This window comes from Haemaphysalis longicornis, unplaced genomic scaffold (genome assembly GCF_048455015.1).
Source record: "Haemaphysalis longicornis isolate Haplotype H1 unplaced genomic scaffold, Haemaphysalis longicornis Haplotype H1 scaffold_1, whole genome shotgun sequence".
NCBI lineage: Eukaryota > Metazoa > Arthropoda > Arachnida > Ixodida > Ixodidae > Haemaphysalis > Haemaphysalis longicornis.
Window position 1 is genome coordinate 412,086,608 of NW_027526203.1, and position 288,358 is coordinate 412,374,965.

Consider the following 288,358-nt stretch of genomic DNA (forward strand, 5'->3'; position numbering starts at 1 on the left):
TGCCTGTATCGTAAAAAGCGTGTTCGCACCAGGCCAAGGGTCTGTTGATTCTGGCCTGTGCCCACTGCCCTCAAGCAGTCGGTGCGTGGCAACAGCACGCCAACGAGAACTCGCTAGCGCGTCAGTGTCAGTCTGCGCGCGTTCTGCGAACTCGCTCGTGGAGCAGTGAACGTTACGGCCCAAAAATGGTGAACTCAGTTTAGAAAACATCGGCCTCAAACGGAAAAATTAACTTAAAAAAATGTACCCTCCGGGATTCAAACTTGCGACTTGCAAAATAACATTCCTAGCGCTTCAGACCATTCGGCCACGAGCCAACGCTGCCGAGGTTGGATATATACGGTATATAATGTATAACCAATTTACACTTTTATTTAGTTTTAGCATTTCAAATACCTTAGGTGACTATTTGTTGTATAGCGCTCGTGCAGTAAGCGTCCCCCAAACTTCCATAATATCTCACGTCTAGCAATCGCATTTCTTAGACGGAAAAGCGTTCGCAGATGTGTGGTCGTGCTGCTGACCGCTGTGCTTGTTCACCCAGCGCAAAAAAGTGCTTCCTGCTCCCTAGCTTTACGGTGTGCGGTAAAAGTTTCAGTTCATTTTATTTCCTTAGTACCTACATTGACTTCGCTGACTCTTTTCCCGCCTTCAAGTGGCCTTAGATTTTCCTACCAGTCAGCGCTTGTGCAGCGCTTGTGTGGAGCGACCCGGACTTGGAGCTTGATACAGTTTACAAACTAACAAAGTAAAGAAAGGCACATTCTTCCAGTCACAAGCGTGTTGTGGTTTAGTTTCAACTGAGCGAGCGAATTGCGACGACCCGTCGGCTACCGGCCGACTAAACGCTGGGCTGACTGACTGTCGGAAGGACGGCGAGCCGTGCAGTAGCGCAGGCAAGCCAAGTCATCTCCTCCTGACGTCACACGAAAACGCCACAGAAAATGGGCCAGGCTGCAGAGAGGAGGACAGCATTTTCGAATTGATTTTTCTACTAAATAAATTCGCGTAAACGCGCTCAGAGTGGTAGAAACATGGCCTATGGACTCCGGACTACAATTTGCGCTAGTAATCCCGCAATGTTTACAAATCATTTGTGTCCCTTTGTGTGCCTGGATGAAAAATGTATGCGAACTATTTACTAAGCAAAAATTTCAGCTTAAGACAATGGCTTTTATTTAACAGACATTTGCATATAAAGCGACCGTTAGCCACACATTAAAATGGATCGTACCACTGGCTTGGCCCATAATAGTTACCGCTTTCATAAAATACGTTTTTTTCTGTAGTTAGCTAGATTTGGTAATTATAGTTCGCGAGATATTTTTCCTGCGTAGAAATAAAGCAGTAGCCATGTACTACCCCTAATAAATGAATAGTTGCATTTGTTAAATCACCCAACTTCATTGTCGGCAAGAGCTACGGACGCTACAAACTGGCACTGCGACCGCGGAAAGGTTCTATTTTAATTGTCTTCCTTTCTTTTTTGTGTGTGCGGTGCATATAAGCGCATGTGCATTCGTATATGCAACCGTAGGGACTGGAACCATCCCCGCTGCCGCGGAGTACGCATGCGAGCAACACGTTCCAGACCGCTCTACCAACGCAGATGCAGACGGAAGGGTGTGGTGTCAGCTGTAATTCGCCAACGCTGTACCGGGTCGGACGTAACGCAGCAACCTGCCTGTTGTTTTTCAATTGGAGCCGCGTATCGTAAAACGGACCATTGCAAAAAGGTTGCAGGTTAATATGTCGTCTGCATACTTTGGCTCCGCCAGCCGTAACGTTCTTTTACGGTGGAATACCGACGTAACTTCAATTTAATTTTCAGGCTACGGTGGATGCAAGTAATTTTTTGACTTTCGGTTGCGTCGGACATAACTCAAAACACGAGGTTAAAATACAGTCGGACGCAACACTAATTTCAAAAATCGCACGCCTCGGTCCGAGTCACCCGAGTCGAAACTGGGTTCGTTATTCCGGGAAGGGGCTAAATGGGAAAATATGAAACGGGAAGGGCGTTTTGTACCGGGTTGAAGCGGCAGGGAACAAACGAGAAAGTTCAAATGGGAACGGGTTCAAATGGGAATAGGCGAAATGGGAAAGGGCTAAAAGGGAAGGTCGTTTTGCGCCGGGTTGAAACGGGAGGGAACAAGCGGGAAGGATGAAATAGGAATGGGTTCAAACAGGAACCTTCCGCGCTGACAACTTGTCCAAGGTAGTAGGGAGTTTTAGCTGACCGTTTTTTACGGTCCGCTCCGCTCCGATAGCGAGCGGGAGCGCTACTGCGCATGCGTGGCGCGCTTGGCCGCGAACGGCATTGGCTCCGGTTGCGCCGAGTGGGCCGCCGATACCGGAGCAGGCCGTCAAAAACGGTCAGCTAAAACTCTCTATTATCTGGTCGCTCGCCCGCGCTTGCCGCAATGGCCGATTCCCCTCAATTCTTGCCCCGTGCCTGTGCTGAAGAGGGTGAATTCAGCATGTTTATTTATATTATGATGTTTATTTATTCATATAAATTTTTAGCTCCACGGCGAAGCTTTCTGATTGTAGTTCCTCAAGCATTTTTTTTTTTTTTCAGACAGGTGTTCTGCGGACTCAATGAGCAAGACTACGCCATCTGCAAAGCTCAAATGGCTCAAGTCTTCATGTCTATCAGTAATCCTGGGGTTTCTCAAATAAGCTTCTGGAATACTCCTTCGAGACATGCTGTGAACAATTTTGGCGAGATGGCACTCCCTGTCGTATTCCCTTCCTGAACGGGAGCTTTTCGCTTTGCTTGTGAAGGATTTTCCTGCCCGCACATTCCTTACATGTGTAGTCTAGGAGTCTTCTGCAGGTCTCCTCTATTCCCTGGTGCTTTAATGCTTCCAACTATTCAGCGGTACCTTTTGAATTGCTTTTTCATAGTTTGTAAATGCCACGTAAAGGGCTTTATTATACTCTGCGGCTTTTCTATCATTTGATTGATGACACGGATGGGATGTATTGTAGAGACTTATCCTTTTCTAAATCCATCTTGATTGATTGTGGAGTTTAACGCGCCGACGCAACGTAGGCGATGAGGCGCGCCGTAGTGGAGGGCTCCGGATTAATTTTGACCACCTGGGGATCTTTAACGTGCGCCGAAATCTCGTACACACGGGCGTTTTTGCTTTTCGCCTCCATCAGAAAAGCGGCCGCCGCGGCCGGGAATCGAACCCGCGATCTAAATCCATCTTGTTCCCCAGGTTGTTGAAAACATAGGCTGTCACTTATGTGGTTAACTATTAGCTTCGTAAAAAGCTTGTCTCCATTCGGCAGTAGGCTGATGGGTCTGTAATCCTTAAGATATTTGGTATCTCCCTTCTTGTGAACCAGAATTATGCCGTCGTTTTTCCAGGCTAAGGGCACTTTTAGAGTCCTTAAACGTTCTGAAAATAGTGCAGCAAGTTTTTCACTCTAATATCTCCTCCTTCCTTTAAAGGGACCATGAAGACAAAATGCAAGTTGGGTTCATTCGAAAGATTGCTCGTTAGAATAACTCTGACATCACTTTTAACGCAAACTTCACTCAAATAAGCTATATAATTAGTAAAAAGAAAGAGAATGTTCATGCGACCAACTAGCTCATTTCCCGCAATACAACCTATGGCGTATGATGGGCAGCTGTGCGATTGGCTGATGCCGGAAAAAGCAAACGCAAGCTAGGCAGGGCTTATAAGCTTGCCGAAAGAGCTATTTGCTCTTAAATGTAATGCATATCACTTTACAGCAGTAAGAATGCTAGGGTAAACAATGAAAGTTCCGAAAGTACACGTAAACATAGAAGCACCAGTGCGTAGTACTGCTGTTTGTACTGCGCGCACTTGTCATAGCTGCACAGCAGTCCGGCGCTTTCGGGATCTCGCACCACACTGGCCGATTAGCGTAAGCGACATTGTCGTACCTGACCCTGCTTGGCGAACATAGCCAATGTTTCACGAAACGATTACAGTAAAGATGGTGTGCTTGTTCGTTTCCCCGAAGTCCGGTGTCGATCAGGAACCCAATCGCCCGGGCTCCGGTTGATTTGGCAGGAGGCTGGCAGGGCGATCGTGTTGAAGTTCTTGGAGATGGCGGTCGAATTGACGAACTCGAGGCGTTGGGGTTGATTAAGGGAAACGGAAGTTTATATCCAGCTATTTACAGTAGGATTACTGGGTACATGAGTAATAAAGGGAAAAACTTCGAACTGCAGTTAGACGCTAGCTCTAAGTGCGTACAAATCACTGGAGCTTCTCAACTTCGTCTAACTCTCCTATCCTCGGAGCGTACACAAACCGCTCGAGAAACGACGGCCGAGACTCTGTTCTCGCCGCAGGATCCGTCTAGTTGCCCGGTACGGCGCTGTGCCCTAAACTTCCGACGCGATCCTAACCTCTAGCCTAGGGTGCTCACAAATCCCAACCTAGCTTTGACGGTCGAGACTCCTTGTCCCGCCGGGAACTGCCCAGCTCAGCGCTCAGACAAGAACAATTTTGTAACGGCCAAGTTCGGCCTTATAACACCTCGATCTCACGCTCTCTCGGGAACGCCCCTGTAGCATTCGTACACGCGTAAGGGAGTGTCCAAATTCACGTAGACAGCTGTCACTCAGCGCGCTACGGAATATTCAATGAGGCGCCACCATGTTTGGGTCAACGGCCCGCTCGCGGACGAGCAAGCGCGCGCGACCCCGCAGGGTGAGGGCGAAAGGCGGCGACTGTGCGTCGTGCTGACCGGAGCGCCTTAACAATGGAGCTTCGCGCGGCGCTCGTTCCGACGTCGGTACTCACACCTCCCCCGCGCGCCACGCCGATGATTCTCGGAATCCGGCGGCAGCGTCTGCGTCCTCAACGGGTGCTATCCCCACGACGCTACCCCGGCCGGACAATCCGGCGCCCGTCCGCACCGGGACGGATTGGCGGCGGCCACTCTGTAGATATGCAGTGCTTCGCCGCCATACGGGGTGGCGAGTTCTCGCGCGCCGACCGGGCGCTTGGCCACTGACCTCATCAGTGGGTCTTACAACTCCGTCGACACCGACTGCGTCCTGAATGGGGGACATCCCAGCGGAATCCCGTTGGCCGGACTATCCGGCGCCCATACGTGCCGTGACGAATTGGTGACGACTACCGCGTAGAGTCCACAGTGTTGAGCCACCAGACAGAGTGGCGGGTTCTCACGCGCAGCCTACGCGCCTGGCCACTGACCTCATAAGTGGACCTTACAGATTACTATGGCTGTAACAAAAACGAGCCAGGTGCATATACGGTCAGACACAAAGCGAGTGCGTACAGCGGTTCTGAGCGGTATTGTGGCGCCATCTAGGAGGACTGACGGTAAACAAGGCGTTTCGCAGTTCGCTGCAGACTAAACAGCTTACTAACGTTAGCTTGAACACCTACCCTGGATACGTCATCACAGACGTCACGAAACACACGATTTAGTGGTAGAATCAAAATTTTGTCTTAAATAATTTAATTTCTCAGTGGATAACGCTTCATTTGCCGCCGGACAAGCGTTGGGGGCACTATAAAACACCACATCTATCGAATAAAACAAACTTGTATTTGGTATTCATGGCTCCTTTAAAATTTCCACGGTTATGCCGTCGTCACCTGCTGCTTTTCCTCTTCTCATGCTCTTCAGAGCCCTTTCTACCTCCTCTTTAGTTCCTAGTCGAACATCACAAGCAAAGCTTGTACGCTCAGTAATTTCCCCTGGTCCAACGTCGCTGGTGTATAGCCTGGTATAGAAGCGTTCCGCTACTCTTATTATCTCGTCCATGCTATGGGCAATGTTACCCTGTTTGTCTCTGAGTGCTTACATTGTCTTTGCCAATAGCTTACTTCTTAGTTGGTTTTAAGCTTCCTCATCTCTCCAAAGTTTCCCCAATCACTACCCTGTTGTACGCACGAATGTTGTTCGTTTTACTTCTGCTATTCAATTTCGACAGCTCCAATTCAATTTGATACACCGTTATTGGCAATTTCATGCTCCTACGTTTCACAATAAGTTCCTTCGTTTTTTTTAGTTACTTTGCCAGTTTATTTTTCACATGCCTAAAATTTTTTCAGGCACACCGCTCATTTGCAAAAGAACTTAAGTTAACACTGAATATCGACGTTCTTATAACTTTAAATAAGGCCTCCTCAGTTTGAGCATCACGAGTGTGAAAAAGAAAGTGGTTACATAGTCGAAAAATTGCAACAGATTTACTGCAGGCATGCAGAAAAAGCAGCCTCGGTGTGCGGTCTTCTATTTCAAGCATGACCATTCGGAGAAGTACTTGAAGTACAGAAAACCCTTTTAAAATGCGCTAGTGTTGCCACGTTCAAAGCACGGCCGTCTACACAAAGAACGGTATTCATGCATGAAGCAGCCGGCACTCCTGTCTAGGAGTTCCTGACAAACGAATCTTCCACGTCCCGAACGAAGCTTTGCAGGTTGCTGTGCCCACTGATCTGCAAGCGACGCTTGACGGTCCTGTTGCAATGGTGGTGTACTGCCTGCACGTACGCAGCTCGGGCTGGCATGCTCCTGACGGAGCATACAGGAGCACTTACCATGCGCACTGCTTCCGCTCCGAGTTCCATCTTGTTCATCCAGTTTTCTGTCTCACAATAAAGTGACACCAATTCGGCCAACTTACCGTTTTGCTTCCGGCGAATTTTTCATGACGATAGCGAGTTTTAGCTGACTGTCTTTCACGGTCCGCTCCGCTCCGATAGCAAGCGGGAACGCTATTGCGCATGCGTGGAGCGCTTGGCCGCGAACGCATTGGCTCCGTTTGCGTTGAGCGTGCCGCCGATACCGAAGCGGACCGTCGAAAACGGTTAGCTAAAACTCTCTAATAATTTCATTATAAGAGAACGTGTGACGGAACTCAGATGGCGGATGAACTATGCCCGCACACATTCGAAGGACGAAGTGCTTTCTTGATGTAAAATGCAAGGAGCCAACGCACATTTTTAATTACGTTCTTTATTGAAAAGCCACAAAGCTCTTTCATCGTTTTCTCTTTTTTTAACTTTTTCGCTTTTTTCTTTTGAGTTTTTTTATAAACACAGACGAACGTATTGACAACACACACAGCTGGTTTTGCGAGACACAAACGTCGACTAAGGTTTCAACTCAATGACAGATGCCGACCGACCTGAGGGGTGGTGTGGGCAGTGTCGTTTCGCTGAAAGGTGGTGGTGTATATATGTACACATTTACTACACTTAATAGTAGGTGAAATAGTTTGGGGTAGAAGTGGGAGGAGGAAAGTGCAAACGAAGTATATACACTGAAAAATAAAAAAAGCATATCATACGCGCACGCAGACTGAAAAGGCGACGCAGACGATGGCGATAAATCAATTCATTAAGATGCTCTGCTAAATGAGAAGAAAACAAAACACATATAAAAAAGACAAAGCTAGGCTTATGATTATCACTGCAATAAACACGCGTAAGACTAAGGTTTATTAGACGATGCATGAAAATACAAAAACACAGCTGCACTTGGTGCTATCGAGAAAGTAGAGTGGTGACATGGGCAGCGTGAGAGGATAATGACGCAAAGTAAAGGCAAACAAACAAAAAAAAAAGGAGCAGAAGTAATAAAGAACAGAACAATAATAATAGGTTTTCGTTTTACGAACTAGAGCACTTCCGGGAGTTTGCACGGAGAAGGGGGCATGAACAGTGCCGCCTCGTGGACCCTAGGGAAACACCGGCGCGAGGGCAGCGGCTAGGGGCGAGCAGGGAAGGCGCCTGGCGCCGCTTCTGTTCGCCCGCTCCCGCTGCGCCCAGCGGCGCACGCATGACGCGCGCGTCGCAGGCGCCACGAGGCGGGGAGGGGGGAGTTACACAATTGCACTGTTTCGTAAATAAATAACAGTAGGGTTACACGGAACCACGGCGTTCCGCGCTGCCGCTTGCATGCATGGTTGCATTTTTTTTTTACGTCTTGCACTGTGTCCGCGGCCATTTTTCATATCTTGTACGAAGACGACAACAAACGAGGCGGCTCTGAAGAACCGCGAAGGCATGCGCGCGCACAAACAACACAGGCACACGTTGCGGGCAGATGAGAATACTGTTGCCCTCTTTCTAGCACGGCACTCAGAAATGCATTATTATAGTGGTAGGCAGCTGGACGGACGAGTATGTGTCAACAGCACTGAAAATGAACAAAAAACACACACTAGATACGCGGAGCCGCCCTCGACACCGCTTATCACGAGGCAATGAGGCGCCGTAGCACGTGCGAAAACCAATCATGAGTCTAAGGGCGGAGGCAACTTCTCAGGAGCCCTTTTTTTCAGACCAGGGCAGCAGAAACACGCTAACACGATGCGAAGAATGGACTGCTTGGTCTGAGCTAGCACAGCTGCAAATCGGCGCGAGGACGGCTCCCAAGAAGAGGACAATTGAATAAGGCACGTTTTGTGAATGCTCATGTGTAGCGAGGCTGCCAAATCCTACGTTCGGCTTGCCTGGGCATACTATGTGTAGGGCTTTCACAGTTAAGCACTGCGACAATGTGAAACGATGGCGCAGTAAGATAGCGTGGGTAGACATTGGCTTTGTGTTTATCGCGGACCACAAACACGCCTAAAGTAACTGGTTTCAGTTGATTAATGACAATATTGAACGCAATAAGGGAAGACCAGCGTGATTTTGCTGCTAACTTTGCGGCATTTCAATACAGAGTGGGCACAGTTTGAAAACTTGCATCACACGATCTTGCGCCGCGGAGCGGCTTTGAAGGGCCGCTCTCGGACTGTGCACTTTTCACTCGGAGAAGAACAAAACAAAATAGAATCATCAGAACACATAAAAAATCTGAAGAGCAGACTAAAAAAAAAAAAACAGCAACAATAGTAGGATGTAATCTAACAGTACAAAGAGAAAAGAACACAGACAACAGTTCGGCACGCGAGACCTCAGGAGGGCGCTCGGGCATCGCTTTCGCCGCAAGTGGAGCGAAGCCCAAGTGAAACCGGGAAGGCTTTGAGAGATGGCAGTTGGGCGCTGAGGAGACACGTCCCTGGAGGCGCGGACGCAGGTTCCCGAGAGCGCAGCCAGCCACCGCGCGGGCTTCACGCCATGAACAGTTCGATATAACGGCTGCCGATGTTCTGGCGGTTCTTCTCTTGGATGGCCCGCTCGGCTTCGGCACGGCTCGGGAAGGTCACAACGGCTTCGCCATTGGGACGGCCGTCAGTATTACGCTGGATCTGGATGCAGTCAGCCGTCAGCTGCGGAGAGAGACAAACGCTCGGTGCGTGCTGCTACCCGCTCGCCTCAGCGCGGTATAAACAGCCATGCTAGGGGCGGCAGTTGCCCCGCTGGCTGTTATTTCGTTAACGATTCAATTACTCATGTCGCACAACTGACATCAGGCACGCAGTCTCAAGAAGGATTAAATGCTCTACTCTCGTGATTCACTCAAAGGTACACTCTGGCCTACATATGAAAAAAAGCGAGGTGCGTCGTAGGTGGTGTCGCCTACGACGCACCTCGCAGCGAGCGGACGTACTGGAGCATATAGGTATGTTCAAGAATACAATGTGACCGCCTACGCGCATCTCGTTCAGTGCAATAGGGGGCCTTCAGTGTGCGCTCTAACGTACCAGGAACGTTTTGGATTGACCGTAGCCACGAGGGACTTCACTGTCACGAAAGGTAAACAGGCGAACAAGCGCTCGGAGAGCCGTGAATGCGTTGGCCGTTGCGGCCATGCGAGGTAGCTCCGGAGCGCACTTAAGGGTGACACATCAAACGAATGCGCTTAATTAACTTGTCAAGTAGGCGTCACCGAGTGGCCGCTTTACAGGCTAACCCTGAGGGACCCGAAATAGTGTGCACATAGACGCACGTTCCTGCTGAGGAAGGTCGCACAATGGGCCGTGCGTAATGACATCGTGAACGGCACCTTTCTTGCTACTTACGTTCTTCCGGTACGAGCCGTTATTACACAGTGCCGTAGTTTTTTGTATACATGATGCCGATAATGTCCCTAGTCTGTCATCTTTTCAGACTCAATGGAGCTTTACTCAATGGCAAAGCATGCGGCAGACTGCTTAGGAAGTTTGAATGTGTTAGCATTCGTGGGCTACATCCCCCCGAAATCTGTCCGCTTGCCTGTAACCTGTGATACGGTGCGCTCCATGGGTACAGTAGTAGATAAAAAGCCCTAGAGCCGTCATGTTTTGATGTAAGAGTGCTTATATTGCCGCTGTATAAATGTCTCCCCTGTACAGTGACTTGGTCCTTGGAAGGTTGGCTCGCCCACAATAATTGTGTGCGTATTGCAGTGTAGTCTCACGACAGTAAATGAGCCACGTAAGAACACCTCCAAGGACTCTGCGTGAGCGCGACGGAAGCATACGCGGCCGGCATTATTGAAAGCCGCCAAAACAACACAAATACAAAACCCCAAAACCAGACACGTTGGATACGCCGAGGTGTATGTGAGGAGATGGAAAGAATGCTTACGCACTACACAATGTTCGCTTGTCATTATTTTGGAACGTTTTGTTTTTTTTATTTCCCGCAGTCCGTATTCCATAAGCTAGAAGGCGTCACTCGCTCAGCACCATTGCAAAAGGAGCCTGTTCCACAAAACTACGCGTCATTTCACGCTTTCCTCTCCGCACGCGTCTACTCTGCCAATGCTATTTCCATAAAGTGCGCTATCCCCCTCCCTCCCCCAAGAAAAAAAAAATCACTGCTCTCCATTGACGCACTTCAGTGCATAGCTATTCATGCTCTGTAGCCCACCTATCCACTGGCCCAATATGCAGTTATGACGTTGTGACCTTCGCGTTACTTTCCGCGTGAGTGGTGGAAGATCAAAGGTATACGTTACAGTGAAGGAAAATTTGATATCCACCTCAATGCAGCCGTACGGCTGCAAAGGAAAGCTGTACAGGTTTCTCAGAAAATTCGCAGTTGAAGAAAAATTCGTCCTGGTCCAGGATTCGAACCCAGGACCGAATCCTGGACCAGGACGAATTTTTCTTCAACTGCGAAATTTCTGAGAAAGCTTTACAGCAGCTTTCCTTTGTAGCCGTACGGCTGCATTGAGGTGGATACCAAATTTTCGTTCGCAGAAACTTACTCCACCTTGGGGATTTTCCCTACATCTGGTCGACTATACGTTGCAGTCTTTCTAGGGCACTGAGATTTCTGGACATTTAGCCCATGCTGTGGCAAAATCTCCGAGAAAAGGCCGCGAAGCGTTTATTCAGCGCGCGAAGCGTTTATTTGTTCAGCGAACATGGGACGTACACTATAACCTTTACCTGGAGATTTTGCTACAACACGCGCATGATCGAGTTCGCTTTCAGGGCTGGAGGCGTAGATGTCAGTAGCTGAAGTATCCTCACCATCGCGCTGCTATTGGCTTTGTGTGTCTGCACCTAAACGAAAAAATTCACCTGCCATTCCACTCTGCGAAGATACCTGAGCAGCGAAGATACGTGCGTTGGGGGGTGATAACGCAGTGCTTTACCGGCGAGTGTGTGTCGGACTTCCGTGTCTGCGGTCAGGTCGTTAACGAACCACAGCCTGTCGCAAACGTTGCAGCTCGAGCTGAAACGACGATCGAGAAAGTCTCTTTGGAACCTGGCGTACGCGCCCTTGAGCTCTTCCAAGTTAGACCTTGGCGCCGATGGCGCTTTGCGGCATTATCTGACTCGCGATGTGCATCATCGGTTCTCGCCCCTCGCTAACATTCCTGACGTCCCTCACTAACGATAGCATTGCCACGACGTTGATGATTACACTCGCGTCGCAGTTATCGGGCCCCGTTCGCGTCGCATTTTCCTTGTAGGGATGAAGCCCCTTAGGGGCTCGCGCTGTCGGCGTCTGCTGTCGTCGTCGTTTCATGTAGTCACGGTACTAAACACCGGGACACTCGTTTTCCAACGCCTCGCGCTAAAACGCTTCGTGCTTCAAAGGGACAACACCTACAGCAAAGCTGTATACCTCTACCCCCCAACGGTTTCATCTCCGCGGGAAAAAACGCCAAGGCGCCAAGAATACACTTATACACTGCATGTTTCGCTCCTGCCCAGGTTTGACGTTAGTGGAAATGGCCCGTTTTTTTTTTCTCTGAGGGAGGGGGGAGGGTTCTGATTCACTGTTCACCACAAATGTGGGAAATCCAGCTTACAACAACAAAGCTTTCACCGATTTTTTAAAAGTCGGTTTCACTTCTAAACACAAGTAATTGCTTGGAAGACATGCTTCAGGAGCAATATAAGCCATCTGATATCAAAATATGAAGGCGTAAAGACCTCATCGGTATAAGCTTGGTCTTTGTACGCTGACCAAGCTCACACCGATTGCCTTAAAGCCGGCTTAAAACCCAAACGCCTTGCTGAAAAGGCAATTTTCCAGATACAATATAAGCCGCCTTATATTACTATGCGAAGGCCATAGGAGCTTATCGGTGTAAGCTGGCTTTCCCAGATTGTGTTTTCACGAGCGGGCGCCATAACATCCCGCATCTTAGCAATACACAGCTTCTCTGTAAAAGGCAGAGGATGCACTTCCGAAGCGAGGGAAGTGTTTGGGGTCGTTGGTGCATATCAAGGAAACAAAGCAGCGCTGCAGGACTGGACAAAGGAAGAGGCTACACACACTTGGCAGCGCTGTGTATGCGCAGCCTCTTCGTCCCGTCCTGAGTGCTGCCTTGTTTGCTGGATTTGATTCCACCAAATAAAGCGAGATGAAACGATGGACACAATAAATTATTCTAGCCCGAGGTCCCAGATCCACGATTGTCTGCTCTTTTGCTTTTGCCATAAGCTACACCTATTATTTTGTATTTCGTCTATACTGGAGTACAAGCTTAGAACGGCAGTATCTCATGTAGTGTATAGCTGCGCTAAAGCGACGGGCCCGCGATGTCGACGCGCGCGCGTCTTTCGAAAGGAGATTGCGTTTAGTGGGTGACATCGTCTTCTTTTTCTCAGCTAGTTTGTTTGTCGTTCTGCAGTAGCTTATAAGCCGATTAAGATAAAAATCACGCAAACGACTCGTATTACGTTCAAAATGCTCGAAGTAACGCGCTCTTTGCGCCGCGCAGAGGAACGGCCGGCTGCGGTGATGAGCCGCAGCGGCAACAGACAGACACGACCACAATGATTTTTACCGTTTACTCTGTACACCATTTACGCCTGATAAAAAAATACTCAAAATTTGAACACAGTGCCTATTGACACACCTACAATCGCGAAAGGAGTGCAAAAAGCTATCATGGTACCGGAAACACGTAAACAGAATCTCCGCTTTAAATAATAAAAAAAGAAATAAATAGATTCAATCTTGTATAGTTGTCTCAAAAGGACTCCTCAGGAACTGTTACTTTCAGTGAACGCAAAATCTGTTAAACAGCTGTTATTTTCCTGGTTCCTTCCAATTGATTTGAATGAAATTCCGGTGCCCATTCAACGGCACTGTGAATGCATTTTGGCTTCTTACGATAACCCTGACCTAATGAGAAAATAGCATAACTGACTCCCCCGATCTTCCGCGTGCAGCTGACTGGATGTGACCAGGATAGCCTGAAATAACGACATCGCCCACACCACACGAGGAAACGGCTACACCATCTTCCGCTTTGCTATTTACAAAGCATTAATTCCTCTTCCATATGCGTAAATAGAATGCCTAATTGCGCTTTGTTTCCGCTTCAAACTAGGCCGGTAACATCGACAGAAGGTGTCTGCGTGATGGCCGATCACTAAGGCTGTTTTGCTCGCAGCTTTTCTTCGAGTGTACTTAAATTTGTGCGTTATCTCACACCTGTAGCCCTAAGACGGGTTTTCCAGCACGAATGAACTTGATGAACTTTTTTATATCGCTGAGAGAGTAACCCCTTGAGTCTCGCGTCGTCGGACTTAGGAACACACAGCGCGCATCGTCTTCTCGAGGCATCTGCTGCCGAGTTTGACAAGTTTGTATGTACACTTTTCAAAGGGCGTAAAGGTGGTCGGATTTCGCAACAGATGTTGCGAGTGCATCGTTACGTAAAGACAGCGCCCTCGACAATAACGTCGGAAACAGTCCTGCTTTGTGTTTAGCCATCTCCATATGTCCTTGTTTGTGTGCACGCTGCTAGCGATCGGGTATGCACAAGTATTTCCAGTACGCATGAGGCAATACCGTGCCGGCGAAGCACTTTATCCTATCGTGCACCATTGAAGCCCGTGGAGACGACACCGCGCGGCCACTCCTATAGCCGTAGGAGCGGCATCGATGAGTGCGTGAGCTTAGCCATGCAGGCAGAAGCGCCACCTGTGATAGCGCGCGAATGTGACACAATCCTCCGCGCTATCATGTAGCGTCACTCAACAGCTGTGTCACTTTTTGCGCGCGGGCTAGAGCAGCTGCTGCGACAGCACGGTGATGCCAGTATGGTATTGCCACGGGATGGTTCAGAGAATCGACACTTGAAGAAAATGAGGATGGCAACGGCTACGTGTCCCATGGGCTCTATTTGAAAGAGGGCGATGAACGTTAATCTGTTTTGGCGCTCGTCCGAGTGTTCCGTTCGTTGCAGAAATTGGTCGGAGACCAACGGGTTACACTTGGAGAATGATGAAGTCACAGCTTTTAACAACAAAAGAAGTTTGTTCCCGCTTTAGACAGCAGTTTTGTAATATCCTTCAGGATAATGTCCTCGCTGGTAGTACGCCTGTGACCTTACAGTTCGTCAAACTGATGTGCGAGTTACATTGCCTTATGCGAACGTGACGACTTGCATTACAAAATTCCACTCATAGATAACATTTTAGGGAGGTCAAATCGTACACCAGGCTTCGTCATTAGCCGGATTTTCCCTGTTCGTCTTAGTAATGTGTAATTCCCGTGTGTTGTGAAGGAGCCAAACCGCGTGAGCTTTTCAGAGCACAGGGTGCCGGTACTGCACTTGATTATCGATCACAGAGTCGGTGTGCAAGGGCGGTTGTACACAAAGGAGCAGTATACCTGCTTCAAAATCGCTGCATTTTGGTTTCCTGATCAATCCAGGCCGCCTGTTAATTAGTGTGACAAGTGGTGCCAAATCACTGATTTAGGCAAATAATCAAAATGTGCGCTGCGCTTTGCCTTCTCGAAAGAAATCTGCGCGTGGAAATTATTACGTAGACTTACACCAAGCAGCTGCAACAGGCGATCCGAACCCGCAGCTTGTTCTTGATGTTGGGCCACAGTGCAGTAAACAGGACGGTGTGTTGCAGGATATCTCGTAAAACCATTAATTATTATCTCTCTAGTCCCTCCACCGCGCTCCCACTGCTGCTGGGCTCTGCGGCTCTAATGCAGCGCCCAGCACCGACACTACGATACTCTCTCCACCCTCTTTCACGTCTCGGCTGCTGCCGCGCGCGTCCTCTCTTCGACACGTTCTGTTCGCGGACATTTCCGGGCTCGGGTAATTCCCCCCCCCCTCCCCCCTTCCTTACCTCCACCCTCCCTTCGCGGGAACGGACGTGGGGGATGAATACGAGGTCTAGCATTGAGTGGCTAGCAAGGCCAACTGCACTCAAAATTTCGACCTCTTGAAAACCCTATTTCCGTATAGTCTGAATAAAAAGAAAGCAACATGCAAAATACAACAGCTGAAATACGCTCGTGGACGCAGCAAGCGGTCAGCAAAAAACGGCGATTTTGAAACCGAAACCGACGAGAGCGCGGCCATTGCAGTGACGTTGCAGCCGTCCAGCGAGCGGCCGGACGGCCAGCCGCTCGGGAGAAAGTCTGCGCGCAAGCTCTACGTGCGCACGGGACAGCGAATGGGTGAAACGTGCGCAGCAGAGCTTGACCGGTTCTACAGCGGCGTGGCTGGCCAGAGGAAGAAACCCCCGTCGGCTGTAACGTCACAGGCGCGTCATGGCTCTTTACGCGATCCGCCGGCAGGTGCAGTATGGTCTGCGGCGGAGCTTTTTTAAACGCTTCTGACTCATTGACGAGGCGTTTCACGGCGCTACCACTCGTGTCCCAGCTGATTTGGGGGTACTTACTACGCATTAAGAATAAATATGGTCAAAGTGAAATTTGAGTGCAGTTGGATTGCATCGGGACATTTATGCCAATCGGACATACAGATCCGAGCGCTATCAGCGTCAGAGCGAAAAGATCGCTGTAATCACGGGAGCGCAAACCTTGTTTACTATATACAAAATTTTGTTCAGCGCACGTTGCGACAGCCGAAACCGCATCTTCAGCGACCTAGGGACAGGACAAAGGTCGAGGTTTCATTTTACTGGTATCGTCACGGTACATGATGTAAGTTTTGCAGTGACAGCTGTATATTTGAGGCTACCACGGTTCCGCGTAACACCGTCTCGATTGGCAGACCTGCGCGCAAAACGATAGACTTCACACTGCTAGGCGCACTCCTCCCTTACCCTTGGTCGCTGCCGAAGATAATAGCAGCTATCAGAGGTGGTTGCAACGGGAAGTGGGGGATCGGCGCAATAATCCGAAATTTTATTGTTTTGCGCACATGCCTGCTAATCGTGACGGCATTGGTTTCGCGTCGCCCGTTGGCGATTATAACGAAAATGCAATGGGAAAAATATTTACTGCACAAAATTGCAATAAAGGACGGACAACTTTAACAAGGGATACGTTATGGTACTGATGTCCACAGAATAAAGTTCTACAATGACACAAAAACAAGCCGACATGTTTGAGCGTAAACAGAACAGTTCTATAACAGCATACACATGACCACAATTCTGGCCCGTAATGAGACCGCGACTCGTGCCGGGTCACATGAACACGGATGGTGGAAACCTGTCCGCACACGATGCAGCATGGCGTGTTTTGCTAATAACCCTCTTCTGGACGACCACGTGTCGTACCCCTTCCCTGGCCGTCGCCTTCAACAATTGACTACGCACGTCAGGCGGGGAATCTCTCAGCCTTTGGGTTGTTCGGCCTAGAGAACGCTCTCAAGATTAGTGTAAACCTGGGGTCTACCCCGGTCGTAATTGGTTCTCACTTGACATCTGATCCCCGCCCTATAGACTGGCTCTGCATGCTGACTGCTATGATCTCTTCTATGGCCTTCATCATGGACTCATAATTTCTACAACTCGGCTGCTCGTCCCTGCCTGTCCTTCCCGATTCCATTTTTGGTCGCATATATAGAGGCTTCCAGGCATGAGTAATTTAGGCATGCTAATTACAGAGTTAGAAACTAGAGGACTAGCAAAGCACGTCTCAGCTAAATGACCTCTTGCTTGGCGATGCGAACGCGGCTACGTTCCGGCCTGACGTTAGGCCTACATAACGTCGCGCTTTGAGCTCATAATGTTAATTGGTACCCGCAGTTTTACGTACAATGAGTTTGATGTCGCTTGGCAAGTTTTAAGGTTCAACCATGCGGCTACGTAACGTTTATAGTAGATAAAGGGCTAACAAAAGCGGTTCGCCAAGGCTCTCAGACACAGTAATGGAGGGGAGTTGCAAAGAGACAAGGATAATAATGATTATGTGCTTCGCTACATATTTAGCAGTGCTTACAGGCCTTCGTAATTCTTACGTTTATTTTTTTATAGTCAGAGCGTTTGAGTTACAGAGCAGACCTCTTATGATTGTCCGGATCTACCCGCACGCTCATCAAATGTTATGGTTTCATATGGGGGTACGACGTTTTAGCGAGTGCGCGGAGTGCTTAAGCGATAAGCGCGTTGTGACCGCACCGCTTTTTAGCAGGGCACGAGGTTTCAATTGCTATATGAAAGTTATGGTGCTTTTTTGCCTGTTTTGTTCATTTTCGTCCAAGTATTTTTATTATTCTATCTTATAGCGCGCTGTTTCTGATATGCCTTTTTCCCTGTGATCAGATGAGGTGGTTCAGTGCATTGCGCAACTGAGCACGAGGTGATGGGTTCGATTCCCAGCCCCGGCAGCTGTTATTCTGATGGAAGCGAACAGCAAAGACGCCCGTCTGTCAAGATTTCGGAACCCGTTTTGATACACAGGTGGCCTGAATAACTGCGTAGCCTTCCACTACGTCGCGCCCCAGTGTAGCTTCGGCCCGTAAAACTCCAATTAAAGCAGTGGTTGAAAAATTAAAGCGCATGTCGAATGTAACTGTAGTTTGAATGACCAATTTGCTGCAGCAGTTGGCATAGCTATGGTGGCAGCGTGCACTTGGGCGTGAACTTGACCATAGTGTATACGGCTATGGATTGGTTTGGATACCACGTAAGGTTACGGAAGATGACAGGAAGCTCGTTCCGGAAGGTGCTTTAATGCGAAGCGGTCTTTCTGTACTCCAGTGCCCCTTAAACTTATCGCCCCAAAAGTATGGCCTCTTTAGCATCACTGTCGAGGTAACAATTGACAAGCATGTATAGGGTAACCCGATAGGGTGGTACCATTATCATCCATAATGCAGTTTTGATGCTTTTTTGTGGTTTTCCTAAACGAATTCTGATCTCTATGCGTATGCCTGATTAGCCTGACGCATGCGCTCGGGGTCTTAGGCCTTGGCGTTTTTGCCCACGGAGATAGTTTTTGCCCACGGCGCTGAAACCGTTGGACGCTGCTGCGTTGCTGCCGTGCCCACGTGACCCACAGATCTGCCGGATCTGCAGACCTGCCCGATGCAGATTTATTCTAGGTGCGCAAGCACGCATTATTTGGTTCATTTGCGTCACTAAGGGGACCTGAATGGACCTTGGTTGTTCTCTTTAACGCGTGGGCATCATACTCTTTTCTTTCCGCGCCCATCGCCCTTTCTCCATATTGGCGCAGCCAACGCCGCTTGTATAGCATTGTCTATCACGTCAGCTGATAATGGCGACGCAGCCACTTTCTTGTTCCTGTCGCCCTCCACTGCCCTTCTCGCTGGCTAGCCTTTCCGCCGGCTGCCGGCCGGAGTACTGTCCGCGGGGGAGCACCGCTTCACGAAAGCTGCACGAAACGATTACCGGGTTTCTCCAGCCTTCGCAGGGTGACGGTCCTGCGTTTCCATGGTGAGAGCCCCTAGAACTTCGCTGATCCGTGGTGTGGCGCGCGCCGGCGGACATGCCTCAGGCGTCCCTACTGCTCCCATTGAAAAGCGCTGACGTGACAGGCAATGTATACAGGCGGCGTTGGCGCGGCGCTTCTTCCTTCTTCTCGCGCCGTTGCTGATCGCGGAGGCCATCCACATACACACTCACAAACTTCGGAGCACCGAGCCAAGCACCAGGCCTCAGTCGCGCTTTCCCAGTGCTCAGGCGCGACGTGTGCTGACATGACGCATCATTTTTTTTCTCCGCTGCACTAACGTGCGTTCTCGCTTGCTGGGCGCTCGCGTTGGGCTATCGTTCGTTCTCCCGGGTTCGTTCGCTCTTGCGAAGGCTTCAGAGTGCGCACACAGATTTCTTGGGGTAGACTCTTCAAATGCACGCGCACAAACAAAAAAAAATGGCCACGTATCTGCTCACTTTGCCGCAAATGTCGTCGAAAGACGATAGTCGTCTGCCGCCCCTGCCACGTAAATGCCGCTCTTCTCTTTCCCGCCCACCTCTCACGCTCTCACCCTCCCGCTTCGCTCATTCCACGATAAACACACTGGAGGTTCGCTCAAGTCAATTCGATTTTGCCTCGTTCCACTTCTCTCACCATCTACTGGAACCTTTGTTACTTTTAAACTTGGAACACTGCCACGATGGGGCGCCGCAAACGCTTTTTGTATTTTGAGGTCAAAACATTCTTTCAGGGAGCATTTTTTATTTTCTATCGCAAAAATCAAGCAGCCATGTATTTTTTTAATAAAAAATAATGCAAATACCACTTATGTATTGATGTCTTTCCTCAAATATGCCCAATGTTTTCTTATTGCTACACAATGTTGACAAGCATGAACACTGCCACCTGATTTACTAGTTTAGAAACGCCTTGCCCATATAAACGTCTTGTTCAAGAATAATTCTAACTTTTCGCCGGGACGGAAAAGAAAGCGGGCCCGGGGAGACTTTCCTGCGAAGTAGCGGAAGGTGTTGGGTTGTGAGGAATGGGCAGGAGGAGAAGGGGAAGGGGTTATGGCAGTTTGGAAGGGAAATGGGGACAGCGAGTTTTTGCTCTGATACTTTGGAGTCTAACTCATTTTCAAGCCTGGTCTCTCTCCCCTCAGGAACGGCATCAGACTATGCCAGTTGAGAATCATGCTGTCCCCGCAACGGGGTTGCCGCTAACACACCTCATTTGCTCTTGCTTGTAGGTAATTTCCTAAAGCGGAACGACACCTGCCGCGGCGGCTCCCTGGCTAAGGCGCTGTGCTGCTGAGCTCAAGGACGCGGGTTCGATTCCGGCCACGGTGGCTGCTTTCCTGATGGAGGCGACAGTGAAAACGCCCGTCAGTCGTGATTAGGCGCACGTTGATGATCCCCAAGTTGTCAAAATTAATCCGGAGCCCTCCACTACGGCGCGCCTAATAGCATAAGTGTAGCTTCGGCCCGTTAAACCCATAAGTAATCATTAAACCGAAACGACTGCCCTTGCGCATAATAACTGTTTTTGATTTTTTTCTGATGTAGCTCTCAAGAGCTCCTTTATTGCCTGTCCGATCAGTATTTTCTGCTTTCTCCCGGTGAACAGCGGGAGCTAATACAAAACTGGCCTGGCACAATTCTATCGTTTCTTTTTATTTTGGTGCAAAAAAAAAAACGCATTGCATTTAGTGTTAATTCACAGATATGTGCGTATATCTATGCCCTAGCGCCTTAACTTTTTGCATTAACGAATCACATTTCGCTTAAAAAAGGCCTTCAACTGAGGGCGCGATGCGAACATACATAAGAACGGCGTGTCCTGCACCAGCTAGCTGTTCAGGTTTAGCAGTGGCAACGGCCACTGATCACGAGAACCAGATTTTCATATCCGGTCACGTCGCTTACCGATCAATGCGAAACACAGTTGTACCTGCCCATGAAACACGGAACGTCCCGCATGCAAAGGACTCCTCCTATATAAAGAGTGGGTCTCTTCGATTGAGAAGCACTGGACTGTCCGCGGGCAGCCCCCTTGGACGAGAGCTGATCTGGCAATGCACAGGGAAAACGAATGATACATTGAGTACAGCTCAGTCAGCGGTGATCGAGTCCAGGGCTGTTAATCGTAGAGGCGCATCGTTGCGGCTTTGGAATTTAACCCCCCTATTCTGCATCCTTCCTCCACTCGAGCCCCCAGTCAAGGAGATCCTTGGAAGCAATTGTCGCGTGTAAATGCATTGCAGTATCCTCCACTCAGCCTAGCCGGTCGAGGAAGCACACAAGTGGAGGATAGATTCAGAACCCGGCCATAAGTCTTGTATATACCAGAGGCAATGGTTCGCGTTACAACACCCGCTCGCATACTCACACTGAGAAGCTACAACACAGGGTCGACGCTCCGCCGTTCCGGGCGCACACTCGACTGGCATTGCTAAGCAACACAGAGACGAGCACATTGTTTTGTTTCTTTTCTACAACGGGCGGCGACACTTCCGCGCTGCCACCGGTGAGTGCGGTTTGGTTAGCAGAAGGAAGGGAGAGAGGAGGGAGAGCGGAGCACCTCCGCATGCTCAGCGCAGCCAACGCCACCGCGTGAGTGCCTCCCAACCGGCGTGGCCGCATTAGCAACAAACACCAGCCAGCAATCGGTAGCAACCACAGCTCCGCACGAAGCGTTAATACAGCCGAGATTAGTAGGGAAAATAAATTAAAAGGGGGGAATCAAATGAACAGCCCGCACACCAGCGTCCCCAACGTTCCAACAACCAATGCACACACATTCACGCACCGGGGCACACCGCCGGCCGCTGCGCAGGAGCGCCGACACTTCCAGGGTGCGCGCACTGGCCGGCCCCTTGGTATTTTCCGGGTCGGCTCGAAGAGCGCGACGAGCATCCTCCTCGTAGGCGGCGGCCGCCAGCGCTCCCCGAGCCGCCCGCGGCGCGCGCGAGCGGCGGCGCTGTGCCCCGGCTGAGCCAAGAGAGAAGAAAGAAAAAGCCCTGACCTCTGGAAAGCCCTGGAAGAAGGTTAGAATGTCCTGGGGCGTGGAGCTATACGGCAGGCCGCGCAAAATTACCATGGTGGGCCCTGCCGAGTGGGGGTAGTAGGTGGTGGGGGACACCGGAGGGCTCGGGTACGACCAGTAGAAGATGGGCGGGTAGTAGGTGGACACCCGCGGCGCCAGGGTGGTCATGGTGGCCGCCGGGAGCACCGGCGCCGGCGGCTGCACGTACGGGTAGGTGCCGTACGGGGCCGGCGGCAGCATGGCCCCCGCTGCAGCAGCGACACATGCTTCGGTCATCGACGGTTCATTGCCAGGGAGGACAGAGCATGCATTTTTCTCTTTCTGCCGAGGGTGTGTGCTGTCTCTTGACTGCTTGGCCAATAGGGTCTGTCTCCGGTCATATACGGAACAGAGCGCATAACGATGGCGCTAACGAAGCACAAACACCATCACTGCACGTTTATTTCGCATTGTCCTCTTCTTTATCCAATGAACCAACTGGGCCAAATTAAGTCATTTAAGCTTTGGTTCCCAGCCTGCGAAATGGGCTCGTATATTTCACTAACACAACGACTGTCATAGAGTGTGGTTTCCACGCAATCGCGAACAAGCTCTCCGCGCAAACACAGTCGCGTGAACCAGCAGCCCCGTCGGAGGCATCAGAGCCAGCACGAGTTTATTATTGTAAAGTCAAAAAGCAGCAGACCGAAACACTCAACAGCACAAGCAGAAACAAAAACGCGAATTGCTAACCTATATTCAAACAATCTGTTGTTTACTCAGCTCCAGAATACGCACCCACGACGAGCTAAGCGCACATAAATGCGCGCCCATTCCGTTAAACCCTTGGACCGAATCGGCCTTGAGCTGAATATTTTCTATAGAGATGGAAAATTCTCAGACAAGGTGCCGTAGGTATATGAGTTTGTATCTGTTTGTATTATAGCCACAGAAATGTCCTACAGTTATGTGATAGGTCGCTCGCGTTGCAAGAGTACAGGAACTGATAAGTGAGTCTGGCCCTTGGCGCTGTTCGTCTGAGACCGTGGCACATTACGGTTAGGCGTCACTGTAGCGTCTCGGGAAAGCTGCTGCTTGGTGAAAAAGAAGTTCTATAGCATCGGCATTTCTTCTGGCTCCGTACTCCATCTCAAAGTCGCGGCAGACAAGGCCGTGTACCGAACAGCTTTGCCAAAGTCAAGTACCCCATTACTGCAGCAGTCAATGCCATGGGCTCCGTCAAACTCCGTAAAAGAGCGGTCTAACTGCTCCTTCTATTCCCGTTTCCTTTTGGTTCTAAGCTTCCCCAACAAAGAACGCTCATCACCCGGCTCAAATCTGCACACTCGTGGCGGGGGTTCTGCGGGGCTCAGCGAGGCGAGCACTGGCACTGGCGAGCTCACCTGGAGAAAGCAGGGGCCTCTGCACGGGGATGCCGCCCGTCAGCACCAGATTCATGTCGTCAATGGAGCACTGGAATACTTCGATGTAGCGCGGCTTCTTTCCCATTATGTAGCGGTGGTGGCGTTGAAGGGCGGCCAAGAAGGCCGAGTCCTCCGAGTCCATCTGTATGAAAGCTTCGCCCGATGGCTGTCCCTGGACGAGAACAAGAGGGCGTTCCCAAAGCCGGCCGCCTAGCCCCGACCAAGCAGCATGGCGGCTCTACGAAGGGATTGTTGCAATCCGTGAACGCGGCACGGAGCCTGACGACCACGTCAGCACTGGTTCGCAATTGCTTTAGTTCGTGAACGGCAGGAGCTTAAGCACTGACATGGTAACAGTGATGCCTGGCGGAACCAAATTAAAGCGGCATAGCCGCGAAATAAAACGGACTGCAACACTTTCTGCTCTGACTCAAACCCGCCTCCTTTGTTTCCCGCATGATATGTTGCTGCATGTCAAAGACCAAGTGCTAAAATGTTTGTGAAAGTGCGTCCTTTGTCTCTAGACAATGTATTGCTCGTAAATATCTAAGGAATTACGGATATTAAGCGCAAAGAATAAGTAAATTCATACGTGCAATTCATCAATAGCCTATAGGACCGTTGGTACACTCGCATCAGTTTTAGTTTCGTATCTAGTGTAAGACTACTCCCGTGGGTCTGCTTTCGTGCAGTGCCTCCGCGCCACCAATTCGTGCGACCAACAATGCGATCGTACGGTGTGCCTTAAAACTCGTGTATCTGTGCTATGGCGTCATGATCGCATTGCGCTATGCCGCAGCGCAGACCGCACCGTGTAAAAGTGCGGAACCTAAGCTCACTCTGACATCCCCAGAGGGTGATAACTTCAGGGTTCATGCGGACTAACGCTGCTTTGCGGACTCGCGAAGGTGCGGACTCGCGAAGGTGCGTAGCCTTCGGGCCGTCGCAACAGACGACTCGTAAATTATTTACCAACAAGATAACTTCAAATGGTGCGTTTCGGCCATGGGACGTCCAGTGTCAGACACTTTAATTATAAAGGACGTCAGATGCCCGAAAATAGCGCAGCACCAGAATAGCTTAGGAACTTGTAACAATAGAGCGAAATTGGGATCCCGTGGAGAGTCCAGAGAACCAGCCGCCCCAAAAATTAACATTGGAGGAGGAGGACATCCCTGGGCTCTTCACTATGACAGGGATGGAAATGATGATAGGGATGCCGTCAGGTACGTCTGTACGAGCGTACTTAAGAACAAATGTATGTGCGAACTGTACGCGCGGAAAATTTTTACTTGAAGCCAGGCACGTATCCTTTTCGGCATTTTGAGGGAGTATGGGTGGGGCGGGCCCCCCTCAATGTGGACGTCGAATATTGCAGGCGGAAAGGTTTACGGAAATCTGAATATAGGTCCACTGCTGTTACAGCATTCCTTCGATTACAGTGGCGGGGTGGCGGTGTAACAGCAGTAGACCTACATTCAGTTTTTCATAAACCTCACCGCCTGCGTCTCGTCCACATTTACGGTAGACCCGTCGCGTCATGAGCCCTCCCCCACACTTCCAGGACAGGTCATACGCACCTACCTATGGGTAGCCCAGAACAGTTTTAATTGGTCGACGGTGACCTGGACGTAATATGGCTAAAAACTGCCAGAAAAGGTTGAAGCTACAGTAAAGCCCGCTTATATCGAACAGCGCGAGGATTGTAAAATAGTTCGATATAGTAAAAATACGATATAGAAAGTGAAGCAAAAAAAATCTTACATGAGAGCAATCTCGCCGGCGGAGTCACGAGCTAACGCTGAGCTCTTACCACCCTGCAGTTCACTAGTGATACGACACTTTCTCGGAAAGAAAACTATCATTTATTGAGGCGAAATGACTGCGTGAGTGTAGCCTGCTTCTTGGAGCGTAACGCGTTGCTGGTGACTGCTTGCTCCACGGTATCTAAACAGTCGACAAGCACACGACCGCTGCCCTCAATGGCACTGCAGTATCGCCTAGCAGGGCCACGGCAGCGACAGCTTCGCTCGTGCTCGGAAGCGGCAGGAGTCTTCGGCGTCTTCGACAGAGCGGAGACAAGCATGGATACAAGCGAAATTACGAATAATGGCGAACCCAGCGAACCGAGCAAGTGCGGGCAGCGAGTGGCGCGGACTTCAAGTTCGGTGACACGGCATCCTTGACACCGCAGCGGTGACACCACATTGGAAGCGCCCAATGTGGCGCTTCCAGCTCCAACGGCATGCATGCGTGGAGCTGGTCCACTCTCCAACGGCCGGTTTGGACGCGCCCGAGCTCGCGCGGGGAGCCGCAAGCGACATCCGCGCCACCACTGCGCGCTGATGTATTGCGGAAAAGCCTGCCGCATGCCTAAGGAGAGCGAAAAATCCCGCGCGGGAGAGTTCGATATATCCCTTGTGAGCAAAATCGCGTTCGATATAAGCAATAATTCGATATATCCGTGTTCGATACAAGCGGGCTTTACTGTACTATCGCATGGCGCAAAGGCACTTAACCCCAAGGAGCGCGAAAGTAAAAAAAAAATGGAGCTGGTAACGTTCTTTACGGATTCAGGCCGCACGATTATGGGTGCATTGTTTCGCTTGTGCCTGCTGTAACGAACAGACTGAGGTGTACGTTTTGAGGCAGCGCCAGGCTTCAACAGCGCACAATGCAGGCCGCCGTTGTACTTTCCTGCAAAGTCTCACTGAACTGCGGCGAAGACCCTATACAGATGGAACCCTGTACGTACGGACATGCCCGCCGCACAGGCGACGTCAAGATTGCGGAACGGCCCAAAAATCCTCTTGCGCATGCGCGGGATCGACGCGACGGAACACTAATGCAACGGCTGTTCTCGGTGTCTGACTCATCGCCTCGCTGACTCAGAGGGAGTGCTTGCCAGGAGCGTAGCCGGCGGGTGTGTTTCGGTGTCAGAACACCCCCCGAAATTTTTTTAGTGCCGAATACCTCCTTCCCTCCCCCGCCTTTTAAGTGTGAATACACTTTATAAGCGACCCCAAACCATCCACCGCCGGCGGCGGCGTCGGCGTCCGCAGTGCTCCTCTATAAAGAAACAGCATCCGGCGCCAGGTTTCGATCCGCGGACTTTGCGGCCGCAGCGCGACGCTCTACCGATCAAGCCACGGACGCGACGGTGATATCAGTGTTGACGCGCCTTATATCTTTAACGCATTCAAACTACGTCGTCAGCGGCGTGCGTTGGCGACTCAGCGGCGTTATAGCGGCTTGATGACTGCGTGGTGTACACGTGATACTACAAACCCGATGGAAGAGATGGAAGAGAAGGCGGCGAGGCGGTGGGCTGCGGGGGCCGAGCGCAAGCGCCGCAAGCGGGCCGACAACCGTGCATTCGCACTTTCACATTCTCCCCCTCGGGGAAATGCGGGGGAATTTTTTGCCATTTTTTCGCCTGTGCTATTTACACACCGAATCGATGCACTGAATGTAAAAAAACAAAAACAAAAATAAGAAGGATGTCGGTTTATTAAGGCCGAAAAATGACTAAAATTTTGTTGGGGCGCAGGATCTTTGTCTTTTCAATTTTTTACCTGCGGCGCATAACGCCCCCCGAAAAATATTTTTGGCTACGCCACTGGTGCTTTCCCTTGTTTGTGCTTCTCTACTCTTCGTGTTGAAACGTGTTCAACACCGGTTTTGACCATTGTAGTGGAGACAATAAACGGCTTGCACCCCGGCTAGCCGGAACAGTGCGTATTTGGGCTCAGCGGAGAACGTTGCTCTTGCCCGTTCGAGTTGTCACGTTTTAAGCACGCCACTGTGCCACTGTAGCATCATTTTTCTACACTCGTCATGTATAACACAGTTAAGTTCGGCCTTTGGTATTTCATCGTTACAAGGAAGGCAACTTTCCTGCAAACCGCTCGGCAACCACGCTACCTCGACGGAACGGGTGCCGTACTCGTACGCCTTCGTCCTGTAAGCCAACCTGAGTCAGCAGCGAAATTTCAGATGTTCATGTAAAACATGCCACAAATGACAAACCGTAAGGTATTCTTTTGCGTGTGCTGATTTGTCACCTGTCCACAAGGTCAATAATCAATTCATCAAAGTTTCGCTGGTATTCATGCCAATGATTTCTTCAGTTTTATTTCCTTCCCTTTGTCGTTGTTGCTGGAGTGCGAGGTTATAAGGTTTTTGGGAGTGGAGGGCAGCGCAATAAACGGGACGAAGCGAAGGCGTCTTCGCTTCATTGCGCTGCCCTCCACTCTCAAAGTTTTGTACCGACCGGCTCAAACTTCAACTCGTCAAAGGTTTTTGGGTAAAACTTCGAATGTACATTAAACCTTTCGTCTGAAGGTTTCAGTCTGTGTATCACTCGACGGACGTAGCCATAGCAGTAGATTTTCATTTCCCGCATTGCGATGCACGATTGGCGCAAGTAGAACCAACACAAAATATTATTTTGCCCGACACCACTCTTAAAACACCCACTGCAGAGGTACGAACCACAGTGCCACACTTCGGCACCCCTTTTTGTAATAAGAATAACCATGCACTGTACATTTATAATCTGCAATAATAAACTGAAATCGAAACCGGTCTGCGCCACCACAACTCTCTTGAATTACCAATGACGAGGCCCAACGCATCATGTTTCTCGAAAACTAGGTTCCAGGCTGTTACATCGCGCACTGTGAGAACGATGTATCCCAATGCGTGATGTACAGCGCAGACCAGATTTTAGAGTGAAATAGTATGCTGCGCCTCGTTATTCGTCATATTTGCTTTCTTGAGGACATCAAGGAGCATCGCGGAAAAGGAAACTTGTTAAATTTTAAAGTTCAAAGTGATTTGAAATAAAAGTGATATACAGTAAACCCTCGTTGTAACCAAGCACTCGGGATAGAAAACTGACTTTGTTATAGGCGGTAATTCGTTAAAAGCGGGGGTGATCTGTTGTTCCTGCACTGGAGTTGGAACCGTGAAAAAACTTAGTTCAAACAAAGCGTTTTAAAGCGATTAAAGAGAACATAGCGAGGGTTTACTGCATTTGAGGCAGGGTTTCAAAAAGGAAGAAGAGAGCAGCAACCTGTGCGTTGTAGACCATGTGCACGCCCTGGTAGACGATGGCCTGCGAGTGCTCGCCGAGGAACTCTAGGATGGTCTCGACCTGTGCCTCGTAGGGCAGTCCGCGCAGCCGGATGCAGTCCTTGCGCGACGAACGCGACGGCAGCATCTGCTGCGGCAGCAGCGGCACCTGGGGCAGCGACGCGATCAGCGGCTGCGCCGCCGTGTCGTACGTCCGCGGGTCCATGGTGCGGTTCAGCACCTGCGCGACGAGAACAACACGCTTCATGCGGGACGCCGCACACCTGGGCTTCGGGAATCCGTGGGCCCCCACCCGTGGTAACTGGACAAGCGCAGCGCTCGTCCTCGGTTACAGTACTTGCCCCTAGGCGGCGAACAGTAACACGAAAAGCACCTTTTAGCAATGCCAAAGTACCTCTGAAACTCTGAACCATATGCACGAGTGTGGCGAGACAGGCGTGTCGAGAAAGTGCCTATAACATGCTCGCTGTTGGGTCACACTGCTACCCGGAGGGGCGACACCGTCGCAGGATGATGCTTCACCCTCCATTTTGGTTCATAGTGCAACGCTCGCTGAAAGTTGAGCGACGTGCACACTAGCGTCAAAGTTGCCGTGCCGCACTGCCGACGGCCGCCAGCGGCGTCACCCGCAGCGCAGCGCGACGCCGCTGGCGGCCGTTGGCAGGGCGGCACGGCAAGTTCGACGTTAGTGCGCACGTACCTTTGGTCAAAACAAACGCCCCGTATAACAGCGCCAGTCCTGAACCACGCCAAATGGGAGGTGCGACTCCGTCACAGCGGTTCTCAACGGGGGAGCTGAATTTCAAGGGGGCAGTCACAGACAAGTGAAGGTATTTGCGATGACGTTATAAATCAGCAAAGTGCAGCGATGTGGCGCCGTGAGGCAAAGCTGGTGGTTCGTGACGCAGAAAGGAGTGACTGTTTTGTCGGCTGCCGATTGCTTTCTTCGCCAAATCGAAGACGAAATATATATACGTGAAAATATGCCGGTAACGACAAGAAAATCGCACAGGCTCACGTGCGTAGTGTCACAGACCTTGATTCATGAAGTCGTAACTGATGTATTGCCTTGGCTCACCAAAAAGGTCAGAAACTTTTACGGCAACTAGTATACAAAAGTTAGTGGCGAAAGTTAACAAGCTTTTCCAAATCGACCCGCACTTTTTAAAATAGTTTATGAAACGCGTTCGGTCGACGACTGCATGCGCACTTAAAATAAAGTTTGAATATTTCCAGAGTAGGTGCTCGGCATAGGCTGTTGGAGTTGAGGCCATCGGACAGTATCCTGAACATTTTGCTCAACAGAGTTTGAGAGGGCAAGACATGTGCTTGTGTTTGTCTTACGAAAATCTGGGTGCGCCACGGGGTTGACGAGGATACGAAGGAACGACTTTCAATGTACTGTGGTACGGACACAAACTCCTTATACTTCCATGTAAGCAGCAGCAGCTCCCCCTGACAGGGCCACTATTGCGCCAGCGCCGTAAGAATTGAAGTTCGCGCTGCTGCATGGTCCTTCTCGTTGCCTCAGATGCTGCTGTGACCTGGTATCCACTTGACCACGATGCTGTCGCAGCGCCACCTGATGTTAATGACGGCACGCCGCAATGATCGTAGGTCAGGTGCCACTCGGCATCAGCATAATCGAAACGTGTCTTGCTAGTCTGTGTGTATAGCTTGTAGTTGGCCAATGGTGGCTGGTGATTAGATTCAATCTGTTCGGCTGCTCTGAGCAAGGAAAAAAGTTCTAGTGTCTGCGCAACAAGGGCCGGGTCTTCAATGGGTTGTTTAGAGTGATCTCCCTTGGCATCGCACCTACACTGCTGAACACTGATCCATCCAAGGAGGTGGAAGCGTCAACGTACACGTTAGTGAGTGGAGGAGCCTTTTTCGCTTCTTTCATGTGGGTTCATCTGCCTTCGTTATCGTGCTCCCTATTCCTGAGGAAACTCCGCTATTGCGTCTAATCTACGGTTTCCCGAGGTTTCGGAACTGGGGACAAGGCCGGGCGTACATCGTGAAGACGATGTACGCCTGCAGCCACGGTGGTTGTCAGACGGGCCAGTAGGGAGTGCCCGTAATGTTTTTTTCCAGGCCAGCAATGATGTCAAAACCACTCCAGCGGAGAAGCTCCTGCACCACAGTGCATTGTGGCAAGCCTATGACAACGCGCATGGTAGCTCTCTTTAATCTCTCCATATTTCGGTTCTGGGTACGGGTGGGGAACGCGGTGAACACGAGAACATCAATCGGGATACAAGGAGAGCGCGTACCACTTGTCACTTTTCCTGTTCTTTCGCGCCAACTTCTTTAGTAATTCGACGAGCTAGATGAAAGGCTTGCGTGCAGACGACAAAAGTTTGAGTTTCAGTCTCTGGGTTGCTGAAACGCATACATGTCGCATACTTCGCTTAGGTGTCCAAGAACTTGAATCAATGTTCTTCTTTCGATGCCAGCTGACCTTCCAGCCTGAGCTTTATCCCCATTTTACGAAGTGTGTTGATCTGGCCAGCCTTGAAAGTTGCTACCATGTTGTTTTCTCCGGCGTCATGGCCGATCGTTGAAGAAAGCAATCGATTTCATGTAGTTCTGCCTGCCGAGTATCCTTTTGCTCCCCCTCGCATCCACCGATCGACCAGGCAGTAACATCATCTGCGTATGTTCGAATTTATGTTACTGAATCTTTCCCAGCCGGCGTGGCAGGCTTTCCATGACGGTATTGGAGAGCGCAAGCGAGATGACGGCACCTTGTGGCACTCCAATGGCATCGCTCGTCGCTGGTCCTTGAGTTTCACCCACTTGAACTCGGAAGGTACGTTCGTTGAGTAGGCCTGCACCCGCCGCAGCATACGGCCACCGGTGCCCAAGTCATGTAGGCTGCTGAGTCCAAGGCATTGCGCGCATATCTACGGTGGCTGCAGCGCTGGCCTGCACTCTCCATGGGTTTGCGTGAGCCCCACGGTATATTTGAAGAAGGGCGTGATGGGCGCCCTTGTCGGAACGCTGTGCATGATGCAGCAGCTTGCGGTCTTCAAGGGACAACTGTAGGCGGTATGTGACCAGACGCTTCATCATTTTTCCGACGTTGTTTGGGAGGGAGATGGGGCGCAAGTTTCCCACGCATGTCGGCAGTTTTCCCGGTTTTGGAATTGCGATCACAAGTGATTGCTTCCACTGCTGCGGTAGGATCCCCTCACAGAGAAGCGTTAACTTGTATGAGTGAAACCTTACGTCCTCAGGATTCGGCGTGCCGCGCGTGTTTGTTTCAAGCAGCGCGTGCTCCAGTTCCCCAATGACGAACGGCTGGTACCGTTCATGAGGCGGACTATCCCAGTCTTTCTCATAATGTCGTCTGTCACTAGAGGTGTGCTACGGGAATCATTGCTCCTCGTCTGTCTTAATCAAGCTCAGGATTTTTTTTACCACAGATCGGGTTTTGCATTTGCCTATCATAGCATGGACAATAGTCCAGGCCTTCGACACATGCATATGCCCGATGAAAGAGTCGCAAAAGGTGCGCCAACACTCTCGTTGCAGGCTCAACTGAGCCGAACACAAACACAAACGCAAACGGGGCCGCAAAATATTATACCGGACAGCTAAAAACCATTGCTGCACAACAAGGAACATGACCCAAGTGAAGCAGATCAAGCGTGAAGTGGTAAGGCACTGAAAACTTCAAAAGTCATTCAAGGTAGATGAAAGGGGTATTGCTAGACCTGCTAAAGTGAAGAAGGAACAACGGCACGTTGAAAGGGAGTCACGTAAAAGGGGTATCTGAGAGCATACTAGCAGGGGAGAAATTTTAGTGCGAATGATGAAAATGAAAAGCAGAGAAACAAGTCCAGGTGACCGCCTGGAAAGCACTGGGAGAAGAGCGACTTCTCTTGTTGCTGGTCTAAGCTCTGCATGCAAGAAGAAACACCGTCTGCACGGAAGGACGGAATAAACGTGTCTTCATACAAAGAAAATGGTCACGTCCACGATTTCGAGGATTACACCGAGATAAAGCTAACGCGACTCACCGCGAAGGTTAACTGCTGCAGATGTAGGCATCATAAATTAATAGCCTGAGCTTATGCCGAGCAGGTCCACTACAGATGCACCCTTGACGTTGCTAAAAACGATGTAGAGGTTACGCGAACAAAAGCACTCTTCAGCTGCAGCGACCCGGCCCAATATTATGCTGTATATAGACTCAGGTAAAAAGGTTAGGAAAAGTCTTCGACAAAAGAATGAAATATACAAGTACTTCAGACTGATTCAAGAACTGTGCAGAAAAGCGACGACTAGAGTTCGCAGTTGCCTTGGGGGAATGCCAAGTAGGTTACAGGCAGGCTCCACCAAGGCCCAGCGATGAATTTACTTTTAAAGCGAAGCTTTGTTTGGCTCATCAACGAGGTCTGGAGGGGTCTGCTGCTGCTCTCTGGCACGGTGCACCGCTGGGTTTTTTCTTAGGCCCGACGACGCTATTAGCCATAGCTTGTGGCTCCCGCGGTGCCCGGTAAGCGACTACAGTGGCGTGGCGAACTACACGAGATAATGCTTGCTTCCATGGACCGCGCCCCAAAGGGTCGGCTGGGGCAGCGACTAACAAGGGGAGGAGGCTGGGGACGCTCAGTTGCGCCTTCGTCAGGGAGATTGAAACATTGAACGTTTCTCCTTACGTCTCGTATTTCTCGACGCGTTCGCCACGGCCCACCGTTCTGAACAATCAACAACTACGCCAAGCACAATAACACTACAAAAAACTAACACACGCCAGTTAATTACAGCCCAGGTATGCCAAAAGAAAGCTTCGCATTATGTCGATTCCCACTTCTGCGTGGGATCCGCCTTCTTTTTTCAACGCAGTAGTGAATGTTACCACGGAAAACTGTACACACACGACAGCTCACATGTGCAACGTATGTAGACGGCACAAGTCAGAACTTGAAGCTCAGTAACAGCCAGTGCTAAGGCTGGCTGTTATTGAAACAGGCTGCATCGCCAGCGAGTTCACCCAAAGCGCATGTTCGCCGTCACCAAAGGCTGGCGTGGTCGAATGCACGACTGCATTCTGAAGAAAACGTCCGGGGGTCAGCTTCCCCACAACGCATCTGAATTACCAATTGGTAAGAGCAAGGGAGCACATTTGACGCATAAGCAGCGACGACGGAGGATAGCACTAACAAAAGCGAACTGCGCTGTGACATCACACAATTGAAAATGCAACGCAAAACATCACTCTTGCAATGTGTGACATCACAGCGCAAATTGTAGGCTGGACCTCGCCATTTGTTTACGTTCCCGCTTGACCGCAATTATTTGTCATTGAGGCGCATTGTGGCGAAGCGGTACCGCGGGCGTTTTAAAGAGTGGAATGCCAGGTCTAAGGTCAGATGCCCGTGCTGGCCCACCAAAACACAGCTGCCCTGACTTTGAAGAAAAATGTTTGGCCAGGTTACGGGGTTGACACTCCAAGAAGCAGTTTTAGGCCCCGTAAGCTTGTCGCCTCGGACATGCCTGAGTAGCTTGGAACCGCAACCGAAGTCAAGTATAAATAAGTGGACCACCGGTTAAGACTACTTCAATATGTAAACGTACCCCAACAAATACAACTGTGTCAGCGATGGATTCCAAGATGCCCAATCTTGATGTAACCGGGATGTTTGTGACGAGCATCAAGCAGGCAAGTTTTGCTACTCGCCATTGAGGTAACTGTTCTGTCACCTGTCAGTTACGGCAGCCTGCAACGCAAGGTTGTTCTTGGCAGGAGCGATCCATCTAATGAACAATACCAGACATTATTGGCGAAGGCTTTCACGTCAAATCTGGACGCTTTGGCTAACGGTGGTATGAACAACGTTTGATCCGAAATACCGAGACGAGACACGGGAAAAATTTGAAGAAATTTTTGCAGGGATACGTACATGAAAGAGATATTTACGGGTGCTTCTTAGCCCTTATAAGTGAGCCTTTTTTTTTTTTGTTTGCAGAGCTCTAGCACTAAAACCTTCGATACAACGGTAGGGCACATGCCCCGAAAGAAAACGGGGCTATTTAAGCTTTTTCCTGTACGTAAACTTACTGAGGATTCTTGAAAGCCTAAAACAGTTTTTTCAGGTCATACAACATGGACCACGTTTCGCGTGCAATGTGGTTCCACTGCGCAACCATAAACACACTACACACACACACCTTTGGGTAGGGGAGAGGTCCGCATAATTAAAATATTTTAAAGAGTCCATTCCGGTTGAAATTATTCTGTACATCTCCACCACGCTAATATTGACACTTCAATCACACGTTGATTTGCGATATATATTACCTTAGCGAGGGGCCGTAGCAACGCCAGCCTGCATACAAATACGGGAAAATAAGTGTGCACCAACAATGTTTTACACCTTGTTCCAGGTGATAAGCAGGTCAGCCGCTCACAAATACGCACTAAAACACTATTATTCCCTCCCAGAAAAATTGCGTGCAAGGCGTCCAGTGGTGCCCACACGCATCGATATTTCCACCAAGCTGGGACGTTGCGTTGCGAAGGGCAATTACGGATCGTAGTTTCGGCTAAGAATATCCGAATCAGGTGCGCGACCTAGCAATAGCGCCGAGGCAACCGATGCCGTCCCAGCGTCCGGCAGCGCTGCACGGCGCTGGTGCAACGTGGCCGAGTCCGCACCGGGGCTCGGCAGCTCTCCGCCAGCTGTGACCTTCGGCGCTCGACAGCCCACCAAGCGTGTCCGCATGCCTGGACCGCGGGACCCGACCGTCCGATACTCACACGAGACTGCAGCCTGGATCCGAGCTATGAGGCAGGCGGCATCGGGACGCGCCAAGCGAACAGCGCACGGCCTCGAAGGCAGGCCGCTCCGTGCACACTTAAAGCGACTGCGGGGGCCGAACAAAGGCACGCAGCAGGCGTCTACGGAACTGACGACCGCGCCAGCTGCGCTGCTCCTCAAGACAATGCCGCTGAGGCAGCATACAGGCCGCTGCGGACCCGGGCTCACCCGCTGCTGCTGCTGCTGCTGTCGCTGTTTTCGCCATCGTCTAGGGGCGGTACCGACGGCCGCTGCATCGCTTACCGATCGCTTCAGAGCGCGGTTAAGAATATTAATTCACCTCTCTGCCCGCGTATTTATTTGTCGCAGTCCATTCCGCGTCACTTGTGTGCAGTCGTACTGCGTGGCCATTTAAGTGTCGATTATGCACACAGTGGAACATCTAACGCGCGCTGGGAGGAGAACGTGAACCATAGCCGGGTAGCGCGGTGAAAAACACGGTGTCGGGCGACCCTTGGGCGCATGCCGCGAAGAACGCGCTCCAGGCGACGGGACATGCATGCAGCAGTTCTAGCGCCGGTTGTTGGGCCAGTTAGCTCGATCGGCGCGGCAGAGGGGCCCGGCCTGAGCCCGGGGCGGGCAGTGCCACGTCGCGGCCCAGACGCCGGCACTCCGCGCTTCAGCGGGGCCCCGCAGCCGGCAAGGGCGCCGTTCAACAGGTGGTTCGCCTAGACAGATTACACTCACGGCTTTGGGTGACTGCAGCGTTTCCCCGGTGCTAGCGCCGTTTTCAGAGGCCTGAGATTTGTCGACGTGTGCCGCGACTCTGCCTCGGGGGGGTCGAAACTGGGAACGCCAGCCGCGCGATCTGAGCGAGCTCTAACGCCAGACGCTGCGCGTGACCAAGACATCAAAACGTACGGCCTTCTTGCACGCGCGTCGCCCTTGTTTTTCTGTTCTTGTTCCCGTGCGTTTCTTGTATGCATGTGCGGGCGCGCGCGCCTGCGCGAGCGCTCTTTGGCCCCCTTCTCCCCCTTCCCCCTTCCCCCCTCGGTGTTCTTCACCTCGCTGTCCCGCCGCAGGGCTTGCACAGTTTTCTCAGCTGAGCCACTGAGTGCCGGAGTCGGAGTCTTCCGCAAGCCTAGCACACGCTCTGTGACCACCTGTCCGTAGCCCAGCTCCGTCCACAGGACAGACGACCTGCCCAGCGCGAAAGAAATTCTCTGGCACAAAACCGCGGAGATGTGTTGCTATGCGGCGTGCTTACTGTTATTTGCCGACCACCTGCTTTCGAGGTAGCTCCCTCTAACATGTGTTCTCGCTGCTCGTTAACTCGGATGAAGAAAGGAAGGCAAGTCGAATGTACCTTTTCGCACAAGCTGGCATAAAGCCTGAACCAGGTAGTTATCCCTTTACAAACTGTAAAAAAAAAAAAAAAATCGTGGGTGTGTTTTGCCACAAGGCACCTGAATTACAAATCGCTGCATTCAAAGAGGCAAATCTGACGAATAACCGGCGGTGACGCACGATTGGACTCGATAATATGATGCCATGTGACTTCACAAAATAGGAGCGGTATCTTCGCATGCGAAATCTCACAGCGCAAACTTCGCATCACAGCGTGTGCTCGTTACTGATATGCTTTGCTCCTCTGATTGTGCGGATTTTTCATAAAGATTCCTGGTGGTGAAGCAGCCCGACGGGTGTTTTAGGAGTGCGCTGTAGAGATTCTCAAAACGTTTTTAATTTAGGGGGGGGGGGGGGGGGGGGGGGAAGGGGGTCCTACAGCCATAAATCTGGATGGCAGTGTGTTGAATTTTGTTGACAGCGACATAGAGATTTGTGCTAATCGATACTACATACGCGATGGGGCAGTGAAAATAAGCAGAATAAATGTCTCGGAACAGTTTACACTATGAAATGGCAGTACTATCACTTTTACTTTTGTGTGTGACTCAATGTGCCTCTTACGATATTTTCCGCGAACTCTGTGCATAGCCTTCTTGATTTCGTCTTGACTGTTTCCCCTGGGCCATTTTAAACTGTGTCGAGATAGTGGAAGCGCTCATGTGGAGCAAAAACGAGAAGAGGGCGTCCGCAAAACAAGATCTTGAGAGGATTTGCATTAAATTTCTCCATTCGCACATCTCTCAATGCCTCGGAGAACGATCAATCAACAAAAAGTGCATGAAAAAAAAGTCACACGAAACGTCAGGGCAGGGATGGGACGGTGTCAAGGCTAAAAACTGCATCCGGTCATCTCGTTCGATTCCAGCAGCGTCGCCGCCTTGTTCGTTGCTCCTTTCCGCTGTGATCAACCGCAGACGTTGTTGGTGCCTTACCAGCGCTGTTCACCACTGAGAGTACCTCCACTAGCCTAAACAGCTCCTGGAATGTTGGGTTCTGCAAGCCACGCCTTCTCCAGACGCATCCTCCAAAGGTCCAACAACAAGCCCGGCTGCGAAGTTTACCTCAGCAGTGTCTGGTAAAGGGTGCGCATGGTAAGAGACAGGAAAAAACCTCCAACATAGAACATGGAGGATGCCGGGATAAGGAAGCACGCCTGCACGCGCGGCAGGCTGACCGAAGCGATGCCACTGGAACATACCCCAACGGCTGATCAGCGATGCACGTACACCGGCGCAAGCGCTGATCGATAGCTGCGTTTACGGTGTCATGAGAGACCAGACGCGTGGTGGCGTTCGAGGCTGGAGGATGTCGGTTCGGTAGTGTTCCAGTGCTCGAAAAGCATATCGACAGAGACCCACTCCGGGGTTTCCAGCAGAAGGGACCGTTCGGCCCGCCTAAGAACTCAGCGACGCGGCCAGACACGATAGCCAGAAAACCACGGAACTAAATCGAATTTCATCAAAGACAACGGCAGGCGCTTCGTTCTTTTGGTGCTCCGTGCGGATTTTCATGACACTTCCAGTCTCCTCATTTGTTCCTGGAACTGGAACACTTTGTATTCTCCAATCAGAATATTCCATTGCCGAGCGAAAAGGAACCGTCAAGGCATACAACGCCCGCAGACCAAATTTCTATCAATAATAGGCATCTTTTTCTCCCTAAGCCTGCCGAGTCCCCTTTAAAATTGCCCATATTCCGAATATCGGTATCTTTAAGTTGTCGGAAAACGCTCTAAGACCTTCTGTTTCTGTACAAACTATTTCATGGTATTATTTGGTGTCAGGAACTGTTTGCAGTCATCAGTTCTTGCGTTCCGCAAAAAAAAAAAAAAGACATTGAGGTTGAACTACCCTTCCTTTTTACACTGCTGCAGTGCTCGGGACTCATTCCCCTCTCCAAGAGAGCGCAGCATCTGTATAGCTGTCACACTGGGAAATCTTATATAATTTTTCCGGAACTTTTCTTCTGATGCCACTGTTATTCATCTATCATTTCTTGTATTTTGTTTCATGCAGTCATGTTTATTTAAAGTTCATTGTTATCGAGTGCATGTAAGTATATTTTTGACCTGCTTGCTTTGCCTAACTTCTATGACCATTGTAGTATATCTTTTTTTCGATGGATCGAACATTAGAGTCTCTTAGTCGTGTAATTTTGGTTGGATGACATTTTTATTATTTCACTGTAAGTTTTTATTCACTGGCATGTTTTGTTTACTGCTGATTTTCTCAGCTGTTGCTGAATTTCAGTCTTTTATTTTTTCAGTGCGCCAGAACAAATGTTTCAGCTGTTGTTGGGCACTTTATTTTGAATAAATATTGATTAATTGATTATTAATATTATTGTATTTGTTGTTCTTTTTTTCGTTCAAATGAACTTAACGATGTGAAATTCAATCACACTGGTGGCGACAGATGATCCTTTTATTGCCGCTTTAACAATTAGATTACAGCATTATTGTAGCAACTCAAGAAAAAATTCTGAGGAAACCGCTCGCTTGTTCACGCTAAAATTTTGCGCTAATGTTGCATTTTATGCTTGCCACTAATATCGGTGATGACATGTGCGTACCTGGTCGCAATCGTTTGAAAAACATTTTACAGCGAAGCTGTATATGTAAATAACTGCAGTTCTCAGGCCGGTGTGTAACGAAAACTCGGCGTGTGGAACGTGTGCAACAACTCGGGGACTTGTGTACAGCGCATGGAAAAATTCATAGAAAATAAAAGAAGGTCGTAGTACCTGCATATCTTGTTGCAAGATGTTTTATACTGCCCCTGAAAAAATATCTTTCTAGTAATGCATTTCTGTCTAGATGTGAAGCCGACTTTAAGGAGATCAAAATAAGCTAGGTCTTTGTAAGCTGGCTTTCCCACATCAGGTTTTGCGCAGTGAAGCATGACCATCTGTGGAGGGAGTATAGTAACAGCGCCAATTTATACTCCTCTCCACCGCAGAAGCCTCTTTCCCGAGTCGTGTATACTGTTCGCCACTCGTGGCGTCTATCTCCCCGTGCCATTTTTATGTGTGCATTTAGAGGGAGGGGGGTGGGCGGAAAGGGCGTGCACGCGCAGGTAGACTTCACGCGCTCACAGTTGACATACCGGTGTTCTGCTGGGGGTAGATTTCCACGTGGACTTCTCACGGCCCGATGCGACCTAACTGCTGTCCTCCGTGGTCGAGCGGTTTGGGCTGTTGTGTTAAGATACGTGCGCACTAGCGTCGAACTTGCCGTGCTGCCCTGCCGTCGGCCGCCAGTGCACACTAGCGTCAAACTTGCCGTGCCGCCCTGCCTTCGGCCGCCAGCGGCGCCGCCCGCTCTACGGGTGAAGGCTGCGGCGCGACGCCGCTCGCGGCCGTCGGCAGGGCGGCACGGCAAGTTTGACGCTAGTGTGCACGTAGCTTTACACAGGCAGTTAGAGGCATACGACGTTGGAGGGAAACGGACAGCCATATGTTTGTCCCCTAGATTAAAGCTGTAGTTCTTCTAAAGTTCATTTAGCTAATTGGCTAGAAAATATGGTCAATCGCAAATTACAAACAAACGTGTTTGTTTCGTGCACTCCTTGCACTGCTCCAAGCTTCGCCGGTCATCCTTCTTCATGGAGTGGAACGGCACTTTTTTTTTTGGCAGTCGGCGGGGTTGCTATTTTGCACACTTCGTGAAACGGCGGCGCCACCTATTAAGCAAAGAAAAATGCCAAGGGGACCTAAGCGCTTCTTGCGATCTGGGAATGTGAAAGCAGTAATGTCCAATCGAAAGCCGCTGAGTGCTCCTTCGATTTTTGGGCTGGATTCTGTTCTCGAGTTATTCTGCAGGGTAACAGCCAGCGTTGAACTGGCGCGGAAGGCCACCTTTCGCGATTGCCGACGTTGCGACCACCGAGAATGCAGACGCTTGAGACTGCATACCGGGTACGGTACTCACTGCCGCGCACAGCGACCGCACAGGGCGCACTATTTAAGGAGTAGCAAGGGACAACCATAGCAGCCGATAAGACGTCTACGAGCTGTTTCGTTGCCTCAGACGCCGGTAGCCGGCTTGTTTGCCCAATGGGCCAATCGGTGCTTTTGAATTAGACGCCAGTTTTAGAAAGGAGGAGCCTTTCCTCCGGAGGCTGAACCGATGCCGCGAGTTTGCAGGAAATAGTCTCCATGGGTGCGCAGCATACTCCTATTTCAAAATACCGCGCGCGTCAGTCCGTACAAGCGCAGGTATTTGCAGGAATTTCGTCTCCTCTGGTGTGGTTCAAGCAGATACCATTAATTCGACCGGAGGGAACTAAGGAGCGGCTGTAACGACCATTTTATCGGTTGAAAAAACTGTCTAAATTGCTGACTTTTAAAACAGCGAAAAAAAAGTAGATTATATTGCAATTCAGTGCAAAAAATAAAACTAGTGTAAAATTTGTCACGTGTGCAGCAAAAAACGAGTGGTGGAGGAGCTGTCAATTTAAAAAAAAAATCAATAATAATTCTGAGGTGATATCTTCGACATAACCGGGAAGCAAAAAATTGCCACCGGAAGTTTTACGCATTGACTATAAGGTCTGTTACCTGATTCCAGCGTACAAACGTTAGAATCTCACAGCCAACCAGAAAAACAAACTGTGGGGCCACCCTCTGCTTCAAAAGTTGGTGGCCAGCGAAGTAGAGAAGTTGCGAATTGCTCGTTCTATACCTTGTTCCTTCTTCGTACTACAAGTGCTGCGTCGTTCCGGCCGACGATGTCCATGTGATGGGTGTCTTGCTGTGCCCGTGTTGGCGGCGGGGCCCCGAAGCATTCAAAGTTTCAGACGTTCACGTGGTCTAGATGTGTCCTCTTTGAGCTAGAGCGGCACGTGAACGGCTGTGTCGCGTTCATTCTGTTATATCCTGTTTTGTAGTTTTTTTTTGCCCTCCCGGGGCACGTCAGCGGCTCTGTCGTGTGCGTTCTCTTCTTGGCACGTTTTTTTTTTTAGATGCAAAGCATCTCTTAGTCGACCCTCCGTGGTCCGGCGTCCGCACCTCTCCTCCTCGTCCCCCTCTCCACGCCAGCTGTGATAACGTCGCTCTCCTCCTCGCCGCTCGGCTCGTCTTGTGCCGGCTCAGGAAGACACCGGCAATACTGTCGCTCCAGGAGCCCTAACCAGCTGTGATAACGCCGCTCTCCTCCTCGCCGCTCGGCTCGTCTCGCGCCTCCGAAGACAAGGCTGCACAAGGAGAGCTCGCGACGCCGAACGCAAACGGCAGCGTAGAGCAGCGGATTCCTCGCTTCGAGAACGAGAAGGCGCTTTGAAACGCCAGCGGCGAGTAGCTGATCCAGATGGCGTTCGGCAACGTGACAACGCTTCGAAACGCCAGCGTCGAACAGCGGATTCCTCGCTTCGAGAACGAGAAGCCGCAAAACGTTGCCCACTACTCGATAAATAAAGAACTCTAACAATCAATTAACACGCTACTACTCCACGGCTTTGCATCCCCTCAGGGTTCCCACGTGGGAAGATGGCGTAATTTTTTTTTTACTTTTCTTTATGCGGGCGGACGCGACGAAAAATCCTGACCAACGAGAGACTAACAGTTTCGCTGTTAATCTTTCGGTTACAATTTCTCGTTTCCCTATCATCCGGTCATGTCGAAAGTATTCCCCCTCCTTCTCTCCCAGAAAGGTATACACTGCCAGGAAAGCATTAACTTTCCTCCGAAATGCACCCAGAAATACAACCATTGCGTCGATCGAATATGGGAATACCGATAGGCCTATGACGACCCCCACCAGTTGACTTCACCGTACGCACGAGTGCTGAACTGCCCACGGACAGTCGTCGTCAAACCATTCAGGCTTTAGTCTTTGCCCCCGTAGTAGTCAACCTATTTGGTCTGTTCGAATAATGAATGAATGAAGTTTGACCTCGTGGCAAAAAAAAAAAAAATTGTCCGTGCTGTAACATTACGCAGCGAAGCATAACGAACGCTCTTGAGCAATCTCAGAGCGCAGTTGAAATTTTAAGTGAAATCCTATCGTGCGTCGAATCATTCACTGAGGGCGCCCTGCTGACTGCCGTGAGTCATTCGTGTGCATTGTACCGAAACAGGCCGACGAGGTTAGGCTTACGTTGTTTAGTTCAACAGTTTTTCGTTTCCCCCGCGCGACAGCAGTAGATGTAAGTTGGAAAACAATGCGTGGTTTAAGTGTTTTTATGGGCACGTGCTGTTCTTGTCAGGAACAGGGGGTACAACGTCAGAGCGGCAACCGACTCACCGCATCTTAGACAAGACGCCCACACACACGCGGTCTGTCAGTGCTTAGGCAGTGACAAACCGCGCGTGGCAGTCCCCCGGGCGCCATTTTTACCGCTTTTTCGACTCAATGCTGGACGCCCAACATTTTGTAAATCCCGCCAAAAAACCAATTTGACAAATCTTCCATGAACTGTGAAGTCAAGGTGCTCTGCTCCACATTTTAATAACATTGAAAACGCGGAGCAGGATAACGGAGAGGAGGCGCACGGATAAGGATTAACACAGTGGAGGATCCAACACACGCACGCAAAGACCGATAACCAAGCAAGAGAGCCTCCAGCGTTAGAACACCACAATGATAAACCAGGTACAGCTAACAAGGGCTATCGCTCTACTGTCTTGTGCTGCTTCCGCCCAAAGCGAGCAGAAATGGATCGCTGTGCGTGAGCAGATCGCCGTGCAGAGGTTTGGACTAGGGGACGCGGGGACCTGGATGAAGAGCTCCTTCAATGGTCGGAACACAAATAATGGGGCACAATTTGTTTAGAAGCGTAGAGGAACGCGGCAGAAAATTTGAGGCCCGACTTTGTGGCAATAATCTAGGGCGTGGTCATGGCTGTCCGTCAAGTCGCGTGTGCACGGCAAAGGTCGCCTGACGAGGCCGCGTCATTAAAAGCCTCCTCACCTGTTGCACCTCCGCCGTGGTGCTACGGAAGAGCTCGATGTAGCGAGCCCCGATGAGCTGCCGGTGCTTGTGCAGCGCGCGGCTGGCCACTTCCTCGGAGTCGAAGAGCACGAAGGCGTCGCCCGTGGCCCTGCCGTCAGGCTTGCGCACGAACAGCACGCCGTCCTCGTCGTCCATCACGGGGCAACTCGTGTGCGGCTCCGACCCGGCCTCACTGCCGTCGCCCGACGACGCGAAGAACTCCACCTGCAACACGCTCGAGATGGGCGCTCCCACCTGCGGCCTCTCTACACCGCTGCTCCTCGGGGGGACAGGGCCCCGGAGAATAGAGGCACTCTGTTGTCGGCGAGCTGCTGCGGACGCCCCGCGGTAGTTTCATTCTTTGGCGAATCTGTAGCCGTTTAGCGTTCCAACCCCGACACCCTCTCCAAGAAAATGTCAACTCAGATGTTCTGATGGCTCTAAATTTTACGTTACTTCCTTGTTGCATTACAATCGGTACTCTAAACTTTAGCCAAATAAAAAGATTCACATAAATGCACATTAGTGCCTAAATTTTTATACCGACATTCCACCGGATAAGTATCGACGATACCGGTATCGCTCCTTCCACGAAATGAAAGGAGTAATCCATTTACCTTCCGTGCTCCGTATGAGACTGTTTGCAATAAAAGTAATATGGGAATCGCGGTTATTACGAATGCACGAAGGAAATGAACGGCACCGCGAAGACATCCTACCTGGTGCCACGAGTCGCTTTAGTGAATCAGCACACGGTCAAAATTTTCAATCAGCACACGGTCACAGTTCCAGCGCCGTGGCAATAAATGATCTCGCTAATTGAAGCACTCAATCGGCTTTCACGTCGCAAGCCTGGGCGTGTGGCTAACCTGTGGCAAGCGGCAAAAACGCAGAATCAAATGCGCGAACAGAAGCGCAGCGCTTTCGTGCTTACCACTTGTTTAGCAGTGCAGTCGTAAGGTAGTCCACGCATGCGCACAATCACCTGGCCACCTCGGGACAGGAAGGAATGAGCCTCGTTGTTGTTACCTGCGTCGTTGACTCTAGATCACAGAGGGTCCCCAACCCCTAACCGTCTGTTTTCTATTTGCGCTTAACAGAATGCACTCTTAGGTATACAATTTACAAACAACGCTTCACTAAGTCCTTTGTGCCATCCCGTTGTAAGCAGAGCGCAGTGGCAGAAAGGCCACCGTGGGCTAGATAGCAGCCAAAAAATAAAAAAAAAGGAACGTTTGAAGGAATGCAGATAGTTTGCTGAAATATTTATACCCCAAAGTGAGCTAGTGAGTGCAACACCTTATTAAAATAACAGGCAATAATGTCCTGGGGGGAAGTAAGGATAGGGGTGGGAAGGAGGGAAGGGGAAGCTCACAATTCACACAATGGGCGCAGTTACACTCTTATGGTCATATTCACAAAATGCACAGTTTAGCCAGTCAGTGTCACTAAAAATGCACAGTTCACATTGTAGACATTGAGGATGGATAGATGAGGCCAGTCCGAGAGCGCTGCAGAAATTTGTAAAGATCGTTCTCGAGGGATCACCGCGCACTTGCTTTCTCTACAAAGTCTATGCGGTGCTCACGGAATGCGCAGATTATTTGGTGCGCAATGACCAATACTGGAATGACTCTTGGTGGTCGCCTTTACCACCTTTACACGCAACGTGAAGGCGCTGAACTCTATAAAAGCGCAGCAGGCTGTACAAAGGGCAGAATTTCCACACAGCACAAAAAAGCACCGTGGAAAAGGTAATGGAAAAATTTCGCACTTTTTTATTACGGTACCTTTCGAACAACGCGTCGCTGGCAAAATCGGAGCTGAGAAAAGACGAAAGATGACACATGTGAGCCGGTGAAAGCCTGGATCTTAGCGGATACTTCGGAAACTCTTCAAACGGTGCACTTCTACGGAGGGGTGATGACAGCTTGCAGTGTTGCCAATGGGGTCACGGGAGCTACCATGTTGTTATAGCTTTTCGTGCGATCATCCCACCACGAACGTACACTGTCGGCAGTAGTGGTCGGATTCAGCCTCAATTAAATAGCGTCAAGAGCGTCCAGTGACGAGACTTCGCCGGGTGTCGAGACTCCGGTGCACGTAAAAAAATGCCCAGGTGGTCTAAATGAATTGGTAGTTTTCTGCCTACAGCATGTTCCATCCCAAAATCTGAATTTGAACCTTAATTCTAATCTCATGGCCTCTGCGCGATTCTATCTCGGTCCTACATTACGTCCTCAGTTGTGCGAATATCGTGATCATGCGTTCCCAGACGTTGCGCAAACCATCGATAGCACCATTAATACGATCGGTAACGAATTATCTAAAGTTATCATAGTCGACTGTCGCTAGAGTAGCGATAGAACATTACTGCGGAGTTACTATCGCAAAGCTATTGAGATTGTGCTATGTCAGTAGTCGCAGAACTGTTGACATAGGTAATATAGTTAGTCACGTATTGTAAAGTTGACGATAGTACTTTTTGATAGGCAGCGAAAAATGACGCAAGACTGCTCCCATAAAATCTGGTCTTATAAAAACGCCACCGAAAAAGAAGTACCAGCGTCATTATCAAGAAAAAAATTTAAAACCGTCGAGCAGGTGCAGACAACTTAGTAAATTTGTGTACACAACATCTCGATAGTATGTTAGCGAAGAATTATTTGTAGTGCACTCTTGGTCAGGTTGCAAATACGAAGTTCGTCCATGTTTGTGCCAGATTTCTGAGACGGAGAATATGTTTCTCACAGTAGCATTACCGATAATTATGTTCATAGTCGCCTATCTTAAAATCATCGATAGCTCTATTAAGAGGGTGTACAGCGCAACGTAAAGCAAAGGACGGTAAGGATGCACCAGGACAAAGCGCTAAGTACTATACGTAAAAGCGCTAAGTATACGGATGATAGTTAATACAGAAGAATTTACTACCCTCTGTGCACCCTTACCGTCCTTCGTCGTACGTTGCGCTGTACACCCTCTTAATTATGCTCGACCAACTATCTCGACCAGCGCTTGTCGTTGTGTCATTCGTCTTTTGTCTAAATTTGTTGGGCTTTAAATTTGAACTATCCCGAAATCGAATTCTATTAAGAGTTTCCAAAAAAGAAAACATCGTTAATATCGCTAGGCGAGTTATGAATATTTTTGCATCGCTAGTACGTAGGCAGAGTTCAATACCAATAGTTCAGTTCAAATCTGTTGTTTTACGACAGCCGAAGGCGCCGTATAGCGGTGGACTGGGCCTTAATTTAGACCCTTCTGGGTAGAAGGTCTAGGGCACGTGTTCCCGATTTTCGGGCATCCGGTATAAACAAGAAGAGTCAGAAAGAGGAGTCCCCCGCCGTGGTGGCTCAGTGGCTAAGGCGTTTTGCAGCTGAGCCCAAGGACGCGGGTTCGATTCCCGGCCGCGGCGGCCGCTTTTCTGGTGGAGGCGAAAAGCGAAAGCGACCGCGTGTTCGAGATTTCGGCGCACGTTAAAGATCTCCAGGTAGTCAAAATTAGTAAGGAGCCCTCCACTACGGCGCGCCTCAAATCGCCTGTGTAGCGTCGGCGCGTTAAACCCTCACAATCAATCAATCAGTCAGAAAAAGGAGTCATCTCAAAAATGCGATAAGGCAGGTTTCAAAGTGGGAAGCAAACATCACGTGCCCAGACAACCAAACTGTATACAAGTTTAGACGGATTTCAGAAAGAGCGCTTCCCAACTCTATATATTTACCCAGGAAGCGTAAGGCTTTCGAGCTGCTGACATTCTGCTAGGACGAGGTATAACACAATTCGCTCAACTTATCTCTGTATAGTGGCGGCAGCAATCAGCGAACAAGATGCGTTATCTGCGCGCCCGGTGTCGCCGCTCCCCGGCCTGGGGCACATAATCGTTTCCATCGTGCGTATGAGCCTCGTGCGAAAACAATCAAAGAAAACAGAATAGTGTCTCCTGGGCGGTATCGCATGCACGCCCTTGACCAACCCTTGACGAGGCACTGCAACGGCTGCAGCGGATGTGGAGACTCCTAATCGCGTGCGCACGAACTGGACGCGAGAAGAGGGCTGAGAGGCGATCAACCGCGTGCGGGAGGGGGGCAAAGGGGTGGAACAGACGGAGAAACGGAATTTCGGGGGAGTTGGGGGCGGGCAGTGGGAGTGGCGCTCACCTCCAGCGACATTGACGAAGTCCTCGCCCGTGGCGCGGTACACCTCGATGTAGCGCTGGCCGATGTGGTGCTTGTGCCTCTTGAGCGCCATGTCTCGGTGCTCGCTGTTCTCGAAGCGGACCAGGGCTTCCCCGTTCCGCCGGCCCTGCGGACTCAGGCAGAGCGCCACGCCTCCCCTGCGAATGTGGTGTGCAAACAGGCCGAGGCGTCATTACCCTGCCCGCCATGCGTGCACGGCTTCAGTGCGCGGCGGGGCACGTTCTGCGTGGAACCCGCACACCATCACGCAAGACGGACCAGCGATGCACACTGGCGAATTCGCCTTCTGACAGGCGACAAACAGGGTGTAATGGCGACACAAAGTAAGACACTGCGAGCGACGAGCGCATCCGAGGGCCCAAAGAGCAGAGGCATACAGAATCCGTCTCGATTCCAATTCACGTTCAGAGCGGTCGGTTGCTGTACACACGTTCCAGCGAGGAACCTTCGGGACAAAGCAGATCCTCTCACAGTGTCTGGGCGCGCAAGTGTGGCTGATGTGTATCGAAAGCCTTGCCGGATAGCGGGGGTATTCTTAGGTGATTACCGCTCAATGGCGAAAATGTGCGTACCCCGGCCCCCCGGGCAACTAATGTTTCCCTGGATTGACGGTGCTCGATATTTTCGTATAATGCTTCAAGCAGTGCCGCACTACAAACAAGGCGTCGGTACAGCGGCTGCCTGCTGCCCAGGTCGCCAACATACGAGCGCCACACCAACTGCAGGGCACATTGCTCCATCATCATGGCCCTCGCTCAAACGCAGATTGTCGCGAAACTATGCACTGCGCGGTAATACCCAAATAAAGGTCGTTAACAATAATGTCTAACTTGATATATGAAAAAGTCTAAAATAGAGGAAACTATTTTAACGATTTCGCGCGTTGAAGCATGCGAAGATTTTAACGTGCTATAACTTTTTGAGGGAGTAGCAGGTATCCAGGCCGGCGTGTGTCTATCATTCACGTCCGCATGCGGAGCGGGTCACGCGAAGCACTTGAGGGTAGCGCTGGCTACCACCCTCAAGCGTTAGATACCGTTCTAGTAAATATAAATACCCCAGAAAGTAAAGGAGGACACAGTCGCCCAGATAGCCGAATTGGTAAGGCATTCGAGATCTAATCGAAAGGCGTGGGTTCGGTCCCCACTCTGGGCGCGTGTTTTTCTTTCTTTCTTCCTTTCTTCCTTATATTTAAAAAAATGTGAACTTCATTAACCGTAGTAAAAAAAAAGAGCCTAACACCCCTATGGCCTCCTTTGGCGTTGTAGACTGCCAACCTATCTTTCTGTATTTCCTAAACGAGACCCTCATTTTCCTAACTATATATATATATATATATATATATATATATATATATATATATATATATATATATATATATATATATATATATATATATATATATATGCATATATAGATAGAATAAGGGTTGTCAGTCAAGAAAACCCCGGAAAGCAAAGGGGGGAATGCGGTAGGTCATAGAAACAGATGAACAATTTTTTGAGTCAGAAAGAAAGTGGTGAAAAAATGCCGGCCGGTGGGATGTATGTATGTAAGTATATACACACACACATATATGCATACATACATACATACATATATATATATATATACATACATACATATATATATATATATATATATATATATATAATAGAGGGCAGTTTGTGCGCTCAACACGGCGTGTGTCTGTCTGCATGCTGGCCGGCGCTATATAGAGAGCATTTGTGTGCACTTTTATTTCCACGTGGTTCCTTTTTTTTTTTTTCGTCTCATTCTCCTCATTCCCGCGTGAAGTAAGTGCAGTGTTAAGAAGTCCCGAAATCCTGACTTATTCAGCTCACACCGGGGTTCTCTCTCCCTCTCTCTGTGCATACATCTCTGCATAGCGTGGCTGCAAGCTGGCGCCCCGGACAATGCGCATTTTCCTTCTTGTTCGGTGAATATTTATTTCTGTCTTCTGCTCGGCTACTTGTGTGGCTAGTTCTTGCTTTTCGAGGACTTTTATTAGCGCAGAATCGACGAAACCGAAACGTGTACTCCCCGACAGAAGCCTAGCAACACCAAAACCGTGTCCGGCATGTAAATTACTCCCTCGATACCATTGCGTGTGATATCGTTATATCGAGTCGGGTAATAGACAAAGATAATGATAAAATACAAACCTGACGCGTACGTATCACCACAGACAAGCAGCAATTATTTTACGGGATTCGCTACTTGAATGTATTGCTCGCATAAGTTCAGGTAGCGAATACCATCAGGCACAATGCATTAAAGGAACTGGGTATTATTTTAGCGCCTCCTGTTTCTTACGTGCCTTACGCCATAACGGAAACCTTGAATTTGCAGACCCTTCGCCATAAACAAGTTCGACAAATTTCCTCCTGTCGAAATCTCTTCTGCAGGCCGGTCAGTTAATGCCCCGCACGCAAGTGACATGTGTACAATATTGCAGGCTGTTACAATTGCGCAGGCTGCATCTTTCACGTTTTTTATATTAATTGTATGAACACCAAGGAGTCAGGGAAGGTAGACTGAGCGCTGCGAGAAGCATTTTAAGATGGTCGTTTTCTTTTTCTTTTTGCTAGTTGCACACTTGAACATTGGATTGCACAGTGTCTAGCCGGTGGCAGTGGAGAGGCTATTCTGCGACGCAGACAAAAATCCTATCTGCGCGCCGGGACGGACTGCAATCCGGCAACTTCTGCGCGCCCGTAATGGAGAACCACGCGGCTTTTCTAGCTAGCACGTGTTCATCGCCTAGCTAAACTCTCCCTCGGGTTGTGCCCAATGAACTCGTGGATGTACCAACCGGCAACGGCGCGCAACACGGGTTTTCCGCGCTTAAATCTCGGCTACTTGGGAGACATCCTGGCCGTCGTTCGGGTTTGGCGGCTCCCCCCACGCACCCGTGCGCTGCGTTCCCTGCCCGTTTTACGGGGAAAAAAAAGGGGGGGGGGGGGGGGTAGCTCAAAGGAGGAGTGAATCTTCTACAGCACACCGGCAAGGGGTGCAGCCCGCAGCCGCCCGTATGATGCAGTTCCCAAAAAGTGGCGCGTTCAATCTGGCCCACCTGGCCAGGGGCGAATTCGGTCCAACCTTTGCCGGAACGGCGCCCCGGGCGCAGAGCGCTGCGTGCAGAAGCGTGCCAACCTGCAGTGCGTCGAGGGCCCAACGACGGCCTGGTGGGAGCCACGTCGCAGCGAGTCCGCTTATCCTGCTGGTCCGCCCCTCGGAGCGGGCGGCGGCAGTGACGCGCAGGCCCGATGTCCAGCGCCCGAGTCCGCCGTCTGGTCGCGAATCTCTCCCGCGGGGGGCGAGACTATCACGCACTCGCGCGCTTTCCGAGCCCGATAGCACCGCGCAAAGAGGAGAAAAACTCTTGCGGTCAGAGAGGAGAGATGCGGGGCGGAACGATAAGCGCGCTCCTGTTTTTTCTTCTCTTTCTGCGAAGCGTCTGCTCTCCTCTCGGCTTCGGTGGCCGCCGCAAGCATGATAGGCAGAGCCGCAGGAGACGCTGACAGAAGATGATCCAGAAAGATCGAGGGCCCTCAAAATCGTCTTGCGAGCGGCCACGAAAAGAATCCGCGTACAATAGCGCTCGGCCCAAGCGTATGGCGACCACGGTATCAGTTGCTCTCTCCTCGGCGTGTGGGTGTAGTGCTTGGAAATCCGCAGTGTTGGTGCTGTGCCTGCACTACAGTGCTGCATCGCGCACTGATAACCTCGGCGCAGGGCGCTCTCACGAGCCACTCCTTCCACAGTCGCGAATAGAGGTCCGCATTGGTAGAATAACGCCTTATCAGAAACAATGACGAGACAAGAAGTCCGACTCAAGAGTTTTCTGGCAGAAACAAAGGAATCGGAGAGACGTCCAGAAGGCATCGAGCAGAGAGTTCCGTGACGGCTCTAATCTCCGCTCCTTGCTGCCCTTAGCGCGGAGGGGGCCAAAGGTTCGTCATCCACTGTGCTCCCTTGCCCGATTCCTTGAACACTTCGAGGAACTTCTTTGGCACATCTGTCATCTCAAATGTACTGTGATTGATTCACACAACAATGTTGATACACCTTAGGGCAAGTTGCCTCGTGTGAGGTGGGACATTCCTGAGAAGTATCCGGAACACTTTGGGAACCACTCCGCAGAATCGAAGCATGGACGGATCTTTGACAATCTTGGGCCCATACGCTGCAATACCGCCGTATGGCGACTGCAGGCGCAGCTCCTTGCGTGCCTGCATACGGCTTATCACCTTCTAAATGCGCCGATGTCAGCTTTGCGCTTGAATATACCGCCCTAAGAAACGCTCAAAGCCTCCAGACAACTCTCCCTTTTTATGGATGCTCCTTTACGCTTTGATAAGGCTGTGAAAGCGGTTATGCTCTAAAAGAACGCAGGGAGTTAACGACCCTACTGTCTAAATCGCTCTGCGCGAGACGCAAAGATCCAGTAATTCTAGTGTCTGAAGCGCGTTGAGCAAGAAGCAGGGCAGCCTGTGCGTGCGCGTATGTGTGCGCGTATTTGTGCGAGTGCGGGTGCGCGTATGTCAAGAATTCGCATCCCTAAACTCGATCCTCACGCAGCAGAATTTTCTACGTGGCGCTAAGTCAAACTGCCACACCAACGAAACAGAATAACCACAGCATAAAGCAGCATGCATCGTTGACGGATTTCACATTGGCAGAGCGAAACTTGTGCCAACCAGTTTTAAATGCACCTAAAACATCTTTGTGCAACCATCTGTACCTTATTTGCACTTCACAGGTGCGAAGGCCGGCTCGTATAAGCTCCCTTCAAGCTGGCAGAAAACAATGAAGACTAAGCTTACCCAACTGTACTCGGACCGTCGCATCAGGCAGATTACTGACGGTGGCGTTAAAGGTTCAGAAAAGCGTTCCCTGTCCGTGATATCATGCAGACACCACGGGCCAGCGATAAGGCTCGGAACTGTAAAGACACTCGTCCTCTAGCCCCACAATCACATGCACGGATGCACGTTGATTATGTGGCCGCATTCGCTAGGATAAGCGCTAACACTGGGCCTGTTCCCAGGCCTCCCCGATTAAAGAGCCCCAGAGAACAAGGTGCACACACCCGCGGCCGTAAGGTTTGTTCGGGCCATTATGACGGGAAAACGCAGAGTAAGCTGCGATCGGCGAGCCCACTGTATTGCCACCGCCGTGCTTTTTCACTACATCGTGTGTCGTTTTTATTGTTGCCAAACGGTACAACTGATCAGAAATCCCGAGACGGTGGATACAAACAATAGTGGAGAGACGGGCAAGCAGACGTATAATAAACACTAGCACTACGTACCAACCAGCCGACTGTTCTACAGGGTAATGTTGTTGCGGTCTAGGACCCTGCACTGCCATAAGAGCCAATGGTGCGGAAAGGTTCAGCTTTGAGTTTCAGATATTTTGAGATTCATGCGGACACTGAAAAAATAACGTGGGCCTGCACTGAATATGGATGAATGATCAGTCGCTGCCTCAGAGCAAACAAACTTCACGAACAGCGAAGCGTAACATACGATCGGGTCCACAAATCAGGCCTGTACTCTGACCCCACGTAGTGTAAAAAGTAATCCTTAGTAAATTTATCGAATGAAATTGTGTGTTGGGCCTCAACACTAGCCTACTGGGCTCGATTGATTGCAGTGATTTGTCGCTCAGGTGTGCTGTGGTGAAGCATACCCACAAGTTTCTTTTTTAGTTAATCATTGGCGATATTTAAGAACTGCCGCTACGCAAGTTAGCAAAGGCCAAAAATCGTGATGCAGCGGTAACCTCGGAACAAGAGTTGCAAATGGCGTCCAAAAACGCTGGAATCCGCGGGACGGACGGACGGACGGACGGACGGACTGACGGAGGGTGCACGAACCATGGATGCGGTCCTTGGACGAGCGTGGGGACAGCGCGCAGGAGCGACCTCCGAGGACCAAAGAGCGTAAATCAATGCGCATGACCAGACGTATGCGTTTGAACTGCGCACAAAACCAAGAGAAAGAGAAAGACCTGACCTCCTTAGAGGTAAAGTCACCTCCATTGAAAACGTGAGGCTAGCGTGTTGCTGGTCGCTGCATAATTTCCTATGGCTTTCGTTCGTATATTTTGGTAGCAATCAAGGCGGAAAAATCAATAAAATCGAAATTCGAAAGAACACTCTACTGTGTATGTCGATCAAGATGAGTTGGTCAGTGCCCTGATGCAGTTTTTGTCGCTAACACTTGTTGTCAGAATCGAATGGAGCAGAATTATCCTCAGTATTATTTCTCACGCATTGGTGAATTGGTGAATGAGCATTGAGCCGGAGATTGTTTTTTGAGCACTGTCCCATACAGCTGCCACGCTATCTCCACCCCCCCCCCCCCCCCCCCCATACCCTCATTGATACTTGTATTCAGGGTCGTAACCAGCAAGGAAGGGAAGGGAAGGTGTTATGGAGGCTATCCTTCTTCATCATTTTGGGAAAAACTTCAAAAATTTGACCTCACATTAGCTTTTCTTTTTCCTGGTACAGGAAGAGCGGCGAGGAGGTGGTGGAGGAGCTATCTGAATGTTGAAGCTGCATGCCTGGCTACGGCCCCGCTATGGCCTCAGATTTGAAGTGATGGGATGCTGAAAGCAATAGCTATTAAGGCCATATGGCCTAAAACAAATGTTCTGCAGTTCTGAGCATTTTGCTCGTGTTTCACGTTGTGAATTTGGGCCATTTGCACACCGAAGCTAAACCTGGGTTACGAGGAAGGTCGTAGTAAAGGGCCGGGGAAACCACCTTGAAGTTTGTTAGTCAAAACCCCTCACACCGGGTTGTACTCGTTTTTCGCCTCCTCTAGAGAAATTGTTTCAATTTGCTTTACGTGGTTTTTAAGAATGCGGTAGGTTTCTTACAGTAGGTTTTCCAGAAAAAAAAGCCCCCAAATAGTTCAGAATTTTTAACGCGTACCTTACGTGGTATAGCTGCGAAAGGCATGGCATTTGAATGTATTTTTAACTTTCTTGCAACATGAGAAATCTCCAGCCACGAATACCAAGCTTTGACGGTCCTCAGCGCCAGAACGATCATGGGTGAACAGCCACACAATATTTGCAGAGCACCACTCTCAAGTGATCTGAATTAGCAAGCCACAGGTAACTATAGCAATGAACTGAGCCTGAAATCGCAAGTTCCACGTGGTCGTAGGTGGGAAGTCGAGTTATTCCGGGAATCACAGCGACTCCGCGCCAATTTTTGCGAAGGCCGGCACAGAGTTCAAGACAAAACATCCCACGTCAAGACGCTTACCATACAAATCAGAACTCAAGAAAGCTACGCCATCCACCTCCTTCGTGCCTTACGTAATCGGCGCCCTTTTCCTCACTTCTGAGGTAATGGGGTGTCTCAAGGACAGACACATTTAAATTTCTTTCAGTAATCTAAAAACGTCGCTGACTAAAATTTTCCTGCTGCAGCGCAGAAGCTTCAGCCTTTTCTTTTTCCGGAAAAGTAGCACGCGCGACTGGCGTGCTTAGAATTTCCACTACGCGTTTTCACAACGTTGCCTCATGCACCTCGCGAGCCAGACGTCTCTGCAACTTTTTAAACGAAATACGTCGCAGGGATTGGCCCCGCTTAAACTACAACAGCGCTTGAGGGTGACAGTGCCTCTGCAGGCACAGCGCAACAGCCAGTCAGGACTCGGGACTCTACCGACGTGCCACGGCTGTTTTCTCATTTGTTGATTACCTTGTATTTTCTCTCATTTCTCATTTGTTGATTACCTTGTAAACAAAATGGCAGAGGGAAGCCCTCTGCGTCGAAACAAGATAGCCTTTTCGTCCAGTAAGCAAGACTGCTACGAGTGGGGGCGGATTGTGAAGGATCTCAACGGGAGGGAAACATAGAATGGAGCGGAGGAAAAGGAAGGCCGCCGACCCAACAGTTTCCAATATTAGAGGTGCGACATTGCAATTTATTGTCTCTTTCTTGTGCCATCTTTTTTTTTCTTTTTCAGACTTCTGCAGACACCAGAAATGGGGATGGTACAGCCGTCACAAAGCCCGGCCAACGCCTGAGGAAGAGCGCGTAACCGCAGTCGTGCCACGCCGCCGCCATTCAGTGCCGGCGCTGGCTACTGGGCAGAGTTCGTGTGCTTATCACCTAGGGTGCCTCGGTGCGCGCCCGCGCATCGAGGCACCCCATTTTCGCTCTTCCAAGGACGCAATCAGGCGGCAAAGCGTTCCCTTTCTACCAACGTAAACGGAAACATTTGAGCCTTCGAGAGGAGGAAAGATGTGGCGCGTTCTGAGCTGCTGTCCCCGGCAATGCGCTGAATTCGACCCTCCTCCCGGAGCGGTTTCGAACCTCAAATATAGTTCACTGCATGCACGGCAAAGCTGCCTCCACCGCTTTCTAGCCGCAGACGGATTGCCATTGTTACTTACCGGAATGAATGAATGAATGAATGAATGAATGAATGAATGAATGAATGAATGAATGAATTTATTGGCCCCCTGTTTGGGGATTGGATAGGTGAGAAAAAAGAAACAGTGTAAAGTTTATGGTGCCTGGATTTCTGTTCAATGTTCAAGTCACAGTTTTAGCTCTCCTTTTAGACCTGTGCGGGATGAGTTTTAGGAACACTAGCTTTTCCTTACGCACGCTGTCTGGAAAATGTTTCCAAGGTGGTTATGGGGGTCTGTTCGAAATCCGAAGCCCCGACCCCCTCACCCCTCTTGGGTACGTACCTGCTTGTATTGCGTAATGTTACAATACAGACAGAGCTTTGGCGCCATATAGACACCTGTGTCCTATCCCTGTTCTACTTATTCCTCTTAATCGCAACGATTTACGGTCAAGGAAATTGTGCTGCAGCCGACCCCTGTATGTTTTCAACAGCGTACATCCCATGGAAAATGATAGAAGAATGTCGGGAGGGAGGCGTTCAAAAATAAAGCGTCGTTACACACCTATGTACGTAGCATGGATATCTCGCATATATTTTGTTCGTAAAAAAATTCTCAGGTGTAATGCCACGATACACCTGAATGAACCACAGCATCCAAGGGAGCAATTTGACGAATCGCCAGTCCCAACATAAAGATTCGACTAAAAATGATGATCTATGTTTCACATCACGTCACGCAAAACGGCATACCCGCATTGTGTAATCTAACAATGCAGACCGCATGCAGACCGATTTTTTCTAGTCAAATCTATCCGGGGCCTCAGTATTGGCTATTTAGTCGCTTTTGTGGCAACGACTTGCCCCTTTGATCGCCAAAAGTCTTTAGGATGCATTGTGGTGAGGCATATCCACGAACATTTCTGAGACCACAGAAATGTCGAAGGCAGTTAGAATCACCGCTGATAACGTGAACGCGAATACAACGCATTTGAAGAAGTGAAGAGGCATAAAAATATTCTTATACGTATAACAAGAATTCACGAATCATAAAGGCGGTTCCAAGCACAGAAAGGCAAGGGCACTTTAAAAAAGGGGTTTTTTGTTTATACGTTCTGTGCTGGCGCTAGAGCCTGCGTTCCCTATTGCACGCGCTATATATGCATGCCTTCGCTTTCTCGCAGTCCCATGTAGATATTCGCCTTACCCCCACTCCCTCAAGCACACCCCACTTGAGCAGCCTGGCTTTGAGCCCAGCTTTGGCGTCTAGTAGTTCAGCTTGGTGCCCAGTGCATAGCGGAGTATTTAAAAATCGCGTTTCCCGATACTGAATACGCGTTTCCTGATCGCGTTTCCCGAAAAATCCCGATACTGAATACAAGCCTCGGTAAACTATGAAAGGTAGGCTCACAAAATGCGTTATACTTGCGGAGGTAGGATAGTCAGTCAATTATGCCAACCGGTAAAGAATTGAAAGCCTGGAAGTCGGGCTGATCAGTTAGCTAATGCCGACCGAGGTGCCTTTAATTTACAAGTGGATAAGGCAGTCTCAGATAAAAACCCAGACAGAGGTCTGGTAAAGAATGAGCTCTTCTAGCCATAAATGAAGATTACTTCGATCCTTAACAACAGTGGTTATTCGCGTGGTCTTGTTCTCGACCATGCACGCGCAAAAAGCTGCAAGACATGCTCACTTGACAATGTTGAGCCCACTGAAGAACTTGGCGATGTCCTGGTCCGATGATTGCCATGGCAGGCCTCGCGCCCTCACCACCGTGTTGCTGTCCACGACGTCAGTCTTGCTGCTGCAAGCGTAAGCACGAAAGCACAGGGAAGACGTCAGCAGGGTATTTAGAAATAAGATGCATAAGCACGAAAATCTACGCACGGATTTCGTCCCACAGTTTAAATACGTAACGTGCGATTTTACCTTTATGGGAGGACAAATCACGCAAGGTGGCCTTGCTTCTCTAATTCTCTCCCTTAACGCGAAAAAGAAAACTTCGAAAATAAACCGTCGAAGAAACATGCACCGGCTGGGCAATCTCAGATTCAAGCCAATGCAAAAGATAACTTAACAGCAGAACGCAGCACCATACCCAAATGAAATTTCTCGAAAAGCCGATGGGTGCCTACAAGGGAAGGGTCGAAAAAGTGCGACGAATTTCATTTCTCTTTCAGTTTTTGAAGGAAGACCAAAGAATATCACCATGTATTCATGCACACAAAACACACACACACACACACACACACACACACACACACACACACACACACACACACACACACACACACACACACACACACACACACACACAAACACACACACACACACACACACACACACACACACACACACACACACACACACACACACACACACACACACACACACACACAACACGTCGATGAATAAACAGCTGGGTTAGAACCGTATACCCCTCTTTTTTACTATATCATCATCATCATCACCATCAACCTTGTTGTGTCCACTACAGGACGAAAGCCTCTCCCAAAGATCTCCAGCCACGCCTATCGAGTGCCAGCTGAGTCCACGCTTCCCCCCTCCCCCCAAACTTTCGTAGTTGATCTCTCCATCGAGTCTTCGGCTGACCCTTATTGCGTTTGCGGTCTATTGGCAGCCACTCTGTTAAAAGGATGGTCGTAAACACTCTCCACCGCAAGGCAAAAACCACGTGAAATAAACGTTTCAAAGATGCAGTACCAGCCGAAAGCGGTACGAAGCTGTGACATGAAGAGGGATGTCTCTGGAGAGCAGCTCTAGCCGGAAGCGAGTCCGAGCGCATGCACCCGATGGTCAGGTACCAGGAAATCACACAACAGTACCTTTCACCACAAACAACTGCCTAGAGAGCAAGAGCGACTCTTCCGAGCCCCAAGACAAACACTTTTCCCCACCCCACCCGAAGTCACATTTTGGCCCCTACCCTCTTCTACGGGACCCCCGGGACGCTCCATCACGTGGCAGGCGGCTGCGACCAAAACCTAGTCACCCCCTCCCCCCCACCCCCCCAACAACCCTGTCCCACCCACGAACTTTTGGAGAGAACCTTGTCCAGCTCCACCTGTTAAGACCAGCGACTGCTGGTCGAGAGGGCTGTTGATGCGGCACGTGTTCAATGAATCTTGGACTGCGGAAGCCACCCCAAAGACTCGAATGTGTTCTTAATAAAAACGGTTATTCTCTCTCTCTCTCTCTCTTGCACACGGCGACCTGCCGGAGCGAGACACCCGCTACCATGCCAGTTTATCAGCCGCAAGTTACTCGTTTTGTGAACGTACAATAGCCCTCAGGGGCACGTAAAAGTACTTTTTGACCAGCTTGAAGCTGTTCAGGAGCCTCTCGCACAAACACCGCGGTATGCGCTGGGAGACTCGGGGTAGTGTTCGAGCTCATTGAGGTTGGTCCCGAAAACGCGCTAAGAGGCATTCTCTCTGCCTTCTGGCTCAGGACGGCCTCTGTTTCAGCACCTGAGCCAACCATGCTTAACTTCGAGTGAAGTTCCCCGTCATCACTGCTGGCGTCGCACGGGCGACAATACCCTTATATTTGGTCGCTGCCTGCCGCCTCTCGCACAAACACCGCGGTATGCGCTGGGAGACTCGGGGTAGTGTTCGAGCTCATTGAGGTTGGTCCCGAAAACGCGCTAAGAGGCCTTCTGTCTGCCTTCTGGCTCAGGACGGCCTCTGTTTCAGCACCTGAGCCAACCATGCTTAACTTCGAGTGAAGTTCCCCGTCATCACTGCTGGCGTCGCACGGGCGACAATACCCTTATATTTGGTCGCTGCCTGCCGACGCTTATGAGCCAGCTATAGGTTGACGCTTTACAGACTTTGATGTCATCAGTCGGCGAATGGAACCGAATTTCCCCACACATGCAGTGCTTAAAGGGGCACTGACACAAAATTTTGAAGGCGAGATAACTTCGGAGATAGATTGGTGGGAACACACATACATAATCTGCAAAATATCAGCGGCGAATACAGCCTAGAACATATTTAAAATCAGTTTTGAAGTGTGCGAAACGCAACCGAGCAGCCAGCAGAGGACCACGCGCAATTGTAAATAAACAACATCCAAACACGTCACGAGTTTGTGTTTGCCGCTTCCGCACTACCGGCGTTTTGCGCCGGCTCGCGCGGCTCGCCGCTCCAATCGGAGGGCCGGAGGGCGGAGCTTCTGCTCTCGAGAACGAACGACCCGATCGTTGGCGGCGGAGGCGCCGTGATTTCGTCAGCTAATCGGGCAGCTGGCCGCGACCAAAGTTCTACAGCGATTCCAGGCACTCTGTTTCTATTATTGTTTATTACCATTGGATGCGAAAACGCGCCGGAGGCACGAAAAGCTCACTGAGCTAGCCGCACGGTCGCTGTGCAGGCGGCGGCCACGGCCGCGAAGTGGCCCAGGCCGGCGCAGGTAGCTCGAGTGATAGCTTGTTACCGCTGCACGAAATTGTCCCCAAGTCCCGACCATGGTGGCTTACGTGAGAAAGGAGTTAATGGTGCGATGGCGGGTTGCATTAAAAATTGTCATCTGCACCGCTTACGAGAGCGGCACTCGAATATCCGCCGCAGTGCTGAGCCGAACACATCTGTAGGCGGACCTGTAGGCAGACCGGCCGGCTGCTCCCAGCGCGCGTCTTGCCACCCACCGTCTCGAGCGTCGCGCGTCGTTCTTTAGCCGCGGTAGCATTTGCACTCGCAGCGCCTGCGTCACATCCACGGTCACTTTTTAATTAGGCGCTTCACGAGATCAGTGCGTGGGGGCATTCGCAGAAACTGCCGTCGATGCGGATTCGACAGTGCTACGGCGGCTCTGCTCTGTGATATCCCTCCGACGGTCACGTGGTCAGCTTTGTTCACACAAAATCCACAAAATCCATCGTTTCGCGGCACTCGCTGAAACCGAAACTGCGACTGGCCGCATTGAAAATGCCTCTAATTAAACAACCGTCGCACGCTGAAGCAAATGAGGTTTCTACAGGTTATAAGTAGGTCACTAGCTACTTATCGCAACAAAAAAAACAAGATGCAAAATTTTTGTGTCAGTGCCCCTTTAAGCAAATAGCGAAAAAATGGCAGCGTTTGGTGGGAAGGCAGCGTCCAAAAGTTTGCGTCCGTGTTACTTTGGTTCTTGTCCCACCAGAAATTTGTGTTCCTTTCCAATAAAATACTAGTTGCGAGTCAGCGCCCGTCTTGTGAATTTCTTCTGCGTCCCTCATCGTTTATTGCGCTGTTATTTTCCATCAGAAATCTTCCCCGTTTAGCTCAAAATACCCAAATATCCCCGTAATGAAAACGTGGTCTTTGCTTTCTTAGACAAAGTTCAAAAAAGGGAGACAAGCAAGAAGAAAAACGACTCACGTTGCTTTTTCTGTCCTTTTTTTTTTTTTTTTTTGTCGTGATCTTCGTAGCATCATTATTACCCCTCTTGAAACTTCCAGTGGGGCTGCTTTACCGCAATGTAGCCGAATAACCTTTCATCGAAATCAAACTTGCGAAGTAGCAGACGTCAAGGCTCAGCATGCGAACTGACTCGAAGCGCGCTGTCGGCGCTGTGACATAACGCACTATAAGCATGACGTTTCCCATTGTGTGAAGTCAGCGATAAGATCACGTTTTTCAGTCAAATCGTATGTCTTGCATCGCTATTTATAAAATGTGCTCCCTTCGACGAAGCTAATGGTAATAGGTGCAGCGCACAGTGTTGGTCACACAATGCAGTGCACACCGCAATGTGCGGTGTGCACTGCAGCAAAGCACACCGACGCAAATTTTTAGAGTGCAATACATGCAGGAATGAACCAACTAGCATTGACGAGGAGCCTAACAAAAACATAACTATCACAAAGCAAATGAAATAGCCAATACCGTGGTTAACATGCATGATATAGTTATACTCACCATATTCCAGATTCTAGCCTCTGAGATATTTCTTCCGGTTCTGCAAACTTGTGTCCTAAAGAGAGAAAAAAAAAAGAACAAATGACAAAACCGAGTATCAGAGCTGCAGATAAACGGCAGCTTTAAAATCAGCGAAGAAAAAAGGAAGCTCTCAGGCGAGGCAGTAACGACTGGTGTCCATACGGTGAAGCATAAATAAGCTGTTCTCCATCACCGCTCAAAACTTAACAAGTATGAATCGTCGTTACCACTGGACAAATGGTGTTTAACGATAGCACAGACAAGCTTACGAAACGCACGAGCGGTGATCTTAGCTATTTTCCCGCAGTGTTCGAGTTCAGACTTCCTTCGCGTGGGGGCTGAACAACTCAGAAGGGCACACAACAGCTGCAAGACCACCTGTATTGGAGAAATTAACCCCCACAGCCTTTCGGGGCACCTTCAGTAAAAGTTAAAGTACATCGTCTAAAGACACCTGTGGACCGTACAATCACATAGCATCGAATGAGCGCCGTTGGCAGAAACATTGCGCGTGTTCATATATACAAGAACTGTGTGAAGATCTTTCAGCTGTAAGCACTGTCAAACATTCATTACGGTGGCGCTCCCACTCCCTTGGGGTGCGGAGCCAGTCTGCACCATTTACACGGCTAATACATCCACAGAGAGGTCAAACAACGTTTTTCGTCATTTATTACATCTAGAGAAATTCGAGAGATCAAACATAAAAACTCTTATTTTACTTTATTTGCGCTTGAATTTTTGAAGAATTATAGGAAATTATTCGACGCAAATAAATTTGCTTTCCTGCGCGCTTAAAAGACATTACAAATGCCTTTTTGGCGGAAGTAAATTGGTTCCAGCCGAATTGATTTCTTCATATGCATGCAAGAGAGTCGCTAAAAGCTCTAAAAAAGGAAATTCACTAATAGATAACATGTACACGGCTGAATGCAGAATAACATCTTGCATACGCAATGACAATAAAGATATTTCCCTACGATCAAAACTTAGTTGCATTTTGTTGAGGACTTTTCGTTTAGTGAGAATTTCGTTATTTACTATACTATCGATGATGTGTATACGACAGGACACCCAGATGCATGGTTCCACATTTTTAACGTCCCATGTTTGTAGACGGCCATGTTTAGACCTCAGCGGCTAAAAAAAGTCAGCCACGAAATGCAGCCAAATTGTGATGGTAAGGAAAAAAAAGGTGTACTAGAAACTGCACAAGCTGGTCTTTCTCATTATGCATTAGCCATGCACGTGGAAGCGATACAGCGCCCACTCAAAACTGGCTACCACCCCGAAGAAGCGAGACCGCCAAATAAAAAAAAAATAATCGTTTCCGCAGAACGAAAGTGGGTAATAAAATGCAAAAGTGTTACCAATTTCAACAATTGGCTACGTTTCACTCACCGTCCATGTTAAGCCTTAAGATGACCTTAGCCATGTCTTGCACGTGACGGGTAACGATTTCGGCCGAGGCATCGGGTTCCAGGGAGAGGTCTGAACGTTCCAGTTAAGGATATCCATTTGCAGCATTCGTACACATATACAGCGCTAAATGCATTTAAAAAAATCAGCAGAACCTTGTGGATTCTGAGCATGTCGGCGTACAAATATATTTGCACTGTACTGGTTTTTGTGTTGTAGGAATAGCCAAATTTAGCAATAGTTCTGAAACCACAAAAATTCTATAGTGTGCGGAATCTCAAATTAAACAACTTCAAGATCCCTAGTTGGTAGCGCAGCTTAGCCTGTACAAGCTCCCGCGGAACCAATCTGAAGTCTCGGAATGACCCAGAAGAGAAACAGCGGTCTCGTTGGTCTACACCTACAAATCGCCGTGTTGGCTCAGCGGCTACGAAGTTCCGCTGCTGCGCCCAAAGTGCCCGGTCCAAAGACAGACCTCAGCGGCTGTTTATCTGACGGATGCGGCAAAAAGTAAAATACCTTGTGCGTTCAACATTAGGTGCGCTCTAAGCAATCTCAGGCATTTTAATTTAGCCTGGAGATATCCGTTACAATGCGCAGCGTAGCCCAAGTGCCATTTCCGCGCGTAAAAACAAAACAAAAAAATCGAAATTACAGCCGCGTGCGTACGTAGGTAGATCAGAGGAATTACAGGAATCTGTGAAGACATTTTAGCAGGGGCAGTGTAAGCCGTCTTAATAAAGCTCCGTACACCTCGTTTTTTGAAAGTTGGCTTCACTACTACACTGAAATGCATTGCTAGTGCATTGTGTCACGCGGTTTTTTTGTTTTTTTTTTCGTGAGAAGTCGATGGGTCACGTCGGCAAAAACTGGCGCGTCGGTCCGTCAACACCGAGTGAACGACGAACAGAGAACTACTGAGCGCACGTGGAGAGAGGGACGTCATTTCGGCTTCGAGAGCTCGAGAAAAAACGTCAAGGTGAGCCTCGAGCAGGCCTATTAGCCGCAATAAAAAAAAAAGAGAGAAAGAAAGCGTGACGCTACCGAAAGTTAAATTCAGCCAACGAAGAAACGAGGCTTGAACGTTGCAGGGGCTACCTGAACAGCACGGTACGGAGTGAAGAGTTTTTCCAAGCGCGCATTTTGTGGAGGTTCTCCAAAGCCCCGACCGTAGGTCAGAGCTCGCTCCGTTGCGTCTACTCCAGCACCGCACCACGAATAATTCTCGTCAATCATTACTTACACATGCAAGCCATTACGACCCGTCTGCAGGCATCTAATTACCTTGGTACATACTAACGCACAAAGCTAGTTCCATATTTGCTGTGCCACAGGCACAGCAAACCAGCCTGTGTATATATATCTGGGAGTGTGTATTGAACAAGCTTTCGCACGCAACTTACACACTATACACGTGGCCAGTCGTAATCAAGAAATTTTCGCGCATAAATCAAAAAGTTTCCCTTCCTGTTTCTGTGGTTGCATCTTGGAAAGTATGCAAAAATTCTTTGGATGACCACGCAAAGGTGATGCGATATCCAGCGGTAACCGCTTCGGCGTAATTGTGCCAACATTGCAACTACGACATGATACCGAAGAAAATTTTGATTCACGGCGACCATTGCGCGCACCTAAAATACGTTGCCGCAAAGTTGACTTTACGGCCAAAGCTGAAGCTAAAGCAAACCCAGGAATTCCTGACAATACAGCTTATGATGCAACCTGCATGTCGCTATCCGTGCGTCCGTATCCCACTGGAACTATCTGTTACGTGATTCCATATGATTGCGCGCGTCTGCAACCGACATGAGCCTGGCCGTCACGTGACCACACAGGTTCGCGCAAAAGGCCATGGCAAGGTCCCCGCAAGAAATTCTGCTCAAAAACTTTCCGTTGTATGGGCGAAAAAAGGTTGGGGGGGGGGGGGGGGGGGGGACCTGATTCAAAATTTGACCACAGACATAAAAGCACACCCAGCGCCACCTCACTCCTAGAAGTGAAGTATCGTCATTTCCAGGAGTGACATACCCAGACTTGGCGTTTATTGGTGACATTACTGCAGTGGCGTCATCAACCGTGACGCTTATACCTTGCGGTGAAACAGCTACGGGTGCGGAACTAGCGGATATCTTGTTGACCAAGATGGATGGAACGGGACAGAGAAGGCCCTAGCATTTCATAAATATTTAATGAACCAATGTTGGTTCACAGCCCTTGAAGAACTAATAATGTGCTTGGCGAAATTTGCCGGTCCTTTTTGTTATATAGTCTGCGAGTGCGTTGGTGGATATGCCATCTTCGACCCTAGGTACCATATGCCGAACGTTGACGCATGTGGGTGTTATTGGAACGGAAATCCTCGTGGTCCGATGTTCATTTTCATTGTCTGTCGACTGTACACACATGCACACATAAGCAGCGCATAACCAACAAGGAGAAGCCATCCTTGACAAAAGCAGCTTGGACCTAAAAGTAAGGAATCGTTTATGAGGGCAATAGATAAGGTGATAGAAACCAAACAAATACCAGAGGACTGGCTAGAAAGTACGATGAATTTAATATATAAAGTCAGAGGAGACAAAGCCAGTATTGATTCATACAGACCACTCACAGTAACGTCAGTGGTGTATAGATTCGTAATGCAGGCGATAAAATCATAAATTAAAGCATGGATGGAAGAAATGAAATACTTGGGGAACTGCAGAATGGATTTAGACAAGACAGGCGACTGGATGACAATTTTTTCGTGATAACGCAATGCATTGAAATTGCGAAAGCACAGAATAGACCACTATGGATTACGTTCATGGACATTAAAGGGGCATATGACAACGTAAACAGAGAACGGCTGTGGAGAATGCTGAAACTCCAGGGATTAGATGACGAGTTAATACAGCTCCTTATGGCGATCTATAAAGACACTAGAGTACACCTTACATGGGAAGGACAGAAATAAGCCCAGAAGGTCAATATCCATCGGGGACTGAAACAGGGATGCCCTTTAAGCCCAATACTGTTCATGCTTTACATGGCAGGGTTAGAAAAGAAACTGGAAGAAAGTCAAGTAGGGTTTAGCCTAACCCATATGCTGCAAGGCGAAGTGGTACAACAGCATATTCCGGGAATGTTATACGCAGACGACATTGTTCTTTTAGCTGATAACCAAACCGATATGCAGCGGCTAATAAATATTAGCGGCCAGGAAGCCACCGACCTCGGGTTAAATTTCAGTGCAGAAAAATCATGAATAATGGTTTTCAATGACGCTACCACTGACGTAGTGTCTATCCAGCAAGGCGAATTACCTAGAGTGAAGAAATATAAATATTTGGGAGTGTGGATAAACGAAGGGGATAACTACTTAAGATCTCACGAGGAGTAACTTAACGTTAAGGGAAAGCGAAACGCAGCTATAATTAAGCATAGAGCTCTGTGGGGGTATAACAAATATGAAGTAGTAAGAGGAATGTGGAAAGGAGTAATGGTTCCGGGTCTCACGTTTGCGAATGTTGTATTCTGCTTAAAATCAGACGTTCTATCAGGCCTTGAAGTAAACCAGAGAACGGTAGGACGTTTGGCCTTAGGCGCGCATGGAAAAACAACTAACGAAGCAGTTCAGGGAGATATGGGCTGGGCGTCGTTTGAAGTTAGAGAAGCACAGAATAAAATATGCTTTGAGATGAGGTTGAGGGCAATGGATCAACGAAGGTGGGCAGCTAAGGTTTTTAGGTACCTATACTTGAAAAGCGTAGACACGCAGTGGTTAAGAAAGACTATAAGACACGATGAAATACGGAAAGAACAGTGGAGAATCCAAAACAGCCAAGGTAACCAAAAACGAGGCAAGGCAGATTGAAACGAATAAATGGAGGGAAAAAATGGAAGCTAAAACGTCGTTAGAGATGTACAGGGCTGAAAAATTGAACATCAGAAAGGAATATTTCTACGACAATTCCCAGAACAGTGCTTTGCTTTTTGAGGGTAGAGCAGGTTGCCTGCGAACTAAGAGTTTTGTGGGGAAGTATTCACAAAATGATGGGGTATGCGTGGTCTGCGGAAAAGAAACAGAAACAATGCGGCATATAGTGTTTGAGTGTGAGTGTATCCATCCAAATCTACATGAAGGGAATATTGGGCTTCCAGAAGCCCTAGGATTTAAGGGTATCACAGAGGAAGTTAACTTCAAGGCTGCCGAATGGACGAAAATAAGATTACAATGCTGGTGGACGAAAAGCAGAGAGGGGAATATTGCCTAGGACAGTTACCACCTGTAACAGGAAAAAAAAGTATTTTGTGCCTAATAAGCTTTTTGTGCCTGCCCTAAGCAGCGCTAGTATTAAACCAAGAATGTAAAACATGGGTATATTAGTCCTTTTTGGTAAGATGACATGTCATCACCCCGCTACAAAGGGGAAACCAATAGCAATCATAATCATCACTACTCAAAAAAATAAAATCAAAATTCTTTCCAATGGATTCTAATCAACCGCTCATTTCAATAAATAATTTTCCAGTGACACTGTAATTTGCGTCACAGATATCTAGTGTCGTCGTCCCTCAAACACACCCAGAGACGAGCACGCACTTGCAAAACTGGATAACACCAGAGGCAGAATGAAGCGGCTGCACTAACAAATAATTAATATCAGTAAATTCCAGTAGATCAACAATTTCATCCCCTCAGTAAGTCCATTTCAATCGCTGAATAATTTCAGCCAAAAACTTTAGCTTCGGAGCACTAATGCACTAAAAACCTTAAAGTTGCGTCTTTGTAAGTCTGAGGAGCAAGGCAGACGTCTCAGAAACAGCTTGACGAGCCCATAGAATTGCCCTTAACACAGGAATTTGAAAAGCGTAATTAAAAACTTCGAGATATTTCAAAATTAATTAGCTACCTTAACTTATGCCATATGATCTTCTGTGGTCCACCGCAACCATACCCTTTTCCACACACCGCGTGAGCAGATCGGATGATGTACTCAAAAACAAATAAACGCTTTCCATGAATGGAGCGATCGATGAATGAATGACTCAATGGATCACTGTCGATCAACACAGAAACACATACATCCTCGCCGCCCGTTCTAAAGAATTCACGTAGGGTCGCTTCGCCACAGTACAGTCGTCCAGAGGCTTAGCTGGAGCAACGCTGTACCCACTTATCGTCTCCCCTTGCTTTGGGGTAAGGTAATATAGTCACAACTGCTGCATTTCTTTGAAGTTTAAGGGCGCTCTTAAGTCCTCCACATTTGTTTGAACAGTTTTTATTATGAACTATTGAGATAATCTACCCTAAAGTCAAATGTGATGCTTCAGCTAAGCCTGTGGACGACTGTACACATGGATGATAAATCAGTGCGGCCAAGGACGTAAATTTGACGCATGACGGGGCTGCTCACACGATTTGGGGAAAAAATGTAATCTCAAATGTATTACGCAATTCGACACTTCATGCTGCTGTTGCGTCATCTCAGATCACTGACCTCGATCCAAATGGAATGCAGCACTCAAGGAATGCCCGTACGTCGCCTTGGCCTCGATTCTCAAGAATGGCTAAGTACTGCCGTCAATGATTGTACTTCCCGAATTGCGAAGCCTAGAATACTATTTGACTGAACCCGTTGCCTGCGCAGGAGCACTACACAGTATACAAGCATAGCGTTTCATAATGATCATCTCCAGCACAGATTCAATTTTTGAAGCGAAGCTTTCTACGCCTTACTGATGGCGTCCTTCGTCCGAGTAAAACGCACGGCAGGAAAGCGATGTTGATGGTGATGAAATACACTGCGGGAAAGCCAACTTTATACACGCCTAAGAAAATCGATGACGATAATGAAATACATTCTAAGCGCATGCAGGAAAGCAATAAACACACTGCAGATAAGTGATGATGATGATGATGAATCACAGAGGCTTTGATTTTTTTTTAGTCAAATCGTACTCTGGGTTTCGACATTCGCTAAATTCTCGCCGTTGATAGCAGTTATTGGTTATTCTGAAGCGTTGTGGTGAAGCACGGGAATTTCTTAGAATGCACGCTTTGTCACTGCCTATAACTTCTCCCCACTTGATAACAGTATTGGTCGTACCGGCGCATTTCGGTGAAGAAGATTCATGGTTTGTTCGAAGAATGCAAAGATGTCTATTGGAGTTTAGGGGACGTATATAGGCTGCGAAATGAAGATTATAAAAGTAAGAGTGAAGCGCTAGAGAGCTCGCGAGGTTCCACCGCGTGTTTTTTTTCAGATCTCATTCTCACGAAGCGGTTCGTCCGAGAGACCGGTACATTGCTGTAGTCGTCCGCCTTGGCCTGTGGTCTGACAGGCCAGTCCCACTGCGACAGTGCAAGCAAGCAAGGTTCCGGCCAGTACCGACCCATTCCAGTAGAAAGCAGCTTTGCACACTTTTCGTGGTTGGGCACACGGGGAAAATCACGGTGTGTTCTTCGTCTAGTCTTATACAGACTCAGCGAGAAGTCCTAAATAAGTCATTTTCAATTACCGTCGGCTCAACAGGACTAACGGTCGTTTACTCAATACACATTTCCTTTTGCCTTTTGACATGTGTAGGGTGTTTTCTTGAGATATAAAACAAGACTGCCACGATCTCAGGCGAGTTTGACGATCCGCTACGAAGGTCATCGGGGTTTTAGTCTTTTGGCACGTGATTAGACACTACAGTCTGTAGCATTTTGTATGCCACATTCTTCCTTGAAAGGTTGAAAATTCGTGAACGGTACTCCGGTCCTTCCACTGGCACTTGTTTGAGCCGGAGAAAAGCTTCGAGGAGTACTGCTGTGAGGATACTTGAACAGGGGCGACACACATTGCGGGTCACTCCGCGACTACCTTTTGTCAGAACATCACAGTGGCCAGCAGTGTCGATTCATTTCCGCCCGAAGTGTCTATCGGCCGGACCGAGTCACGCAATGCTGTTGCGAAGAACACACACAACGATGCCTGCGTTCGTGCAAAATGGAGCGCAAGGGTGTATGCCTCTCGCCATTTCCCAGAAGTCTGGCACCAGCGCCTCAATAAAAGGCGTCTTTTATGCATGCCTCCAGGCCGGAGGAGTCTGTTGTTACGGGGTTCGTGAACATCGCCCTCAGCGCAGAGATTGAAAGACACGCAACGGGCCGTCTTTGGGCGCGTTCGTACGTGCACTGCCGCTGTCTTGCGAAGGAGGCGCGGGACATGCTCCGAAGGAAGCGGAACCGCCGGCGGCCTCCCCGCGACGCCTGCTTCGCAGGTCGACCCTGGGTTCCGGACATTCCGGTTTCTTCCTGGCACCCTTTCCTAAGCCGTTCCGTAGGCGAGCCAATCCAAGGGCAATTTGGCCGGCGGCAGCCGTCATGCGAAGCTGCAGGAAGCGAGCCTCCGGAGCAATGACCTTATTCTCGCACGCCGTCGGCGGCATCGACTGGCCAATCGGGCAGCGCCAGAATGCTGCCCCTGCGGACGCCCTCGATCGTCGGCGACGAGGAGGGCGCCCGGTCGCGCTCCGCTGCCCGAACGTGTGGCGCAGTGCGCACGTCCAGGCCTCTTTCGCAACTCATCTCAGGCGTCTGAAGAGCAATGCGGCGCCATAACAGAGTAACAGCGCACCGAGGGACGCTGTATGCCACGTCGCCAGTTAAGGGCACCAGTAACCTCGGAGGCAGAAGACTGCGCTGCTGGCCCGCAGTCTACATCCTTTGCCCCTGCAGTGTCTCTTGGTGTAGCAAGATCTGCTTATCCGCAGTGGTCCATTTGGCGGAGCTTCCCGCCTTTGGAGTTGTTTTCACCTTCATAGGATATCGGCGATGTTGGTCAGTCACGCATAGACCAGGCGTCAACCTGCGCAACCTCCGCAGTGGGTGCTGAGCAGAGGTCGCAGATTCGAAACCCGGCTGCGTTGGCTGTAACTAAAAACAAAAAAGCCTCTGCGTCGAGCTTTCGCTACACGCTAAAGATCCCCAGGTGGCCTAATTTAGTCAGCAGCCCCCCGCTTCACTGGCTTCACCGCGCTTTGGAACTGAAATTTCGAAATCTCAGTTCCAACGCGAAAAATTAGCAGTGGCTTAGCTCGGCTGTGCCAGGATATACGTAGCGTGAGCTAAGGTGCAGCTGGTTATTCTTAGGTTTCCTGGTTATCTAGGGTTAGCTGATTATCATGCTTACTGCTGCTAAAACGATTTCCAATCCAATCCAATTCAATCAAATCCAGTCTGGCGGCGGCTCCGGCGCGCCAGCTGTGCGCCGTGAGACGGCACTGCTCCTCGCGCATGCGCAGCATGGCTCTCCAGGAGCCACGCGAAACTGCTCAACCTCGGCCAGTGTAGCTCACGCTACAATAAAATGGCTAATCGCGTCCTAATAAGAATACTTAACTCGTTTTTGCGCCTAAAGATTAGTGATACATATGATAACAAGCCAGTACAGTGTGCGTGCGTGTGTTTGTGTAAACCGAATAAGCCTGAATCCTCGTTCCTGCATCCGTCTCACCGGTCTCTCTCAGGCGGAAAGAGGGATCAGGCCCACACATCCGTACTTTACAGACGTACGCACAACGAACGTGCGTGGCATGACGTCTGAGGCCGCTGAATGGGCTTCAGTACTTAGGCGGAACGCCAAATCTACTTAACCTGGAGTAAGAGGGAGAGAGAGATTGAAGCCTTTATTGAAAGCTGTTAACCTAGACTACAACCATTATACAAGCTACGCAAATTGCACACGTGCCAAGTTTACAACGCCGGAAAGGTCGATGAGCTGGCTGTTAGTTTAGCAACCCTTCCTGTTTTGTGTTTCAGTCACAGGGGAGAGGTGGAGGGCTACGCAGTGTTAGTGTTAAATTCTAAACAAAAAATGAAACTTCTGCATTTCTCTTTTAACCCGCATGCGACTGAATGGCTAGTACCTGCGTCCAAGGCAGATATTTTGGTGAATTAATAGACACGATGCCACGGGCGACTCGACTCAGAAATGTGATCTTAGCCGTGACTTCAAGAGAAACGCCATGCATGATCGCGTAAGTCCTCGAAGCAGGCCATACTTTTCATGCCATGCCGGCCATCCTTATCGGCCTATACCTTGCCCCGCTGATGCAGTGGTTGGTTATCTAATGCGTTGGGGCCAATCAGTCCCACAGCTACTCTTAGGAGAGCATGTTTGCCCGTGCGATTCGAGGAGTGAGCGAACCGGGGCTGCGGTAGACGGTTGGCCGACCCGCAGGGGGCACCCACGGCGTTACGCAAGGAGGCGGGGGCCGTACACCTGGTGCGGCCGACAAAAGCGTCGTCGGGGGCGACCGGGGAGGAGGGCCCGCCGAGCTGGCTGGCGGCACTTTGCGGCCACTTGGTTCTAGCGCCGTTTGTTTTGACTGCGTGACTCGGGATCGGTGTCAAGGGCGCACCTCCCCCTCTCGCCGCCGCCGAGCGGGCAATCGGCGCGGGTCAACCGACGGGGGCACCTTTTCTCCCCGGCGGACTGCCGAGCCCGAGATGCTGCACCCTCGCACCAGCAGGAACACCGACTAAAACGCGCACGCCACGCACGCGCTGCAAAATAGACCGCACGCCGATCACGCGTTGCAACGCCGGGGGCTGCTATAGCATGCGCGCCGGGAGGTCCCACAGCTCTTGCACGAACCGCACCACGCTACGGGTGGAATAGAATACAGCAAAGCGTCGTTATTACGAAGCCCAGGGCACAAGAAACTCACTTTGGTAAAAGCGGTAATTTGTTACGAACGGGGATGATTTGTCTCTGCGCTGCAGTTGGGACCGCGGACGACCGCTGCGGAAGACCGCGGAGGGGACCGCTGGAGTGAGAATTCGGATGCAGCGAGTTCGTTACGACCAGGGTTTTCTGCATTTCGAACAGCGTGGGCCCTCAGTCTGATTATATGTAACAAAGGCGGGAAAAAAACAATGACGGAACTTTAGGTCTTCCAATTTGGACGTGGAACTGCGCTTGATGCGGCTCCACTTTTGTTATGAAAAACAATGAACTCGCTGAAAGGACGAAGCAAGAACTTTCGGAGGAAAAGAATGGATTCGGACATCGAAGTTCAGAAGCGACCCGCTGCGGTGGCTCAGTGACTAAGGCGTTGTGCTGCTGAGCCCTATGGCTGAGCCCAATGACGCGGGTTGGATCCCTGCCGCGGTGGCATCTTTTCTGGTGGAGGCTGAAGGCGAAAACGCCCGTGTGTAGATATTTCGGTGCAGGTGGTCTAAGTTAATCCGGAACCATTCAATACGGCGCGCCTCATCGCCCAACTGTAGCTTCGGCACGTTAAACACCCAAAATTTGTATACGATAGGAGCGGTGAGAGGTCACTGGGAGAGGCCTTCGTCCTGCAATGGACATGGATAGGCTGATGAAGCTGATCATGCTCTTTCCTGGCGACCAGATGGCGCGCTCCTGGTGGCTGCGCCGCCTTGCCCCAAACTTCTACAGTCAATGCGACATTCGCCATAAGGGAGCAGCTGTGGCCGTCTGGGACATTGTATGGGAGTCGCACGTTGCAGTTGGCTGTTAGTTTACTCGTTCCTTCGTCCCTTCATGTGTGTGTGTGTGGGGGGGGGGGGGGGGGGGGGGCAGCCAATTTTTGGGACTGGAATTTATCAAGGTGAGTTAGTGCAACAAACCTTTGCTTGAACTCCTAGAGACGTCCGTCGTTCGCGCCGGTACAAACAAAACGGAAGCACGTGGAGGGGAAGTACACACGAGCGCCTATGTTAGCCGAATTTGTAAACTCTGCGGCGGCGGAAACGGGGCGCTGTTGAGCCCAAGGATGCGGCTTTGATGCCGGCTGCGGCGGTGGAGGCGGAAAAACAATACGCCCGTGTGTCGGGATTGCGTCGCCCTTTATAGAACCCCAGAGACTTAGTCCTTCATAGCCACTTTAGTACAATCCATAGCCCAGGTGGAGCTTTGGTGCGTAAAACCCAAAAAATTTGAAATTTTAGAGCTTGTGTTGCGCTGTCCCATAATCATGCGTCGCTGCCGTGCTCCTACTGCCTCGTTGAATGGCTGTTACAAACTCGCCCAGCTCCCTGCATTATTTTTGACATGTCGGCGCACTGCTAAGCCATGGCTGTAAGCGGCGCCAACGAATGATCGTCTCGCTGAGCTGACCAAGACAAAAGCTCCCGTGAGTAGTTTCGAACCCAAATATCGGGTCTCACGGACCGAGCCCGAGACGGTTGCTGCGGATCCAAAGCAACAAGCAACGGCAACGAGGCAGAGCGCCACGGGCACGTTGACCAGTGAGAAAGGGCGCGCGAGCTCTGCCGAAAGGCAAAAGGACGCGACGGGAGGAAGGGGGGACCGGCGCAGGACGACCGAGCGAGCTCGAAGAAAGGGAAGAGCAAACGAGCGAAAAGTTCGGAGACCTCTTGCGTCACGGCGACGCACCGGGAATGCGCACCAAGGCTGGCAGGCCGTACGAAAGCGAAAAGCGTCGCCAAACAGGCAAAGAGCCCGAGCAGCGCGAAGAAAAGAAGAGAGGCGGCGGTAATAACGAGTAGCGCTACGCTCCAGAGAGCAGGAACTGCAACAGTGCGCAGGGAGAGAGGGGGAAGGGTGGATGCACGGCGAAGAAATGCGCGAGGAGGTGAGCGCGCACGCGGCGTGGCTGATGGTGGCCGCCGAGGGTGCGTTGCCCCTCGGCGGAAGAAGTCGCCTGGCGTGCAAACACGAGGGCCTGTCAGACGAAAGCGCCGAAGCACCGGCGAGCACGAATTCGTGCCGTATTCTGGCCGCCGCTGGAAAGGGCAAGAAGCCCGGCGATCATTACGAGGTCCACTCGTTCCGGCGCCTCCATCCGCCGCGCGCTGATGGCCGCCGTCGTGATGGGCCCTCATAGCGCACCTTCGCCGCCGGCCCGTTCCCGGCGACAGCCAAGGGCTGAGCTAAAGCGGCCAAGTTCAGGGGCAGGAGTCCGTGACGAGACAGACGTGCTTCTGCGACGTCGCTGAGCCGGCCCCAAGGCCGTACCGGAAAGACAACTCGGAGGAAGACCCCCGAGGAAGCGCCTCGGGCTTTCTGCGACCGCCTCTTCCGCCCAGAGACGGATCTCGTATCAGCCGACCTCACCAAGATTGAACAGGTTGGGTGCGAACACGAAGGACGTTACCCTTCTTTCCCTACACGATGGAATTTCCGAAATACCTTGAGAAGGGATGCCACGTGCTGTTGAATGCCCCCAGAAGACGAACTTTAAAGAATATTATCTGCGGACGATGATGCCAGCACAGTATCGTATTAATAAAGGAGTCAGTGTCCCTGAGACACCATCGCTGTCTGGTGTACGCGTCTTAAGTTGCAATGGCAACTCGAGTTCTTTTCATATTAACGAAAGCATTGAAGGGCTCTCATGCAAACAATGAGCTAAAAAAGCGTTTCAGGCTGCTAGCTGTTCGTTCAACATTGGCAGCTGTACCATGGCCCTGCATAAATGCCATTTTTACGTCTTGAGTCTTCTTTTGTGTGTCCACCTTTGGTCTCTACAGTAGGCTGACCACCGAAAGAAGTTTTCGAGAGCTGGAAGGAAGCAAGGCATCGACACTTTTGAGAACAAAGACAGAAATGGTGGGGGTACGGACCCACACGAGCTTTGTTATGGTCTCTTCGTACGTACCTCCTAACATCGTGTGATGTTGAATATACTTGAACTTGGATATAAAGCACCGCATGGTTAGCTCAACGGGTCACAGCCTGTGATGTTCCGTGCGAAGAATTTCCCTTTTCCGGGGAATTTTCGCTTGTAATTTTGGCCAAAAGGGAAAAAGGGTATCCTTAATAGATGCAGGGAATTTTAGGAGTATTGGAGTAAAAAAAAATAATGTCAGTAAACCGGACCTCGCATAAAACGCAGACGCAGAGCGGGTTTTCTCGAGGGTTGGTGACGTTAAGCAACGTAAGCGCCATAGGCTGGCCAGCGAGACTCTGAATGCCACCATGGTAGTGCGCTCCAGATTCAACACCAAAGGGATTTGCTGCAAGAGCTTCAAAGTTGCGCCGAAGCACATCGCTCTTCACACACAGAACAACACCTGAGTGGGCTAAACGCACAGTTGATTTCATTCGGTACTAAGTCGGCGTAGTACTGAATCTAAGTCAATAAAAATCCTCAATTACTCAACAATGTCCTGCTCTCTGTCATACAGGTAGTTCTAACTTAGAGCTGTAGCATGCAAAATAAGCATGCTGTTTCGTACAAAACGTGAAAGTGAAATTGATTCTCTAAACGGCGTCTGCGTCCGGAAGGCTACGTAAAGTAGGCATAGATGGCGCTGGCTGACGCCCAGTACTGAACAGGAATTCACGTATGGATCTATCAGCGGCAAAAAAAAAAAAGAATACAGGGAAATAATTGCAGGGAATTCTTGAGAAACATGCGGGGCAAAGTGCTAAAAATAGGGAATTTCTAAACCTGGAAATGGGGATTTTTCTTTCCAGTACGGAACGTCACTGGTCACAGTGGCAGCCAAGTACCATGATCCGATGACAACGCTGAGTTTCAGGCGTGCATCACAGCGCAGTTGCAAAGTCGTCTTCATGGACAGCGGTAGTGTACCAAAGCGGGGACGCCACACAACGTAGTTCGATGTCGTTACGAACATTGCAGGTCTGACAGAGAGGGGATGTCACTCGGTGCGTCTTGTGCAGGTAGTCGTTGGTGGAAGCGACACTGAGGCATGATTGCCTCGTTACACTTGCTTAGACCATACGACATCCCGAAAGTGCACGCGGTTGTACAGTGCTTGGTAATTATTTTTAGCGTCTTGCCGTATAGTGTTTGTCCGTCATGACTGCCGCACCACAGAACATGCAAGCGACACGGCATCACGCCGATTGAACGGAATCGGGATGATGACTGGCTCTGGACGGCATACTCTGTTTGGTCGGCTGCCGCGTTTCTAATCACCCTGCAGAGTGCAGGTATGCACTAACACCACGACGTGGCGCATCTGGTAGCCGGTAACGAACTACGGACGGAGTTCCGCTCCCGCTCCTCGTGAAAGACAGTGACGGATGAGCCGATATTGGTAAGTGAAGAAGATTGAAGAAGATCAGGTTGAACACTGGCACACACCACCATGCCCGCCAGTCTGCGAAGAGGAAGATGTACACGGTGGCACGTAGCCATGATCGCGCCGAGATTGTGAGGAATAATGCGTCTCTCCCACTCTCCTGCAACGTGAGGACCGCATCGTGAATTATTTTGTAGCTTTGTGTTTATTAATATGCCTACCATCACATTGTCTTTCCTTACCAATTGCCTAGAAATAGCAATAAACCCTGAATATCTTTATTTGTTTGCCTTCTCACCAGCGTAACTGTTCGTTCAATCCTGTTCATCCACCTCGAGTACGTAACCAGGCAAGTGTTTAGAGGTAAATGGTTCAGTGCGCAACCTATTTGCGTCATATCTTCCAGTGATTTGTCCTTGGTGTAACTAAGTAGCGCCCTTTTGAAACCACAAACGACGATCAATCAACTACAGCTCCCGCCAACAATTTGCAACCCTTCCAGCGCTGTTGTTGTGCTCAGGTGAATGTAGAATCGGGCTTCAGGTTTGAAACTACTCCCCCACTCCCAGATCACCGTTCTTGTTCTACGACTCACACTGTGAAAGGTGCACTGCCTCAGCGCTCCAGCTGCGAAAATACAGGTTGTTTAGAGGGAATATAAGGAGACTATTTAGATCGGTTGTGTTATCGTATTATCTCCTCGCAAGCAGCCTTCAGAGCCTTGCACCGAGCTCCTCCGGTGTCTTCAAACAGCAGGGCGCTGCTGGTGGGAGCCTGACGAGCGGCTGTCCGCGCTGGTCAGGGTTGCCGGGCGGGTGATTCAGAAAGAAGCCGGCCCCCGCCGCTGGACGCACGAACTGCCTGCTTCTCGTCGCAAAACAAATAAGGCCCACGCCCAGCCAAAGAGGTCCACCGGGCGTCCAGGACAAAGGCGGGCTTTCCGCGCCGGACAAGCCGCAGGACTTCCTGCTACGCAACAGGTTCGGCCGGAGGTCCTTGAACCGGCCCCCCCTCGCCCGGGTGGAGCGCGAAGCTCGCTCCGGGGGCTCTGAGTGCGTACACGCTCCGCCGCGCCCGCCGCCGGCACCAGTTACACTCGGTCAGGCCAGCGACAACGCTGCGACACGAAAAACTGGTCTCACCTAACCAACGACTTCGCCGGAGAACGTTGTTTGCGCCGATTGACCACAGGTTGACAGCTTCGCGTGGATTAGCCCGAACGCTTGTAATTTGTAAAAACAATGCTTCGGTTTGAGTTGCGCAGAAGTTCCCAGCGAGAAAAGTAAGCATGGTAGTGGGCACCAAAAACGACACCGAACTGCGGCGGAAGGGCCCAGGCGATAACTGACCAGCCCCACAAAAACGAGTGCTAACGAGCGGCAATCGTTCGATTGGGAGCGGGTGGTCAGCAGCATTGACAAGCATAAATCAGTGTTCTCCTGCCATGTCCAAGCCTACTGCCTTAGAAACAATGCTACCCGACGTCGGTGCGTGTGCACAAGAGTCGTTATAAGGCAACCTCCACGCGAAGGGGCCATGTGTGCCAACTAACCCAGCAGCTGCACACGGACTGTGTACACTAACAGTGGCGTACGGAGATTTATATCATAGAAAAAGTTACACGCCTGGCTTGGAGCAAAAAATTTGTCCATACGTAAGCACGTCCAGGCATGTCCATCACCCTCACGATTATCGAAGTGAGAAGGAATCGCCTCCTCAGAGGTGCACTTCCGAGAAGAATTCTTTGGGTTCTCTGTCATCATCAGAACCAGTTCGGGGTCACACTTTAAAGCTAAAAAGCTAGGAAGGCTAGGTGCAGGGCTGTACTTTCGGGCCAGAGAAATGTCATTTCCAATATGCAGCGCTGGAGTGAGGTGCCGAAAGATTCGAGGAACGAGGAGCGATATATATCCGGATACAGGTAAGGACATGTGCAACCATACTAAGGTGACTCTCTGAGGCACGAAGAGTACTACACGATCTGGTATTCTTGCTGTGGCATTCGGCCGCAGCCCCCTAGGAACCGAAAGCTGAACTCATGACCCCGAGACCCCAGCTGCTGTAGAGCACCTGACCAAGGCGGCGGTCGAGTCAGCGATACCTCAGAGAGGGCTAAGAATTTCTGTTCCGGACATGCCGCCACTGGGGCTTGAATCTGGCAACGCTTAATACTAACACTCCATCGAGCGCCGGTAACTTAGCGGTGCTACAGTGGAACCGTCAGGCGTGAAATGGAATATCATAGCATACGCAATGTTAGCAGAACAGGTGGGGGCTTTCAGGTATCGGATGTCTGGCATATTCTGTGCTGCAGAGGACGTAAATAAAGGATCTCGGGGTAATTTTCTTGATCTACAAAGAGATAGGAGGGTATAAGGGAGAATTCTAAACCATTAGCGTCAAGGCCACAGCCATTGTGATCATGAAAAGTAGGAGGCACACAGTAAAGGTAGTGCAAGCCTATGCACAAACATCTTACCTACTGTTATAAGGCTGTTGATAGTTTCTACGAACATGTCAAATCGGCAATGAATAAGGTTAAGTTCTCAGTACACTGCTGTGATGGGATAGAAGCAGGCGGGTGAACGCGCAGTGGGAAACTTCGAAATAAACATGGCCGATGTGATGTCTCGTTGGATTTGTGGAGAGAAACAATCTGAGGATAATGACTGCACTCTTCTGCAAACGAAAGAACAGAAAATGATCATAGACAAGGCAAAACTAAAAATGAAATCGACTTCATTCCAACTGTCGGTCTAAGCATTGTACAGTATGTTAGGGTTAAAAATGTGATCTACCAGCCTACTCCTTTGTTGGATACAACTTGTTTACCGATATATTGGTTAACCATATCAGTAACACCCTACATTTTGGACAACAAAGGAAACAGGCTGCACTTAGGAAGAGCGACCTAGCAACGAATCACATTCGTTCTTTCAACCTGGAAATGGAGAATCCGCAGAGTAAAAAAAAACTTTACCATCCCGTACTAACGAAAGTTAAGAGAAGCGCGAAAGCTTTCCTACATCAAAAGTGCGTCAAAACCGTGGCTAAAGGTGCGTTCAATCGATCGTCAAACTTTTAAAGACCCAAATCGCAAACGAAGAACGAAACCATGCGACGATTTTTCGCGCACTAAGTAAACACATCTACGAACGATGTATGCCAATACGGGTTTATGAGATGAAGGTATACTGTTGTAATCCTCCTTCATGATCGATGCGTGTATTGTCTTATCTAGAACCGTTTCTTTTCGCAATTTTCTAGTAACCATTTTAACACACGGGAAGCCCGGTTTCACACACGCGCCGTGTGTCCAGGGATCTTAGTAGAGCTTTTCGGTCGACCAACCGTTCTATGGGGAAATGCACTAGTCTTTGACAGGACGACATCGGTCCCACTAAGAAAGATTTCGCTTTAATAAGCCTCTTTACATGGCACTTAAATATTACGAAAAAGCCTCTCATTCGGTAGAAAGCCCGCACTGATGGAAGCATGGAGAGAACAGGTAGTAAAAGAGACATACTACATAGCATTGGCGTCGGCGGGATTTTGTCTTGAAGGGGGCAAACCCATTGTATTGAGGAGAAAGAGGGAGAGGGTGAGGGGGCGGGCAATTGTTATGGGGTGGCTTGGAGGGGGGGGGGGGCAAGGGCCCCTTTTGCACCCCCCCCCCCCCCCCCCCTTGTCGACGCCATGCAACATAGGGTTCCTGGGAAGCACATACAACGAACGTATACGGACGGCAACGCTTCATAAGAAGAGAGAGAAGTTCTTGTTCCGAACGGCGTCAGGCAGGGAGACATCATCTCACCGAGATTATTTACAGTATGTCTAGAGGGAGCTTGAAACTCGATTGGGCCCTCAAAGCTTGCGTGCAGGGCGCTGCTCATCAACCCCGTCTCTCTTTCCCTTGTGCCAAAAAGAACTACGAGCACAGGGTGGAACTCCACAGGTTGCTCGTCGCAGAAGATACTCGTTTTAGTTTCTGATTCACTTATGTTGCGATTTTCTTTGCAGCACCCATCGAATGCTTTTATTGCCGCTACTGAAACTAAGCCGGTCAATAGTGGCGATAGCTTGTGTGACGTTATAAAACACACAAATTATTGGCTTGAACTTTCAAAACACCGGGGAAGAGAGAGAGAGAGAGAGAGAGAGAGAGAGAGAGAGAGAGAGAGAGAGAGAGAGAGAGAGAGAGAGAGAGAGAGAGAGAGAGAGAGAGAGAGAGAGAGAGAGAGAGAGGAGGGAGGGAGGGAGAGAGAGGAGGGAGGGAGGAAAAACGTTTTGCGAGAGCTTATAAGTTATCTGATGACCAATTTGATCTTAGCCAAAAGGTGTCTGTGGTATTTCGCAGTCACCTAGTCAAATGACTGTGCGCTCTTATTAATCATACTCTAAAAACATTTCAAATGTCGAAAAAAAAATGTTCGAAAGTTAGTGTTATACTAGGGCCGTTCCGGCTTCAGTTGGCGAAAAACTGTATGAAGTTCAAGGCGGTGTCTTTTTTAATGGTTGAGAGTTACAGATACGTTTGAAAATAAACAGAGGTGACAGCGATAATCCGATGCAGATATCCTGAGTAATACATTTGTCATTCTGGGGTCTGTAAAGTTCATTGGGCATTTGTGTTGTTTTCCTCAACGCTTTCGGGACGAAACTGCGCCGCTTAGGGTCATCGGTACAACTCATCCGTGACGCCCATTTGACTAGACAACCACCCTGACAAAAGCGACCTGTTTCTCTCCCCTTGGCAAGCGTTAACGCGAAGCCGGCCTAACTCTCGCGTACCTGTGCCGCCGAGCCTACCTTGTTCCACAAATGCGCGACTGCAGCGGCACAGGCATACGCTGTGGTGCCGAGTAAGACGCTTATCGGCCGATCAGCCCCGCGCGAAGCGGGCCCCGAGCAGGCAAGGATACAGGTCAGCATGTCCTGGACCGAGTCGACCGCCTTGCCGTAGAAGGCCTGGAACTCCTTTCGCAGGTCGAAGAAGTGGTAGAAGGCGTCGGGCAGCAGGACGCCGTGCCGCACCGCCTCTGGGTGCAGGGCCTGGCGCAGCGGCAGCTGGCCATCCGTGACGAAGTAGAACTGGCCGCCGGCCTCGGCCTCCAACCGGGCCCTGGCCCACTGGCTGAACTGCAGGATCGGGCCGCAGCCGTCAGGGCACGCACCGGACCCTACGAGGGCTTGCACGCGCACGTGCTCGCACTTGGCGCCCGCGACAAGGCCCATGAACCTCACCACGGAGCAGCAGCACAACGGGAAGGCAGAGAAGGAGCGACACCAAATCGGCTATAGAAATGTTACCGCATTAAAAGCTCCTTCCACCTTGCAGCGGGCTCCTCCGCACCACAAGAGGGCGCGCAAGATGGGAGTGCTCTGCTCCTGCTCCAGCGTGTCCCTATAGAGCCCCTTCCAAAGCCGTGAATACCGTGGCAGCTCAACCAACTTTTCGAGGCACTGTCTTTTAGTTCTTGGCTGAATAGGTACTGAGTGACACGGCAACAACGGAGACCCGGGGCCGAATTCTCTAAAAAACGGGCGTCGCTTTGAAACGACGGGGTAGCGCCATTGAAATGTATGTGTTCTGGGGTCGGGGCCGCCGCTTTGAGGTGGGCAACATGAAGATGAGCTGCAAGAAAAGCACTGTGGCAAGGACGCGAAGCGACACCCACTGCCCTCCGTCGTTTCACTTGTCGCTTCGCGTCCTTGCCGCTGTGCTTTTCTTGCAGCTCATCTTCATGCTGCCCACCTCAAAGCGGCGGCCCCAACCCCAGAACACATACATTTCAATGGCGCTACCCCGTCGTTTCAAAGCGACGGCCCGCCGTTTTGGAGAATTGGCCCCCTGGTTAGTCGGAGCACGATGCCAACGCGTGCTATTTGCAGCCTTCATTAGTAGTTTAAAGGCGCATAAAAGGTCCTCCGCTCACAGGCGTACGCCTTTCAAGGAGGCAAGCACACTGTTCCTTATATTAGAGAGGAGGAGGAGAAGCATAAGTGCTGATGGCAGGGCACTCGCCCGGTGGAGAGAAAAGTTATCTCACTGGCGTCTTTCAAGCATGAGAACTCACCTTTCCTTGTATTAAGTCCACTATTTAGTCTTGTTACCGCATAGTTGCAAGTTGGACGCCACTAATTCGCGTCATTCTACTGCTAGAGTAACTTCACGTTGTTTCATCCTTGCTTTGAGGCTCTATTTAGTGCAGACACGACCTGTTAGCGGCGTACATTGACTCCATATGAAGACCTGAAAGCTTACCAGAAACGCCTTATCTCTACAAAACGATATGCCTCCAAAAACGCGCCATCTTCTGGCCTTCCTCGCTGACGTCGACCTCTTGCATAGGCCGAGTGGTCATGAGTTGTATAACCCAGATATAGCATTTTATCCGTGCTTTTCTAAAGTCCGCCGTGACGAGATTTTGCTTGTAAGGTTAAAACCCATTACAATTACAACGGCAGGTCAATTAATTGCAATGTTCTTGCCTTTACGTTTGCGGAATTTATGACGTGGTACGCAAATTAACCCACTAATTGTACGTAAAGGCTCAGGTTGAATCTCTCTGAAAGCATCCCACAAAATATTCCCGTAGGCACGAAAAACGGGAGTGTTAAAAATAAGCGGCTTGTTTTCGAGCTTTCTCAGTTGGGACGTGCGTTAGCAGGTACTCATCTAGCGTGGATTGGTCAACGTTGCCGTACCTGTAACCGGTTGCTCTCTTGCCCTGGTAATTCTACTGGCAACATAGTTGTGTCTCAGAAAAATTAAGCAGTATGGGCAATACTTCGAAATTAAATAACGGGAGACGCTGCAGATTTTCTGTCTGGAACCATACCTGGTGAATATATTTTATGTAACGCTGTATGCCCTGCCATGCTGCGGATCACAACATTGCATAACACTCGTTCGCAGTAGGTGGGCCAGTCCTATTCCAATCTCCGTTAGAAAAAGGTAAGCATTTGCTCCGAAATTACCCATAACATACCTTCCAGGTGTAGCATGTCCCACACCTCTATTCCCTTGTACTATGACCCTTTATATCTCTGTCTTGTGATTGTCTGTATGCGCGTATGCACGCAAAACACATCGCAGAGATAGCTGAAATGCGGCTTTCACTTTCGCTGAGGGTCTTTTTTGTATTTTTTTGTATATCAATAGTCAGCAGCAATCCGTTCCTCTTTTTAGTCATGCGAGAACGCTCTAATGCGCATTGTACAAGAAGAAAGTGCTACGTCATTCGCACCACTCTATCGCGATATGGAGGGCTCATCCTTTCTGAGACGTGACGTAGTGCAATAATCTGCACTGAAAAAATCTGGATACAATCCGAAGCCCTGAAAAGTAACTCTTGGGTCTAGGCGTTTCACCGAGAGCACACTAGGCCAGCACTGGGCGTGGTACAAGCGCAAGGAGCACAGTCTCATCTGTGCCCCGGTAGACACGCAGCTTAACGAGACAGAAGTATGCGCAAACACTCGACGCCGTGCGCCGACGGGGCCCAGCTCTTGAATTTTCGAAGGGGCGTCGAGGTATGCGCCGTGGATGCTCTTCGAGAATCGGAACACGCAAAGTGGGAGGAGACAAAGGCGACAGGCTCATGCGTTACCTGATCGATCACTTGCTCCAGGGGCACCGCGTTCTTGAGCTGTTCTTCAGAGATTCCGTACTCGGTGCGACATGATTCTGAGATGACGTTCTCGTTGACGTCGCAGGAGCGTGGTTTAACCAGGTTCTGCTGTACAGCCACCACCTGCAACATTCGAACGCAGGAGAGCGCCAGTTACGAGACATGGCGACAGAGTAGTCCAGATACGCTTTGAGCGTGGGACACGTGCCTCCGCACTCACACGAAACACTGTGTCACGAAAACCTTTTCTCAAACAATCGGTAATCATATGCGCAGCTTGGGGGTCTTTTGTTTACAGGGTGTTTTTATTTTTTATTTATTTATCATATACTGGCAGCCACCTGTTGGCAGCCAGGGCAGGAGTGGCTACATATTTATACATTCAGCACTGTGGTGCAGCGGAGAACTCGCGTAGTACAGCGAAACACGTAACCGAACAAGGCAGCACAAAGTTTCCCCAGTAGAAAGAAACAAGCAGAAAAAAAAAAACGCGTAACACTCCAGACAACAAGCACTTTTGGGTAGGTACATCCCGACTTCCAAGAAAATACACACAAGTTGAATTGTACACAATGTTTACCCAGCTTGAGGCTTACCCAGCGGAAGGTCATGTACTCTGCCTTAACAAGATCCAGTATTTCAAACAATCAAATGACGTGTTTCCCTCGATGACCATTGAGGTATGACTAGGACATTTATTATCCAAAAATTATAACTTATGATGAGCCCATGAAGTATGTTCATGCAAAATAAAAAATTGAAATGAGCCAGACCTCCTGCTCAGCACTTCGGCTGAGCCAGAAGCCGAAGTCCCCGTACCGAGGACACCATTGAAATACCATAAAGAACAGCTCGCGTGGCCTTGTAATTGGTGCATTCACAAGCGCTTAATCTAATATGCGCTTCTCTTGTACCTTTTTTCTTATCAGCAGAATTCAATTGAAAGCTGTTCCCAACGACTGGCCGCTGTACCTGCAGATCTAGAGGTGCCGAGTGTCTAAATGTTGCGCTTGGACTAGTTGGTTGAACTATGTATGTTGAACAGCACTATAGGAGATAAATCTGCACACGTACTCGTGTGGCCGCAACTAACAATTGATTTATTTCACTCTTGGCTGTCAAAATGAGTGAACAGAGAGAGAGAGAGAGATAGAGAGTTCATCTACGAATCGCTTCCATTCCTACATGCCAAGCGACATTATTTTGTGACCAAGCTTACAGGTTCTCATGATTTGGGCAATTTTGTGCACAAATCGTGTCTGCTCAACCGGTGCCTTTACCTCAATAATTATCTTGTTCCTAAGTGGCAAAACAAAAAGCAAGAGCAATAGGTCAGTAGAAAAACGCGAGAGGCTGACGCTAAACGCGAACGATAGTCTTGAATGTGCTGACAAGCAAGTTCCGGTCACGCAACAGCGCGAGTGACGCAGAGCACATGTATAGCCACGGGTTCAATGCGTCACCGCGGCAGTATTATTTATGAAGGAGTCGAAGGCTTCCATTAAGGTGCATTACATTTGGTGTGCATTAAATGTATCCTGGTACGTAGGGGTGCAAGGGAGCAATTTTTATTCTGGGGCTACAGAAATATGCACCACGCTGTTTTAACCGAACTTTTGGAACCAGTGCTCTCTTTTGTGTTTCGAAGTGCATCAAAGTGTGCCGCTCCGAAGCAGGCGCATGCACTTAAAGCGAGTGACATTCACCTAATTCCCCCCTCTTTGAGATGTCGAAGGGGGTGGAGGTTCTTCAAACGCTTATCAGGTCTCCACATTTGACACCATGCCGGCAGCCAACACGGTCTGGCTCACTCGTTCTTTCGCACGAGCATTTAGTAAGCGAGAAACGTTTCCCTATGTCGTGTGCATCCACACCGACCATGTCGTCTGCACAAGCGGCAGAGCGCCGACTAACGGGAACGGCGTAAAACAGACCGTCTATACACAGCGCATTCTTCCTTCACCACCGGTTCTTGCTACGAGCCGGCCCGTATTTTCCGCAATGACATCACTCGATGTCACCCACTTAGGAGGGCAGACGTGGGAGGGGGTGCCTCGGCTGCTGCAGCGCTCGGGCGCTGTTACGCAGGCGGCCTGTCTGGGGCCTTCGCTTGCCGCTCTCTCCTCGGTGCTCGGAGCGACGTCTTCCGTCTGCTTCGGGCTTCAGCAGCAGGGCGGGTGCTGAGCCTCTGACGAGGATTTACTGAGCTGACCAAGTGCACCCCCCTCTCCCCGTTTCTTTCTTTTAAAATCTAACAACCCACACGAAACCGCATTACCATGCCGCACTGCAAACCCCAGCCTGTTCAATTCCCGGTCAGACAGAGCCATGAGGCGCCACTGCGGCGCTCGCGTGCTCGTATGCGGAAATATCGAGAGGCGAGTCACGTCGTTCCGTGCCGCCAGAGAAAAAAAAGAAGAGAAAAAGAAACGACGAAAAAAAAAAAAATCCCGACGGTTTTAGACGGCCTCTGCGAGGCTGGTTTACTTATAACTGCAGACGAGTTTCGCGGAAAGCTGGTTTATCCGGACGAAATGGACGTAAGCCTTCGCAGAGGGGCTTGAGCGGCGCTCATATACTGCACGGACCGTCCAGTCTGCAAGCCACTAAAACCCCACGTGGCAGCTGAGTGACACGAACTACGGCCCGAACGATGCGATTCGAATGTTAAGTTGCTTGCCTCGTGCGCCCCGCTCAATTGCCTCGTGCGCCTTCTTATGCCCAGAACTCGAGGGCCTCGTGGCGTCGTTTCAGCCCGCTGAATATCGCTCTCGTGCATTCTCACAATGAATCCCCACTACCCTGCGGTGTGGTTTTACGCGCACATAGAAACCGTGCGGGCTCAAGTGCATATATGTTGTACTGCAGCTCGTGCATGGCGAAGCTACCTGAATAGACACATAAAAGAGTTACAATGTCCACGGCGCTCTATAAGCGAATACTCCGGAGGCGTTTTGAAACATGTACTTTAGCAGATGTGTAACTCTTTCACTGGGTTCGTATCGCTGTCTCGGCGTTTCTGATTGCGCAGTGCCTAACGAAAACTGCCTGATAGCTTCCCAGTTAGTGCGCGAAATTGCGCTAAGAAGAAAAGAGAGATTACTTTACTGATTCATCCCCCCCGTTTAGTCCTAGTTGCGTTCTGCCGGGATGGGAAAAAGAAATCTATTGAGTTCGTAGAGTGCGCGATCTCGAAACTCAGTTAACAGGATCAGAACAACCATTTAGGCGCCAAAGAAACAAAATAACATCTTTACAAGAAGCGTTTTTACGGAGTTTTCACTCTGGTATGCATGGTGCCTATAGAGTGCAGAAGCAGTTGTCCTATATTCTGCCACGAGTGGTGCAGTCGCTCACACGTGCGATATAACTAATGGGAAAGAGCGAAGGCGGGAGCCCTACGACGCACGCTGGGGGACTCAGCCACAATATATACGCTCGTGACAAGCCCATGCTGCATGTCGATACAGCCCGTTGCATCACCAGAAACGACCAGTAGTTGCAAAATCTCGCCCACTTCTTGCCCTTGTTGCTCCCTTAAAGACGCGCCGCGCAACAATGCATTCTGAATGAGCAAGGCCATTTTCGACCCGACGGCGAGAAGTTGCACCGCAACTGATGGGGCGATAACTGCATACCAGGAACAGCCAGTGGCCGAACAACCGACTTCGAAGGCTTTAGGGCTGTGTTCTGCACACGCACAAGGTGGTTGCGTTGCAAACAGGCTCGGGGAGCTGCTTTTCTGATGGCGGCGAAAATCTTGCGCACACGATTTCAAGAACACGTTAACCAGCTGCTTGTGTGTGCGACTCGGTCCTAAGCCCTGCAACATGGCGGCCCACCCGGGTGAGGCTTACACGCGTTAAACCCAACAACTGATTTGTTATCTTGTGACTTCCAGTTTCGCTCCACTTTGCGACCAATTGATGCAATACGCCATCATTTCGGAGCTACTACGCACGCGTTGAACGTTAAGCAGCTTTTGGATAGCGACGGTAAATGCGGCACCTACGTTACGAACGCCCATGAGAGCCGATATCAAAGTTTTTTTTTTTGTTGTTTCAAGAAAATAGATGACAATTGGCGAGAGCGGGCTGTTGAGCGATCGCCAGGCGCTTGGACAACGCGGACACCAATATTTGCGGCGCAGGGGAAATGATGACAGGTCTAAAATCACAACAGCAATACATGAATTCCTGTCGTACAACAAAAAACTTTGTTGTGACAACAGAAGTCCGGTTGTTACGACGAAGTCATTCGTTGTTACGAAAACCTTTCTGTCGTAATGACAGTCAATTTTCTCAACGGCAAACATTCCTGTAGTCACAAAAAAACTGCCGTTTACGCTACTCTTCCCAGCGGGCAACGACATACAAACCATGTGCAACTACTGATGGAACAGCAAAATCACGACAAACAGGAATTCGGTACTACGGAACATCACACTTAGGACAGAAATACGGCACACGACAGTACATCAGAATCACGACACGACAAGAATACGACAGGACGACAGTACGACACGCGAAAATACGACAAAACTGGAGACATTTTTCTTGTCTCTTTTTTTGACTGGGAGAAAACTTCGAGAAAAAAGGACCCCGCGTTGTAGGCAAGTACGGTTCAATCCAGCAACCGAAAAGCGATGGTAGCACAAAACACGGCTCTTAAGAGTATAACGCGTTAAAATATTAACAATTAGTTTGATTAGGTCTATAGCAAAGCCATCGTTTGTTGTAGTTATTAAAGCTTTAATTCCGAAATTGTGTGTCGTCCCGGCCTCACGCGGCCCGAAATAAATAAGCGACTTGGCGACTTAGCTTTTCTCCATTTGGGCGATCACAGCAGCCAAAGTACGCCGCCAGTTTCGTTTTGCAGGGATTTTGTTTTTTTTTTTCTGTATTTATCGAATGTCGGGAGCCTCTCGAGCGTTCGGGAATGTGGCTGCTCTGGTGGCAAATGTTTCCACTATGGCTGGTTAACCATATGCATCTCATCGCTAACGCAGCGCCGTAGTGCTGGACGTAGGCGCCGGATCAATTGGTTAACTAAGCGCGATTTTGTCGAAAAGCTTTCTAAGTGTCGCAGTCTGCGCCACAAATGGCGCTTGGACTGAGCCGTGCGAGCGCCATGGTCGCCTTGTTCGACACCACGGGGTGGTGTGACGTCGGCGTAGCGGCGGGAAAAAGCAGCAAAAAGGCGGCGTTCGAAGGGACGCGTGTCACGCGACGAGCGCGGAAGGGACTGGCCGGCCGCATCCGCTTGCGTAACGGCGACCAGCGCGGCGCGAGGAAAAGGCGTTCTCCGCCGGCCAAGTAGGAACGGCGCATGTGGGCCGCGCACGAACGACGCCAGGACCCGTTCGTCCTCAATACGCGCCTGCCCCTCCTCCCCCCGGGGCCGCATAACGGGGCTCTTGCGCGCTGCGGGGATGCGCACTTAACGTCCAGCCTAATACTCCTAATTCGTGCTACGGCGGCGCATAAATGTCGTACCGCGTAAAAACGAAGAGGGGGGAAGAAAAGAGCAGGAAGCAACGCCGGTCATTACACGTCACGCTGCACAGCCAAGTTACGGAGCGGCGAACAAGAAGTTTGGGGAGAGAACCGGATTCGTGAGCGCCGACTGCTGGGTTCCCCCCGTTCTCCGCCAAAGCCTTTAGTCCGTCCTGGCTCACGGCATCCCGCGCGCTTGTACGCGCCTTTATTTTTACCCCCGCGCTGCTGTCTTCCGTCGTCGTAACAATGACGTACTGCTCGCGCTCGAAGTAGGACCCGACCACAGGCGTGTGCGGCCACTGTGATCTTTGCATCAGAATAGGGCGCGGAACGGGAAACGGCGGGAGGTGAAGGAGCCGAAAACACAGCAAGATTCCATGTGCCAGGCGCACCCCTCCCCCTTTCCCCCCCTCCCCCCTCCCCACACACACACAACGTCATACTGCGACATGGAACGTTCTGGTAGAAGTATAGCTACTTGGTGCGAGTTGTACTCACGCTCAGCCAGCTCTCGTTTAGGCCGAACAGATAGCCGAAAAATTATTTAGCATTTTTTGGCAAGAAACAAGAGAGCCAGGAACTGTTTGTCTCTGAAAAGAGTCTACAAGAATTTGTCTGCATCTGGATCCTTCTTTCTACCCTTGGACGAAGTGCATGCAAAACCGAGGAGCATACAAAATTTAGAATTCAGTTCCAGCCGTCGCTAGAGATAGATCAAGGAACGAGTTTGGAAAACGCAGACCATCATAAATGAACTAAGTCAGATGACAACTCCACGAGGACGCCCAATTATTTTTCTACGCCGAGCAGCAATCGAAGGACTGTGTTTGCGGGAAAGCACGGAATGAACACACTCAGAATTGATATGCTCTGCTCGTCATATTTGTCCAAAAGTACGGCCAAGAAAAATTTTATGCCCAGAATTGATTTGGTGTTACCCTTTTTCCAATTGCTCGATGCTGGTCTAAAAGTGCAGTTACCGCTGCTGCGTACTCCTGATTAATTTAGACCCCCTGGGGTTCTTTCACGCGTACGGAAATCGCCACACGTATACATCTCTGTTTTCGCCTCAATCCTAAAAACGACCGCTGTTACCGGCATAGAAACCGCCGCCACAAGCACGGCAGCACAACGCCTTAGCCACTGGTCTATCGAGACGGCGCGTTTTCTTTCTTATTGGCATTGATTTTGTAGAACGCAAAATGACCGAACACACATTTTTTTTTGTCTTTTGTCTCCTCCCCCCCTCCCTCCCTCTCTGTACTAACATCATCGAATCCTACACGAAAACTGTTCGTTGATTGATTGATTGATTGATTGATTGATTGATTGATTGTAGGGTTTCACGCGCCGACGCAACGCAAGCGATGAGGCGCGCCGTAGTGGAGGGCTCCGGATTAATTTTGACCACCTGGGGATCTTTAACGTGCGCCGAAATCTCGTACACACGGGCATTTTTGCTTTTCGCCTTTATCAGAAAAGCAAAAGTGTTCGTTATTGCACGAGTAGAAGAGCACAAAATCAGATGTGGGTAGAACATCGAATAGCGGGACGATGGAACAACTGAGGCTGGTGCAAAGCAAAAGCAAATGGACGTTTAAGATCACGATTTCACGCGCTATACTCTTAAAGCCGACCCCTGGGCTCGCTTCCCCTCAGTGTACCTGAATGGCCAATAATTTCGGTCAAAGGGGCTAAGTTGCCAGCGGCCATGCTCAGTCCAGTAAAGTTATATGCGTGCTGTGACGGTACGTGAAAAACAAGCATGAAGTTTCGCATTGCGCGATATCAGAGCACAGCTCCCAATTCCATTCCCTATTCGCGTGCCGGGCGTCGTTATTGGTCAAAAAGGCCGTGCCTTGCAACTATTAGGCAATACGTCGCAAAAATATTTGCAGATTTTGCTTAGAATATAACTGCTTAGAATGTAGTCTATATTGACACGCTGATTACAATATGAGGTCTTCATTTTAGAGGTCATTACTATTGTGGTTACTTTTATCGCCATCGCACTTTGGAAATCCACGTGCATTTGCTTCGCAGCGTCTCACCAAAAGACCAATCAACAGAACTTTTCCTTCTCCTTGGGGCAGCTTTATTGCCTTTCTCAGGTGAAACTGGTGTTTCTGACGGCAACTCTTTTCACCTAGTCCTATCGGTGAGTCAGTGAACAACTCCGTCCTGAGGCGTTTGGCTTTGACGTTCCTCTCGCTAGTGCCACCCTAAAGGGGTGTGATTTGACTTTCGATTTCATTGAGAACATGCCCTCGCTCTGGAAAGACTGCACAACGCAGAAACGTCACGCCCACACTGCATCCCAGCGCGGTGACATTTTAAGGGCGAAGCTCCTCTTGCTCGGGCCCTGTCCCGTCCCTCGTTGCTACTGTATACGGCACGGCACATTAATGATGATTGTGGCAGGATCCCCCTAGGGATTGGCCAACCAAAGATTGGCCGAAGAGGACAAAACGTTCAATGCGTTCGTTGCTACCCAACAAGAAGAGGAAGAAAAAGAGGTTGTCGTTCGTCGCCTGCGAGCTCAAGACACGTACCGGGAGTACACGACACAAGACGCTCTGCAGAAGGCGACGGCCAAGGTGGCTAAAATGTCACACACCGAATTCGCCAACTTACCCATTGAGATTCTCATCGTCCAAAACAACCTCTACATAATCACCACAAACATCGACGTCGTCGACGGGCTTGTCAACGGAGAGGTGGAAAGCTTGACGTGTCGAGCCTTTATATGATGTACGGGCGAATGTTTCACGGTTTTACCGATAAGCATTTTTGCTTCGCCCCTCTCATCATCATTCACTTCGTGGAGATGGAGGAATTTTTTTGGGGTCAAATCGTATGCCCCGCCATTCGGCCAATTTGCACTGCAGTTGAGTGCGAGTATTGGTAACTGAGGGGCGCTGTTGCGAAGCAGACCCATGAGCAATTCAAACCAACACGTTCGGTATTCGACCTCACTTGGCCCGAGGACCGGAAGTGCGAGTGTGGTCCCACTCCTCATAAGAGACAGTGGCTGTCCATCATTTTCTTCACGTGAGCGAGAAATGGAATGCGCGGCAGGGTTTAGTATCGGTCTCCATGACAAAATTGTCATAACTTCGGAATCGTGATCCTCAAATGGGAGATTGGCCTATCATCCGCTCATCACATTACGAAGGAGCAGCTGTGGCGAGTTACCGTGTGTGTGTGTGTGTGTGTGTGTGTGTGTGTGTGTGTGTGTGTGTGTGTGTGTGTGTGTGTGTGTGGGTGTGTGTGAATCAATCGAGGAGAAAGGGGGGGAGGCGTTAAATACCCGAATATCTTCAGTCAGTACTCTTATTAAAGAACGAGCATCGAGCTGATTATTATACTTATGTCAACGCCGACCTCAGGCGCCATGAGAAGCTAGAAGAGATGCACAAAATTTACAGCCGCAAAGTAAAACTGTCTGTTCAGTAGCCTTCGTAAGCTGTACGACTTTGGATACGATGCAAAGCTCGTGTCGCAGTCCGAAAATTCGCTCGTGAATCTTAATGCTCTCAGATCTGCAGGTAGGCTGGCTACATAAAAAAAAAAAAAAAAAAATCAGAAGGTGTCCGTGCCCATACCACGTGCTCATAACAGCTACTCCCTATGAAGTGAGTGAATAAATGGACCCCGAAGCGTTAGCCGACCGTATCAGAGGCGCAATCACCTGCCGCCCGCACATACAGGCCCAACTGCGAACTGCATCGTCTCGGGTAGTAACGCCAGCCGGCGCCGCAACTCCACCCTCACAGTGGCTGTGGGGCGAAGGGTGGAAACCGCGTGCCAACAACGGTCCGAACCGCAGCCGACAGCGCGAGCGAACTTGCGCCTTCCACAGCTGGTTTCCTAGACTCTAAGGGCTGCGCTAGCTGCGTGCGCCGTTCTCACACTTCTGGCCGTGTCAAGTGCACTCACAAAGCAAAGTTACCACTATGACCTAAACCGAAGGCAATTACTCCAGCAGCCACGACGAACTGACCTCGAAAGACAAAATCGGAGGTTGTTACGTTGTGCATCGGGTTTTCTCAGACGTTTCATTACCAGTTAGAATATAGGCCACAGGACTGCCCCCTTTCGCTTGACGTGGAAACAGGCGTTAGTCGCCATTATAGATGTTGGGCGTCATTATAGCTATGCTGGTGACCGAAACGCCCGCTAGACAACCAACTGAAGCCCACGCGTCGACATTCTGGTAATTAACCCACTGTATGTACTGATCTAGACGCAAAACGGCCTCTCGAAATCATTTTTCGACGACGTAGAGGAATAAGGCTTTGCCATTTTTGCTTCTTTAATATGGCCTGATCCCTATAGAATTTCCCCGCCAGATTATATAGGCATGAAGTGACGCGTCGCGACAGGCTCGTGAAAAGCTCACAACCAGCGGCTTGATCTTGACTTCAGAAGCTGGAACACGCCGCGTACTTTAAAGAGACGGTAAGCCTGGTTGTAAACACCGATGGAACGTTTTTGATACGCCGTACACCCAAAGCATTGAGCTGCAAAGAACTGACGTACGCAAGGTGGATAACATTAAATAGGTGGAGAGAGAGAGAGAGAGAGAGAGAGAGAGAGAGAGAGAGAGAGAGAGAGAGAATGGGTGAGGCAACTACACATACCACCAAATAGCCTGCTTTCAACGCAACGGTCAGCCATTTTCCAACGTCCCTGAACAAAAACACAAATGGGCGAAAAATCGGGACGCCACATAAGCCATCCCGAAAATTTTTTTTTTTAATTTCGAATTAGTTTCGTGTTGAAGCTTTTTTTTTTCATTCTCCCTTTGATGTGTTTTTTTTTACATTTTTACCTCCTTCCATGTCCTCCTTTCCCTTTTTATGGGGGTTGAAGTTTGAGAGAACGCTGGTGTAAGCAAAGATAAAATGACTGGCTTGTTGTAAACTACTATTCATCGCATTGTTAGTTCCTTTTCCAAGCATACAATACTTGCCCCGTGCATCGTTGCGAGCCAATTGTCAAGACTGGCAGGAAGGGATACGCCGTTACGATAACAATCACGGCCTCGACATCTTTCGCGGCTTTGCTTTGATTAAAGCTTCAGCGCGATTTTCTTGGCTCATTCAGGCATTTTCGTCAAGGCGGAATTCCTGCGCCCTCTCTTCCCCGACGACCGAAACAGAAACCAAATGACCACATGCACGGAATTCAGAAACAAGCGTTGCAGATTCGACATCAGAGCGTGCTACCCTTAAAGAGACTGTTGTATATTTTTTTAGTTTATCCGAAAAAAGAAGTACATTTTTTTCTGGTCACCGCTTGGAGTTCACTGAATAAATAAAAGTTAGGAGGAAGAAAGGAATCAAAGGAAAAAATTACAACTCGGTCTAGATTTTCGCTTGTATACGAAGAACAAATATCCAGGTTTTTAAACACTGAAACAAGAAACCCCAAAGCTTTGGTAAATTACTGGGAGTCACGAAATACCTGATAGACGTCACTGTAACCATTCTGTGCAACAGTCCACAAGGCGCGCCAAATGAGTCAGTGATGCGAGTGCATGCGGAAATTTGTATTTCTTTTTTTTTTTTTCGGCGGCTTGTAGGAGAGAGCCTTAAGTGCCCCATCCTGCGTAAAAGCGCCGTTGTTGTTGACGGTCAAGAAAATGGCCGCCGCTGTAAAAAGTAAATAAATAAAAAACACGTGTGATCTGGTGGGATTTTGACTCGGGTCTCCGCAGTAGCTGCCCGAAGTTCTACAGATTGTAACTTTTTTTCTTTTTTACATGGGAAATTTAGGCCGACTGGCAATCACACATAATGTCTGAGACACTATACAAAAGCTAACAGACATCAAAGAAGCAGCACACAAGTCCAACTGCGGTTTGTCACCCTGCAAAACTCCGGCAAGCAGAAGAGATACAGCCACTCCGTTGGATCACCCTGTGCCGCATAAACACTCCTCGCCAACGCAGCCAGTTCACGAAAAATGGACTCTGTAGTTGGCCAGGTAGGGGGGAGGGGGGGGGGGGGCATGCCGGTCAGTGATGATGCACTTCTGAAAGCTAAATGAACCCAGCACAATAAAAAAGTCGTAAGGCCCCCGATTAACACCCAGAAAAGGGGCAGGAACCGAATTGTGTAAGGAGTAACTTTAATGCCTTATTTTAAGGGTCCGTTGCAAAGTTTCCCTGAAGAACACCGCGTCACGGCACAACGCAAAAGAATGATCAATGGCTTTGTTGGTTACATAGGCAGCAATTGGCCGACCAAGAAATGGACATTCCCTTCTCGCACAGCCAGGTTTTAAATGGGAGGGCAGAATAATGAAGCTTGAAGAAAACCGTCTTCACATTAGGCGGAACACACCAACTCACGACACGTTTAAAAACGTCACTTTTACGGTGACCTAAGTAAAGCAGACGATGAATAGGTACCGGGAGCAAACTTTCAATTAGAGTGCTTGTCATAGTATTCCTTGACATAGTAAACATATATATTCCAAGGAACACCGTGCGGTAAGAATAATAAAGGTGCCCAAAACCACCTTGAGAAATCCCCATGGCGGCTTCGTGTTAACTAGCCCCTATATATAAGCAGAAAATGTGAACGTAAATTTATGCGCTGCTGAAGTACAGTCTGTAGAAGCGGATGATCAGCCAATCCGTAGAAGAAAGAAACAGACACCAGTTGTTCTGCAAATAAATGCATCAGCCCAACACTCCCAGCCTTTAAAAGAAGAAACAGGTTATCCCTGCGCATTGGTTCCCATTGATAATCCCACACAAAAGCAGAAAAAGCTCTATGTAGAACCTGAACTTTCGGTCGCGCATAATGAGGCACTTGAAGCACATGAAGAAGCTTTGGGGCAACGCGGGTTCAATTCCCGGCAGCGGCGGTCGCTTTTCTGATGTAGGCGAAAAGCGAAAACGCCCGTGTGTACGAGATTTCGGCGCACGTTAAAGATCCCCAGGTGGTCAAAATTAATCCGGAGCCCTCCACTACGGCGCGCCTCATCGTCTGCGTAGCGCGCGCGCGTTAAACCCCATCATCAATCAAAATGAAGCTTTGGGACAAGACAGACATTGCATACTTGCGCAAGTGCAAAAACACAGACTTCTCACCCCTACCATGCCTGCGATGCGTGCTTAACTTGCGTGAGTGCGGACGACCAATGATGCCCAGTGTTGCATAGTTGATGCGAAGGCGTGCACGCCTAGGTACTGAAGTGGGGCACTGTTCCAAATAACGCCAGCGGATCTGGAGGGTTTCGTTCCACATTGACCGATACAAAATCTCTTAGTTTTTTTTTTTTTTCATGTTAACATCCGCTCCAGAACCGTCACAAAACTGCTTAGTCAATGTAAGGGCTTTTTTGGACACTTTTTTTATCAGCACAAAAATACGCTACATCATCCACATAAGCAGGAACCACTTCTAATTTGCACTTGTGGCAGCGGCCAACTAAAAGCAGTGCTACAAGCAGTGCACTACACAGCTTGTCGTCAACCGTGAACTGCCTAAGCCGATTCCGATTAAGTCGTCTGTCAACCGGGGATGCCTCCTTTTACCCTAGCTGTTCGCGTTGTACCTCCAGCCTCTCTGCCCAAGCATTCAGCGCAGCCAAAACGCATGAGGTTTTTGCGTACAATCATGCGAAGTTAAGGCTCCTGTGCTATCTTCGTAGCCCAGGCTCACTTGAAGGATTGGCCCGGAATCGGAAGCTTTGAGGGGCTAATGTGCCCAACCGCTTCACAAAATTCACTGACGTACCTGGGAATCGGAAACGTAAGCGTTGTAGAACAGTGCGAGCCGCGTCACATTTGAACGTGATGGCAGGGGAGTAGAACAGGTGCTCACCAGCCACGCAGAACCCTGATTCTAGAGATCTAGCCCGTGGCATGTGCCAGTCTGTTTGCTGACGTAATTCGCGCAGTAAGACGAAGAAATAAACGCGAAGAAGCAGACGCAAACACGCTGTAGCATTGGCCGATCCCCTGACTAGGTATTGTCCATACTCAAAGGAACAAGAAAAACAATATGGCGTAGCGGGAAAGAAGCCGGTCCAAATAATTCGTGGAAAGGACGAAGAAACAAAGCGAAGGAAGAGGTGCGAATACGATGTCGCAGTAAATCAGTTGTTAAATAAGTATAACCAGGTTTTCGCCTTGAAAGCACGTAAGCAGACCTAAATGTCCCGAGGAATTTTTTCTTCCTATTAGCCGATAATAAACATTTTTGCAAAAGCAAGAATTGTGTGTAATATTGCAAGCGGTGGTAGGCAAATTCTACTGGAAAGATTCGTCTACACCGCGTGTTGACTCGCAGATGCAGAAGCTCATTGAAATTGTTAAAAAAAAAAAAAACAACAACGCGCGCTTTTTGAAGAATTCTTAAATAATTATCCGGTGTGCGATGGCATTTGTAAAGTCACGTTAGCTACAAAGGAGGAGGAGGAGGAGGCACAGGTACTGTACGACACGGATCCCCCCACTGGAAGTGGCGAGAGAGAAAGACACTGCTCGTTTCAGCTGTCCCTTCTCGTTATGTGTAAGCGAATTGCGCATGCTATTCACGTGAGGAGAACTTCGCTCTTAACATGACGTCACAACCACGGTGACAACAAAGACGCGGCGCGACACGGACCAGTGAAAGGTTGAGTGAACAAGGAAAAAAAAAAAAAATCTGAGACCTGTCACCATACCTTGCCAATGAGTGGTTGCGGGAGCAGGGTCTTCATATATGACAGCTGCTAAGCACGAAATTGGCGAAAACAATTTTATTGCTGATTTCAGGACAGTCCTCCAGCCGCCTGCGCAACCGCGTGTACGTTCATGCCATGGTCAACCATACTGGGCGGCCGGCTCGACGTGCAATCACAGACGCAAGCGCGGTGTTTGGCAAGGTGGGCTGGAGCCGAGCCGAGTTTGCCAAGCACCGGCACCGGCGCAGCGGTGGGCGGGTGCTTGAGGCGCCAAACTCACGGCCGCGGAGGATGTTTTCATATTCTTATTATTGGAGCGCAAAGAAAAAATGCGCGTGTGCGAGAATTAGCCACACGTAAAAAGGATTCCAAGTGGTTGGTCTCAACTAATCCGTAGCCCCTCACTTCGGCGCACCTCACAGCCCAGGTGCAGCTTCGGCGCGTAATACCCTCATTTGAACCGTTTTTGCGTACTACCCTCGTAGTAGATGCCTTGCCTCATTGTTGCGAAACCCGACCGTATAATGCTTTGAGCTGTTATGGTTAAGTTCGGTATCAACCGTACAGCCATGGACAAATGAAACGCGATAGCGAAAAGCAGAAGACAAATAGAGCGGTTTATTTCTTGACGCGTGGCTTAATTACAGCGACAAAGTTGGGAAATGTGGCTTTCGAAATATATAGGGCCTTATTGGACCTCCACGAACAAAATTTTGGGTTTTTGCTTGTTCTGGTTCATATTTTAGTGTTCGCGTGTCATTCGTCCATGTCTGTATACGTTCCCTTTAATAACTTAGCTGTTCTGCTCTCGTCAGAGAAATTCATTGGAGAGGTGAAATCCACCGATTATTTTGATACGGCCCAGTGCGAAATTTAAGCGAAGATTTTAAGGCGTTTTGATTTTGCCATATATGAGGCAAAGAATTTGAGAAAGACATGCATGTATGTGCAGTTACAGACCACTCTGGCACCATCCCTTAGCCGCCGCAGACAGACCTGCACCCACGAAGCGCACTGCCTGCGATTATAGTATAGGTGAACTCCTTCACCGCACACCTATTAATGAAGCCTACGCCGCCCACGCACGAAGAGACGCCTCAGAACTGCGCTTTAAACTCTTTCACCACACTCTCCTCCCCCGTTTCCCCCCTCGCGCTCGCTTCCCTATCACCGCCATTCATTCTCCGCTGCTCTCCCCGTTCATCGTCCTACCCTCCGCCTCCCGCTCGGTTACGATGCCGCTCGACCGCAGGAACGGACGCTTAAGAGCTGCACTCGAAAATTACGGGAGCAATCACACGAAACAGAAACCCAACGCAAACGCACAGACAAAAGGGTGCAGAAATTTGACGGTACCTAAAGGGCGTTTCGGTTCCTCAACACCCATGTTGAATTCCCGAGCTCAGTTTGTGATCGCCTTTAGTTCAGGGACGATTTGAAGCCTCGCCGGCAACAAAATATTAGCGTAATGTCGCAAAAACGTCCCCATGTGGTACCTAGTTTATCCCAGTGTTACCAGCTGCGCTTCATTTTTTTGCATTATCGTGTCGAATAATCGTTCCCAGCTTTTCTTCCTTCCTTGCTCCCAGCTTCTCTATGAGGTATCAGAGGGTTATATTTTCTGTAATTTCCTTTATTTCTACCCGTCGGTTGTCTCAGTTTTGACAAAAATCGCTGAGCATAGCCGGATGGAAAGCTCCCCCATAGTAAGCATCAAAGCTCCATGCAGACCACTAAAGGTCCCAGAAATGGGTAGGACACCTCGGGATTGAAGGGAGAACTGCACGCCGCTCTACCTCCTCGGTCTCATAATTAGTCATGGTGTGGCGGCACGGAAGAAAAATTTGAACATCTGCCACCGGGACACCGATCAACCAGCGCTCGAGGCGACAAAACTAAAATATATTACGAAAAAAAAAACGCATCTTTGAGAGACGAATCTCATCCCACCAAACACAAGATTGCTTCGGCAATAGGGGACCGGGACGCAGTAACAGCAACACCAAACTCAAAATAATAAGCTGCCATATATCATCATAATCGCTATTGCATGACCCGCAGCTCCGTATTTAGAGACACTGTGGAAACACTGGCTGAAGAATGAGCACTCATCTTTCCACTGCACTCATCAGGGCAACGTCAACTTGAAGGGACACTGAAGGCTGAGCAACTTTTTGTTTTAACTAAAAACCGCAGCCTTCTTATATCTTTAACAGTACACTTTAACAGTATAACAGTACACTCGTTGAAAAATAAATTTTTGAAGCAGGCATATCTCACTTTCGTTTCCCTTTCCCTTTTACCAAAGCATAAAACAGCGCGCCCCAAAACGGAGAATGCCGAGCACCGCCCACTCGCTGATCAAGTCGTGAGCTGCTGTCACCGGGTCAGCTTCACCGCCTCGCCCGCTCCCGTTAATAATATTCCATTTTCGCGCTCTTTGTCGTAAATATACGCAATGTGGCGGTAAGAACAGACGGTTCCACTTGCGTCCGCCTGCATAAATCTTTCGACTGCGCTTGTTCGTAAAGGCAAAGCATCTGACAGAAATCGAAACTCAACGAACGCTGCTGCGCGAGGTATTAAGGTTTGCCTGGTTTGGCAACGCCTACTAAACTGAAGTTTTACCTATTTAAAACATGTGCTGAACTAAACCTGCCACACATTTATTATCCCGTATATGTGACCCTCCCTTACTGTCCTTTTCAGAAAAAAGAAACACCAAAACAGGCTCACCAATCCCCCCTCGCCATTCACGATTTGTGATGTCACAAGTCGTGGTGCGGAAAAATGCATGGAGCGGCGATATCGGTATTCACGCTTTTGGATTTTCTGCGTTAAGCTTCTGCTAGTTGGTGCCGAGAGTGTCATATTTGCATTCCCGGCACTGTAATTCTCCGACACAAATCAGCTTGTAATCGCAACGCATCTCTTTATTAAAGAGTTTGAAAATATGGTATTCAAACTTAAGGTACATTAGGGCCGCTACGGGCACCTTTCTTTGCATACGCTGGTACGGGGTGGTTTTGAATGACGCTTTGCCTCAAAAGCAAGCACATCTCACCTCTAGCTCCACCAAAGAACGTCGGAGATTTCATTACGAGTGCGAATGTAATACTCAAAAAATAAATAAATGAAGACACAAGAGGTGTCATTCCAACAGTATAATGTTAAATTAAACACTGTCATCCGCAGATTATTCCCCGTCGGTCTCAGTGATTGGTCACCCGGGTGCCCTGTGGAGGAACACATTTACGGGAGATTTCAAATCGCAGTCTCGTAAGCTGCGAGAGGTAATGTCTCATACACGACCATTAGGGCCATGAGGCGATGTACAATGACAGTCTTTTGCATCATCAGGAGTAGTTTGGCCTCGAAGCAGTGGAAACCATTTTTGCCTAACCCTAAACCCTGCTTCACCAACCTCTGACCGTGCATCACTTGGGTTATGCGACTAAACGTGCCCTGAACCGCAATATCCTCTTTTGTGTTTTTATTTCTGAGAAAACACGGAGCAAACCTGAGACGAAGGAGCGAGCGCCGCAAAGAAGAATGACTGCAGAGAAGGATTTCATCGAAGTAATTAAGGCCTTATACATATATCATCCGTGTATAACTCCAAGGGGAGTCTGATATATATATATATATATATATATATATATATATATATTGTGAGATTAGTGGTAGCCTCGTTTGTGAAAGTTTGGACCGCTGAATGCAACGTCCCAGTGGAATGCAATAATCACTGGCGCCCGTTTGCGGCCCACGGCTTCTTCATCTCTGATCTCTGTACATAATCATCATCACCGATTCTCCCTCCTTTTTCGAACTATCATCATCGGTAATCTGGTTCGGTCGCCATCTTGCTGGCTTCCAGCTCGGCCTGCGAATAAAGCGGTTTGCACGTACTGGTCTGACTTCGCCTACCATCGGTCTTACAAATATATATATATATATATATATATATATATATATATATATATATATATATATATATATATATATATATATATATATATATATATATAAAGAACAGATCTCCGGCTGATATGGAAGCCATTGATGACCACACAGCTAATGCACCTAGTATAAACAAATAAGTTGGCACGTTGGTAGGTATATCGGAATTGACAATCACACAGACAGCCTAAATACTATTATGCAAAGCATTAGTACTGCATTTGCGGGAAGGACATTTGAACTGCGCCCCTTTAATTAGTGCCGAGCGGTGACGAGTGCCGGCATGATGCATTGAAACCGTCACCGTAATCAGCGGCGTGCAGGTTGTGTCCGAAACAGCAAGAATGATTGACTCGCCCCCCATGTGGCGGGCGTATGAGGGCGCACACAACACTTGGACCCACGCCCGCAGCGACGAGCCCCAGCGGTCGTCGGCGGGGAGAACGCGCAGGCAGGCGACCAGCAGCGCAAGTGGCGCCCTCCCCCGGATTCTATATGAGAGCGGGCCCGCATGAACTGTGAAACATGTTCGCAGGAAGCGCAGATGTTTTTGGCCGTGCACCCCGCGGAGGTGGCCCCTGCAGCTGCCATGGGCAGCATGCAGGCCGTATTTGTGTTCCCTGTTCGCCGGCCGATGCAGTAGGGACAAAGACCGCAGCTATCCGGTGATATTAATAATGGACATCGGCACCGATGCTCCCGCAGGCAGCAACGAGATGAAAATTATACTTTCGCTTTTAGGGGGGAAGCACTTTAGGACCTCGCTTTGTCCGGGGCTTGGCGTCCGTGTACACAGTGTTGCGCATGCGCGAGGAGCATTGGATTGGATTGGATTGGATTTGGATTGGATTGGATTGAAATGAATTGGATTGGATTAAATTGAATTGTATCGGATTGAATTGGATTGGATTGGAATTGTACATTCTGTACACACGCGTCGTCACTCATTTACATGCGCGAGTGGGCAATGCCACAGGTGATTTAGAACAATCCCCAGTGCTTCGTCCACTCGTCATGATTCACTTCGTGCAGATAGGTGAATTTTTATCTCCCTCTTTTTTTTTTTTTTTTTTCTGGAAAACACTAGTTGGGCGGCTGTCAAGGCTTTTTGTCTCCAAAAGCGGCTGGAAATTTTATCCTATTCCTCAACGGAGAGTTTTCCACGGACTCATCCACCTCCACTCTTAGCTTGCAACTACTGTTGTGCGCAAAATTCCACTAAGTATAGTCGTTCTTCATCGCAGACTCCTAGATTCCCGATTCTCGCTTTCTAGGTTGCTGAATTTCGAGCTGGTCCATAGATATAGAATACCATCGTACTTCACAGACACCCACTCTTGAGAATTAACAAGGCAAACTTCGCCGAAACAAGTTGCCTTTGGCAATTTTTGGTCACAGCGTTCACCGAGGCTGCAGTACACATTTCAAATAAGCTAGCATGTCTAGATTCAACGGCCGGCTTCCTTTTCTTTTCTTTTTTTTCTTTACCCGCAGGGTCAAAAAGTATATATACGACTTCGTGGTACATGCTGCAAGCTCATGGAGCCATGTACAAACGAGGTTGGACATAGCGTACTACCGCAGTATGTATAACTGGTAGCGAGTATCCACGGGATTTCGGTACTTCACCTGCGTCTCCCTGCGAAACAATAAGGGCTTCTCGCCAAACCCGCTACAGCTTCTTTAGCTAACTGAGATCGTGAGAACGGTCCTTTCTTTTTTGCTTTCATTATTCTGTTGTGCTTGAAGGAAACGGTGTGCACCGCACCGGATTTGTCAAATTCGGTGAATTCTTCGATGCGCTCTCAGGTTTAGATTGCTCGTAAGATTTGTGCAGGTCCCTCCACAACAACACGGTCGAGCTTGCAGTTTTGTCGCCTTAAGGTGTGGAGAGGAGGCCGGTTAAAAGGCCTTTACCGATTGATCTCAGCTGCCAAACCGCGAGCATTCGTTGGAATGTAATCTCGAGACGTGGGCCTCGATCCGAGTCACTACACCTGCGGGCATGAAGAGAGCGACTGTGCTGTGCGGTGGAGCGTTGCACCTGTTCGTAAATGCGGACATGCTCTAGCTGGAGACAAAATAGCCAATTATTGTTCACAAAAATCACTCAGCGGACAAGTCACCATATTTGTCAATTCGGTGTGCGGTGCGGTTACACTTCACACATCCGTCCTCTTCAGTAGGAGTTTGGAAAAATGATCCTTGGCGGTCATAACCGACTTCGCATTGACGGGTCGTCGAACAGAGGGAACTGATATGCGCAGAATTCTGGTTAACCTAGATTTAAATGCGACATTGGTAAGCCGAGTCAACGTCTTGAGAAGGCACCAGCGACGGCGGCAAGGAATCCGTGCGGCTTCTTTCTGTCATCGAGGTCGTCGCTGCTATTATCCCAAGCAGGCGCGCGTCTCCGATAAGCTGTCGTAGCCGGCGCGTCGCCAGACGTGCACGCAAACAAACGCGCAACGCGACGGCGCTCCACCCAGGCAGAAACCGAAGCATGGCTTGCCTCGCGCAAGTCCGGGTAAAGACACCGCTACTGCGGCAAAGTGAGGTGGTAAAAGGCTGCTCTCTACATCCTCAATATATAATCGTCATCATCATCATCAACAGCAGCCTACTCAGGTCCACTGCAGGACGAAGGCCTCTCCCACTGACCTCCAACTGCTCCTGTCCTGCGCTGCTCGAGTCCACAGTTTATCGCCACATTGATTTATCTCAACCCTCCATTGGATTAATGACCATCCCCTCCTTCTAGACCCATCTCTCGGTATCCACTCTGTTACCCTAATTGTCCACCGGTTGTAAGTTGGTCTCACCACATCCGCAGCCCAACTCCATTTCTTTTTCTTTATTTGAACTATGATATCTTCTACTCTCTCTGTCTTTCTCTCTCTCTCTCTCTGTATATATATATATATATATATATATATATATATATATATATATATATATAAGACAAAAATAAGGGTTGACAGTCAAGAAAACCTCGGAAAGCAAAGGGCAGAATGTGGTAGGTCATTGAAACAGATAAAGAATTTGGAAAGACAGAAAGAAAGTAGAGAAAAAATGCCCGCCGGGTCGGATCCGAACCCATGACCTCCAAAATACACCGGTAGCTCCAGAACAGCCCCGCCGGTAGCGTAGTGGTCGTCGCACTAGACGCGTATTCTGGAGGTCGTGGGTTAGGATCCCACCCGGCGGGCATCTTTTCTCCACTTTCTGTCTTTCCAGATTTTTTATCGGTTTCAATGACCTACCTCATTATTCACTTTGCTTTCCGAGGTTTTCTTGACTACAAACCCTTATCTCTGTCTTAATAATTCAACGAGCCCCTCATTGCTTATTCTGATTCGCTATATATATATATATATATATATATATATATATATATATATATATATATATATATATATACATATTGACTGTGACCTTAATGGACAAATGGGCAAGCTATTTAAAATCTATGGGACAAGCTCCACAAAGCCGCTCTGAAACGTAGTCATGGCAGCCTATGCTCGTGTACACCGTCAACGGGCTGTATGTATGTATGTATTTATTGCATCTTCCGAGTTTCCGGCAGTAGATTTTCACCCGATTGCAAGGGTCATGAGGAAGCCCGAAATGATCTGGGGGACAGAGACGTTAAAGCCTTCCGCTTCTACGACCCGGCGGCTCCTGTGCGTACAAGATGACGGTTTAACGCCAAATCTACACAGTGTAGCGTCGCCGGGACGGGGTCTCGGCGGACGGAGCGCAATGCGAGCGGCCGTCTGTATAGCTTGCAATGCTCTCGCGTGACGCACTCGAGGAAGTGGTGCGAGGCCCGCGTCGCCACAGGAACGTTTTGCCAGTGCGAGGAGCTGCTGAAATTCGTCGCCGCCCCCGCGCGATCGCTTCCGCATTGCGCCCCTCTCGAGTCCAGCCACCGCCAGCACGGCAGTCGCCGGCGCCCGGATGCGCCACGCAGCCGCCGTGCCGTCCTTGGCGACATTTGCATGAGGCCGCATATGTAGCGCGCGCCACGTAGCCACCGGCCGGCCCATCAAGGTGCGTCGCGTAGCCACACGGTCCTCTCGTCATACCTCCACTGACGACAGGGCCGTGCACAAGCCCTCGCCCATGGACCAGCGGAAGCGCGGCCGGAACAGTCGCAAAGTTTTGTAGGTGAAAAGTCAACTGCGCAGGGACTCAGAGGAAACGCCCACCGCGGCTTTCCTGGTTACACGTCGAGCTGCTGTGCGCACGAGAAGAGGAAAAGCGTAGAAAATGGAGGACAGTGGCGTGCACCTTGCATCGCTAGATATAAAGTGCACCGCTCGAAGGACAAAACTCGAAGGACAAAAAAATTACGGGCTGATTTAGGAATTTTCTGGCTCCGTAGAATTAAAATTGGGGGAGGGGGGAAGGGGGGGGGGTATACACGCCGAAGCTGCACTTGGCCTGTGAGGTGCGGTGTAGTGGAAGGATAGGGATGAATTTCCACCTCCTCGGGACCTACAACGTGCGCCGAAATTTCGACACACAACTGTTTTCGTTTTTCGCCCCTATCACAAAAACAGGTGCCGCGGCAGGGGTCGAACCCGTGGCCTTGGACTCAGGCTCAGCAGCACAGCGCCTTAACCGCTACGGCGGCAGGTTTCGGCGAACTACTAGCAAAATTACTTTCAATCACTTGTTAGCGTATGTGTGTGTGCGTGCGTGTGTGTGCGTGTGCGTGCGTGTGCGTGCGCGTGCGTGTGTGTGCGTGCGTGCGTGCTGGATGATCCTATCTATAAAACTACCAGCCTAAAGGACTATTGTGCACGTAAAATGCCAGTAATGAAGTACATTATTATTGCCTGTGCAACTAGTTTTCTCTAAATACTAACTCCTTGTAGTGTCTAAATAATCGGGGGTTGAGTTATCGAGCAGTAAAGTTCACTAGGTATGTCAGTACAGAAAACATCCTTCAACCTCCGAGCTCATCAAAGCTAGCGTAGAACAAACGCAGGAAGCAGCTGTCTCGATAGCCGTTCGTGACCGAGAGCGCACAGGTGAAAAAAAAAAAAAAAAAACAAAGTGGGAGAGAAAGCGGGGCGGAGGCAGTGCGCAGATCCGACCGACGAACATGTGTCCCTCAATGATTGAGGCCGTGCAACGGAGCCAGCAAAATACGTGTTCAGCAGTATCCGTTTTAGAAACGTTCTGAAATGAGCTCCCGAAATGGACTCGCTTCTCGCCGTCTCAAATCCGCAGAAGAGCACATCAGTGGGGAATAGCCTGCAGCCCGCATTCTGATGCAGTAAGCATTCAGGAAGTGAAATTTTGCAGCCATTGTACCTGGAGACTGGCCATGCACGCACTTGCTACACGGTCAGCGTCCTTCCGAACGTAGACTACAATGCTATAAACGGTGGCTGCCAAAACGTGCAGAGCGCGCGCGTACAAACACACACACACGCGCGCATGCATATATATATATATATATATATATATATATATATATATATATATATATATATATATATATATATATATATATATATATATATATATACTTTGCCACTTTGGGATTGGTAAACTACGTGATATTTTAGGATTATGTAGTTCAATGCATGCCTAGCACACAGTAGTTAACCATATTCCTAGTAACTTGTATGTATATATGTGACGCCCTTCTTTAGTGTGTGTGTGATTCAGCACTCCGGTTCTTTGTACGACATTTTAAAGGGGCCAAAGGCAAAGAGAAGAAACAAATTTGCTTCTTTAAAAATAATACTTTGTCATCGCTATCTTCCAGCAACTAAGCCGGATATTAAGGAAAACAGGCGAGGCAGTGCCGACTCACCCGCGACTTTCTCGTGGAGTCTCTGTGATGGCTCAGGATCTTGTTTGTACCATTGGCGGCCGCCGAACAAAGCCACCGGCGGCAAGAAGAATCACTGTGTGACTGTGGTGGTGTCTCTGGTTTCCTTCGGTCGTCGCTCCAACGCTAACAGGCTGTTCAAACAGCGATAACTTATGTTTCGGTTTTCACTCTATATTGGGCCAGTCCTGACGTCCCGTAGATCGAAATTTGAAGCTCCTTCAATATATTATGCGTTTTTTGTTAACAAACGTCATTTGTGGCTGTAATGGAGATGAGTAAGTTACCACAGGCTAATTATTCAGAATTAAACGAGGTTGCATTTTGTCTCAGTGGCCTGTTTAAGCACTAAAGAGGGAGAGAAAACCCTTCGTTATAAAACCGCCAACAGCGGAAGGGGGCCCCGCGCTAGTCTTCACACGCGCAGCGCATCTCAGCGGGGCAGGGAGTTCTAGTGAGGCGCTTGGGCAGTCAGGGCGGCTTCCCACGATGAGGGTGAGGCGAAGCGGGTGGTTATGGGGTGTAAGCGCTTGCGCTTTGAGGGGATCGCTGGGCACGCCCTTGGGAAGTGTAAGTGAGGCAGATGGGATGGTGCAATGTGGACAAGCGTGAGGGTAGATTTGGGGGTGTGTGAGGCTAGCTGGTCCCGGAGTGAGAAGGGAATGAGTTTGTAGACGGCGGTATGCGGTGGCCGGTTGGCGTCTGAGCGAGCAATGTAAGGACATTATGACGGGCAAAGATGTCCGAATGGGTGAGGGGGCCATCTCTGCTGGACATGATACGGGGATAGTAGGGCGAGTGGGGCGGCAACATTGGGCCCCCGGGTGACTGCAGCTTGGCATGCTCTTGTGCTCCCGTGTTGCCGGGCTCATTGGTGTGGGTGGGTATCCATTTAAGGATAATGTTTTTTGTCGGAGTGAGGTCAAGATGAGTTGGATGACGAGCGGCGACGCGGGACAGGAGCTGTGGTTAGACATGGCAGTTTTGGGGTCACTAAGTAGGGTGGTGGGGAGGTGTGTGTGCACATTCCAATGATATGGCGATTTCTTCTACGGCACGCGGGGGTTCTCGGTTTGGAAGGATGCTTGAACGATAGGATGTAGATGGGAATTTACGACCGACACTGCCGTGGTTGATTTAGTAGGGTATAGGTTGCATGTGTTTGAGAAGGAGAGGAATGTGTGTGTGTGTACGCCCTGATGTCGGGTCGGGTAGAAAAGCAGCTTAGGAGATGGTATCGCTCGGTAAGCGGGGGACTTATGCCTAGCCCGCGTAGTACTGGCGGCCCCCGAACTTTGACGGTGACGGCGGGCTTTCAACCTTATCAATTTTTATGTTATGCATGTAGCTAGCCCGGAACCGCATGACTTTGTTTATCAATACGGTTTCCCTACCATTCGCTGGAGCCGCCAACTTTATAACTTTATTAGATGTGAACTCCCTGCTGGTGCTGGTTAAAGCGACAGCGTTCTGCGCGTCTAGTACCGCTGCCAATCAGGAGTGAACTGAAGTTTCCTGGGCTCCTTCGTACCAAGATGGCGTCAAAAATACCCTACCTGACTCGCGTCCAGCCTTCGTGACAAAACTGTAAGCAAATCATAACAGGCGTTCGGGAAGATGGCGACGATCAGGGATTAGGGATCGGCGCGATCGTTCGGTCACGAGGTTTATTAACCGCAGTTTGTGCCGCCAATGAGCAGTGCGCCAAGCGAAATACGTGACATAACCGGTGGTTACACGTCCGTGCGTAGAAAATATCTTCCCCGTAGAGCCTCCCCTACAGATGAACGCTCAATTCGCGAAGCTCGCCATCATTTAAAAAGTGCACGCAGTTACGTCAGCCAGTTTTCAAAATAACAGTTCATTTGCAGTTTACCAGCGGCTATGAGCCGCCAGTGAAATCAAATGCTTGCCGACCTGAACTGTTACGGCGCGTGAGTACCACTTCAGATTTGCTAACCGAGTGCACTGCGGCACGACACTCCTCCGCGCGCGCCTCCCAGACATCAAAAACGTACATGCTCTTGGACTCTCCAGTGCCGTTGTATCATTCGGCCTTGTATCATTGTTCGGAGCCCTTGTACCCTGTCCTCTCAACCCGGCTAAAATCAGCCCGTTTAAATTATAGCGAACGCCATTGTGAAAACCGTTTTACAGTTGTAGCAAGCGGCGGCCGTGGTTTCTCCCCCTCCTCTACTCCCGCCTTCCAGTTCACGGACGCCAGCGCGGCTATTGGTGGCGCTGAATTGACGCTGTGGCTACAGTTAGCTATATAGCTCCCTACAGTAACTCTAGATGTTGCTAAAGGGATTTAACAACGGCGCGCCATCTTTCCGTGTTGCACGCGCAGTCCCTTGATGCCCCACGTGAACACGCAGACATGCCGGCTGCACAATTTCTTCAGTTTCAAGCCTGTCTTCGGAGGATCCCGTTCAGGTAATCGATGCTGTATCGTGCCATGTCACATTTCAAGGACCTTTTCCAGGTGATTACATTTTATAAAGAAATTTTTGCTTCCCGATCACTGTAAGCACAATAAGACTGTAAATTGTGCTTCTAAACAAGTTTGGATGTTCATTTTAAAAGCGCAAGCATTTCCACGTGGACTCGACGAGGAAACCCGTACGCCCGTGTGTAGTGCACCAAGTGTCACACTTTCGCCGCGGACGAAAACAGTAATACTAAAAGGCCCCAGGGCCTCCACATTTTCATATGACCAGTTTTATTGCCGCAAGAAAATGTATTCCTAGCAATACATTTCTGTATATTTTAGAAGCCGACTTTCAAGGGGCGTTTTTTCGGGTATACGGAGAATCGCACGGAGGTAATTAATAAAAGGCTTTAGTGCCTTCATATTTTTATATGGGACATAAATGTATTCCTAGCAATACATTTCTGTATATTTTAGAAGCCGACTTTCAAGGGGCGTTTTTTCGGGTATACGGAGAATCGTACGGAGGTAATTAATAAAAGGCTTTAGTGCCTTCATATTTTTATATGGGACATAATACGCACTAAACCTCAAAAATGTCCTCCCAGCAATGCATCCGTGCAAAATAATGTAGCCAACTCGAAAGGAGCCCAGTGTAAAGCAAGGGGGTTTTTGGAAGTATTTAACAAAAGGCTATAAGGTCTTTCTTCTTTGGTATTAAACAGCTTATACGGCGAATGAAAAAAAAAAATCGCCGCGTATCTGCTCCTTTCGTTGCAAATGTCGACGAAAGACGATAGCCGACTGGCGCCCCTGCCAAGTAAATGCCTTCCTTCTCTTTCCGCTCACTTCTCATGCTGTTCCACTCCCGTCTCGTTCCTCCCAAGATAACACGCTAGAGGTTTACTCAAGACAATTTAAAGGGACGGACAACCGATTTCTGTCGCGTATATGTTCTCTAGCTCATAAGAAAGCCAGCGTTTTATATAGCCCGGAAACCACAAGCAATTTATAAACAAATTGGCGTAAATAATTTTAATTTGGCAGCACACTTCCTGAAATCGGAAGGGTAGTGGTTCGTAGTGTCGAAACTTGACACTACAATGTGTGTCCCTGTCACGTGACCTGCAAACCTAGCAGCTACTGTAACTGCTGAAACGTTTATTCACTTATTGAAAACCTTTTAACACAAGTATTTGTATAAGTTTAAACTGTATATTTATGTTTAAAAATTCTTTTGAAAATTTTAAGACACGCCGCCCGCCGTCGCTGTGTTGCTCTCAGTGTGGCTAACTGAGCCTCCATGCCCAGAATCAACGGCAGCGTTCAGTAAACAGACCCAGTGAAGGAGCTTTGACGATTGTGCTTGACTCAGGGGCGTTTGTTCTGCCAAAATATTCGATTTCAGTTTCCAAATACGCCAACGGCAGCTTAAAAAAAAGTACGCGCCCGGGGAGAATCGAACTTCCGACCTCCACAACGTGAAGCCGAATTCTACCTATCGTCCATCCCAACAGATGGTGCCTTCGTGCAAATAGACTGCTGAATTAAAACAAAAATACACACACAAAGGAATAAGAAAGCCTGTGATTGACACTTTTTTTTAGCTCGGGACAAGTTTTTAAATATCGTTTTTCATTTCGCATACAGACAAAACTATGTTGCCTCGCTACTGTTGCCTCGCTACCTAAAAATTCCGATTTATAAAGTTCTAGGGCGTTATCAGCAAAACCACTTCTGGTTAAGGTGCTTTAAGTGATGCCCTTTCATTTTGGATAGAGAATATATGCTCTTCCAAAATCGGTTGTCTGCCCCTTTAAAGTTACCACGTTCCATTGCTCCAAGTCGGGTGCCTCGATGCCAGCGCCGCCGTACGATGGGGACGCGCGTGAACCGAGGCACCCTACTGTAACGTTTATAGAACCACGTTGTCCTACTCCACGAGCGTTCCAAGCGGAACGTGAAACCTATTTAGAGGAGCCTTTTGTTTCTGTTGCCGTTTATTTTTTTAAATGCCGCCAGGAGCTTTAGAGCGGGCGACAGCAGGCAACGGTTTTCTGCAGTTGATTTTATATTTTATTTGCTAAAGCAGAAACCAAGCATCCATTATTTTTTTAACAAAGAAACACTGCCAATATTACTTATGTACTGATTTGCTGCCTTATATTTGCCTAATGTCCTCTTCTTGTTCAACAATGTTGACAGGTATGAACACTGACACCGGACTTAGGGCTGTGTGCATATAAGACCATTGCGCAGCTTCTGTATCACTTTGGCCGGGTGGCTGAATCGAGTCACATACAGACAGACAGACAGACAGACAGACAGACAGACAGACAGACAGACAGACCAAAATGTCTGCGTTTAAGTAGCCTAAGAAAGACTATCGTCTTAAAAGAACGCGCCCATGCACTCCGCGCAGATTGTTTACCAGCGAAGCTGTAACGTGTGGCCGGTGTTTACCCGTGTGTTTCGCTCCAACATCGGATGCGCCGTTCCCACTCGCCAGTGTCGATAGATGCGAGAGGGTCTACGTCGTTTGTAAGCCCTGCCAGTCCCTCTCCCCTTAATTCAAACTCCTGTCCAACCTGCTTTGTTTTTTTTTTTTTCGCGCACGCGCAAAGGGTTACGCCGGTGGACTTCTCTGTGCGCACGGGCCCGCCGGATTTTCCTTTCGCCCAGCCATATAAAGCTTCGCTTTAAAATGTCTTTCCTGGACTGCGCTTGTGTATATTGGTGAAGCCGACTTTAAATGGTCTCGGTCCATGCCAGAGGAGCTTACGCATTCATCCGACCATTCCCACAAGATGGTTTCTGCAATTTGTTGTACACTATATTTGTACTGTTTTGTTTTTAAGTGCGAGGCATGTCTTGGTGAACCCGCCACGTCCTTCCCCCGCTAGTATTTTTTTTTCTTGCCATCAGTTTTATGACACCGCTTTTTACGGTCGGCATCGTAATGCCTATTTATTTTCGCTCTCGTGTTCTGCCGGCCAGGGGAAACGAGCGGCGGTGAGTGGAGCCAGTATTTCCTGTAGTTTGTGTGATATCCAGACCTTCGAATTCCCTTTACATCGCTTCTCTTAACGGAAAGGCAAACCGATGCGACCCGGCTGAGGCAATCATTTCTGAAAGCAGCAATGCGTGCAAACCGGATAGGCAAGTACCCTCAGAGTCGCGCTGCTGGCGCTGTAATCGTCGGCCCGTGAAGGGTACAGCAAGTGCGTGCGATGGGGGAAGGAAAGTAGACTTAACTCTCGATCTAACCGACCTACCTTAAACCCATGTTACGTCCTGTAGTTAGAAGCAATAAGCAGCAATACTTTGTTGAACAAGCCTCCATAAGAAAAGCGGCCGCCGCGGCCGGGATTCGAACCCGTATTTTGTTGAACTCATAGAATAGCCTGTTGACGCAGTATCTGGGCGTGCTCATAAGAGAACTGGGGCTCCGAAAGGTATACAGTCGTACAATGTGCTATACAATTGCTAGTCGGAACACGTAGACTTAACTTCGCGTGAAAAACGATCCCCCAATAAAGTTAAACGCCCACAATATCATTCACTTCGTTTCGCACAATCATTCATACCGCGCACCATTGTTGAGTGGAATGACTTGCCAGCAGATGTTGCCACCGAAAAAGATTCTAATAAATTCTTGCAGCTCTTGCACACTACGGTCACTAACTAGAATTTTTTTTTCTGTAGTTTTTACCTCTAGCATAAATTGTGGCAGTAGCTTGCATACGTTGCTCTTGCTGCCGGCTATTTCTGCATACGCTGCCACTTGTTATGTTCTCTGTTCTTTGTTTTTGCGTTATATTGTTTTCTTTTTCAGCCAATATTATGGGCGCAATAGTGTCAAGCAAATTCTTGAGGTCTTGCGAGCCATGTTCCCAATTTATCTGATTGTTTAACGATTGTACAACGCGGTATGGCTGTAGGTTGTATTTATTGTTTCTTCCCGTCGTTGCGACTAATTACTGGTTATAATGCGTTTTGTATTTTTGTTAGTATTTTTGTATAATGTTGTCTTGCCCCCCTCCCCCCTATGTAATACCCTCGCCTAGAGGGCCTTTAGGGGTACACTGAATGAATGAATGAATGAACTCGATGATTTGATTGATTGATTGTTGGGTTTAACGCGCCGACGCAGCGCAGGCGATGAGGCGCGCCGTAGTGGAGGGCTCCGGATTAATTTTGACCACCTGGGGATCTTTAACGTGCGCCGAAATCTCGTACATACGGGCGTTTTTTTGCTTTTCGCCTCCATAATAAAAGCGGCCGCCGCGGCCGGGATTCGAACCCGTATTTTGTTGAACTCATAGAATAGCCTGTGGACGCAGTATCTGGGCGTGCTCATAAGAGAACTGGGGCTCCGAAAGGTATACAGTCGTACAATGTGCTATATACAATTGCTAGTCGGAACACGTAGACTTAACTTCGCGTGAAAAACGATCCCCCAATAAGGCACGCTGTCAGCCAGGTTGAAAACGCAAAAGGAACACAACGAGGACTCGGGGATGGAAAAAAAGCCCCCCCCCCCCCCCCCCCCCCCACAAGTGCTGTCCTCTCTTTGTCGTTTCCATCGTTCCGTTACTTGAACATTTTGCAACGACACCTCAAGGCAAATTCCCATTCATTAACAAGCTTCTGAGGGATTTTTTTAGTTTCCTGAAGGTTCTTCTCAACAACAAATTTAACACTGGTGGTACCTGGCTGAGATATCAAATACATAATTAGATGCTTTTTTTTTTCGCAGTTTCCTTATATATACAGCGTATATTGTGCTTTATTTATCGCTACAGTTTTTCCCGCTCTTTTCACAGTTGTACCCACGTACAGTCATGGACAAATAAAACGCGAACAAGAAAATATGAACCAGAACACACAAATAGCGCGATTTCTTCCCGTGCAAGCGAAATTGTCGCGTGAATTTATTACAATAAGAAAGACTGAAAATGTGTCTTCTGAAATGTACCACTCGCGAGCCGTTACTTTCTGTCTACTTTCCATAGTCTTTGATTTTGCGTGTTCTGGTTCATATTTTCGTGTTCGCGTTTCTATGTCCATGACTCTACCAAGCGATTCTCCCGATGCCGGTAAATTTTTTTAAAACTTCAAACTGCAACAGAAGCGGTCCAGCCGAGCGGATGACGGGACTGCTCATGCACACCTTCACTCGTCCACTCTTTCAGGCCACTGTATACGCAGCATTGCTGCAGTGCGTGCGCGCATGCGCGTACGCACGCACGCAGGCATTATTATGCCCGTTTCAGCGACGCACACATAGCATAGATCAATTACAGTTGTCACTGTAGTTTGCTTGACTAACATTTTCTCAATATCTTTTAAACGCGTCGCCCGTTGCGTTCTATCGTGAACTGAAGCTCGTTTCAAACGAGTACGAGTCCGGTTGGTTGCTCCGCTGCGGAACTATATTGTACCCTGAGAAAGAACCCGACAAATTTCGAGCCTCTCTCCCGTGGGAAGGGAACATTTGACGCTCTGACGCGCACACGTTTCGAGGGAATGGCAACCGCCTGTCAAAGTGCCATGGACGATCGCGCCCTGTTAAGCGGCGCGTTTGGCATGTGTCACAGCGTCTGGCATCGTTTTGTAGCAGCGAAAGCAGCGAATCTCGCGTTTTACAACTGGAAGCAGGATTACTGCTCTGCCGAGAAGCCAACCGCACACTTGTACGTGCACGTTTTGAGTCGAGGTTCCTCGCCTCCGTACCACTCGTGGCCGAACATGATTTCAGCGATTCGCTGATCTTAGTTAACTATATTGCTGCAGTGTCAATGAAACACTTTGTTAGTGGCTGCCGAGTCTACCTCAACCACTTTGCCTTATGGCTGCACCTGTTATTGTGGTTGCATGAGTAAAAAAAGTATATGTGTATGTATGTGGGCATAAAAGGAGGGAGAGAGGAGTGACGATTGACTGCAGCTCCCACTGCCAGTACAGTCATGCACACATGAAATTCAACCTCATAGATATTAACCACAACACACAAATTACGCCATCTGTATTCATTCCAGTCGAATTATAGGGTGGAACACGACTTTCAAAATAGCTCCTAAACACTCAATTAGACTTCCGTGAGTCACAATCTTCGTAAGTCTATAGTTAATATTTCCGAGATCTTTTTTCGCTTGTCGTTCACTATACGCAACTAACTCAGCGGGTAGGTGCAGGCATACCGTATAATAACCCTATGGCGTTACACGCGTGCGACCATTGCTGATATGCTGGCTTCAGTAAAGTGTGTGTTTCGCGGCTGATACGTGCCAAATTGGCAGTTATTGCCACAATCAGGAGCCCAACCAAGGCACAAGAAAATTGTGGTTTAGTCGACTGCCCTCGCGCAGTTTTGCTTGGCGGAGGGCAGAAGCGAAAAGCGAGATAAAAAGTTGGCCCTCCCCTAAGGCAACCCAAAACTAATGTACAAAAAACGTAAAACACACTTGAGCGATGTCTCTTTAATTTATGTAAAAGCTAGACAAACCGCCACGCGTAATTACATAAAAATATGAGAATAGCAAGCCTTTCATTCCCCGTTTGTTACAGGGGAGGCTGGAAATGTCCAACTTTCGAACTAGCAACGTCCAGCTGGCGACGGCACATGGTATGCGACGATTTATGAAGGGCAGAACCGTGTAAAAAACAACGCAGTAACCACAGCGACCACAGGTTACCCAGGCATGTCCTGCAGGTTGTACTGAAACGCAGGCAACAAATGCGACAGCTGCATATGTGCTCGCACACTCATAGGTAATTAATAGCTATGAATGCCGATCGTTCTGGATGACATGCGTATGGTTAGAAAGTAACGGTTTGATCGGGATTACTATATAATGGCGGTGGCCGGGTACCAAATGTTTGGCGCTATGTGAAGAGTGATTCCATGATTAGACTGTCTTAGGTATTACAGTGAATTAGGTCTAGAAAAAACTGATTCAAGGGGGAACTGGTGCGACTGCGCGGCAAAAACTGCGGAAAATCAAGTAGACGATTATTCAAGTAGTCAAAATATTCTTTATTCACATTAGAAATATTGAATTATCAAGCATCTGCAGGTATCATCAACACGTTGAAAGCTCAGCTGAGGGCCTGTCAAGTTATATTTGACCAGAATACAGACACCGAAAAGTACCTCAGGCTGAGTTGTTTTGTGCTAAAATGGGGGTTACATTAAGCAAAATGGCTGCACTGTGATCCGTTAGCGCTTTCATTTTTGTATCTTCGTCATATAATGGAAAGGTTGTAAAGGATAGGCTACGAAGCGATGTATTTTTAGTTCAGCAAAAAAAAATATATATATTTGATGTAGGACTCAGCATATCCAAAGGGTGATGCTTTGCTGGGGTTAAAATTAAAAATTACTCAGAAACCACGGTATTATTCAGAAACATTGCAAAAGTAGATTGAAATGTCATTTTCGGCCTAACAAAAAATTGCCATACCTCTATTGTATCGTGACAAAAATTAATTTTTCTTTTTTCTTAACACCCTCTTTTTTTTTTCAGAAGCGAGGGAAATTACCCGTCATCTGGAAACAATAGTCTAAGGCACAGAACCGCCGAGTTCTAACCATTTCTTGGCAGGCTCGTGGTTCGAAAGTTTCGAAACGAGCATGAGATCTGCGACATTTATCCTCAGAATCACGGACCAATGCTCCCTCCTCCGCCGGAGGACCGCAGCTCGTACTGGAGTGGCTGAATATCTCTCTCCCCGCATAAGTGTCGGAGGAGTCAGCTGGGGCCGTCAGGGTGCTCGTTGCCACTATCGCATTGCGTATAAGATGTCCGTCGTCAGGTTTTTCCGCGCTCAGTGGGTGGCGGGCGTGTGAAAAGCCAACCGCGAGCCGTCTCTGCCTGCCGCTGCGCTCAGTGGGCGGCGGGAAAATCGAAACTCGATCGATCGCGTCGGCCGCACTGGCTCCGATTGCGCCGCGCGCAGGAAGCGCCTCCTCCGGCAGAATGAGAACGCCAATGCGCAGGCGCTTGTTCTCTTGTTGCCACCAATAGACTTCTTCCTGCCGATTGCCGAGTCTAATTCGGTTATTAGTACATCAAGAGGAAAGAAAACGGCGGGGTTGTTGACAAGAACAGATCAAATGCGGCTCGCTCCAAACCGCAGCTGTTTCGCGCGCCAAATGTTAGAACGAAACGAAGGCAGCGCTTTCTCCTTTTTTCTTTTGTGTGTCCATATTTCTGCACCTCTCCTGTGCTATCTCTCCAAAACAAACCTCCAGCTGCTGCGCATTGGGGCGATCTCAGAGCACCAACTGTGGCCACACAAAGGCTGCTCCCACGTTCTGTCCACTTTTTCTCCCTAGATTTTGTGACTCGAGCGTCACGGCTCTGCGGTTCAAGAGAATGTCGCTTTCACCCCCCCCGTTGTCGGAGCGGCGCTGGCTACCATACCTAAGCGTAGGATACGCTCCCATACACATCATCATCATCATCATCATCATCATCATCATCACCACCACCACCACCAGCCTATCTACGCCCACTGCAGGGCAAAGGCATCTCCCCTTAATCTCCAATTACCCCGGTCCTGTGTTAACTGCGACCAATTTATTCCCGCAAACTTCTTGATCTCATCTGCCCATCTAGCTTTCTGCCGCCACCTGCAACGCTTGCCTTCTCTAGGGATCCACTCTGTTACCCTTAATGACCAGCGGTTATCTTGCCTTCGCATTACATGCCCTGCCCACGTCCATTTCTTCTTCTTAATTTCTACTAATATGTCCTTAACAAGCGTTTGTTCCATGACCCACTCCGCTCTCTTCTGGTCCCTTAATGTTACTTACACCTATCATCTTCCGCTCTATCGCCCACTGAGTTGTTCTCAATTTAAGTTGAACCCTCTTAGTGAGCCTCCATACATATAAATATACCTGAAAGTGGACGGTAATGCAGTCGCCCCGTAGCTGAACTGGCATAGCGTCCGACGCGATCCAACTTTGGTCTACATTTTCTTTGTAATCCTGAGTTCCAATTCCAATTCCAATTTTCACTTTCCAATTCCAAAATTCCAATTTTCGCAATAAAAAGAGACGAGCTACTTTCCCAACGCCCTCTTCTAGACGTTCTTGACTGCTGGCGTTTCTGTGTTCGTTCAACGAGACCGTCATTCCCAATTTCGGTCTTTACTCTGTTCGACCCTCTATTTGGCGCTTTTAACCGATTTTTTCGTCGTACGGGAAGTGAATTCCAGGCAGTTCGAACACGCATAGCTTTGCGTGAGTCGTAAACATCGTTCACAGTAAACAGATTTGAGCTCAAAAAATAATAAAGGGACAGACTGACCAAACTGCGTGAAAATATTTTCGCAGCGGCAAGTAAGACGCACGCGCACGTGAAGCTCGCAGGTCCAGAGCCTCTTTCAAAATCTGGGGCATATGTCTGCAATGCTATATTTTTTTCAACAACAAACAGGTGAAAACGCAATGATGTAATAGAACGGACGAATGGTTAGCGCAACTGGTCTGGTTTTGCCGCGACCGCATTACAGCCCAACTTAAACAACTCCTCCAAAAAAATTGGCCGCGTATCTGCTCCTTTCGTTGCAAATGTCGACAAAAGACGATAGCCTTTATCGACTTTTGACAAGTAAGAACCCCCCTTCGCTTTCCCGCTCACCTCTCATGTTGTTCCTCTTGCGTTGCGCTCCTCCCAAGGTCGCCAAAGGTTTGCTTAAATCATTTTAAATTTGCCGCGTTCCACTGCTCCAGGCCGGGTGTCTCGATGCCAACGCTGCCGTACGGCCAAGACGCGCGTGAATCGAGGAGCCCTACTTCAACGTTTATAGAACCGCGTTTCCCTACTCCACGTGCGTTGCAAACAGAACGTGGAACCTATCTAGTGGTACCTTTTGTAACTGTTGCCGGTTGATTCCTTAAAATGCCGCAAGAAGCTATAGTGGCGCGGGCGACAGCAGGCGACGGCGGAGTGATTTTTTTTTTCTGCAGTTGATGGAGTATTTTTTTCGCAAAAATCAAGCATTTATGACTTTTTATAAAAGAACACTGAAAATATCACTTCTGTATTAATTTGTTGTCATATATTTGCGTAATGCCTGGTTCTTCTTCAACAATGTTGACAAGTATGAACATTACACCGGACTTAGACGGGTAGATTTAGTTGTGACAATATAAGACTATTGCGCCGGCATTGTTTTACTTTGGCTTTGGCCGGGTGGCTGAATCGAGTCACAGACAGACAGACGGACGGATGGACGGACGGACGGACGGACGGACGGACAGACAGACAGACAGACAGGCAGACAGACAGACAGACAGACACATGCAGACAGACCAAAATTTCTGGGTTTAAGTAGCCCAAGAAAGACTATCGTCTTTAAAAATAAGCAGAATACGAAATTGCAATACTGGTGACTCGTAGTGTCAACCACAACTGAGCGCGTACAACTAAGAACGGCCACGTGCCCTCGTTCTTGGGGGTGTTCGACGGAACCCGTGCAGTCTTTGTGACCCGTTGCATGTTCTTATAGCCGTCCACAACTATTACGCGCTGAATATTTGCTTACAATAGAAATAACGACCACCATGGCCGCCAACGGTGACCCTGCCCCTTTCAAACGTATAATGCGCAGGTTCATCCCTTGTAGATTAATCTCGAAATATTAGGCGCTACAGGCCTGGATGCATATTTAGAAGACAGGGGATGCACTACGTGGGTGTGCATTGGGGGGGCCGGGGGGGGGGGGGGGTGATTTCGGCCACTCTTCTTTTTTTTTTTTCTCTCTTCACCAGAGGTGTGCCTTATAATTCCAGGACTTGATCAAAGGACATGAATGATTAGTACCCTTGACCACAGGTAGCATAACCCTGTGTTCACGGTCGGAGTGTTACGAATATTAAAGTTAACTCCTCATTTTTCTTCGAGAAGCAGCGTCGTGTCCCCTTGGGTTATTTCAGAACCATTTTGTTCGACGTGCGTACAGCTGCGGGTTAAACGGTTTTCTGCACCAAGACGCCTCTTGCAGTGCATTTTTCGCTCTTTCCCGCCATTAATCTGGAGCGGTTAGCTTTCCAACAGTTCGCGACTAAATAAACGCATAAACAGTTTTCGTGCACGCATATTTTTCTCTAGTACATTGCGCACACGTGCAGACGCCGCTAGACTTAATCGGAACACGGGAGCATTCCTGTCAGCTCAGTTCCCTGATAATAACGTTCTGCCGATGACGGCTTTAAACGACGCAATAAGCACGGCTTAATTGTTTTAAAGGCGATAGTCTTTCTTGGGCTCCTTAAACCCAGAAATTTTGGTCTGTCTGTATGTCTGTCCGTCTGTCTGTCTGTGACTCGATTTAGCCACCCGGCCAAAGTAAAACAACGCCTGCGCAATAAGTCTTATATAGTCACAGCTAAATGTGTCCGTCTAAGTCAGGTGTAATGTTCATACTTGTCAACATTGTTGAAGAAGAACAAGACATTACGCATATATAAGACAACAAATTAATACAGAAGTGATATTTGCAGCGTTCCTTTATAAAAAATCGTACATGTTTGATTTTGGCGAGATTAAATACTTCATCAACGGAAGAAAAAAATATCACTCCGCCGTCGCCTGCTGTCGCCCGCGCCATATAGCTTCTGGCGGCATTTGAAGAAATCAAGTGGCAAGAGTTACGAAAGGTTCCACTAGATAGGTTCCACGTTCTGCTGGGAACGCACGTGGACTATGGAAACGCGGTTCTATGAACGTTGAAGTAGGGCGCGTCGATTCACACGCGTTTTCGCCGTACGGCAGCGTTGGCATCGAGACACCCGGTTTAGAGCAGTGGAACGCGGCAAATTTAAAATGATTTAAGCAAACCTTTGGCGTCTTTACCTTGGGAGGAGCGCGACGCAAGAGGAACAACATGAGAGGTGAGTGGGAAAGCGAAGGGAGGCATTTATTTGACAAAAGTCGATAAAGACTATCGTCTTGACGACATTTGCAACGAAAGGAGCAGTACGCGGCCAATTTTTTAAATTGACATTTACTTAAAATAAAGGGGGCGAAGATAATCATGAAGTGACTACGTGTTAATTCTGGCGGCTACCACCCCTCGTGCTTTCGGAACGCCTGTCCGTGATACGCCTGCATGGTACGCAAGGCATGTTACGCATGTTGCGGAACGCATGTTACGGAAAGAAAGTAAACCGAACCAAGTGCGCCTAGGTATATACGCCGTTATATTCGTACCGCCTCTTATTTGATTGATAATAAGACAGCATATGGTGACAGGTGATGTGTGCATACACGCACGCAAGCACGCACTCACTCACCTGCAATCCGCTCTCGTAGAGAGAGGGATTATAAAGAGGCACAGAGGCGTATCACCCTCTACCGCTGTCTCTTATGGAGGGGAGGGTCCCTGTCATCAGCAAGATCCTTGCATGTGTGAGGATCGTGGCGTACGTGCGCACGGATGGACGGATAACTTTGCGGCGAGTGATCCGTATTTTGAGCGAGAACGGCGGCGTCCGCGTCGGCGTCGGTAACGACGAGATCGCTCCTAGACCACGTGGCTTTTAAGCGTTCCATAACGCGATACGTTCCATAGCACGCACTTCAACTCTGCAGTAGCGAAAGGTGGCCAATCACGCCAGTACTCCGCAGGGTGAAGTAAGGGAGCGAAACAACGTAGCCAAGCGAGCGAACAGACAGGCAGCGAAATCCACCATGGTCGTCAACTCTGCACATACACGGAGGCAGGAGCGAGCAGCGGTGCATTGCGTAGGAGACAGATCGAAGCCATTCGAAAGCGCGAGGCTGGAGCGGATCGCCAAATAAATCGTCTCAAGCGGAAAGAAGACGAAGCCCTTCGAGAACCTGGGGCGGAAGCAAAACGTCTCAGGCGTTCAAAGGGACATTTTGCTTTCACATTCACAACCCTTAAGAAGTGCTTAGATGTCCTCGAACCTTTTTTTTAGTTAAATTTCCGAAAATGTGTACGTGATCAAACTGCAAAAAGTGTGCACGTGATTCACAAACCAGTACGAGTGATTACTTGATTGGCTTCAGATCCGGCTTTTCTCATCAAACAAAGGAGCAGGAGTTGTCTAGCAGCACGCCCCTTTTCTCGCGTTTATCGAAAAGCACGGGCCCTGGAACGATTCCAGTATCACATTGGATCAGGAGCCGTTTCGCTTTCACAGGCACCGCCGCCGCCGCCTGCTTTTAAAGCGAAGCTTTATATGCCTCACTGACGGCGACGTTGCCCCAAAACGCAGTGCAGGAAAGCCAATTTTCTCTGAAAATGATGATGATCGTGGGTGAAGTGAAAGACGGTTGAAACGCGAAGCTTTCTCTGGTCGAAGGCCAGCGTCTTCGAAGTCCAAAGACCAAGTCCAAAATTGAAATACTTACGCGCAAAACGAACTGCAGGAAAAGTCAACTTACACAATAGGTTTCCACAAAGGCACATCAAGCGCCTCAAGAAAAAAAATCCCGGGCCCTCTCCACTGACGTGAAACCTGGGGAGGGGCGAAGCATGCAGTGTATAAGTGCATTCTCGGCGCCTTAGCGTTTTTGCCCACGGAGATGAAACCGTTGGGGGGTAGAGGTATGCAGCTTTGCTGTAAGTCTTGTGTATTTGAAGGCCGTTCGAAAACGAGGGCCCCCGTGCGTTCTTATAGTGCGAGTTTTTCCCGCGGAGATGAAACGTTCCAGCGCGAGGCGTTGAAAAACGAGTCTCCCGGTGTTTTAGTACCGTGACTACATGATACTACGCCGATATGAGACGCCGCCAGCCCAAGCCCCTAAGGAGCTTAGCCCCTAAAACGCTTCCTGTGGTCGGAATCGAACATTGGTCCCTCGCGTTATGAAGCCGACGTCTATCCGATTGCACCATTCCGACACGGTCGAAGCAGCTTCGATTTTACGCTTCAGCTTTGACTCAGGTTGCATGAAAGAAAGCTTCGCGTTTTAAACATCTTTTTCAGAAAAGGTTTGATTTTTCGCTTTAGGGCCAATTACTATTGCACTAAAAACTGCGGCGGTGAGTGATACTTGAAGAACTGTGGAAGGCCTGTTTCCGGAGTCTGCATTTTGCTCGTCGAATTTTTCTGTTTTGGTCGATGACGAAAACTTCGTTGGGTAGCGTTCGTGCCCCCCCCTCTCCCTCCTCCCTTTCCGACCCCCCCCCCCCTTTTTTTTTTTTTTGCGGCGCTACCAAAAGCCTGCAGGTCAGATGATTTGGTACTCGCAACGTCGAAAAACGGCCACCCATAAATTCCGGGCTACACAGCCGCATGCAAGACATCGATGCACAAGTAGACTGAATAACCGAGCCGGATAAACTAAAGAAAGCAGTGACGAGCGGTGCTAGATCTGTCACACTATTCCGACATTTGTGCGGACGCAGAAGTACTACTATGTGTTGGGGACACCCAAAGAGAGAGAGAAAAAGATGCCACAGGTGCGAGTGCCTTGAACGGCTGAAACGTCACAACGGCCTGCTGTCCAGGGATCGAAACAATGCGCTCCTCCGCTGACGCCGGCGGCCGGCGCATGCGGCCCCTCCGGGCACCAGACGCGCACGCCGAGGCAACGCAAGAACAATTGCGCGGCGACGCTTTGTGTGGCGCGCAGTGCGATCCATCGGCGGTTCTCCGGGCGGCCTCGGAGTAATGCTATAATAGTCGATCCCTTCCGCCTTGGGCCCGACGTGACGCCACGGCGCGTCACGGTGCCTGAAGTCACGCGAAAGGGCACCGGGAAGCGCTGCTACGCCACACATCAGCTGACCCCACCTGGGTTCGAGAGTGTAGCCGCTTCCGGCCACCTTTTTGGATTCGGGCTGTTAGCTTGGACACGCTCCTCTGAACCGTGGAGGACGCGCGGTCGTTCAACGCGCTCGGGGCTCGGAACAAAGGGCCGCCGGTTCGCGCAGCACTAAGCGCGCTGGCCGGACTTTTCTGTGCACTCCCAGCAAGGAACTGGGCTCAGTACGTCGCTGACTTGAGCCACGAGCGCCTTGCCAGAGGAAAGTCTGGCGAATCGGGCAACGCCGTAGCTGGAAGGTGAAGATGGTGTCGTCGTTGATGCGCAGCTCATCCGAATATAGCAGCCATGGCGGATTGTCGCAAAAAGCGCACCGGCAGCATGAGGGTATGAAAGCTTCACTGGTAAGCTGACTTCCTCCGCAGCGTAAATGTCCCGCATTTGAGACTCTAGCGCTGCAGTCGAGCGAGTCATGGCAAACACTGCGCGCTAGTTAGGCCCCTCATCCCGTCAGACGAGGAACGGGCTTTGCCATTCCCATGACAGTTGTCCTGGAATGAACAAATGTCGACCTTCCACATTCCTGGCGATGAACTCGAGGCCCCAAATATTTGTTGTAGGTGCCAGGCTAAGCACGAAATTTCCTTATATGGTTTCCCCAAATTTGGGAGACGGATGAATTAGCTTTCACTTAAAGCCTCGCCAGGTCTCCCGAAGCTTTCGCGCGTTAACCGGGCGACGGACGTTGCCCAGTCGGGAACTGGCGGCGTCCCCCGGAGCGACCGAGCCCGCCCACGTCCTGGCGGAGCAGCCTCCTCGGCGAGCGAGGTGGCCGCTCTGGAGGCGCGACTGCGGAAGCAGGCGCGTCAATGAACCCGGCCGTGCCGCGCCGCTGGGGCGTGATCGCGCACTGCGGAGAGAGAGGAAAGTTCGGCAGTCACGGCTCTGCTCCTCGCACAGTGCGCGACGCGCGCCGGACGGCCGACCCCGCGCATGCGCACCTGTGCAGCCTGTGGTCGGGAGACGAACGGCTGGACCTGAGGGCTCCGCACGACACAGGACTCCCATGCAAGGATTTTGGCACACTGCCTCACGCATACATTTGGAGAAGGTGTCAAACTACTGCTGAAAATTTGGTTTCACAGCTACCATCTACAAAGGATTTTGTACACTCCTTGCGAGGACGTTCATGTTTATCGAAACTGCTTTATTAACCTCTCCGGAAGCGTGGAATAAGCAGTAAAGTGACCATGACATGGTTCGACGAGGGTTAACTCGCCGACCTGAGTTAGCTCGATGGGGATAGCAGTGTAGCTCCATAGACGTACATTCAGAACCGCGAAGATTGTATAAATTCGGATGGTTTAAATTACTGGAACGGTTTCAGACCCCTTCCCCCCCTTTTCCACAGTTCTCAAGTACGTACACCTTGGGCCTTCAAGCACCATACTCGAACTTCCTCTACATAAAACAACGAAGGGCAAAATAACCCACGCCATATGTTAAACTATAAACAAATATAGCTGCCGTGCATTGTGAATATTTGGGCCGGTTTCCTCAAACGACTTAGCATCGGGAGCCTTAATTTGAGACCAAGTTTCAATAGGGACGAAGCGTCCTATAGGAAGAGCCTGGGTGTCTAGTGCGGCTTGGTACAGGGGACAGGGGCGCATAACGAGCAGCTAGCCATACGGAGATTGTGCTTTGAGGGGAAGCCTTTCGTAGGAACATCGAGTGGCTTTCCTGATGGAGGCGAAATGCAAAAACGCCCATCTGTTCGACATTTCGGCGCACGTTAAAGAACCCCAGGTGGCCAAAATTAATCCGGAGCCCTCCGCTACGGTGCGCCTCATAACCGGTGTAGTTTCGGTGGGTTAAACCCGGTAATCAATTAATCAAAGAAGCATCGAGTGACGTGCGGCAAGAACAGAACAGGCGTCAGACGTCCCCGTTCTGGTTCCAGACGACGGTCAGACCTCACCGGACGTCTCTCGATCTCGCCGCGCAAAGCCTGGGCTGACGCGGGGGCCACGCACCTTGTAGGCAAGCCTTCGTCTAGAATCTACACGTGGTGCAACCATGGCGACGCATTCCACTGTGTTTATTTCGGGGAAAATAATTACGCGGTTCCTCCGTTCCCTATGGGACGATGTGTATACACGTCGTAATGGTCGAGCGTGTACGGTTTCGTGCTAATACAAGCGTTTTCGCAAGCGTACAAGAAATGTAAAAAAAAAAGAAAGGCATCTTGACCGGAGGACGGGCCTCTCAGCTTTGTCTTCCTTCTAATCTGTACTTAAAAACAATGGCCGCTTGGGTAACAGAAGCACGCAATTCTGAAAGCCCGTCACATTTTCCCATGCTTTTCTCTTCACACATGCAGCGAGCAGAGTGTGCCGACGCGGGCAACTAGACCGGTGGACGCGGTGTTCCAACCTGCAAGCGAATAATTCGTTCGTTCTACTGGGCCGGCGTTTGGGGGCGCCAGGTATGGCCCGGGGTTTGTGTTCTGATAAACGTGACAGCGCCAGCCTTCCATTATGCCGCCTTCCTTCCCTTCGAGTTCAGTGTGTTGCGCGTGCGGCGTTTCTCGGCCTCGACAGCGCTTCCGGCACCGGACGTCATCTGGCGCTGCTCCACTGGCCCAGGCGCAGCGCGGCCTGCACTGCAGGTACCTCGCCACGACCGGCCCCGCGCACTGCCCGCGATACGCTGCAGTCGCGGCAGACGGCCGGCCGGGCGGCCCCCGCCGCGCGATGCCCTCGAGACGCTGTCACCCCGAGTGACGGAGACCCGTCTACGATCACGCGAGAAGCCCGCGCTCGCTGCTGCTGCTGCTGCGACTATACGCGTGAATATTAAGCGCGTGTGACCAACGGCGGAATATATGTGCGCATCATTCTTGGAGCGTCAGCGACGCCGCTGGAGAGAGGCGCGACATCGGTAAACGAAACCCGTTCCGTTATTCGTGTGGTTGCAGCAACGCTGTGCCGCTCTCACGCGCATTCCGCACTACTAGTTTCCGCACACGCCTGCGTTGGAATCGAAAGCTGTAACTCTATCGTGTCACCATTTCATGTCATTATCGCCTGTACAAGGTGTTCTAAGCTCCAATTAATTCCACTCAGACCGCGGCAACGTTCCACAAAACTATGGGATTAGAACCTGAACCAAGTGCACACTTACTGAGGGCCCAGTGTTGCGAGCAATATAGTAGCATTATGAACTATTCTCTTGCCACGATTTCGTTTCTCCCAAACCTATACCGCTAGTCTAGCTCCTTCGGTGTTTCCCTCTTCCGTGCCGACAGTTTTCCCCCCGTACTACGGCCTTCTGAATATACATCATGAGTCCGGTAAAAAAATCAAAATATATTGTCGTTGTAGAGTTAAAGTGAACCTAGAAAAGTGTGCGCATACTCACACCATGAGGTGAAAATTTTGTTGTTCATTGTTTTGTAGCAATACGGTATTATTTCGACAGACGGTAGTAGGGAAGGCCACCAAAAACGTATTTCGCTTCCGTTTGCGTGCAGCGAGTTGTTCTGGCTAAGAAAGTTTCGTTTTCAGATTTTCAGAGATGTACATTTTACGACATCACAATATAAATATAAGTAAACACACACACACACACACACACACACACACACACACACACACACGCACACACGCACACACGCACGACAGCCGGCTACGTTAGCACTGTAGATTGGAACTGGCCGCTTATGTTCAGTGTTTTTCCGCATCGCTGTAAATTACTTCCGGGAAGCTTCTTCTTTCTACAACATTACATTTTTCTGGTAAGTAAATAAAATGAACTTGCTTAGCCCGTTTTAGCTAAAAATATTTGAAACCATCATCATCATAGAAAAATAACGACAGCGAGCTATCAACTATCGAGGCCAGGACTGGTCCTTGAAATCATGCGCACCCCCCGTGTAATTGGCAGCCTGCTCACTGCACCGTAACACCGAGCATACGTTGAAGGCGTTCTGTCCAACGCGACCGCTGCTTGTTTATCGCCATGCAGCGCAAATATCGTTGTACTGCGCTCCCATTGCACACATGGAAGTCGTCGCTTGTCTGCCTGATCAGAGTGGGAAGTTGCAATGCGGATGGTCACACTATGGCAGAAATATATATTTGTCAACACAAATGGCACACATCAGCCGATGCAGGCGCTTAGAGATGCACTAAAATCGTTCCCAAACTCGCCCGACAATTTTCTTTATTTTATTGGAATGCCCTGCAATTCCAGCGAACATCACATGTTAAGAGATTGAAAAACGTTAATAGTAAAAAGAAATTCTCTAAAAACAAAATGCGACTCTTGGAAAAGTTAGTTTCCTGATTATTATAATAACAAAGTCTTTGGGTTGACATCATCGCGCAGAACGGGGAGTATTTTTTTTTTTGTTCCTTTGGCGTTTTTCACCCGCTACGATTCTTATCGAAATTGGCGCGGTCGTTCACCGCGCACCTCCTGTGGACTGCCCAACAATTTAAGTGGATCGGCATTCTGCTTTTAAGCGCCCATGACATGATTGCGGTATGTTCCCGCTTAACTTCACGTGCATTTTCTACCGAAGGCAGCCTAGCCATGTACGGTAAGATTAACAGTGACGACAGCGCTTAAATATGCTTACTATACTTCCCATCCTTTTTAATCTACGTTCCATCCCTTGCGTTCTTTGATTCACTCAGGTGTGGTAGCATCGAAGAGAGAAATTGCGTCTGTGTCGTGGTGGCCAGCCGTTAACCACCCGATGTCATCTCCAGGCACCGTCGTCATCCGCGACAGGTGTCAGGTTACAGACTCTTTTTTCTCTAGATGGAATGGATGAGGAGAGGTCAAGGACGATCTTTCTCACCACTTCTCATTTGCCCTCCTAAGTGTAATTCCTCTTCCGCATTGCCTCTCCTCCTCCATATCTGCGGACGGTGCCCAACAAAGTTCCGGAGTCCTACCGCAGTCGGAAGGAACTTCTTGAAAATTCGTTCAATCTTCCTTTTTCTTTTTTTTTTTTTTTTGCAACTTGTGCACTGGTAAAACTGCGTGCGAGAGCGGACGTGGGTGGGACAGTTTGGCCGTGAAGCTAGAGACCGTCAACCCTCTCTCGTCACCTCGGCAGAGCCTGGAGCAACACACTTCGCCACGTGGGCCTCAGTGGATGTCACCTCTAAGAGCCTGAAAAAAAAACCTGCGGTGAATGGTTGGGGGTGAGGTGGCGGATGCCCTCAGACGCCCCCACACGTAATCTGTCCGCAATACACTCGACTGACCAATGACGCCTACTAACGAAGAACAACCAATGGAGGAACTATGGGGCGAAGCGTACAATTTGATTAAAAACCCGACACGATATGGGCTGCGGCATAGAGAAGTACAGAAAACCATGCTCCCAACGCCCAGCACCACATGCGCAGTCAAATAGAGTGCTGCGCCTAGTCATTCGCCAATCCTATTCGTTTTTCGCAGTCACTGGTTGTTCCGGTGCACTGTGGCGGAGCTGACTTGCGGACTACTGAAGTGTCTACAGGGCGCTGCAATTAGTGAACGCATGTTGAGATGTTGAGAATGAACATAAGGACCGACTATTGTAACATTTAAGCGAAAAAATGTGTCACCGGGGGGGAGGGGGGGGGGATGAAGACTTACTAGTTTTAGCATAAAACCCTCGATCGTGTATGAACACATTATACCAGGGGCAATCATCTGGCGCCGTTGTAGTCAGATGTGATGGACCCTGCACATGAACGGATGGGCATCACGGAGTTCCTAAAGAACCAACCAAGCAGGCATGCCCTGTCCGAGTGCCCAGTCCCTTCAGGACCGCCAGGAACATCCCAAAAAGAGAATATTGCATCAAGCATCAAGAAACGCAATGGATTGTTTGAAACGTGCGGTAAATTCAGTATAAAGAAGAACAACCTGCAAACTGTGCGTACGCTCACAAAAAGTAATTTCCGATAGAAGAGATTGAATAAACGTTTCTAAGAGCACGTTTACATCCAGCCCCTAATTGACACTTGACCTTTTTCTGCGCTTGTTTGAGTATTCGGTAACAGCGTGACGAAATCGAAAATATCCCGAGGCCAAACGTTCACGTGTGCCTGCGCAGCTATACAAGTAAGGTGGGCACTTGGTGCAAGAGTGAAAGCCTGTAGACTGCTAATCACGGTGGTCCGATCCCGATGATGACTAGATTCAAACGCGTCGCAAATGTACCGAAATGTACCGATGGAAAGTCGACCACTGAAGATGGTTACAGCACGTGTCCATAGGACTCTATATAGCCATGGGAGATATGTTGAGAGGTTAAAACCACATTCCCAATATTCATAATGCCCTTCCCACCTCGTCCTCGAACCGTGCAGGGTCAAACTTCCCGACCGTTTTCTATGAACTCCACGGAACACCGTTATAAATAAAATTTCAGCTACATACAAAATTTATTTGTATGTAGCATACGAAATTTCTTTTAAGCAAAGAAAACCGCATGCAAATTTATTTTAAGCATACATAAAAAAAACGCAGCTTGCACGCAATCTCCTCGCAGTAAGGCTAACTTGGGTGTTTTGGGGGGAATGCGCCAATAGGTAGCGACCCCGTTGCCGTTTCGTGTTCACGGAGGTGCAAGAGGCGTTTAAGTTCGAAGTCCGCTCCTTCTCGCGTTCATGTCCAGAACTTCTCATATTAGTCCCGGAGCAAAATTTGTTTTTTTGAAGCTCAATGGATCACTGCGAGTGAACTCACTCATACCTGATTACTTAGCCCCGAGTACTCGTAGAACAAACGCAGTCTCGGGTACCCCAGAAGTTTTCTGCGCACAGATATTGCTGATACATTCGCTCCCTTAGTCGAGTCCCAGCAACATTGAACCACGGATAAAGCTTTTCATATGCTTTTTTTTAAGATTTCGCATCACGCAAGGAAATGGCTTGAAAGCTCGAACGTTCCCAAAAATCGTAGAAATTATGCTTCTCATCGCGCCATAAATGGCGTCGCCATGTTTTAACTACACGTGGCATCTCTTCCAACCACGTGCGCTGATAGGGGGTACAGTAATTAAATAGAAAAAAGATTAAGCCGCACGCTCAGATTCCCGAGTTTGAGGTTTTTACAGACGGCAAGTGCACGTGGGGCAGAACAAATCCTAACAGACTACTAACTAACAGTAAAGCGCCCCTCCCCTCCCCAATACGATCATGTTCACCCTTTCGAATGCCCTGACAGAAAAACAGCAGTAAAGTCGCCCAAACAGCGAAATGCTCTTTGTTTTATATTCATGGAGTACTCGCGCCAGTATTGCAAATGTGCAGCGCTTTACGGCTAGCCTTCGGCACGAGGGGCCAGCCGGAAGTATAACGGCACGGACACGCCGTCCTAGGAAAAGTTCGCTTCACTGCAACGAGTAGAAATTTTTCTTCTGCCGATGTGTCGAAGCCCCTGTTTAGCGAACGGTGCGGTCCGACTGTTTAGCAGACTTACTACACGCAGGTGGCGTCGGAGGTAAGCATTATTGAACTGTGTCTTTTGTTTGCGATCGCGCAACAAAATTACCCTAGGTCATCATTGAGACGAAGCTAGGACGGTGAATGTATTATTTCGCTATAGGGGTTAGAAAAGCATCTTACAATAGAGAGCGGCCGACGGCGCCTTTATGAAGACTGAATGTTCGTACCACTCATTTCAACGTTTATGAGACTTTCTGCGGCCGCCGCCATAGAAGCCCTGGTAGCACGCACATTTCTTTAAAAGAACGTGTATACTTTTAGCAACAACATAGATCGTTCGTGTTACACACCTAAGCAGGCCTGACCGCAGTGAGAGAAAGTGGTTGGAAACCATCGAACAAAAGAAGAGCGATAACGGCGCGGGGAGCTTTTTTCTCCTGCCCCGTTATTATTGGACTTATCGGGGAGAGCACGCTTCAGCTTATCACCTCGAGGACGCGATAGGGGCCGTTCGCTCGGGGGCTTCGCGTCCCGTTTTCGAGCTCAGCCCCGTCAGCCGCTGGCTTTCGCTCCGGCTCGCATATGAAAAGCCCGCGCAGAGCGCCTTACTGAATGGACGTGTAAGAGCGCGCAGCCGCTGGAAAACTTAAATGCAGTACTGTTTCGTTCTTTCCTTCATTTGCCTGAAAGTCGACACAGTAATGTCGCAGTCAGTGAAATAATTCAAACCTGAAATTTTGGGTTTCGCACTCCGAGGTTGCACCGCCCGCCGCTATGAGGCGTGTTGTAGTGGAGTATTGTGGGGTGCCTGGAAGCGGAAGCGCTGGCATCGAGGGGCCCTAGAGGATTGCGAATTAATTTATAACACCTGGGGATCTTTATGTTCGCCGAAAGCTCAACACACAAGCTTTTAGAATTGTGCCTGCATTAGAAAAACGCCCTCCGTGGATGGGATCGAATCCGCGTCCTCGTGCTCTGCATCACAACGCCTTAGCCACTGAGGTACCGCGGTGAGTTCGGTGCAATAGTTAGTGCGTCTAATAAATTTTTATTATTCCACCAAGTGGAGATGTCCGAAACGGGTGCTTGCGTGAGGGCTAGCTGCATGGTTAGCAAGCATCACACGCCGTCTAAGCGGAAAGTACTTGCACACACACAATTCCGACACCACCTCTGAAACGACCACAAACTCCCTGCTCCCCTAATACTGCGTAACATTGAAAGGCCAATCTCAGAAGCATCAAAACACTTCTATTTCTTTGTTTACCCAAATCGATTAAATATATTTAGCTCATTGCTTAGATGAAATACAGCAACCCTCCCCCCCCCCCCCTCGTTGTTGATTTTAATCTAGATAAAAAAAAACTTGAACCTTTTATTTGAATCCAACGGCCGGATGAAGATTTGAACCATAACCGCTGATGAGTTTATGCCAATAGGTTAAATGTTACCGTAGGCAGAACAAAATTTGCAACCGTGCAGATTTTTCAGCGACTCTGGTTAAAGGAACGGTACTTCGTTATAAAAATTGGTAGTACCCCCCTCTCCTTCCCTCTGGCGCCCTCAATCCGCCAAACTAGGAATTCCGGATGAAGACCCGTTCTTGAGGGCTGTGCATCCCGGAACGCCAAGAGGAGACGCCACGAAAGCTGTATTGAAAGGTCATTTCTCATCGCCGTTTGGAGGGATATGGCGTTAAGCACAACAACAATTTAGAGGAAGAGAAGGACATTTGCGCGGTCTGTAAAGGGCGCACGTGTCGTCGCTAGGAGAGCACAAATCGAGAGGCTTCGGGAGGAGAGAGGCGGGCCAAGTGCAATGAGACGCGCAGTGTTCCTGCATGAGATCGACGTGGCGCCGCGCACATGTTGAGGCCACCTGCGGTGCATGACTCGCGCCGTAAATAAAGAGGACGGAGAATGTGCAACATCCGTGCCACGTTTTCTGCGCAATGGGCAGAATATGCTCGGCTGAAAACTGCGAAGCCCGGCTCGCTGTACTTGGCGGTGCAAGGAGCGTTTGTGCGGAACACGGATACAACGAACGACGCTCCTGAGCTACGGCCGTGGAACGTTGTTCGCTGTGCGGCAGACGCAGCGCTAGGTTCCCTAGAACAGCCAGGTGGAACAGAGTCTTGCGGTGCTCTGCCACTGGCTCCCTTGGCGGACGGAGGTTGCGAAAGAGAGTGTGCCACGTACAAAGTGTGCGCGTCCACGGAAGGTCCCCACCGGCAGGACCGTTCGCCGGCCCCCACGGGCGGGTTAGGCGGGCACACGTGGGCGTACCTTGTTGTTGGCCAGGTCGACGACCAGCCAGGAGAAGACGACCGTGTCCTGCTCGTCGCTGCCCAGCGCGTCGCCCTGCTGGCCAGCCGTGACCAGATGCACGACCACGACGAACCTCGTAGCGGCCATGTTGACTGCGGGTCGGAGCACCCCCTGGAGATCAGACGACGCGAGCGGCAGCGAGCATTGCTGTGGCGTCTCAGCAGCAGCGGCCCGGCGAGGGCCACGCGCTGGCCGGCATGGTGTCTGGGCGTCTGGCGGGGGTGTGCGTCGTGGCCCGGTGTTGGCGCCGCGTGCCCAGTGCTTGTCCCGATGTGCAGATGCAGCGTACCGGCGATGCAGGAAAAGTTAGCCCCCAAGGAAAGACCAAGCCCCGAAGCAAAACACCCGGCAAAAAGTCTAATAACCGCCACCACCACCAAGGAGACAACGCCAGCCCGCTGGAAGGACTGCGCCGCCTCTTCGCCGCGGGGGGCTGCGCCGGCGCTGCAGTCGAGGCGCCCCTTGCCACAGGTGAACAACACGGAGCGAGAGGCGCGCGATTGGAGGGTCGGCTACAGGTGTCTCTCCCCCACGCTCTGACGTCGCCGGCTGCTGCTGCAACAGGTGGAACCGGGCTTCGCCGCTCGCCGCGAGAGGAGGCGCGCGCGCGTCAAGAAAAACAAAAGAGCGTGAAAAAGAATACGGGCAGACAACGTGGCCTCTGCCGCGCTTTCCTCGCTTTGTCCCGCGCGTCCAGGGGCCCCGTTCGGCGGCGTCGGGCAGCGTCTTGCCACTGGCGTAACTTCCTCGCGCTGTCGTTTGCCTTGTTTCAGGGGCCGCTCCGTCGGAGAAGGCGGTTTCCTTCCGAGACGCGCTCTGACCTTTCCTGCTCGTATTCTCGGGGCGCGCCGAGCGCTTCCCAGCGGCACCACTTGTGGCCCCCGCCGGACGACCTTCTCATTTAAATTCTGCCCCTGCGCGTAGCCGGTACGCAGCTGGGTCGCGCCACCTCGCTTGCTCTCGTAACTGGTGACGATATACTCTGGCGAAAGCGCATCGGCCACTTTCCGCCGTCGGCCATTCGCGGATATGTTCAGTCAGCCACAGCTGGAGCTTTGTTGCAGCAGAGCCCAGCCTCCGGAGACGCGCGGGACCTGCCTTTCTGCCTTTATTGGGCTGTCGACGCTTCTCAGTTAAGATCACCGGACCAGGAAGCGCGCTGCCCTGACGAGTACGGGAGGAGTTACGCCCTCCGGTTCTCTCTGCGTCCGTCCTTCCTGTTCAGCGTGTAATACGCGACACCACGCCCCAGCAAAAATACACCCGTGCTGTCCTTGTAACGCAATGGGCGCGAGCAGGGACGACGGGCGAGAAATCAGAGGAGCAGCATAGCATCTCTGTCGTGGGAGGAACTAAAAAGAAGAAAAAAAAACCCTACTCCACGAGTCTGGTCAGCGACTCGACAAGATTCGGGACCAAGAAGTCGTCTAAACGGCGGTGGGTGAGAGAGTCAGGCGGAGGGGGCACTCGGGGGGCAGTAAGAGATGGAGAAGAAACAGGTTCCCGCGGCCTCCTCTCCACTGGCGGCCCTCTCCCACGGGCCACGCATCCTGATGTACGGCCGTTAATAAGAGCAACTGCGGCCGGTAGATATCTGTGAGGATGCGCGTTTCGGGCCGTTCGCTTCCCCGCGTCACTCCGTCAAGACAAAAGAGCCAAGCGACTCGCAAGCGCGCGCGGAAGTCTCACCTTTCGGCTGCGCGTCGCAGCCCCTTCAGCCCGATGCTATGCGCAGAGCCCGCCTCCATCAACGCTCATGCCAAAGGCGGTCGAGGGTTTTGCAATACGAAGGCGGTCGAGGGTTTTGCCGCGACGAACACAAACGGGGTACGAGTGTGTTGAACTAGCGCCTTAGAAACGCGTTGGTTGTCCTGTGCACATTTTCCCTTAAAGTCGTATTCCTTTTCTGTCCCTCCTGTTCAATAGCTCTCTGCGCACAAGTTCTGAGTGAACGATTCATTAGGGCGAAAACACCGCATACCATGCTGTTTCCGAGCTCTCGCTTTGCGGAACTGGACGCCATGCGAGAGCGGTGTCTGCTCTACGATCACACTATGATATTTCCTTAGTGCATGGACATGCTGGGAGCAAAGCGATCTCGTCATATACGGGAATGAACGACGAGCTGGAGTCGTGCGGCGTTTGTAACAGTTCGCTGTGGCAGCAGTGCGGAGATTGGGGGAATATCGTGGTTGTATGTCCATTCGTATTCAAATCTGTGCCCTCTGGTAAATGAAAAGAGAGCCCCTAATTGTGTGAAGCCACCGAATTTCCGTGAGTTCCGCGTTGCGATGACAGACGAGAACCAGACGCGGCACTTCCTTCGCAGTGCCCAGTGGCACTGTGGGAAAGCAGTGCATCTAACAAATAATCCGGTCTCCAGCCCTCTGCGTACACCAAGTGCGGTAGCGCTGCACATCGCTACTATCAGCGCGGAGGAGTCGGGGCATGGGCGACCTTGAGTCGCCGAGCGGGAGTCCTGGCGGAAAACGCACGGATGCAAGACAGCGAGATGCGTCCGTGCCTTGGGGACCCTTTGTCACGCAAGGTCGATAACGTGGGCAGCATATCAAGAAGTGTCTAGACGGACATGGGCAGGTTTATCTGGCGCATTAGCTTATTTTGGAGCTGGGAGAATTGTGAGAATAAATCATGGATTTGTGGCACCAGCAGTGGCCTCACTACCGCATACACGCACGAGGTACCGAGTTCGATTCCTGGTGGCTCTATTTCCGATGCCGGTGACGACAGAGTACGGGAAACATGCGCAATTTTCGTTCACGGTTAGGCCAGCATCGGATCTAAATGCATCCGTAGCTGTCTACTACGGCGGTCCCCATACCTTAGGTGTAGCTACGGCGCGCTACACCACAAAAGGACCCCTCCAACCCCACCTTTCCCCCCAAAAAATGTGAAGTTCATACCGACTAAACTTCGATGACCGCGCCGACTGAGGCCCTATTCATTCCCTTATCTTTCTATATGTGTCTCTCTTCGTCTTTCTATTCATCTACCCTGAGTCTTTTTCGTTCTTTACTCTGGTTTTTAGATGATGCGAAATTTTTTGCTAATAATTTAGGCTCGGCGTCCAGCAGGATTATTACTAAGCGAAATGTGGGCAGCGATCATATAGATCAAACTACTTTACTTTGTGGTCACCTTCCTTTGATACAGTCAGATGGTACCCGGTACGTTGGTTTCTGTGCAACGTACCGCTTGTTCCCTGCTCCACGTCCTCTCGAAAAAAAGAAAGCTCAGTAGGCACAGCGCCTTGTCAGACATGGGTCTGTGCTACAATCAAGTGAACACTTTTTCCCCTCTAGGAAACGGAGCACTTTCCACTTTAAGAGCGTTGAACGGTAGTGTGTGCAGCCGAATTTCTCTGCTGCTTGAGCACGGAAGATGCGTTTGCAGCAAAGCATCCAGCGGCATTGATTATGCGTGGTAATCATTTTGAAGGCCCAGAAAAAAAAATTATTCGTATACCTGCACAGGTACAATACCTGCACAAATATATGAATAATTTTATGGTTGCCATGTCTTGTGCTATGATTCAATTATAGGTATAATAGCTCCATTACGCAAGGAGGGGCCGCAGGTGGAAACTAATTTGAGTCATCACTGCATCACTTGGGTTTATGCAAAACAGGTTCTTCCTTTGTTTTGAACTGTGTTGGGATGAATGGATTATTTCGAGCAATATGGTGAGATATCGGATATGTGAACACTGCAGAGCCAGTTTCTAACTGTTTGTGATTCAGATGCGAACGTGAGTAGGGAAGCAGTTCCAATACGACCACTCGATCTAAGATCAAACATGTCGTCAAGTTCAGATGGTGGTTGAAATAATTGTGAGTGATTACATTGCCAGAGACCATTTTGCTGATGCCTGTATACGGAAGGAGGGAATTTGGAAAGAAACCACGGTGTGAACAAAGCTGCTTGCCTCTCTTTATATAAGTACGGCTGCTTTATGCTTATATTCGTAGATCCTTGATGCTCCAACCATGTATAGACGGGGACATTTTGCAACTTTTTTTTCAAAAACAGATGCAGCAACTACTTGTATGACATTAAACAATCTGCGAATTTATTTGCCTCCATTTGATTTTCTAGAACCAGCAGGCGCTATGTTGCGAGGAAGAGTAGGAGTGTTTTCTTTAAAAGCCAAGTGTGTGAGGGCACCCTGGACTCGCACGGTAGTGGCCATTTCAACGCCAGTCTGAGCAAAAAGGAAAAAAAAAATTTGAATTGGTATGTCACTAATTCGATGGATATGCAAAAATGGCCCTCGCTCTATTTTTATTATTTTTACAGCATTTGCAGTACATGAATTTTTTTGTATACAGTCCTTCTGCTTTTAGATTAGACTTTTTCAGCGTTTACTAAGCGCATGCGCATTTCCCATGAAAAGAAGATATTTATTCGTGAAGCGTGTATGCACCGCATCTTGCACATGTCGGTGCCCCATCGAATGGTATACTCATGATTGAATTGGATTGGATAAACTTTATTGAAGCCCGCAGAACGACGTTTGTACGCGCCGCGACGCGGGCCTCGGCATCGTCCTGGTGGTTAGCTGTTGCTCAACCAAGACGTCCGCTCGCCGTTGCCGGCTCGTGAATCTCATGCCTTTCGAGCACTCCCAGGACCTGATGGACGGCCCAGTGTTGATGCTCGTAGGTGTAGCTCCTTGCGACTTCTTCAAGTTGTGGCGGCAGGATTCTTGATGCCGCTTCTTCAGGGTTCATGGCACAGTCCCACAAAATGTGCTTCTGGCCTGCAGTCTCCCTGCAGTAGAGCTTCACTTATCGGTCGGGTACTCCTCCGGATACATTCGGACCATCAGAGCCGGTATAGGCCGGTACCGAGCCTAAAGATGTCTTAGTAGTAGTGCCTCCACCCGGCTCAATCCCGGGTTCCGGGGTGGGAGAGTTCTACGAGCCAGGCGATAGCCTTTAGTGATTTCACCATAATCCGTCATTCGGTCCTTGGCACCGAACCAAGTTGGACGGTCAATTGCGGGGGCGTGACTGATTAGTGCTCGCGCCTCTGCGAGTGCCGTCTCGTTGTGGTTTTCGTTGTTACTCTAACAGTTGTTGGGGCTGCTAGACGTGCATTGCGTAGCACCGGCAAAGCCTCTCTGCAGATGCGCCCTTGGTATAGTTTCGAATTGCCATTTTAAGTCACTGATCACCGACTGGCAGCCTCCGTCAGTAAAGGCCAGGGTGACGGCCATCTCCTCTGCGCGTTCTGCCACGGTGCACTTGACGCTTGCTGCCTTCACAGTGTCTCCGCTGGTTGCCTTTATGAAAACTGCAGCGAAGGCTTCATGTTGGTATTCCGCCGCATCTACGTAGCCAGCGTGCTTATCCTTGGCGTGTAAGTCGACGAGGGCTTTAGCCCTTGCCGCCCTCCTTTGCTTGTTGTAGTCTGGGTTAATGTTCGATAGAGAATCTACCCTGACCCGGCGACGCATCTCGTCCGGGAGGGTGAGCTTGTCGTCCCCTCCGCTCTGGCGTACATATCTCATGTCCTCTGGTATTTTGCTGTCTTCGTTGTAGATAGATGTTTGAGTTGGGCTGTACGTTGTGCTTCCGCTATCTGCTCGAACGTATTATGGACTCCTAACTTGAGGAAGAGTGGTGTGTTTGCAGGTCTAAACAGGCTTAGTGCAGACCTGTAGGCCTTCCGTATGATGGCGTTGATCTGTTACGCTCGTGCTGAAACCAGTTGTGGTAGGCCGTCACATGCCTGATGTGGCTGATCCCAAAGGAGTGTACTACATTGTTGAAAATAAAGCGCGAACTATAAAACACGGACGAAAAATAAGGATGACATCGGCGCTTACTAGCCTGATCAGACTGTCCTCATTCATGCCAGCTTTCCGTGAAGTGACTGGTCGGATGAGCTTCATTGTATCCGCGGTCTTGGTTGTGATGCGTGCGATAGCCTCACCGTTCCTTCGGTGCCGTTCGATCATCATGCCGAGTACTCTGATCCTGCTGACTTTGGGAACAACTTGACCACACCGCGTGGTGTTCCTGATCGTGCCTTGTTTTCTGTTCCCGATGCGATCCCTAGGAGTTCCGATTTGCTTGGAGAGCAAACAAGTACTGCAAATCCAAATGTTCTTCAATGGCGTCGACTGCTTCTTTTAGTTTGGTCTCGATGTGACCGTCGCAACCCCTCTTTATCCACAGTGTAGTATCATCAGCATAGAATATGTGTGCCGCATCCCTACTCTGGCGAGTCTGTTGGCTGCTCCAATCATTACCAGATTGAATAGCAATGGCGAGATCACAGACCTTTGCGAAGTGCCAGTGCTGCCGAGCTCCTTATGCTCTAGTTGTAACTCACCTGCTTTTAGCTGGGCGGTTCTATTCGCTAGGAAGCCCTTGATGTAGTTATAGCTCCGTTCACCCATGATGAGCTTCGAAACTCGTGACAATATCGCAGAGTGCTTGACCTTACCGAACGCGCCCTGGACATCAAGCCCTAGGATCGCCTTATTGTCTCTTGAGGAGCCGGAGTCGTCAATGATTTCGTGCTTCACCTGAAGCATCGCATCTTGGGTACCTAATCTCTTTTGGAAACCGATACCGGGGTTGGGTGAGGTGAGGTGACTGTGAGAGGGAAAGAGGTTCCCAGCCTGTACCACATATGTATCGCAGGGAGAGAAAGGGTATAGTTCCTCCCTCTCATGAGGACATGCTCCAACACCTTGCCTACACACGACGTAAGCGGTAGCGGCCTCAAATTATCCGTGTCCGGCAGTTTACGAGGCTTAGGGATGAGGATGGTCGTGGCTGTTTTCCACTGACGCGGCAGTGATCCTGTTTTTCAACACTTGTTGCGGAATTCCGTTAGGTTTTCAATTGAGTGGTCGTCTAGGTTCCTGAGGGTCTTGTTTTTTACTCGGTCCGTGCCTGCTACAGATTTGCTGTTTAATTCGTGTAGTGCTACTTGAACCTCTTCAACATCGATTTCTCGATCGAGCCTTTCGTTTGCAAGTCATTGGTATGGGCCATATTGCACTATTGGGCTATGCGGTATTTGTTGTTGATTTTCTTGATGATCTCCTCTTCACCGTGTTTCTCTATGGCGCGGTGCAGAAGCTTGGCTGGTCCATCTCGTTAATGGGACTTGAGTTTTGTTTCGGGTTCCAGGTCCTGCCGCAATGCAACTGTCCATCCGCTGCGTTGCAGATCTCATTCCACCGTTGCACACAGAGCCTGCGGCAGTGTTCTCCGAGCGCCCAATTGAGCTCAGCCACCTTTTTCTTGAGTCCCCGATTCAGCCGCTGTTTTTTCCAGCGTTCTAGCATGGACCGTTTAGGGGGCTGCTCATGAAAAATCCTTTAAGCAGTTTCACCTTACTGTGAGGTGGACTGTTTACCGTTAAGTCTGTCCCTGAGTACGCAATGTACCGGAATCGGCCTTTCTGGGTTCAGGATGTGACTATCGACAAAGACGAACGAGCGCAAGAAGTCGTGCGCAAACTCCTGCACAACTCAGAAGAAGAAAAAACACTTTTATTTCAACTTTTCACCTGCCATTTTGACTTCGTTCTTACTCCCAGCTCACATCATACGGCCTTCGTACTACCTAGTGTACGGCGATCTAGTCGATAATGCAATAATTTGGTGTGCAAGTCGTATCATACCACGTAAATTATGGAAAGTAATGCAAATAAATACTGCATTAACGTGTGCTTTATTTTGTCTTCCCTCCTGCTTCTGACGGATATTTGCACCAACCAGAATGACCGCGCCGCGTAAACAGCTGAGGAAGCACAGCTTGCTAATGATGTGGTCCCAGGGAGCATGACACAACTGGAAATCACGCTGAAATCTTCATCTCCACTCCGGTTCAACCGCTTAATGTTGGGCGATCGGCGGCGATATCAGCGTGCCAAGACGATCATTCCTTCAATGCTGCAGCAAGACGACGGGCCTGATAAGGTGTCGGCACCCCACGCCAGACAGTTTCGGACCCTTTTCCCCCCTCTCCCCCCCCCCCCCTTCAAAACCTATTAGCTTACCTTAGCAGCAAGACGAGCTCCTTGTGGCCTTAAGGCTCCTAACATCCTCATTATTTATTTTTGTACTCAGTTACCTTTCGCGCGCGTAGACCTGCTTCCCCACAACTAATCAGCTTCAATAACAACTGCAACTAGCGCAGCAAATTTGACAAACGGGAATGCCCAACACGTCGAGAATGTGGCCTATAGTGTGGGATTACGTGATGCGAACGTGATGTTCCGAAATAAGTAATATCGGCTGATCTCACTTCATCTTATGTCAACGGGCCTCATCTTAGAGTTTTATCGCATGCTGCCAAGTGCTGCATTTTGCACGACGCAATAGTCCAGCGCGGATCACAATTTTCAGACAAATCACACGGCGGCTTCGCCATTCTCCGAGACATTTCCATTTGCAGCGTGTGGGGTCCTTACCTTCTTTGTGATTAAAGGCACCCCCCCCCCCCCTCCCCCTAACAATTTTTTTAAATGTTTTCAAAATCTGACATGTTTTGAGAACGCATTCAAGAAGTGCGTGCGTTACTTAGATTAACTGATTATGGAGTACCCAGGCCAAATATTATACTGGGTGATCAAAGTTAAGTCGACAGGTTTTCTTAAAATTAGGTGATTAGATGTACGTGAAGGCCGCCTATACGATGGGGCTATGCGCTCAGGGGGACATAAAATGATGTGGTAATTATTGATGTCGGTAGCTTGATTAACTAACATTGAATAATTAACTTTTTTGTGGCTGCAGTGGGCAGACATGTTTGTATTGAAAAGTTGGATGCAATCGTGTTTCTATGCAGATTCATTTGGCAGAATTCTTCTAGCGCATCCGTACTCCGATATATCGAACTGCGAAGTTTAATTGCCGTTCGCATGATTTTCATTCAAGGCTGTAAAGACCGGCGCAAAGCTCCTCCCTCTTGTTCTGTGTTTCGGTAGCAGTTCTGAGTTATTACGATAACGCCAGCCAACAGTGAAAGGGTGCCAGTTATCACTGCCTCCATCACGTTGTCAAACTAAACACCATACACGGCGGGCATGTCACAAAGGGGAGGAGCTTTGCGCCGGTCCTCACTGCTTTGCATGCGTAATCATAAGAATGGCAAATAAACTTCGCAGTTCAATATCTCGGAGTACGGATGCGCTAGAAGAATTCTGCGAAATGAAACTGCGTAGAAACACGATTGAGACGAACTTTTAAATACAAACATGCCTGCCTACTGCACCCACAGAAAACTTAATTATTGAATTTTAGTTAATTAAAACCCCGACATCAATAATTATCACCTCATTCTGTGTCCATCTGAGCGCATAACCTTACTGTATAGGCGGTCTTCACGTACATCTAATTGCCTAATTTTAAAAAGAACCTGCCGACTTAATTTTGATCACCCTATATACTGGTTACGCCCATCAGGGAACTTAATTCGCTAAAGAGAATTTTCCCTCTTTCCCGGTCTGGGAATCGTTTGCGGGCTGGAGTGACGTCCCTCAAGCCATATGGCGGCTATTGGCCGGATTTGTTTCTGTTGCAGCAATAAGCCCATATTCGATAGCCACTTTAAATAAACTCGCAACAAAACCAAAGCTTACGCTGGAAAGGGTATCTGCTACGACAACTAAATCACGCAGTGTCGCTCTATGCTAGTACTGTAGCTTTCGAAGTGCTTCCGGGCACGAAGAAAAGAGTGAACACTGTTATCGGCAGTGTTGCAGGGGCTTTCTTAAGCAGACAGATGGCGGTAGTTGTCGATGGTGCGTACTTTAAACCATATATGAAAAAAAAAAAAGATATCAACGCACATTGCCGCTAGACATTTGTGTTGTAACACAGACAAATCGTGGTAGCACTTCTGGCATAAACCACTGGCAACTTTCAGTTTCTGCGTGCTGTCATAACGCCTGCCAATCCAAACCAACCCAACTGTATACCCAAGCAAATTACGCGCTCAGCCCGAGCATGCAGTGCGTCATACTAACCGCGGCGTCCCCAGCAACGCGCAGAGATTACCCGGTATCACCCAGCAACGATTATTTCTACAGCAGCCCCCCCCCCCCCCCCCCCCTTTATTTAAACCGAGTGACGGCAAATTGCACGCGCATCCTCCAGAGTGCAGTGCGTGCTAGCAACCACGGCGTCCACTCTCCGTCCAGTATCTCCACCTGGCCTCGTTTCACTCGCCAGTCAACCACCTACCTGTTCAGCTACATTTAGTCGCCACGTGCCGCCATGGAAATGCGGGGCAGACGGCCCAAGACCGTTTCACGTTAAAATTGGCGCAGAAAATGTAGTTGAATTGTGAAAAAAAAAAAAACAACGATTCCTATTCGCAAGGGCCAACGCGGCGTTCGGAAGCACGCCGAAGAAGTAAAAGCGCAGAATGCTGGCTCGTCACCTAGCTGGCCGAAGTGCTGAAAAGCGATTACGAGGCGTCCGGAGCAGCGTATTCTTTCGAGCGACGCCGGTGTCAATCCGCCCGCTCCGGGCGGTGTGGGCGTGCCCCGTCCCCTGCAAATAGGTTGCGCCACGTCGTACCACTTGCTCGCGCCGCCGATGGCAACGTGCGTAAGATATTTCAATAGTAGCATCTCGAGCAGGGGCGACCCGTCCAACTGGTTTCCGATTCCGCCGGTCTCGCTCAGTAACCAAGCCACGCGACTCTGGTGTCGCCGGACAAAGCCCGCTGGCAGGGGCTTGCCACGGGCCCTTGAACGCCAGTCTCTCGAAGAGCTTCCGCTCGCGATATCACAGGCGAATCCACGAACACGTCTGCGAGAGGTCGCCTGTCTCTTCCTTTCGCCCAAAAGTCCAGCTTCGCAGGCCAAGGTTCCACCCCAAGCACCTCCTTTATTATCGATAGCATTTAATGAGGAACTAAACAAATGTTTAGTAGGCACTGTCGTTATCTTTAAACTAATTTGCATATATGTAGTGCAACTCTTTGAGATGGCAGGTGCGCTATGACGCTTTGCTGATGGATGATTGCAATAAAGTGTGATGTCCTTGGAAAATTGTGCGATAAAAGTCTTTTGCAAATTGGCGCCACGGGTTATTCAAAACCAAGTTCACTGCCTAAAAAACTTCTTAAGCAAATTTTTTGTTTACACAATATCTGTCTTGGGCTAGATCCGATGCTATCTATGTATGACCCCACGGCGGTGGACACTGGAAGCCCCTTTTATTCGGGATGGCTGCGGACGAGGGTCAATGCCCAGGGGTTATTTTCAGGGTCATTTCCTCTGAGACATGCCGAGCGGGAACGAGGTGTACGCCACAAGCTGCAGCTGTCAGTCACCGAACACGCCATTAAAGAAACTCGCCCGCCTTGAAACGTTTTTGTCTCCTTGCCTCACAGACCCGCATCTGAAAGCGGTATAACAAATTACCGAGCACGTTTGCGCCAATGCGACGCTCTGGCGCTCTCCGGCCGCGCTCGCTGAAGCTGAACGCTATCGAGGGTCGCCGAGTTCCCCACCAGGGGTACCTGCATGAAACCGAGGGGCGGGGAGACGAAATTCGATGCAAGGACAAAAAACACCCTCAACACGCACGGTAGCGGTCATTTCGGTGTCAGGCAGAACAAAACTGCGTGCTTACAGTGGGTAAAAGCGCGGCCAAGCGGCGACAACCTGAAGAGGGGACGGACTGCGTTGATCTTTAATGACCCGCCTTCCTCCCAGCCCCGCCTTTTTTATCGTTACTTTTGGAACATTATGATCCATACCAGGTGCAGTTGTAACTTCGTGAAACGTTCGCAGATGGTGTTTAACCGAAGGTTTGCGGCAATCGAGCGGCTTCTGTGCGGGACAGCGCTCTTCTCACTGGCCGCAGGGCCCGTGTGCAGTGAGCCGCCAGCGCGTCAGCCGACGGCCGCAGCGGCGGGGCCGTCAGCTCGGACAGCGGCCGGCGATTCTGACGGCGTCCCTTGCACAAGCGGGGCCACCGAGAGGAGCCGCTCATTGATCAGGGTCGACGTCCGGCGCGGCCCTTCAACTCGCCCGCTCAACCGGTTGCACTGTCCGGTCCCCCTCGGCCGCATGCACGGGCCGCGGAATGCCGCTTTCCGGCCACTTTCGTTTTCGGCTGCTTTTCAGCGCCGGGCTCGGGGGGATGCGCAGGGAATCGGCCGGCCGACCTGCTCTCGGCGCGACTCGAGGGGCCCAGCGTAATGGGCGCGCCCGTGGCCCCCCCTCCCTCCCCCTTCGGTAACGACGGCCCATTGTTGCTCGACCGGATGCGGCCGACGCTAAAACAGGAGCCATGAAAATACCATCCGCGCGAGAAAGCCAGACGCGGCTGGCCAGCGCCGGGAACGCGCGGCGTCTCGGCAGCTTTCCCACACAGCACCACCGTTCGTGAACTCCGCGAGGAAGACGCGCCGCCGGACGTCGTTCGCGGGGAAGAAGGGTCGCCCGCCCGTGCTCCGGCGAACAATGGACGACGCAGCCCCCGCAGTGCGCGTGCCGATGCCCGCGGATCCAGTGCGGGGGGCTTAATTAACTCGGCGTTAAGGCAGCGCACACTGCCGTGATTGAAGACATCCTGCGGCGCGGCCCGAGCGGTGCACGAGAATCTCCGCGACAGACGTGGCCTTGAACTCGTTTTGGGGGACCGCTTCTCGCAGCGCTTCCTTGTTGTTGGCCCCAAGGAAACGAGCTCTGCAACCGTCCCCTTCCCGCGCGAGCCGAATAGCACCTGCTAAATAGTCTCCGGCCGCCCAGATAAATGAGTCGGATAAAATTTGCTAACTGTAAACGGGAGTAGCGTTGCGAGCCTCGACGCATCAAAAATGTGCGTGTTGGGGTTTGGGTTGGTCGACCACCATACCCTCGAATAGTCACACGCCCGTGCGTGCAATACTTTCTGCCCTACAAATCTTACGGGGTCCTTAAGCCCTGGGTGAGACCCCCTGGTTAGGTGGGCGCGTAGAACCCTGAAAAATGTTTCATTACAGCGAAGCTCTCAATGTCACTTTAGCCTGAATTCTTCGTGTTTTTCGTCGTCTTCGTTACCAAAAATAAAAATAAAAATATAGTACCCTCCCCTTTACCTTATTGAAGATCGGATTGCGCAGAAATGTTACCTCCTAATGGTGCGGGATGTTGTTATTCACTCCCAAGAGGGTAGGGGGAATGACCTTTGTGAGGGGCGGGGTGACCACCACTGCCTTTTACCACTTGAAAGTGCACGCCTACTTAATTGGTCACTCGTCGTCGTTACGAAGGAAATGAGAAATGGCGATAGTGGGGAGCACGATGATCGTCGCCATGATCTGCCGACTGAATTGTTGCCATTTTGCGATCAACGAGCGCCATTTGCTTTTGTGTCTTTTGAGAGCCCGAGCACAGAGTTTTCCTACTTCTACGACAGGCGCATCGATGGCGCGTATAATCGCTCAAGCCCTTCAGTCATGGTTGAAAGCAAGACGCTAAGCACCGTGCGCGCCGCGAGTCCACCGGGGTCACTTTAGCACTGTTCTTCATATACGCGTCCCGGGCACAAAAGAATCGGCGGCGGTGATTGCCTCCTCAACTGTGAAACTCGTGCCCTCCCCGCCCATTTATCTCCTTGTCTAGCTGAGCACAATCGATTCCTCACCGGAGATATCGGCCTGCATATGTAGCAAGAACTGTGTAACATTCTGTTAACGCCTCGAACAGTCTGCAACAGCGTGATTGCAGCAGCGTGCATGGAGGTTAAATACTCGTGGTCTTTTTGACAGACGTCAAGTACAAGACGTAAATTAATGTTCTTACAAGTAAACGTTAATCAAACTAATAAACCAACAAACATATTTATAGCGACGGATGGGCGGACGACAGGCATTTTTCAAGGGAATTTTGGGAGGACATGCAGACAGGCAAGCGCACCGGTCAATCGACTGAAAGAGCTAAATTCTTCAGCCGCAGCTTCCAAGAAAAGCTTCAATCTTTAATGCTTTCGTTGTTTTACGAAAGAAGTACAACATGTTTATTTCCTTTAGCGTTCGTTTGCTTCAATTGCACCACGCAGCTGTATCCTTCGTGTGGATTTATCACTAATCTATATGCTGTAGGCAATTGCTCTTCGCTGGGCTTTGATTATTTTGCGGTCCGAAGTTCTACAAGAAACGAATCAAGATGTCGCGCGTGTTTTGGGCTTTCGTTTACTGTATGGTCACCAGCAAGGTGGAGCTGAAATTTCGTGAATTCAAAAAGAATGAGGTCTCAGTCACAGCGGGCTTGTTTACATTTTTCCTGCAGTAGGATTCCATAAATTAAGCGCTTGTTTACAGTTATCTCAACACCGCTAACTAACCCTACCGCCACGATTCCGATGAGTCCGAATAGCTGCCGGTTCTTTCTGTATACATGGCAGCGTCTGGGAATACGAGTTCGCACGTTTTCTTGAAGTTGTCGACTGCATTATGCTTATTTGAACGAAACAAACAAACAAAAAAGAAATAGAATTAACACTTCTGAATTATTTCTAAGGCGAACGCTTTAGATCTTAGGAACAGAACAGGCCTTAGGAACAGAAAATCGTGAAGTACAAGAGATAGGAGCGCGAGCCGGGGATCGAGCTTTAGGAAAGGGAAGCAGCAGTGCTGTAGGAGGGTCGCAGGAGGCTTCTGAGAAGGCGCGACGGAGTGCGCGCCGAGAGAGTGGAATAGCAGCGCTGGTGGATGGTAGGCTGCTGTCGAACGTGCAATACGAGCTGGATTGAGAGGTGAAGGTACCGACGGGGGTGTACAAAAGGCTTTTAGAGACGGCGCGCGTGCGCATGGCCTCCGAGATCATTCGAGCAAAACGCGCGCGGGAGTTATAGCTGCTATAGAAGGCCATGGCGAGCGAAGCGAGCTTCGGAATATGCTGTCCAGGAGGTGGGTTAAGCCGTTACGGGCGCGACTTCAAAGTTCTACAGCAAGCTCAACTGCAGATCGACAGAAGCTCCAACTAGGCTTTCCCTTTCCCGTTCTTTAAAAGTTCTAAGCGCCCCGCGTAATTTTTGCTACCGCCGCAAGATTGCGGCTTTCATTATGACGTTATCTGGGAATACTGTTGCGATGTAAAGCGCCCATTTGACCAGACGAATCATCTCAGGTGATGCGCCGAGGATAAGGCACGCCTAGCTCACAGAGCGCACGCAAGTCCAACCGATTGGCCGGTTTGAAAAATTGTTCGCGATTGTAGCATGGCCGGTTAATCGACGAATCACCCAGCCTCAAGAAAAATAAATTTCCGAAGTCATTTGAAAATTTGCACAGGCCAAGACTCGAAGGAACATGTCATGTCTTTTTTTTTGGTATAAAACTTCGTAAATTTAAAGAAGTGTTATAAATTACCCACGAAATAAATTTGTGACTATAGAATTTAGGTTGTCATTTTGTCAATACACATTTTGGTTTGGCCTCTTGTGTCGAATGACCTAGCCCCCCCCCCCCCCCCCCCCTCCTGCCAACACTCCCTGTAAAACCTGGTAGGCGATTATTGGGCTTTTCCTTAGGCAAAACGATGAGTGGTCCCAGCGGATTGTAACCTCATCGCTGTCCCCTCCTCTCCGGTCCTCAAGAACGTCTTCTGATTCGCAACAGCCGTCGGTAGCACAGAAAGTGGAGGCGCGAATGATCGAACTAGGAAAGTGCGCTGGTTGGCTGCGTGGTCGAACAAGCTGAAAAATAATAATAAAAAAGAATAACAAGCTTTGCAACAAGTTCTGTTTTCTCATTTTCCCCGATGTTCCGCGCCCCTGTCGCCATGTTTTTTTTTGTCATGGCAGTAAAATCCAGTGAACGAACGCCACTTGTTTTCAACGCATTTTAACAAGAAAGTGTTTTATTCCTGGATGCACAAAGATTTCACTTACATCATATCCGTCACTGAAGTGACGCCAGTACAAGAGAGCAAGCGGCCTGTAAAGGGTGCACCCCTGTACACAGCGTCTGCTGGCGGGGAAGCAACCATCAGTCCTAAAGAGTAAGTAATACTTAGGATTGTTCGTTTTCGGTTTTTATATTTTAACATTGTACTGTCGTCACATCCGTCAGGGAAATGACGCCAGTACACCTTTGCCGAAGCGACCCGCCAGCAGGACGTCGCTCGCCAAGCACACCCACAAGACAGCCGCCGAACCGCAAATCATGTTCAGCTGCAGATTTCGCTGCACATTTCACTTTCGTGTTTTTCCGATTCCAATGACAGGGGAATCAACCACAGTTTTTTTCTATTTACCGTCGCAAAAATAAAGCCCGAATCTGTATTTAATTAAAGGAACACTCCGACCACAGTTTTTTTCTATTTACCGTCGCAAAAATAAAGCCCGAATCTGTATTTAATTAAAGGAACACTCCGAGTACCAGTTATGTATTGATGTATTGCCTCAAATATGCTTAATGTTTTCGTTTTGCTCCACAATGCTGACAAGTATGCAAGTATAGTAACAAATTTTCAATGGAAATGTTTTGCCCATACAAACTTCTTATTCAAGAGTCCTTTTACCTTTTAGCCGGGTGGCTGAATCGAGGGACAGATAGACAGACCAAAGTTTTCGGGTTTATGTAACCAAAGAAATACTATCGTCGTTAATATCGTCTTTAAATATATACACATGTTACACTGCCGCCGTCTGGAAGAGGAAATGGGCAGTCCTCAGCCCTGTTAACAGTGTCTCGTAGCTGTAATGCTAGTCGGTGGAATATTTGTCCCTGACGCTATGACTGTCCGAAATGTGGGAAACCGATACTCTGGTAACTCGGTGCCTCAGATTGTGATGGGCCGACCTGAGCTTGCAGATCATGTCGCCTCATCACGGTCGATACACATTTTCGCGGTTCATAATATCCATACGCGGGAAAGGAAATAAACAGTGTATGTGGATGCTTACCCGCAATTCAGTTTCGATAGAGGTTGAGCACAACTTTCGATTGATTGATTGATTGATTGATTGATTGATTGATTGATTGATTGATTGATTGATTGATTGATTGATTGATTGATTGATTGATTGGTTGTGAGGTTTAACGCGCCGACGCTACACAGGCGATAAGGCGCGCCGTAGTGGAGGGCTCGGGATTAATTTTGACAACTTGGGGAACTTTAACATGCGCCGAAATCTCGAACGCACGGGGCGTTCTCGCTTTTCCCTTTTATCAGAGAAGCGGCCGCCGCGACCGGGAATTGAACCCGCGCCCTTGGGCTCAGCAGCACAACGCCTGAGTCACCGCACTGGGTGAGCACAACTTTCACGGACATCCTTTTATTAGTGTTAGATTATCTGTATGAAGCCCCTCCCCCCCCCCCCCCCCCCCCTCTCTCGCTTTCCCCCAGCAGGATGTTGGTCGACGTATAGCGCTATGGCAAATCCTATATTGCTCTGCGCTTCATAAAGCCTTCTCGGAGCATTGAAGTTCAACGAGGAAAATACACCATGGAAACATAAATAATGCCGCACAGTTGTTTGCATATTGCCGAACAAGTGTTTCAGGGTCTCCTCTGTGGCTTGAAGCGCATGTCGTGGAAAAGCCGGCCACGTACCCTTCTGCATTCATTAGGGCTAGGTAGGCCTGCAAATGATACAGTTTCTGGATTTCATGCACTGTTTACAGCTTTTACAGCTTCGATCAAGGGTTGGTGCGACCTGCATGCTGCCAAAATGATGGCCACTTCACTTTGTCCGCTACAGGGTACAATGTCTAGGGCCAGGAGCTCAGGGCCATATAGTGTCCGATGCTAAGTTCCCACAGCAGAAGTGATTTTAGTAGAGCTAAAAGTACCGACCTTATTCTGCATCATAAACGTTCACCGGTGTTTTCAACATTGACATGAATTTCAAGACTTCGTCTTCTATCTCAATAGATTTCTGCGCCCTGAGGTCCGATCGGTATAGGTGCGACTCAAATTCGTCCCTAAGGACAGTGATACCGCCAAACAAAGTTACGAGTTTGCTTTGAATGGTTTCCCAGCTCACTCAATTGAGTATGCCAGACTACATAGCAGCATTAACTTCACTGACTAGCCTCTTCGTTTGGGCGCTTGGGTATTATCGCGCCAGCTGGCTTTGTTTACGCCACGCTTCTCGAAGCACAGACAGACCTGTAAAGTCCGAATTCTTGGAACGTTCCTTGCACCCGAACGGAGAGATAAGAGAGAAGGAAATAAGGGCCGAATAATTTCTGAGCTTCACACCAACAGGTTGCATCTTTTTCTCGGTGTGCCTCGATGTATAAAGACCCTCCAAAACCAGGAAAATAGCACAATAAAGTGCGCAGAATGTGGGCAAATTATAAAATGGGAGGGAGAGAGAAAAAAAGAACCAGGCCTGGCGGCCACTTGGCACGGTTCGGTGGCCTTTCGACGCAGTGAGCATATAGAGCGTCGTTTGTTTTTATAGCAGGGCACTCGGCTGTGCAAGGGAGCGCTTCGTGACCAGCTGCTGCGGCATCACGCTTTATCTCGTCGTTGTTTATAAAACACTGCAAGCCATCCGAGCTGGCGGAACGGGCAAACGTAGGACAAAGGTGTGCGCTCGAGGTAACGACTCAGGGCTTCGAGGAGTATCAACATCAGCGGTATACCATTTTCCGGAATCTTCCCCGTATATGGGTGTAACGAGAACAAAGTTAGTTCCAAGTGAACTTCAAGCCGAGGACCAATCCTGTTATCAAAGGCGGCAAAACTTTGTAAAAAGAAAAGAAATACCAGCTGAGGAACCGACCACAGTTAACCCAGACAGAAGAAAAATTTATTTAGAAACTGCAATACGTGATCCATTGGTACAGAAAACCCTAAAGTAATACAAGGCGACAAAGAGGAAAAAATTGGGTGGGAAGCTAGGTGTTTACGGGTATATTTATAACATGGGCATTTTGAAAATTTCGAACAAAAAAAGTTAGTTACCGAGTGCTTAAATGAGCTCTGAGAACCGAAATGTACGTATGCTCTTCAGCGATATGCAGCAACGAGCGATATCCAGCACAGGGAACCTTTCAAAACAGGCTGCAGTCATTCTTGTCCAGTTTTCAGACTGCAAAGCGTCACGCCGGTGAAAAAGTTGGCATGGTACAACCAGTATGAACCATAGGTCAGGGTGGCCATACAAAGCGAACGGGTTAAAAGAATATTCAAGCGCTTGGGATTTCATATGCTGTCGTATAATATTAGCGGACGGGTATTGTGGTAACCTAAAGATTGTGGTTGCAGCTCATGGTTGCCGCAGATCATCAAGTCGCCGCGAACGAAATTGCGTCAGCTATAAAACGAGCGAATCAACCAATGCGTGGTACAAGGTCGCGTTATTCGGATTTCTGTGAAGTCTCGCCGAGGCTATTGCGTCATATCCTGCAACGTCGTCGATTTCAACAAATTTTATTGAATTTGCTGAAGGCACATGGCGTAGATGAAATCGGGTTGGATATCCAGTAAATCCTCGTTACAACAAAGTTCTCTGAATGGAAAACTGACTTCGTTATAAGCGGTATTTTGTTAAAAGTGGTACCCTGCACTGCAGCTGGGACCGTGGAAGACATCGAGTACAGCAATTCCGTTGTAACGAACGGAAGTTTGCTGTATAGAACTCAAGGGGACAGAGCGGGCTACCGATTCTGTTTCTGATGCCTGCGTTTAGATCTGTGCAGTAGCGGTCTGTCGTCATTTCACCTGCGTTGGAAACAGTTGCAGCTAAATGAGGTGTGCAATCGAAACCATTCCGTCAGTATCGGGCCTACACGACGCAGACGTCGAAGGCGCGGCAAAGCTTGGCGCCAGTGCAATAGTCGCCGCTCTATCGGAGCTACACCAACGGCGTTGCGACAGCCGAGCACTGCATGCAGTGTTCGACCGCGCTGGGGGAAAGCTTTCGGCGGTCGAGACTGCGCAGCTGCAAGTTCGCCCGAAGGAACAGGCGGTTGGCGCAACCACCACTGCTTAGGCTATCGAAACATTGACTGGTGTCTGGCGCAGCGCACGACAACGCCCTCGCACCGTCTGGCCCGCCGTGCTCTCGGCACGCGTCGGGGCCTATATAGCGTGCAAGAATTGTTTCAGCTGCGCCGCCGCCCCCCCAAGCAGGCTACACCACTTCCCCGTTATCCGTCATCTTCGGGTTCTCCTCGCGCTTTTCTTTTTAGAGCGTCGCAGAACAGGGGCAGCGCTCACTAGAAACACAAGTGCTGCCACCTAGGCCGTAACGTCTGCATACCCGTACGTCCTTTCTGCGCCTGGCGAGCGGTGGCGCTAGCGTAAGCGCCCAGCTAGGGTGCCTGGATGTGCGCGCCCGCCTCCCCTCCGGGTGCGCGCATCCAGGCACCCTAAGTATAGTGAACTAGTACTCTAGTTCACTGTACCCTAAGCCCAGCTAGGAGCATGGCTCACGTTACGAAGATCTACAGCAGCTTAGAATCAGGCTCCCCACGGACGAATTCGGCGCACCAGAGCGTTCATAATTAAAGGGCGATCACGGAGTATAATTATCGTTACCCTTGTAGCTGCTGTTCACAGTACTGTGTAAAGCGGGCTGTAAAAAAAAAAAAAAAAAAGCTTCGCTGATTTCGCGTAATAATGTTACATGTCCGGAATAATTAAAACAAGACAACATGTCAGATTTTCATGTAGAAAAAAGTACCGGAAAGAGATGCAAGCATTGAAGCCTACACCTAGAAGCCTACGGCCCAGTGCGTGCGATTTCCCATCCGATATACAGCTAGGTTCTATCATACGAGAAAGGGCTTTCAAGGGTACTGTTCTTCGCTGTCACCAACCTCATCACAAGGTGGTGACGGGTCGCCAAAGGGGGAAAAGTTGCAAGTGGCTGTTCAGATATCCTGGGTTTATTGTGACTGAACAAGTACAAAATAGGCAATGGGCATAAAATATTTGACTAATAACAGCGTCAAAAAATACGGCAAACACGTGTTACACTGTTGCTCTAGTTCCCTGGACGACCGTGAACTGTACCGGTTGTTTTCTCATCTTGCAGGATTTAGAAATAAAATAAACCTGTATACTTTTGCGAAATGATAAATTAAAATTATAATGATGAATTGCATGAGTTCAAACACAACTACAAATAAAACCTTTATAAATCGACTTTAGCGTTCGTTTATGGCACGCTCAGGGTAGGCCAGTAGCCAGCAATTTTTTTTCTATGAGGGCCCACTTGGGGAGGGGGGTGGTTGCGGAAGCGTAAAGTGCGCTATTTAAGTAGTGTACTAAATTTTCAGTAGTTATTTATGGTAAAAATCAGCATGCCTATATTCTAGGGATTTTGAATAGTTTTGTAATCCGGATTGCTTTCGTTATATTTGATAAAAATACAAAAAAAAATTGTTATTCCGTGCTAATAAAGACAAGAATCGAAAAAGTCGGTTTAGTGTGGTTCCTATGCAGAGTAAGGCACAGCTTCGCAAGCCCCGCATGAGGTTCAGGTGTATGTATTTTTTATTAAAACTTCCGTGTCTTACGAAAAATAACGTTTACACACGGAGCTCCAAGTGCGTTCATATCTTGCTCCACCTTCGAAAAATAAGCTATCTCTCACTGACCGACGTGCACATCGCCAGGAAAATATTTAAAGGGACTTTGTTAAATGGCGGACGGCAGAACGAGCGAAAGGTCCACGCACTGGTATACATGTATAAAGTCTCGTCAATCAAGCAGCGCAAAGATGGGATGACGAATGAAATAATATAATTTGCGTAGAAACAAGTACAGCCAACATAGAAACGCGGCAATACTCGGAAATACAAATACAAAAACGCGGCGATACATTTCTTAGAAAAAAAAAACATACTAAGAAAACAATTATTCACAATATTAATAATCAGGTATCATACCCTTACAAACAATACGACAAGTCAAAGGTATCAATCTCCCTCCAGACGCAATGATCGGGATTTGCAAGCGTCGTCGTAGAAGTGTTCCCTCCCAACCGAAAACATTGAAAGGAATTGGAGGGGGGAGCGCAGCCCTTCCCGCCTCCCGCAGCATGTCTTATCAGGTTAAAGTTCAGAGTGTGTGTAAATCATGCGCTGAACCCTCCTCGGCAAATTTGCAGGCCCTTCTTTTTTTAGTGAAGTTTGGTCAAATTTGAGCCGTTTCTTTCTCCTCCTCGCTGCATTTGACAACTTCGGCTGTAACACCCCACTCGCAAGTCCGCCAGGCGGCCTGAATTGATTGCAAGCCCGAATATCCCATCTAAGCTTTGATGCCGCAAAAGCGAAGTTGCCAATATCAGAGGTAACTTGTATAAAGCAAATCATTACTGGGTCTGTTCCCAAGCCTAAACGTCCTTTGTCGTGATAGGTTTTTTGGCGTAAAATGTCCTTAACAGTGCCAGACCATCTTCATATCTTTGCACCGGCGTGCGCACTTGTACACCCTTAGAACATATTTGCAAATAGCCACTCGTAAGTCAGTACTAATGGTTGATACCTGAATTTACGGGTTCAGGAAGCGTGAATGATAATCCCTCGGCTTTTCTCACATTGCCCAGATATTCAGATTTCTTGCTGGAAAGACGTGGGGAACATCGGTAAGAGGAATGCTGCAACTGTACTCCGCACTTTTTTTAGGCGCCTTGCGTTACAGCTTGCCAGCAATTTCCAACACTTGTACCACTAACCTGCGGGTAATACATAGCGTCCAAGCGCAGGCTCTGAGCACGTGTCTTGGTTTGCCGCGTTGTGCATCAACAGTGGGCACCATTTGCATCGCACAGGAACACCCAATAGCAACGTACGTGGCTACTGACACACTACCCCTGTACATCAGGCTCCTCACGAGGCTGCCTTCTCACCATCTGGCGCAGCTTCCTCAAAGTAGACCCCGATCTACTTTTTCAGCCATTATCACAACGCACAGGGCTGAAATCCCTTCAAGGTACGCCCCTGCGGCAACACCGACTTCCCCGTTGTGGTGCCTGGCACAACCCGAGATTCGTCTCAGTGTTCCGGGAATTCGAAAAAAAAGCCGACTTGTCATCATTGGCCCTTCAACAGTTTACGCTGCTGTTACTGCATGAACGGTACAACGACCCTAAACATGTGTACACAGATGGCTCAGTAACGTCATCCAGTTCGGCAGGTGCAGTATTTGTGCCAGCAGATTTTGCAACAAATCGATTCCGTATTGGCCATACCACGAGCTCGACAGCTACAGAACTTGCAGCCATTCGTGAGGCTCTTGATCATATCTTGATCTTGATACCCCAGTTCTTCTCTTATTCCGATCTATGGACAATGCCACAAAACGTTCACGTTAACGCGGCGGCTATTGCAACACTAGCTTTGTCTGCACAGAAAAGGCCATATTATCTGCATGCACGAAAACACGCACTTCCGCTGACGGCTAAGAAAATCCGCAGAAATCGATTATGAGTATCCGGGCGCAAACTAGCTTGAGGAAGAGAAAAGAGAGCAGAGGTGACAATGGACACCCCATGAAAAACAGAAGAACGTAGGCGGACGGGATTAGAAGAGGGGGAGGGGCGGAGGGAGGAAACTGTTGATAACAACCCCTCCTTCAACCGTTACATTTGCACATACGAACGTCAACCGTTACATTTGCACATACGAACGTAGTTAAAGAATCACGTTCCTGTGTTAGTGTGCCATAAGACACGAAGCAGAAAGAGGTGGTGTCACGAGTTCCTTCGAGGGGAGGTGCCAAAACCTTTTTAGAGGAAGACGAAGGCCTGAAATTTGAATATAGCACCTATAGCGCTCAAACAACAAACCAATCATGTTGCGCCCCGCCGCGAAAGCAGCCGCATACTCCAATGGAAGAAGGACGCGACCACCGAGTGTCAAATTCACGAGTGCCGCGATGCACCCGGAGGGAGTTTAAGGCAACAGCTGAAGGCTGAGAGGGAGGCGACGCAAAGAACAAGGAAGGAGCGCCAAGAGGAGAGGTAAAGGTCCGGAACGAGCAAGCGACGCAGCCCGGGCAGCGGCGTCGAAATCCAAGCCTGGGCGGGAGCGGAGCGACGGCGTTTTATGTTAGCTTACGTTGCGGCCTGTGTCTCCTTCGGAATAAATTATAAATTATCTAAGATGTCATAAATTGCATTCATAATTATCAGCCAACGCGGCAGTAGTTTCCCTCTCGGGTAGCTGTTTGGCTGGCTTCCCCGCAACATAAGTGCACTTACAGTGGAGCACCCTTTAAAGGAGAGTCTCCGGGGTAATGATGGCGACAATGATGATATTGACGTTGGCATGGGAAACGCTGTGGAAGGTTCCTGTAACGCTCCGCAAAAGTCTTGGTTGTTAAATTTGGGTCAGCCGCAATGCTGCACTGTAGTCCACTTCAACCGCATGCTTAGTTAGACGAGGCCCGTGTGTTCGAGATTTCGGCGCACGTTAAAGATCCCAAGGTGGTCAAAATTAATCCGGAGCCCTACACTACGGCGTGCCTGATCGACTGCGTTGCGTCGGAACGTTAAACCCTACAATCAGTTAGACGAGGCGTAACAGCGCTCGTACCCAAAGGATGGCTTGCAAGTCTGAACTTTCAAGAAACGCTGCGAACGAGTCGTAAGTCTCCGCGGTTGGTATTTATTACCTCGAGCTTAATCTTTGGTCTGCGGATACCATCCATAAACCGTATAAGATACACATGTTAACGTTCCTGTGATTTTCTTTCAAATGTCTGGCTTCTTGCCTTTTTTTTTGTTCATAACTTTACTCTCCACTGCTGCAGTCATCGTAATTTCCTGTTTAAAAACTTGTAAAGGGCGCATAAATATCCAAATAATGGCGGCTGGATATTTTGCTGAAACGCTGCCAAAAGTGTTACGGGCAGTAATCAATAAGTGAATCTCCACAGGTAACAGCAAATACGATGGCTACGTACTCCACCAGCAGTCACTTTAAACGGTAGGGGGCATTTATCGTTGAAGAAATCAGAGTGGGCAGTTTGGCCGTAAAAATGGGAATGGCAACCAAATAAACGTATTTGTGGTCTAGTCGAGGGCATGCGACGCTGTTTGGAAATCAGTGAATCGGCATGCCGCTCGCTGATGTTCGCGTACATTAGCCTTATTAAAGTCGCTTATGGTATCACCTAATATACAAGCTCCGACACTCCCTTCCGAACGCTCCGGGGACCTGCTATGGTCACGACACCACGGCTGAAGCCCCCCAAAGCGATGACATGGCGATCATAGCGTAAGTTACAAAAAGTAAACTTTACGGACATATTTACAGACGCCAGCCTACAAGACAACTCTATCGGTTTGGCGTGGCACTGTGAAGAACGCCCTGATCTCAGCGGCGCCATTACTATGGCTACCATCGCCCTATCACCTCTCCAAGCCGAGCTCCATGGTCTCCTAGGAGCCCTGGATCACATGACCTACATGGCTCGTGCACCACCTCCACCCAGAGTCCGCCTCCTCACTAATGCCCACGCCGCCATCAAAGACTTCAATAGGGATTACTCTGATCACCCTTATACCGTTCATCACATCCAGGCCATGGTAAACCTACTGGCCAGAAACGGAACGCAGGTCCGCGTAGCCTGTAGTCCGGGGCGTGTGACCGAGGGTGTCGACAATCACGCTGTTCATAGTGCAGCGCGGGAGAGCCTTCAGTCTACACCTCCCGTGATTGCTCCCGTGTTGCACCTGGTTCGGGCCTACATCCGCGCCTCCAACTCGATCATGTTAAACATTCTCGCAGAAAGCGGCTCGCTGAGAAGACTCCGCAGGATTACCTGCATGGTGTCCCCACCCTACCCCATTCCGCAGAAGTATTTGTTAACAAGACAATCGCTAATGCTGCCCTTACACCCTACACACTGCAGAAATGGTTGCACTTAGACTCTTCAGCCTCTCCGTACTGTCCCCATTTCCAGCAAAATGTTTTTTCTCAAGCACCTCACTTGGCATTGCGCAGCTTTCGCACCTTCTCGTGATTCTTTGCTCAGTGCTCGGCCCCCTAACTCGTCTCCTGATGATCCCCCATACGAAGACTTAAATTTTATCCGTGCTCTAGTTGTTCTTTCAATTAAGAGTGACTTGGCAAGGGTAGTGTGAGATGGGGTCTACACTAGCCCTCCCAAAGAAATCACTGATTATCTATCTGCAACGAGTCCCATCTTAATAAATGTCATTTTATTCACTTCAATTTCCATGCCTCTCCCCGAGATGCTTCTAGGGAATGCGGAGATCAGGAGTTCTCTGCCCCTTGGGCCGAACAAACGCCTTTTCGTAATTTCTCCTGTCGTTGGGTGAAGAGACTATGGGCCCAAGAGAAGCTCACGTCCGAGCAAGCAATTTCCTTGTATGATGCCCGGAGACAGTGGCTAATATTAGACAGCGAGTACCGTGGAAGGGAGCCTCGACTAGACAACAAAATATTCAGTGTTCCTTTTAGTTTATGTTATAAATTTAGAAATGCGCTAGAAGTTAAAATAAGTATTGACTGCTGGAAAGGGGCTGCCTTGGAGGTTCCGCAAAAATAACAGTTTGTAGAAGTGTTTGTCAACTTACTGGCTTCCTATTTCAGGTGTAAAAGATGTATGAAATGGATGCACACTTTTAGACTTAGGACGCGGCTTCGATCCCGGCAGCGGCTGCCGTTTTCTTGTTGATTCGCAAAGCGAAAACGACCGTGCCGAGAATGCCCCATGAGGTCTACATTATTCCGTAGCCTTCCACTACGGCACGCCTCATAGCCGAGGTGTAGCTTCAGCATGTCAAACCCCAAAAATTTAACTGGTCAGCCGTGCCTCACAATAGACTGGGTTGCTTGACGATTGTTACAGCAGCGCAGACACATGCGTGTCCTCAACTGCCTCGTCCGTGAGCGCTACTCACTTGGTCGACGCATCTTTTGGGCATTAACTGGAAGTGCGGAAATGGCATCCTCCACAGCTCTTATCGTGAACCGAAAGGAGCATGTTTCAGTGGTTGACGCGAAAAAAGAAAAACGGGCTTTCATACGCAGACAAATTGTTTTGCCGCTGTAGAAGTTAACTGTTTAATAAAGCGAATTTTCATCTGCAATGCACCTTTGTGTATTAGATCAAGAACGCCACTGTGTTATAGGTAGCGCAAATTAATTGTAACCGATCTCCTCTTGTATAGCTTCTATCGTGAGGCAAGAAGTGCTCACTTGTAGTCGCCGACGCACATGCACACTGGTGCCATGCATACAGTGAAGGGGAGATAATGTGTTTAATAGAAAAGGTTGCATTGGCGAAGCTGTCGCACTCAGTTTGCCGGGCTGGGCATGATAAAGAAATGAAAGTTTAAATCTTTTTTGCTAAGGCACAGGGTGTACCAAGGAACATAAAGATCTGACATTTTATTATACTCTACGGCACGCTCCTCCACAAATATTTATCATATACGGAGCAGCAGCGCGATGCTGCTCGTCGTACTGTTCCTCAGTGATAACTCACCATAGCCTCTTATAGGAAACGGGAAAAGAAGCCATCCCAGCAGCCTAACTTTGGTATTTAGGTAGGATAAGGTTTATAAAAGGTGCTTGCACTCCGCGTTCATTTCCCAACTGAGGGACGAGCCGGGTGACCGCCATTGCCTGTGACGAGCGCGAAGTTGATCCCAGTCATTATTCCGCACCGTCCCGTTAGTGAAGAGCGGCTCATCCCCGAATTACTGAGAAGTTGGTCACAACGGTGGCTTCGATGACGTGTCGTGGCGTACGCGGTCATCATTCTTTGGGGCCGTGGGTGCACGCACCATATTTAAAAATAAAATTATCCTCTCCCGAACGTATGCATAGCAGCAAGGTAACCGAGACTCAAGAGCACAAACTTTTGAAACGTGACTCTTCTACCATCCTCAGTGCTTTCGGGCCTGAACTCGGGGGTAATCCTCAGATGGAGGGTATGTCGAGCCGGTAAGACTTTATGCAATTCACTGAAACCAGGCGCACATCGCACTCTGTGATAGTGCAAGTGGAATGATACACACGCAGGCAAGTATACCGACGGGCTTGCAGGCAGGCACGCACGCACCCAACACTCAGCCTCTCGAGGGCTTCGAAAATAATTTCTCACAGCCCCAGCAGGTACAATAAAAAAGCTTTGGGTAGGCCCAGGCCACCTCTGTCAGACCCGACAAACGACAAAGAACACCCTCTCTCAGTTTGGATCCCATGCCATGCGGTCTGTACACAGACTCCGAGCCTGCAATGGCTTCCTACGCACCGACTTCTCGCATACACCTATGACATGCTTTTTCGTGTGTCCCACACAGGTTAAATAGGTGAAGTGGGTCGCTTTATTAAAAAAAGCTAATGCCTTGTGGAGGCCACATGAGTTGCTGTGAGAGGGCTCCGTCATGGTTACGAAGCCCAGGGGGTATCCTGATTGTGTAAATGGGGTCAGTAAGTGCAGGGGCGCGTACTGCGGTCTTGCGCCAGTACAAGTAGGCAGCGTTATGTTTCAGGTGATCGATGATGCCATAGAGACCGCACCTCTTCTCACGAATGGAACTAGAGCACGGAAAAAAAGAGGTTGTGCGCAAACTCAGCCTCTTTGTAAACTGCAACACTGACGATGACGACGCAGTGTGCAGGATGCCGCTGCAGCTCCACGCTGTCCTGACCTCTAATACTGAATTGCTTTGAAGTGTAGAAAGTGTACGTTCCAAGTCAGGGGCTCTTTCGGAAACGATTTCAAGCGCTGGAGTGCTGAGTGAGAGTTAGTGAAGACGTCCGACACAACAGCCGGCTGTTTGAATATACATTTAAAAGCAGCTCGCACGCAGTGCAGTCCATTCGGTAGCCGCACTAGATGTTTCGTTGAACACCTGTACACCTGTACACTGCCCTTACGACCGCTGCGTAACAAGACAAGAAAAAAAGATAGTGAGGAAAGAAGGAAAGCGATTGTGCAGGGGAGCGGGCCGCTGCTGGAGGGAAGAGAAACGAAATATGAAAAGGAGAAGAAAGCTATGCCGGAGAGAGCCGATTGAGCGGGCTCAGGGTCCTCAGAACAGGTCCGCGGCACTTGCATTTCGTTCACCGATCGGTCGCGCGACTCGTGGGGAAGGGGGGGGGGGTCGGATAACGTGGGTCAGACATGATGACCGACGTTTTAAATGCATTGTTTATACGGTGACTTCACCGGGACCCTCTTGTCCGTCGTAAAACCTGGGTACATATAACCGGGGGTATAACTGTATGTTAACGTCATTTTAAGATAATCATACAATAACTACAATAACACAACTGTAACAAAATGAAGGACGTTAGAAATTGGTAAATAATAAACTATGCTGGCACCAAATTCGATGGCACCAAATAATACAAGATTTTCACCGATCAGTCCTGGAATTTCGTTTCTAAGCTCTAAAACTATTTTAGAATTTCCTTTTTAAATGTGCAGAGTGGAAGTGAACCCTAAAGAATTCTGCCATTTCGGGATATTGTCGTGCAAAAATTCTGCAGTTTTAAAGCATAGCATTCGGTTGCCAGGAGACGGGCTAATAGCCTTTGTAACACGTAGTTAATGTCAGATCACAACAACAGTTTTCCTTCTTACAGTTATAGATATCCACGACGGGACCTGGGTCCTGTCATACATCTCAAAGGCTTAAACGTTGGTGGTAAACATTTTCTATTCGAATTATGTTGATTTTGGGCAAATATAAAATTGAAGGGTGATCCGACTTTTTTTATGTAAACGTGACGCACTTATTTTCTTGTTTTGTCGTTGTAAAACGTAAATACGTTCCAAACTGCCTTTACTAATTAGTATCGCACAAGGATGCAATAACGGAGCCGCGAATCAACCCAAGTGTAACATAAGCGGCATTTAAACAACTTAGACAGGAAACTCCTCTATCTGTTTAAGCCGCCAACGGCTCCAGGTAAGCTGATAAACTGATGACACCCTTTCTAGTTTTACCCTCAAGTGACAACTCGAGAAGAGAATTTTGTGACTTAATCCAAGCCCTGGATGCGCTGTACTCTGATATCCGCATTCAGAATTATTTTATTTTGTAGGTACCAGAAGTAAAATTCATTTAACCACTTATTAGCTTGTTCAACCACAAAGAAAATACGCCTCTATAGGCAGCCTATAAAACAATATTTGATATTTTAGGTACAAGCGTAGTACCATTGATGTAAACGAGGAACGATCAGGGGCCTAAAACTGAACCCCATGGCACATTAATACTGGGTGATTTCGAAGGCAAATTTAAAATTTTTGCGCCACAAATTGGTGGAGATTTTGCCGGTACATTTTATTATGAGATCGAGCACTATACCTCGATCCGTAAAACTCAAGGTAGAATGAGTAGAATTTTTCGCTGAGCAGAATCAAATGCCTTATTGAAGCTTAAAAAACACCTATGCACTATGCTATACGACTGATTTTAAGTAATTTTAATGAAATTTCCTAATATGCATAATAAGGTTTATTGTACTGATTTTTTTCCTGAAACCGAAACTGCTCATTTACTATTTAGTACTATTGTTCTGTTAGAAAACCTCTCACCCTGTTATTGATATTGTCACGAAGTCAAAGATGACACAGTCGTCTGCAAGAGAGAGAGAGAGTAAACATTTATTTCTGAAAATTGGGTGAGGGTGAAAAGGGTGTTAAAAGAAGACGGGCAAGGGCGGCCATCCTAGTCCGGTAGGCCACGTGCCACGGCCGCTGACCTAGCCCGTTCGACCAGTGCAGCCTGGTCCTTGAGCTGGCCGCTGCGCAGCACGCACTCCCACTGCTCGTAGGTTGGGTGGGTGGGGGGTGAAGGGATAGTAGGGCACTGCCACACCAAGTGGAGTGTTGTCAATGGGGAGTTGCAGTGTGTGCAGATTAGGGAGTAGGTGGTTGGAGATATGTGGTGTAGATGTTGGTGGTTATAGAAAGTGTTGGTCTGTAGGCGCCGCCAGATCCGAGCGTCCGCGGTGGGAAGGGAGGGGTGAGGTGGTGGGTAGTAGCGGCGGGACTGACGGTAGTGGGAGAGTATATCGGCGTAGGGGGTTGGGGGGTTAAGGCTGGAGGGTAGGAGGGTCTGGGGGTGGTGGGTGGTTCATCCCCTCCGGCAACGCCCGGTAGGTTAAGCCGCGGGCAGTGGCGTGAGCCACCTCATTCCCGGGAAGAGACGAATGCCCTGGGATCCATACGAGACGGATGTCCGGTAGTGTGGGTCGTTGTGTAAGGATGGAAAGGGAGAGGTTGGTGATGCGATCCATAGCGTAGCGACGGCAGGCGGATTGGGAATCAGTCAGGATGGTGATGTGCGTAGCAGGCGTGTGTGCAATGGTGAGTGCAATGGCCACCTCCTCTGCAGTGTCAATAGATGTGGTGCGTATGGTGGCTGTAGTGGTGGTGTTGCCTGTTGAGTGTATGATTGCGATGGCGTGTGCAGGGTGTGTGCTGTATGGGGTGGCGTCTGTGTAGTAGGCGGTGGGGTCTGTGCTATAACGTTTAAGTAGTAGTCGTGTGCGGTGTGAGCGGCGCCCCTTGTTGTAGATGGAGTGCATGCGCTTTGGTATTGGGAACACTTAAATGGCAGCGCGTGTTGTGGGGGGGGGGGGGGGGGGGAGGGTGCAGAAGGTTTCGGGAGTGGGGTTGGAGGGGTAGCCGAGGCGGGTTAGGAGGTGGCGGCCACTGGAGGTAGCTTGTAGCCGCTGGCGTTGACTTGTAAGGTGTGCTTCAATAAGCTCTGGGACGGTATTTATAGATGCCCAGCCGAAGGAGGCGTTCCGTCGAAGTGAAGTTGGGAAGCCCAAGGGCTGCCTTATACGACTTTCGTATTAGTGTGTCGAGTTTGGTGATTTCTTGGGATTTTAGAGCGAGGTATGGGGCGCCGTAGACAATGCGGCTCGTGATCATGGATTGCACGATCCGGCAGGTGTCTGCCTCTCGGAGTCCGTGTCGACGGGAGCATACTCGTTGGATAAGGTGAGTCAGTTGTACGGATTTTGGGGAGAAAGGCTGCCCCCTAGACAGTGTGATGGTATTTCACGCCGACGATGCGTAGAGTTCTGACCGTTGGTATGGGCTGGGCGTCGATGGTAACCGTCGGGTAGGGGTGGGCTGTGGGTGGCGCCCGCTAGTTCTGTCACGTAGTATTAGAAGAGCGAATTTGCTGGGTGAGCAGCAGAGCCCACAGTTCCGTAAGTAGTGCGTGATAGTGTCTGTGGCCTCTTGCAGCTGGTCTTGCTGGTAGCCAGGAGAGCATGAGAGACATCTGGTATGGAGGATAGCAGTGGTGGGAGACCTGCCAGGGCAATATTAAAGAGTAGAGGCGATATGACAGAGCCTTGTGGTGTGCCCTGCGCTGACGTGTGAAAGCAGTCAGTCTTGTGTGGGCCAATGCTCAGAGTAGCAGTGCGGTTCGAAAGGAACGCTCGGGCATAGTTGCATGTTGCGGCGCCGCATCCGGTGTGTTGGAGCTGAGTTAGAATCGCTGAGCGAGTTACATTATCAAAGGCCCCCTTTATGTCTAGTGCTAGAATGGAGCTTGGGTGGGTCTTCTCAGTTTGTCGATGACTTCTTTAATTTGGAGGTGTATGTCCTGGGCGGAGAGGTTGGCCCGGAACCCGAACATTGTGTGGGGGAGCTGGGCAGTGCTTTCGAGGTGGGCTGTGAGCCGATGGGTGACCAGGCATTCCAGTAGCTTGCCAATACATGATGTCAGGGCGATGAGCCGAAGATTGTCTAAATTGATCGGCTTGTTGGGCTTTGGGAGAAGGCTGTATCTGCATGGCGCCATTGTGGTGGTAACGTGCCGCGGCTCCAATGGTCATTGTAGTATTTGAGGAGGGCCTCGAGATGTTCGTCGTCGAGATTTCGTAGAAGTTTGTAGGTGACTTGGTCATGTCCGGGTGCGGTATTGCGGGTGAGTTTAGCGAGAGCTTGAAGGAGTTCCGTGCTGGTAAAAGGTGCGTCGAATTCCGGGTTTTGGGCCCCTTGGTAATCCGGGTGATGGGGTGGCTTGACAGGTGTTGAGAAGAGTCGTTGGCGGAGCGTGGAGAGAAGCTGCACTGGGGGTTTGCGTTCGTTTTGTATCAGACGTGCGATGTCGTGGTTGGTGGCCGTTTTGGAGGGGGATGTGCCCATGAGTTTACGGAGAATGTGCCAAGACCGTTTGGTCGTTAGAGCCCCCGCTAGTTGATCACAGAATGAGCGCCAGTTCTGTTGTTGAAGTTCTCTGGCATATTGCAACGCCGATTCTGTTAATTGAGCGATGCGGCGTTTTAGGTTGCGGTTGTGTCGATTGCGGCGCCAGCGATTCAGGAGGCTTCGTCGTGCTTCCAAGATGTGGTTGAGATGGTTGTCAGCTGCTGGGAGATCCTCTGTTAGGTGGATGGTTCTGGTGTGTCGAGCCTGGGTGTCGATTATGCTTTGTGCCCAACGGTCCAGGTCTTCTGCTGGAGTGGTGTGGGGGAGTGAGTCCACGCGGAAGGCCTCCCAATCTGTTAGCTTGGCCACACCTGTGCGGTGTTTGTGATGGGGAGAGGGGATGGAAATTTTTATGATTAGGTGGTCGCTACCCAGGGTGTCTAACTGCGTGGTCCAGGTTGGATTTTCGACGTTGCGAGAAAAAGTGAGGTCGGGAATTGTGTCTCGGGTGACGCTGGTGCCGATACGGGTGGGTTGAGTAAGGTAATTCTGTAATGTGAACTGGTGGTGCTGAATGGCGTTGAGCAGTGCCGTGCCTTTCCGTGTGGCTTGCGGGTACCCCCATGTGATGTGGGGGGCGTCGAAGTCGCCTATTACGATGCAGGGATCCGTTTTGGCATGGCTGCTTGTGATGTTCAGGAGGGATTTGCTTTGAGGGGTTGCTTCGGGGGGCTAGAGACGTTTAGTATAAAGGTGGGCGGGCGGGGGGTTTATTGGCCATCTTGGGTTGTTTTTTTTTGTTAATGGTGGGTTATCTGATTGCATTATACTCTCGATATGTCCGATGCGTTCGTTGAGGGAACGGAGAAGGTCCATGGCGCCGGTTATGGATGTGGTGAGGTTAGCCGTGAGTTGCTCTTGTGATACTTTTCTACTTGCGGGATGAGAACAGTCTGGAAACGGCAGTCGATGATTGTGTTCAAGCGTGCGTCGACAATTGCTTCAATTTGGGCGTTTGTAACCTCCTTCGGCAGTGGGGGAAGGTGGGGTGAGGGGGTGGTTGGGTGTGTTCAAATTCAAGTGCTTCGACACGGTTGAGGAGCTCGGCAATCTGCTCCTGGAATGCCGACATCATTTCATTTAGGTCGGGGGGTTTGTGCAGTTGGTTAGTTGGGGAGGCGGTAGAGGCGTGGTCGATGGTTGGTAATGGGGGGAAATGATCGGTAGGTTTGGTGGTGGTAGTATAGGGTTGAGCCGCGGGGGAGTGCGGGGCAACAGCAGACCAGCTTACCTGTTGGGATGTATGCGTGTTGGTCTTGCGGGTAGGTGGTTGGGGGAGATAGCGGCGTGGGCAGTCCTTGCTCGCCGTGGCATGTGGGAGAGAACACAGCTGACATTTGGGTGCACAAGAGTGGTCTGTGGGTGGGTCAGCGAGACCACAGTCTACACACTTTGAATGTTCTGGGGTTGGGCAGACGTCCGTCCGGTGTCCTACGTCACCACACGCACGGCACACTGGAACAGTTCGTCGGAATGGGCGGCAGCGGTGCATTACGCTGCCCACCTTCACGTAGAATGGCACGTGCTTCGTTTGGAAGGTGAGCAGGGCGGACCTGGTGTGCCCCATGAAGCGAGCGTGCAGAAGAGTCGGGCCGTTTGATTTCAGGTACTCCATGAGGTTAGTGCTTGTCATGGCAGGGTCTAGTCCGTGTACAACTCCGCGACTGGTGCCGGGAGGGGGTTTCATGTAAGTACAGAATTCTAGCTGACGGTTGGCGTACTGAAGGTTTTTAATTTCGCTGAGGGTGATCGCGAGCTACGGGTCAGTGGTGCTAGCCACCATAACATTGGGCGTAGGTTGCAGGAGTATGGTCACTTGCTTGAAAAAGTCCGGGAGAGAGAGGCCACATTTCGTTGCGAGTGCCGATGTAAAGGTTTGGGTGGTGAGTGGGGCTACGTGGAGGCCTTCGCGCGGGAGGTAGACAATCGTCGAGTTGTTGGGAGGTAGGCGGACGGGTGGTTCTCGGACGGCGGGTTTGGTTGTCGGTCTTTCCGGCGGCGAGTTTGGGCGGACGCCGGCGGGCGGCTTGGTTCGGTTGTCGGCGGTTTCCTTGCAGCTCTTGCGAAGTACCGTAATCCAGGGGTTGGTGCATCCGCTCGAGCCCGTCTCGGCAGCGTCCGCGTCCATAGACGCAGCCGGCAGGCTCGGCGGCTGCGGGTGAGCGTCGTCGTCGTCATCCATTGCGCGTCGGTGTCGCTAGGCCTGCACGAGGCCTAGCTTTGCCGCCGGCGAGGTGTCGAAGTTTGTGTGGTGAACTCATCGAGTTCCGATGGTCGCACCTGGATGATGTAGGTATCGTTCCGCTCCGAAGGTGGCTGGGCGCTCGATGATAAGTTCCGTTGGAAGCTGGGGCCGAAGATTCACAAATTGTGAGACATTAAACGGGAGCCGAAGCGGAGTGTGCACTACCACGTCCGCCCCCTGGCGGTGGAATCCTCATCTGCAAGGAAAAACAAGTTTATTGGAGCGAACTTGTGCGCCCCTAACAACTCAACAAGTACACAGGCGGCGAAGCAGCAGTCAACAGACTGACGTGCGCTAGCGAGCGTCGGCGATTCGGATGCCATGGCGTCTGCTCTGCAGGCTTTTATCTTTCGGCGTAAGTGTTTCTCGAACCATCGATTTACATCCAGAACATTGTAGATCAATGATTATTCCAGGCCAGTGACGTTAGGGCGACCGCTCTCCTTATCCGAATGAACACCTGTTATGCCGTGCGGCATAAAAATAGAGAATGGAACATGCGCTTCGCTTGGGACGCAGATAACACAGCCGGGCGCAGTCGGGCAGTAAAAACAAACCATAAACAAACAAACCCAATGAATGGTTTGCGGCATTACCCCCCACTAAGAGTGCATCTCCCCGATGCTAAAATAAAATGACAGTCTGAAGAAACAACAACAATAACAACAACAACAAAAAGTCCATCATCTTGCTCAGTAAGGTTTGAGGCGAATCACGTGGAAGACTTCGGGTCGCGTGCGTCGTCGTGATGTGCCGGAATCACCATCGGGGACCACCTCGTAGGTAAGTGGGCCAACACGTCGTAGAATCTGGTATGGTCCGAAATACCGTCGCAGAAGCTTCTCACTGAGTCCGCGTCGTCGGATGGGAGTCCACACCCACACACGATCCCCAGGGTGGTACTCGGCGTTTCGGCGTCGGAGATTGTAGCGTCCGGCATCCACCAGCTGCTGGTCCGTTATACGAACTCGAGCGAGCTGGCGGTCCTCCTCCGCACGTTGAAGGTATCATTGGACGTCGGCGTTGAGGTCGTCGTCTTCTACGTGCGGAAGCATGGCGCCGAGCAACGTAGTCGGCCGTTTTCCGTAGACAAGCTCGAACGGTGCAATCTGGGTAGTTTCCAGGGTCGCCGTGTTGTACACAAACGTGACATACGGGAGGACTTCGTCCCAAGTCTTATGTTCAACGTCGACGTACATAGACAGCATATCCGCGATCGTCTTGTTCAGACGTTCCGTATGTGCGTTCGTTTGGGGGTGGTACGCTGTCGTTCTTCGGTGATCCGTGTTGCTGTAGCGTAAAATTCCTTGCATAAGCTCCGCAGTGAAGGCCGTTCCGCGGTCCGTTTTTAATACGGCTCCATGTCGCAGCACAACTTGGTTTATGAAGAACTTCGCGACTTCTGGTGCAGTCCCCCTCGGAAGAGCGGCAGATGGTCCATTCCAATCTGTTGGAAGGGCCTCGGTGGGACGGCGATGGGCTGCAGAAGTCCGGCGGGTCTCGTCGGCGGCGTTTTTCGTCGCTGGCAGTCATGGCAGCTCCGGACGTAGTGGGTGACGCCAGAGGTAAGACGGGGCCAGTAGTACCTTGCCTTGATTTTTCCAATAGTGCGGGCTGTGCCGAGATGTCCGCAAGACGGGTCGTCGTGGCACACTTCCAACATTTCGTCACGAAGGTACGCGGGGATGACAAGAAGGTAATTCGTTCTCGTTCCGGGGCTGAAATTCATCTTCACCAGGACGGTGTTTTTCAAGTTGAATGCTGGTAAGTTGCGTTTGAACGCTTTAGGCACAGCAACGTTGCGTCCTTCGAGGTAGTCGATGATGACGCGTAAGTCGGGGTCGGCACGCTGCTGGGCGGCAAGGTCGCTCTCTGTCACGGCTCCGAAGAACGCGCTGTCTTCATATCGGAGTTTTGTTGTGGTGGGTCGAAGGGACGCGGGACAGGCAATCGGCGTCGGAGTGTTTCCTGCTGGATTTATAGACGATTGTAACGTCGAAATCCTGCAGCCGCAAGTTCCACCGCCTAAGACGTCCAGAGGGGTCCTTCAAATTGGCGAGCCAACACAGCGCATGGTGGTCTGTTACAACCTCGAACGGTCTACCATACACGTAGGGGCGAAATTTTGAAATGGCCCATATAATTGCGAGGCACTCTTCCTCGGAGGCTAAGTAGTTTTTCTCCTCCTTCGGCAGACTACGGCTGGCAAAGCCAATTACTTTTTCGCAACCGCTTTGCTTTTGTACGAGGACGGCACCCAACCCTACATCACTGGCATCCGTGTGCATCTCCGTTTCGGCGTTTGCGTCGAAAGGAGCGAGCACGGGCGGGTTTCGCAGTCGTTATTGAAGCTCGCAGAATGCTTTTTCTTGGGCATTTTCCCAGCTGAAAGGGGTACTATCTTTCGTCAAACACGTTAGTGGCTCTGCAATTAGTGCGAAATTTGTGACGAAGCGGCAGTAGTATGCGCACAGTCCGAGAAATCTTCGCACGCCCTTCTTGTCTGTTGGTCTTGGGAAGTTCGCTATGGCTGAAGTCTTCGCTGGGTCAGGCAGGACTCCCGCGGCGTTGACGACGTGGCCCAAAAAGTTGAGTTCCTCGTACGCAAAGAGGCACTTTTCACAATTCAGCGTTAACCCCGACGTGCGAATAGCCTCGAGTACAGACATCAATCTTGCAAGGTGTACGCCGAAATTTTGGGCGAATACCACAACATCGTCGAGGTATACGAGACAAGTGTGCCACTTAAGGCCAGCTAGCATAGCGTCCATGACTCTGAAACGTTGGTGGCGCCATGCACAACCCAAACGACATCACCTTGAACTCGTAAAGGCCGTCCGGGGTTATGAATGCCATCTTCTCTCGGTCTCTCTCGTCCACTTCTATTTGCCAGTAGCCTGTCTTTAGATCCATCGATGAGAAGTACTTCGCGTGGCAGAGGTGGTCGAGGGCGTCGTCGATTAGGGGCAGGGGGTACACGTCCTTTTTGGTGATTTTGCCCAGTCGCCGGTAGTCAACGCAAAACCTAATGCGCCGTCTTTTTTCTTCACCAGCACGACCGGCGCAGCCCAGGGGCTTTTCGATGGCTGTATAATGTCGTCCCTCAGCATGTCTTCCACTTGTCTCCGGATGGCTTCCCGCTCGTCTGAAGACACGCGGTACGGTGACTGTCGGGTTGGTCGGGCTTCGTCTTCGGTTATTATTCGGAGCTTCGCTAGAGGTGTCTGACGTAATTTTGAGTTCGACGAAAAACACTCGCTGTAGCGACGTAGCAAAGCCAATAATTTGTTCCGTTTTTCTTGTGGTAGCGCCGGATTCACGTCGACTGGTTGCGGAAGCTTTAAGGTATCTTCGGATGCGCGTTGAAAGTCGGCGACCGCGATCACGTAACTTGCTTCTTGCGTTTCTTTGAGGAACACAATTGCAGCTCCCTTGTTTAAATACTGGTACTCCTCGGTGGAATTAGTGACCAAAACGTTGGATTGGCGTTTCTTAAAGTGCACAATGCCTCTTGCCACGGAGACACCGTGGTCGAGAAGCAACCTTTGGTCACTCTATACGATAGCGTCGACGTCAGGAGCAGCATCTTCACAGTAGACCGTGATCATCAAGCTTGCGCGGGGCGGCAGGGCGACATGATCATCCGCGATCCTTACGGCAGCACGGTGTTCGGGGTTCGGTTCCGGCGTCATGGAGTAATCGGGGGAAAAATTTATCGTCTTTGTCTTCAGATTGATTATTGCAGCGTTGTCCGTCAAAAAGTCCATTCCAAGAATTACGTCACGGGAGCAGTTAGGCAAAATAACGAACGCAGCAGGTTACGTCATGCCGTCTATAGTGACGCGGGATGTGCACGTTCCACTCCGCGTTACGAGATGGCCTCCTGCTGTGCGTATGTGCGGACCGCCCCAACTAGTCGTAAATTTGTTCAACTTAAACGCGAATGATCGGCTCATCACTGAGTAGTCCGCTCCCGAGTCTATGAGGGCGACTACATCAAAGCCGTCGATGGACAACTGGACGTCGGACGCTGCCTTCCTCGAGTTCCGGGTACGTCTGGGTGTCATATCTCGGATTGTGCGTCTTGGCGGTTGAGCACTATGCGTCGTCGTTATCGTCGTCTTCTCAGCGGCAGGTTTGGTCATGTAGGGTACGCGTCGCACCATGTGGCTGTCGTCGTGTTCTGGAGTGATGTCAGGGTTCGATCGGGTTGTCAGGCTGGGGCTCGGATAACGGTGTTCGGTGCATCCTTGCGTCGTTGGAGGGTTTTCGTTTTTCCGCTATTGTGCAACTTCACCTCCAGAAGTTGCTGCTTTTAGTTTCCCCCGCGTGGGCTGGGGGACCTTCCACGTGAGAACTCAGCATTGCTACGGCGGTTCTCAGCATTGCTACGACTGGTATGGGTAGGGCGACGGCGAACGGTTGAAACGGGCTGGACCTCGGTTGGTGTTCGACAAGTAGTCTTCGATTTCAGTAGGGCGCTGTCCGGGTCGGGGGCGTGGTGCGTCGACGGAGAACCCTCGCAAACCGAGCCACTTGTAGGGGCAGCGATGGTAGATGTGGTCAGCCGGTCCGCAGTGGTAGCACAGCGGATGATTGTCGGGCGTTCGCCACACGTCGGTCTTCCATGGCGCGGGGGTTTGCACCACAGGTGGTCGGGCCGGCGACAGGGGACGACGGTACGGAGCCTCGTGACGATAGGGCGCAGGTGGGCGAGGGCGACGGACAGCAGCCGTGTAGGTCATGGCATGTGGTTCGCGAGGTGCTGCTGGCGTCGTTGAAGTTCCAAGCGCTTGCTGCACTTCTTCTCTAATGACGTCGGTAAGGGAAACGGCTTGTGGTTGCGGCGGCGTTGGGAGCAGTTTCCGAAGCTCCTCCCTAACTATTCGCGGATAGTCTCGCGTAGGCTATCTGCGGGAATGCGCCTGCTGTCTACGCAATTCGCATTGGCCGTGCCAACAAAGTTGCGGTCATACTGCTTAGCACGCATTTCGAGGGCTTTCTCAATGGTTATGGCTTCGGTCACGAATTCGGCGACGGTTTTGGGTGTATTGCGGACAAGTCCAGCAAACAGTTCCTCCTTCACACCGCGCATTAAGAAGCGCAACTTCTTTTCTTCCACCATGCAAGGGTCAGCACGCCGGAAAAGCCTCGTCATCTCTTCGGCAAACACATCAACGCTTTCGTTAGGGTGTTGTGTCCGCATTTGCAGCAAGACCTCGGCCCGCTCTTTTCGCACTACCGCGGTGAACGTCGTTAAAAATTGCGTTCTGAAATCGTTCCAAGTCTCTAGGGAGCTCTCATGGTTTTCAAACCAGATACGTGCTGAGTCCTCAAGGTAGAATAACACTTGCCTCACTGTCCCCTCGTCGTCCCATCGGTTAAACAGCCTGACACTTTCGACTTGCTCCAACCACACTTCGGGATCTTCCGAAGGTGACCCATGGAATGATGGGGCTCCCTGGGTTGCTGAAGAACGAGGGCAGGATTGGAACCGCTAGTCATGGTGCCTGCGTTGATCATGGTGGTTTTCACGACGTCTTTTTTCTTCAGGTTATCTGGAAGCAGTCCAAACTCTGGATGAAGGCCTTGCTGTCGGAGGCTGACACGAGTTGGGCTTGCTTGTCGGCTTGACGATGGCTTAGGATTCATGTACCCAGCACCTCCACCAGATGTGACGAAGTCAAAGATGACACAGTCGTCTTCAAGGAAAAACAAGTTTATTGGAGCGAACTTTTGCTCCTCTAACAACTCAACAAGTACACAGGCGGCGAAGCAGCAGTCAACAGAGTGACATGCGTTAGCGAGCGTCGGCGATTCGGATGCCACGGCGTCTGCTCTGCAGGCTTTTATCTTTCGGCGTAAGTGTTTCTCGAACCCTCGATTTACATGCAGAACATTGTAGATCAAAGAAGATTATTCCAGGCCAGTGACGTTAGGTCGAAACGCTCTCCTTATCCGAATGAGATAACCCGTGAGGCATAAAAATAAAGAATGGAACATGTGCTTCGTTTGGGACACAGATAACACAGCCGGGCGCAGCCGGGCAGTAAAAACGAACCATAAATAAACAAACCCAATGAATGGTTTGCGGCAATATCTTGTTCCACCATTCTCCAGAACACTAAAGCACGGAAATCACGCGGAGATTTCTGAGAACATTCCTGGCTTCACCCAAATGTGCTGCACCTACTCAGGAAATCGTCACCTTTTTCAGGAAAAATACGCGAATATTAAATGCCGTTGAAAATATTACGAGATACAAGCGACTTCATTACGGCTGGGTATACATCAACGCGTGGGCCTGTCGGTGGATAAACTCACTGCCCTGTACCGAGTGGGCTAGCACCCACACTAATTTTATCTGCCGCCCTCACTGCCCTGTACCGAGTGGGCTAGCACCCACACTAATTCTATCTGCCGCCCTCACTGACCTGTACCGAGTGGGCTAGCACCCACACTTATTCTATCTGCCACCCTCACTGCCTGGTACCGAGTGGGCTAGCACCCACACTAATTCTATCTGCCGCCCTCACTGCCCTGTACCGAGTGGGCTTGCACCCACACTAATTCTATCTGCCGCCCTCACTGCACTGTACCGAGTGGGCTTGCACCCACACTAATTCTATCTGCCGCCCTCACTGCCCTGTACCGAGTGGGCTTGCACCCACACTAATTCTATCTGCCACCCTCACTGCCCTGTACCGAGTGGGCTAGCACCCACACTAATTCTATCTGCCACCCTCACTGCCTGGTACCGAGTGGGCTAGCACCCACACTAATTCTATCTGCCGCCCTCACTGCCCTGTACCGAGTGGGCTAGCACCCACACTAATTCCATCTGCCGCCCTCACTGCCCTGTACCGAGTGGGCTAGCACCCACACTAATTCTATCTGCCGCCCTCACTGCCCTGTACCGAGTGGGCTAGCACCCACACTAATTCTATCTGCCACCCTCACTGCCCTGTACCGAGTGGGCTAGCACCCACACTAATTCTATCTGCCACCCTCACTGCCCTGTACCGAGTGGGCTAGCACCCACACTAATTCTATCTGCCACCCTCACTGCCCTGTACCGAGTGGGCTAGCACCCACACTAATTCTATCTGCCGCCCTCACTGCCCTGTACCGAGTGGGCTAGCACCCACACTAATTCTATCTGCCGCCCTCACTGCCCTGTACCGAGTGGGCTAGCACCCACACTAATTCTATCTGCCGCCCTCACTGCCCTGTACCGAGTGGGCTAGCACCCACACTAATTCTATCTGCCACCCTCACTGCCCTGTACCGAGTGGGCTAGCACCCACACTAATTCTATCTGCCACCCTCACTGCCCTGTACCGAGTGGGCTAGCACCCACACTAATTCTATCTGCCGCCCTCACTGCCCTGTACCGAGTGGGCTAGCACCCACACTAATTCTATCTGCCGCCCTCACTGCCCTGTACCGAGTGGGCTAGCACCCACACTAATTCTATCTGCCGCCCTCACTGCCCTGTACCGAGTGGGCTAGCACCCACACTAATTCTATCTGCCGCCCTCACTGCCCTGTACCGAGTGGGCTAGCACCCACACTTATTCTATCTGCCCCCTCACTGCCCTGTACCGAGTGGGCTTGCACCCACACTAATTCTATCTGCCGCCCTCACTGCCCTGTACCGAGTGGGCTTGCACCCACACTAATTCTATCTGCCACCCTCACTGCCCTGTACCGAGTGGGCTAGCACCCACACTAATTCTATCTGCCGCCCTCACTGCCCTGTACCGAGTGGGCTAGCACCCACACTAATTCTATCTGCCGCCCTCACTGCCCTGTACCGAGTGGGCTAGCACCCACACTAATTCTATCTGCCGCCCTCACTGCCCTGTACCGAGTGGGCTAGCACCCACACTAATTCTATCTGCCGCCCTCACTGCCCTGTACCGAGTGGGCTAGCACCCACACTAATTCTATCTGCCACCCTCACTGCCCTGTACCGAGTGGGCTAGCACCCACACTAATTCTATCTGCCACCCTCACTGCCCTGTACCGAGTGGGCTAGCACCCACACTAATTCTATCTGCCACCCTCACTGCCCTGTACCGAGTGGGCTAGCACCCACACTAATTCTATCTGCCGCCCTCACTGCCCTGTACCGAGTGGGCTAGCACCCACACTAATTCTATCTGCCGCCCTCACTGCCATGTACCGAGTGGGCTAGCACCCACACTAATTCTATCTGCCGCCCTCACTGCCCTGTACCGAGTGGGCTAGCACCCACACTAATTCTATCTGCCGCCCTCACTGCCCTGTACCGAGTGGGCTAGCACCCACACTAATTCTATCTGCCACCCTCACTGCCCTGTACCGAGTGGGCTAGCACCCACACTAATTCTATCTGCCGCCCTCACTGCCCTGTACCGAGTGGGCTAGCACCCACACTAATTCTATCTGCCGCCCTCACTGCCCTGTACCGAGTGGGCTAGCACCCACACTAATTCTATCTGCCGCCCTCACTGCCCTGTACCGAGTGGGCTAGCACCCACACTAATTCTATCTGCCACCCTCACTGCCCTGTACCGAGTGGGCTAGCACCCACACTAATTCTATCTGCCACCCTCACTGCCCTGTACCGAGTGGGCTAGCACCCACACTAATTCTATCTGCCGCCCTCACTGCCCTGTACCGAGTGGGCTAGCACCCACACTAATTCTATCTGCCGCCCTCACTGCCCTGTACCGAGTGGGCTTGCACCCACACTAATTCTATCTGCCGCCCTCACTGCCCTGTACCGAGTGGGTTAGCACCCACACTCATTCTATCTGCCGCCCTCACTGCCCTGTACCGAGTGGGCTAGCACCCACACTAATTCTATCTGTCGCCCTGAAGGCGTTTCGTGTCTGAGTACGCGAAACACCCGGCGGGATACCCAGACTGAATAGAAGTTTGTGCACTCCTGCTGTGAGTCTTCGAGCACCCTCGTAATGCCTGGAACGGTGAGGGCTAGGGCAATCGTCAACTTTTCCGCTTCTTCCACGGCTCTGACTTGAGACGATGCACTCATTAGCATATCGCTCCTGGTTGTCTCCGTCGCCACTGCTGTGGTCGCCTTTTGTTTTTTGGGGCGTCCACGAAGACGACACCGTATTCGCTCCACAGTAGCCTGTTGAGATCACAAGCTCTGGCCTCACGCCTGCCGCCGCGGTGAGTCGGATTCATGTTACTCGGGTACGGCTTGGTCTTGATTGTGTCTAGCCATCCGTCTTTTGTATACCTGCAATGGTCGTGGAGGAGGCTAGAAATAATACCTATGGTTACTTACAGGAAGATAGTGGGGTACTCCAGAAAGGACATACTTCCCGCCCTGCACCCAAAACTTACGGGGAGCAGCAAGCAGTCTATCGACAGATACAATCACGGTCCTTGCCTCACCCCCGCTTACTCAACTGCATGTTCCCAATCAATACGAGGACAACTGCTCATTAGAGGCACTCTTCGCCACATGGTAGGACAAGACGATTTCAGCAAAAAACACCCACCTCCCATGCCTCTTTCTTCCCCTAATAACCACACCCCTTCCCCTAGCGAGCGATGAAGCATCTTGCTGTCCAGCCCCGCCCTGGAGGATCAGCTTCGGCTGGTCACCAGGGAATAGGTGGCGAAGGCAGCCTATGGAATCATGGGAAGAGGAAGCCGCTTATATCCGGCACTAGAATAAATGTTCTTCCTCCTATCACCATGTTTTTAGGTCTATCGTAAGGGGCCACAAATTTATTCATCGAATACGTAGATCACGCCTTCTTCACTTCGGTTGTTAGATTATTTCTTAATTGGAGGTATTTGATAACTTGCCAATGTCCGATGTTTTTATCAACTCATCTTGCAAGTGGTCTCTGAATTTTATTTCCTTCGAAAATTCCCTTGCACTTTATGGTTTTCCAGCAGTCCGGTCTTGTTTGTTATAATATAGAGGGAAATCTGGATTCTGGGCTTCGTTTAACGCCCCTAGGAAGGACTCGTAGCAATCACAAGGACCGTCTGTGCTTAAACGTTTCCACAAATTATACTTCAAAGCATCTGGATAATGCAGTGGAATTATATCTCGCTTATAAATCTACGAAAAATCTTTTCTGGTATACATATGGTGGCGCGCAAAAGTTGCGGATAAAGAGCAAAGAAAGTGGCATGTGTTCCGTAATTCCTTTACATAAAACACCAGCATGAATACACCCCTGAAAAACTCGTGAGACAAAAATGGGTTAAAGGCCAACTGCACTCAAATTTTTTTTGTCCAAATAAGTAGTCTATGCTCTTAAAATCACCATGGCGAAATCCTTAGCTTCGTAATCACAGAGAGCGCTAGGTACCGCCGTTCAAAGTACCTCAGAGCAGACGACGTTTGCACCTGGCGGAGAGTCGCCGAAACAAGTTCCGAGCGGCCTGTGACGGAGGTTGGGGAACCTGTCCCGTGAAGCTCGCGCTTCTCCGGCGACTTGCAGGGCGCTCCGCCGGGCGCAGGGATGCGTTCGCCCGGGGTTCCTCTGCTACACCAGCGCGCTGTACCGGCGTCGCCATCAAATGTTTAAACTAACCGCATAGGCAGTAATATCCCCCATTTTCTCAATGCAAAAAAAAAAATGATTAGAAGCCGAAACCTATTCAGCATTTACCACAGAAAAAAAAGATATTATAAATTATTGACCACTTGCACTTCCGCGTCCAATATTGGCCTCATTTGGGCTGGCCCAACGCCACCTCTATCCTTTAGACATTTCCAAAAGTTTTACGACCCGAATAGAGTTCTTGTACACGCGGCTATAAACATTTGTGCGACTTTTGTCTCCCTAACTAAGTGAACCAAAAATCAGCCTTTCCCGTAGTAACAAATACACCCGCACAAATATTGGCCGTCGTATTTGGGAAGTGCAAAAACTAAACTGCTCCTCTCCTAAACAATAGATTATATTTTTGTTCTATTCCCAAGTGAAGTATTTACTTTGAGAGTTAGATTTAGTTTATTTGAAAGTAAAACGTTTTCAACAGTACCTGTCTCTCGTTAAAGTAGAAAACAGAGGTAGATAGGAAGTGTTTTCGTGTTTTAGTGCGTCATTTAGCTCTGGAGGCGGGATTATAGTTTCAGATCCCTTTCATAATTCGATTCTCGATGTGCACACAGGGGAAAAAATACTGGGCCGATATTCACGAAGCTGTTTGCATGTAATGTATAGTAGAAATAGTGATTTATCTCCGCCCGCGTGCGATTTGTTCCCTTCAGAGAGGGCGACGTGATAGCCGAGGGGTTGGCTATAATTAAAGCTGCTTTTCGATATCGTATACGAGCAAATAGCTTTGTAGATCAGGGTCAGTTTTTTACTTGCAATGCCAAAAAATGCTCTTCCAGCAGTTATTATGATGGAAAAAAATACTGTCGGGCGGTCTACTTCACCTCGATTGATAGCAACGGGATGCCGGAATTGCGCCCAACTCCATTATCATGGGCAAACGTCAGTGGAAGTTCTTCTGTGGAAATAAAAAAGCGAAACGCGGCGCTACCACGCGCATTTGAAGGCGGCTCTGGCGCGGTCGCTTCCGTTCCCTCACGTACGTCACGTCCGGCCGCCGCTATGGCAGCCTTTTCTATTCAGTTTCGGTTCCGAAAACGCGAATGTCGCGAGCCGTTTGCGTCGCGCGCGTTGATGTTTGAAGCGCAGTATTTTGCATTTCGCACCCTTTTTATATGAACTGTAAGGTGACATTATTTTTACGTTGTGGAAAATTTGAGTGCAGTTGGCCTTTAAAGAATGACGCTTCTTGGTTGCACGTGTCGGTACGTCAATAAGTTAGGAATTTCTTTACTGAATATATCATTTACCAAAATTTAGTTCCCAGGGCATCAAGAGGAAGAATTTTACTGTCAAGGGCGCCTATTATGGCTGATTGAAGATTCAAGGACAAAATGTATTCACGTAACCGTTTAAGGAACTTGAGGAAAATGTATAAGAGACACTAACGTGGCCGGTAAACACCTGCAACAGCAAAAGACTTACCAATGACTACTAGACATTCTAAATCATCATTAATCACAGTGTATTACGTAATGACGTATTACGAGACTGTCACCATGTAAAGCGATAAACCACCGCCCTTTGTACTACGGCGAAATGTGGGTTCACATTTGTAACAATTGAACTGAACATCTCTTTCATTGCGGAACTAACCTTCTGAGCACGCTAATACATCATATTTGTGCGTCAGCACTTGCAGGTATGAAGTGACTCCCGTTGGTTTGTTTCTCAAGCTTTGCGTATTAAGATAAAAAATAGCACTGCATCTTTCTGGGGCCTTATTCGGGTACGAAGGCTTCAAAAGGAAGTGGTATAGTGATAACTACATGACGCTTGAGCCACGAAGGAGGCGGGACCTATAGTTGATAATACACGTTAAGACCAGATTTTCGAGGTTATCTTCCGAACTTATGTGAATGATGCCTACTGTCTGTCCAGAACATTCATAATTCTGGCGACTTTTAGTTTAGCGTACTGCCAAGTATAGCATAGCAATGTTTTTCCAACAACAGGTTTTGTTCTAACCACTGCTCTGTTCCTCCCCAGAAGTTACCAGCATGATAGGCAGATACGCATTTGCTGTATTTGATACCAGCTGCATCAGATCTAACGAACCGTCCATCAGTTAAACAAAACCTTCGCGCAATCATAGGGCTATAGGCAGCAGCGGCGGTAAAATGCAATTCTAAAAAAAAAAACAAATAAAGCGAATACTCACCAGTAAAAAGGAGCGGGCAAAAGTTGGTAACAATCCTCACGCCAGCCGCCGGCACCTTGTTTTGTTTCAGTCGCAGGGCTGAAACGCTTCAAAGACAACTAAAACAATTAAAGCAACACAGACATTCGTTCGAGGTTATTGTATGCTGCGTGGAGACAATCGCACAGTATACAGGCTCCTGCTGGCGTCAGCTTCCCGTTCAAGGTGCTTCTGGGCGCGATGATGATGAATAAACTTTTATTGAAGCCTAATCGGACTCCGTGTGCGGAGACAAACTAGTGGGCGGACACTTTAGAACACGAGTCCCTGGCTCTGGCTGGGCGTCCGGGCCCGTCTCACCAGGTAAAGCTGGGAGCAGGGATCAGAGCTGTACAGCTTCGCCACCCACTGTAAAGAGGAAGGGTGGGGATTGGGAGGGAGGTCGGGTGTGTGGGAGCATTCTCATACGACGCGATAAGAATACCTCTTTCGGGGCAAAACTTGCACTGTGTGAGTGAGGAGTAGGGAAGATAGCGAAGGAATGAAAAAAAAAATTGCTGTGGTTTAGTTTGCTTAACCCATAGCGAAAGCTTCACTGCCCTGGCTAGGCCCTTTGTCGAGGTGTGGATTCGCAATCATATACAGTAGACTCTCGATAAACGGAACTTCAACGGACCGGAAAAGTTAGTTCCGTTTAACAGGAGTTCCGTTTACTGAGAGAGATGTTCTAAGGTGCAAATTTATGTGCGTACACACTTCTAAGGGCATTTCATGGAACTCTGACCACTAGAAAGTGACTGCAGCTGATAGTTTTCAGAAAGCAAGAAAACTACAAGAAGCGTAGGCACAGCATTCACAAAGTTGATTTGGCAACAATGAGTCGCTGTGCACTACAAAATGCGTTAGTTATTTTTGTTTGAGTCCTTGCAACTGCATCTTCACGGAGGGTAGAGGCCTCAACTTCGCGAGTGCTTACGAGCCACCGAATTTAGAAGACGGCAACGTGGTAATGAAGGACGAATAGCACAACGATGGCACGAACGAGGCGACAGGAGGTGAGCCTTGTAGCCTCGGCGTCTAGAATCGAGACCGGACGATTGGAACAAGAACTGCGATGTTGCATTCATTGCGTTAACACGTCTAATCACTTACGAGACGAGGCTTATGAGGCCAACAAGGCTAAAAAAGCATGGAGGAAGAAAAAAAAAAAACAAGAACGAAACAGCCGGAACCGTAAAAAGCTGATTCTCATGCCAGTGGATTTCACAAGAAGTTCCATTTCTGGTTCCGTTTACACGGTGATGCGGAAATTTTAGTTCCGATTACCGAGAGTTTTTTTACGTTATCTGAATACAAAACCAACCAAATTCCAGGCAACTGTTCCGTTTAAGCGGCAATTCCGTTTAAGCGATTTCCGTTTATCGAAATTCTACTGCACTGACATGTTTGTAATGAACACACTGCTTATCGATCATCTTTTTTCGCCTCACGGCATTTTTAAGCCTCGCCGCTGTACCAGCGACCACAGCTGGTTGTTCGTCTTCCTCCATCGCACACGGCTATGCGCCGCACGTGGCCTCCTGGCTTTCCTTTGTGGCGCGCGCTTATATCGCGGTGGTGGTGGCCCACTCGCCTTCCTCCTCCAGGTGGCGACACGGATCCCGCGCACGTCTCCGTTCCCTCCTCGCCTATCTCTCTCCAGAAGGGTTGCAAGCTGGTCTAGTTGGAAAGACATATTCTTGGATGAAAATAGCGCTAACTTAAAGACAAAGGAAGTGAAACACAAGTTGTATCAACGTGCTTTTGAGAGAGCATGAATTGTCATTAAAGGGCCCCCCATCATCCCATCTTTCTTCACATTGTACTAAGTGCTGCGGATGTAAACCTGATTTTCCTACCACTGACATTTTATTTAGGCACGGTGAACAAATGCTTCGTTAAATTATGGAAGCGTTCCACATAGCAGAAAGAGTAGGCAAGCGTGTCAGCCAAGTAAGCGTGTGTCTTCATCATGTGTGCCTTGACTGTAGCCTGTGTCGATCTAGTTGCCTTATCACCGTGGCTTTTGTAAATTTGTTTTGCTCATGCGCAGTGTTTTTTAATGTTATGTGTTAAGTGTTTATATTCACCCTTCTTGATGTTACACTTTAGTTTTAAAGCAAACCTTCTGCCTCTACCTTTCAAGGGTTCTTTCGCGACCGTTGGTGTCAACAGAAAACTCCCACTAACAAATAAAAGAATATACTGTCACCGCCAGGAATCTAACCAGGAACAAATAGAGTAACGGAGCGAGAGCCCGTTGTCTTATCAATTGAGTGATGCACTCGACACCAAGCACATCTGCGGGTTTAGACCCTGCGTTCTCGCTGAATGCCCCGTGATAGCGTCACGCGACCTCTCACGCCACTGTGTGCTCCGCCCACGGGTCGTGTAGCGGCCATGTGCGCGCTTTGCGGATGTGGTAGGAGTTGTAAAAATTAAAGGAAGCTCACACCAACGCATGGAATTCTCTTCCGTCTCTTCCACCGATCTCGTCGCCCGCGTCGGCAGCGGCAGAGACGGAGGAGAATTGAGATCATCTGACACCGGGTTAGAACTTTGTTTAATTAAAAAAAAGTGGTTTCCCTCATGTGCTTTACCAATACAACTCCACCAACCACGGTTCATGAATCATGCATTGGTTTAACCTTAGCAAAGAATATCTCTTGGAAGTAATAAAGGGTGTGGTTAAGTGCATTTTACTTGACTCTGGTTTCTCTATTTGTAGAGCTACGTGAGTGAATTCAAGTGACGTCGCATGGGTAATCGTTGTGGGTGTCGCTTACAGCTTTGTTTTCCAACCGAATTCACAGGGTAGATTAGCTCACACTTTTTTTAGACAAGCGGCTCTCCTTCCGTTCCACTTTCTTTGTATTTGTTTAAGTTCGCGCTGGTATCATCCAAGAATAAGCCTATCTATCCCCGCCATCAGGCCGCTGCTCTGTGGCGGGCGCTTGCGGGATGGGGTGTGGTTCGTCTTTTAGCTCTCAAGGTCAAAACTGGTCACCCCGCAAAGAGCGCCCCAGGTGGCATAGGGTAGCTTTTGCTACCAAAATATCCACAACTAGTTTTATCAGGCTTGTTTCGTGTCCATCCAATTCACTTGCTCTGTCACCCAATTAGAGATGCTGTCACGAAAGTAAAGCTACGGATGAATATCAGCGAGTGCGTTACAGGTAGCATTCCTCCACTGGGCGGCTTGTGTTTGCGGCACCAGGACAATACCGAGCGCATCTTCGCGTGGTTCTATCTGGGGCCGGACACTTCGGCTAGTTTCGTTATCGCAAAATAAAGTGCCGCCATAATGCTGATAGCCAAGCGAAAATTCAGCAACTTTTGCATATGTAGCTTTATCTTTTCAACATAAGCAGAACTAAATTAAAGGGATTCTATTATGAGTAGAAATAAAATGTGTTCTTGGCTATTTCCTTATTTGGCAGCCTATTTATTTATTTAGTCGCTTCATTCGTTGTGCCGACGGGCGGCGCTTTCGCTCTTATCTCTTCTGCTGCCGTCCGTCTGCTCCTGCCGCTTTCACTGTGTGCACGTGTAAAAGTTTTGTAGTATGCCTTGAAGGTAAAAAATTTGGTGTCTGCGAGTGCGAACGGGCTCAAAATGTCAGAGAAACTGAGAAAAGGACACAACGCGTGCTTCGATGCTGTGCGGTGCGACAACTCGGGAACGAATAGCACAGCGAATTATTTCCGCTTCCCAGCGGACGGCAGGTCAGCACACTTTTTATTCAGTCAAAGTTATGAAGAAGCAAGCGCTATCCTTGTCAAAAAAGCTGCAGGGCGAACCGAAAAATCTTCTGCTGTTGCTTTACAGTGAATTTCTTTTTGTTTGGTACAATGAATTTGTCAGTAATGTCGTAAGCTTGTAAAGCTGCTTGTCGACAGTTTCTCATGAACCGATTGATGCCAGTGGACACGCAGACGGAAAATTCGCTTCGGTATCGGTTTGGTGAGCGGTTGCTCTTTATTTTCTTTCCACCAGAGAAAAGCTTGGAAAATATGTCTAGTGTGCTTAAACGCTTCTTCGACGAACTGGTTTGGCTTTAGAGCGTTCCGACGATCAGTTTCTTATAGTTACATTACCACCTTTGAATGCTTATTAACACGAAAGAAGCCCCCAAAATTATTTATGTGGCAGCTGACCGCTTGCACTCCGTGTTACGAGAAGTTCGAGTTACCTGCGCGACGGCCGAGCTGCTCTCCGCTTTTCAATCTGTGCCACGACACATTTTTTGTACCTTCAAGAGAGTGAATTGCTGGGCTAGTTGGTTCATATTGTTCAGTTTTTAGTCCAGCGGTGTTGTGTGTGTGCCCCCTCTTCTCGTCCTCCGTTCTGCTCGCTGGTTTCCCATTTTTTGTACCTTGTTTGCACTCTCAATATTTGTCTCGCTTTTACGTGTTGTTTTTTGGTATCCATGGTGGTATTTATTCCATTTACTAGGTGTGACGTATGGCGAAATTTCGCAGAAAATTCGCTAGCTATAAAAGGTCTTTTGGGCTAGCTAGTTTACGAGAATAAGAATATGGAGTGGTTGTTAATAGTGGCGAAATGAGCCGGTCATCTCACTTCATAATCATTTTATTATTCACAAACGCATGTTTTTATGAAACGTCGTTTCTGCAGAATTGCATTGTGTACAGCAATAGAACGTGGTGACCTCTGCAGCAATTTTCGGTATACGATGAATTGTACGAAGATGTCTCTTATGTTTGTGTAAACGACACAGAATGCGGACATTTGTACTTACTATACGAGATACACAGCTCTGTGCTATTGTGGCATGTATCGAACTTCGCTTGCGATACGTTACTAATACAATCAGTGAATAAACCACATTTCCCGACTACTACTTTTTCTGCCCCAAACAAAATTGTCACGCTTCAGGGCGTGCTGGCTCACGCGTATTTAACTAAGAAAGATATCCAAACAAAAGTTTTGTGCACGTGCTGAAAGTCCAAGCAAATCAGCAACTGAAAGCTGTCGAAAACAAGATGTGCAGCAGCAACACAATCTGAAAAGCAAAATGCAAGCGGCGTTTGTTCCCGCTTGCGGCACACAAAGGCAGTCGCGCTCGTTCAGCCCACAGCAGAGAGGCACGCCGTTTCCTCGCGCATCAGCGAAAGCGTTGCCATAGAAGCATCAGTGATTTTTTTTTTTTTTTTGGTTTGACAGTTTGGCCTACCAAGCACCAGGGGACAAATTGGCGCTAGTGGCGCAATTATCGGTTACCTGGGGGGTATACCAGGGGAGTGAAACTTCCTATACCTTGCATGGGACGCGATATTCGATCGAAGCGCCAGACAAGCCCCTGGTGTTTGGGGGCGGTACTAAAAACATGGCGGCGTGTTGCAGACATGCACAGGGGAACGCCATATTGATGGGGACTGAAAAGCCGAGCGGGGAGGGGGGGGGGGGGGGTAAATTAGCGCCAAATTCAATTGGGAGGCACATGGAAGGTAAATTGAGAGAGTGGAACATATTCAGATGGCTAGCGCACGACCTTTTTCCTGTTGCGCAACCCGCCACATTATCGAAAGGGCAATTGTTTTGTTCTGATTGATGAAGTTTTACGCGTCCACTTCTTTTTGCACCACTTATTCTAAGTACGACGTTGTTTTGGTTTATTAGTACACACAATCTAGACAAGGATAAAGAGTACAGGTATTTTCATTTTTATTGCTAAATGCACCATTCATACTGTAGAAACCCAACTTGGATATTTTACACTTTTAGTCGCAAACAAAAGTGTATGGCCCATGGCCGCACGCTAATTAGGTATCTAGCCAGTGCATATCTGTCCAGTGCCTTGTCTGTCCAAGGTCCTCGTAGTCTCTGGTGGTGATATGGGCAGGACACAGCCGGTAGCTGCTGTAGATCTGTCGACGTGGTAAATGAGCCAGGTTCTGCCTTCTCGCACACTGGAGCCAAACGCGAGATCTGGAACATCAACAAGCACGTGTGTATATTTGGGTTAGAATGAATACTAGCTTTACTGCTGCTTTCAACTAGCATCTGTATTCGGAATAAACGTTACCTGATATATTAGGAATCTTTCTTTCTTAAATTGATTTTGGCTACAAAGACGACTTGTGACCAATCGTAAAGGCATATTTTTAATTAAAATCAGCCTTTATTATTAAGAGACGCAGATACGTTTTTCTATTTGTGCGATGATAATGTTCGGTGGCAACGACCCACCTTCCCTCCTAATCCAAAATACACTTCTGCAGACTAAAGCAGCCATCCCACACCAGAATCGGTAAGCAATTATTCATGCATATATACTTTGGCGCCCTATGTATTCATCAGGTATTTCTCGGGCGCTGCAATAAACCGGTTATAAAAAACCTTATTTCAAAACTTCTAATAAATTCCGAGCAAAGGTTAAGCCTGTACTGTTTAATTATTTATCGGCTTATAGCTGTAACTGCGTTCTTGTGAATACATCGATCGTTCTCGTGCTAAAGCTGAAACTGCAAGCACAGAACTGAAGGTTAAATTTTAAATTATAAGTGGCAGAATTATAGTTATGATTGTATTATAAACATATAAAGTAATTGCTTACTTTGTATAGTTATTGCTACAAATTTATTCTGCTATGTGCCGTTGATTCACGTGACGACAAAATGCAGAACACAGAACACACAATTGAAACGCAATAAAATAATTGATATAGTCACTACTTAGTCAACATAGTGCTAGCAACACGATATGAACCTGCGGACCCAGCCTTTGAGCCTTCAGTGTATGGGAGATGCCTTCCTCCAGCTGTGGACATAAACAGGCTGATAATAATAACGACAACAATAATATTGGTAATAATTATAATAATCACAATAATATTAATAATAATAACAGCAACGCATGCTACGAAAACAAACTAAACGCAGGCAATCAAAAGATAATAAAAATAGTGCAGGTAAGCTTACACTGTTCCATTAGTTATTGTATATGTTGCCTCATATACACTTTGCTGCAGACCGCGCATTCACTTGCGCTAAAATGCAAAACACACGATCTAAACGCATTAAATCAATAACTTACGTATAAACAAACGTGTGTAGCTAATGTAGTCTTTGGAATAATGGCCAGGTGCTCTGCCGCGCATTTCATGCTTCAGTAAAGAGTCAAAGAAGGCAATAATAAATAGACAGTGCACGTGTATGCTCACTTAAATTATAAAGTGACTGCTGCAACCGCATCCTCTATCTCGTGCAAGCGTAGAAAAGCAAAACAAGCAGCATGCAGACCGTACCTTTCGTCCGCCGGGATCCAAAAGAAGTTTATGCCGGCCTGGCGTGAAGAATTTTGACACCACTCAGTACAGCACGATCTGTGATGACGGCGCGAATCCATTCATGTGTCTGTTTCGATGAAACAGACTCTACGGTGGTAAAAACGGCCCTCGGAACACCGTGGATCGTAGCATACCTGTGGGCGCGACAAGAAACGCCCCTTTTCAGCGGTGCGAAACAGAAAGGCGCGGTTCCTGTTTCCCACTGCTGGTGGCGCTCGTATTTTCGCAATCTCTAACTGTAACTTTTAAGTTTACTTGCATATTAAAAACTCCGTAATTAATAAGTAACCTGGTAGTAAATATAAAGTGCAACAACAACGTTCATTTATGCTGGCATGTAGTACAGCCCCCAAACGTTAGGATCGCTGCAGTCACGGGATAGAAAAACGGCGGAGTTTCATCCCCCTGGGTATACCAGCTGACCTAGCCGTAATTCTATGTTCAGTACTATACGTGCGCAGTCATACCGGGACATCGCTAAAAAATTCCGCCGTAGGCGTCGACGAGCTCGCGCAACGCCGCGTGCATTGCCGTCAACCATACGTCACGCACAGGGGAGATAAGTACCGGAAATGAGGCGCTTAGCGACAGCGCAAGCTACCCGAAGCAACTCTGGTGCAAAAAAAATTCCCGCGCCTTCCCGCGAGGGGAACACGAGTAAATGCAGAGCATTGGGGCCTCAGTACTGATTGAAGGCAGTGTTGCTTCCATCGCTTCTTCCGTGATGCTGGAGTAGCAGACACGAGTAAACGTGGGCACGAGCGTCAACCAAGGAAGGAAGGAGCAACGCAGTGACTGACACGAGCGACCGCTAGCCGCTATATTTGCAGCGCGCGCAGTAGAGGGAGAGCAGTACGGGGGGGGAGAGCGCGCATGCGCAAGCAGCGCGCGCCCTTCCACGCCCCACCGCGCTGCTAGCACGCAGCTGTTACGCCGAGACCGCGACGGAGCGAACGGGCTGACTACGACGCATGCGCGCCCCAGCTGCTGTTGAGAGAGAGGAGGGAAGGAGGAGAGGCGCACCTGCTGCGGACGCGGAGCTGTTGACACCGTCTGACGCAGGAAGAGGCGAGGCTGGCGAGGCTAAGAAATGCTCTGCATTGAAAAAGGCGGCGAAGTGCTGCTAGCGAATTTTTGAAATATCGCGGGGGCTTCGACAGGCGGGTGGGTGAGCGCCCGGCACGGTAGAAATCGGCGAATCGACCGATGGTAGTTCGCATGCGCAGAGCGATGCCGTCGGTGCGGTCGTCTGATAGCACGTTCCCGCAGGCTGGTCAACCCATTGTGCGGTGGTAATCAGAGGGCCATCTTCATTGCCGTGAACACGGCGCACGCAATACAGGCATACGGCCGATTACCAATGGAAAGGGATTTTATCCTGCTTGTGGGAACAGTCTAGCAGATGGTTTCACTGGCGCGATCGTTCCCCGCATGATAACCCTCGGCCGCTTCCCACCAGGAAAGCCGCTGAACCACCCTTCGGTCGACGCTCCTGCGCTATTAAAAAAATCGCCGGCTGTATGAAACTAGACAAAAGACAGCCTTCAAGAATACAACGTGGACGGCAAATTTATTGGAATGACAGGCATGGACGAAGAAAAAAAAAATATGTGACGGAGAAACAGCAACACTAAAATTTCTTTAAAACCAAATGCGGCTGGTCACAAACGCACTTTGAAGGTCCATTAAAACCAGAAGACGGCAAGAGTCTACACTTCGTTGCTTACACTTTCGTAATCCTCGCTGGCGGCCGGAGAGTCTTCGTCGTCGTTCCAGCCAGTCGAAGGCAGCAAGACGACGCTTCCAGGAGGAGCAGCGTTTCTGGCTCGCACGATGCCGGACACCGTAACTACAAGCTCAGTCGAGGAGCTGAAGGGAACGTACGCGGTGTAGCCGTTGTACCCCTGGTCCATCTCTGGGGCGCGGTCGGGACCCAAAACATTCCAACGCACGCTGGCGGACTCCTCTGGCCTCGTGGACGCAGGGTGGGGCAGGCCCTGCATGTCTGGAGTCTTGTTGCGCTGCTGCTGCTGCATTCTTGCGTCGCACAAGCGGGCAGCACCACGAAACTTGCAGGGCAGCTTGGCGATGTCTGGAGTCCACCTTCGAGAAGGCAGTCTCACGTAGCCCAAACTGGCTCCCGAGAAGTCGAAAGAGGCTGGTAATCGATGCGCGACGAGCAAGATGGCGACCGCAACAAGTATAATTCTCTCCATGACTCTGGCCGCTGCTTGCCCGGCTGGCCCGTCGGCTGCGTGGTAAAATGAGCGCCTCGGGGAGCGCCGGGGGATGCCGATGTTATATAAGCCGCCCCTGTCGGCGCATGCGTAATCACGGTCAGAGGTATTCAATCACGGAGCAGTTGCTTTGATTTGGCGTGTTCTTTCGGACGTTGCCAGATTATATGGAATTTTATCCTTAGCAAAAAACTCACCCCTGATTGGCTGGCGACGCGACCGGGGTTAATAAGAGACGACATTTTTGCAAGCATTGCGAATTTCCAATCTTATCACGATGTAAACAGAAGCCTTAAAAAAAAAACTAAAAAGAAGTGCAAAATTTAGTACTACTTCATTTCTTTGACACATACGCTTCTAATCTTATCAATGCATGCTTGCTACAATGAAGATGTTTTACCGCGACAGTCTGTGTAGCTGAATATAAATAGCGATATGCAAGTTCATATCGATGCCGAATAAACATTCAATTGATCCTGTGAAGGCACATCTCACTTTCGTGTTTTACCGATTCCTATGAAAGAGGGATCAACCACTTTTTTTGTTGTTGTTGTCCCAGAATAAACTGATTATTTTTTTTTGTTTCTTTGTTTCTTGCGTGTCGGCGTCACTGCATCCGGAGGGGTCAGGCTCGCGAACCCTTCGCGCATGAAGAAGGTTCTTTTAACATTCAACCGCTCCTGTGAAGGCCCCTTTCACTTTCGTGTTTTACCGATGCCTATGAAAGAGGGATCAACCACAGCTTTTTTTTTTTAACTTGGCCGTGTAGCAGCTCCCGTCGTTTGCCAAACAGAGCTTGCGGCGGGGACAGAACCGCGGGAATATCGAAAAGTTGTTTCAAAATTCGTGCAATTAGATGATATATACTGGGTTTCATTTTAGTTCGTTCCGTCTCATAATCTATATGCCTTGCTTGATTTTTGAGGAACTAGCATTAATATTTTTCCCCTGTTTTAGTTGGTGACTCAGTGCTGGTACCGGCATCAGTTCCGGTGGAAAACATGCCGCGCTGGCTCAATGGGTATGGCGCTGCGCTGCTGAGCCCAAGGACATGGGTGCGATTCCCGGCCGCGACGGCCGTTTTCCTGATTGGAAGCTGAAAGCGAAGACGCCCGTGTGTCGGGATTTCGGTGCGCTATAAAGATCCCCACTTGTTCGAAATTAATCCGGAGCCCACGACTACGGCTCGTCTAGTAGCCCAGGGATGGCTTCGGCACGTAAATTACCGAAAATTTATTTTTTAGCTTCCGCTGGGCAGGCACTTTGGTGTGGCGGCGTAAGTAGCGGGCACCAGTGGAGACGATGTCTGCCGAGCATGCTACCATCGACAGGGCGTAGAACGAACTTCACCGCGAAGGCACGGCACCTGGTGAAAATGCCTGTCCTTTCACTCGTCTCCGCGGTAGTATCATTGTCGTCCTTTCCACACTTCAGTTGCCGCTGCGCCATATTCCAGATTCAAGCGGGCCTTGGCATATCTGGCTTCCTCAGTCGTAACTTCCGTGTGGCAGTGATGACGCATTTCCGAGGACGCTTGATGAGCATGGCTTATAGCGGACGGCTAGCAGCCACGGGAAAATCGCTAAAATGAGCTTAATAACACAATCGCTTTAATAAAGGGGGGGGGGTGCTTTTCTTGGCATGTGTCGAACACTAAGGTCACGGTGCATGCACAGTCGACTCCAGATCTTAAAAACAAGGCGCTTCTGCCAGTTTGAAGGATACTCCCGGGTATTGCACCCAGGCCCCCCTGCTTCTGAATGGGGAACCATATACACTTGGCCGCCAGGTTTTACGCCAAAGCTGCATACTTCTGCCCCCTAATGGTTTCATCTCCGTGGGCATAAACGCCAAGGCGCCAAGGCCTAAGACGCCGAGGGCATGCGTCGGGCCAATCAGGCATACAGCATAGAGCCCAGAGTTCGTTTAAGGAAACCACAAAACAAGCATCGAAACCGCATTATGGATGATAAGGCGCCTGGGAAAAATGGGATCCCCCCCACACCATAAGTTCATGGTAAAGATTATGTTTGCAGATTATCTTTGAAGGCTAGGAAGGACTGGTGTCACTAAATAGAGCAGTTCTTGCCCGGCAAGATGCCGAGCGCATGCGTCAGGCTAGGCAGGACCCAGCATTTGCCGCATCTTTGGACACACTTCTGCTCCTGAAATGCTGTTACACGCGTTATCTTTGATTCGCATTCGGAACGGCGTCAGTCGTGCGCAGCTCCAGAGCAGGGAGGACAAGCTAAGCCTGCCATAATTGACCGACTAAAACTCATAAGCAACAAAATGGCAGCGCCCATGAACCGTTGCAGTGTAAACAGATGCCACGTAATGCGACCTGACCAATGATCATGGCGGCGGAACGGAACAATAAAAGCAAAGAGTGCCGACACTGTGTACTTTTATCTAGTGACAGTAGCCCAGCGCAAGCGACAAGCCCGCCGAGACGACGAGAAACATTTCACGAACTTCTAGCGGTTTAAGACTACTTCACTGGACATCCACTGTCGCAGGGCAAAATGGCGACCAATTATATATATATAATCAGAATGGGAAATGAGGGGCTCGTTGAATTAAGACAGTAATAAGGGTTGGCAGTCAAAAAAACCTCCAAAAGCAAAGGGGAGAATGTAGTAGGCCATTGATAATGATAAAGAATTCGGAAAGACAGAAAGAAAGTGGAGAAAAAATGCCTGGCGGGTGGGATCCGAACCCACGACCTCCAGAATCCGCGTCTGGTGCGATGACCACTACGCTACCGGCGGGGCTATTTTCCCCTCCACTTTCTGGGGTATTTATGTTTATGTATTTTTGTTTCTTGCGCTTGGGGGTGGTAGCCAGCGCCACTCGGACCACTCGGGGTGAAAAGGACCTTCTTTTTAACCCCCGGGCCGTGACTCGAGTGTCTACGACATGTCGAGAGTGGTCGACCAGCGTTGAACCCTCTCAAACTTCCTATGGCACCAAGACTGCCAGAACAGAGGCCCTCGCTATGCATGTAGCGAATCAGAATAGGAATTGAGGGGCTCGTTGAAAATAACACAGAAATAAGAGTTGGCAGTCAAGAAAAATTCCCGCGCCTTCCCGCGAGGGGAACACGAGTAAATGCAGAGCATTGGGGCCTCAGTACTGATTGAAGGCAGTGTTGCTTCCATCGCTTCTTCCGTGATGCTGGAGTAGCAGACACGAGTAAACGTGGGCACGAGCGTCAACCAAGGAAGGAAGGAGCAACGCAGTGACTGAAACACGAGCGACCGCTAGCCGCTATATTTGCAGCGCGCCCAGTAGAGGGAGAGCAGTACGGGGGGGGGGAAGAGCGCGCATGCGCAAGCAGCGCGCGCCCTTCCACGACCCACCGCGCTGCTATCACGCACCTGTTAGGCCGAGACCGCGACGGAGCGAACGGGCTGACTACGAGGCATGCGCGCGCCAGCTGCTGTTGAGGGAGAGGAGGGAAGGAGAGGCGCACCTGCTGCGGACGCGAAACTGTTGACACCGTCCGACGCAGGAACAGGCGAGGCTAAGAAATGCTCTGCATTTAAAAACCTCGGAAAGCAAAGGGGAGCGTGTGGTACGTCATGGAGACAGATAAAGAATTTGGAAAGAAAATAAAACTTCTTTCAAAAATATATCAGAAAATAAAACTTCGAACAAGGTAGAAACCATGATTGTTGCTAATGTTTCAGCAAAGAGACTTGCCTTTTCCAACATTCGGGGTTTCTACCTTGTTCGAAGTTTTCTTTTCTTGTGTTCTGTACTATCTTCCAAATTTTATTGCTCTCTCTCTCTCTCTCTCTCTCTCTATATATATATATATATATATATATATATATATATATATATATATATATATATATATATATATATATATATATATATATATATATATATATATATATATATATATATATATATATATAGTCTGAAAAGATAAAAACTCACACAGAGCGCGAAAAAGATAGGGTTAGTAGAGACAGAGACAAACGAGAAAGACGTAGAAAATAGAAATAAGTTTACGGACGTTTCAGGGAGAGGACTCCCTTTCTTCAGAGTACAAAATTTCGGTCTTATTTTCAACAAGCCCCTCATTTCCAATTCTGATTCGCTACATATATATATATATATATATATATATATATATATATAAGACAGAAATAAGAGTTTGCAGTCAAGAAAACCTCGGAAAGTAAAGGGGAGGGGAGGATGTGGTAGGTCATTGAAACAGATAAAGAATTTGGACAGAAAGAAAGTGGAGAACAAAAAAAGTGGAGAAAAAAAAAAATATATATATATATATATATATATATATATATATATATATATATATATATATATATATATATATATATATATATATATATATATACGACACTTATACTCTCAAATCGTTGCCACCGAAGGAAAACCAGACCCGACAAAAAAAATTATGATGGAAGTTCTAAAATATTCACCTTTCGAAGTTAGCAGTGCCCGAAAACACGCGCATGTATCAAGGAGGTGAATCCACTCTGGGGGCTAGCCTTGGGCGGCATACACTCCCCCCAAAGATGTGATCTCGTTAAGCGGGCACGGCACTGCCACTCTGAGCAGTTTCGTTAGAAGGAATGAGTTCTCGCTCACAATACGTTGCAAGTTGCGTTGCGTTACAAGTTGTGTCCCCATTTTGTGGCTTGTTATAAGGAAGTCAAAGAACAATTGATTATGACTCGTATATTTCGCGATAACTGAAAACAACAACACGAAGATGCATGTCCATGCTGCTCCGCATCAGCGCCCACACATTCATCACACATGGCACATCTGCACGAGGACTGACTGGAAGTGGCTACTTGCGTATGTGGACGGTCATCTGCCTCAAGTCAACACCCACACACGCACGCACACACGACAACACGGCCATGATTGAGTTTTTTTTCGGCCGTGTTAAATTTAACACGTACCGCACGCAATATTGTCTGCGAGAATCAACGCGATCGCAGGACCGTGCGTCGACAGCTGTCGCTGTAGGCAATATAACTAAAGGGTGATGGATGTCAGTGAAATTTACTTCGAACCAATATATGCCTACCCCCCCCCCCTCCACTCCCCAGTATTATTTTACTTCGTAGGCTGAGGTAACACGTTCGCGGAGACAACGTTGCTTGCCACTTCGGTCACCTACGCGCGCTCACTGCCGGTTTACAAGCCATGGTTCCACGCGTGCCCTCGTAGCAAGTAGGTTCCAAAAAATAGTACTTTCTCTTCCTTTGTGTGGCGGACAGGCCAACGATTTACTCGATTTCTAGTTTCTTACTTTTTAAACCTTCTCAATTTTATCCGTGTGCCCCTCGGTCCCTTCCCCAAGAGCCACTATAGTAATACTAAGTCGCCTTCGCTAATCCACCGTTTCCATAGAACCCCACGGCGCACGCGCGAGCCACCTCCTCGCCATCAACTCGGAAGCGTACATGGCAAAATCTTACAATCTCGTGCGGAACAATCTAGTGCGACGACTACGCGTGGTTGCGTAGACAAGGTTGCCAGGCGCATCTCACCGGCGTAAGGACCGGAGAAATCCGCGTATGCAGAAACGAGCAGAGGGATAGGCGCAGACAGTCCACGTGATCGTCGGAGCGTGGCGTCGTGCGTGCGTTTGCTTTCATGCTTTGTCTAGCAGGAGGCAATATAAGAATGCAGCGTTGGGGTGCCACTTACGATAAAATGGGTGAATTGTTTCGCCTGTGTTCGGATGCTATACTCCCATACGCGGAGGTCTGAGCATTACTCTTACGGTGAGAGGCGTAAATGCTCCAAAAAAATTAAAATTTGTGGGTTTAACGCGACGAAGCTACAACTGAGCTATGGGGGGATCGGATTAACATAGGCCACCTAGGAATCTTTAACCTGCGCCGTAATCTCGACACATGGGCGTTTTCGCTGTTTTGCCTCCATCAGAAAAGCAGCTGCCGCGGCCGGGATCGAACCCGCGTCCTTGGGCTCAGCAGCACAACGCCTCAGCCACTGAGGCACCGCGGCTGGTCAGATCGGCTTCCGACCCAACCTTGGCACACGCGGAAGTCTCTGGCTATAATGCCGAGTGATCAGCCCCTCCCACCATAATCCCTGTCCTACTGCCCTGATCTTAGCAGTTGCCCTGCTCAAGTCTTTCGATCGCGTAAACTAATCCGCCGTACTCGATGAACTGGCGCACGCCTATCCAAGCGCACGAGCAGAGCTTTAGATCCGGAATTTTTGTACGCTCGACCAATCTGTATTCAAGAATCCCACCCACGCTCGACTCCTCGCACTTACCACATGGACCGCGTAGTACACCCCAGGGATTGGTTGGTTGGTTGGTGGTGGTGTTAATTAACGGGCGGACCAAGCTTTCTGGGGTGTGCCGGCAATCCCCGCCCCCCGACCTCCGATCAGCATCTTTTCAATGCTATGTGCGGGAAATCATCACGATTCACTGCTTCAAAACGGGGAGAACCAGGCGCAAAATGTCTCTCCTTGTGGTCCAATGACCTTTCGGAAAACTATCCCCGGGCCTGTTTAACCTCGCTACTGCGGAGTCAGCTCAAAACTTAGAACGTGACTCTGCTGCGCGCTTCCCATATGTAATACGTATAGGTCCACGAAGAAGTAAACAGAGCAAGGGGGCATTGGCCGAACTGCATCTATGCGCCGCGTGTATACGAGAGCCGCCGGGAGCCAAGGGACGATGCTTTATGGGTGCTTTCGTGCCGCCTACCGCCACCATATCTTATATATATAATCTTAACTCTGTTAGCGTGTTAGACAGGGGGTGACAGTTTTCAGAGGGCAGCGCTAGGCTATATAGTGGCGCATGGTTACATTGCCGCTCGCAGCCATCAGTGGCGACCGAATCGGCCGCTGTTGGGTTAGAGCAAACTACGCACGCTCAGAAACGTTGGTTTTTGCGCTCAACAAAGTGATCACGGGCGACATAGTGTTGCTGCCGATGCGATATCTGGCGGCGACATTATAAAGCGACAATAACATATGCCCGATGAAGCACATCCGGTGTGTGGATCTCTAAAAGAATTATCGTAGTAAAAAAAACAGTTCCCTTCCACTCTGAAGAAGGATGACCAGTGAATCTGGGCGTAGTGCAAGGAGCGCGCGAAACAAAACACCTTTGTATGTTATTTGCGATTCGCATACTTCCTTGCTAATCATTTGAATGAAACTTGGCAGGACTAGTTTAACTCTAGGGGACAAACACGTGGTTATTCGTTTCCCTCCTGCATCGTAGGACCGTATCGTATTGTCTGTGTAACACACCAGCCCAAACCGCTCGACCATGGAGGACAGCAGTGCGGTCGCATCGGGCCGAGACGTCCACATGCAAATACCTCTTCGGTTAAACGGGTATTTAAACGGTGAGCGCGAGAAACCTGCCTCCGCATGCACGCCCCCCACCCCCCACCCCCCTCACCCCAAGAAAAAAATGGCCGCGTATCTGCTCCTTTTATTGCAAATGTCGACGAAAGACGATAGTCGACTGGCGCCCCTGGCAAGTAAATGCCTCCCTTCTCTTTTCCGCTCACCTCTCATGCTGTTCCTCTCCCGTCTCGTTCCTCCCAAAATAACACGGTGAAGGTTTGCTCAAGTCAATTTAAATTTACCGCGTTCCACTGCTCCAAGTCGGGCGCCTCGATGCCAGCGCTGCCGTGGGGCGGAGACGTGCGTGAATCGGGGCACCCTGCTACTACGTTTATAGAACAACGTTGCCCTATACTCCACGAGCGTCCCAAGCGGAACGTGGAACCTGTCTAGTGGAACCTTTCGTTGCTGTTGCCGTTGGATTTTTTAAATGCCGCCAGGTAGCGCGAGCAACAACAGGCGATGGTATTCTACAGTTGATGTAGTATATCATTTGCTATCGCAAAAAGGAAGCGTCCGTGAATTTTTTAATAAAGGAACACTGCAATTATCACTTATGCATGATTCGCTGCCTTATATTTGCGTAATGTCTTGTTCTTGTTCAATAATGTTGACAAGTAGGAACATTAACACCGGACTTAGACGCTTAGATTTGGCTGTGAGTATATAAGAATATTGCGCAGTCTGTTTCACTTTGACCGGCTGGCTGAATCGAGTCACAGACAAACAGACATACAGACAGACCAAATTTCTGTGTTTAAGTAGCCCAAGAAAGACTCTCGTCTTAAAAAAAAAAAGGCATGCATACTTTCCGCACCATCAGCGGGCTACCAAAACCTACTCGCCTGGAAAACGTTCATTCAGACTGCTGTCGCTCTTCCCCATTGGAGAATATCATTCAAAAGCCCGTTAATCAATTCCTACAGAAACGATCACTAACTCGCCGAGGTGTCTCTATAATCGCCTGTGACAATCAGAAGACACAACCCCACGACAGCCCACCGCCTCAGCACTCTAAATCCCCTGGTTCAGCTTGACCATAATGCAGTGGAGTGACGAATCCACGTCACCAACAAAGCAAATGTGATCTGCGGTGTGCAACTACGCATTGCAGAACGTCATGCAGAACAGCGCAGACCAAACTTTTGGGTCAAATCATATGCTCGCAATCGTCATTCGCCGGAATTTCATTGTTGGCTGCGCGGATTGGCCTGTCAAGTGCGTTGTGGTGAAGCTGAACCACAGTATTGTATTATTGCGGCCCATTGGTGCCGCTCGACTGCCTCAGACCCATCGGTCACCCATCCCGTCCACGTAGCACCTACCCCGTCCGCGGTGGCTTCACCAACGCCCTCCCTAACAGCAAACGCTTCCATGAAATTGACATTTACACCGACGCAAGCATCGCCCCTCCACTAACAGGCATCGCATGGGCCTCACCTGATCTCACATCCATCCAAGTCAAGCGATCCTCTCATATACCACACGTTTCCATAACCAGAGCGGAACTTCATGCAATCTCGTTCACACAATAGATTCGCTCATGTTGGACTTTGGCTCCTCCATCTCTACCCCGATAGGCATCCTGACGGACTGGCTCGAGGCTTCACAAATTCTTTCAGAAAATGCGCCCATGCGCTCTGGTTAACCACCTTAGCGGTAACCTGCAACCGGTGTTAAGCAATGTGTTACTCCTTAATTATAAGTTGCGTGTTTCTGGTATTCTCCTACGTTCCCGTTCCTGCTCGCGGCATGGCTGATCGTCTGCTCCTCGGAATTACGTTTGACGCGTGGACTAACCGTTCCGAAATAACGGCGGCCACTGTTTGCCATTCCCACGTTGCAGCTGCTCCACCAGCACCGCCGCTGGCCCCTGAACGTCTTTATCGCCTGATCTGGTGGTCGCGCGCCCGCTGGGCTGCAAGAGACATAAAGCCCAGCCAATCTCTCTACGCTCACCTCCAACCTGATTTTTTCGTTCATGGTTATTGGGTTGCGCCGGAGGAGTTCTCTTTTTCCACAGTATCCCGGGATTTTTCTTTCGCCTAGCCATTTCAAGCCATTTCAAGCTTCGCTTTAAAACCACCCACCAACCAACTCCATCGCCAACAAAATCCTTCACCCGATCTCCATGCTGAAATGTAATAAAATTCATCTTCTTCTTATCGGCTGGTCACCTGGACACGAGGAAGGAGTCACCACCGGAGAAAGAGGCAGCCCATTTGGCTGCACGGAAGTGCATAACACTGCTGCTCACCGACTTGACTCCACCTGCTCCTGACTCGATCCAGCAAGCGGTGCAGCTCGTACGCTACAAAAAGGAAACGAAAGGCCGCCTGAAGGCAATACCCCCCAACCGGCTGTCTGTACGCTCTGCCCCCGCTCTCAAGATCAGCCGGAATGTTCATGAGCAAATGCTTTGCCTACGCTAGCCATACCCCAAAGAAACACCATCGCTGCCACCTCGATGTCCATACTGCTCATCCTCCACATCCACCGATCTTCAGCACTGTCCCAAATTCACGCGCGACAGGGACCTTCACCCCTCCTCCCAATGCTTCATCCTCACACATTGATTCTCATACACTGGACTGCTCCACACTGACTGTAATTGCACGTTACTCTACAGAAAGTGATCCAGCAGAAGCAGTCTATAGTACAGGGTGGTACGACGATAACTGGAACGCTTTAAAAATTTCTCCTGAGCGAACCGCCGTTCTGTTCGGGCTCAAACTTCCCACGAAGGTAGCATTTTGTGGTCTATTTTGTTTGACACCGGAAACAACGACGGTACTTACCTGTTTATTCTAAAAATAAATAAAAACGATTTTCGCCTATGTGAAAAAGGCGGCTGATTTGGACGCCCGAGCCAGCGCAAGTTGATGTTGGAACAACGGCGCCACCTGGGGTATACAGAGCGCAATGCACGTTTGGGATTCACGGTAGGAAGGAGCCAAATGGCGCTGCAGACGATTAGAAAATGCACCTAGGAATGAGCTAGCAGACGACCAGAAAACCCGGTTTTACATTTTCTGATCGTCTGCTACACCATTTGGCTACTTTCTAACGTGATTCCCAAACGTGCGTTTCGCTCTGCATGCCCCAGGTGGCGCCGTCGTTCCAACATCAACTTGCGCTGGCTCGAACTATGGTGCGAGTATATTCTAGGCACTATACTCGCACGTCCAAATCAGCCGCTATTTTCCCATAGGCGAGAATCTTTTTGTTTATTTTCAGAATAAATAGGTTAGTACCGTCATTGTTCCCGGTGTCAAACAAAATAGACCACAAAATGCGGCCTTCGCGTGAAGCTTGAGCGCGAACAGAGCGGTGGTTCGCTCAGGAGAAATTTGCAAAGTGTTCCAGTTATCGTCGCACCACCCTGTATACAGAGCCGTGAATCTGCTCTCTCCCTCCCACACGACTATTCCCGCCTCCCCAAGGGGCCCACCATGCAGTCTTAAATCTAAATCTAGAACATCAATGGACCTTGAAGATATCCCAGGACGCACACACCCCTGCCTCCTACTCCCCCGTCCCCAACTTGGCCTAGAGTCCTCCTGCCCAAATTTCTCTCTTCCTTTACGGCTGGCACGACATCGTCAGCTTTTTCGTCTTTTTCTATGTGTCTGTCGGGCGCACTTAAAGTCCTAACTGCGCGATGACAACAACCTCGCAATTGAAAAAATGGGGGATCTCTGCAGACAACCCCTGTTAAACCTCTTCGTGGTCCCTGATGTTCATTTTTGCGCCGGGCCCGTTTCTGTGCCGATGAGCATTCTATTTGAGTTATGCCCCTTTTGAAAAGGTGACATTCTGTTCCTTGCTGTTTTTTCTCGAATAACGATTATTAAGTAATTTTCCCCGCACATTCTCGCTTATTTGGAGAGAACTGGTGAACCTAGGCAGGTCCTCCTTAGCGGGCATGCTTCAACATAACCGAGAACATCATCATCGTCATCGTACGCTGCAGTCATGGCACAAGCTGGGTCGCTCAAAAACCTGCCTTCACCACCGAATGACGTAAGATTTTTTCAGGTCACGCCTCCAGAAGTCGTGTATGGCTTATTCCGCGTCAGTTCTGTTCTCCTTGGCTCAGTTGCAATGCTTGGGCACTGCCAATGCGAGGAGAAAGTTTCTAAACCGACACTTCGGTTGTAAACTCGGGGCAGCGGCAGCAAAGCGAAATTTTTGGCAATAACATTTCGAGTAAAATGGCAGCCCCCAATGACGCAAAGCGCTAGAAGAGCGATGACAAGAGAAAGCGCTGTCTGTGTCGATTCGTACCGCTCGTCTCTTGCGCACAATTTTACAAGTGTTTTTGGACAAGTCCTCGCCGTTTGATTGGGCAGCAAACTGACACAGTGATTATTGTTGAACTGTTACGTTCCTGCCGTGGCGGCAGAGTTTGTCTAGCATGTCTGATCGGCCTTCGAATTTTGTAATGCCAGCGAACATGCGACAGTAGACGTCGGCACATAAACTTCACTTCACTCTTCTCGAAAGAGTTGGCAGGTACTTACCTGATCTTGAGGGTTCCAAATGAATTGCACGCGTACAAAAAATGCGAACAAAAATTGGTAAAACTTACGTAAAACCATTAAATGGTTGGTTGAGTGCCTTGAAAAAAATCTGTTAGGTTCTTACATTTTATATTAATACATCTTGAATTAAAATTTTCTCGCGGCACTTACGTCTTCTTACGTACCTTCAAGTCGAAAGCCTGGCGACACTTATCAACGACTTCTTTTCTGCTACACCGTATTTGCATCTCTTCGCTTGCTTTTCTTCGGTTTGTGGCGCGAATTGCCTCCACAGGCTTCCTCGCTGCTACACGCTGTTTGCGTCTCTTTGTTTCGTCGCCTTTCGGCGCGCAATACTTCAACAGGCAGACTGGTGACACACAGCCACAGCTTATCCAGCCTCAGTTCTGCGCGGCCTGGGCGCACCTGTTCTACTCACGTGCCGTCATGTTAACTTGCGCTGCTCTATTATTGGTTGTACCACTGGCAACGGGCGGCGACGGCGCAGTGGTAACCGCTGGGCTCAAATGCTAGATACCCTGGTTCAAATCCCGTGCGAACACAAATGCGTTTTTTTCAAGAGAAGCTTTCTACGCCTGACTGATGGCGTTGACGACCGAGTAAAAGATTCTGCAGGAAACCCATCTTTACACAATGTGTTTCACAAATTGTATACATCAGTTGTACACCCCATAGCACAACAATGGGATGTCGTTGCACACCCAAGTGGCCTCTCATAATAGGCAAAATATAGTCTGGCAGTTCACACGGTCAGGGTTGTTGATGATGATGATGATGGTGATGACATACATTGGCTAAGCACGGTTGGACGTTGGCTTTGCACTTGGACTTTCGCAGTTTGGATTTTGGATTGTGGGAGAGTTGTTTCTGAAATGTGGCTTTGTCTCAGGGTGCATGCACGGTAGAAAGCTTTGCGTTTTAACCCTCTTTCTCTCAAGAAAGGGTCTCTGATTTTTTATTCACTCTTTATGGCGGTGGCCATTTTGTGCAACAGACAACAGCAACAACAACAACAACAACAACAACGGTTGTTCTCACAATAGGGCACTTAAGGATTTCGCTTTAATATATCTTCCTTTCGTAACGTCCAGAACACCGTCACGAATCGGGACACACTGAGCGTTACGTTATGTCGGGACATACTGAGCGTTACGTTATGTAGAAATCAAGGGTGAACCTATCAGAAATTTCAAAATACAGAATCATCCCAATTTGAGGCCTTATACTAATGTTATCGATGTAGGTAAGACCTTTCAACAAGCTCCGCTAATCCGCTATCTTATGGCGCAAGTCTTTGCGTAGAAAAGGCTTCTGGGAAAAGACACCGGTCCCTATGTTCGTGTTAGTATGTATTTTATTAAATAATCGTCGCGCCGAGTGCGATTTGCTAGCAGCACATTAATCCAACACAAACCAGCTTGCTGCCTGCCTTGGCTGCTATTTTGGTTAAGCCCAGTACTAAAACCGTGCCTCCGTTGTCAGGAGCCGGAAGAGGGCAGCCAGGAGAGCTCGGAGGAAGCGGCGAAGGCCGACAGGGTAGCCCAGCGGCAGCAGGCCCGACCGACGGCAGTGCCAGTGCCTCTCCGGGGTGATGGACCCAAGGACATTGAGGGCCTCGAGGCCGCTGAGGCTGGCGACGGTCCAGCCGGTCCCAAGTTCTACAGGGCTATGGACTCCATCATGGTCGCCAAGCACGAAAGACCGTAAGCATAGGACGCGGGAAACCCCAAATCCCGAATATCTTGCCTAAAGGAGTTCTGTGGAGCTCGTCTTCTAGTTTCCCATGCACCCGTCGGTGCGTGCGCGCAAGCACGGGGACCACAAGAACGAGAGTGGGAGTTCCACCGTGTTGCTTTGTGTGTTGCAACCTACCATGGCGCTGTTTGTTGGCGGGTAATTTTCGGGGAAGGAAAAATGCTAAGTCGTTGAGTTAGTTGGTAGACAAGGATCAAGGGAGTAAAGCGCCAGACGATGTATCGCGCTTTATTCTTTGTGGAGTGAAACATTGCTTGTAATCCCCTTTTCGATCGTTATAGTTAAAGCTGGGGTCATTTCATGGAGTCATATCCGTCTGTGTTTCTACCAGAAATACGGCCAGGCATCAAGCTTATCCCCACTCAAAGCGCAATGCCTGAGCCACTGTACGACTATTGGTGGCGTGCATGATTCGAGCAAAGAATTTGCATGTCAGCATGGCCAGTGGGGGCATAAACGCTTTTCCCTTAATAACTATATGACAGGAACACTACGTAAGCGTTCGTTGCTGTCTGCAGTTTGCGGTGTTGATTCCGCTCTAAAAATGAAGGTACAGAACTTCTTCATTTAGATTCATATATAACATATGATGAATACTCTATAAATAAGGCATAAAACTCCAAAATTTCAAAGTTAGGTATAATGCCGGCTTAGTTCGAGAAATAGGGGGGGATCAAGCAACCGAGGCAATTTAGGCCCGCAAGTATGGCCAAATTCGGAGCACACAAAGGTGACCAATAACATTTTAGCGCGAAAGCACTTTGGCGGCCGCTATTGGCGTTTGGCAGCGGCGATGGCCACGGCGATGGCGTCGTAACCGAGCGAGCGAAGACGGGAGTAAAACGGCGGAGGAAGGTGTGGCGAAAGTTTGCGCGGGACGGCAGTATACTGAGCCCGCACGAGACGCTCGTCGGAGCGTCTGACGAAATTGGCAGGGGGAGGGCGGCACACGCTGCTATGGCGCCATCACAGCCATCATCTGCCTCACAGCCTCCCCCTAACACTTTCGGCATACGCTAATACTCCGTGCATGGCCCATCCGAACCACGTGACTGCGCGGAAATTCAAACACATTTGCAACAGCACGGTCACCGCCGGCGGCGACGCGCTGCGAGGTAGCAGCACGGCAGCGCTCGCCTCGGTGCCTTCGCTGAGCGCGCGATCACTTTCTGAGACGCAGCACATATGCACCGTGACCGAGAAGACTGCAGTTCGCGCTGCGCACAAATTTCGCATTAGGGAGTATAGTAATCGTCATTGCATTTTTAACACCATATTCACTTTGCGCATACTTCCAAATCTGGCTATAACTATATTACACCACCAGCGTTGTTGAAGGAACGTTTCGCAAGTGGGGAGACGATTTCTAATTCAGCAGTGTGACAGCTGATACGCGCATGCTTCAGGTATTTTGGCATTGGATGGGCCGCCCAATAAAACGGAATGGTTAAATAAAATAAAGCCGTTCCACTCAATGTGAAAGCTGTCAAAAGTGCAGAGCAGGGATTCGCCATAATGGGTGGTGGCGCTGTTATCCTCTCACTGCTACCACCCATCACGCTCTTCGCCGCCCTGTCTAACTCCTGTTTTGATGAATATACAATTCAAAGTTCCCGCCTTCCCAGTGCTCGCGCGCCCCCTGCCTGAAACTGCGACAGCGGGAGTTCTTTTCTTTTTGTGATTGCTTTAAAGGGGCACTGACACAAAAATTTTGCATCTTGTTTTTTTTTTTTTTTGTTGCGATAAGTAGCTAGTGACCTACTTATAACCTGTAGAAACCTCATTTGCTTCAGCGTGCAACGGTTGTTTAATTAGAGGCATTTTCAATGCGGCCAGTCGCAGTTTCGGTTTCAGCGAGTGCCGCGAAACGATGTATTTTGTGGATTTTGTGTGAACAAAGCTGACCACGTGACCGTCGGAGGGATATCACAGTTACAGAGCAGAGCCGCCGTAGCACTGTCGAATCCGCATCGACGGCAGTTTCTGCGAATGCCCCCCGTACTGATCTCGTGAGGCGCCTAATTAAAAAGCGACCGTGGATGTGACGCAGGCGCTGCGAGTGCAAATGCTACCGCGGCTAACGAACGACGCGCGACGCTCGAGACGGTGGGTGGCAAGACGCGCGCTGGGAGCAGCCGGCCGGTCTGCCTACCGGTCCGCCTACAGATGTGTTCGGCTTAGCACTGCGGCGGATATTCGAGTGCCGCTCTCGTAAGCGGTGCAGATGACAATTTTTAATGCAACCCGCCATCGCATCATTAACTCCTTTCTCATGTAAGCCACCATGGTCGGGACTTGGGGACAATTTCGTGCAGCGGTAACAAGCTATCACTCGAGCTACCTGCGCCGGCGTGGGCCACTTCGCGGCCGTGGCCGCCGCCTGCACAGCGACCGTGCGGCTTGCTCAGTGGGCTTTTCGTGCCTCCGGCGCGTTTCCGCATCCAATGGTAATAAACAGTAATAGAAACAGAGTGCCTGGAATCGCTGTAGAACTTTGGTCGCGGCCAGCTGCCCGATGAGCTGACGAAATCACGGCGCCTCCGCCGCCAACGATCGGGTCGTTCGTTCTCGAGAACAGAAGCTCCGCCCTCCGGCCCTCCGATTGGAGCGGCAAGCCGGCAGTGCGGAAGTGGCAAACACAAACTCGTGACGTGTTTGGATGTTGTTTATTTACACTTGCGCGTGGTCCTCTGCTGGCCGCTCGGTTGCGTTTCGCACACTTCAAAATTGATTTTAAATATGTTCTAGGCTGTATTCACCGCTGATATTTTGCAGATGATGTATATGTGTTCCCACCAATCTATCTCCGAAGTTATCTCGCCTTCAAAATTTTGTGTCAGTGCCCCTTTAATTTCGTATGCTGGAGCGGTTTTGCGTCATTTCTAACGCGTAATTTTTTTCTTGTGTGGCGGGAGCCTTTTTGCGTCATTTGGAACACGCCATTTTTTTCTTGCGAGGCCGTTTTTTTCGCTTACTATCGTAAAAATCAACCCATCGAGTGTTCCCAACAAAATTAACGCTGGGGCTGCCGGTTATATGCACAGATTTTGCCTGAAATGTGCCTGCAGTTTTTTTGTTTTTTTTGCGCTAAACAACGGGGAGATGTATGACAAGTGCCAGCGGTTCACAAATTTTGAACGGTTATGAATATTTAAACCGAATGGTTTTCGAAGCCTCAGCGGGACTCTCTGACGACGGTACACCAGGCTCTGCTTGGGTCCGTTATCTCGCTGCACCTCCTGATTCCTGCAGACGCTTGACATCGACCTTAAAGGAGCACTGACACCAATTTTCGGCGTTAATATTATTCCACAGTGCGCTTCCTTCACTCAACAGAATACCCTGGCTGAAATATGAGCAGCCTGCGACGCGAAGAACATAGTTCAATTGGATCTCATTTATCGCGCCGACGGAGCAGCGCGCGGAGCGGCACTCAGCAAATGGACATCAGCGTGACATCATCCAGGGAGAGCCAAAAGAAGTGACGTGGCAGCACTCGTCAAAAGCTCGTGACGTCACTTCATGCGCGCGGCCCCACGAGCGGCGAGCGGGCGCAACACCCTCTTAAAGGGGCACTGACACAAAATTTTGAAGGCGAGATAACGTCGGAGATAGATTGGTGGGAACACATATACATCATCTGCAAAATATCAGCGGCGAATACAGCCTAGAACATATTTAAAATCAATTTTGAAGTGTGCGAAACGCAACCGAGCAGCCAGCAGAGGACCACGCGCAATTGTAAATAAACAACATCCAAACACGTCACGAGTTTGTGTTTGCCGCTTCCGCACTACCGGCGTTTTACGCGGGCTCTCCCGGCTCGCCGCTCCAATCGGAGGGCCGGAGGGCGGAGCTTCTGCTCTCGAGAACGAACGACCCGATCGTTGGCGGCGGAGGCGCCGTGATTTCGTCAGCTAATCGGGCAGCTGGCCGCGACCAAAGTTCTACAGCGATTCCAGGCACTCTGTTTCTATTGTTGTTTATTACCATTGGATGCGAAAACGCGCCGGAGGCACGAAAAGCCCACCGAGCTAGCCGCACGGTCGCTGTGCAGGCGGCGGCCACGGCCGCGAAGTGGCCCAGGCCGGCGCAGGTAGCTCGAGTGATAGCTTGTTACCGCTGCACGAAATTGTCCCCAAGTCCCGACCATAGTGGCTTAAATGAGAAAGGAGTTAATGATGCGATGGCGGGTTGCATTAAAAATTGTCATCTGCACCGCTTACGAGAGCGGCACTCGAATATCCGCCGCAGTGCTGAGCCGAACACATCTGTAGGCGGACCGGTAGGCAGACCGGCCGGCTGCTCCCAGCGCGCGTCTTGCCACCCACCGCCTCGAGCGTCGCGCGTCGTTCTTTAGCCGCGGTAGCATTTGCACTCGCAGCGCCTGCGTCACATCCACGGTCGCTTTTTAATTAAGCGCCTCACGAGATCAGTACGTGGGGGCATTCGCAGAAACTGCCGTCGATGCGGATTCGACAGTGCTACGGCGGCTCTGCTCTGTGATATCCCTCCGACGGTCACGTGGTCAGCTTTGTTCACACAAAATCCACAAAATCCATCGTTTCGCGGCACTCGCTGAAACCGAAACTGCGACTGGCCGCATTTAAAATCCCTCTAATTAAACAACCGTCGCACGCTGAAGCAAATGAGGTTTCTACAGGTTATAAGTAGGTCACTAGCTACTTATCGCAACGAAAAAAACAAGATGCTAAATTTTTGTGTCAGTGCCCCTTTAAGCGGGCGCCGGTGACGTCCGCACAAAGCGGTGAGGTCAGGCAGGGAGTCTGTCATATGCGCCGTTCGGGATGAAAGCGCGGGAATTTGAAACAAACGATTTTCAGGCCGTTCAATGTAATTAACTATCGCGCGCTGCAGTATTTGAAGTGCTGTTTCAGGTTCGCCAGGCCATTAAGCATCGATAAAAGCAATAAAAGTGTAACATAAAATTTTCGTGTCAGTGCTACTTTAAGCGAGCTACGACGACAAGACGAGCCCATAAAGTGCTCACTTAAAAATCCAATGCATTTTCTCCTCAGCCTTCGGCGACAGTGGCGAACCATGCAGCTTTGTTTTAGTGTATCTAGAGTAAACTGCGAACTGAAGCTTTTTGCGGCCACCAGTAAGCAGGGGAGGGGAAAAGCGCAGACTCGGAACTTCGCCTGCCGTGGGTATACGCCTCAAGCTTCGCGATCGCTGCGCCGCCTGCTGCCGCTTCTCCGCGGCGCTTACGGGATGTCCGCAGCGCAGCTGGCAGCGGCTCATGCAGTGTTTCGGTTCTCTTTCGCTTCTTTTTGCCTTTAGCGCCCTCAGCATCTGGTTATGGTGATGTCTGTAAGCAAACAATGCGTTTAGGGCCCTTCAAAAACAGCTGCGTCCTGATTAGAGTGCTTGAACGCCAACAAGAGCTAACCGGGGACGCGGTACTGCCCGCTTCTGCGCCGCTCTTACGGGCGCCGGCGGCGGCAGCGGCATATCACCACTGTTACCTCCGAATATTTCAGGCGCAAGTTAATTCTATTGACGCCTCGTTTAGACCTAATACTGGCACAATGAGAGGTTTGTTTCGTTTTGCCGCGCGGACAGCGAATTCGGCCTTGTTTTGAATGTACACGTCGTAGAAAAATATAATTCGGGGAGGTGATTACCTAATACCTGACAATAACTTGTGCCTTTTATACAAATAGAGACCACGCGAACACGTTAAGTATATTCCAAGTCTGTGGGTCGTTAAATATGTGCCCACTCCCGCCTGATAGTATGGACCAAGGAGAGTTAATGAAACCACGGAAAAATAAATGGTCTGCCAAGTCCGGAAGCAATGTAATAGCTCGTGTTGTGGGAATGAAAAAAAAAAAAAAAATCAGTGCAGTTTCGGAAATCCTAGAAACGTTCGTCTTACAAGCAAAGGTGAACTCACTAGACCAACTAGGTGCGAAATGCACTGATATTTTCCAAGGCAGGGAGGCGGAGGAGGAAGCCGCATAACTATCGTTGTGTACAAATGCGGAGCGAAATCAAGGAATGGCCGTTTTAGTAATAACACGCAGGCTGTGCGTTCACCTTTATTTTGTTTTTAGACTTTGACAGCTGATCACTCGGCGGACACATGTTTTTGAAGCACACAGTAAGGAAGTATTCAGTTCACAAGCGATAAAAGGTGTCGTTGGAAGAGTGTGGTATCTGATAAGGCCCTCTGATTTCACTTTTGTGCTAAATTCTGCAGGCTCCCTGTGTCATATGATAATGTCTCGAAGAAGCGTTTAGTCACGGCCGCGGATATAAGCGGAGGATATATGTAACCGATGACTGTTTGGGAAAGCTCACCTCGCGACAAGATGACCCAGCCGTAAATTCTTGCTACTGACTCCCGCATGTAAATTTGCATTATCTATCGTACTTATTGCCTAGAATGTCCGTGAAATGTATGCCACATTGGCTTGTTCAGGGTAGTGATCAATATCCGAGATATGAAGCGTGATTGGCGGGCTGTCAGTAATGAGTGCTCCGCTAGATTATGAAAGCACACGAAACCGATTTACATCGCAGTGTATAGCCGTAGCATGAGCATCTGAACGAACGCTGCTTACGGGGGTACCGTTAATAAATTTCAGGGCAGTGGAATTGCAATCATCTTTATGCATATATGGCGGTTTCGTGACGTCGGCTTGTGACACACACCTGGCGCTTATGCGGACCGAATGTACCACATTAAGATCTAGTCAGAAACATTTACACTCTCGTAAATACACTACATTTGCGATCGGAGTGACTGCTCCACATAAATATGTATTTCCAACGCATACAAACGGAAAATATCAGTCGCGAACGTGCCGCAAAAGCAACGGCGACAGGGGTGAGCGAGCCGGCGACTCCCGCGACTGCTTTCGAAACGGGCCGCTAGGGGGATTTCAGTGGCGCCCCTTCAGTGTCGATGAAATACGGAAAGAACAGTGGAGAATCCAAAACAGCCAAGGTAACCAAAAAAGAGGCAAGGCAGATTGAAACGAATAAATAGAGGGAAAAAATGGAAGCTAAAACGTCGTTAGAGATGTATACAGGGCTGAGAAATTGAACATCAGAAAGGAAAATTTCTACGATAATTCCCAGGGCAGTGCTTTGCTTTTTGAGGCTAGAGCAGGTTGCCTGCGAACTAACAGCTTTGTGGGGAAGTATCCACAAAATGATGGGGTATGCGTGGTCTGCGGAAAAGAAACAGAAACTATGCGGCACATAGTGTAAGAATGTGATGGTATCCATCCAAATCTACATGAAGGGAATATTGGGCTTCCAGAAGCCCTAGTATTTAAGGGTATCACAGAGGAAGTTAACTTCAAGGCTGTCGAGGGGACGAAAAGATTAGAATGCTGGTAGACGAAAAGTAGAGAGGGGAATATTGCCTAGGACAGTTACCACCTGTAACAGAAAAAAAAGGTATTTTGTGCCGAATAAGCTTTTGTGCCTGCCCTAAGCAGCGCTAGTATTAAACCAAGAGTGTAAAACATGGGTATATTAGTCCTTTTTGGTAAGATGACATGTCATCACCCTGCTACAAAGGGGACACCAATAGCAATCATCAATCATCAATCATCACAGGCAGCGCTCGAGGCGTATAGTTTTCATTGAAACTCCAGTTAGGCCAGGAGGCCGGTTAACGAAAGGAAATATAAAGGGCGCCACTGGATTATCAGTAGCTTTACGAAGACGTTAATGGAGAGAGAAAGAAAGCTTGCGGAAGTAGTACATTTTATTGATGGCCCTTCATAAGCCATGGATTCAGGATACATTGCCATTGGTTTATTTTGGGGTTTAATGCTCTGGACCCGCATTTTCAGCGTCCTCTTCCATTAGGCCTCCCACGGTATGATGCAACCTTTCTTTGTCGTCACTGGCTGGGAATCGCCTTTCCAAATGCTCACTCCTATTTGATCGGAATGGCAGACAGTGAGGCCCGTGAAGTCTGCGACTCACCGGATACCGTACGCCGTGTTCTATGCGAGTGTCCACGCTTTCCTTCGGCAAGAAGGCGACTCTCCTCAACTTTACGGAAATTGGATTCTGGGCGGCCGTTCTCTGAGGAGAAAATCCTGGGCCACTGGCCTTCTCTACTCTCTATGAAGTCACTGAACTTCATCGTCTATAGAGTCGTAACGCTGGGCATACCTCTTTCCGCTCTACCCTTATCTGCACCTTCTTTTTCTGTTTTCTTCTTTCTTCCAATTGGTCCCCTTTCCAAAGTGTAGGACAGAAAACTAGGCCATAGCCTGGCTGACATTCCTTCCTTTCCTTTACCTTTATTCCTTCCTTCCTTTGAGCTAGGTTATAGCTCGCACATGTTGTTCGGGACTGCGCTTCCTTAGATTGTTCGCTGCTGCTAATGCAATGTGCTACTAAACAATGTGATTTTTTTACCTGGCGCCAAAAATGCGTGCGAACATTTTTTAAACATTCGGTTCCCAACCGTCACCAAAGTGAACTACGCCCTAAAACAAACTCGCGCTCTCGAAGCCCGAGGGACGCAGCGCTTGCGAGGAAGCCAGAACATCCTGTAGTGCAACGTAGAACCGTAAGTATGCGAGAAACCACCGAACGAAAGAAAGATTTGAGTTTGATTGTAGGGTTTAACGCGCCAACGCAACGCAGGCGATGAGGCGCGCCGTAGTGGAGGGCTCCGGATTAATTTTGACCACCTGGGGATCTTTATCGTGCGCCTAAATCTCGAACACACGGGCGTTTTTCCTTTTCGCCTCCATCAGAAAAGCGGCCGCCGCGGCCGGGAATCGAACCCGCGACCTCGTGCTCAGCAGCGCAACGCCTTAGCCACTGAGCCACCGCGGCGGGTCGAAAGAAAGATTTCAAATGTATGTATGCAGTGAAACTGAAGGGTCTGAAACGCAAATGATAGGGCATAACTGGTATTATTATTGATAACTCGCTTGCCACTGCTACTCAGTGTCCTGCGCTGCGAAACAAACTGTTGTCGGCTGCGAAACAGGTATGCGCCGCTGGCCGGATGTGTTCGCATGAACGTGGTGTTCATCAAGTGGAGGGTGTATGTGTTATCAAGTTCGCTTCACATGCATGATCCAGGTGTTGTATAGATTGGGTACGCCATGTCGGGTATGCTATATCAGTCAATTCCCCCCTCCGCGTGCAGGAAGAGAGCCTTGGAAAGGGACGGCGCCGACACGGGCAAGCTGGCCTTCTGCGTGGCTGGTGGCCTGGTCCTTGTCATGTTGGCCATAGGCACCATCGGATTCGTCATCGTCAAGATAATGTGTGAGCACTCGCGGCTGCCGCGCCTCAAAAGGGACGGGAGGCACCACGTGCACAGCCAAGCTCGGGGCCTAGAAAGCACCGTTCGCCGACTTACTCATACCATCCATGGTGCAGCGTAAAAACACAAACACGCACGATGAGGAAAACATGCGCATTGCCGTTGCTTGCATGCCTCTGTTTTTGTGTTCGTCGCTTTGGCCTAAGCAATCTACGTATCGTTAAAAGGAAGTTACTCGACCGAAAGGAGAGTTTGGAAAGACGACACGCAGGAGTTTACCTGCTTTTCAGAAAAATTGTTGCGACGTTCTGAGGAGATTGAAGCAAAACCGCGGGCCTTTACGTCAGTATAAAAAGCGGAGGGAGTTTCCCATGCCGGAGTATCAATACACATATAAGATACACTGCATGAGGACTCCGGATTAATGTAGTATTAGGTAAGGCAACACTGGAACAAGTGGAAGAGTATAACTACCTTGGACAAGTTGGGAGAACCACGAATCCGAATCCGAACCACGAGAAAGAAATTAGGCGCAGAATAAGTATGGGCTGGGGTGCACTGGGCGAGAAGTCCCAAATAATGAGTATTAAGCTACCTCTGTCACTGAAAAGAATAGTGTACAAGAAATGCGGGCTGCTGGCGATGATGACGTATAGAGCGGAAACTTGGCACTTTAGTAAACAACTGGACGGAAAATAGGTCGGCTCAACGAGACACGGAACGAACGACGACAGGGTAACGCTCAAGGACAGGAAACGAGCAAACTCGAGTAAAATATATCGCAGTTAAAGAAGGGAAATGAAATGGACTTGGTTTGGCCATGTAGTGAGACGAAGTGACGGCCGGCTGACCAACAGGATAACAGAGTTGCTACTGGGAGAGGGTCTAGAAGAAGGATAGCCATGAACTATAGATGGAACGACGAAATATGAAAATTTCGGAGGCAAGGAATACACTCGCGCAGCACAGCACAGGAGAGGGTAGAGGTCAATTGGAGAGGCCCTCGTCCTGAAATGTGCCTAATATGCTGATGATTATGATGATGATGATAATGATGAAGATAGTGTTTTGCACAGGCGTTTTGTTACAAGAATTCAATACACAGACATTTTTTTCTCCATTTCTATATCACCATCCAGCCCAGTCCAGAGCAACATCAATCCATGCATACATATATCAAAGCCACATGTGTGCTAGTTAGGCATGTGGGGTATTATGCGGTGGGATAAGCTTTTTATAATAAGTTGTCTTAGGGCACTCGTTCACATTTCTTAACTGTAGTCGGTTCCCGGTGTCCGATTGGAGTCAAAATGCAAAAGTGTTTACGAGTTTTTCGAACCACAAGCAATGTTCAGGATTTTTTGCTCGATGATCGAACGTTGTCTATTAGCTGCTTTCACCTTTCTCATTTAAAGATGTCCCCTAAAGCCGCTTTAGTAATTAAACGCTAGGAAAAGTACTGCAGTTCTTGCCGAATAGTCTGAGGTCTGAGTGTTGAGTCCGGATAACACGGAACTCCTCTCTCTCTTCCGTGGTTAGCGTTATGCCGCTCCTCAGTCTGTTCTTCATGCGAGCGAGAACAGGATGACCGGTCTCTGATGAGGATTGCGTCGTTGCCGTAAGCGCTTTTTACCCGGCTTGTCGCGAGGGGCGTAAAGCGAGGTGCACGTCGGGACCTAGGGGAAGTGCGTATACCGCATCAACATTTGGTGCTCTTCGGCCCCGCTCCTCTATTGATGAAGAGCGAGAGCCCTTAGGTAAGTGAGGAGTAGGACGAATGGCATTTCCCCAACGGACGCAATCCATCTAAATCATCTCTGGTGTATCTATCATATCGTAGCCATGGCATATATCTCAGCTTACCAGTTTTTATATTGTAGCCCGTTGCCAGTTCAAATGTTGGCTACTCTCGTTGTGACCCTGCTATAATTACGGCCAAGGCTGCGACAAGTCAGTTCTTATATACCGCTTGGTTTCTTGAGATACCTTATGCGTCGTGTTTCACCTAATGACTTGAAGCTTCTGTTTCACTTCTCTGAGCTGCCGGCTTCCCAACCTCAGTCCAAATGTATGTCGACCGCAAAAACTAGCATTCCGATAGTTGAAGCTCACCTTTACGCCGGAGATAGCGTGTAAAATGCCTTAGTTCCTTAAAAAAAACCCGTGACACTGCCGCTAAACGCTCTCGCTTTTTCTTTCGTGCCTGGAAACACTTCGACAGCTATGGTTAATGCCACCACAAAACGGCACTGCGTGATTCGCTCGTCGCGTTAGATACCTATTTTAGTTTCTACTCAGATTTACTGCGACTTTATTTAAAATGGCAGTTGGCTGAGTTAATTGCTGCAACTGGGAGGAAGCCGGCCAATAAGCGCGATGTGGCTTGAGTGAAGTCACTCAAGCTTGTGAAAAATGCCCAGACCAAGTACCCAATTTTTGAAGTTATCTGATGGGAGTAGGGAAGTAATATTCGGCTTGGGCACTTCGCTACCACCTAATCCAAGTACTGAATGCGCTTTTTTATACCAGATCTAAAGAAAGCTTAAAAAGTTTGGCAGAAGACCTTTAAACCTGTGTTTAAATATGTTTTCAGTGACCCTTTTTCTTTCGTATACATTTCTCCGCAATTCAATCTTTATCTGTTTACGTGAACTTTTCTTCCTCAGTTCAGTCACGTAAGTTAACTCCTTCTTATTGACTCATTCTAGTCGGATCTCTTTTGCTTAACAATTTCTTTTTCCTTTGTATTCTTATTTTCGACAGATCAATCTGCAGGTAGGTATAACTTTGTGTAGATAGAGCCCCTGCCTTCTCGCAGAGGGAAACGAAGTGTGGCGAGTTTATAGATTGTACTTCCAATAGTTGCCGAGATTTGTGAAACGCGCACATGTGAAACTTTACAACGTATTTTCAGTTGGTATATACGGTGGTACTGCCGCCAAGAAAAAGGCGCTGGATGCTAGGGCGTCGTGGTGTAGTGGCTTTCCCCATCACAAGACAGCTTTCTTCTTTAAAAAATCAAGAACAAAAAAAGCAACGGGACAGCGTCTAATTGCTTCTCCCACATTTTTTTTTAAAAAACCTTATCATTGTAATCCCAGTTATTACGAGAATGGAGCGGTTCGCGTAAGGGGCAGCAGTTTTCTTACCCGTTTATTTTTATACTGGTTTTCCTGTATGGGCATGGACCCGACTTGTAGCGCAAACTAGACGCCCAAACCAGAACAAAAGTCGCACGTTAATTAGTTAATATTCTGTCTAAAACGAAGCATGAAATTAAGGTGAGCCCGTCAACATAGCAACCCTAACTGAGAGACAAAACGTAAACAAAGAAATTGGAGGACGCCTAAGCTTCTCCTTCCAGCGGGGAACGCCATCACGTTATCATACTCGGCGATGAGAAAGGCTGTAGTGCGCCCGGAACAGATGTACGGCAGCGCAATCATTACACGTGCAGCAAGAGAGAGCGTGCGTACGCCGTATTATACACTAGCGCTGACGTCATCGTACGCACTATAGGCGCCCTCGAGTGGCCAAAACTTTCTGCTTGCGCGCTTGCGCAAGCAGAATTTTTCTGCTTGCGCGCCATTTGTTGATACAGCGTTTTACAATCCTGAGGGTTTCAGTGAGCGTCTCAAGGTGACGCTATGGGATTTTTCACCCACGGTGAACGCCGCCGCCGGCGGCGGCTTTTCTGCGACCCGCGACCCTTAACTCTACGCGTTAAAATTCTGTACGCGGTACGAAAACACAGGGCTCGTTACGTAAACTTCGTGTTGTAGACACTTTTCTGACACGAGAGGGGGGGGGGGGTCTTTATGCTTGCTGGGCTCATTAGTTGCTAGGCCCTTGTCAAACACTGCCCATGGCAAAGTCTAGTCGGGCCTGATGAAGCAGAATAGCCTTCTCCATCAGAGCCTAGCGGCTAGGACCGCTTTTGTGAAAGGTATTGGTTGGAGTATTTCATTTTATTTTTATTTTGTTTTCTTTTAAGTTGAGTGAGACCAAAGAAAGCTTCCTTCTGGGAGGCTATAGTCTGCGTCTTCCTTTCAAGCTGATCCTGCTGATGCTCGACGGGTTCTAGTACGACTCCCACAGTGGCCAAGTTTCGAGAGAGGACAGCATCATGTCGCAAGATGACTGAACGTGATTGCCTCCAGGTTGCGTATGCGCGCTAGGGTGGCCCAACTTTTGCTCTTTTGTTTCCAATCTATAGGGCCGCATGGGAAATACATGCGCCGAAGCAAACCGACCTCAAGGACGCATTGCGCTAGGGCGCTGATCTTTGTTTTCTTTTACAGCGAAGCTATATATGTCTAATCTCCTCCAGTTCTCGCGGCGTCCCTGTGGAACGAAAGCTCGGGGACTTGTGTTCAGCGTGCGGAAAAATTCATAAAAAAATTGAAAAGTCGTAGGGACTCCATATTTTAGTCTTAGACTGCCCCCCAAAAGATATCTTTTTAGCAATGCGTTTGTGTTTAGAGGTGAAGCTGGCTTTAAAAAGATTCGTGTGAATTTGGTTTTTGTATGCTGACTTTCCCACATCGTGGGTTGCGCAGTGAAGCATGACCATCTACGGAGGGAGTACAAGGTGTTGAGTACGGGAAGGCGTACCCGAGCCGAGCTCCGTCGCCTCCGACATGCGTGTGGTAGTGTGGTGAAGCGAGCGGCCAGCCAATGTTGCTGCCTCAAAGAAGACCAGAAGCCGAAGGCAAACGGAACTTGTTTACTGCATGGCGAGAGATGGGCCGAAGCCAGAAAAGAGCAATGCCCCGACGGGCGAGGTTACAGTACAGGACTCGAGCAGAGTGAGCGTTGATTCACTGCTCAAACAGGAATGAATTACTGCGCTTGGGGAGGTCTTATTTATACCCAAAGCGCCAACTGTCAAAACAAGAGTTCCCTCTAAATTGTACGCACGACACGAACGGCACAGACACACACAACACTCTTTCCAGAGTTCGTGAGCGGTCGGTAGTAGCGGCGCACGCTGAGCTCGAGAGAGGGGAGAGAGGAGGTCCCCGCAGCGGCTTCCGCGTCCTTCGGACAAGGCTCTGCGTGTTGCGTCGGCGCCACCGAAGTTTGATAACGCCGATAGCGAGGCGCCTGCAATCCAGACATGTAGCAACGCGTTAAATCCGTCGGCTGCAAGCGTGATTCACCGACAGGAAAGCCTGCTTGAAAGGCGCACGTAGTGGAGGCTTCACCGCACAGCCGAGGAGTATTGCAAAAAGCACTTCGGAGGGATGATTCGTAACAAAGGTTACAACCCCACTTCATACTCCTCTACTCCGTCGCTGAATTTTTCCCGAGGCGTACATACTGCTCACTACGCGCGGCGTCTACCTCCCCCCTGCTTACTTCTTATTCGTGCATAAAGGGAAAGAGGGGGGGGGGGGGGGGGGGGGGCACGCGCAGGCAACCTTCACGCGCTCACCGTTGACATACTCGTTCAGCTGGGTATGTCAACGTGGACGCCTCATGGCCCGGTGCGGCCTCACTGCTGTCATTCGTGGTCGAGTGGTTTGGGTTTGTCTGTTACACAGACAGTAATATGCCCAGGACGCGGGAGGGAAAACGGAGAGCCCATGTTTCTCCCCTAGAGTAAAACTGTAGTCCTTCCAAGTTTCATTCAGCTTATTAGCTTGGAGGTATGCGCAATCACAGATTACAGACAAATGTGTTTTTTTTTCGTGCACTCCTTGCACTACGCCCCGCTTCGCTGGTCATTTTTCTTGACAGAGTGAAAGGCCACTTGTTTTTTTCTTGTGATATGGGTCCTTGCTATATTGGCTCCCTAAGCAAATCGTGGTTAACGCACGCAGTTTCCCCTGATCTCGAGGTCAAACGTTGCCCAGTCCTTCAGTATGTGCTTATTCTTGTCGCACTTTGCCCGCCACTATATTAATTTTTACGTATAGGGAGCACCACCTGCACAAGCTACTCGAACAATTTATTTGATTGATTGTAGTGCTTAACGCGCCGACGCAACGCAGGCGATGAGGCGCGCCGTAATGGAGGGCTCCGGATTAATTTTGACCACCTGGGGATCTTTAACGTGTCCCGAAATCTCGAACACACGGTCGTTTTCGCTTTTCGCCTCCATCAGAAAAGCGGCCGCCGCGGGCGGGAATCGAAGCCGCGTCCTTGTACTGGCTACTGAAACAAACTGAATGGCGCGGCACTCTAGTAGGCTACATTTTTGCCTGAGGGAAACGGTAAGGATGTTCCTATGACTATTTAAAGACGGCGCTTTAAACGGCTCGGGATGAGAAGTGTTGGTAGGAGAAAAAGCAATTCGATTGAAGTAGCAACTTTCCGAATTATATTCTAGCTTTAATGTTGCCCTGAAAGGTGGTATTCGGCAATATGGGGTAAACGTTCCCTGGCTCGATGGGCCAGCGAGAAAGGGTGCGCATTTGACGCCACGAAGCCACAGAAGGAGTTATTTTCTATAAAACTAGCTAACATTATGTAAACCCATAAATGTAGCCAAGGGATAATAAAAGGTTCGATAAAATTGCGCTAAGCCTACCCTGGTCGAGGCGGGCATCCAAAAATGAACAGAGTTTTTAGAAGTTGCATAGAATATGTTCGCTGGTGTGTCATAAGATTTACGTGCAAAAGAGTCATCATCATCGTCGTCGTCGTCGCCGTTCTTTTTTGTGTCTTTTTCCTTCTTTCTCGGGTACTGTGACTAAGATCCCTTGTTAGTTGCTTTTGCTAGTCCTATGTTTGAGCGTAATGCAGGCTAGCCCCAACATTAACCTTTAATGAACTGCTAAGCAACGTGCATGTACTTAAAGCAATGGGTACCGATTGCAGACATTCGACGTAAAAGCGAAACGTTAGGCCTAACGTCTGGCGCGTACGCCACAATTGGTGCTGCTGTCGTAGTTCATCTTAGGTATGACGGAGTAATTTCTGGGCATGGCGGTATGCTTGTCTAGTCAACAAGGTCTTTTAATATATATATATATATATATATATATATATATATATATATATATATATATATATATATATATATATATATATATATATATATATATATATCATGTTATCATGTTCACGCTGTTCTGTTGGCAGAAATGCTTTTGCAACGGTAACTGAAAAACGTTTCAAAGATAGAAGGCGACGGCAAACAGGCGACCCAAAGTACTTTTTGGGGTTCGCCATGATTTGCTTCTCATTAAATAAACATTGCATTTTCCTTATTATCGCCTACCCAAGGATACACGCATCACACGGCGTTCTGGCACCACGAGGTGCGGAATCGGAATCCTAGGTTCAAATTAGAACCCAAACAAAAGTACATTACAGTATACAGTACATTACAGGGGATTAGAGTATAAATAAATAAATAAATAAATAAATAAATAAATAAATAAATAAATAAATAAATAAATAAATAAATAAATAAATAAATAAATAAATAAATAAATAAATCTCTGGCATCCATAACCTTCCACGAACAATCGTAACCCCTTCCACGACCAATAGTAACCGCAGCGATGGCTCAGAAGTGCACTCGCCTCGTATGCGGGAAGTACTGGGTTCGAATCCTGGTACCGCCGGACACCCACCGGTTTTTTTAATGGGTACAGGCGTCCCTGGTCAAGTGCGGACCCTTGAAAGGGGATTTCACGTCTGGAAAGCTGCCTTTACCCTATCGAGGGGCCCCTGACACTTGTCCATCTGGCGATGCCCCCGGCCATCATGCCGCGGTGTGCCATTGCCGGGGGTGAAAGAGTCTAGCGGCATGTCCTTCCACAGGCGGTTGCGAGTTGAGCGTCCATCGTGGCTGTGGAAGGCACCATGTGAATTCGTCTTCCTTGGTAGCGCCGGGCACCTACCGGTAAAATAGGTGCAAGCGACTCCCCGGCCTGGCGCTCGGCCCTAGTGTGGGACTACAACGCTTGGGAAGTTCACCCGGCTTGCACGGGAAATCGCCCCTATGGAAAGGGGCGGCTGCAAAAACGCAGTAACTCTTTTTTTTTTTATAGTAGCACATCTGAAGCCCTTTACTTATTTTAGGTTATAATCTCGAATCGGATATTACAAAGGAATATGGAGGAGTGTGGAGGGCAGTGTATAGAAAGATACGCTTGATAAATCATTGTATAGTTATTTACACTATACTAATGCCGCAATTCCGGACACCTCGTCAAACCAGTTTTGCCGAATGCATGGTCTTAACACAAAATGAAACTTGGTGATTGCGCTTACATTTTTCTATTGTATTTCTTTGATTTTTCTTTTTCTTTGAGTTTGTCACTAATTTTGCAATTTTGTTGTTTTGTTTACCTAATTCGAAAAACCCAACCTAAAAACTTAACTAAGCATTAATTACAGTAGTTAACCCAATATCTAACTAAGCTAACCTGACCAAACCTGACCCTTGGAGCCCAATCGCAGCTCTATGATACACCTTGGAGCCTGTATGATACACCTTAAACACGCCGGCTAATTTAGGAAGTATATACGAGTTGCAACCTGCTTGGGCTTGTGGAAACAAGTTGTTCGTTTGAACACGCCCCCATATCAAAATCAAAACAAACCTTCTCAGGTATGTAGAAGCTCGTTTCATATCTGGGCCTTGCAAAAAAAAAAAAAAAAAGAAGTTTATTCCTCGTGCAAACATATCACTATTTCTTTCTTTGATAAAACTGCTGTTTGATAACGGAGCTAGTGCTTGAAGGTCTCAGAACCTGATGAAAGGAGTTTCGACAGGACCGCGTTTGGGTAAATAGTCTCTTTGAAGCTGCGTTCTTCAATGTAACGGCGTTCAATTAACGGTCTGTCTGGCTTCTGTCTAGAAAAGTTATTGAATTAGGTGGTTTGGGAATCGCGTGTCGATAGCTGGTTCATTTCGTGCTCGTACGCGTCACATGTCGCTGAAGGGGCGTGCCCCGCAAGACTCATAGTCAATGAAACATGTCGGTGGTAGTGTATACATGATGGCGCTATTAACGTACCATTTCTTTTCCGTCTGTAGCTCCGGCAGCGGCTTCGTCAGAAAATGTTTCATCAGAGGTTTCGCAGCCGACGCAGAGAGGCAAGTGCCCAATTTCTGAAGACGCGGCGCAATGTACTGTAAGAAACCAGCAATGTACTCTGAGAAAACTGCCGGCTACCAATTCTCACGCGAATAATCTTCATGCATGACACTGATACGCTGCGAGGGTCAGCGTAGTGTTTCGGCGTTAGGGATTGCTTTGCAGAAACAAGATAAACGGTTGTAATTTTAACAGCGAAGCTGTTCAGCAATTCGTCGATTCCGGCGTTTCACAAAACTCAGTATAACAGTATAAAGGAAAGAAATCACCTGCACCAGCAGGACTCGAGCCTATGTCTGGTAGATCAACGCAGTCAGAGTCAGTCGTCTTACCTTTTCGGCTGCGACGGCGAGTTAGTACCCGGAGTTAAACGGCTTATTCACTCGGCTGTGACTGTGGGGAGATGAATCACGCCTCCGGCTCGATGCAGAACACGTGATAGGGTACACGTTGCACCTGCGGGCGCCTAGTTTAAGTGTGCGCGTTCGGTTAGTTCGTTCTGCTTCTTAGATTTGATTATTGTTCGCCATTATAGCGGCAAAGATGAACTAAATGTAGTTGCGGCAGGGAAGAAGAAGCAAATCGGCTGCAATCGTGAACTTAACCCGTCGTGATGGCCGTGAAGGTTGCGTACAGCTTCGTTAACTTGAAGTCTTACGCTTTAGTGTGAGCTTCCGTCAATTTTTTTATGTATAAACTGGTGGAGCCATTATAAACGAATGAGGCCAAACTCACGGGTTCGCAGATTTTTGAGGATACCTTCGTGGCTGAGAACTCCCAGCTATAATTTACGTGTTCGATCAGTGTTTGAGGGAAAGAGAGTATAAAAAACCCTTGTACTGGTACAGTCACCTGTGAAAACATGGAACCTGCTAGAAAGACGCGGTCCCTAAAGGGAAGAAATAGATGGAACGAACGTTTGTTTCGACATACATTCGCGCTAGTACATGTATAACGTATGGGCTTACGGCCTCATCGGTTCGGTACAGTCGGTTTTCGTTCGTCGTACTAAATCATACGGGGGCAGCTAGACAGTAAATATTGACTGTACAAACCTTGAATAGCGTCGTTAGATACCTTAAGTGTACTTTTTGCGTACCTTTTTTGTACGTCTTTATTTCTGCATGTAACAGGTTAAAACCACTGCTGCAGAAATAGGGTGGTTTAAGGTGGTGGAGGAGGGGGATCGGTGTCCACTTCTCGTTCGAGGTGGGGCGGCCCACCTCGAGGTGTACCGCCCCACCTTGTGCGTGTTCTTGGCAGCGAAGGCTGCCGATAGCCTATTATCCTGGGCTCTTTTCCACTCAGCGCAGCGCAGGGAGCGTGGGCTTAACGATGGCCGATTGGAGTGTATTAGCCGCCCATATCACGGCGCATGCGCTGCTAAAATCGAGTCCTGGCCTCTCAACGAAAAGGGTTCCCTCAAGGAAGTATCCAGAAGCTTCGTCAAACAGGTTGGCACGGCTGGGCGGACAGGTGTCGCCGTCGTTGAGTTTCTGCAACAAGCTGTCTTAATTTGGATATATTACTTTTTTGTATGAAGTCATTAAAGTCACAGGTCACAGCAGAAGCTCACGGGAACTAAAAATTGGACGGAATAGACTGAGATTGTCTGACACTTCATATGTTGGCCACCACTCTAAGAAGTCCCCGCAGGGCATCTTCACCACAATGCTCCAGAGTGACCAATCGAAGGGGCCTAATGTGCAAATTCAGCGAATGACGAGGTGGACGTTCATTATGAGTGAAAAAGGGTATCTGCGCAGAGATATTGCGCAATGCAAAACGCCATTCACGCCTTTCGTGTTGTCCCTGGGTGCATGGACTAGCATATTTCCGCAGTGCTGTTATCGTGCAAACCTATCATCACATGCCTCATGGCGGTTTCCCTGTTGCGATTCCCCTTTGGGTATGCGCCACGCTACATATACGAGTGAGACTTGAAGGAAGACAAGGACAAGGAGCAAGACGCGTTCTGCCTGCTTGCCAATGCTGCTGCACCGAGGCCTAGCGTGTTGTTCTCTCCCGCCGCAGGCACGCCAATAAACCTTCCTGTTTCATTTTTCCCGTGACAATGTGTCATCCCGTGGCTTTCTTCATTCGCCGGATTTTTCCACTTGGTCTCTTCAATTGGTCATTCAGGAGCGCTGTGGCGAAGACGCCCTACGGGAACTTCTCAGAGTGATGGCGACCCCTCTGGCAAACAGGCACTCCACCCGGAACTAAAGGGGAGAAGGATAAGAGGCCGACGTAAGAAAAAGGCAGTGGGATGCCATCGAGGAAGATCTCAATATCAAAATCCCCCAAATTTAGTGAATAGCTGAAAGGACGGAGAGGTCAGCACTCATAAGGAGCAGCAGTGTGAAGATGGGATAAAGCTGCGGGGACAGGATAAAACAGAGCAGAATAAATTAGGTAAAGCTCGGTTGGTTAGGTCAACCTACACTCTGAGGCAATCCCGTGGTTCAGCGTCATCATAATACACTCGACTGACCAATCTGTGCCTCCATTATAACAAATTCGGCGAATGCCACCGCGGAGGATCCAACCCGCGTCTTCGGGCTCAGCTGAAAGCCACTGAGACGCAGTGGCGGGTAGGGTGCGAGTTGTGAGGAGCATTTTACATGCACGAGGTACAAAATTACGATATTCTTAAATTTGGTGTTTAGTTTAATTGCCAGTAATTTAACGTAGAGAAGCTTATTGTAAGGTACTCGTTTATCCTAGCGGACAAACATGCTTATAGTTTGTTTTCAAAAAAATAAAAATAAAAAGAAGCCCGTTTTATAGCCGTCTATCCTAGCCGCGTGCAGTGCGGCCACTAAATAGGCGTCATGATATATCAATCGTTTTAAAACTCCAATGACCTAATATCTATGGGGCTAAATAATATAGCGCTCGCCCTTGCTGTTATCGAACAAACGCGCCATATCTGCTTCACATCTTTTGGAGTTCCTCACAGGGGTCACTTCAAATTTCTAAGAGTATTTTTGAGAACGTGAGTTAACGTAGTTGCCCAGATTGGCCTTCACATAATCGGATTCAATAACACGCCTAAAAAATCTGAAGAAAAAGGGAGAGGAGGCATCAATATCTACTTCGCCTATAAAGCACTAAAATTCTCGAGCCATGTACCGAAATATAATTTTGATTGGCGTGGGATATCAGAGAGAATGGCGTCCAATGAAGGGCTCGGAAACCATTTTCTTGATCTTGGTGTGGGAAGGTAAAGAAGAAAAACAGTGCACCACATATAAATCAGTTTTACTTAGCAATTCACATTACTCGTGGATCCCAACATTGTGACAGCTGCCATTCCCTTTTCCTTCAGGGAACATCACAAACCTTACGACCGCAAACCGCACTCATAAAGGGTATACGGTTTCTCTGGACGGCCAATTTCTTTGTAATTCGTGCCATTGGGTGCGCCGTTCGCATGGTCTTGGGTACTCTCATACAACAACTTACTTTCCGCTTTTTTTCTTTAGGTAATGAAGACAGCAGCTACGACGTTACGTTCGCTGAAGCCAGCAGTGACCCTCAAGATTACGCTGACTTCGGTCTAGGTAAGTTTTTTGGATCTTCTTTCAGAATAGGAAACTTCGACATTTCGTTTTGATTCTGCTGTTGGTATTACGTAAAGAATACTTGAGTACAGTGCGATAGAGATCTGAGTATTCCAAGGAACAAATGCCGTCACGGTTTTTGAAGAAATGAGAAGCGGTGCTGCCCCTTACACGTTTTTTCCGCCTTTCAGGATGGAACGCATCGCGTGCATCAGACATGGGGCCTGAAGAAAACCGATTGTCTCGAATTCTGTACTCTTTGTAATAAATTCGTCAAGAAAAAAAAAAGACGTCGGCACTTTCGTGTTTTCAGAGATGGTGGGACACTGGTAGGCTGGTATTTTACCGCCGAAGGCTCGCATTTTTCTTATTACTACAATACAATTTTAACAACTTTAACCATGAGCTCAACTTGGATAGGTCTTACTTTGGCTGGCTAAATAACTAGCCTTGCTAAATGACTCTCTATTATGCTTGTTTAAACATATGGATGTGTAGATTTGTATAAAAGTTAGCAGGTGACATTTCCGGCAATATTAACTCGATACGCCATGGTCGGGCGTAAGGTCACAGTTACTTGAAACACAAGAACGCTATTCTTTGAAGAGAACTTCAACACACGCGAAACTTTCTTTAGACACCCTTCGCGATCAGGGCACCCGCCTCATCTTACACACAGCCACCATCACAGTCATACCCCATTTACCAACACCCGAAAAAAATATTTCAGTTCGTGATTTTAGGCACTGAAGCGATGCACTTTGGCTGTGAGGCCAACCATGTAGCTTGGTGTTATTTCATTTAGTCCTTGGCGATCCTCCATGGGTGCCTAAATATCGCGAACACGAGCGTTTATTTTACCGCCTGTCAGCAAAATAGCTGCGGCGGCCGGAAGTCGAACCTACGTCATGTTCAGCAGCACAACGGCTTAGCACACTCAATGACCGCGGCGGCACTACTAACATCCTAATGCGAACCCGTGCTTCTACTTTTACGTGTCGCCAGTGTTCATGACCAGCACTGCCATTGTCGAAATGATACCTTTAAGTTACCCCAAATGAACCGTTAATCTAATGACCGGGGGTGCGAGATACAAACCTTGATGTACAAACCGACCTGTCCCTCGTTCCAGGGTCTGATGGGAAATCTGGAGCCGCGCGCTCTCTCTGCCTGCACGCAGGCCTAAATGCCTACACGCACGTAGGCCTTGAATATGGAACAAATAAGGAAGCAAACTGTCGTCACATATTCTTGCCATTGTACACGTCATGTCCATCACAGTCGAACAGGATGGCACTAACGAGTTCGCAGGAAAATTGACAAAAATTCAAAGCCATTTTTAAAGAGAAAAATGGTTAAAACGCAGTTTTCTTCCGTGCAACCCGAGTCAAAGTCAAGGTCCAAATTCCAACCTGCTTCGACTGTTTCGGGATGGCGCAATCGGGTAGACGTCAGCTTCATACTGCGATGGACCCAGGTTCGATTCCGACCGCGGGGAGCGTTTATTTTTCTTGAGAGGCTGGATGTGCCTTCGTATCATCATCATAGTTTTGTGAAACCCATTTCGTAAAGTTGGCTTGCCTGCGGTGCGTTTTGTTCCGACATCGAACGCCATCAGGGAGGCATAAAAAGCTTCGCTTTAAAAGTCAGCGTATTGCAACAATGCCACATTGATTTGCCGATTTTCTTCACTCTATAATTCATGCGGTTAGCATTTACTTGATTGGAACCGAGGTCTGCCGGGCGGCCAGCGTGTCTCTTCAATGCATTTGCAACCATTGCTTCGGGACTAAACGCGGCCGCCTCCGCTGTTGTAGCTAGCGGCAGAGCCACTCTACCTGGTGAGCTGACCGTGAGGCTAGCTGTCAACCGGGAGGAAATATCAAGGAAGTGAAAGGATTGTATCCACCTAAGTTTTTTTGTGTGTGTGTGCTTAGGAGTAAAACTACGAGGACACCTAAGCACTCCTCGTGATGCAGTGAGCGCAAAAGCATTAGTTCCTGATCGCTAAACGGATATGCAAGTATTTCGGGCGCCGCAATGGCGGCCGAGATTGCTGGTGACTGCTGCGCCGCTAGGCGAGGCACTGGCGCGAATGCGACGTTGGGTGCGGTGCGCGAACAAATCCCGCGTACTCTCAACATCGGCATAATCCTTTTTTCCTTTTGTCCTTTTCGTCTCTCGGTTACTACCAATGAGAGCTTGACTAGGCTTACTCACCGATTTTACGCAGCCGATAGCTGTACGCAGCTGCCGTGGTTGCAACCGTGCTCATCAGCCGTGCTCATCAATCGTCCTCGGAAAGATGTCATCGCCGACAACAGGAAACAACCACGTAGCAGACAGATGCGAGCGCCCGCCTGAAGGTCGAATCGGGCGCAGCAATAACTCGAGTACGAAAACGGATAGGCGAGCTGGTAGGCTCGTCAACAATGATACTACGGCGAAGAGAGAAAGGATACGTGATTTTAGCAATCGCCGCGCCGTCGCAGTGAAGTTCGTTTTATGCGACGTCGGTGCTCGCACGATGCTCTGGAAACACGTACACGGTTGCCAGGAATGTCCGGAACTGAAGCCATACCACTAAAGCGCCTCTCCCACCGAAACTGACACCACTGCCAGCATTACGTCACCTAACTACACAAGGTGGCTGACATTTACGCCAGGCTCTTAAAAACCAATGGAAGGCCTAGATTATGAGCAGAGAGGGGCTAAAATATGCGCCATTTAAAAATCATACCCCGTAAGCGACGTCTAAAACTCCGAATTTGCAAATTACTTTGCAAATCTCCTGTGGCCGGGTCGCCGCCGCAATTTCTTGCGAACAACGGATGGCGCCACGTGGCTAAGTGCCGGCCCCCTCGACACTCACAGAATATACGCTTCTAAACACTGAAATTGTCCCATTCTCGCTCAAACTCGCCAACAGCCCGCAGCCGCATCCACTCGCGCCCACATCGTATGTTACTCAAGCGTACCTGTTCTTTGTCTTTTCTCTTTTATTTTATTTTAACATGAAAGTGTTTTATTCCCGGATACACGAAGATTTCGCTGACGTCATATCCGTCACAGAAGTGACGCCAGAACAACGAAGCAAGCGGCCTGTAAAGGGTGCACCCGTGCACACAGGGTCGTCTTGCGGGGAAGCAACCTTTAGTAATAAAGAGTACGTTATACTTAGGGTTGTTCGTTTTCGTGTTTTATATTTTAACACGAAAGTGTTTTTTGCCGGAACACACCAAGATTTCACTGACGTCACATCCGCCATGGAAATGGCGCCAGTACACATTTGCCGAAGCGACCCGCAAGCAGGACGTCGCTCGCCAACACGACCAGCTTTATGCTCGCCAAGCACGCCCACAAGACAGCCGCCGACCCGCAAATAATGCTCAGCTGCAGATTTCGCTGCACATTTCACTTTCGTGTTTTTCTGATTTCTATGACAGAGGAATCAACCAAGGTTTTTTAACGTAGGCTCCAATAAACGCTTTTACCACGACACCATTGATTGCGCGCCTGCACGGGTGCCGTAACAGGAGTAGGTGATGCCCGTGGCTGAGTGCTCGTCTCTTGCGAATTCACCGCACAGCATGTGCAGCGAACCCAGATCGCAACTTTCCCACAGCCCGCGCGGCATCTCCATGTTAATACGTTCCTCGGCCAAGGACAGCGCACGCGAAAACACGGGGCGCGTAAAAGACGCCACAAAGGGGCGCTGGGGGCATCCGCCGCCGGAAGCCCGGCCAGCGGGGAGCGGCTCCTGGGGGGTCGAGCCCCGGCCACTTTTCCCCGAGCGGTGCACCGGCCGTCGAAGCGCGTGTCGAACTCGGGCGCTGACCCAAATACGGCCGGAATGAGTGCTCTGCGGGCTCCGCGGGCGCTTTTGTCTGGCGACACGACCTTTTTAGTGCGCCGCGACGCAGCCCTTTATCTTCGCCGCTTTTGCCGCAGCAATGAAAATGCCCGAAACGGCCTTTGTTTGACATGTCGTATATACAGGGCACGCTAAGGTTGCGACCCCCGACAGTTCCATCATGAGTTGCGCCCAGGAGCGCGGAACTTCTCGCGGCTGCCGCTGGCTGCGGAGTCACGTGGTGCTGATGGCAGTAGCGTTGAGGGCGGCAGCGGTATCGGCTAGTGACGCGTGGGTGAGTGCACGTTTGTTTCTACGTTTCAGCTGAACACGCTGAGTGTCTCGAAGAATGCACCGCGCGTGTCAGCGCCGGCCGCTGAGTTCTTACGTGCAGGAAACCGGTATACCAACGAATGGACTGCATGCTGCCCGTAAACGGAACGTCACCATTGCTTATAGAGCACACAAGCGCCCATTTGTGTACCACTGCGGATGTACTCTAAACGAATACGGTAAATTTCTTTCCCGAACGAGAACTTTTCATAATGGTAATTTGCTGAGATTTCGCGCCAACGTGATATTGAACCCATTGCAAATAACTTTCAGTTGAACGAACCCTTGTTGAGCGCACATGTGGAAACATTTTTTACGGCATGGTTGCGTGTTGTCCTCGTCTTGTCGCGTCTCAAGACGGACGCGATAAATTGAGGACGAGAACAGCATCATTCGTGGCGGATGCTTTTCTGGGTCTGACCCGGTTGTAACTGAAAAATATACCGTCTTGTAGTTTTATAAACACCAGGTGTTGAATGTGCAAAGTCTTATTTTTCTAAGTTTTCGAGGTGTAAATAACGTGAAATATTTGAAGTGACGGCGAAAAATCGTTCCTAATTTCATCCAAAAGTCTGAAGTTTATAGGCCCTTTAAAATACGCTTTCACTAATTTCAGTTCACAGAAGTTTTACTTCAATGATCTCTAAATTTCTGCTCACTGAACATAGTTGCACTGGTGTTCTGCCGCATCCGTTAGGAAACCTATCTGCCAGCTCCTGTAATCTGGCAATTCTCGTACGTCTGCGAGTCCTTGTGCATATACACACAGCAGCGCATGCTCGGAGGCTAAAATTCTCGAGACTTGCGGCTTCAGAAACTCATCGTGGGTTCCTATAAGCTTTGCCCGTAAACATTGGACGAGTGTGACGCGCGGAGTTCGAACTGCCAAATATTTTCACCTGACCATGGTGCGCACCAGTTTCTTGTCGCTGATCCACGTGGCGAAATGAGCGACTTTGGTCAGCTATACAAAGCAAACACCATTTCATCTAGCACGATGCCGGTCCTGGTCCTTGAAGCCATATTCGCAGCTGTGCACTTTCGGACCCTGATCTGCACTCGTGTACAAACCGATTCCATTGTTAATATCTTCCAGATTTTATTTGCGGTTTCTTAAAGCATGTCGACGTTATTTCAAGGGATTCTCTGCAACACTTATGATAAACGCTTGCACTCTTTCCTTCACGTCTGGAAGCACTGCAGAAGCTATAGTTATCGCCAGCACGGAGCGGCCCTGCGTGATTTGCTTGTCGCAGTAGATAGGCCTTCTGTTTCTGCTTTGCCTTTGTGGCTTTCTTTTTAAAGTGGCTGTCGAATGCGTTCATCGCTGCAACTGAAGGAAAGCCGGCCAATAGCCGCTACATCGCTGTAATGACGTAATTTCAGCGGTCAAGGAACGCCAAGACTGGGAATGAGAGAAAAATCTTTGGAGCGCGTTTCTAAGTTGTCTGATGGGCATAGAGAAGTAAAGTTTGGCTGAGGTACCTTTCGACCCCCTAATCTAAGTACTGCATGTGTTGGCTGAATACGTTCTGCAAGCATTAAAGACTTCGGAAAAAGTTGAAAAAAGTGTTGCCGAGTCCCCTTCAGTGCCAGGAATACGTGTCCCTTCGACCCTGCCGCCATGGACATTTGACATGTGGAAAACGGCTGTCGGAGAGGAGACTTACCCACAATGCTTGCACAAGCTTGTCTGCTTTGGCGTTATGTTCACCGTTCTCTCATGCCGTATTGCTGAAACAATGAGTACGCATCTGAACTACTAGTGGGGCACTTGCGCAGGCGAACACGTGAGCGTTGTGGGCTACTTCCTTCGGAAATTTTGCCTTCGTAACGTAACGCGCTGCAATTCATAGGGACGCAAATTTTAATTAATGACTTAATCAGTGCTGACACTGCGCATAAAAAAAAAGTATCTTCCTAGCAATGTATATCTGTGCAACATGAAACCAACTATAGTAATTAGTAGTGAAATATTTAAAGTGCAATGTTGAACACCGTGCACCGTTGCTTCTTGTTACCCCTGGGGGGTCTGGTGCATTAGCGACAGACCCCCATGTATTTTCAACTTAATAAGTGTTATAAGAAGCCGGTGTATAGCAGTCAAACGCACTGCAAAGTGCATAAGAAAGCCTGGGAGGGCGTGTATGACGGAGGCGGCCAGAATGTTTACACATGATCGAAAAATTCCTGTTAAGAGATTTCTCTACCATTTTCCCCGGGAATCGTTCTTCGGCGCTTGAGGAAAAGACCGGTTTAAATACCCAGGTGTCCCCCACTGTGTACCTCGGCATTCCGAAAACCGCCCACCCCATGAGTTAACACCTTCTCGGTAGAGCAACTTTTTGCACGGTGAACAACACAACATTCTAGTTCTTTTTCACGTACTTTATCAGGCTGTATAAATCGCGAGAGTTTGTGTCACACTTGTGCAACAATTGAGCGCAACGAAAGTCATCCTGTGACCCGAGAGCATCCTGTGGCAGTAACAGCCGTCCCCTATCGCTCTGGTAAGCGGCACGATGTCCGACAGTCACATTATGAAGGCCAGATCTCGAACCGGTGCCGTGACACAGAACCTTCTCTTGGCGTGCAAGATGAGTGTGTACATCCAGGGTGGATAAATCATGCGACAAGATCATGATATGTGCGTAAATGTGTGTGAGCGTGAGCTTTTTGCACAGTCCTCAAAATGTATGCCTTGCTTTATTCGGATTAACTACTTGGTTCGCAGCTTTCATCACCGCAATCGTATAATAAGAGAGGGAAGGAACATTAAGCACCAGGTGGGTGCCATTCGTCATTTCGCACATTGACACGTTTCTAGACCACATGTATACGCCTGCCTATCAACCTTAGTCGATGGCATTTCGTAGCTCATTGAACAAAAAAAAATGGCGCAGCTTGCACTAGTGGTGCAAGGCTGGAGAAACAGCAGAGCTGGCGGCCCCTCTCCCTTCGTCGGAGACCCGGCTGTTGCACCTCACATTTATTTCCGAACTCGCCGCAGAAAGTTCTCCATGACTGGAAGGCCCGGATCGTTTCGTCCGCAGGCTTTCACATCTCTCCCAAAATGGATTGCGTTAGCACGCGCTAGAACCCGCTCCCAAGTCCAAAACCAACGCCCGCGCTACGAACCCAAAGGAAATGTCGGGCGCCCGGAATGCGATGACATCTCAATCGGATATACACCGGTTTAGTAATAAAGAAAAAAATAAAGATATACGCCGGTTTCTTAACGTGCGGGACCAAGGTTCGATTCCGAGCGCAGAACTGTTTTTTTTTTTTTTTTTTTTTTTTTTTTTTTTTTTTTTTCCAGTTTGCTGCAGATGTTATTGTTTCCCGCCGCTGCTAACCCTCCTTCCATCGGGCCTTTGAAGTGGCCCAGTGGTTATGTTCCCGGTTTCACAGCGTAGAGGTTACGGGTTTGATTCCCGAGACCTCCCTATAACCACTTTTTTTTTTCTTGTGGCGTGTACTCCCAGCACCTGCTCCTGGGATCCTTTCCTCTTCGCCGCTTTGCCTCACACTTCGAGGTTTCTTGGTGCGACGGACGGATATTGCTCGGCCTAAACAGCTCCGCTGTTATATATTGGGTGGTCTTTGCTGGATTCACTTTCTTACGGCGTGGCTGTGTCGAGTCAGTGGCACCCGTCAGCAGCATCAGAGGAGCCAATGAAGTGTTACTCACCGCTTGTTACTCCTATAAGCAAATTACACGCTACAGATCTAAATTGAAAATGCGCCCTCCGCACTTTTCTTCTCTCTCCCCGTTGCTCATCTCTCCACCCTCCTCATTATAATTTTTACCGCATGCTCAGGCATCTCTGGCCCCTCTCCCGATCACTCTTCTCGCAAGGTTCGTCATAAACCTCCCCGCCCCCATCCTCCTCTAACAAGTGGCCGCACTTCTTATCACTAACCTCCACTTATTCTTCGTCGCTTTATCCGCCCTCTCCCTCTCCTCGTAGAGTATTTCTTTATTCACTACACACTCTAAAAAAAAAGAGAGTCCAAAGGGGGTTGTCGCTGCAGTGACTCCCTTAAACTCTACTAAGACTCTCTTTTACGCTCCACGACCCTCTTTAAAACAGGGAGGGGTCACGGGACTCTTGCACTTTGCAGTGGGAGTCACGGGTCAACAGCATTTTTAGCATATATTTATTGACTGATTAAATTTCCACAGTGATACTTAGGTTTGTTGCTACCGTATTGCAAGATTTAGTGGCGCAGATACAAAAACATGAAAAGTAAGGGCACACAGGTGTGTGTCCCGTGACTTTGTCCGCTTCTGCGCAAACGGTACAAAATTTGATTTTCTAGGACTGTAAAGCATAAAAAATCTAACGCTGTTTATGGAACACACAAGGTTGAAACGCCAAGCTTTCTACGATACAAACGCAAAGTCCACAATGCAAAGTGCTGAGCTAAGCTAATGTGGTGTTTATGATTTTTAGTGTGTAATTGGGTCATCTGAATATGCTGCTTCGGTTAGCTCAGTGTTGTCATTGATTTGGACTTTGGCGGATAGGAGTGTGGACTTTTCATTTGTATCGGAGAAAGCTTCGCCTTTTTCATCCTGCTCCTCTTCGTCTTCTTATTATTCTTTTTTCAATATGTGCCCTCCAAATTTGTAAAGTTGGCTTTCCTACTTCGCGTTTTAACAACTACACCACAATTTGCCCTCCCATTGTTTAAAGTTGGCTTTCCTGCGCTGAGTTTATCATCATCATCACCACCATAAGCTTTCCCTTTTGATAAAGCTGGCTTTCCTGCAGTGCGTTCAGGCGTAAAAGCGCCATGAGTGGGCATAGAGAGCTTCACTTTAACAATTTTTTTGAATATGTCGTATCAGAAAGCAATCATCTGCAATACATACCATACCTGTGGTAGCCAAATTATTTTGTTCTTACAATTGTCGGTTACTATGGGCGAATGAAAATAATAAAGGGCGCAAAGACTAGCAAATATTTTAACATTGCATAGAAACCACATGTAACAATAACACAATATACTTAATATATACGAATTAAAGTCTTTACTGCAATGCTGTTCAATGTTGATGAAATAAGCAGAAAGTATGATTGACATTGCTTCTCTGTGTGATTTAAATGGGTTGTCTATTTTTTACGTTAAAAACATTGCCAACTGTGCACCGGATAACGCTCTGCGAATAAGAACACGAATAAAACTATGCTTCGTAATATATATTGCTACGCAACTAAATGGCCTTCTTAGGAACCCTACAAAATAGGCGGGAGAATATCAGGACGTGTGGCGTGTTCGTAACTAGCTTTTGCGCCACAATTCTGCCGCTCTACAATTCAGCCTCTTTATGCACGATGTTGCGTGCCTGCTTTCTTGCAAAGCTTCGTTGTCGTGCAACAAAGCCTACTTTACTGCAGATGTTATTCTCATTCGCGTTTTACCAATTAAGCAGTATGTTCAATGCTTCATGTGCCACTAGTAATTTTGTACATTAAGTACATATCGATGTAAGGCATCGCACTTGCGCGCGTACAGAGCTCTGTGTTCAGATGTCGCGTAAACTTACACCAAGCTGACCGACCAAAAAGCAGAATTCAAGTGTTAGTCATTCAAATCCTTACTTGTAGTTGCTTTTATTCAATAAAAACTACTTCATATTGCGACAATCTTTTTATTTAAATGATTAATGCATGTTTCCCACAATTATTATATATTTGAACCTGTGTGCGAGCGTCGCCTGCCTCTTTCAGTGCGTTTAAAAAAGCCGCCAAGTAGTCACGTGACTGATTTGCGTTCGTTTTATAAAAAACTTGTGTACATTACGTAAAACGTACATATATAAAAAGTTCCTGCCAGAACCACATTTTTTTTGTCTAGCGTTTGCTCTAAAACTCAATAACAAGAATACAAATGGAAATATTTTAGACAACGCGAATCAATAGAATCCACTGCGAGCCAAGTAGAGTAAGCCAGTGAGTGGCGCGAAGGCAGCGGGGCGAGTTGACGCATTTTTGTCGAATTCGCGTATCAAAACCGCTGCGGGTTGGAAACGGCGTGACTCCGGTATGAAATTTGCTGTGCGGAATTCATTGCGCACCGCCTGAAATCGTCTACTAGAGTTCTTCAGTTCGGCAAGTCGACGGCGTGCTACGGTTGAATGCGAAGCCGGAACAAAGGCTGTGTCATCGTGTTTTTTCACGTGAGTACTGCCCCTGCTAATAATACCAAGTGAAATAGTTGTCTCGGTTAGCTTTCCGGACACATGCCGAAAAAGTTGCATATGCTGTGCTTGTTTGCTTGCTGCCTGGCGCCTCGTAAGCATTGTGAAATCTCTCCTTCGTCCCCTCCTCCCTATTTGAGACTGTTCTAAGCTATCGCGCTCGCGAGACCGGCTGCCGCCGCCGCGACCGCCCTTCCTCGCGGCTGCTCGCGGTCTGCGGGCCGCGATATGCGTCGTGAAACTGCCGTACTCCCTGTTCTGTGGCCGTACTCGCTCGCCAACGCGCCCCTACAGCGTACGCGTTGACCGTGTGCTGGCGGCGTTGTCGGGAAAAAAAAGTTGGCAAGAGGTGAGGACGCAGGAAATGTAGTTAAACAGATGAGAATTTGCAATGTGCAAGGGGGAGAAAGTAGTATGCAAATGCAGGACACGGAGAGAGAGTTCGGGCCGCGCGCCAGCGAGCGAGTACGGCAGTTCCACAACGCCTGACGTTGCCAAGCTTCACGAGCTAATGACGAAGCCCGTCTTTGAGTTCACGTAGAGTTCACAGGGGCACAGAATTCATATACGTGGAAATTGGAGGTGAAAGGCGGACATGTGGCCTCGCAGGGAATTAAGTCTCGGGGTGTGTGTGTGGGGAGGAGGGGTATTTTACAGCGCCTACGAGGCGCCTGTTCTAACTTGTTCATGCCGTCCGTATTCTTCAGCACACCCTCCTTTTGCCCTCGTCCATTAGCCCACGTCAAGCTTGTCTCTAGCTCTACTGTTGTGTTCGCTGTCTAACGGCTGCTTTTTGCACCGTCGGTCGCAGAAAACCATTTGACTGTTGGGCGGAACGGTACAATTCTGTAATACACGGCGCTAGTTTGCAATGGCAGGCTATTCAAAAGTGTGTCAAGTGTTCCCTTTTTATTCTGTAGTTTTCTTCTTTGACGTTTCGTGAAATAACAAACCGAACTACAAAAAAAAAACAGTACATGGGGGGTGTAAATCGTTTTGAACCCTTTGGTGCAGCGTCATTTTTAACACTGGTCTGCCCGTATAGGCAAACTTGTTGGGACCGTTTAGTGTCCTTTTTATGGGGAAAAGCCATTATGAATGGCATATTGGCATGTATTGTCACGTTCGCGCGATATTTGCAGGTAAAGAAAATAGGCCCCAATGCAAAATGAATCCTTTAATATAGGCATCAAAAGAAGCCTGGAGCATGCTAAATATTCTTTTGAAGGTAGGTTGTGCTTTTTATGATCACATAGACGGACACAAGAAAACTACGTACAATTTCACGAGTAGACGGCGCCATCTTCTCGTGAAAGCGGACGTTTTTCTTGTGCCCGTCTCTGTGATCGTAACAAGAGCAATTTTCCTTCAAAAGCTTACACCAATTAGCCCGACATAAAGCTGTGCAAAATATTACATGTCCTGATCACACACTCAGAGTGTACTTTCTGTATTTAGTGAGTCGCCTGTTTGCATCATTATTGTCTGCCAGACATGTTGTCACTTGGGCATTACTCCAGCGTGCAGACCAGCGTTGCACAAGTAGACATGCTTCAGCGCTCTTCCTGTCACCCTCATCTTTTGCGCAGTCTTTCAACTAGCCAGCAACCAAGTCTTCATCTTCCCTCTCGTTATATTTTGTATGTACTGTATTTCAGAGCCATAAACACATCAGCTTGTCTACATTAATTAAGGAGGAGGTGCTCAAGCAAGGAACAAGGTTCGGGTGGAGGCCGATCGCGGAACCAGATGACTCTGAAGCTGATGAGCTAACCAGGACTGGAGATGGGCCTGCGGATTCTGTGTACCAGAGGTTCCAGACGAGCGAGTTGGCTTGCAGACAACCGGGCTCGGTTCTACACCTGGCCGCGGTTGGTGGCCACGGCCCAGGATGGATCACCACACCTGCCACGCAGGGTGTGGTGCTGCCTGTGCTGCTTTGTCCGAGCAGTACATGCATTCGGGGGCCAATGCTCTGCTGCAACCTGGACCAACGATGACCCGCAGCACACATCGCTGAATGGGGCTTCTCGTGTTGGTGAGAGCATTTCCGTTTTTCTCTTCGCTTGAACTGGATTTCGGGGGCTGCACGTTGACCCTTGTGTCCTTGTTTGGTGCTAAGTTTCCCTTTCACCGTTCGCCATTGTAACTCATTCTGTTCCCTTTCTCCCGAGTTCCGTGTGAACGTGTCACACTCCTGCAAGGCCAAGAGAATCTTCGCATCAACAATTAATTTTTCCCGAAAGGTTAGAGTGTCAAGCACCATACACTTGGCTGTTTGGCATGGAAAGACCTAGCATTTGAAACATGTCATAACAGCAGGTAAAATCTTGCAGGGCTGCAGATTTTCATCGACATGGCTGTGTGAGGTTATGCGGGTTTGTAGTAGGTTTCAGGGGATATAAAATTTGCTTGTGCCTGCTTTGGACTGGCCCTTGAGACTTCGAATTGCTTGTGCGGTTGACGTCTGTGTAAAATTGTCATTTGTTGCAACTGCTCCTGCCCCTTACTTTTTGCCTTCACCTTTGGCTCTATCAGGAATGGCTGCTCTTAATCCTCAAGTCCTGTGGATGTCCATGCTCACGGGGTACTTTGCCTTTTTGGAGGTTTGTATTACACTTGTCTCTATCTTAGTTCTTTCAGTTCAGCTCGTAACCACCATTTGCTCTCCTAGAGATCGCATAAATATTGTTGATTTCAAATTAATTCCAAATAACGGTTAGCTACTGTTATTGCACGAAGGCATCTTTGGATGTTAAAATGCTGTGAAAATTGTTAAAAATTCAACCTTGGTGTCACTTCTTTTTTATTCCCAGAGAGGTTGTGTCAGTTTTGTGCTTTTTGTTTACGCACCAAAGGCTTCACATAAAAAAAACCAAAGCTTCATAATACTAATGGGTCATTCCACGCGAAACGTTCTGGCCCAAAAATTGGCCACTGCCAATTCCGTTGAGAAAAGCAGGTGAAGGAATCCTGAAATACTATGAATACGTCGAAACCTTCATACAACAGCTGTAGAAACCCTAACCAGGATTTGAATATTCAGACAGATTTGATCAGTGGACAAAGCTTCCTCAAGGCAATATTACACTAAAATAATGCCGAGCACGGCAAACACTAGTTCGGAAAAGTTTTTTTTCCACCCTCCGGTTTTGTGAGCAATGTAACCAACATAAATGAAAACATGCAAACCAGTTATTCTCGATAGCACAAAGGCAAAGGAGACTGGGAGAGGGTAAAATAGGGGACAGAAGAAAAGGAGGGCTGGTCAGCCTTAAGAGCAGAAATTGACAAAGGGAGCAATAAAAGAATGGAAACTTGAAGGGAACAGTGCAACAACGCCTTCCCGGAGGGCTCAAATTGGTGCGAGGGGCCAAATATGGCCTACCGTCGAAACAAAATCTAAGTAAAATTATCAGGCTAGATAGAAGTTGTTCCAGACGGAGTTCACTATGTGCGGTGCGGCTTCTGTCTTCACTTGCGGCAACTTTTGCTATGTATATTGCACATCTGATATGTTTAATCATTTTTGTGGGCCACAACACAGGAAGAAGCAGTTTTCCTCCCTTCATTGACCAGGGCAGTAGTCTGATGTGAAGTGAAGTTTAGAAGCGAACACATGCCCAGAAAATGCTAGGAAAACACCTAAGAGGACGTGGTGGAGAAGCGCCACTCTAATGTAGCAGGGCCGGCAGAAGACTCTTGTCTGTCGACATTTTTTAGTGCTAGCCCATATTGCGTCTCTCATGCCAAAGCCTCAGTGAGAAATTTGAAAATATTCTGTGTTGCTTGCGTATTTCTGACTAATGTATTTCCGGCTTGAAAGGGAGCCGAGTGAGTACTGAAAAGCTAGTTCTTTCAAACTAAACAAAGCTGCATTCAGTCTTTATGGACCCTTTACTGCATGTGTTATTGCTTGCTTGCTGCAGAAACAGTGCTGACGTTGTCATCTGTGTGTTTACAGCAATTCCGCATTTTTCACAAACTTGTAATCCAGTTCCACTTCTAATACTGCTAAATGAAAGTAGTGCGGAAGTAGAGACCCTGATAATAAAGCAATTGTTAATACACCGTGAAAATATGAGGAACGTAGCAATTACCACATTGCATTGTTAAAGGGACACTGAAGTGAATTTGTCAAGCTCCCGTTTTTGCTTGCACTGTGTAGACTGGCTCAAATTAGCACACTTTTCATCGTTTTTACGATTGACAAATCGGTAATTATTTTACAAAGCGCGAAAGAAGAAAAACTACCATGCGCGGTTTGCGGCGGCCGCACCAACTAAAGCTGTGACGTCAGGAGGAGCGGGCACCGTGATTGGACGATGCCCAAGGTGAGCAACCAAACAAGTTTCGGTTTCGGTTCTGTAAAACACAACCGGTGGCGTTGTTGGATGGGCATTCTCAATGACTCAGTAATCATCGTACCGCGCTTCTGCCATGTTGTCAGCTGTAAAACTGCATAAAGATAAGCCTCCTAGGACGGCTTGGAATCGTAGCATTCACTAGCCGAAACCTACGCAGTGCATGAACGCCCTCCGCGTACCCGTAGACGCCCAAATGTCATGCGCTTTCCCCCCATAATTGGAGCTTGCCTCCCTCATTCCTGTATCGTAAAAAGCGTGTTCGCACCAGGCCAAGGGTCTGTTCATTCTGGCCTGTGCCCACTGCCTGCAAGCAGTCGGTGCTTATGGCAACAGCACGCCAACGAGAACTCGCTAGCGCGCCATGCATGTGCCAGCCTGCGCACGTTTTGTGAACTAGTTCGTGTAGCCATGAACGTTGCGGCCAAAAAAAAGGTGAACTCAATATAGAAAACATCGGCGGAAAACAAAAAAGTTAACTTACAAAAAAAAAAAAAGCACGTACCCGCGGGGATTCGAACTCGTGACTTGCAAAACATTTGCGGTGACATACCCAGCGCCCCAGACTACTGAGCCACGGAGCGGGACGGGAAAGTCTTGCTAATATAGGGTATATATTGTACAACCGGTTTACACTTTTATTTAGTTTTGGCATTTCAAGCAGCTTAGGTGACTATTTGTTGTACTGCGATCGTGCAGTAAGCGTCGCCCGAGTTTCCACAGTAGCTCACGTCTAGCAATTGCATTTCGTAGACGGAAAAGCGTTCGCAGATGCGTAGTCGTGCTGCTGACCGCTGTGCTTGTTCGCCCAGCGCAAAAAAGTGCTTCCCGCGCCCTAGTTTTACGCTGTACGGTAAAAATATCAGTTGATTTTATTTCCTTAGTACCTATATTGACTTCGCTGACTCTTCTCCCGCCTTCAAGAGGCCTTATATTTTCCTACTGGCGTACCAGTCAGCGAAGCGTCGCATGTGCGCTTGTGCAGCACTTGTGTGAAGCGAACTTGACTTGGAGCTAGATACAGTGTACAAACAAACCAAGTAAAGAAAGGCACATTCTTCCATTCACAAACGTGTGCTGGCTTCGTTTCAACTAAGCGAACGAATTGCGACCAAGAAATTTTTTTTTAACCTCCTTGATTGCGACGACCTGCCGGCGGCCGGCGGACGAAACGCTGGGCCGACTGACTCTGTCGGCCGGGGAGCCGTGCAGTAGCGCAGCCGTGGCGCAGCCAATTGCCAGCTCATCCCCTCCTGACGTCACACGAAAATGCCACAGAAAATGGGCGAGCGTAAAGAGAGGAGGACAGCATTTTCGAATTAGTTTTTCTACTAAATAAAATCGCGTAAACGCGCCTAGAGTGGTCGAAACATGGCCTGGGGACTCCGGACTACAATTTGCGCTAGTAATCCCACAATGTTTACATATCACTTCAGTGTCCCTTTAAGCTGGAGCACTGTGGATATTTTTCTTTATGGCCTCCTCTATACTCTTTTGTTGGTCCCCCACATCTTATTAATTTCCATGTCAGTGATATGTATTTTTTTTTATCATTAGATGCAAGAGGGGTGGATACACTGTCCTGCGGCCTGTTTTGCTGAATGAAAGTGGTGTCGAAGCCTTCAGAGAAGCACTGGTAAGTGCAGCAGTAATTACTTTTAATGAAATCACTTCGCAGGAGCTTTGGAAAAACTGAGTGTTGCTTCTTTGTGTGGTTTTAGAATTTTTAGAAAAACGGTTGTGTCAGCGAAATTGCTTAAATTTCTTGGAATCGTTCCCAGTCTTCAAAAATCATCTATCGATTTCTCTATAATCTTGCTCCGAATAATCTTCCAAAAAAAAAACCTGAAGAAGCAGACAAAAAAGGCATATTGTGAGCTACTAGCTACCAACCTTCAAAACAACTACCTGGTCTGATAACCACGCCACCACTGTGACACCATGACACACCTCCTAAATTTCCCATACGGACCCTGGCATCAATGAATATCTTGATGTGTGGGTGGGTTTTGTATTTTTAAGCTATTTTGGCAGTGATAACGCTCGTTTCTCACGAAATGGTCTTCCAGATCGGCCTAGTCATGCTAATACTACAAGCAATTAGGTTAAAGCTCCCATATTCAACTCATAAAAAGCTCTCACACAGTTGCAATTTCAACAACTTCAGCCAACGTAGTCATGAATAAAATGAGCCACTAGAAAAACAGTTGTCTTTAGTAACAGTTTTCTAAGAAAAATAGCTTGGTTGAATTTGTCTCATGACAGCTGATTAAAGCTAGAGTTTAAAGGTAATTCTTTTTCTGTGAACGAAGCGATGCTTCCTACTACTAAAACCTGTCCCGAACATCAAAACGCTCGAGACGGCCCGAAAATCCAGAAGCTGCCATATGCATTGCGATGCTCGCTAAGTACACTACTTCTGACGTTGACGCTGATATCTGCTAAGAATAGACTTCGGAATATGGCACGCAGACAGGGCGGTAACTTTCTTTTTATCACAGAAAGCCTACCAATTTTTGGGGTCTAACAAAACATTTTTGTGTAAACATATTGATTAGGCACATTCTGCATCAGCTCATAATGCAGATTATTCGATGCCCTTTCCAACAAGAGCAGATTCGCAAATTAACAAAATCAGTTTTTGGCCAAACGTTGCAAATATGGATAAGTTGTGTATATCAGTTCGCAAATAGTTTAAAAAGTTTGGAGTATAATTTTTGCCAAACATAAAAAACACATCTTGGAAAAAAGTTTAGTTGCCCAGTACAATTTGTCAGATATGAAAAACATGTTACCATGTGTGGTGCCCTCGTTCTGCAGTGAAGCCCTACCTCTGTTTCAGAATATGCAATTTCGGATAGTTTACTGAAAAAAATCGGGTGGTTTGGCATTATTAGAGGCACTATTTGTCCCCACATGATGTAGAAACATCTTGTCAATGGTTGACATCGCATTAATGGTAAGGTAAAAATTCGGGATAGGACAAAAACTGCTTGGGGCTGAAAACAAAACTCGTTCACTGTCAGTTTACTATCATGCACCTGTTGAAGCTTTCACTTGCTGGTTGTTATAATCTTCTGGCTCACTTTTCTAACCCTGCTTTCAGGAATGAGGTGCGATGCACTGGAGCAGTGCCCAGCTAGCTATCCCCAAGTAACTGTTGCGTGACAAATGAAAAAGGCGTTCAGCTCTATGAGCCTCCTGCATTGCACCTCCACCTAACATTTTAGAAAACAAACAATACCAAACTTGTGGCAGACTGTCAGAATATGTAGTTCTACTGAGGAGCAACTCTAGACCTCCGAAAATATCCTCGTACAGAATCAAAACTGAAGCCAATTTTAAGCTCTCTCCTTGCCTTAACTGATGTCCGATGACTTGAGGTTATCAATTGAGTTTCAACTGGAACTCTTATTGCACAAGTAAGGCATGGGTGAAGTGAAATCACAAACGGCATGCTTTTTTTGAGGAAAAGTAGTGGGCAACGAAGGCGTTAAGGCAAATCAGGTTGAAGTTCTCTGTCTAGTAGTGCCAAATATAAATTGCGCAATGCAGAAATGAAACAAATGACAGGAAAAGGGCTGAAAATGCTAAGTGCACTTGTCAGACATGCGGAGACATCCACGAATACTTTGACTGAAAAAAAGCTACCCGTCCTCTAAACCAAAGCTCACTAGTGCATATCTGGTGTCATTTTCTGGTAGTTCTCACCTTTAAACGCAGTCGGATTGCAAAGCTGACGACATCATTTGATACTTGACTTCTGTGAGCCATTTGATCAAAAAATCTAATGGTAATGCAGCGTAACCACAAGTGACATCCTTTTTGGTATAGCGCAGCAGCCATGGCACCTATCGAAACAACACATGCTGCTCAACCCTCAAAAACACCGTCAGAAATTTCAGTGTAGCCAGAGCAGGAAAATTAGAACTGATTCTAAAACTGCAGTGCCTAGACTAACAAGTGGGACGCGTTAGTTGCAAGAGAAATGACAACATGAATATCAGGAATATACAGCATTGATGATCGGTGATCGGTGCTTTATATTGCCGATTTTGTGATGTTGTAGTTGTTTCTCATGTACCACGGTGTTTAGTCTAGACACTACACGTTTAGGCAACCTTGAGATTTTCGGCAGTTTTTTGCAAGGTGAGGTGTGTATGTTTTCTCAGAAGGGAGCGTTGCTGCTGCGCTTGATAAAAAAGCATGCGACTCGTGGTCATGCTGCATTACCATGGAATTTTCTTGACCAAAAGTCTTCCAGCAAGCCAAATACCAAATCATTTTGCCAGTTTTGCAATCCGATGGCAGTTACAGATGATAATTACCTGGAAATGACACCAGCTTTCCACTACTGAGCTTTGGTTCAAAGAAAGGGTCGTTTTATTTTGTGAAAGCTTATTTCTGAAGGTTCCCCGCATGTGTATCAAGTGAACCTGGCATTTTGAGCCACTTTCCAGCAGTTTTCATTCTGATTGATTGATTGTAGGGTTTAACGCGCCGACGCAACGCAGGCGATGAGGCGCGCCGTAGTGTAGGGCTCCGGATTAATTTTGACAACCTTGGGGATCTTTAACGTGCGCCGAAATCTCGTACACACGGGCGTTTTTGCTTTTCGCCTCCATCAGAAAAGCGGCCGCCGCAGCCGCGAATCCAGCAGTTTTCATTCTGTTTGTGTGTTGCAAACCTAATATTTCGTGCTACTACGCAGTTACCCAACTTCAAGCCGATTTGCCATAGCACCCCCGTCGCCCTCTACTATTCCTCGAAAAAAGAACACCTTTTGTGATATCGCTTCACTCATGCCCTACTTTTGCGATAACAGCTCCAGCTGAAACTCAAAAAATAACACCAAGTCATCGGATATCAGCTCAGACAAGTAGAGATTTCCAATCAGCCTTGAACACTGCCAGCTGTTCACTGGCCAGTTTTGTTAGTACGAGGCTATTTTTGGAGGTCTAGTGTTGCTTCTTACTGCGACTGTCTATTCTGGCAGTCTCCAAAAGGTTTGATATGGTGCCTTTTTGAAAATGTTAAGCAGCACTCTTTTCGCCGTGCGAAAGCTTGCTGGGCACAATTCTAGTGCATCGCAAGTTATTCCTGCAAGCAGGGCTACCATAGCGAGTCAGAAGATGACAATAAACCGCAAGTGGAAGTTCTGGTAGATAAGTGATGATCAGAATGTCAACAAAAATGCACCACTGAGATTGCTTTTAAATTCCAAGTGGATTTTTTGGCATCTCTTGCTTGCCGTGAATCTGGTGCTTGCTGTAGTCCTTAATAAGATGTTTTTACATCACGTGGGGACTAAGTTGGGCCCCTAATAATATCAAACCATTTCAGAGAACCATCCAAAATTGTGTATTTTGGAATGAATGTTCGGCTTCACCACGAGACGCGGGCGCCATGCGTGCAAGCACCACGTGGGCACCACGGGGACAAATTAATTTTCACTAGTGAATTTTTTCTTGGACAGGATTTTTTAATGTAAACCTTCAAAATGCGTATTCTAAATTTTTTCCACTATTGGTGGTTTGTTATACACAACTTCTTTTTTTTTCATTTTTCTTTACGGTGACAAAATTTTGATTTGTTTTTTTTTTTTTTTTTGCGATCATTATTTATGCAAACGTTACACAACTGGTGCTAGCAAGGGCGTTGAATCATCCGCATTTTTGCCACTGCACTATGTGCCTAACCAACACATTTAGCAAAAAGAAATGTTTTCTTAGAGCCCTAAAAACTGGTCAATTTTCTGCGGTAACAAAAGAGTTGAAATCAACGCTGGTGTCAGCTTTACTGCATGACTCTGAATTTGTGCAGAGAAGCCCCTTTAGTGCATGAGAAGTTCGAGAACAAAAAATTGGACATCCAAAGTCAATAAATTGGGATAGGGAAACTAATTATTGTGGCATGTCCCATCAAGGCTGTAGTGTCAGCTTTACTGCATCGCTCACAACTCGTGCAGAAAAGCCCATCCAGGGAATTAGAAACTTTGGAACAAGTTTTGTGCCAAATTTAATTATATGAGAAGTTAAAAAATCAGGGTTCAGAAACTAAACGCGTTGACAATAATTCAAATAGACAAGTGGTTTAAAATTTTTTCTTGTGGCCACTAAAAACATGAAGAAACCGAGGCACGTAACAAGGCAGTGGTTCCCTTTGTACTGACAACTTAGGTTTCTTTTCCATCAGTAATAAGTGTGATCTAGATAACTACAACTGTAAGCATTATTTAGTGCTTCATGCTTTCACTTAAGCTAAAAACTGTTGAAGGAAAAAACGAAACGGGGTGCAGACATTGCATGCAGAGTAGAAAATATAGTCAGCGTATTGAATAATTTTAAAAAAGCGTCAAAGTTAATCAGTGAAGCGTGGATAGAAGGTTCAGGCAAATTGCTATCAAGCCTAAAAGCAAAATTAAAGCGCAACAAGCAGCACACCCAGCGGTTTTTGCCCAGGGAATGGGGGGAATCTATGATGTGTCGTTCCCATCTGGAAAGTCGATGTATCCAATTTGTCCCTTGGCGTTTTGCATGTACCCACTCATTGCGAATCATGCAAGTACAAGCCTTTCTTGGGCCAAGTTTGACTTCTGCAAAGAAGCTAAAGCACTGATTTGGGAGCTTTTAGATGTTTATTACATAAAAAACAGGAGCACAGTGAACCTGTATTGCAATGAGCTTGAATATTTAGAAACTTCACTATGACTCCTTTGTTACCATTGTGCGGCCCACTATTAAAGGGTGTCATTTTAGACGATGCACTCAATAAACTTAGTTGCAAGCAAGTGCTTGTCCTATCATCTTCTTTGTCATGTGCTATGGACTCGACTTTTTAAGAACTATGTACCAACTTGCCTCATGCTTTTTACTGAACAGTTTGAGTTAGACTTTGTACCCCTCCAGTGTTTTGCAGTGTGGAGCATGCCCTTTGTGCAGCAGGTGTCTCAGTTCACTTACTGCTTTGTTACTCGTGCTGCCTTTAAGCTTTACATAGATATTTTCATACCATCAAATGGGGGAGTAGCAGCCTTTTGCACTCATAAATTCTTAGTCTCCCTCCCTGGAGCTTTCAGATCCTCTTTATGGATGCAATAATTTTTGAAGCTTTTGCATTTCTGGGGTGTCCATATGTGACTTCATACATTATACATATGTTCCCTCATACAAAACATTTCATAACAAAAGCCAAATGGTGAAGCAAGGAAATGTAATGGCAAGAGGTGTGCTCCTCGCCCTCTCTTTTGTCAGGCACTGGGCAGTTAGCCTGTTGTTGATGATTTTACTGTGCTGGCTACAATTTCATTTTGCTTTTGTCTTATCGTTCAATTTCTTTTCATTGATATTTCTGGCAGGTCCGAGACAAGGCCTGGTCCGAGACGCCAGGACCCGAGGACACCTTGCAACGCTTGTGCACGGCTTGTGAAGATTTCTGGATTGACTTCATGGACTTGTGTAAGAAGTCTGCCTTAGAAAAACAGCAACAAGGAAAGAAGCCTTTAAAAATTATTGCAATTTATTTCCACACCAGTTTAACCTTGCACCAGCAGGTATGCAAAGCTGGTTAACACAAAACTTGTTTTTGTGATTTAATATCATGCCTGTTAGTCTAGCAAACCTGCCTTGTGACAAGCCATAGCAAGCAGTAAAACATGCTTAGTGTATCTGTATTTTTAGGCTATTTGCTGGTTATTTTGTGGTTTAAAACAGCTGTGATACCCTAAGCTGGCTTTTCATTCAAATGTGTATCACTTTCGTCTTTAATAAAATAATTTTCAAATACTTTTGGTTTGCTTTGCTATACTTGTATGAAACTGCTCATGAAGCTGCATGCATGTGGGCTAAAATTGCACTTGCACGTATACTGCAATGATTCCACCAGCAGTATTACTGACCATCTCTGGGAAGGCCACCCATACACTTCCACGACTCTGTCGCCATAAGCATCACGGGACTCTTTAAAAGGGGGCGTCCTCACAACTCTTGTTACAGGGTCGCGATGATCATCAGGCAGGGGTCCCGTGACTCTCTTTTTTCTTTCGTGGCAGTCAGTGCTGACTCTAAGGAGGTAGTCACCCATATTCTACTGTGACTACTGCGACGGGGTCCGTGTGACCCCCTTTCAATAAGAGTAGCGTGACTCTGCGAAAGGGGTCGATGAAGAGTCAAATCTGTGGCAAGTAAATACCCCCCAAAGAGGGTCACAGGGACTCCTTTTTTTCTTAGTGTGCAGAGCTAGGAAGACGCATAGCCGTCACTCCATGTTTTGTTTTCTATGATCAGCCATTACTCCTACATTCTACAATATTTTGAAGTGTGATCCGTGTGCCCTTAAATCATCTTGCCAGCGTAGGTTTAATCAAGAGAAAGAAAGGCGGAGGGAGGGTGTAGCCGGAAACAGCCGTTTCATTGTGCGTTTTCAGTGTTCCGCGGATATGATACAAAAGATAAATGCCAAAAATATTTCACTAGCCGAAATGTATGAGCTATTGATTAGGAATATCGGCTCGTACTAAAGGGAGAACATAGCCTGTTTACGACGTGGAAGAGTCTGGTTTTCGGGCTTTAGCATTTCTCCTGCAGGGGGTTGACGTCACGCACAAGTGCTGCTAATAGCTCGAGTGCCCGAGTGAGTATCTCTGAGAGAGAGAGTAAACTTTATTAATCGTTAAGCAGCGCTCGACGATACGGACGATAGAAGAAGAGACGTGCTACGGCGCTCATTCACAACCGCTGCACCCACTTCGTGTGTCCCCTCTTCTGTCGTCCGTGTCCTCGAGCGCTGTCTAACGATGAGCCAGAACCAACTAGCGGGAATGTTCCTTCTGCTGAACTTTATTGGGCAAAAAAGAGCTGTGCGTGGTTGACTTCGTTGCTTCCGGATCCCGTTCGAGCTTATTGCCTTCTATCGCCGCTTTCTACGAGCCGGGGCTAAGTGTGGCGGGTGTAGCTGGCTAGTCCTCCCTCCCTTCATAATGGTCAGCGCAGACGAAAACCGGACACGAAGAGTAAGGACGACACAAGCGCTTCTTGGTTTTCGTCTGCGGTGACCATTATGAACGCACTCCAACTCGCCCAATTCGCTACCTTATTGCAGTCCTCTCTCCCGTTGACCATGAGGAGGGTTGAAGGTCCGATAAAGTTCTGGGTTTCCTAGGCAGGCACATACCATGTGGTAGAGGGTACGAACCTTATTTCAGTGTGGGTAGGAGGGGCAATACAGGGTTGCAGTGATGGCGTGAAGTTTAGATCGGTGGGAGATGGGAGAACCTGTTATTTTGCACGAGCCTCAGTTTGTGCTTCTGGTTCTTTGTGAGTGACGAGTAGGCAGAGGGATAGTTTATGCTTCTGGTTCTTGGTGAGTGACGGGTAGGCAGGGGGATAGTGTTACCTACCGAAATTGCATTGTTCTGTGGGGCTCTGGTAGGTAACTAAAAAGAATGCACTATCCGCAGCCGGTCGTCCTACAGTGCCCGATCGGCTAATTCTAGGGCTGTCGGATGCATCCGAATGCTCCGTAATGGCTGTGTTGTTAAACTATAACAACTGCACTAAAATGTTAAGCCAACGAATGACCTTACCACTTTGGTATTCCTTGTGAGGCAATCAATAGCCTAAAAGCGAGCAATACTTTGTTCGGAGAGTCGGAACCAGTTATATTATTGCGATGGAATGATTACAAAAATTTTCTGTACAGAAGTAGGTCACATCGGTACCTCGTGTAGTAGTACACGTAGATTGATTATTTATTGCAGCAAACAACAGTAGCCAATTGAATTAAATCGAAGGTATCGCATAAAGTAAGCAAATTTTATAGAAAATAACAAAAACAAATAGGGAAGCAAAAGTAAGAAAATTAAAAAGAAACGAAAAGTTAACTAAATGTTTATAACATCGACTATGGGATGGTTACAAGTTAGAATAAAAAAGACAGAGAAAAACCCTCGATAAGAAGTCGCATCTATTTTTATTAATGTGCGTACTACAACAAAATACAGGGAGGAAGTACTTCATTGACAAACAATTTTAAACAGGCATGAATGGTAAATCAGCGGAAGAAAATATAAGACAAAACAAAAAAGGAACAGAGGTAGCGAATGAGGAATTAACTATTATTGTTCCAGAAAATGGGAAAGAGGGGGGGGGGGGGGGTATGGTTGTCCATCATCCGTGTAGGGGTGGCGTCGTAGTATTGAATGCCATAGCCAGCTGCAGGTCGAACAGCCCGGGTCATCAGATCACGCTGGTTCTTCAGGGCTTCATTGGTCAAGAGTACGGACTGCTCCGACGCCGGCGCCAGGACCTCTTGTAGTTCCCTAAAGCCCTTGAACTCCTACACCATGTGGTAGAGGTTGCCGGGTGTTTAACAGCGAACCTTGAAGTCGTAGCTGAGGAGTTTGGGGTGCTTTGTGGCATGTGGGAATGAGATTGGAGCCTTCTGAGCTGTATGGCTTCTTCTTTGCTTAGACTCGGTTGGGTGGCGGGTATCTTCTTCGAGTGAATTTACAATGATCTCACATGTCCCTGCTGCGTGGGGCACTACGCAGAGTGTGCAATAGTTATGATAGTATTTTTTAGTCTCCTTTTGAATTTTGATTTTTGATTGTTGGTGGTACAGTGCACGACCGGCTAAATAAAATTATAAATGGTGGAAGCTGATTGTTGACTTTTCTGAATAATAGTATGCTCAGACTGTATTTTAAAAGGTTATAGACTGTTAAGACGTTGGCTTGTAATAGTGGCTGAGGGGTTTGTGTTCGCTGTAATACGGACTGCAGGTAAATATTCTAATTGATTAGTTTAGCGTAGTTCTAAGTCAGACAAGGTTAGGGACAGTTAATATTTAAAGCTGATATTTACAATAATTAATGGGTGGATGAATAAATTCGATCGAATAAATTCAAAATTCGAAGAAAGCAATTCAGAGTTGATTTTCTTGCCCTGCTCGTAGGTAACAAATTAGCACTCGACCCTTGACTGGTTGTATCACCCTTAACAACAAGAGTTACCCGGCACCACCAACCCCACGCGCTAACTCCTCACTTTGCACAAACTAACCTTTTCAAGTCTTTTTTTCCACGCACCATCATTGAGTGGAATGACCTAGCCACCAGAAATGTGCTGTCATAAAGTGGCGTATGACTGTTGAATTGTGTGCACTTGTATCGCCCACCCTGCTTGGACCTAGTGTCCACAGTATGTCATAAATAAATAAATAAATAAATAAATAAATAAATAAATAAATAAATAAATAAATAAATAAATAAATAAATAAATAAATAAATAAATAAATAAATAAATAAATAAATAAATAAATAAATAAATAAATAAATAAATAAATAAATAAATAAATAAATAAATAAATAAATAAATAAATAAATAAATAAATAAATAAATAAATAAATAAATAAATAAATAAATAAATAAATAAATAAATAAATAAATAAATAAATAAATAAATAAATAAATAAATAAATAAATAAATAAATAAATAAATAAATAAATAAATAAATAAATAAATAAATAAATAAATAAATAAATAAATAAATAAATAAATAAATAAATAAATAAATAAATAAATAAATAAATAAATAAATAAATAAATAAATAAATAAATAAATAAATAAATAAATAAATAAATAAATAAATAAATAAATAAATAAATAAATAAATAAATAAATAAATAAATAAATAAATAAATAAATAAATAAATAAATAAATAAATAAATAAATAAATAAATAAATAAATAAATAAATAAATAAATAAATAAATAAATAAATAAATAAATAAATAAATAAATAAATAAATAAATAAATAAATAAATAAATAAATAAATAAATAAATAAATAAATAAATAAATAAATAAAAATAAATAAATAAATAAATAAATAAATAAATAAATAAATAAATAAATAAATAAATAAATAAATAAATAAATAAATAAATAAATAAATAAATAAATAAATAAATAAATAAATAAATAAATAAAATAAAAGCCTGGTAAAAAAAAATAAGGTAGGCTGAGAAAGTTTGTGGTGGGCCCTGGATAGAACACATATGCCGTAAGCAATTCTTTAGGGAAATTCGAAATGACCGCCCAGTCTAACCACCAAAATGTAGCCTCATCATGCGCTTCGATTGCAAGGTGATTCAGTCGTATAGGCATAATATAGCTTTGTACACGTTAATGGTAGTTAAAAACAACAAACTTGGTTCTACGGGGTTTCATTTGTTATCGGAAATAATTTATTATAAAGGCACCAAGCCATCACGATTGTCAGGTTGGATGGAGTTTAGTTTAAATGTCAGTGACTGGGAACTTTTATCAGCATTAACAATAGTCGTATCATCGGCCCGTTATATTCATTGTAAAGTGTAAGGGAAGTTGGCAGGTCATTTACATAAATTATGTGGGAAGTGGGTCGAGAATGTGTAACCCCGGAGAACTGATACCGCTTATCTTGGATGTCGAGTTAATATCGGACAGACTAATAACCCTAATTATATTGAGTAATTGACTTTTCTTATAAATAACAGTGCACGATACCTATTGCATCAAGTTTCATGAAAAGATCATGGTGGGTTATCGTGTCGAAGACTTTGGTAAAGTCTTCAGCAATTATTTTCTCGAGTTATTTACGTAGACATAACAAAGCGAAGCCAGTACAATATATTTTGCAAAAAAAAAAAAATATGCATGGCGATAGAATATTAACAGCGCAGCGTTCAAACTCGAGCCTTGTCGCCTGTCCGGCGGTGTCACGCATGGACAGGTTTCCTCACACACTGCCAGAGGGCGCCCAAGTCCAATCGAAGAATAGTAGTAGTAGTAGTAAACGTTTATTGGAGCAAAAGGGAAAGGGGAAAGGGTGGTGGTGAAGCGTCCCTAGTCCAGGATGCCTCTCGACCGGGCCGACTCAATGGCCCGAGAAACCACGGCCCTCTGGCGGGCCGGGTCCGGGCTGGTCAGCTCAGTCTCCCACTGCTCCGGGGTGGGGAAGGGGGGTGGGTTAGGGGAGTGGGGACAGGAGTATACGAGGTGGAATGTGGTGAGTGGGGTGTCGCAGTGTTGGCATTGACGGGGGTAGATAGTGGGTGCGATCTGGTGGAGGATGACGTGGTTGTAAAAGGTACCGGTCTGAAGGCGACGATAGATTATGGCTTGCTGGTTGGTTAGGGAGTGGTGTGGAGGGGGGTAGACTTGGCGGGTAAGGGTGTAGTGGGACAGAAGGGCATTGTACGTGTTATCAAGAGGAATTTGGAGGAGGTCGTCGTTCGTGCGGGGTGATGGGATCACTTGACCATCGGTGGAGAATGCCCGGAAGTGCAGAGCTCGGGCGGCGGCGTGGGCCGCTTCATTCCCCGGAAGGCCGGAGTGTCCGGGAGTCCAGACGATCGTAATGGTGGTCTCGTCAGGTAGACGCTGGAGGAGTGGAATGGCCTGGGGTGGGGCTAGACCTGCCTGGTAGAGGCGGCATGCCTGCTGTGAGTCGGAGACTACAGTGATGTGCGGATGCTTGGCATGGGTGGTGGCTGCGAAGACGATTGCCAGAGCTTCTGCCGTCTGTATTTTGTTGGTGTGCGTGGTGACAGCCGTGGAGATTCGGCCAGCGTGATTTAGGGTGACCAAAGTTGTGCGTCGAGCGCAGGAGTCATAGGCGACGTCAGTGTAACGGACCTGGGGGTCATCCGCTAGAAGAAAATAATTTTATTTTCGCAAGGATCCCCTAGTCCGGAGCTCCCGGGATAGCCGACAGGGCCTTCTCTGCGCGTTTAATGAGTGTCCTTTGCACTTCCGCGCTAGAGTCGGCCAGCCTCCTTTCCCATGAAGTGGGTGTAGGATTGGGTATGGGTGGAAGGTTAGGGTTCTGTGTACATGTACAAAAGTTGATAGATGCTAGGGTAGTCCCCGCAGTTCGAGAAGCGCAGATTAAAATATGTTTTGAGGGGAGGTTGAGAGCAATGGATCAACGTAAATAAGCAGCTAAAGTTTTTAGGTACCTATACATCAAAAGCGTGGACACGCCGTGGATAAGGAAGACTAGAAGACAAACGATGAAATACGGAAAGAACAGTGGAGAATCCAAGACAGCCAAGGTAACCAAAAAAGAGGCAAGGCAGACATAGAAACGAATAAATGGGGAGAAAACATGGAAACTAAAACGTCGTTAGAGATGTACAGGGCTGAGAAATTGGACAACAGAAAGGAAAATTTCTATAATAATTCCAAGGGCAGTGCTTTGGTTTTTGAGGCTAGAGCAGGTTGCCTGAGAACTAAGAGTTATGTGGGGAAGTGTAAAAAAAATCATGGGGTATATGCGTGACCTGCGGAAAAGAAATAGAAACTATGCGGCACATGGTGTTAGAACGCGAGTGTATCCATCCAAATCTACATGAGGGAAATATTCAGCTTCCAGAAACCCTGGGATTTAAGGGTAGCACAGTCTCAGTTAACTTAAAGGCTGTCGAGGCGGCGAAAAGAAGATTAGAAAGCTGGTGTCCGAAAAGCGGAGGGGGGAATATTGCGTAGGACAGCTACCACCTGTAACAAAAAAAAAAAACTACTTTGTGCCTGCCCTAAAAGCAGCGCTAGTATTAAACTAAGAGTATAAAACATAGGTACATTAGTTTTTTTTTTTTTTTTTTTTTGCGTGTGTGTGATAACACGTCATCACCCCGCTACAAAGGGGATACCACTAGCAATCATCAATCAGCACCAGCAGCAGCGTGCGCCGGGCGTGGAGGGGTATATATTTCGGCGCGTGTCTTTTTGCCCCATGCATTCCGCACGGGGCGAGCGGCAGCGGGAGCTCGCCAGAGAATGGCAACGCCGTCCACGCGCAAATCGCGAGTTTCAAGCGCGGGAAGCCGAAACCAGGCGTCACAATTGAGTCGCGTCGACAAAGTTGAATCTTGCGGAAAATGCAGCTTTCTGGTAAATGCTCTGAACATCTCAATGTAATGTAGGTATCTAAAAAAATACTGAAATTGATGATGATTGTAGGGTTTAATGCGCCGACGCAACGCAGGCGATGAGGCGCGCCTAGTGAAGAGCTCCAGATTAATTTTGACGACCTGGGGATCTTTAACGGGCGCCGAAATCTCGTACACACGTGCGTTTTTGCTTTTCGCCTCCATCAGAAAAGCGGCCGCCACGGCCGGGAATCGATTCCGTGACCTCGTGCAGAGCAGCGCAACGTCTTAGCCACTGAGCCACCGCGGCGGGTAAGAAAAATGCTGAAATTGCCCGACCCTACCATCACGCCGAGTTTTTATATACTACATGGTTATTCCGTGCAATTCTTTGTCTGCGCCCAGCTACGCTGGTCACCCTTCACAGAGTGGAAGGGCACTGAATTTCTAAGTTTAGTATACTTGACAAGCCAAATTTCAAGTAATTTTTGAAATACCTGACTACATAAGGCAGTACGCAGAATGGGCCAACAGTTAAATAAAAACGTGCAGTTACTCTATTAATTTTCACTTTTTTTAGTTTTATAGAAGTGATGTCAGTTCTAAAAGCTAGGACGGTAGCTAGAATTTCTCCTTCTGTGCACGCAATCATCTTTCCGCGGGCGGAGTGAATACTGTTAAGTCTCCGTGCGAGAAATTTGGGATACTCAGGTGATTAGACATCTCGGGTCTTTCTCCACTAGAGTTTATGCGCAAAGCAGTGTGAGAAAGTAGGTACAACGATTGAACCAGAAAAAAAAGGTACTACCGGAAGTTGTGCGTCACACCGATTGAGTGCCCAGAACCTGAAGTAGTAGTAGTAGTATGAAACTTTAATGAGCCTTATAAAGTAGGAGTGGTTCCCTAGTCCGGGAATCCAAGGGATGACCGGGCGACCGACGCCCTAGATGCCAGTAGTTGCTGGACGTCCAGGTGGTCGCTGGTAATCAGGTTCTCCCACAGCTCATGGAGGGGGAGGGGGAAGGAAAGGGTGGGAGGTCAGGGTTATGCGCACACTCTAATAAAATGTGGACAAGTGTGCCAGGCTTAGAGCAAAAAGCGCATCGGGCGGGAAATTGAGTGGGAAACATGTGGTGAAAGCGAATTGGATGGACGAAGGTGTTCGTTTGGATGCGACGAAGAGTCGTTTCTTCTGATTTGGACAGCTTGGGGTGAGGTTGAGGGAATTGTCTGTCGAGTCGATAATACTGTGTAATGTCCTGAAATGTAACCAGTGGTGTGGACTCCGCTTGTTCTTCTGGGGCGTGGGAGGAGAGTGCGCAGGCTTGATGATGGGCAAAATCATTGCCCGTCAATGTACAGTGGGCGGGTGTCCAGACGAGGGCGACGTTTCTTTGTGGCTGATGTTACGAGAGGAGGCGGAAAGTTGGTGGGGCCACCCTCCCCGCCAAGAAGCTCCGACAGGCAGCTTGGGAGTCGGTTAAAATGACCGCGCTTTTGGTGTGAATAAGTGCGAGTGCGATCACCAGTTCCTCGGCAATCTGCGTGGATGTCGTGTTAATTGAAGCACAGGTTACAAGGGCCGATTTGGTTGTGACGGTTGCAACCTTGTGCTGCCCGCCTGGATACGAGCTAGCGTCTGTATACGCTACTTCCAGACGGTTCCCATAGATGCTTTCGTAGGCTTGACTCCGTGCTTGTCGTCTGCCCGGGTGGAGATCAGGGTGCATGTTCTTCGGTATTGGGCGAACCCGTACAGCAGATCTCCAAGCCTCGGGGAGGACAAGAAGAGCAGGAGGAGATGCTGGGTGCGCGAGTCGTAGGCGTTTGAGTAAACCAAGGCCCGCAGGTGTTTGAGTGAGCCGGACACGTTGGCTGGCAAGGTGGCCTTCAATTAATTCTGAAACAGTATTACGAAGCCCCAGTTGTAGAAGCCGCTGAGTAGAGTTGTTCATAGGCAGGCCCAATGCTTGTTTGAATGCCTTGCGTATGAGCTTGTCAAGGGCGTCCACGTCTCCTTTCGTGAGGCAGAGGTATGAAGCAACGTATGTAACTCTAGAGATCAGAAGTGCTCGAATCAGTCTAATCATTCTTGTTCTTTCAGACTCCGATCGCGGTTAGAGATGCGTCGGAGCATGTGCGTAACTTGAGTGAATGTCTTGGATAACATGGATAAGGTCAGATCGTTCCGCGTATTTGCTTGTGTGGTGAGACCGAGAATTTTGATTGAAAAGCTGGGTTTGATGTCCTGGCCGTCCAAATGTAAGGAAATGGACTCAATAGTTTGAGCAGGTGGGTGATTGCGCACAATTATTAATTCTGACTTATAAGGTGTGCATTGACGACCCACTGACAATGCGTAAGACTGCACAATGTCCGTGGCTTCTAGGAGCGCATCTTGTATGTTTCCTATATGTTCATATTGCCGCGAACCATACATTGGGTTTGTTTATTTGTGTTTTGCTTTTACCGCCCGGCTGCGCCGGTCTGTGTTATCTCTGCGCCAAGGGAAGCGCGTGTTCCATTCTTTCTTTCTGTGCCGCATGTGTTATCTGTTGTGATAGGGAGAGCATTCCGATCTAACGTGAACAGCCCAGAATAATCTTCTTGGATCTACTATGTTCTCGATGCGAATCGACGATTCGAGAACCACGCGCGCCAAAAGATAAAAAGCCTGCAGTGCGGACGCCGGGGCATTCGTTTCGACGACACTCGCCTGTGCAAGTCACTTTGTTGACCGCTGCTTCGCCGCCTCTGTATTCTTTTGAGTTGTTATGGGAGCACAAGTTCGCTCCAATAAACGTGTTTCTCATTCAACACAACTGCATCGTCCTTGTCTTCGTGACAATATGATGATATCATCTGCATATAGAGCATGATGTATCTTGGGGATGACATCCAGTTGTTTGGGCAAGTCGAGTAAGGCCAGATTGAACAGAAGTGGGGACAATACGGAACCTTGCGGCGTTCCTCGATCACGAAGTAATATAGGATCCGACGTGAGGTCACCAACTTTCAGGATAGCCTGGCGTTGGGTTCAAAAATCTGAAATGTAGGAGTAGACGCGATGGCCACATCCAGTCTGATTGAGCCGGGAGAGAATAGCTGAATGTAAAACGTTATCGAAGGCGCCCTTAAGGTCAAGTGCAAGGATGGTCCTCGGAGAATTACGGGTAGCCGGCGCCAAGACTTCTTCCTTCAAACGGAGGAGGATGTCGTGGGTACTGAGGTGTTTGCATAACTCATACATTGTATTGGGGAATAGGCCTCTGTCCTCCAGAAATGGTTGAAGACGTCTCAGTATAAGCCGTTCTACCAGCTTACCCACACATAATGTGAGGGATATCGGGCACAAGTTGTCCAGGTGACTTGTTGGGCTTAGGTATGAAGCGTATCTCCGCAGTTTTCCATTGGGGAGGAAGGCGACCAGATAACCAGTGGGTATTAATGTGGTGAAGTAGATGATCTAGGGAGTTGCCGTCCAGGTTTGCCAGAAGTCTGTAAGTTACTTGGTCTGGTCCGGGAGCGTCATTCTTCTTGCATTCTGAGAGAGCTGATTCCAATTCGTAAATGTGAAAGTCCCTGTCAAGTAGGTCATTCGGCAGTCCTGTGTATGGGGACGGGAAAAAGTTCTTGCTGGTGTTGAGGTATCGATCTGTTAAGGTTTGTAGAAGGGCTTTTGGGGAACCTTGAAACGAATGCATGGTCCAAATCATGCTTCGTTGGGATTCACTCTTGCTAGTTAGGGGGTCGATGAGATGTCTAAGTAAGCGCCAAGTATTACGTGTGGTTAGAGTCCCTTGAAGACTATCGCATAGTTGAAGCCAATTTTCTTTCGATAGTTGTTTGGCATATTCAGTGGCAGTTTGATTTAGTGCGGCAATTTTATGGCGAAGTCGGCGATTGTGGCGTTGGCGTTTCCATCGCTCAGTGAGGCTCCGACGGGCTTCCCAAATGTGAAGGAGTTTGGGGTCGACGCTGGGTGTTTGATAGGACATGGCGATGCTTTAGGTGTGCGCCCGTACTGTTTGGACGAGGTCGTCAATCCAAGCGATAAGGGGTTGAGTGATATTAATTTAGCGGGAGGATGTAGCCTTTCGGAAGGCGTCTCAATTAGTAATACGGGCCACAGCTATTTTGGCGTTGTAATGCTTATTTCGGATGGTGAGTTGAACAATGTCGTGATCAGAGCCCAAATTTTTATGAGTTGAAGTCCAGATGACATCGAGATTCCCGGCTAAAAAAGGTAAGTCGGGAGTTGCGTCCCTGGCAGTACTTGTGCCCGTACGGGTGGGTGAATACGGGTGATTGAGCGAGATAAGCTGAAAATCTTTGCTGCCTGGGCCAGCAGGGTGCCTCTTTTTGTTTTGTACGTGTAACCCAACTGCGGGTGGGCGGCGTTGAAGTCGCCCGCTATGATCAATTGTCTGCCATTCACAAGGAGATTTGTATCTCTTATAGTGGTGACGATATCAACTGTCTTTTGAGAAGGGCGACAATATACATTCAGGATGAAATGGCTAGACTTAGTTTTAGTCGAAGGGGGAGAGGAGCTCGATTAGAACTTGATTGCATCCCCGTTGTGGGGTGACGTGATGAATTGCTGAGATTGTTTTATGCACCAGAGTGAGCGTAGGGAACGTGTCAATGGAACCATAAGGGACGTGGACAGGTATTTTGACAGATGAATTAGCCTCCTGCAAGGCGATAACCGCCGGTTTTGGGTCAAGAGTGTTAATGAACTGATTTAAGGCAGCTCTTTTTTGTTTAAGACCGTGCCAGTTCCGCTGAAGGATGGTCGTAATATTAGTCTGGGTCCCTGCCATCTGGAAGAGATGCGGTGATGCAGTTGTCAGGAGTGCGTGAGTATGGGACTCTTCGGCTATGGGCTCTGATGGGCCCTGTAGAAGACCTCTCTTGACGTGTGGTTCCCAGTTCATAATTGTGATCGGTAGAATTACCGCCGGTGGTAATTTCCTGTCGGAGGGAAGTGTGATCGGAACGTAGGGACCGGAATTATTGCTGTAGCAACTGATTTTCTTGGCGGATGTTTTGGAGTTCTTGGGTGATGGAAGTCAACCGACTAGCTAATTCAGAAAACATGTCTTGGAACTGAGGTGTTGGTGGCGGTTGTGTTTTCGTCACAGGAGGAGAGGGAGGGGCCTCTGTTGTGGCCGGATTCGGTTTCTTGCGTTTTTCATTGGGTGTTGCCTGTGTTTGCTCAAGTATATCTAAGCGAGCCTTGAGTGACGCTATTAGTGTGTTTTGTTGCTCACGTAGTTGAGACAGATGCTTGCAATCCACACAAGAAGTGGGGTTTTGGGGGTAAGGTTGGGGGTGTTGGAGGGGTAGTGTGGGAATGAGCTGTGGGAGAGACCCGTTGGGCCTAGCTTACTTGTTTGGGCTCGTTCTGATCTTGTGGGGGGGGGGGGGGGGGGGTAGCCGACTTGCTTCGAGAGTGGTGGGGATTATGTTCGGCTGCGTTGATTCTCGAGCTTGATCTTGATTGCCGGCTCCTCCGGCGGATACCGTCCATGGTGGGATGCCTGGAGCTGCTACTCCCACCCCTGCTTGGCGTTGCCGACCGGTCCCTCTGCCCCCGGCTTGGGGTCTCGTCTCGAGTCGACTCCGTCCGGCGCTGTTACTGGCGCTGTCTCTGCCTGATGACGTACGGCGTCAGGTATCGTTCTGGGCAACCTTTGGCACCCGTGATGTGATCTTCTCCGCACAGCGTGCACTTGGCCACGCAGGGGTGGTCTGGGGCCGGGTCTCGTAAGCCGCACCCGCGGCAAGCTTGTGTTCCTGGCTGTGGGCAAGCAGTGCTACGGTGACCCACTTCGTAGCATATCTCGTAGACGGCCACGGTCTTCTTGTGCAGGGTGCACTGATACTCCGCTCCATACAGCCAGACGTAGTGCGGCACTTCGGGCCCCGAGAACGTTAAAAGGGCGGTGGTCGAGTCGTTTCCCATTCGCCTCGCCGTGTAGATTTCGAATCCGTCCTGAAGTATATTCTCCTCGATCTCTTGGATAGTCAGTCACGTTGGCACGCCTTGAATAACTCCCTTCACAGCGTCGTCGGGGCTATCCCGTACAATTCCACAAGATGTTCTGTTCCTTCGATCATGATCTTGGTCATTCGGAACAACTTCTCCACCACTTCTTTGGCCGGAGTGCTGACGGTTGCCGTGTTTTGGTTCTGGCCGACCCGTAGTTTGAAGTTTGCTTGCCGCCACGTTGTGTTGGTGGCCTGTAGCAGAGCCAGCGACAATTCAGACGGTGCGAGCTTGTCCACGTTGAGTCCGTTTCGCGGCCGGTTAACTAATTTGTAATCGTCCAGGGGAAGAGGCACTGGTATGGGTTCTCGCTTTGTCCTTGAGGGTCTTGGTTTCTCTTCCTGGGGCGAGGAAGGCGGCGGCTGCCGGTTGATCAGAATTAGCTGTCGTCGGTCTCTTCGGCGATGCGCCTTCGAGACGTGCATGATCCACTCGCCTACCGCCGGGGAATCCTGGTTTTCCTCAATGTCGTCGTGTTGCATTTGGTTGTCTTCTTCTGCCATGTCTTGATTGTTATTCCCCACGCACGCAGGGGCCGCGTCGTCTGCCCCAGGCGGGGCCTGACCCTAAGCCAGCGTTAGGCTTAGTCCGCACGATCTGAAGAGTGCTTCTCAATTCGGGAAAGTCGCGCTTACCAGCGTAAGTTTAGCGTCGCCGGGTGTCGTACTCGTTCACATGGTTCAATCTGATGGCACTGCAGAAATCGCACTGATAACGCGTTTACACAACTATTCTTTGACCAATGCTTAGCTCTAGAGAAGTGTGTCGGAGCTGGTGATCTTCTTCTTCTTTCTCCCAGAACCTGAAGAATGTTGCCTCGAAATACAAAGCATCCGGGGCGTTTCCTCTCTCACCCTGAGAGGTTTTGTTCCCGCATCAGCCGATGGAATAAAAGGCAAAAATAAGAGTGACAGAGCATCGCCACCTGGGATGCTTTGTGAAGTCTGCAGTTGTGGCTTCACAAGAAATTCCTCTGTCATTCGGTAAGGTATACATTCGGCACAATGGCAGATTCGCACATGTCAGAGAGCCTCCTTCATCTATTCGTGACGGTGGATATGTTGTTCGCAATAATATAGTCCGCTTTATGCTTTCGGAACCCTTACGTTTTGAGAGCATGCGGTCGCTCGGGGCATATACAGATGTACCAGTTACCATGAACAAAGATTTTAAACGGGCGTAGCAATTTTCTAATTTTCTTCAAGTGATTCCAAGCAAATCCCAAGTAATTGCACGCATTTTGAGTAAATTTCAAGTAAGACATTGTTAGCACTACGGTCGATTTTCGATTCCAATCCTCCTAAGCGCCCACGTCGTGGCTTCACCTCCGATGACGCCGCCATCGTCGTTGTCGTTGTCGCCATAATAATCAATCAATCAATCAATCAATCAATCAATCAATCAATCAATCAATCAATCAATCAATCAATCAATCAATCAATCAATCAATCATGTTTATTTACGTGCCCAGGAACAGCCAGAGGCCTGAGTGCTGGCGCACTGATAGTTACATAAAAACAAAATACAAGAAACATATAGCAAGAAACAAACAAGCGACAAGACACACACAAATTGAAGTAGTGAAAATGACAGAAATAAAGCACAGGCGGAGCCTGGGTGCAGATAAAAAATTCCCCGCATTTCCCCGAGGGGAAGAATGTGAAAGTGCGAATGCACGAGTTGAATTTGCGCGGTTCGGTAATGTTCGCGAAAGAGAGATCATACACACACACACAACTACAAAGAAAGAAAGATGCATTTATTCACAGACACCTATTTGTGTTGTCGTTGTACTTGATTGCTAGAGCGGATCTCAGCTTTGAAATTTCGTGTCAGTACTCCTTTAAGCGGGTGCATTAGCCCTTCTCACGCCCGATTCTTGGCCAATCCCCCACGTGGGTATGTGCCATGTCAGCGGCCAGGCAGCGCGCGCCCATCTCCCCCTGTTGCCAAGGAAGACGAGGAGATTCCTGGCCAATCCCCCACGTGGGTATGTGCCATGTCAGCGGCCAGGCAGCGCGCGCCCATCTCCCCCCGTTGCCAAGGAAGACGAGGAGCGCGCGCACCCGCAGCTGTTGCTATGCGGACGGCGGCGGACGCTTCAGGCTCGCTTAAGAAGTGCATTCGCACTTAAAAAAATAGAAAAAGAAGATGCCTATATTGCCCTGCCTGTCGTAAAGGCCACACGACAGGCAGATCAACAAAGTTTGACAGTAATACAACAAAAACAACGGCAAGAGTGTAGAGACAAATGATAAGACGAACAAATGACAGTAAACAGTTTCAAAAATAGGCAACTATCAGTTGGATAGACACAACCGCAGAGAGACCAAATTCCAAAAAAAAAAAGAACGACAGATATATCGTAGATGTTTAACATACTGTATTCAACAGCGCTGTACGGTAAATTGTGAAGGATTTCTGAAAGATGTCAAGGCGTTCAAAGAAGCGGTTGTAACAATTCTGTATTCTGCGCATAGGAGAATGATTGGAGTTGCGCGCAGCGGTCAAGAACGGGCGATGCGACCTGATGGGCCTTTGTGGTACACTAAACTCTAAACAGTTAAGCAGGTCTGCGCAAGAAAGGCCACCATGAACAATTTTGTGAAGAAATGTAAGGTTTGCACGCATACGACCGCAGTTCAAGGAAGGGATGGAACGAACTATGGGTAAGTCAGAATCAGGACGAAAACTGTGATTGTGATAACGGTGCTTAAATATGGATAAAAACTTCTTCTGCACACGTTCTATTAATTCACTACTAGATTTGGAGATGCCGTTCCAGGCAACAGAAGCATATTCTAACTGTGGTATACATATTGCATTGTATAGCATTAGAAATGGATCTGCAGAAGAGAATTCCTTTGTAATCCGACACACATTCCCAAGACTTCGGAGCGCTCGCTGGGTGATGAGCCTAATATGAGGAGAAAAAGAGAGGGTACTGTCGAAAAGCACCCCTAGGTCCCTAATCTCCTCAACCCTTTGCAGAGGAGCTCCCTCAATACTGTAGGAAAACAGCAGACAGTGGGTTTTCCGGCTGTAGGTGACAACCTTTGTTTTAGCGGGGTTTAAAATTAGGCAGTTTTTCCTGCACCAGACCGATAATTCCGACACATCCCTCTGCAAGGCACAGCAGTCCTGAACACCGCTAATGTGCCTAAATAGTTTGACATCATCAGCATAGAGAAGAAACGAAGAGTTTGTTACCACTGTTGACACATCATTGATAAAGATAGAAAACAATAATGGACCCAGCACGGAACCCTGAGGTACACCACTTGTTGCAGGGTAAACACTAGACTTTTTGTAGTTTACATCTACATAAAAGGACCGGTCAAGGAGATAGTTGGACAACAAGGCAACAAGGCTTGCGTCTACACCGGACGTAGCAAGCTTGTTAATTAATAACTGATGGTTCACCACATCAAACCCTTACTGAGGTCAAAATAAATAACGTCCAACTGGCCGTTTTCACAAACTGCAGCTGAAGCCTGTGTCATGAAGCTTGCAAGATTTGTGACCGTCGATCGTCCCGAGAAAAAGCCGTGCTGATTTGGTATCACAACGTTCTTGAAACAGGCAGCCAGAACTTTGTGCAGAGGTGACTCAAAAAGTTTTGAGGCGACACAAAGGAGTGAGATCGGGCGATAGTTAGAAACGGCTGACTTATCACCAGACTTAAATATTGGAAAACTTCGAGCGATCTTCCATGCACGAGGAAATTTGCCGAAAAGTAAGCAGTCATTATAAATGGAAGTTAAGACAGGCACAAAAATGTTGCCGTAGGCCTTCATGAGGGCTGCTGGAATTCCATCTGCACCACAGGAAAATGATGGTTTCATCCGTTGAAGGCTATCATTGACAAGTTTTTCATCGAACATAAGTGTATTAAAATTAGAGTTATTAAACGATAGGCGTTCGTCGTTGTCATCTGGCAGTTGGAAGACAGAATGAAAGTACTGAGCAAAACTGGTGGCAACATCCTCAACCTCTTCACCATCGGAATTAAGCAGGCTAACGTGTTCTTTAGAAATAATAATAATAATAATAATAATAATAATAATAATAATAATAATAATAATAATAATAATAATAATAAATTTATTTTCAGTGCCCAGGAACGACGGTGATGTCTTAGCGCTGGTACATTAACAAACATAAAAACAAACAAAATGACATGATACATACAACACGTACCACTAAAAGTACGCTACACTAATATAAGCACAAAGAACGGTAATAACAATGATATCACACTCTATGGACGGAAGAGTTAGCCACAAATAATGTACTAGTTAAGTGAACATACAGCCAATTAGAAGATAGTGAGGTAAGGATAAAAGCTATACAAACGAGAAGTTGAATAAAATGCAGTAACGAGCAAACAAAGGAAGGTGGCATAGCAAGATTATGTGAACGGAGTAAGACATATACTGTTAGCTACAAACAGCCCTACTCAGCCCTGCACGAAACTGGGCCAGGGAGCGATTAAAAACATCCCATTTGTCGCCAAGAAAGTTGTACAGGCTTTGCAGTCGGTGGATAGGTGAGTGACGACTACTAGTTGCACCAGTATGGAATGGATAGCGCGATCGCGTGCACTTCTGGGGAACTCGGAGCATAAGCTGAGACAGAAGTCCTGGGCAGGAAATGACTCCGTGTAGTAGCTTGTGCAGAAAAAGAAGATCAGCTCGATCACGCCTAGAACTCAAGGAAATAAGCTTAGGTAGCTGATGTTGACTAGAGGACGAAACAGAACTACGTCCTAGCCGGTGTTTATATATTGACAGGAATTTTTTCTGCACTCGTTCAAGATACTGGTGGTTGGACTGGCAGGTTCCATTCCAAACGACCGATGAGTATTCTAATTGGGGGAGGCAAACTGATGAGTAAAGCTTTAAAAAAGGAACAGGAGAAAAATCTCTTGTAAACCTGCACACCGCACCCAGAGAGCGGAGGGCCCTCCCGACCATCTGTCGTATATGGGGAGTGAAACTAAGGGAACTGTCGAACTCCAAGAGAACTCCAAGGTCTCTAACCTCGGAAACCTTTGACAGACGAGCATTATTGAGCGCGTAAGAGAATTTGAAGGGGTGTTTTTTTCCGGCTGTAGGTGATAACTTTGGTTTTATTAGAGTTACGAATTAATCCTTGCTCAGCACACCAGCGCGCGAAAGATGAGATGTCATGTTGAAGGGCGAGGCAGTCCTCTGGGCAACTAATTATTTTGTAAACCTTTATATCGTCAGCATACAAAAGGAAAAACGAGCTCTTAATAGAGGTAGATACGTCGTTAATGAAAAGAGAGAGAGAGAATACAGCAAGAAACGAACATTATAATAATCACTGTCTATAGGCATCGTTTTGCGCCTGCAGCAGGTTGTTCCAGTGGACGACGGTGCCTGTCATGGCAGCCCCTGCTGGCGCCCCTCCGGCCTGTTCCCGGACCCGGGGGACTGCTGCGGCTTCTTCAGCTGCGCCTCGTGCCGCGCCTACCGGCTGCGCTGCGCCCCCGGCACGGTGTTCGACAGGCAGCTTGGGCTGTGTAACCACCCGTACGCGGCACCTGCCTGCCTGGCACCAAACCCTGGTACGACGAGCGACCTGCATTCTTTCTGGCTTTCATGCATCTGCAAGAGTTAGCCAGCAACGCCGTGCTTTCAAGTAGGGGGCCGCGTCGTCAGCCGCGCACAACAATCACAATGTGTACTACGTGATTGAGTAGCGTAACGGATTGGCCTAGAAGGTATTCCATACTTCGTTGACGTGTGCGAAAACGTATACAGGAAGGAACGACCGAACGCGTTTGTATTTCGTTTGTCCGTCCTTCAACTCTACGAAGTATAACATATGGTAGAGTTCAATGTTCGAGAGTCGATCGACCCGATATGTATATCTGCTGAGCGAACATTTTTTTAAAATAATTGTCAGAATTCAGGTCGACTTTGAATACGCCGTACGAAAACAATTGTGCAATCGGTCACAAAAAGACACCATGCCCTATCGCGATCAGCCACCAGGTGTCACACGCAGGAAATAGTTTTCCTTGTTTTATAGGTACGCACATTTTCGTGTAGATGATCCCTAGACATGCAAAGCAAATTCGTGTTCACGTGTGGTGTGAAAGCGAACTACGGTGGTAGAAGTTAGGGGTGGCACCCTCCAAATATCACTGCGTGCCGGCCAAAGGGGAGGCAGACAGGGGAGGCAGACAGCACAAGGAAACAAGGTAATTGATAGCCTTAACTTAGGCAAATCTTGCAATCCTGCAAATCTTGCAATCTCCCCTAATGCATTGCTCTCGTGGCATGTCTCCCGTATCAGTAGCTTATTGAAAACACCTTGGTTAAAGCACCCTGGTTAAAGTTCCACAGTAACCCGCCATGGTGGCTCAATGGCTATGCAGTTGTGCGGCTGAGCCCAAGTACGCGGGTTCGATTCCCGGCCGCGGCGGCTGCTTTTCTGATGGAGGCGAAAAGCGAAAACTCTCGTGTGTTCGAGATTTCGGTGCACGTTAAAATCCCCACGTGGTCAAAATTAATCCGGAGCCCTCCACTACGGCGCGCCTCATCGCCTGTGTTGCGTCGGCGCGTTAAACCCCTCAATCAATCAATCAATCAATCAATCAATCAATCAATCAATCAATCAATCAATCAATCAATCAATCAATCAATCAATCAGTCAATCAGTCAATCAATCAATCAATCAATCAATCAATCAATCAATTTGTCAGTCAGTCAACGAATGAATGAATGAATGAATGAATGAATGAATGAATGAATGAATGAATGAATGAATGAATGAATGAATGAATCAATCAATCAATCAATCAATGTCGAAATCGAAAGCTTTACACCAGTCGAGTAACGAGCAAAGTCATGCCAACAGCCTTGCAGCTTACTCAGTGCTTCCCACATGCCCTTGCCACTTGACGGCCACGGAGAAGCGTAGAAGGTTAATTAAAAGGGGCTGCGAACATTGACAGTACCCTGCCAGTGATCGTGAAGGTACCATTTCAATAGCGGCCTCAGTGGTCGCGCCGGGTGATTGAAATCGAACCTCCTAGCAGGGATGACGGGCTGTCGGTATGAGACGAAAAAAAAAATGTCAGCCCATCAGGTTCTTGAGCTTCGAGGCTAGGGTTGAGATTAGAACGCGCCCTGTGGTGTCGCTATCCTGCAAGCCCGTTTTATTTTTTGTAAACCCGCAGGAGGGTGCAAGGAATACTGCTATGGTAGACCATGCCGATCGCGGAGGCTATGGGTGGACAAACACGTGGCGTGTCGTTACAACTGGCGCATTAGTATTTCATTATCGCCTCCGCAAGGCTGCCCTTGAAATAGTGATTCGAAAAATTCCAATTTGGGTCTTTACGCGCTGAAGCAAATCTAGCTTATAACGTATACGAGGCGCCCCGTAGTAGAGGGCTACGAGTCAATCAGACTCCCTAGGTAGGAGAAGCATACTAGCCCGTCATCTGCTAGATCGCTATCTCTAGACGAGCCGTTCAGTAAACACTGCACATTTGAAGACAAGCTCATCCCATACAATAATTGGGCACAAGTATTAACCGCTTCCCTGTGGCCATTATTAACTTGTCACTAACTTCGCATTTTCACTAGCCACATTATTGGGCTAACACGCTTTGCTGCCACACATTACGCGCTAGAAACTCCAGGGATATTTGATATACCCTCGCCACTCGCCATTGAAGTTAACCAGACTATTAGCATTCTCATATGAGAACAGCCATGTATAAACATTCGTTATCAATAGACAGTGGTAGCTACCTCGCATTAAAATTACTAGATCTAGCATTTGACGTACAGCATTCATAAAACCGTGGGTGGTAGCAGATGCGGTTGTCTCTGACTAAAGAGTCTGGGTGATCACTGATCAGCGAAATAGTTTCAAGGTAATTCAAAAGTCACTATTCACTTTGAGTTGCCATTACTGCGGAGTTTTCAGTTATCATCCCTGCAAGTGGGTTACTGGGGATTGCAGACTGTATCTTATGGGGTTTTGTAGCAGGTTTGTGAAGCGCTTCAATCATGAAGCAAGAATGGGATTTTTTTTGTTTAGAAAAGTACTTAGAAGCTCATTTGGTAGTTAGTCTATTGCTTAATCTGGAATGTGCTGGGGTGGATGCAAAAAAAAAAAAAATAGGTCTTCTGAAATTGGACATCGCGCCTTGCAGTTTTAGTTTTCGTTCTTCACGATAAAGATGGCTGCCGTTAGGGCCTGCTTAGGAATTAAGAAATTATTTTCTTTTCCTAGCTGCTTTGCTGGGCGTCTATGCCGTTTCTATTGTTCTGCACATAACTGACAACATCGTTCTATTTATATTCTTTTCATTACGCACGATTTTACAGTGAATGGAAGATATTTACAATGTTGCTATCATGCCCACTTTCACTGTCCTTTTGGCAATTAATATTGTTAATATTGTTAGAAACAAATTAGTGCTTTACTGCTAGAGCTGTAAACTTGCAAAAATTAATTGACGGGACCCGATGGTATTTTTTCAAAGAGGAAGAATGCAGTGTAACAAATGCCATGTTCACGTGCAGTTGGCTTTTAAGTACAGTTGCTACAAAAGCGTATGCGCAACGTTTTCCAGGGTGCTACCTCTACTACTTAGGTTCGCCATCGGCTGGAAAGAAATGAAACATACAATCAGCGACAGCAACGAAGCGAAAAAAAGGAATACACTGTTTCCCTTTCCAGCACACGCCTACGAGAGGAATCAAGGTTTGATCACAGAGCAGTAAAACAAACTGCAATAAATATGGCGCAAAAGTTGCGCACATCCACATTCTCTCTGTCTCTTTATTAATGCGTAAGCATTCTTTGCCGAGTACACCAGCGCGGACATTGCAATGCGTAATATCTGCACAAAAAGGTGCAATTCGGGAAGACATGACTGTTAGCCATTTAGATAGTGTAAATGAAAATAACTGTAGAAAAACAACCAAACGGAGCAAAAAGTCGTACAATTTGGCTATTTATAGTCAAATCTGAAAATAATTGTCCGTCGCCGGACCCCCCCCTCCAAAGCAAGGAATAAATAAATGATTATTTATTTATTTATTTATTTATTTATTTATTTATTTATTTATTTATTTATTTATTTATTTATTTATTTATTTATTTATTTATGTGCACATACTTCACACACTTCAGTGGATACATAAGTAGAATGAAAACACAGTAACGCTCTATGAAAACATAAATAAGAATAAGAAAAACGTATTGGCACACAGAGGGTACAGCGTGCTTGACATAGGGATACATTTCCAGAAAAAATTTGTCTTGTACACAGTTTAGAAATGAGTCCACCGTGGAACAATTCACAGCATTGACTGCCAATTGATTCCAATAAAAAATGGCCATTGGGAACAGCGAATACTGATGTATGTTGGCATGACTACCATACCGAACGATGACTTTGTTATGGTTTGTCCTGAGGAGACATTTGAATGGGCCCTGTAAAAAATTGAGCGTGGGGTATTTTAAAATGACCGTGCTAGAGTAGGTAAAAAAAATTTAATATAGACATGATTCTCCGCTGAGACAGCGGCGGAAGATTTCCTCTACTAATGAGGTCCGTCACACTTTAATGCCGCGAATAATAAGAGTTAAAAAACACAACAGCTGTGCGGAATTTCCGGATTTGTTCAATCTTGCCTATTAGGTGTTTTTTTTGTGGGGACTCAGAATACATCGGCATATTCTAAGGCGAGGCGAATGAGGTGGTGGTGGTGGTAGCACGCATTTATTTTAAGTATAAGGGATACAAAGACGCCATGTTACGCTTTAGCGAATTTTGGTTTCCATTGGGGAGAGGGATTAGGTAATGGTAGTCTTGAGTCAAATTAAGCGGAATTCCAACAGGAGTAACAAAATCGCAAAGGTATACTTAATTCAGTGCCCTCGCACGGTGAGCTAAAAACAAAAAAGTAAAAATTTAAAAACTAAAATGAACTCACAAAAACCCAAATTTCACGAAACACCAAATATCCTTTCAATCCACACACAAAGGAAACGTAGGGTTCGTGAAACGAAGAAGCCGCGTAAGAATCCGTGTCTCGCTGATGGCGACCAAAACGCATTGCAGGAAAGCCAACTTCAGACAATTGGTTTCACAAAGCGATGATGATGATAAGCACATCAAGGGCCCTAAGAAAAAAAAAAAACGCTTCCCGTGATCGGAATCGAACCTGGGGTCCCTCGCGTGATGAAGCCGACTTCTATCCAACTGCGCCATTCCGAGATGGTCGAGGCAACTTCGCGTTTTAACCGCCTTTCTCTCAAGATAGGGGCTTTGATTTTTTTATTTGCCAGCTGTTGATATCACTTCCGGCCTTTTCGCTGACCATTGCTGAAGACACTTTCTGTCATCTTCGACGTGATCGATGGCCCAAAAAGCGAAGCGCAAACAATAGTCATTGTCGCCACCACCTCCATCGACACGGGGACCCGCCGACGCCGCCACCTGAACGTTATCACAAGGATGCCGTAAGGTCGCTTACTCGCCTTGTAGGCTCGAATGTACTGATGCGTGTACGGAATCGCCACTTAGAAACGACAGTCGTTTATAATCGCGTGCCGTTTGTCCCAGTCACTACTATCTGACAATCCGGTAATTTCGCCCGCATTGCGCGAACATGACGAATTTGGCGCTGTAAGTTTCCCGCACACAGAGGGCGAAAAGATGACAGGTGTGTTTGCCTCGTGGCACCAAATTTTCTGCAGAAAGTATAGTCATTAACGAATGAGACGGGAACCCGTAAATATTAACTCATATGTTCAAAATTACAAATTTCGGTCAATTGAAGTCAATCAACCGGGGCGTTTACTGATCTAGTGCGATAACCGCCTTGATCATTGTAAATAATCGGCGTTATTATGTGAAGCTCATCGAGATAACTCCGCAAATTTGCGTTCCCGCCCACGTGCTCACTTCATTTCGCCCTCTATGAGTATGCACCCTTAATGTGATCGATGTTCAAATCAAATCAAATCATCTTTATTTTTCCAAAGAACATTTGGAAGGAGGCCCGAACAATAAGTGGAGACTAGTCCACTTGACAAGGGTTCGGGCCCCCCTTTACAAGGAGGCATGTTTAACATGTTATACATGTTAAATCATGTTACGTACATAATTGTTACGTGTTAGGCCTGCGAGAATAATCACATTGCTTCCACCTTCAAAGATGCGATGTCATCGATCTATGGGAGAGTGACAATTTCTCGACCAAGCCCCGAGTAGCAAGTAAGCAAAAATATTTTCCTTCAAAGGAATGAGGAAGGAATAGTCGCTAAGGGAAGAGGCCATTTCGTAAGGAAGCAGGAGCTGCAGCAGCGCGCATGCAGGATGCATTTTTGTTAGCTTTCAAAGCACGAAATGCTTTCTGTGGCTCTCTTACTAAATGCTTTATTTAAAAATCTCAAACGTGCTGCACCCACGAATAAACGGACTGGTGGATAGACGTGTGGATAGACGGCAGGGCAGATGACACGAACCATGGTTGAGGGTGAAACGATTTATTGACAAAGAGAAGCGATTTATTTACCATTCGGCCATGACAGCTCGATCCATGACGCCAACCGTCCTTATCGCCGTCCTCATCGTGTAGGATGCCCATGGCAGTTCGCGCCACTCTCCACTTCCTTTTCTTCTCGGTACAATATAGACGGGTCGCCTGAGGGATGGTATTGAAACCCGGCTTGGCCAGCGCGACAGCTTTTTTATTATTATTATTATTTTTACGCGAGGAACGGAAACGCCGGTGAATACGAGATTTCGGCGCACGCTAAACATCTCCAGGTGATTTAAATTAATCTGCGGCTTTCCATTACGGCACGTATCATAACACAGAAGTAGATTGGAGCGCAACCCCCCCCCCCCCCCCCCGCCCCCCCGCCTCCACTCCCCTTTTAAACACTAAATACTATTTGGCTGCATGGATGTGTAGTTCTAAAAGCGGCACCCGAGTTTCTGCACCCGAGGGGAGGCAGTGCAGGAAAAGTCCAGTGTGCCGGGGACATGGGGGAGAACCAGCTCCTCATTTTCGTTTTCCCTTCTGCACACCTATGGGGTTATGAACTTGCATGCTGCACAGCGAGGAGAAGGAGCAGCTGGCTTCACTTTTTCGGTTCCTCACTTAATGAGGAACCAAGATAAAGACACGCATTGTAGCTGAAGTGCTATCACATAATGACGCCTGAAATTCACATATTTTCGTTCATTGTGGCCGGCATGCGAATCTCGAACACTCGCGGCGCCGCGCCATCGATGCCATGGGTGCATAAGAGCCATGCATTGCGTAAATGCATTATTGAAAATGGAGTTTAGAAACACTCTCTTTAAAATCCTTCTTTAATGTGTCCTAGAGCCGATATCCCACACCAGAGGCTCCAAAAGGAATGGTGAGGGGTGGTTGGGAGGGGGGAGGGGGCTCAAGCCCTTCTGTTGTAAACAAGGAAGGGATCAGCCCCCTTGGTCTTGGCACGAATAATCAAACGATGGCTTTAAAAGAAAAAACCTTCTGGAAAGGTCCGATGCACGAGTCTTAATAGGAATGAGTTATTTAGCCAGACCGTACGACCCGTTCGCCAAAGTTAAGCGTTGCTTAATACCTGATTCGCCTTGTTTATTTTCTTGTAACTTATTACTCACACATTACTATCACTAGAGCTTTGCTTTTCATATAAGGAAGAGTAAATTATTTCTTTCCCATAATATTATTCACGACGTTGATTAAATCACGCGAGAACGCGCTTGCAAGTGTAGTTTGAGTGCCACGCAGAGGGTACGAATGCTCTTCCCTAACCGAACAAATAATAACCTTAATTACGAAATTAGGTAGGATGTCCGAAGCGAACAAAGTACTGTTGCCTAAAATAATGGGTGCTTAGGTCAAGATTCAGCTGGAAAAGCGAGGACCGACCTCTCTGAATAAAAATTGATTTCAGACTTTGGAAAAAAAAAACGCACATTTCTAGAACCACAAGATTATCATCATATCATCGTCATACGGCTTGAGCCCTCTCAATTTGAAAAAACCGCCAAAGCCTCTGTCCCACACAGCTGTATGTTCTTCCTGGTGGAAGAACAGTAAGTGCATGCGGCGCTTACGTAGCGTGACATGTGAATGTAACGGCACGCGAGTAGAACAGGTGAGCTCCAGCCACAGTCGAGTCTGCCCGTCGAAATAATTCGCGCAGAGACACGAAGAAAAGAAAGGGGAGAAAGAGGCAAAAGCATCATAGTAGTAAAGAAGTATTGTCAGTATCGCCAGGGGAGGCCATAATACTTTCGCCTTCAAAGCACGCAAACAGACTTTTAGCCAATCTTTCCTGTCACTTTGCCGCCTGCTGTTGTGCTAGAATATTGAATAAATAACCCGTGGTGATGTAATCGAGAAGACGAGACCGATCCCTCTATTATTTTTAGTTTGTATGAATGACCTCGCTGGCGTCATTTGCTTGGTAACAGCGCCATCATGTTAACTCAAGCAACGTGTCGTCGAAATCAAGCGCTACCAAATCACCCCAAAAAGCAGTCTTTATTCAATGCATGCAGATTATAATCATTGGACAATTTTTCAATATGTAATAAATGAATAAATTTGTGCGCAGAACATAATGCATACTAAAAATCATGACGCAGCTGTGATGGCACTTGAAGCGCTAAGGATGGACCAGCCGCAGAAGGCAACTCATGAGCCTTGGGGTCCGACATGCCGGACTTTCCCTCAGCTGCTTCTTTCTACGGCCAGAAAAAAAAAAAAAAGGTGCATAGTGAACTGCAACAACACTCCTTTTCATTGTGGGTTTGTTACAAAAAACGTTTCACGCAATAAACCTGTAAAATGTTTTGTTTTGGCGCCTTTATTATTCTGCGCTCCTCAGTGAGGTCCTTCGTTTTCTGAGATAGTTCGACCATCTTCCTTTCCAGGTTGTATTCCTCCTACAGCTGCTGCCGATTCTGTGACAATCGTAGTTCGGTTGTCCTTCAGGGCTTTTACGATCCAGTGATCACTGCTCTTGACTTTGCATAGAACGTCCACGCCATGAACAATACCTTGATTAGTGGTTAAAATTAACCCGATTTAATTTTTTTGTTTTACCGTTGGGGCTTCTCCATGCCCGTATCAATTTAGCTGGAAAATGTTTTTTGCGAACTTCTTTCTTTGTTTGTCGGAAATGAGAACTACCCTCATGTCGATGACTGATATTTGGAAAAATAATTAAGCAGCCCGAAAATTTTATCTTGGAGTCAAGCCCCTCAAGTGAATCGTTAGCACCTGGAGCAGCGACTGTATGCTTTTGTTCAGAACTGTTGATGATTTTAGAGAAAAAATACAAAAAAAAACCCGGGCCACTTACACTAACATGAAACCTGGGGAGGGGCGAAGCATGCAGTCTATAAGGGTATTCAAAGATTGTCAGTCTCTCTCTTCCCACACGGCGCGGCTGATTGGGCGCCAGAGAAGCGCCGGTGGGAGGAGCAATCGCGCGCTTGCTGAGGTGGTGACGCCCTCTCTCGAGTTGAACCAGATTTAAGAAATTATATGAGAGACAGACTGGCCTTAAGTTGTCTTCGTGTCAAACGCCGCAGCATGCTAAGAAGTATGCTTTACAGGAGAAAACCTGGCGTTTGAAATTAATTTCGAAACGGAATTTAACAAATTTCTATTATCAATGCCATTAATAAAATGCTCATTATTCCTGAACCATGTTAGTTTATATTGAACCGGGTTTATCCATTATCCACTTGTTTTATGACCATAGCTTGACAACTTGGTTTACCGTGACGACATGCGACGACGAAAGAAACGCCGAGAGCCCGAGCGCCTAAGGTGCTTCGACCCTAAAAAAGAACTACAAACCCTCATAGTCCCAGTCCTCTTCCAGCAGGCCTCGCGTTCGGGAACACAGCACGCGCGGAACCATGCCAGCAGCTCGTCCTGGACCCGCGTGAATTCCTTCCGCTTCTGCTTGAGCACCTCGCCCTCTGCAGTCTGCTTGAAGGGGGGGGGGGGTGATAAGGGTCAAACGAACTGCGCTTACAAACCACTACTCATGCAGCACTCTTCCCGGATATTCTATACTGCTCCATTTGAGAATTCACAATCCCTCCTTTGGCTTTCCTAGGCTAGCCTGATCTCGCATCAAACCCCTCCCAGCAATGAACTCGGCAAAGACGAACGATGCTGACCACGGAGTAGAATTGGTGCTATTCTTTAGGCATCTCGCAGATAGACAGGCTAATATTAGGCCATCGATCCTTTGGAGCCGTCGTGTGTCACGAGAAAAAATCACGGACTGTCTTGAGCGCGAACAAAATGCTTTTGCCAGTTTCCAACTTGTGGGAATCGAACCTACAGACCGTATTCTTGCATGCCGGAAGTCAGAACTACTCGGCCAAGATTATATTGCAGCGGGAGCAGCTACTAACCCCATCTTTGGAGCCGTGATGTAGGTACTACGCAACAAAAAAAAAGGGGGGAGAGGGGGCATCTTGGATGTAAAAGGAATGGAATGCTTTTTCAAGTTTGCACGTGTAGGTGTCTGAACCCAGGCACTAGTTCTTCCATGGGCACAGCAGAAAACGGGGGCAGATCTGGGCATCCTATTCTCTCTTTTTTTTCTTGGGAAGGGGAGGGGGTGGTGCCATAATGCTGATGGGAAGGGGGAGGAAGGCGCAACCAACCAAAATGTCATGATTTGTTCTTACTTGCACACCAGGTGCTTTTTTCACCAACATATTGCAAACAATCGTGTGACCAGCTTAAAAAAGGCTCCCTCCTCGCTGCCGCGCTGATACGCTTTGAAGATAAAAAGTGCAGGGGACATCTACGTTAGGCCTTCAGATATAAGACGCGATAGCGTTACCTCGTCGTCAAGGGCCCGGAGAGCTTCAAACGGAGCTGCTTGGAATCGCCATTCATGCTCTCCGAACGCTGATATTTAACCTAACGAAACTATGAGCAGCGGCTTTATGTGGGAGAAGGAGCTTCACTGCGCAGAAGCGGCAATTGGCGAAGCCACGTACCCTTTCTGCCTTCTGCGCAGCAGTATCATTGTCGGGAAGCCTACCGGCCCGCCTTCTACTTTCAATATTCGGTTTTAAGCAACCACGCCTGACTACAGCTTCAGGTTTTTAGGTCATGTAGAAGCCTATATGTATAAGGCAACTTCTTTCCCTGCAAATAAATAGTTGTGAGTTGCGCATTGTCTGTCTTCCTTCCTCTGTTTGTCCATTTCGCGCAATTTTCGTAATTCTCTTTTGGTGCGCAGACGTAACTTCCCGTTTGGCGTGGACACTGTCTTCCACGGTCGCTTGATAAGCACGGCTGATAGCAGTCGTTAGCCTTTACAGAAAGTCGCCGAATGAGCCCAGTAACGGTATCTCGTCAACAGTGGCTCATCGGCGCATGCATCAACGGCGGGAAAACTAATTCACTCCGCAGACGCGACGCTTCATGAATCACGCATCATTTCTGTCATAGTATATCCCCCGTTACATCGTTGCCCTCCTTCCCACTCTCCAGTTAACCTTTGCATATGGCTGCCTCGGTCGTAGCTTCCGGTTGGTAGTGGTGACGTATTTCCGTAGACACATGATGAGCACGGCTGATAGCGGACGGCTAGCGGTCACGGCAAAATCGATGATTGATTGATTATAAGTTTTAACGCACCGACGCAACGCAGGCGATGAGGCCCGCCGTAGTGGAGGGCTCCGGAATAAATTTGACCCCCTGGGAATTTTTAACGTGAGCCGAAATCTCGTACACACGGGCGTTTTTGCTTTTCGCCTCTATCAGAAAAGCGGCCGCCACGGCCGGGAATCGAACCCACGACCTCGTGCTGAGCAACGGCAAAATAGAGAAATGGCCCTAATAACGCTATCGCGTTAAAAAATCGGCTTTAGGGAAAAAGCGATTAGCACGGTCCCACTAAGACTGAGGTTGCGTTAGGCAATATCACTTGTAACAAAAAAATTACGCCCATCTTCCCGCTAGGGAACCCTGATGTGATGCGACGCATCGGGGGGTTCAATTGGCGTTTCCATTGGGTTGATTCTCTAAATCGGGTGAAACGTGTTGTGAACGCGTATGATGCATTCCATCACATGCGGGTGTTATCATACGCGGGAAGATGGGCGTAATTTTACTTTAGCGTTTGGGGTGACGCTGGTATTGGATTGTGTCACACCACTCGCTGAAGGGACCGTCGCTTCCATCACGTCTTCATCGGAAGAATCGAGTCAAGCACGCAGTCGTCAAGCGAAGTGACGCGAAGTCGAACGAGAGCGAGCGCTGACTGAACCGCCGCAGCGCGCTACCCGCTTTATAGTCACAGCGCCTGAAGGAGAGGAGACAGCGGAGGAGAGCCGCGCATGCGTGCACTTGCGCGACGGGAGCGGAGCGAAGCGAGCGAAGCGCGCGCACGCAGCTGTTGTTTATGATAATGAGACGGAGTGAGAGTGTTGCGCACAGCTGTCGGAGAGAAGAGCGGAGGAGAGTCGCGCATGCGCAGGTGGCGTGCGGACGCCGCCGACGCCGATGCAGGAGGGACATGCCTCAGAGCAAGAGATGCGCCGCATCTAAAAAATGAGAACGAGGGGTGCTTTTTCGCCGCAGACAGAGATGGTCACCGCCACGGTCTAAAAAATTTGCACGCGCCGAAAAATCAGTGCCGAGGGATGTATAAAGAAGGGGGGGGGGGGTTGGATAAGTTAGGGATTTGGGGATTTTGGGGAGGGGGGGTGCATTGCAAACCGCCCCCGCCCTTCTTGGATCCGCCACTATCAGGAAACAAAACCTTTCGGCCTCGATTCTCTCCTGGCAAGAGCTGCAACTTCTACACCGCTACCCTCTGAACCCTTCGTGTGATCATTAAAAAAATCCCAAGGAGCGATTTAATTGATTGATTGATTGATTGATTGATTGATTGATTGATTGATTGATTGATTGATTGATTGATTGATTGATTGATTGATTGATTGATTGATTGATTGATTGTGGGGTTCAACGCACCGACGCTAGACAGGCGATGAGGCGCACCATAGTGGAGGGCTCCGGATTAATTTTAACCACCTGGGGATCTTTAACGTGCTCCGAAATCCCTAACACACAGGTGTTTTCGCTTTTCGCTTCCATCAGAAAAGCGGCCGCCGCGGCCTGGAATCAAACCCGCGTCCTTGGGTTCAGCAGCACCCAATGAGCGCTCGGAGTCCACCATGAGCCAAAGCGGAATAGAGAGTGGAAGTCGTTTGGCTGTTCGCAAGCCCCCGGCGTTGCTTACGCAACTTAAGAAGCTGGTGAAGCCTACGTTGCCCATGCTGTGCATGGCTCGTGCTTTACAAGCGCAGCTGCATCTCGGGTATACATACGAAGTGCAGGAATGACCCAAGCCACAGTCCCACGGAGTTCAAGTATCACGCAGCCGGCTGCCTCTGCCTCCTAGCGTGACAGCGCACCTCTTCCAAACCTTGACTACTTAAATCCGCGATGGCGCCCCGTGTACAGCGCCACAACGGTGTCCAAAAGAATTCGTGACGAAAGACGGGACACTCCCTGGACTCATAAGTCAAAGCAACCGTCAAGGTAACGGATCGACCCACAAGGCAATTAAGTCGATGAAAGACACAGCGGGTCCCCTTAAAGTGTCGATAATGTTGAAATAGCTTGCCGAAGGGTGGCTGTATTACCGCAATAAGGAGACGCAGTCATGCGAATATTGTTTTCATATATTGGCGCGGAACGTATCGTGATCGCAGACACGGGTCTGACGGGCAATCTTGCACGGCGGCTGGCATCGACGCAAGAGGTCAACGTGGGGTATTTTGTAGCAAATTTCGGCTGTTTGAAAGGTCGCTGGAAGAGTGTGCGATACCTAACTAGCCAGCATTTTAAAGAAAATAGAGACAGCGAAAAAAAAAGGTGTGTGGGGAATGGGGTCTTGTCTCTCCAAGCCCCGCCGAGCACAAAAGGGGTTAGGACGCCCCTGAATCCCCCCATGATATACGCCACTGTAAAAAAACTACCACCCCTGGTATGAACCCCAAATGTCGGAAGGCAATTTCCGCTGCAGTTAGCCGTATGGTTGGCCCCGACACAAAAGATACTGAACTATGGGAATAACAATTTCGGCCGGAAACTAAACCCCCTAATTTTGCTTCTAAAGAATTCATATTTCTTTAAAACTGATGGCACTAAGAAGGGGTGCAGATTTCTCATGTGCTGGGCTTATATCCTACAATTAGCGTGGCTAAGGCTTTCATGCTGAGGTATATTTTTGGAGCAAAATGTGCCTGCAGGTTTCTCCCAAAATGTATTTTTCTTTTCAACTTTTACCTCTTTTAAAAAAAAAACGCAGTTTCCTCGTAACGAGCTGTTCACTAAGACGCCCTTAAGTTACGCCTTATACTAGATGTTATATTAGCCTGTATACCTCTAAGTATAATTTATGCGTTATGAAATTATACTTCACCTTTTTGTTTTAGGCTGAATTAAGCCGGCCACCAAAATTGCGCTTATTTAATTTTAATAAATACCACCACGTGTAGGTTAACGATCCCAATTACACTCATGTACAACAGGTTGATTCAAGTGTGTTCACAGTTTTGTTTACGCAGCCTCTATGGCTTGCGCAAAACGCCTATGTGCGAAACACAAACGCCTATTTTGATAAAAACACGAAAACGTTGGAACCTGCTTTACGTGTCATAACATCACTTAATTGTAAGTCGTTTTGCTGATCATGATCACTTGATCTTTTCTTTGTGCTCAGTCACTTTTTGCTTTTAAAGTCAAGCTTTAAGCCTCTCGCTGACGTGTGTAGTCCATCCAAAACGCACTGTGGGAAGGCTAACTTTCTCGGACGATGATGATGATGATCGGGGGAGATGTTAAGAGAAATTAAAACGCTTCGCGTGGTCGGTGTCGATCCTGGGTCCCTCGCATTATGAAGCCGACGTCTATGCAGTTTGGATTTGGGGAATTGGGTGTAACGACGACGATGTAACGACGGCGTGTAACGACGACGATGGTTGAACGCTAGGGGAAGCCAGGATATGCCTGCATCAGTGGAATGCCTGTATCAGCACATTGTGTCTGGTGAGTTGGTGGGATGTGGGTCCGCTCGCTACTTTGTTGGTTCGTTTGGTGTTGGGCTTGACTTCGGGAGGTTTCGCGTTCCCCCATCGTTGTCTTTTCGACAGAGGGGCAGTTGATTTAATTGTTTAACTTGCATGTTCAGCCTAAAGCGCTTTTTCGGCCCGCCACTATCCCACTCACGCCAGAGTTCACACAAATAAATCCATGGATTAAAACCGAATACGTCAGCACTCTCACTCTTGCAACAATCCCCCCCCCCCCATATATACGCACACTCCCACCAACAAAAAAAAAAATTATGCCGACGTCAACATAGCAGTAACCGATCACAGTTTGGCTTTACCAGAAGTTTCCTCAAGTGACGCTTTCAGTTCAAATTCCTTATTTAACAATTCAGTAGTAACCTGGGGCCTCAATTTATCTGTAGCAAGCGGCAAAGGGGAAAACACGCAGTTTTTCGTCGTCGCGCCAACTGACTCCCTCGAAAAGGTCACATTGGTTTGCAAAGTGACGTCATTGCACAGGTCGCACACATTAAACAGGCTCGCCACATGCTAAGTTCATCCCCGTTCACTTGCCAGTGTGTCGTCACAGCCGACGTCAGCAAATAGGTAAGGGGAATGGTGCGAAGGAAGCGGCACTTTCGAACGCACTTTCGAACGCGGCACTTTCGAAGCCCACTCACTGTTGCTTCCATCACACTTCATCGGAAGCATCAATGGAGTCAACCGAAGCAAGCGCTGCACTGAACGCGCGCAGCGCTCTACCCGCTTTATATTCACACTTGAAGGAGAGGAGACTAGAGGAGGAGAGTAGCGCATGCGCCCCGAGAGCAGAAGCGAGAACGCAGGAGAAGCGCAAGCAGGTGGTAGGAGAGAAGTGGAGAGAGTAACGCGCAGCTGTTGGAGAGCGGGAAGGAGGAGTGTTGCGCATGCGTAGTGTGAGTGCGGACGCCGACGCCGCGGGACATACCCCCGAGCAAGAGACGCTCCGCATCTAAAAAAATTGTGTACCGCATTGAGCGTGTCAACGGTGAGGCCTGAGTGCGAGCGCTTCAGCTTCTCCCGGCCAGCGACCTGGGTGTCCAGCCTTGACCAGCGCAAGGCGAGCTGCTCCACCAGGCTGGTGTGCTCGTGGCGACGTTTGGCCTCGAGGTCCTTGAGTTGCAAACGTCAAAAGAGTGAAAAAAATCAGCGCCCTTCCACTCTGTGAAAAAGGAGAGCAGAGAAGCTGGGCGCAGTGCAAGGAGTGCACGAAACAAAACACGTTTGTTTGTAATCTGCGATTGAGCATAGTCACTAGGTAATCAGCTGAATTAAACTTGGAAGGACTACACTTTTACTCTAGGGGACAAACATGGGGCTGTAGATTTTCCTAACGCGCCGTAAGAATCCTACTGTCGGTAAAACACACTATCCCAAACCGCTCGACCACGGAGGACCGCCGTCAGGTCGCATCGGGCCGTGACACGTTCACGGTTACATACCCAGCAGAGCTGGTATGCCAATTGCGGCAGCGTGATGCCTGCCAGCGCGGGCATGCCACTCCCCTTCCTTCCCCCCCCACCCCGCCCTTATGTGCAGGCATAAAAATGGCGAGGAAGAGATAGAGGCCGCGCGTGGTGAGAAGTATGCATGACAAGGGAAAGAGGCGGCAGCTGTGGATAGGTTTAAAAGCGGGGTTGTAACCTTGTACTCCTTCCGCAGATGGCCATGCTTCACTGCGCAACATACAATGTGGGAAAGCCAGCTTACAAAGACCTATCTTGCACCGATCTCCTTAAACCTCAACAACAATGATATGCTGGGAAGATTTTTTGTAGGGTCAATACCAGACATCAAAATATGTAAGCCCTAAGACCTTTGCTTATTTTTTATGAATTTTCCATACTCTGAACACATGTCCCGAATTTGTGTTCCACACGCCGAGTTTGCGTTCCATACGGGCACGAGTACTCGGAGGGATAAGACAATTACAGCTTAGCTGTAAAAAGAAAAAAAAACAGGTCCAAGTCCCCAAAACAAGAATTTTGTAAGAACACAGAATGACAGGTTGTACACAAGACCGCGGCCGGCTGCACTCCGCGCGCGGAGCAAAAAGTGCCTTCCTGCGAGTATTTTGAACGTGACACGAGGCATTTTCATAATTTATCACCCTTAATCTGCATTTAAAATCCTGCAGCGACTGCAAAAAAAAATATCAAGTGTGAAAAAAGACCATGTTACGCATTACGTTAAGCACGATCTCGTTTCAAAACACGTGCGCGCGTTGACGTCAGGGTCCGTCGATTCGGCGGCGTGATGCACTACATCAGCTATTGCCGTTCTTAAATTAACTTGTACACCGAGTATAGGAATAAATATGTGGTGCTCCTAACTGTTTGCCCAGCCGCTACTGCCTTGCGAGCATAATACGTCCTTCCTTACTAAAAGGATAACCTTTTACTGGGAGGGAGATTTTCGCCCTCGTCTTACTCCTCAGGTCAGCGAACAGTGGTCATGATGATGCGTTGTGAAGTACATACATACAGCCAAGTTTTGTTTTGAACTTGGCATATTTTCCATTCTGCGATCAAATATGGCTGAAAGAGCATTTAGAGAAAGTCACTTGTGCCTTAGTACCGTGTTTAATAATGACTAGAAACACGACGGTGTTACGAAGTGATAGTTAAGCGCTTTTGGTTAAAAATAGCCCTAGAGTAGTCACTCCTGCTGCACGCGTACAGAGCTTGAACAGGGCACCAACCTCCGAATTCACGTAGCGGCTGATAACGGTGCTTCATAAGCGTGGCATGTTTTCAAAGCAACCCTCCCGAGACGACGTTTTGAGCACATCACAACTCCGGGCTACAAGAGATTTGGCCGAAGTCCCCTCGAAAGAATTGCAAGAATTGTTCCTAGACGAGAAAAAAACTTCAGACCAATAGAAATCATCAAACACATAACCACTGAGCTAAAAAAAAAATTATCGGGGCCCGTAGGTCTGCTTACGTGCTTTGAAG

The 288,358-nt window shown here is 48.6% G+C and overlaps 3 protein-coding genes and 1 long non-coding RNA gene across 6 annotated transcripts; 3 read left to right on the forward strand and 1 right to left on the reverse strand.

The window, feature by feature from the left end:
* Positions 1-6,971: 6,971 nt before the first annotated feature.
* Fus (epithelial splicing regulatory protein fusilli) lies at positions 6,972-136,633 on the reverse strand. 2 transcript variants are annotated; one of them, XM_077687008.1, is made up of 13 exons: positions 136,159-136,633; positions 85,221-85,364; positions 82,530-82,746; positions 63,570-63,659; positions 62,148-62,202; positions 57,917-58,027; positions 47,797-47,972; positions 44,571-44,665; positions 43,616-43,861; positions 28,509-28,748; positions 23,411-23,603; positions 22,080-22,276; positions 6,972-9,253 (listed from the first exon to the last, which is right to left on the reverse strand). In XM_077687008.1, the coding sequence occupies exons 1-13, from the start codon at positions 136,285-136,287 to the stop codon at positions 9,095-9,097; spliced, it is 2,052 nt and encodes a 683-aa protein (XP_077543134.1). In that variant the 5' UTR covers positions 136,288-136,633; the 3' UTR covers positions 6,972-9,094. The 2 variants fall into 2 exon arrangements, with proteins under 2 accessions (XP_077543134.1, XP_077543133.1); XM_077687007.1 differs by having other exon boundaries at positions 22,008-22,276.
* Positions 136,471-226,680, forward strand: LOC144161500 (uncharacterized). The gene is made up of 5 exons (XM_077692167.1): positions 136,471-136,671; positions 207,319-207,539; positions 216,749-216,870; positions 225,867-225,926; positions 226,673-226,680. Exons 1-5 carry the CDS (start codon positions 136,471-136,473, stop codon positions 226,678-226,680), a joined length of 612 nt encoding a protein of 203 aa, XP_077548293.1.
* A 12,967-nt stretch (positions 226,681-239,647) lies between these two features.
* LOC144155511 (uncharacterized) lies at positions 239,648-252,035 on the forward strand. 2 transcript variants are annotated; one of them, XR_013319584.1, is made up of 5 exons: positions 239,648-239,866; positions 241,546-241,925; positions 242,426-242,493; positions 245,809-245,887; positions 251,609-252,035. It is a non-coding gene; the product is annotated as an uncharacterized LOC144155511 (long non-coding RNA). The 2 variants fall into 2 exon arrangements; XR_013319585.1 differs by having other exon boundaries at positions 241,582-241,925.
* Positions 252,036-270,207: 18,172 nt separating this feature from the next.
* Positions 270,208-274,002, forward strand: LOC144161507 (endochitinase-like). The gene is made up of 3 exons (XM_077692172.1): positions 270,208-270,255; positions 270,605-270,815; positions 273,846-274,002. The coding sequence occupies exons 1-3, from the start codon at positions 270,208-270,210 to the stop codon at positions 273,890-273,892; spliced, it is 306 nt and encodes a 101-aa protein (XP_077548298.1). The 3' UTR covers positions 273,893-274,002.
* The last annotated feature ends 14,356 nt before the right edge of the window (positions 274,003-288,358 follow it).

Bases quoted from the DNA above. Each gene is read 5' to 3' on its own strand.
- Fus (XM_077687007.1), bottom strand. From the start codon at position 136,287: ATGGCCGCTACGAGGTTCGTCGTGGTCGTGCATCTGGTCACGGCTGGC. The intron at 62,203-63,569 runs GTGAGTGAAACG...TTCTCTCTTTAG, and splicing joins CTTAAGGCTTAACATGGACG to GACACAAGTTTGCAGAACCG. The intron at 47,973-57,916 runs GTGAGCATGTCT...CCACATTCGCAG, and splicing joins AGTGGGCTCAACATTGTCAA to GGGAGGCGTGGCGCTCTGCC.
- LOC144161500 (XM_077692167.1), top strand. From the start codon at position 136,471: ATGTGCAGATGCAGCGTACCGGCGATGCAGGAAAAGTTAGCCCCCAAG. The intron at 136,672-207,318 runs GTGAACAACACG...CTCCGTTGTCAG, and splicing joins CGAGGCGCCCCTTGCCACAG to GAGCCGGAAGAGGGCAGCCA. The intron at 216,871-225,866 runs GTGAGCACTCGC...TTCCGTCTGTAG, and splicing joins CGTCATCGTCAAGATAATGT to CTCCGGCAGCGGCTTCGTCA.
- LOC144161507 (XM_077692172.1), top strand. From the start codon at position 270,208: ATGGGGAGTGAAACTAAGGGAACTGTCGAACTCCAAGAGAACTCCAAG. The intron at 270,256-270,604 runs GTCTCTAACCTC...CGCCTGCAGCAG, and splicing joins AACTCCAAGAGAACTCCAAG to GTTGTTCCAGTGGACGACGG. The intron at 270,816-273,845 runs GTACGACGAGCG...AACGTTTTCCAG, and splicing joins CTGCCTGGCACCAAACCCTG to GGTGCTACCTCTACTACTTA.